The sequence below is a fragment of the Macrotis lagotis genome, chromosome X (assembly GCF_037893015.1).
Source record: "Macrotis lagotis isolate mMagLag1 chromosome X, bilby.v1.9.chrom.fasta, whole genome shotgun sequence".
NCBI lineage: Eukaryota > Metazoa > Chordata > Mammalia > Peramelemorphia > Peramelidae > Macrotis > Macrotis lagotis.
Window position 1 is genome coordinate 455,878,419 of NC_133666.1, and position 240,919 is coordinate 456,119,337.

The window sequence follows — 240,919 nt, forward strand, 5'->3', positions numbered from 1 at the left end:
AAAAATGATTTCCACCATCTTTTGTTAGCCAGCAGAGCAATACAATACTTCAGAGTGGTTTAAATTTGAGTTTCTCATATTATTAGTGATTTTGAATATTTTTTCAGGGGATTATCTTTTGAGAGGCACCATAGCTTTGAAGGCATAGTCCTGGGTTCAAAGCCGCTAGCATTATCTATATGTGTGACCTTGAGTATGTCACTAAACCTCTCTGGGTCTCAATTTCCTCATATGTAAAATGAGATGAATGGATTAAATGTTTTTTTGAGATGCTCCAGTTCTAAACTGGATAACTGTAATTGATAGTTTGTATTTCTCTTCAAAATTGTTCATATCTGTTATTTTTCTGTTGTTGAATTTGGAATAGAATTGGAAAATAGAATTTAGAAATCATACTTTTATCACAAATAGTTAATGGAAAGGTGTTTTCTCACTCCATATCTTTTCTTCTGATTTTAGCTGCATTTAATATTTTATTTATGAAAAAGGTCTTCAATTTTATATGACTGAGATTGTCTATTGTGTCTCTCAGTCATATAACATTGAAGACTGATCCTTAGCCTAATTAGGAATTCTCCTTTTTACAATAATAGTAGTGATCATTTACATAGCACTTTATGGTTTGAAAAGCACCTTATATATGTACAAACTTGTAAAAAATGGTCTGACTGATATGACCCCAGGTTCCTGAATGAAAAACCTGGGCATTGGGGCAGCTAGGTGGTGCAGTGGATAGAGCACCGACCCTGGAGTCAAGAGGACCTGAATTCAAATGTGTCCTCAGATACTTAATACTTACCTAGCTGTATGACCTTGGGCAAGTTACTTAACTCCATTGTCTTGCAAAAATCAAATAAATAAATTAAATAAAAAAATTTAAAAAAAAACCCTGGATATCATCACACTCCTCCCTCCCCTAAACTCTTACTGGATGACTCAGAGTTAAGCTTCCTAAATCTCTTTGTTCCTCATTCCTGGTTAGGCAATTTAGAAAACACTATCATTTCACTGGTTCCAATTATGTTACTATCTTCCCCTATTCATGACAGTACAGACTCCTATTGAGTTCTTTAGTGATGACCTTCAAAAGGAATGAGAGAGCTATTTCATAGTATCACATCTTAAATCTACCTTCAGCAAATGGGGTCCACTCTCAAGACTTGTTCCATATTAATATCTCTTCTCCTCCTCTTGTGAATAATAATAAAATTTTTTTAATTGTTATCTTTACACGGCTCTGGAGTTCTTCATATGATTTCTTCTGCACAACAATATATTATCTCATTTAATCTTCAAAAATACTCAGGGAGGTAAGTGCTATTTTATGAATGAAGAAACTAAGATCAAGATAGATTAAGTAGCTTGCCAGGTCACACAGGTACTAAAAGTCTGAAGTAGATTTTGAACTCATCTTCCAGAAATAACTTTAGAAGATAGAATCTTCTTTTCTGTTCTTTATAAAAATGATATAATTTCTAGTAGGTCTGTATTCCAAAGAGATCATAAAAAAGGGGAAAAACTCGCATGTACAAAAATTTTAAGAGCAGCTCTTTTTATAGTGGCAAAGAATTGGAAACTGAGGGGCAGCTAGGTGGCGAAGTGGATAGAGCACTGGCCCTGGAGTCAGGAGTACCTGAGTTCAAATCCAGCCTCAGACACTTAATAATTACCTAGCTGTGTGGCCTTGGGCAAGCCACTTAACCCCACTGCCTTGCAAAAAAAAAAAACCAAAACCTTAAAAAAAATGACTGAACAAATTGTGGTATGTGAATGTAATGGAGTACTATTGTTTCTTAAGAAATCATGAACAGTCAGGCTTCAGAAAAACCTTGAAAGATTTACCTGAATGATACTGAGTAAAATGAACAGAATCATGAGAACACATTAACAGCAACAATATGTGTTGATCAACTATGATAGACTTAGCTCTCCTCAGCAGTAGAAGAATCAAAGTCAATTCTAATGGACTTATGATGGAAAATACCATCCATATCCAGAGAAAGAACTATGGAGAACAAAGCATACCATGTTCACTTTTTAAAACTTTTTTTATGCTTTTATGTTTTTTCTATTCTCATGGTTTTTCCCTTTTGTTCTGTTTCCTTCTTTTACAATGTAACCAATATGAGAAATAGGTTTGACATGGTTAAACATGTACAACCTATATCAAATTACTCACTGTCAAAGAGAAGGGGGAGGGAAGGGAGAAAGGAAGAAAAATGTGGAACTCAAAAATCTTACAAAAAATGAATGTTGAAAACTGTGAATGTAGTTGAAAAATAAATAAATAAATTTATTTTTAAAAAATGATGTGAGGGGTGGCTAGATGGAGCAATGGATAGAGCATCAGCCCTGGAGTCAGAAGGACCTGAGTTCAAATCCAATCTCAGACACTTAATAATTACCCTAGCTATGTGATCTTGGGCAAGTAACCTAACCCCATTGCCTTGCAAAAAAAAAAGATGTGATTTTAAAATATGTATTAATCATTTATCCATTTGGAATTTATTACAATAATTGGTATGGGATATTGACCCTGAACCTTTTTTTATTATTTTGTTTTACAACTTTTCTAGAAGTTCTTATTGAAAGTAATTTTTTCAGTAGTTTATATTCTCTATCAATGAAAATGGCAATAGTCAGTTTCTAGATAATAGTTGTTACTTTTCCCTTTAGAGTTCTAATAGAACCTGAAGGGGACATATTTTCTAATGCTTCTTGCTCATGAATCTTCACCAGTGTGTTTCCATATTGATGGTAAGTTGATAGCAATTAATTGTTTAGATATAATTAACTTTTATAAAGGAGTTTTTACTATGATGATTAGAAGCACAAGACATTTCCCTAAAAGTCTATGACCCAACATTCTCACCAGTTTATACAGAGCCCAGGAAAAATTGACTCAATTCTTAGAGAGTGAATGTTCTAATTTCTTATAGCAAAAGCAATTGATCTGGAAAGGATCTCCTCTGATGATGGAGAGATGATTTAAGTATCCTTGAATTACCTGTAAGCTATAACCAAAAAAAAAGAACCTAGACATCATATTTTAAGAAATATTAAAGTTGTCCAGATCTCTTAACACCTGAGGGCAAAATAGAAATATAAAGAATCTACTGTCATCTCTTGAAATAAATCCAAAAAGGAAAACTCTGAGTCAAAATCCAGAGTTTCCAGATCAAAGAAAAAAAAAATACTACAAGCAACCAGAAAGAAAGAATTCAAGAATCTAAGTGCCCCATAGTCAGAATCACATACAATTTAGCAGCCTTCACCATAAAGGAATACAGAATTTGGAACAATATATTACAGATGTTAAACAATATGGACTTACAGCCATCAATAACTTACTTAGCAAAACTAAATATAATGCTATAAGAGAAAAAATGTGTATCTTAATGAAATAGAAGACTTCCTGATGTAAAGGTCAAAGTTGCATAGAAATTTTGAAATCCAGACACAGAAGTGAGAAATATAAAAAAGTAAATATGAATCAACAATAACTATTGGGAAGTATATCATTTATAGGAATAATGGCAGAATTGGTAGGATCACGGTTTCCAAAACTGGAAGGGAAGGGAAGGGGGTGGTACAGAAGGAAGACTGCACACTGGTTTACTAACCTGACAAAAAAAAAAAAAGGTTGACAGAAGAATTGGGAATGAAAGAAGCTTGGTTAGACCCTTTCTCAAAAATGAGCCATATGAAACGGTCACCAATCAAGACAAGAGGGCCCCAGAACAAGAAGCTCCAGAGAAAATCCAAGAAAGGGAGTCATTAGTAAAATCTTTGACCTCTAATGAATACTCACATGGACAAAGAATAGGTAATAAACGATATGGACTGGAAATCTTAACAAAGGGAGAGATATATAAAGGGTATAAATGACTTTTGAAGGAATGCTGTAGGTACCTGGATAGAAGTTTTAAAATTATTTATTTCTCTAGTCCATTAGCACAAATAAAACAAAATGTCACTGGTTCAAACTATAGAGTTTAAAAAAATCTTCAGTTTTAATTTAAAACTTCAGATTACTTTTTTCTTTTTTCCTGTTAATGTTTCTTCCTGAACTTTTTTGTTTTATCAAATCTTTTTTTATGATGAGTTATTTTTATTATAGTCCAACTTCCATCCTCTTGTCCATCTAGGCTTAAAAGAATTAGTCTGTTTTGACAAATCTTATAAGCTTTTATCTTAAAGGAAAAAAATACATTTTATAGATTGTAAATTTTTGAAGAGATATTTCCTACTGTGTCTTCTGGCTACATATCACAAAACCTTGGCAGAGAATCATAGCTAGACCATGAATATAGTCTGGAAAAGTAGACCTTATTTAAAAGAAACAGAATAGCTTAAAAATATAGAATTCATATTATGAAGATATAGTCATATGAGGAAATTTTTGAACTAAATGAAGAAGGAATCTCTGTGTGGATGACGAGATCCTCCAGATACTCCTGTTTGTGGACAGCTTTGAGGTTGTATCAAATCTTGGAATATGACTGAGCCTCCTGGAAGAGATCTATAACCATTCAAAAAGAAAAGTGTTTGGCTGGATTGTTCATATAGGAAAAACCAATGAAAATTATGACTATTGAACAGACAACCTATAGAGCTCAATCCATCAACATATATCATATTACAGCTAGCTTATACTGGATTGTAAGAGTCAACTTATTGATAAATTTTTAGTATAAGCATTTATATTTCAAAAATTGACAAACATTACAGATAAGGGCTTGATTTATTGTTTTGTTGATTACCTAGACTTTAGAAAGCAATGGAGAAAATGTTAATAATGTATACATCTATACATATATATACATTTCAGCATAAATAGACAATAAGTTGAACCCAGAATTAAACATAAAAAATGACCTAGATTTCCTTTAGGAAATTTCAAAACTTCTTTAAAGATGTCAAGTTTCTCCTATATACAACATATCTTATCAGTGTGGTTATAAGGCTATAAGACATCAAACAACAGTTTCTAAAGAGCTAAAAATTAATATAACACAAAAAGCAATAAAGAAACCTTTGGTAAGTATGAGAAGTCTGAAGCATATAATCAATGAAGAACTTTTGAAGAATAGCAGTAAAGATATCATCAGAGAAATATATGTTGTGAAGAAAAGATGTATCAGATATAATGTAAAAGTGAGAGACAACAGGTAAATGGCTCAAGTGCTTCCCCTGTCATCTTTACAATGTCTTAAGAAGATAAAGGATGCAGTCCCATTGATTGGACCATCTATCATGAATTAAGGAATGTATATGAACAAAAGTCACACATGGATGAATAGGCATGGATGGTTTGGGATCTGCTCTGCTGGAGGGAATATCCAAATCTATGAGACAACAATTTAATTTATAGAATTTTGAATATTGATCAACTAGAAAGAGAGAAAATGGCTTAGGCTTCATGAAATGAATCACAAAAAAATTAGGCACAAAGACATGGTTTGTAAAATTTTAAATAGATACTTACACAACAAATTCTGGCTGTATAACTGGCTGTATATCAGTGAAACCTTGGGGAAGGGGAACCATGACCAGACTATGGCTAAGGATGAGTAGACCTTTTAATTATTTATTTATTTGCTTGCTTGTTTGTTTAGTTTATTTGTTTATTCTTTCTTTCTTTCTCTCTTTATGGAGTAGACTTTACTTAAAAGAAACAGAATATGAGTTAGCTAAGTGGTTTAGTGGATATAGAGCACCAGCCCTGGAGTCAGGAGGACCTGAGTTCAGATATCCTCTAAAACACCTAACATTTAGGTAGCTGTGTGATCTTGGGCAAGTCACTTAACCCCATTGTCTTGCAAAAAAGGAAATAGATTGAATTTTAAAAGGTAGGATTTATATTATGGAGATATAGTCATAAGAGGAAATTTTTGAACTAAGCTGAAGAAGGAATCTCTGTGGCTTCAATCACCCAGTCATCTACTTGAGTTTTTTCCTTTGCCAAGAGTATAGTAGTTAATAATTTTTTACTTGCCTTGATGATTATTTTAGCTCTAAAAATATGGAGGGATCATGAGAATGAGAAGGAATTTTACTTTGTATCTGATCCTCACCAGGAGGGAGAAACTTGTTGCTAGAGTGGAAATGTTTGGAATCTTGAGGGAGATGATTATTTCATTTTAAAATCTATATAGAGATTCCTTCTTGGTCTTTTGACTAAGATCAAGTGTTGCTTCTGCTCTTATCAGTAAAAATCTATATAGAAGAGAGGAAAACCAGGCATAATTTTAAATTCATCTGGTAGTATAGATTTCAAAAGGTTAAGAGAAAGGATAGGTATGATAGCATGTATAGTCAGTTCTGCTATAACTGGATATCAGAAAATTAAATTTGTTCCAACTTTGAGAATAATGAAAATTTTGAGTTTGCTTCTTCTTGTTGCTTAAGAAACAGTGAGAGAACTCAGAAAAATCGCACCACTTGATAATAACTCACAAATTCCATTCTTTCCACACCCACTTCTACAAAAACAAACCTCAAGTCTTTGTCAAGGTAAACTCAAGGTAATGGTACATTTATTGTATATCTTCTGGTATAGTAGAAGTTGTGAGTGGCGAAAGGCTAATAGCTTTTCCCCCAAGGCCTCTGTCTAGAGGTCCTGAGAGGTCATCTGCCCAATTTATACCTGCAGTTCAGGGAACAGGCAAAAGAAGCATAGAGGTTGTAGACTTACTTGGCCACTAATATTGTAATATTTTATATATTCATTTAACAAGCATAAAGTTGTTACCATATTTATTAGGTTCATATAATTTTTTTTCATGTCACTGATGAAGTGTCTGCCCCAACCCTATTTTCCGCATCAGCACTGTAGTTTTTACTGTGTGATTTTGCATAACCCAGTGCTTTTTGGGAAATGCATATACCCATTATAGCAGAACTGCTGTACTAAAGTTCTCCTGGGAAACCTAACTCAGAAGAGATGGAAAGGTCTCAAGAATAAAATTCTGAAGACACAGAGTAAAATTCCTATGGGAATCAAAAAGAAAGTTTCAGAAAATATTGTACCAATGTGGATACAGAGAGAATTCACCACCCAACTTATATTTTTAAAAGGCAATTAAGACGGTGGAAATAAGGTCAGGGAACAAAGGATGACTATCAAAGTGTGATATGTTAAGAACAGGATTAGGATTCTTAAAGCTCTAGAAGAATTGATATTACTGAAGGCCAACAATGATTAAAAATATTGAGTTTGTTTTCAGGTTGGATTAAAAAAAACAGGATTTGAGAAGAGATCCCACTTTGGGGTTTGGATAAACTGATGAATCCTGGTTGACAGAAAAAATACAGGACTGCTCAATTCATTTGATGCTGTTTTTTCTTTCAAGGAGAAAGATATTTGGAATGGAAGGGAGAAAATAAAAATTACTTAGAGGAAGTCAATAACAACACAAGTAGAGTGTGAGGATGAATCCCTATCTTTTTTATTTATATTTTATTTTTTTCCAATTATATATAAAAATAGTTTTCAACATTCAACCTTTTGAAAGCTTTTGAGTTCCACAATTTTATACAATCTTCCCTTCTCTCCACCCTCCCCATGGCAGCAAATTACCTGATTTAGGTTGTATTCATACAACTGGATGTTTAAAAAATTTCTGTATTAACCATGTTGTGAAAGAAGAATTAGAACTAAGAGGGGAAAAAACCATGAGAAAGAAAGAAAAAAAACATATATATTGGTTTTGGCAATGGGGTTAAGTGACTTGCCCAAGGTCACACAGCTAAGTCATTATTAAGTGTCTGAGGCCAGATTTGAATTCAGGTACTCCTGACTCCTGGGCTTGTGTTCTAGCCACTGCGCTACTTAGTCACCCCAAAACAAGTTTTAAAAAGTGAACATAATATGCTTTGCTCTGCATTCAGACTCCATAGTTTTTTGCTCTGAATGTGGATGGCATTTTCCATAACAAGTCTCTCAGGACTATCCTGGATCACTGAATCCTTTAGAGGAGCTATATCTGTCATAGTTGATCATCTCATAATATTGTTGTTAATATCTACAGTGTTCTCTGGAATCTACATACTTAACTCAGTTCAGGTCTTTCCAGGCTTTTCTAAGGACTGGCCACTCATGATTTTATACCAAACAAAAGTACTCTATAATGTTCAAATACCATTTCCCATTCATATAACCCTTTCTCAATTGATGGATAGTTCCTCAATTTTCAGTTCTTTGCCACTACAAAAAAAGAGCTACTATAAATATTTTTGTACATATAGATCTTCCCCCCCCCCTTTTATTCCATCTTTGGGATACAGACCTAGTAGCAGTATTGCTGGATGCCATTACTTTGCACAGTTTTAATTGTCCTTTGAGCACAGTTCCAAATTGCTCTCTAGAATGGTTGGATCAGTTCACAACTCCATCAGCAGTGCATTAGTGCCCCAGCTTTCTGATATCCTCTCCAATAACTAGCATTTTCCTTTTTTGACATTTTAGCCAATCTTGAGTTAGTATTTCAGAGTTGGGGGGGTTTTTAGGAGTTTTTTTGCAAGGCAAATGGGGTTAAGTGGCTTGCCCAAGTCCACACAGCTAGGTATTTATTAAGTGTATGAGACCGGATTTGAACCCAGGTACTCCTGACTCCAAGGCCGATGCTTTATCCACTACATCACCTAGCCGCCCCTCCTCTCTAGTATTTTTATAGGAATGGGTGCTATATTTTGTCAAAGGTTTTTTTCAGCATCTATTGAGATAATCATGATTTCTGTTAATTTTATTAATGATAGGGTAAATTATGCTGATTGTCTTCCTAACATTGAATTTTCTAATATTCTCTTCATACTTTTTAAAAATCCTAGTTGATCAAAGCGTATTATCCTAGTGATAACTAGTGATAATCTCTTTGCTACAATTTTGTTTAAAATTTTTTGCATCAATATTCATTAGAGAGATTGCTGTATAATTTCTTTTGCTTGGCTCTTCCTGATTTAGGCATCAGAAAATTGTTGATGTCATAAACGGAATTTGACGGAATTCCTTCATCTATTTTTTCAAATATTTTATATAGAATTGGAATTCATTGTTCTTTAAATATTTAATATAATTCACTTGAGTTCCTGGAGATTTTTTCCTAATGGTTTGTTCAATTTCTTTTTTTTTTTAAATGGGCCTTTTAAAGTATTTTATTTCCTTTTCTGTTAGTCTGGGCAGCTTTTATTTTTGTAAATATTCATCCATTTCACTTGTATTGTCATATTTGTTGGCATATAGTTGGGCAGAATAGCTCCAAATTATTGCTTTAATTTCTTCCTCATTGGTGATGAGTTTACCCTATTCATTTTTGATATTGGTATTTTGTTTTTCTGCTTTCTTTTTAAAATCAGATTAACAAAAGATTTATCTAATTTGCTTTTTTCACAATTAGTTTTATTTATTAATACAATAGTTTTCTTAATTCAGATTTTATTAATTTCTCCTTTGATTGTTCAGAATTTCTAATTTGATATTTAATTGGGGATTTTTGATTTGTTCTTTCTCTATTTTATTCATGTAAGAATTTAGAGATATAAAGCTTCCCCTAATAACTGTTTTGGCTGCATCTCACACATTTTTGTGTACTGTCTTATCAGTGTCATTGACTTAGATGAAATTGTTGATTATTGCTCTTTTTATTTTGTTCCACTCATTCTTTCATATTAGGTTATTAGGATATTTTAATTTATCCTTCCAAGACCCTTAATTATATGTAACTTTTATTACATTATGATCTGAAAAGAATGCATTTAAATGTTCTGCTTTTGTATTTGATTATGAAGTTTTATGGTCTAATACATGGTCAGTTTTTGTGTTGGTGCCATGTAATGTAGAGAGAAAGGAATATTCCTTTCTAACCCCATTTAGTTTTCTCCAGAGGTCTATCATATCTAACTTTGCTAAAATTCTATTTAACTTCTTTACTTCCTTCTTGTTTATTTTCTGGTTAGATTTATCTCATTCTGAGAAAGGGAGATTGAGGTCCCCCCACTAATATAGTTTTGCTGTCTATGTCTTCCTATACTCATTTAACTTCTCTAAGAATTTGGATGCTATATAAGTTGGTGTATAAATATTTAATATTGACATCACTTCATTTATAGTATCTTTTAAGAAGATGTAGTTTCTTTCCTCTTATTCCTTTTAATTAAATCTATTTTTGCTTGTGCTTTGTCTGGGATTGAGATTGCTATCCCTGTTTTTATTACTTCAGTTAAGTATACTATATTTTGCTCCAGACTTTTGCTTTTACCCTGTGTATCTCTGCTTCAAATGTTTTTCTTATAAATGAAATATTGTAGATTTCTGTTTTTTTTAATACACTCTGCTATCTGTTTTCATTTTATGGAAGAGTTTATTTCATTCACATTCATAGTTATGATTACTGAGTCTGTATTTCCCTCCAACTTATCTTCCCCTTATTGTATTTTTCTCTTTCTTTTGCCCATTCCCTATTCACCAATGTTTTGCTTCTGATGGCTGCCTCCCTCAGTCTGCCCTCCCTTCTAACTCCCCCTTCCCTTTTCTTTTTTCTTTACCCATTACTTTTACTTTGCCTCTCCCTTTTATCAGCCCCTCCTCCCCTTTTCTTTCCCCTTTCCTCTCCTACTTCTCTAGGATAAATTTCTTTTTATATTTTTGGTAGGATAAATTTCTAAACCCAATTGGGAATATATGTTATTCTCTCTTTCTTTCCTTCTTTCTTTCTTTCCTTTCTTTCCTTTCTTTCTTTCTTTCTTTCTTTCTCCCTTCCTTCCTTCCTTCCTTCCTTCCTTCCTTCCTTCCTTCCTTCCTTCCTTCCTTCCTTCCTTCTTTCTTTCTTTCTTTCTTTCTTTCTTTCTTTCTTTCTACTATAATAGGTTCTATGTTCATCTTCATATGGTATTATTTATCCTCTGTCTTCTCCTTCCTTTCCCAGTATAAACTTTTTTCATATCTTAATTGTTTTATACTGTCTTATATACAAATCTCTATCAAAGTATATATTCATTTAAACTGTCTTGATAGAAGTACATTTCTCAAGGATTATAAGCATCATCACATCATAATCACTTCATACCCACATACTTTATCCAAGTAGACTTCCCTGAACTGTCCCATTAGAAATATAATTCTCAAGAGCTAACTGTATCATCTTCAGTCAATTTATACCCACACCCTCTGTCCGAATACACTCCCTTCAACTGTCCCAAGAAAAGTACAAAATACAGCCCTTGAGTTAAAATATCACCACCTTATAATCAATTTATTCTCATATCCTCTGTCTATGTATGCTCCTTTCAACTGTGCAAAGAGAAATACAATTCTCAAGAGTTAGAAGTATTGTCTTCCTGTGCAGGGATGAAGACAACATAATCTTATTAACTCAAATATTTTTTCTTTACTTTTTTTATACATCTCTTGAGTTTTATATTTGAAGATCTCATTTTCTGCTCACTTCTAGTCTTTTTATCAGATAAGTTTGAAAGTCTTCTATTTTGTTGAAAATCCAACTTTTCATCTGAAAGAATACACAGAATTTTACAGTGTAATTCATTATTGCTTTTAATCAACACTCCTTTGTCTTCTGGAATATTATATTTCAGGCCCTCTAATCTTTTAATGTTGAAGCTGGTAAGTTCTGTATAATCCTGACTGTGGTTCCCCTAGATTTAAATTGCTTCTTTTGTTTTGACTGTTTGTAATATTTGGTTACAATATTCCTTGGAGTTTTTATTTTGGGATTTCTTTCTGGGAAGTGATCAATGGATTCTTTCAAGGACTATTTTATCTTTTTGTTCTAGGATATTAGAGCAATTTTCCATGAAAATTTTCTGAAAGATATTGTGCAGGCCCTTTTTCTGTTCATAATTTTCATGTAAACAAATAATTCATAAAGTATCTCTCAATATCTATTTTCCAGGTCAGTCATTTTTCCTGAGATATTCTACATTTACTTCTGTTTTTTCAGCCTTTTGGTTTTGTTTGGTTGAATTTTGGTGTCTCATAGAGTCATTACTTTTCATTAACCAATTCTAATTTTTAGGGTTTTATTTTCTTAGCTTTTGTATTTCCTTTCTAGTTGGTCAATTTTACTTTTAAAGGAGATACTTTTCTTTTCCATTTGGTATATTTTATTTTTATTGGACTTATTTTCTTTTTTCATGTGGTACTTTAAAGCTATTGTTTCCCTTAGTCAATTTTTCATATTTTTAATGCATGACTCATTTCTCTTCTCAATTTTTCTCTGTCTTCTCTTCTTTGGCTTTTATAATCCATTTTGAACCCTTTTAAGAAGCCTTTTTGGATTTGAGATCAATTCATAAACTCCTTTGGGACTTTACAAGTAAATATTTCAAGTTTTTTGTGCTGGGGCAGGGTGACTGGTCCCTGACTTTCCTCTGGCTTCTCAGATGTTCACGGTTTGTTCCCTATGTTAAGGTAGCCCAACTTAGTCCCTCCTACCACACCAGTACTCCTAGGCTTGAACTTTGCTTCTGAGCTAGAGTTAGAACTCTCACTGCTGGCTTCCCATCTCTCCTACCTATCCTGGGCATTCCCTTTAACCCATGTGAGACATCGTTTCTGAAATTTCTCCAAGAGATCTTGAGTTGAGAACTTGTTTTACTTTGTATTTTTGAGGGTTATATCACTTTAGGGTCTGTTTAGAGGCTTCATTTAAAATTATTTCAAAAAAAAATCTGGGATCCTCTCAAATTCACACCATCATCTTGGCTCTACCTAAGAAGGTCCCTGGCTATCTTTTTAATGAGTTCAACTAGTCCAGAACCAGTAGATTTGACAGTTAACATTCTCTCCTCTTTGCTTGGTTTTCACAACTTCTCCCTTTTCTGTAACACATATTACACTTGACATTTTCCAAGATAAAATTTATAGTTTCTTAGCCATATAAATGTCTTCCTAATAATGGAACTGAAACAAATTAAATGCAGCTGATCAAGACCATGCCTTTCCCTATAAAATAATAGACCCTCATTTTCATGGAAGAGTGTCCCTGTTATAAGTGACAGAACCAGGATTGTTCATACTAAATAAGGAGGAATAGCAAGAGTATGACCTAACTAGGTTACTGAGTCCAAAGGGAGCTTCTCTCTGGCTGTGGTCCAAATATCATCTAATCAGGGTTAGATGTTTGCTGCTTAAGCTGACAATCTATCCTGATCCACTGTAACTCTGATTCTATCCTTGTCCATCTCCCCTTCTTTCTTGCCCTCATACTCATGAGTATCTCAAGTTAGGTGCTTTGCTTATATATGGTAAAATGTACTTACAATAAATTGGTCAGTTCCCTCTTTTGTGGAAATCTCTAATTTCCAAAAGAACAACTACAATAGACTTCAATTTCATTGGACCAACCACTGGATCATGACCTCACTTTTGCTTATCTTAAAATTCTTTCATGCTCTGCTTTTTCACTTCAAAGACTGTCTAACTTTGGTTTTCTCAAAAGAAAGGCTAACAAGTCATGAATTCTGATAGTTTATTTTTCCCTATAAAATTATTTTCAGTTTTGCAGAATAAATTACCGCTGAGTATAAGCCATTTTCTTTTGATAATTGCTAATACAATTTGATATATTTCAGTTTTTTCTTCTCCTTTCTCGTTGATGGTAACTAGTCCTAGATAAATCTACATGGAACAACTTGGAATGTTTTCTGTATCTTTTTTTTCCACTTTCAAAATTCTTTCCTTGACCTGAGAATTGTATTTACCTGATAGAAATATTTGTAGATGAGTTTAATCTAAAGTTTCTCTCTGTGAGCAGATGTAATCAATCTGCACTTTATCCTTCATTTCTAATACTTGGCCAATTTTTTTTATGATTTCCTGAAATGTGACATACAGGTATTTTGTGGTTTTTTTTGTGAAGTTAGTGATTAATAAACTGATACTGTGAACTCTATCTCTTAATTTTTTTTATTACAGAAAACTTTAATCATCTTACAGACCTGTTGTCTTTCAACCTTCCTGTAATAATTCTTGTTGTATAATTACATTTTAATTCTCATTCTTTTTTCATCTTTTTCAGTTCACTGCAGTATGTTCAAAATTCTAAGTTTTTTGAAACTTCTGTTCTAAGCTATCAATTATCCTTTTCAATTTATTCTTGAGAACTTTAATTTTGCACCTCATCTTTTTAAAAATTATTTTTTGTTAGTCTGGAAAATTTTGTAGGCATTTTTTCTCTATTCTCATCAATCAAGCAACAACCAATTTGCCAACTAGCATTTTAGTAGTTATTATATAATTATTTTTATCTTATTTTTGTCATTCTTTTACTCCCTAGTATATTTTCAATGTATTCATTATGAACATTTCCTTTGTTTTCCACTTTATTCCATCTTTATGCAGTAAGAATTTCCTTTAAAGGATTTTTCATACCATTTAGTAATATTTGGAATATTTCTTGATATACTAAGGTAATAGTGGATAGCTAGACTTGGACACAATATTTCATTCAATTATCTAAACCTAGACTTGGGAAGACCAAGTTCAAATTCCACCTTTGAAGTCTACCATCTGTGTCATCTTGGCCAAGCCACTTGATCTTTCTCATGCTCACTTTTCTCATCTTTAAAATGAAAGTGTTAGGCCATCTAGAGGGCTTCCAAGTACATTTCCAGCTCTAAAAATATTATAATATTTCATGTCACTCTACATATGACTATTTAAAATCTAAATTGGTCAATGAACTTCCTGTGCATAAACATTGGTCTCTTTAGAAAATCACATCTTCTCTTCTTCATTAGAATTATTTCTCTTTGTAGTTTCAGGATTTGATTTTTGAGAACTTCCTATCCTTTCTGAGGTGATTTCCCTTGTAGAATTTTTGACCTATGCTTTCTCTGATTCCTTTGAAATATGCTTTTCCCAAATCTAGTTTGTATGCTAGACTATTCTTTTATCACACATTTTAAGAGAGAATTTTAAGATCCTTCACAAATTTCTTATAAATTTTTCATTGGCAACCGGTTTTTAGGGCAACCAGAAAAATTGGCAACCAATTTTTCATTGGCAACCAGTTTGTAGGGACATAAATCCAAAGCTGGAAGAAATATCAAAGCCCATGTAGTTCAATCCCTTCATTTTACAATCTAGAAGACTGATGTCCACGGAAGATAAATGACTTGCCTAAGGTCATACAGGTAGGAAATGACAGAGGCAGGATGTGAAGCCAAGCCATCTTATTCCAGGGTTAGTGTTATTGTTTCTACTACATCATGCCTTAATGTAAAACAGGTTGGCAGTTCCCCTAATTGTTTCTTTCATCTTCTGAAAGATAAAAATTTTTAATGTAAATCAGGAAATTATTAGCTTCTCTCCTTTGACATAGAGAAAAAACTCCAGTAGATTGGCAGATACCTAGAAATTGAAGTTCATATCATTACTATAACTCTTGTGATTCCCTCTTCTCACTTGTGAGGAATTCAGAATAATTACTCCCAGGTTCAAAGTATTTCTTAGGTTCACATCCTAATTGTGGATCAAAATCATAATATATTTACCCCTAAGATTATGTTTACTTTTTTCCCTTCAGTTACTGAAAGACAACTAATTAATAGCAAAAGTATTTAATGAAAAAGTATAATTTTAAAAATCCCAGTAGAATACCCTCTCCCCAATAAATCTGTGTATTTTTTCCCATAAGCACACACACACACATTCTTAGTGGAAAGAGTGAATTCACATAAAAAATTATTTATTAGGGACATTGTGAGCATCAGTGGACAAACCATGCATATGGAGAGACAATTCATATTTCTGATGCTATGGAGTCATTGTTTTTTCTAGTGATATCATTTTTTTCAGCTTTCTGTTGTATGGAATGCCCCTGGATACCATAGTTTGTGTCCCTGCTGATGTTAGAGTGGATGCTAGAGACTGTAGTTATGTAGCCACAACTGAGCACAGCTTTGCTATTCTTTAGTAGCCTCGTAGTAGCTTGTGGGTGCCACAGTTTAAACTAAGCAGTATTCCCTGTTACTAGCTTCAAGTTTGGGGGTTAACAAAAGGCATCTTATCTCAGATCTAATGAAAGTTTACTTAGTTGACTTTTCCCCTGACAAGTGGAGAAGTTTTTAATTATAGCCATTAAATGATCTCTCCTATTGTCTTTCTGTAGAATTTGCCTCCAAAGTGGAATTAAAACCTAACCTTTTCTTTATCTAGGAAACTGGCTCATTTGTAGGTCTCTAGTCAATCTTTGTTCCACAGTTCTACCCTAAACTAATATGAACCAGGCAGATTGGCTCCACACTAAAATTAAACTTTTCTTTCTTAATTCCTTTCCTTAGGTAAAGGTCAAAACTTTATGATCTAGATAACTATCTCATTTAGGTTTGGATATTCCTAAGATGCTCTCTTGTTCTCTTGGTTAGTGAGGAAATGAACTTGAATCAAAAGAAAATGGAAGACAAGATTTTCCACCTACACATTCATATTCTTGCCTTTATTAGGCATGTCTGCTAGCAGTAAAACCTCTTAGCTTTGACATTGTATTTTGGCCATACTAGACTTGTTATCTGTGTCCTGAGCTTCTCATCTATTTTCCTTTTTGATTCAAATAATTTGTAGTATTAAAGAAAAAAAGCTTCTGGGGAAAAGTTTGCTGGAGACTTTCCTGAAGTACAGATGATAAGGAAAAAGCAAATGAGTCTAAACCACCCTCTGAGGAAAATTCCTATAAATCATAAAAGAGTATTTAGAAGTGAACTGCAGGTTGTAGGTAGTGGTAAAGGGTCCTGTAGAAGATATCAGATAACAATGACAATGATTCAAATAACTCACATTCTTGTACCACTTTAAGTGCAAAGTGCTCACTTCAAAATGATTCCATAGAAGTGGCTTGGTTCCATGGAAAGTGTGATAGGTTTGGAATCAGAGGACCTTGTTCAAATAATGATTCTGGAACTGTATGTGTCCTTGGGCAAATCATTTAACATCTTTGACCTTCTCACCTGCAAATTGAAGGAGTTGGATTGAAGCCTAAGGTCTTTTCTGGCTCTAAATTTGTGTACCTAAGGAGGATTAGGTTAATATTGTGCTAAAATGAATACTGGGAAAGTCATACACATTTAGTTAATATTTTGGTTCTTTTTTTTGAAAAAGTATAGTAATTAAATATGTGTGTATACATAATGCCTTTAGTTGAATTCAAATAGCTTATGCATTTTCATTTCAAGTCACAATTGCTTGTGGGCATCAGGTTATCTTTTCTGTCAAATGAGGGGATGATGAGATGATTTCTAAGGCATTCAAGCTCAAACATGCTATGCTACATACATACATATATATATGTATATATATACGTATATATACGTATATATATATACATATATATATATATATATATATATGGATAGCCACAGATCTTCTGAAAAGTTATCTTCTGTTCAGCAGTTGGTGCTAGAAGACTATTTCTAGAAAACTTATTAATGCAATACTAAATGCATATGATTTCTTAGGCAAATTGTATAATTGAGTATTGAGTATTGACAGGAACCATACTTTCTTGAAAAACAGTGAATCTACCAAAATATACTTGTTCTTATCTATTGCCCCTTTCAATGATTAGAGAGAAGAAGAAGAACAAGAACAAGAACAAGAAGAAGAAAAAGAAAAAGAACAAGAACAAGAACAAGAACAGGAAGAAGGAAGAGAAAAAGGAGAAGGAGGAGGAGGAGGAATGGAGGGACCAGGAGGAGGAGGAGGAGGGGGGAGGAGGAGGAGGAGGAGGAGGAGGAGGAGGAGGAGGAACAGGAGGAGAAGGAAAAGGAGAGGGCAGAGATAAAAAACAGGAGGAGAAAAAAGAGGAAGAGAAGGGGGAAGAAAAAGAAGAAAAAGAAGGAGGAGGAGGGGAGGAGAGGAGGAAAAGGAGGAAAAGAAGGAAGAGGAAGAAGAGTTGTAGAAGGAGGAGAAAAAGAGAAGGAGAAGAGAAAGAAAAAAGAAGGTGGAAGAGGAGAAGGAGGAGAAGAAAAGACAGGAAAGGAGAGAAGGGCAAGAAGGGGAGATAGGAAGAAAGAGAAATAAGAGGTGAATTGTTAAATATTTGCTAAGTTCTTTTATTTTCTTGCTTAGTTCTGCTTTTCTGTAGTCTCTACTTCAGCACAGGAAACAATTTTGCAAGCATTTATATGGCTATGAGCCCTGTATGAGTCAATTAGATTGCTTTTTTTTTTCATCATCTCTAACAGTTTATAGAGCAGCCTAACCCTTCTCTCATACTGCATCATGACAAACAGTCTTAAATTCTGTCCTTTTGAGGAAGAGTGCATAAGAGAAAAATACCAGAGCATCTCTGTGCATGAGATCAGGGTAAAAAATTAGTACCAAACACTTTTTTCCCCCCTCTTTTAAAATCGTCCTCTGTATGACTAAGGCGGATATGCAACCAGGCAGATTCAAACAATAGCAGTTCTTGAATATCTGGTTTTTTCCCCCCTGTATTGTTCTTTGTTCTTCAGCCTTTGTGTGTGTGTATGTCTTAGATTGGCACTGCCATTTTTAATTAATTTAAATTGCAAATACCTTTTTTAAAGTAGAAAACATTTTCTGTGAATATTTACTAGAAAGTCATTGGACCATTTGAAATCTAGTCTATATCATATCAATCCAAGCTACCACTTAACTATGCTAAATAGGAAATATGTTATGTAAATGAAACTAATGGAATGTATAAACCAAGACAATGGGAAATCCAAAAGAATTTATAATTGTCTTTGGGGGCAGCACATTTATTTTTCTAATTCTATATTGATTAAACTTCTATTAATGTGCAATGACATTTTCACTCAATCTTAGATGGTTAAAAAGCTAGAAAAAAACCTTAAGGCTCATATAGTCCAACCTCCTTATATTTATAGTTGAAACTGAGATCTATCAAATTGAAGTGATCTGGAAATGTCATAAGGTAGTTAAATCACAAAGTTGTAATACTCTCAATTATTATTAGTAGAAGTAGTAGCAGTCTAATACTAGTAGTAGTAGTAGTAGCAAAAGTAGCAGTGGAAGTAGTAGCAGTTGTAGTATAGTACTAGCAAAAAATAGTGGCATTAGTAACAGTTGCAGAAGCACTAGTATTGGTAGTTGTAGCGGCAGCAAGCAGCATCTGCAGCTAACATTTATGTAGTTAAATGAGTTGACCAAAGAACTGGAAATTAAGAGGATGCCCATCAATTGAGAAATGGCTGAACAAATTGTGGAATATGAATGTGATGGAACACTATTGTTATTTAAGAAATCATGAGGGATTAGCCTGGAAAGACTTGCAAGAACTGATTCTTAGGGGCAGCTAGGTGGTGAAGAAGATAGAGCACCAGCCCCTGGAGTCAGGAGGACCTGAGTTCAAATCCAGCCCACAGACATAATTACTTAGTTGTGTGACCTTGGGAAAGTCACTTAACCTCACTGCTTTGCAAAAACAAAAAAAACATAAAAAAACCCTGATGCTTAGTTAAGTAAGCAGAAGCAGAAGAACATTGTATACACTAACAGCAACATCATAATGATCATCTATTATGGACTTGTTCATTTCAGCAGTATAATAATCAAAGACAGTTCTAAAAGACTTGTGATGGAAAAATACCAACCACATCCAGAGAAGGAGCTGTGGAGTTTAAATGCAAATCAAAGCTTACCATCTTCAATTTATAAAAGTACATGATTCATATGGATCTATGTTTATCATGGCTATATATGTATTACCTCTCTTAGATTACTTCCTGTCAGGTGGAGGGGGAAAGGAAGAGGAGGGAGAAAAATATAAAATTCAAAACCTTGCCAAAAAATGATTGTTGAAAACTACTGTTGCATGTAGTTGGAAAAATAAATAAACTGCAAGGAGACAAGTGTCAATGGATTACAGACTATGTAGTGGTGAGTAAAGTGCAAGAAAAATAACAGAGGGTCAAGTTATGAAGGCCTTTAAGGAATGTCAATAAAGGATGTTACCTTTGATCATGAAGATGATAGGGAGCTGGTGGAATTTATTGAATGGGGGAAGGGGAGCTTACATGGCCAGATTCACACCTTAGGAAGATTACTTTGACAGCTGAGTGAAGGTTGAACTGGTGTGAGAAGAGACTTAAGGTAGGTAGAGAAGGCTATTGAAATGATCCTTGAAATAGATGTGAGGTGATAAAGACCTGCATCAGAGTGGTAGTATTATCAGAAGAGAGATGGAAATGTGAGAACTGTTGCAGAGGTAGAGTTGATAGTACTTAGTAACAGATTGGAAATAGCAGGAAAGAGAAAGGAATGAATCAGGAATGACATCTTGTGTGAAAGGCTGTAGTGCACTTGACAGTAATTAGGAAATTAAGAAGAAAAAGGGTTTATTGGGGAAATAATGAATTTATTCTTGGTTATGTTGGGCATATTAAAATTTTCTAATTGAACTTCCATATCAAGATGATCATTAGACAGTTGTAGATATAATACTAGACAACAGGAAAGAGGAGTAGATCTGGGAATTATCTGCAATCTGAATGCATGGGAACTGATGAGAATACCAAGTGAAATAATATAAAGGGAGAAAAGAGGGCCTGGGACAGAGCCTTGGAGGTCACCCCACTTAATGGGCATGACCTAAATCAAAATCAATCTAAGAAGACTGAGAAGGAAGCAGGATTGTAAGAAGTAGTAGACAGGGAGTGAGAAGAGTCAGGAGAAGGAGAGGGTTATTGACAAGGGGCAAAGGTTGTAGATAGGTCAGAGATTACTGTTAACTTTGGAAAGTATAGTTTCCATTAGATGATGAGGTTAGGAGCCAGATTGCAGAGAGTGAAGAAGAGAATGAGGGAAGAAGCAGAGGCACTGATTATTGGCAGCCTCTTCAAGTTTAGCCACAAAAGGGAGGAGAGATATAACATAACTAGCAGAGAGAGATGGATCAAGTGAAAGTGTTTTGAGGATGTGAGAAACATTTATAGGCATTAGGAAAGCAATCAGTAGACAAGGAGAGACTGAAACTTAGTGAGAGAGTGGAAATGATGGAGGGCAATCTATTGGAGAAGATGAATTTGAATAGGATAGCTTGGGCATGTAGAGGGGTTAGCCTTGGTAATAACAAAGGTCACTTTTCATGTGAGATAGGAGTAAAGGAGATTGTAGTGTAAATTAAGTATTGGGAGACATGGCGGAATGGATAACAAGGAGCTCTTTTGGTGTATGTAATCTGAGGAAAGGATCTCAACACGGGATGAGAGAAGCCATGGGAGGCCTGAAGAGGAATGAAAAAAAAATTAGAAGAGGTGCTATGACAAATAGGATAGTGAATTATTTGGAATGTATAAAAAAATCTGCAGGGCAGCTAGGTGCCATGGTGGATAGAGCGCCAGCCCTGGAGTCAGGAAGATATGAGTTCAAATCTAGCCTCAGACCTTGGGCAAATCACTTAACCCCATTACCTTAAATTTTTAAAAAATTGCCTTTTTGCAGTAAGAGACTAGCTGAAATTATGAAACATGAATTTGCAGTGAATTCAGTCAACATGCTTCATTATTTCAGTTTTACTCAAAAGCACTTGTGTAGGAGAGAAGGTAATAAGTAGATGGTGAAAGATGAGCTTAGCAGGGCAAGATTGTCAGTAAGATAAGGAGGAAAAGGATAGTGTACAGTTGAACTGGTTCACTATTAAGGTCAAGATGAAGAAGAGAGGACAATGTAGTTAGTCCAGGGATAATAGCTTGAGAAGGAACTGAGGGATGGAAGAATTAGAGATCATAGTGAGGATTAGGAACATGGTTTGGACAGATTATAGTTCTTCCATACACCTGCATTTTATGTGGTTTTTAAATGAAATAGTTTAGAATAAGCATTGTTTTCACAATACTCATGACAGAAGTTAAAATCACTACATGGATATGAGAATACAATTATTTTTCTGTTCTTGCCTTCTAAAAAATAGGTATTTTTATTTATGTAATTTCTCCCCCTTTTCTCAGATAATCTCCTGCTAAGGTAAGAGTACTGAGAGATAATTCTTATAGTTCATAGCTGAATTTGGTATCTGATTTGGCCAAAAACCCCAAAATTTACAGCTTTCTCTTTAATTTTCCCATCAGTACCAGCAAAGTCTTAAATAATCAGAATTTCAAAGAAAGAATTTTTAAAATATATATTATTTATTTTTTTAGGCATTTCCCAATTACATACAATTTTTTAAACATTGTTTTTTAAATTTTGACTCTCAAATTCTCTTGGTGTCCCTCCCTTTCCTTACCCTTTGAGAAAGAAAATGATGTTATCAGATAATCAGAATTTCAAAGGATATAGTCCCTATCAAATGCTAAAGCCATACCTATTGCAATCATCTTACATCAAGTTTTTAAAAAATATGGACAAAATATCTTCGTTGATAGAATATAAACTCCTTGAAGGCAATAACTGTTTCTTTTTTAAAAAAAAATTTGTGTATCCTCTGTGCCTAGACTAGTGCCTGATTCACAGTAGATGCTTAATAAATGTTTGTTGTTAAATAAAAAGAATTTAAGTAGAATTGAATTATATTTCAAATTTTTAGGTTTTGATATAACGTATTTTGGCTGTTTAACTTTTTAAACAGGCCATAATTTAAATATATCCAAAAGAACTGAGATTTAAAATGTTATTTTCATTTCTACAAAGAAGATGAAAATCATATCCCTTCTCAATGGCAGCAAAATCCCCTGATTTCAGAAAAAAAAAAATCCTCTCTAATAAGAAGAATGACCTTCAGTTTGGAAAGGAGATAACAAAAATGCTGTAGTGGATAGGGAATTGAAGCCAAAAGTAAGTGAGGGGAGTGGGCAAAGTAAGAGAATACCTATATGTTTTCTGTAAGTTCAAATTCCTTGCTTCAGAATTATATTCCAGGTTACTGAAAGAAATTGCAAATGTGATTACTAAACTGCTATTGCTGCTCTTTCAGAACTAGAGTAGTGACCCAACACTGGATCTGGGCAAATGTCCCAAATTTCAAAAAAAGGGGAGATGCTAGATACAACAAATAAACAGGTCTATGAGTTTAAACTGGATTCCTGATTTAAAAAAAATCTCTAATAGATTTTAATAATCTGTGAGAGTAATTTGTGAATCTGAGAAAGGGAAGAAGAGATGTAATGGATGCTTTGAGAAATTATGAACAGGAGTATATCTTAAAGAGATAAAAGGAAAAGGACACACATCCTTACACACATATATGGAAAGAACTGAAACTAAGAAGATCCTCCCTAACTGGGGAATAGGTGAACAAATTATGTTGTACAAATATAATGGAATACTATTATCTATAAGAAATAATGAAAGGAATGTTTCAACCCATAAACATTTGTTAATCAGCTACTATGTACCAGGGCTGTGCTAAACTCTAGGGGTACAAAAGAGGCAAAAGATAGTCCCTGCCTTAAAAGAGTTGACAATCTAATAGGGGAAACAACATGCAAACAAACATATACAAAGTAATCTATACACAGGATAAAGGGAAAATAATCAATAGAAGGAAACACCAGAATTAAAAGGAGTTGGAGAAGGCTTCCTAGAAGGGTGGAATTTTAATTGGAACTTGAAGTGAGGAAAGACAGTGGTCATAGTGGAGGAGGAAGAGCATTCCAGGCAAGGAGGATAGCTAAGAATCAAATGGAGTGTCTTGTTTGTGGAAGAGCTCAGAGACCAGTGTCATTGGATTAAAGATTATGTTCCAGAGAGTAAGGTATAAGAAGGCTGGAAATGTAGAAGGAGGCTAGATTATGAAGAGCTTTGAACGTCAAACAGAGGATTTTGTATTTGATCATGGAAGCAAAAGAAAAAGGCAAATGGAGTTTTATCGAGTTAGGGGAGTTATATGATCCAACCTGCTCTTTAGAAAAATCTCTTTAGTAACTTAATGAAGGATAGATTGGAATGGAGAGAAACTTGAGGCAGGTAGGCCCATCAGCAGACTATTCCAATAATCCAGGTATGAGGTAACAATGGTTGAGGGGATAGTGTTATCCTCTACTGTAATAGGAGAGGTGGGAGGTGGGGAGGTTTAATGGGGAAAAAATAGCAAATTTTATTTTGTATATATTGAGTTATCCTCATCAAAAGACAGAGAAATTTGGGCTGGATGATAGTAGGCTTAAAGACTGAGTTGGAAAAGACTTTGTTGATCATCTACAGTTAGGTAGATTGACTGGGAAGATGTCAATATGAAAGATCTTTAATGAAGAATTCTGAGGATCTCTCCTTGGTCTCGTGTTGTTCAAAACATTCATGGATAACTTGGAAGAAACTATAGCTACTATTGTTATCAGATTTGTAGATATGAAGCTAGGAGGGATAACTAATACATTAGATTTCAAAACCAGCATCAGAAATTCTTTACAGTTTGGAATTAGTTGTTAAGGGGGAAAAAAGTAAAATTTAATACTATAAATGTAAAGTTTTATACTTAGCTTGAAAAAATCAATTATATAAGTTTAAGATTGGAAAATTGCAATTGGGAAGCAGTTCGTGTTAAACCAGAGAATGTTAGTGAATTTCAAATTCAATATGAATGATTAATGTAACATAATAACCAAGAGTTGATATAGTATTAATAGAATTATGATATTTAACATGAATGTACTATTCCATTTTTTTCTGATTACATCAAGTACTCTGAAATTAAATAAGATAATGCATGTTCTATAAACTCAAGATGGAGTGAACTTCAACTTTGAATTTCCCTTGGCTCAACTCCTTCTGTCATCTTTCGCCAGGTCCAAACATCCTAGCTGATGGATTCTTGGGCTGTGTATCTATGGCAACAAGGACTAAACTAACATCAAATCTGTCTTGAGCCAAGACTCAAGATCTGTTCTACTGAATAAAGCACTAGAAATATTAAGTACACAACCAAGCAGTTGTTTTACTTAAGCAGTGGGTCAAAGAAACACAGTCGAGTTGCTCTTTATGCCTTCCATGGTTTATAAAAATGCACTCGATGACTAACACAGAAGTAAAGGTTTGTTCCACCAGATTTGAGGAAATATGGAGAGGGTCAGGGATAGAGGTTCTATATGCTCCTCAAAAGGCTTTTCTCTTCCAAATTACTGCAAAATACAGAACAACTTGAGACCCTGCTTCTTGTATTTCAAGTATTTGAAGATAGCTAATATGTACTACCTGAAACTTAACTTCATTATTCTAAACACTACCAGTTCTCTCAACTTATCCTTACATAGCATAAACTTGAGGCTCTTCGCCATTTTGATTGCTTAAAGTATAAAAGTATAGCTTAGGCTATACTTTAAGTTCCTGAGGGCAGGGACATTGTTTTGCTTTCTTTTTGTATTCCCAACATACTGCACAATGACTTGAGCATAACAAGTGAATGTAATGGACACTTAATAAATGTTTTTTTGATTGGGTTGAAATGAGAGGGTTACCAGAATAAGAAGATGGTATATAAGAATCAGAAGTAAGAAATTAGAAATAATTAGGTTACATCAAGACAAGACTTGGGGGATATGCCATCAGTCTTTAAATATTTGAAGGGTAGTGATAATGAAGAGGGATAAGATGTATCATGCTTGCTCCTGGAGGTCAGAATAGAACCAGTAAATAGAAGCTAAAGGGAAATCGATTTTGGCTCAACATAAGAAAAAAACTGACTAGCAAGCAGATTTTTTCCCATAAATCAAATGGGCTGTCTGAAGGGATACTAGACTCTCTACACTGAATCTCTTCCAAGAAGCCAGAGAACATTCACTAAAGCTAAGAAAAGCTGGAGAAGTGACTATGACTCAGGATTTATATGGGATTTTGGCTAGATGATCTTGGTGGTTCCTTTCATTGCTATAATTCTATGGTTCCATAAAGAGAATAGTGGGAGAAAACCTCAAGAAGAGGAAAATAGTAGTAAACACAGGTTATTTATATAAGCCTTTCAAGAGAAACTTGATCAAAGCTCATGCCCATTTGTACAATTAAAGAAAATAATTTTTCAATCCCATTCTCTAACCAATCAATTTATTAAATATTCATTATCTTCCAAGCCCTGGAGACCTTACATTCTATTGGGGGAGGCAACAAGTTCATGTGGAACGTTTTTTCCTAATAAAAAATAACCACTACCATTTGAACTATGAAATTTTGAATGTTTCTATAATAAACACAAACACCCAAACTGGGAAGGCAAAGTTCAGTGAGATGAACTTTGAGTACAGAGATTTTAGTGTACAAAGTATCTTTACTTTCAACAAAACATGTAACAATAGAGTCTGATGTGAATGTAATTTCTAAAAAAATCTTTAAAGTATCTTTTAAAGAAAAAAAGAAAACAGAAGCAAAACTAACGTTCTTAGGTAAAAAAATTCAAACTCAGATTAGTGAATTAAATACTTATTCCTAAAACACTGAGATATTTTGTGCAAAAATTACAACAGAAAGTATTGTTTCTATTAAAAAATATTAGAGGAATTTACAGGAAGTAGAAAAAAACCATTTGGAGATGTGTTGTACCTTTACTTTTTATAGAATACATAAAGCACTTGATGTAAAACTATCTAAAGAAAAGGATCACTATCTTGAAACTTGGAACAGGGCTACTTAAGGTGACAATCTGATAACTGTCTATCTTGAGACAGGGCCCCCCAGACCCTCATTTACCTCTTTCTCTTTGTCCTTTTCTCACTCTGGCCAGTTTTCCCCTTCTGTAGCAACGCCAACTGTTTTTTTTAATCCCATGCTATTGATATGATGGTCAAGAATGGGTAGAGGGGGTGGTACATCCTCCACCCACCATGACAATCACCCTGGCCATTGCAGCCATGTTAGAAGAATGCAGAGTGAGACCTTAGACTTTAGCTGGATTCATAAATAGGTGAACTGGACCAAGCCCATTGACCAAGACAAAGAGGTGGGAAGACTTTACTGCCCAACTTTCATGTTGCTCTGCTCTGATGTTGTCTGGGAGAAAATTAGGCTCAGCAAAGCATAAGACAAGCCTCTGATCCTGAATTAAGATTTGAATTGCTTTTCAATTAAGGTAAGCACCTAAATGGTGCAGTAGATAGAATGAAGTAAGGAAACCTCCTTTTCCTTCAAATATGGCCTCAGACACTTCCTTGATGTGTCACTCTGATATGCAAGTGACTTAACCCTGTTTACCTCAGTTTCTTCATCTTTGAAATGAACTGAAGAAGGAAATGGTAAATCACTCCAGTTTTCTTTTAATGACTCATGAAGAGACAGACAGGACAACAATATGAGCCTGGGCTGGTCTCTTTGTTTTGTGTTAATCCTCAGCTGAGTTTGTAGTTGGAGGGTGGTAAATAGACTGTGGTCGATTATCACATCCCCATCACTGGCCAGTTCTCTGCTAGCTCCTAAGACACTTGATTCCATTTCCAGGAGAGAGGGAGAGAGAGAGAGAGAGAGAGAGAGAGAGAGAGAGAGAGAGAGAGAGAGAGAGAGAGAGAGAGAGAGAGAGAGAGAGAATTCTAATGTGACTGAATAAACTGAAGAGATATGTCCTATGGTGATGAGTTGAAACTATTCCCCCACACCCAGTAGAGTTTGGGTTTTTTTTTAGGTTTTTGCAAGGCAAACGGGGTTAAGTGGCTTGCCCAAGGCCACACGGCTAGGTAATTATTGTCTGAGACCGGATTTGAACCCAGGTACTCCTGACTCCAGGGCCGGTGCTTTATCCACTACACCACCTAGCCGCCCCATCAGTAGAGTTTTTATTTAAGGGAATCTGGAGGCAAGTGATTGATTTCTCACTTTTTCCTACCTCCTTTGTTCTTTACCCCCATGTAAGCCATTTATCCTTTGTTTAATCTATATAAATTTGCATAAAAAGGAAAAAACAGTATCCATTTGAAGTATTCAGTTTCTGCAGCATTGGACTATATGTTACTATAAAAAATTTATGCATATAAAGACTACCTTTTTTATTTTACTGAAACTTTTAGACATTTTTTCTCCTTTGCATTTTTATTATTATTTTCCTATTTAATTTGTAAACATAAAAGAGAGGTACAGATTGTGTCTTGTTTCATCTCTTTTTCTCTTAGTATTTACCACAGGTCTTTACACACACAAGTGCTTAATCAATATTTGTTGAATTACATTGTTCAATTCAGGATCTGTTACTACAAAGACTATATGATAAACCTTATATCACTGAGTCATAAAATCTCCACTGGAAGGAACCTGGGAGGTCCTCTTGTTCAAACAATACCTGAAAGGGAAACCATCTCCATATCATTTGAACAACCAGAATTGAAAAGGTTTTCTTCAAATTTTCCCCAAATTTGCCCATTATTTTTATGTATTAATATTATTTCTGTCCACTGTTATACAAAACAAACTTAATTCTATTCATTTTTATAACCCTTCAAATACTGGCAGACAATTTCCATGGTCCCCACTTTCTTCTCTTCACTAGATTATACCTTTACAATTCCTTTCAGTGACCTTCATATTGTATTCTTTCAACTCCCCTTTCCCCCATCCCCCTCAATTTCTCTCTTCCTCAGCACTTTGGTCATCCTCCAGAATTTTAATGTCCCTACTAAAATGGAATGCCCAAACTTAACTTACTTCTCCAGATGTATTCTGATTAGTACATAGAATATGTAAGGAAACAGCAGTACAATTCCATTACTCTGGTTTCAAAAGCAAGGTACGGTGGAAAAAAAAGCAATGGATCTGGAGTCAGGAGACCAGGGTGGAAATCTCAGTTCTGTTACTTATTACTTTTGTGATTTTAGGCAATCCAGAGAAGTACTTCTCTGGGTCTCATTTCCTCATCTATGAGGGAGTTGGACATCTATTTTCTATCCACATCTCTAGGGGCAGCTAGGTGGCGTAGTGGATAAAGCACCGGCCCTAGAGTCAGGAGTACCTGAGTTCAAATTCGGTCTCAGACACTTACTAATTACCTAGCTGTGTGGCCTTGGGCAAACCACTTAACCCTATTTGCCTTGCAAAAACCTAAAACAAAACAAAAACAAAAAAAATACATCTCTAGTTATAATCTATGAATCTATAACTATGCTGTTTAATTAATGCAAACTAAGTTTGTGTGAGCTTTTGAGGCAGACATCATACTATGATTACTATTGACTCTGAAGTTCATTGAAACACCCAGATCTTTTTCAAATGACTGTTGATGCTTGTACATTTGATTATTGATATTCAAATGTGAGACTTTATGTTTACCTCTATTAAACTTCATTTTATTAGATTAAGCTAATCATTTAAGATATTTTTGGATCCTAATTCTGTCAAATAATGTGTCTTTCATTTCTTTCAGCTTGTTTCATCTATAAATATGCATTCCATTTATGCCTTCCTTCAAGTCATTGATGGAAATGTTGAATATAACAGGGCAGATCCTTGGAGCCCTTCACTACAGACCTCACTCCGCTCTATTAATGACTATTTTGGTGCCAGTCAGATAGAGAATTCCCAAGGCCCTTTTAATTCTAACAGTATATGAATCTATTATCCAAACCATTTTTCCCTAGTTTGCAAGAGAATCTGTCAAATGCCTTGCTAAAATCTAGTTATATCATGCCTGTAACATTCCTTTAATATATTACTCTAACAACCCTGCTTTTAAAAAAGAAAATGAGATCATTCAGGCATGAACTTCTAATACTGTTTTTTAGAGATTACCACTTCCCTTTCTAAATGTTCACAAAGTAAATCTAATATTTTTCCAGGAATAGAAATTAAGTACATTGGCCTACATCTTGAGTTCCCTCAGCTTTTAAAAATTCAAATAAATTTCTAAATGCTATCAATATTTTTTAGTAATTTTTAGTACTTCATAAACCATTCAGTTCATTGAATATTTATTGATTCCTTCCTATGATCCAAGCAATGTTTTAGGTTTATAGGTTTTATGTGACTTTCAGGCATAGGCTACAACATAATCTTTAATTTTATAGATTTGTTTTAAATGCTTTATTTAAAATATTTATTCTAAATAAAAATTTATAATAAAATTAAGAAATGAAAATGGATATAATTTTCAAGGATACCTGACTGTCAGTTGTAACTGTTTATCAATGAAATTTAGTTATATAACAGAAATAAATAGACAAAATATTTTAACAAGCATGCCATTCTAGCATATCTAGGCAGAAGGAAGGATAATCTATGACTTTGCTATTTTTCCCTTCTTCAGATACTTTGTATATGGAATGTCATTCTCCTCTATATAGAGAGTTAGTTCAATATGGCTACTTTTCCCATATTTATTCTTTTTAGTGACATTTATACTTTCCTATACATGTATTTGGGAGAAAATGGTTTATAATAAGTTTTCCTTTTTTTCAAATGTTCTTCATTTTTTTCTGTTTGTTGTCTTCCTTCCATTTTTGTCTTTAAAAGTTCTGGTTAAGAACTCCAGCATTGGTTAGATGCTTCCCAAGCTTTCTTTAATTTGGCTTTTCTTTCAATTGCTTCATTTTAAGAAGGAAAAGAAGGAAGGAAACAAGCATTTATTAAGTGCCTACTATGTGGCAAGCATTGTGCTAATTACTGTATAAATATTATCTCATTTGATCCTCACAACAACCCTGGCAGGAAGGTTCTGTTATTATCTTCATTTTATAGTTGAGGAAATGAAGAAAAAGAGAGGTTAAATGATTTGTCTAGGATACATAGCTTCTAAGTATTTGAGCCCAGTCTTCCTGACTCCAGACCAAGCATCTGCCATATCACCTATATATATATATATATATATATATATATATATATATATATATATTATATTTATATTATTATAATATTGAATTTAATTGTTCATCATTCTTCATGAGTTTTTACAAATTTATATTCTAGTCAAGCATTGCTTGTTATCTTTTATCTTTCTGGCACATGAGTCAAAAGTTTTAAGGTGGTTACTGGGCTCTTTTTGTGTCCTTAACAAGGTAGTAAATTTACTTTGTTTACTCTCTTAAAAATAATTATTACAAAATTGTTTTCATTCTATTATCCATTTTCTATTAAAATTTTTGATTACTTGTTTAAACAATTCAGGATTGAGTTATTTCAATTTTACTCTATTTTTATCATTTTTTTTCTTTTTATTTAGCTGGGCAATCAGGGTTAAGTGACTTGCCCAGGGTCGCATAGCTAGTATGTATCAATTGTCTGAGACTGGATTTGAACTCAGGTCCTCCTGACTCCAGGGTCAGTGTTCTATCCATTGTACCACCTAATTGTGTTCTATGTAAATCTTTCTGAGGAGTACATGGAGTTTTCAAAGAGAACTAACATCTCTGGTATGAGGGCCCACAGAGCTCTTTTCAGCTCTTCATCTGCCTTCGATGGTCACCTGGCACTTAACAATCACTTGTTCCAATGAGCTCATGAGAACAATTAATTTCCATGGCCACTATGGCAACTGAAGCAGGCATCATGGAGGACTTAGAACTTAGTCAGATGTCAAGGACACCAAGGTCATCTGTTTCATCCCAGGCCAATAACCAGTCCTGCCACTAGATTCCAGTTGTCTTGACTTCTGTACTGTCACTGGATTTGGGAAAAGAATGAGGCTGACTACTTTGTACAACTCTGCCTCACATAAGTACAATTTGTGCTCAAGTAATCCTGTGATGTCATTGGTTCAGTTTGAAAAAGGACAAACAACAATCTTTTTCCTAATATTTTTCCTTGCTTTTTTACTAATTCTAATCTTAGTTATGCTAACTTAATGGTGTTACTATGCACAAACAGCTGATTTAGGGGTCTCTCTAATATCAATAATAAATATATTCCTGTCTGTTAAAATATATTTTTTTGCAAAATTATATAGCATTCAAAGGACAATAAAATTGTGTATGCCCTTTGATCCAGCAATACCACTTCTATATCTCCCTCTGTTCTATAGAAACGACAAGGTTTTGACTTTTCATTTCTTGCTATTGGACCATACTTTTCCATATAGTCTTTCCTTACCTCAATGTTTACTCACTTTTGTTCTAAAGTTACCAAAGATCAGAATATTTATTGATTTAATGTACTCTGGGTTCAACCCGTTTTGTTTTTTTTTTAGATTTTTCAAGGAAATGGGGTTAAGTGGCTTGCCCAAGGCCACACGGCTAGGTAATTATTAAGTGTCTGAGGTCGGATTTGAACCCAGGTACTCCTGATTCCAAGGCCGGTGCTCTATTCACTGCGCCACCTAGCCGCCCCATCCAATCAGTTTTTAATATAATTTCTTCACCTCTTTATCTGCAGTAACCAATATGGTATGTACAGAAGCTGCACTTATTTTTATAGTTGTCTTTCAGCAATACTTATTATTAGAAAGAAAACATATGATAACCAAATATTCCACAGAATGGCGGCTCCTGTTATTTTTGGTTGTACAATAAAATCTACTCCATTAACTCCTTTCTTAATCTCTCTGTAGGAGTTCTTATGAATCATCCTTCTATTTTGCTGCAAGTTACTTCTTTCTTCTGGTTTTGTTTATAGCAAGAATTCCAAGATTGTGATGATTCAACTTTTCCAGTGATATAATAAAAATAATAGTTAACTTTTATATGGTGTTTATATGCACTATCTCATTTGATTCTCAGAATAACTCTATTACTATGCCCATTTTAGAGATAAGGGAACTAGGGCTAAGATAGGGGAAGTGACTTACCCAGGTTCACACAAGTAATAAATGTTTGAGTCAGGTTTTAATCTCAGATCTTCCTAATTCCAAGTCTATCCCTTTATCCTTAACATCATTCAGTTGAAATGCCTATTTGTTGGTCACTGGACAATGATCTCGCATTTAGAGTATCAAGTCAAATTAAAACTTAAAGCTGACCTAAAGACTATGACTCTTAGCACCTTCTGTTCCCTTCCCACCACTCTGCCACTGTCACTATAGAGTTTACCTTCCACTGACATAACCTTCAAGAGAACACAGAGTCACTTCCTTTATGAATAATAATAACTTACCTGAAGCTATCTCCTTGCCATGTGGCCTGTAGTCTAGTCACCATCTCTGCCCTGGAACTTGGGCTCCTATCCTTGTGACTTTGGGCTCTGAAAGGTAAACATTTACCTTATTTTTCTCAGTCCTAGGCCCACCATGCTACTCTGGTCATTTCCATGTTATGTCACACTGAGTGTACCTATCTACCTTCCACCTCTACCTTTGAGGACAATAATAAAAGCAACATCATCATTTCTGGAAAAAAAATCTTATCAATAATTGTGTTATAACTCCAAATATCATTCCTTTAAACTTCCCTCTCTAAAATTCTCCTTCCTAGCCACCACTCTCTAATATGTTTTACCTTCTCCTTTTAGAATCTCTACTCCTTGAGAGCAGGATGCCAATCCCAGTAATATGCAAAATACCTACAACTTCAGAAAGAGCTGAGGAATGGTCAATAGAGTGTTTGCTGCCAGACAGCTCCAGGAGAACTACTAGAAGGAAAACAGAAGTCTGTGCAGATCTGACCAATGTCTTGATGCTTTCAGTGATGAGGAAAATTATGTCAAAATTTGGTTACCCAAAGAAGTTCATCAGTATTGTACATTAATTTCATAATGAATCCTAGATAATGGACAATGCTTTTGTGTTCTCCCAGTTACCAATAGAGTATACAAGGTTGTGGGTTTGTTCCTATGCTTTTTAACATGATATTTTCAGTCAAATTATCAAATGCCTTCAATGAGGTCAAAACAGGGCAACAAGATCAGCTACTGTACTGATGGTAAATTCTTCTACTTGAAATGGCTACAAGTCAAGACAAAAGTGGAAGGAGGGTTAGTGCATTATTTTGAGTTGTAGATGATTGTGGACTCAATGAAGCCTCTGAATCTGAGATGCAACAAAGTATGAATTGATTTTCTGCTGCCTGTGCTAATTTTGGCCTAACAATTAAAACCAAGAAAATACAGGTACTTCATCAGCTAGCACCACACTATCCATAGGTTGAATCATTGGTTACAGCAAATGGAGAAATTTTAAAAACTGTGGGTAACTTGACTTGGCAGGATACTTTCCAGGGAGCTACAGATTAATAATGAGGCTGACACATGCATTGTCAGAGGTAGATCAATGTTTGGGAAGCTTTGAAGGAAAGTATGGGAGAGAAGAAGTATTAGATGGCTTACCAAACTGAAGGTTTACAGAGCAATTGTGCTGACCTCAGTGTGGTGATGGGGAACTGAATTGCTTCCATAACTATCAAGGATTCAAACTCTATTGCAGAGAGTGTAACTCCTATGGGCTGCTCATATTATTCAAATGCCACATGTACACTTGCCAAAAAAGACCATTTTACAAAGAACTCAAGCAAGGCAAAAACTTACATCGTGGCCAGAAAAAAGCAGAAAAAGCAATACAGCATCTCTCTCAAGACCTTTTGAGTTGCTTGTCTAGTATGGGAGACACTGATACAGGATTGCCCAGCATGATATGCCCTCATCAGATAAGAGGCTGTGCTTTATGAACAAAGCAGGATAGAAGTAGTTCAAAAGAGCAAGATGTGCAAGTTCGGGGAATCTACCTCAAAGATTCACATGGCCTTCATGAGCCTTCCAAGTTCCACTGGTCTGATCAGCCACAGTTGGAAACATTGTAACTTGAACATAGAAATGTTATTTTGGTCCTTTTCAAGAGGACCCATTTCATCTTGAGTGATTTTTTTTTTTTACGTATTTAAGGCAATGGGATTAAGTGGCTTGACCAAGGTCACACAGCTAGGTAATTATTAAGTGTCTGAGGCTGGATTTGAACTAAGGTCCTCCTAACTAACCTAAGCATTGTCCATTATCTAGGATTCATTATGAAATTAATGTACAATACTGATGAACTTCTTTGGGTAACCAAATTTTGACATAATTTTCCTCATCACTGAAAACATCAAGACATTGGTCAGATCTGCACAGACTTCTGTTTTCCTTCTAGTAGTTCTCCTGGAGCTGTCTGGCAGCAAACACTCTATTGACCATTCCTCAGCTCTTTCTGAAGTTGTAGATATTTTGCATATTACTGGGATTGGCATCCTGCTCTCAAGGAGTAGAGATTCTAAAAGGAGAAGGTAAAACATATTAGAGAGTGGTGGCTAGGAAGGAGAATTTTAGAGAGGGAAGTTTAAAGTGAGTGATTTTTTTTTTATTTTATTCTTTTTTTTTTTTTTTTTTGCAAGGCAAATGGAGTTAAGTGGCTTGCCCAAGGCTAGGTAATTATTAAAGCCGGATCTGAACTCAGGTACTCCTGACTCCAGGGACAGTGCTCCATCCACTGAGCCACCTAGCTGCCCCTTGAGTGATTATTCTTGAGTAGACATAGGATAGGTTCACTGTAGTACTTTCTAATTTAGTTATACTAACAAGATCAAGAGCATATTCTATCCCTATACTTGTCAGTTTACAAAATAAATGGAAGCTTTATTTTTTAAAAGACTTTCCTTGAAGCTAATTACATAGTTTCTTTTTAAAATTGTTTCAATTGTCAGAAATGCATTTTGTTTTCTTCTCATCTCAACCTTCCCAAACCTACAATGAAGCAAAAAAGAAAAGAAAATTTTTTGCAACAAATGAGTATAGACAAACTCCCACATTAGGATTAGTCCCAAAATGTGTATTTCATTAGCTTATTAGCTCTCTGTCAAAAATTGGTTTGTATTCATCATTATTTCTCTGAAATTATGGTTGATCATTGCATTGGTGAATTCTTTTGCTAGTCTATCTAATTATTATCTTTCATAATTGTTGTCAAGAATGGTCAAACTAATTTACAATTTTACTAACAGTACATTAATGTGTTTATATTCCTGTAGTCCCACCAATATTTGTAATTACCTTTTTTTTGGCCAATTTTGCCAGTTGAGGTGGATCTTCACTTACTTTAAATTTCTTTACTGGTGATTTCAAGCATTTTTTCATATGGTTATAGATAGCGTATTATGTTTTTTTCTTGTTGATATGATTTATGATAGTGGTTATCTTTCCAATATTTATATTTCTGATATTCATCTTATTTGATTGTAATAAATAATTTAAAAATATATTGCTGTCCATTATTTGTCAATATTTACTATATTTGTATAACCATTACTGATATTTTTCTACATGTTTATTTTTTGGTCTTTTCTATGCTATATTTGAGAAATAAAAGTATATTTGCCTCAGGGACAGTTAGGTGGCTTGAAAGATAGGGTACTGAATCAGGAGGATCTGAGTTCAAATTTGTTCTCAGACACTTATCAACTGTGTGACCTCAGACGAGTCACTTAATTCTAATTGCCTCCAAAAATATATATTAGCCTCATAAAATAAATGATCAAACTTTACACTTTGATACTTCAAAGTAATGCATTGTTGAGGTTACTCTCTGTTTCAGTTCAGATTAAAAACCATTTAATTCTATTTAACTCTTGTCTACTTCCTTTTATAAATCCCATACAATGGTTCCATCCATCTGGTGGCTCTTTTTAGAGATCTCTTAAAATTGAATAGATACCAAAGAAACAAATAGGTTACCTATTGTTTATAGATCACTCTAATTACATTGGTGGACCTCCTCTTTTTTCTGTTCAATGTTTGCCTGATGTATCTTCTCCTATTAAATATTTCATTGACAGTATTTTGTAGCACACACATACATACACACACAAACATACATGTGCATGGGCACACACATCTCCCACAGATCTTCCTATTTTTCTTTTGCTAATCTACAACTTTAATTCTTCAGACATTGTTGTATTCCATAACTTGTGTCTATACAAAATTATGGGAAGAATATTGATGATTTTTTAAAAATGGACCTTTGTTTTAAGGAGAACTGGGGCTATCATAGGTTCACAGACCCAGAGCTACAAGAGATCTTGGAGGTCATATGGTTCAATCCCCTTATTTTATAAATAAAAAAAAATGAATTTCAGAGAAATTAGGTGATTTATTCAAGGTCACATAGTCAATGATTCTTGTCTTTCATTATTGAAGACCAAAATGATATCACTATTGTACAGTCTTGTATTTGTTTGAGACAAGTTATATTGTGTCTGGTTGTGGTTGTTTAGATCAATATGAGCACAGGATGCTCTACCACAGGTTAGGCACAAATAGTCTATGTGAGCACCTGGGGTGCTTACTCTAAATTTACATGTATCACATTTCTCTTGAGCTTTTTCAATTCTGCCTTCCTCATAGAACACAGCACCCTCTCTGATAAGGGCATGCCATGCTGGTGGTTCTGTGCCAGTGTCTCCCATGCTGTACAATCAATTCTAAAGTTCTTAAAAGAGACTTTCAGAGTGTCCTGGTATCATTTCTTCTGACCCCCTTGTGAGTACTTGTCCTATTTGAGTACTCCATAAAATAGTCTTTTTGGCATTCCTAACAATGTGGCCAGTCCAATTGTGCTATGTGAAGTAATGCAGGAATGCTTGGCAGTTTAGGTCCAGAAAGGATCTCAGTGTCTGGTATCTTCTGCCAGGTGATATTCAGAATCTTCCTTAAGATAATTTAAATGCAAGAGATTCAGTTTCCTGACATGGTGCTGGTAGATTGTCCAGGTTTCACAGGTATATAGCAATGAAGTCAGCACAACATCTGTAGATCTGCAGTTTGGTAGTCAGTCTAATACCCCTTTTCTCTCATACTTTTATTATGGAGCCTCTCAAATACTGAGCTAGCTCTGGCAATTCATGAGTCCAACTCACTGTCAATATATACCTCCCTGGAAAGGAGGTGAATAAGGTAAGTGAACTTGTCCACAGTACTCAAAACTTCTCCATTTGCTGTAATCAATGGTTCCACATAAGAATGGTGTGGTGCTGACTGATGGAGCACTTGTGTTTTCTTGCTATTAATTGTCAGATCAAAATTAGCACAAGCAGCAGAGAATCAATCCATACTTTGTTACATCACAACTTCAGAGGCTGCATTGAGAGCACAATCATCTGCAAACAGAAGATCATGCACCAACATTCCCTCCACTTTGGTCTTGGCTTGTAGTCTTTTAAAGTTGAAGAATTTGCCATCAGTGTAGTGGCTGACCTTGAGGCCATGTTCATCCTCAGTAAGGCATTTGATAGCATGATGGAAAACATCATGCTAAAAAGCATGGGAGCAAGGACACATCCTTGTTTTACTCCATTGGTGACTGAGAAATCTTGAGAGCATCGTTCACTATATAGAACCTGGGCAGGCATACCATCATGAAGTTGATGTACAATACTGATAAACTTCTCTGGGCAACCAAATTTTGACATAATTTTCCATAAACTCTCATGACTGATGGTATGAAAGGCCTTGGTCAGATCTACAAATGTTATATATAGATCTGTTCCTGACATTTTTTCCTGGAGTTGTTGGGCAGCAAACACCATATTGACTGTTCCTTCACCTTTTATGAAGCCATACTGGCTCTTAGGGAGGTGACCATCTTCCAGATAAAGGATCAACCTATTGAGAAAGATTCCAATGACTAAATGAGAAATATTCTTGTGATTGTCATGGGGCAATCTATTTTCTTTACCTTTATAGAGAGAAGCAATGGAAACATCCTTGAATTCTTGGAGGATAACCTCTTCATACCATATAACCAGGGAAATTTCAGTCAGTTTTTGGATGAGCAATGGACCCCCTACCTTGTAGATCTCAGCTGGAATAGAATCAGCACCAGGTGCTTTGCCACTTGAAAGGAGCCTAATGGCATTCACAACCTCCCCTTCAGTTGGAACTTCAGCTAGGGACTGAGCGACTTCAACTTGAGTCAGAAGGTCAGTGGCTTCTACATTATTGATGAAGTTCTGTTAAGAACACTGTAGAAGGGGGTGGCTAGGTGGTGCAGTGGATAAAGCACTGGCCTTGGAGTCAGGAGTACCTGGGTTCAAATCCTGTCTCAGACACTTAATAATTACCTAGCTGTGTGGCCTTGGGCAAGCCACTTAACCCTGTTTGCCTTGCAAAAACCTAAAAGAACACTGTAGAAGAGTTCAGCCCATCCCTCTAGGATCATATCCCTATCATTAATCAATGCGGATCTGAGTAGTTGAGATGCACTATAGATCTGTGGCCCATAAATAGCCTTCAGGGAATCATAAAAGCACTTCGGTTTGTTACCAGCTGCAAAGAACTGAATTTCATCTGCCTTCTCACTGAGCCAAGAGTTCTGCATAAGCAATAAACAGGCACATATAAATCCCAATCTTCTGAGAAGGTAAGCCCACAAAGAAAAGATGTTCATTCAAGGCATACATACAGATACAGATACACTCACATATAGACATATATACACATATATTATGTATAGTCTATTTATTGCTTATATGGAAAAGAAATGGAGTTTGGTTTTTCATCGTGAAACAGAAGTGGATCATGTTATGCAAGACTCTGCTTTGGAGCAGTAGAATTAGTTGTATGAACCTCTGAGTTGTATAAACCTCAGAACAATCTAAATAGCATCTTCAGAATTGGTTGAGGAACATACTTCAGGACCTGCTCCTGGAATAGCTGACAGGAGAGGGAAAAAAGATTTTTCATCTGATACCAGGTGGCAAATTGAGTTGAGGGCTCAGAGAATAGCTGGGTTGGGAGAGGAATTGAGTTTAAACCTCAAAGAAGAGCTGATTTCAGAGTAGAGTCAAACTGAGAGCTTAAGAGAAACCCCTGACAAGGAATGGGAATAGACCTCAGAGTTTGTTACATGTTTTCTGAGAGGTAAAAATCCCTTTGAGCCCAACTAAGGCATTAGACCTAAAAAATATGTGTGGGGTTTCTGTTTTGCTGAAAGAGTTTAATTTTTTTTTCAGTTACCCAAAAGGGGAAGAACTGAGTGCAGCAGCCAGAAGAGAATTTGTGCAGTTCATCAGTGAATTGTTGTGCAGACTGTCTCTAAAAGGGACAAAAAATATCAAGGCCCAGAGTTCAGTCATGAGGTTGCCTGTCACATGTGTCCTGCTCATGTAGCTCATTATAATTCTGTAAATTTGTGTCCACTTTCTACCTCTGTATACAAAATGCAACAATAAAGTAGTATGTGTCAGATTTTTTTTGGGGGGGGGGTTTGCAAGATGATGGGGTTAAGTGACTTGCCCAAGATCACACAGCTAGGCATTAGGTGTCCGGGGTGGGATTTGAACTCAGGTCCTCCTGACTCCAGGGCTGGTGCTCTATCCATTGTGCCACCTGGCTGCACCTTGTATGTTCCACATTTAAAGATTATTAAGCTTTATTTTTGCTTTGCTTTCTGTTTATATTCTGATTAGTAGTTAATTTTAGGGGCAGCTAGGTGGCGCAGTGGATAGAGCACCGACCCTGGAGTCGGGAGTATCTGGGTTCAAATCCGGACTCAGACACTTAATGATTACCTAGCTGTGTGGCCTTGGGCAAGTCACTTAACCCTCATGGACTTGGGGGGGAAAAAAGTCATCTTTCCTAATTTGCTAAATGGGAAGCAGCACACTGGTGGGGACTCAGGAACTCTAGTTGTGAGTAGCAGAAGTGTAAACTTTTCACTAGGGGTTAACTTTAGAATTCAGAGAGATTGAGTTGCTTCAATGTGGCCACTCCCTCTGAACCACCAATATGATAGTGTGAGTGTAGGTTGGGTGAATGTAGCCCAGATCAAAAAAAAAAAAAAAGATAAGAAGGTGGCTGCTGAGACAGGCCACATTATTGAAAGAAAACACATAGGCTATGATTTGAATGGATGTAAATCACCTGGAGTATCTTTCCTGAGGAATCCATGAGCTAGTGTGAATATTTCCAGAATCAATTTACTTTAAGGGAAGGACCAAGACCACTATAAACAGCACTAATTTTTTGTAGTTGCACAGAGATGTAAGTTTCTGGGGAGTGTGGGGGGAAAAAAATTAAAAATAGATATCAGAGGTAAGCCTTCCAGGGACAAAGTATGACCAGGGAGAAATCTTTAAGGTGACTCTGGATTCAGGGCCTTCTACCTTCTTTCCTCTGTCCTCTTTACCAATACTGAAATTGCCTATTCCACCATCTCTAAATTGTGATTTCATTAAGCTGGACCTATATCTTTGTCTCAATCTGGCCAAAAGAGTATTTCCTTCCATTCTGAATGTCTTCACAGGAGGGAAGCAAAAGGATTTGAAGGCAGAGAAGTGGATTTGAATTCCAGCTCTGTTGTCTTCTACCTGGGGAAACTTTGGACAAGTCATTTGACTTTCCTGTGACTCAGTTTCCTCAACTTTTAGACTAGAAGGTGATATCTAAGGGAGCTCTAAATCCTTTGATTCTAAACATATAAGATTAGCTTGACTGATTTTAAATAGTTTACCTCTAGGCAAATGAATCTACAATTTAAACAAAGTATTCCCATGCTTGGAAAAATTTATATCCCTCAGATATTTCCCAGGACATGGGAATAAATGTTAGAGAAAAGAACAATATTTTTTAAAAGGGTAAACTATGTTTTAATCACAGTGACTAATTACCTGTTATGTATAGTTAACTGTAATCAAAAGAAGTTTATTCTAGTAAATATATGTGTACGTGTGTGTGTACTTTTTTCTTTAAGTACACTTTTGCAAAGTTACATTAAGCCTATTACTTTCTTGGAACTGTCTACAAAGCTATGGTTCCTATAGTAACTCAGCCACATCACATTCTTTACACATTTGTGGCATGCATTTTTGAAATAACATGCAATTTACTGTACTGCATTACAATTGATATACAATTTATGGTATGCACCTGCATTTTATGGTATGCTCTTAAGATAGAATAAGGCAATAAAATACAAGAAATTGACAAAATACAAACATAGGTACAATATGGTAACTGGGTATATGGTAACTTTATAACTTAGTAATTTTTTGACAAATGAAAGCTTCCTTTAATCTTAGTTTTGAAAAGTTTTGTACCTACCTTTCAAATAGGAAGATTAGGTAGGAATATACATGGTAAAGATAGAATGATTCCTTGTTTTTTCATAAGTCTCCCCTGTGAACAGTTTTCCTAGAAGAGTAAATTATACCAACATGCAATTATTTAAAAGCTTGTGGCAATAAAATGAATTTATACATTTCACACATTTACATAAACATTAAAATGATTGCTTTTCAACTTCTTATAAACACATTGAGAACATCTGAGTAAATAAATGCAGAGGATATTAAAGTCTCTTTTGCTTTGTACTAGTCAGTTGCCAAAACTTTCTCATTCTTCCTTAATGGCATTTTCCAATTATACCTATTTCCTTCCAAGAAATTAATTGCTCCATGCCTTTGGATCAATGTAGTCTCCTTTTAAGTCTCTCTACCTCCAGCATTATCCACCTCATCTTTCCAAAGTTCTTTCCCATCCCCAACCCCATCTCCCATTTTTGTGCTTTAACTATCCTATTTTCTCCTTAGCCCCAGTGGACTTTTGTCATGCTATAATTTTTTTTATGCTACATATTATTGCTTTTTTCTATAACTTATGCTTGTTTATATATTATAAATTATTATATATTATATCTAAAACTGTAGCTAATTTACATATTTGTGTAATAGAAATCCACTTTTTAGAAGGCTTAATCTATCTATACAATTATTTTTGCATCAGCATTCAACCCCTTGATCTAAACTGGGCTTTTAGAATCACAGAATTAGAGTTGGAAGGGACTTTAGAGATCATTTATTCTTTCTACATCCCCCATTTTACATATGGAAACAACTGAGACTTAGAGAGGTTAGATGATTACCTAAGGTCATACTAATGATAGCAGTAAAACTCCAGGCGACTGCTTTTTCTTCTATTTCATGCTATATAAAGTAAATAAAAAGTGAAAATTTTCCTGTATCATGGAATTTTGAAGGTGTAGTGAATAGAGTGCTGGGTCAAGAGTCAAGAAAACCCGAGTCCAAATCTGGCCTTAGATACTTACTAGCCATGTGACCTTGCAAGTCACTTAGCTTATTTGCCTCAATTTCTTCATTTGTAAAACAATGATAATAATAGCACCTACCTTCCAGGATTATTGCGAGGATCAAATGAGATGATAACTGGAAAGTACTTAGTAAATTGTCTGATATTACACACACACACACACACACACACATACACATGCACACATATATGTTAGCTATAACAACAACTACTACAGCTACTATTTTATAAGATGAAAACAGAAAAACACTTGACTGAAAATTATTGATCAGAGGTTTCTAGGAACTGGCACCGAAAGGACTCAGAGGTCATCTTGTTCAGAAAGATCAAATGACTTGCTCCAAGTTCACACAGCTAGTAAATAGCAGAGATAAGATTCAAAACCAGGGTTTCTGACTCCAAATCTCATGGGAGAATATTTTTAAAAGTCTTGTAGCTGTTTAGATTTTTAAGTTCCGCCCTACCCCCAAATAAACAAACCAACAAACCTTAAGATCTATATACCTTTTCATCTAGCTTTATAAAACTTGATTAAGATTTGAGATATAGCATGGAGCTATGGAAAGATTACTGCAACAGAATAGAGTTGGAGTTTGAGTTTTTGCTCTGACATTTAATAGCTATATCAACTCTTGAGTAAATCACTTAATTTTTTTTTAATTCTATTAAGTTATGGGATTAAACTAGATCATCTAAAGTCTCTTCCAGTTCTACATTGCATGAGTCACCTATAATTATTCTTGCCATCCATTCATCCTAAGCTATGTTTTGTACTGTGGGATCCAATAGTTAGCAACAGAAAGTCAAAATGTTCCAAGTTTTCAGAAACAACAAATTCCTAAGAACACCTAAAAATGGTAATCAAAAGTTTGGAAAGTTTATTTTAGGTCTCTTGCTGGATTTATTTTAAATTTTGGGCACGGTACAAATTCACAAAGTTAGTTTAAAAAAATTCAAATAAGTCAAAAAGTCACTGTATTTAATAAAATAAGTTTTGTAAGTTTTAGAAAGGTACAGTGTTATTAACATGTATTTAATAAGTTGTAGGTGCTAGGAAAACAATACAACCAACTTCTCCATTCTAAGAAGGGAAACAAGTATATATGCATGTGTTCAGAAACATAGTGATATACAAAATAAATCGAAATGAGCAAAAATAAATACAAAGTAGTTTGAGAATCTTTTACAATGTACTATGAATTCAAATTCAAATGGCACAATCCATAGAGTCCTGGCCCCAAAGTCAGGGAAGATTCATTTTACTAAGTTCAGATCTGGACTCAAATATTTACTGCTGTGTGAACCTAGGTAAGTCACTTCACTCTGCCTCAGTTCCTCATCTGTAAAATAAGTTGGAGAGAAATAGCAAACCACTGCAGTATTATTGTCAAAAAAAACTCCAACCCCAAACAAACCCAAAATAAGAGTATGAAACAACTGAACAACAATGAAATATTAAATTGGCTTAGTATCTTTTGTAGTATAACATATAGGAATGAAATGAACTTAAATTTTTAAAAAATGGCCTTTCAAGCTACAAAGTTTCTAATCATACTAGTAATTGACTTTAGTTCAGATATATATATATATATACACACACACAGTAAGTAAAATTGTTAGTCCCTTCAGGTTTTATAGTGAAATTCTCATAGCTCCCTTCTGATAAATTTAAAACTTGAAATAAAGAAATAAAAACAGAATAGAATAAAATAAAATCATAAAATAAAAATTTCATATTTACTCCTAATAAACAGTTTAATACCACAAAATAAATATTTAACAAAAATAAAACAAGGCTGCTTTCCTTCTATAGACAATGGTTGATAACGCATGTTATTTTATCAGGACAACTGCAGATTGAGTAACTCCTTCACAGCAGTCAATGAAGCAACCTGTGAACAAGAAGGAAATGACTAGTTTTTTCAGCCTGCCTAATTTTGGGCAAAATCACAACTCTAAATTTCACTCTATGGTGTCAGTCTGACTGTCCTTTGGCTGTACCAATTAAGCAGAAGCCTGAGAATTATTTGTTAGGAGCCAACTTTCAAGTCCCCATCTCTTTTTTGGGGACTTTTGTCAAAATCATCTTAACTTGTTATTGATTTAGGTCCCTTCCTAGCTTTGGGGTAAATGAACAGTAAAGTGGTTACTTTTTTCTTACTTCCCAGGGAAGTCCTAACCAGTGTTTGAAAGGTGGCAGATATATAGATATAGATATAGATATAGATATAGATATAGATAAATTTAGATATAGGTATAGATATATAAATAGAGAGAGATATGGATATATATGATATATAGGTAGATATATGATATATAGATTTATATGATATATAGGTATATATAGATGATATATAGCTATAAAGATATAGATATGGATATATGATATAGAGATATATGATATATAGATATACATAGATATATAGATGAAATATATAGATATATGCCATATAGTTATAAAGATGTAGAGAGATGGATATATGATATATATAATATAGGTATATATAGATATATAGATGATATAGATATGATATATAGCTATAAAGATGTAGAGAGATGGATATATATGATATATATAATATAGGTATATATAGATATGATATATAGCTATAAAGATGTAGAGAGATGGATATATATGATATATATCTAATATAGGTATATATAGATATATAGATGATATAGATGATATATAGCTATAAAGATGTAGAGAGATGGATATATATGATATATATGTAATATAGGTATATATAGATGATATAGATATGATATATAGCTATGAAGATGTAGAGATGGATATATATGATATATATGTAATATAGGTATATATAGATATATAGATGATATATAGCTGTAAAGCTGTAGAGAGATGGATATATATGATATATAGATAGATGTTATGTAGATGAAATATAGATATGATATATATATATATACTATATAGATGTGCAGTTATATAGATATATATCTCTACACGCACATACGTTACTGATGTTCGGCATAAAAGGTTTTGGTAAGAATTTTCCAAGGGCCCCAGGGGCCCGGAGCCAGGGCTGGATGCCGGGCGATGGAAAACGCAGCCCCGAGAGCCCCAGGGCCGCGGCCGCAGCCGGGAGGGGCGCCGCGCCCCGCCCCCGCCCCCGCCCCCGCCCCCGAGGGAGCAGCTGCTCGGGAGCGCGCCACGGAGCCAGCTCCGGGATGGGCGCCTCCTTCCCGCCCCGCCCCGCCCCTTCCCCCCCCCGCCCGACGGAGTCTGCGCGCTAGGCCCTGGCGTGCGCGCGCACGTCCCTCCTCCCATTCGGCCCGCAGCCCCGGGGGGGCGGGGCTCTGTCGGGCTGGTTCCCCTTCCGAGGCTCCCCGCCCGCCCCGCATGCGCAGTGCGCGCGGGCGGTCTCCGTTTGTTTGAACAGGAAGGCGGACATATTAGTCCCCGTAGCCCCCCCCGAGGCACTCGCCGCCGCCACTCACTCTTCCCTTTCCCACCCCCTCCCACCACCCCCTCCCCGCCCCGTCCCGGACTCCGGCGGACCGGCCCCTCCCAGGCGTCCTCCGCAGCCAGTCGCCGCCGGCCCGGACTCCGGGGCCCGAGTGCCCCCGCGCCGCCGCCTTCCTTCCTGGGCGCCTTCCCTGCAGCCTCCTGCCCTGCAGCCTCCTCCCCTGCAGCCTCCTGCCCTGCAGCCTCCTCCCCTGCAGCCTCCTCGGACGGGCGGCGGCCTCGCCCTGCCCCGCCGGAGCGGCGGCGAGCGGACGGGATGGGACAGCGGCGCGCCTGAGCCGGCCGGGCCGGGCACGCGGGCTTCGCTCGGGAGCGCACCCTCTGCCCCTTCCCCGCCCCCTGTCCCCCTGGTCCTCGGCGGAGCGGGGCCGGCCCTCCATGGAGGCGGCCGCGGCGGCGGCCGGGGCCCGGGCCCGCTAGGCGCCGCGGGGGGGATGCGGCTCCGGGTCGCCGCTCGGTGAAGGGGCCGGAGCCCGGCCCGGCCTGCGGAGGAAGTGAGCCTCGAGCGTTTTCCCGTCGCTGGTGCCGCCGCAGTCGGGGGGCGCCGCCGCCGCCGCAGCGCCATGTCGACCGGGGACAGCTTTGAGACGCGGTTTGAGAAAATCGACAACCTGCTGCGGGACCCGAAGTCGGAAGTGAACTCGGACTGCCTGCTGGTAAGTGGGGCCCGGCCGGCCGGCCGCGCCGCCTGCCTCCGGCGCCCGGGCCCCCGCGGGAGGCACCCCGGGCCTCGGGGCCAGGAGGCGGCCGCGCCGGGCCGGGCGCCCCGGGGCCCCGGAGCTGCGGCGGGTCCCGCCCGGCCGCGGCCAGCCCAGAGCACACTTCTGCTTTCCGCGGCGGCGCAGCCCTCGCCGCTCGGGAGGGCGACTTCCAGCCAGAACGTTGCTCAGCTTTCAGAGGCTGCTTTTTTGCTGGTCTAGTCAAAAAACCAAGACTCCTATTTTTCGACCCTGACTTGTCTGTCTTAGGAGCTTCCCCCCTTCCCCATCCCATGGGTTGTTCTTTCAGCGTATTGCTAAGATCTTCTAATCATTTTATGCGTCACAAAAAAACAGTAGTCATACGATTTTTTATTTATTTTTTTAAAGTTTAAGGCAATGCGGTTAAGTGACTTGTCCAAGGTCGTCATACATCTAGGAAATCTTAAAAATAGTTTTAGATGGTGGAAGGCTAAATCCAATTTTAAAAAAAATCAGTGATAGACCTTGCTGGCGTGTTCGGTCTTAACTAAATTAAAATTTTAAAGCTTTGCCACTCTTCTATGGAAGACTGGGAAAAGTCCCTTATCTATTTCCAATGATGCATTACTTAGTTGTAAAGTGTCTTCATTTGATGGACTAAAAGAAATGGCTCTTTAAAATGAAGTCGCAGGGAGCATATGTACTGATAAGATTTCACGGCATCTCCAGGGGAATTAGTGTTAAGAATGCAAGGGTCAGTTTATAACTTACCATTCAAGGCTAAGTGGAAGTTGGACAGTTAAAAAAAATAGTAGTTAGTCATTGAGCCATTCCTAGAAATATGCTATTTTTAAATGTTTTACTTATATAAAAGACAATGTTTAATAATTTTTAAATCAACTTGGATTTTAGTTTCTCCTAACTATTTTGATTTTAAAATGAAGGTAACACAGTGGAGAATTGGATATAGATTACCAGGAAGGTAAAAACCTATAAGAAACTTAAGTCTTCATTGTTTCTTAATTCGGGATCTGCATCACTAAAGTTATTATCTGGAATAGTGTTTCAGGAATAGAAAAATGTCTTGCCTATATTTATAGACGTAACATTTTAAAATATGTAGGTGGTGCTTTGCTTTAAGAAACTTTTAGGAGTTTTACTTAGGATAGATGTTGCCTTTTGATAAAGATTTTTTTATCATTTAGTCAGACATTTAATTGAGAACTTAAATATGCTAGACCTTGCATGTATAAAGTTCAGGAAATCTTACTATTTAATTTCTGGTACTTCCACCTTTTGATTACTTAATTATTTATTCATTTGAAATCATCATTCTGTGGAACAGCATTTGTACACAGGTTATAGTTATCATTTAGCCTAATCTAGAGACTGTTTTCTATTTCTATACTTGTGACTACTATGTTCTTAGTAGCCATTCTAAGTTGTTTTCTTTTCTTCTATACTTTAATTGTGATTATGGTTGTAGTTTCTCCTTAAGTATAGCTCTTAGAGCTGGAGGGCCCTTAAGATCAAAAGTGATCCTTCTACATATATGTAGATTCCCTTTATATGGGTAAATTCAATCAGTCAAGAATTTTTTGTTGAAATTTTGTTCCTCTGAAAACAAAGCATGATAAGACAGCATTCTTTCTTTAAAGAGCTGGTGACCTAATAGGAGATACAATATGAATAAAAAGCTGACTAGCAATGTGATGTGTCAAAAGAGGGGCATATATTTAATTCACTTTTTTGTGAAAGCTGAGGGATATACAGAGTGCATAGGATTATAGATTTAGAGTTGGAAAGGACCTCTGAGCCTGTCCCTTAGGCTTACTTTGTAGCAGGGATAATAAAATATGAATACTGACATAGAAAAGGGCATAAGGTATGGGAAAGGTGCCGTCTCAAAGTTGACATCATTTTTGACTGAGGAAATCTGAGAAAGCTTCATGTTGTTAATAAGTGATCTATTAGTCCTGGGGATAGTGAAATCTCTATGGGTTGGAGTGGTCAAGGGAAACTTAAGTTTTGGATTCAGGTCCTGTGATGCATGGACAGAAAGCAATGGAATGAACAAAGAGATACGGACAGGGTATGTTTGCTATGTTTCAGGGATAGGAGGGCAGTAGGATCAGAGATCCAGAGCTGGGAAATCAAATAGAAACAGGATCACACATTTTAACCTGGATGGAGCCTTAAAGATCATTTAGTCTTTCTTCCTTATTTTGTGGGTGAGGAGCAGTGTTTAGGGTTTTCATGGAGGACCAGCACCTTTCCTTTGGTTGTCTACCTGGCACTTAGCTCTCACCTGTGACTCCAGGAAGTTGTAGCATGAGAAGAGGTCCTATACTGGTAAAGCTTTCTCAGCAGACAGGCTCAATCAGGTTAAAGGTGATTGACAACCCTTAAACTGATTAGTGCTTTAGGATGTCGACCCTAAGTATGTGAAGACTTCCTTTGTCAGAATGGACTTAGGGGCCCCCCCTTCCAACTCTAAATCTATAATCCTGTTCCAGTGACCATGAAGGCAGAAGAAACAGTGCTGTGGAGCAGTTAGAATTTGGTCAGACTTCAAAGAAACCAAGAACATTCACTACATGACAGTTGTCTTGGCTTTGTCCTGCCACTGGATTTCGATGATTGGAAGAAAAAAATGACGTTGTGGACTTTGTGCAGTGCTGCTTCACATAAATCCAATTTGTGTACTAATGAAGATATCACCGTTAGATATGTCATTGGTTCTTTTCCAGGAAAATAAAGGGGAAAACAATTTCAGGTGGGGAAATGAGGAATTTAAAATGACTTATCTAGGGTCATACAGATAGTAAGCTTCAGAGATGATGCAGTGGGTAGAGCACTGGCCCTATAGTCAGGAGAAACCCGAGTTCAAATATGACCTCAGACTCTTGCTAGCAGTGTGAGACCTTGGGCAAGTCACTTAACCCTAATTGCCTCATATCCAGGGCCTGATCCATATCTGGCCACAGGACCCAGATGACTTTGGAGGAGAAAGTGAGGTTGGTGACTTAGTACAGCACTTACTCATTCAAATTCATTTCAGGTACTCATCATGACAGCATCTCCCTAATGTCATGGTCTTCTTTGAAAAAGAAGGCCAAAACATTTAAGTTTCAGAGATGGGATTTGAACCATAGGGCCTCATGAATGCAAAACCAGTGATTTTTCTTATAAATAGGTAAAATGTCTCAAATAGATTAAGGAAGGTTTTCAATGCCAGTCCACTAAAATCAGTAAACAATTTTTATCTTCTTTTTCAGCTGAATTGCGCTACTACTTATTTCCTCAAAGTTGATAGTCCATCTCCCATTTCTTTGCCTTTGTACAGGCCTAAAATAACATTCCTTTTTTACTTTTGTCTCTAGAACTCTTAATTTTTTCCTAGGTTTAGCTCAGATGCCTTTGCTAATTGTTTTATTCCTCCAGTGGTTAGTGCATTCCCTCTTGAAAATGCGTTATACTGTCTGTGTGCATGATGTGTATCCCCTAGTAGAATGCAAGCATCTTGAAGGAAGGGACTGCTTGATTCTTGTCTTTAAATCTTTCTTTTTTAGGATTTCAGCTTCTTACAAAGTAGATACATAATAAATATTTCATTTGAATTCAATTTCTACTACGGTCAGTGGGAGCCAGAGTTTGTGATTAGGGGAATGACATTAGAGTTGATCTTTCATTAGGAAGATTTCTGTGAATTAGAGGGGAAGAGACTTGAGGCTAGGAGTGGATTAGGCCACTGTAATAATCCAGGCAAGAGCTAATGGGGACTGAAATTAGCATGCTGAAGATAGGTAATAAATAGAGAACTAACCCAGACTGGGGGATTTAAATTTGATAGGACCTGTTCATTAGACTTAAGTGGAAGGATCTGCAGATGTCAAAAATGGCTCATAGGTTTCAAGCTTGGATGACTGAGAGGAAATGGTTTTGTCATTAATAGAAATTGGGAAATTCAGAAAAAAGAGGATTTTTTTTTTTCTGGAAAGAATAAGAGTTCAGTTTGGGACATTTGAGTATGAGTTTCTGGACTAGGTCCACTACACAAATGTTATATAATCTCAACTGGGCTTCAAAGCTGCTAGGCAATCCTTCTGTACCTCCCTTATCGACTCACTATTCCACTCTCCACTTCACTCTCCAGCTCTTCTAAAAACCATTTCATCCTTCCTCATATCTCCCATGGTTTCTCTTCCTCTTGTCTTCTCAGCTGAGAACCTTGCCTCATAGTTTACTAAAAAAAATTGAGGCTATTTGTTGAGAGCTCCATCTTCTGTTTTCTTCCTCAGATCATCATTCAAACGCTTTCCACTCCTGTCTTCTCCTTCACCCTCACATGAACAGGTGATCCTACTCCTTGTCAAGCCGTAAACCTCTTCCTGCACAACCATTTGAATTCCATCCCATCCTCCCACTAGATTGCTTCCTCTGTCATCCCTATTCTATTTCCAATCTCTCCCTGTCTACTGACAGCTTCCCTGCTGTCTACAATCAAGCTCATATATCTCCTATCTTCAAAAAATTCTCATTTATTATTTCACCCTCTGGCTAAACCCCTAGAAGAAAATAGTTGCAATAGGTGCTTCAATAGGTGCTTTCATTTATTCTCCTTTTACTTCTTAACTCTCCATAATCTGTTATAAACACATTATGGAACAGTTAAACAGATGGAGCGGCTAAACAAAATTAATATCTCTAAGGTTTGGGTGTTTTCTTACTTGCCTGATTCAATGACCCTTACTCAGTCTTCTGGATCTTTGACATTCTAGAACACCTTCTCCCTGATATTCTCTTCTCTAGGCTTTTGGGACACTACTGTCTTCTAATTCTTTCCCTACATTTTTTACTGCTCCTTGGTCTTCATTGCTGGTTCTTCTTCCAGGTATCTCATGGCCCTCTTCTCTCCTTCTATATTTCTTAATTTGGCAATCTCATCAACTCCTAGAGATTTAATTATCATCTCTTTGCTGATGATTCTCAAATCTACTTCTCCTGTCCTAGAGATTTAATTATCATATCTATGCAGATGATTCTCAAATCTTCTCCTCCTCTTTGCTGATGTTCAGTCTTGTATCTCCAGTTGCCTTTCAGATATATCAAACTGGATCTCTGGTAGATATCTTGAACTCAACATGTCTGAAACTGAATTTACTGTCTTTCCCCTTAAACTTCTCTCCTTTCAGATTTGGGATCCAAGTTTCCCTCTGTCTCAAATCTTTTTTGTTTTCTTTTGTTTTTAGGTTTTTGCAAGGCAAATGGGGTTAAGTGGCTTGCCCAAGGCCACACAGCTAGGTAATTATTAAGTGTCTGAGGCTGGATTTGAACTCAAGTCCTCCTGACTCCAGGGCCAGTGCTCTATCCACTGCTGTCATTTAACCGCACGCTCTGTCTCAGTCTTGCTCCTGACTCCACTTCACCATCTAGCCGCGCTGGTGGTACAAAGGCAATCCTTATGCTGGAAGAGCTCATGATCTAATGGGAGCATCAACATTAAACAAGTTTAAAAAAGGATAAAGAGGAAAAAATCCACAGAAGGAAAGCACTAAAAATTAAGAAGAATTGGGTAGAAGGTAGAATTTCAACCCAGACTTGAAGTAAGTCAAGAGGTAGAGTTGAGTATTCAAGGCATAGGGGACAACCAAGGAAGATTCCTGGAGCTGAAAAATGTTCTGTGAACACCGAGGATGTTACTGTCACTAGATCTTAATGGATGCTGATTGCTTGACAGATTGATCAGATCAGTCTTGTAGACAATTGGAAATTCTAGATTACTGAGTAACAGGACAAGGGCAGAGATGACTGTTTATGTATCATCTGTGTAGGGATGAAAGCTGGAGCATGTGTGGATAAGATCTTGAAGAAAAAGGGTGGAGAAGAAAAGTGTCTGAGAAGAGAATATATTTGCATTTGGCTAGAGGTAGAAGAGCCAGCAGCATTATTTAGAGAAGTAGGAAGGCCAGGATAAAGGAGTATTACCAATAGGTCAAAGAAAATGAGAACCATGACAAAGCTATTTTATTGTCAAGTGGTCATTGGATTGTAAAGAGTTAAGAAGTGATGAGAAAAAGGAGGCAGAGAGTGGAGATAATGAGTTTGAAAGATGTAGTGGTGAGAGGAAGTTGAGATGGAACAGATTCCAGAGCAGTTAGAGGACTTTGGGGAACAAAGTGCGATTTGTGAATGTTTGTAGATGGAGGACAAGGAGATAATGCAAATGAAGGAACTAAAAATATGGGAGTCAAATTAAGTCAATAAACATTTATTAAGTGGCTACTGTGAACCATGCACTGACCAAAAAAGAAAATCCTTGTCCTCAAGGAGCTTACAATTTAATGGAGGAAGACACAACAGAAAAGAAGTTGAAAGGGGAGATTCCTGATTTATGGTGAAGTCAGAGAAGTCTCAAGGTGGTGCATCCAGGAGAGAAATAAGATGTCTGAATTGAAATCCCTATTTAAATGTGTGTGTGAGAGATTATTATAGGAAAAAGAGCTTGAAAGACTTGGTGGGGAAATGATTAGCTTTTGAAAGAGAGAAAGAAAATTCAAATTAGTTAAGCTATGGAATGCACATTACAAACTGAGAAGTACTTGTGTCAGAGGCTATTATTTTTTTCTTAAAGCATGATGAGTGTAGATAAATTTCAAGGTATAGAACAGGAAAAATTGAGATAACTCAGGTTAAATTAACTTAACTTTCTCTGGAAAAGTAACAATTCTCCAAGTGTGGTCCAGGGACCCAAAGATCTTTTTTTTGGGATGTGATGAAATTGTTTTTGTAATAATACTTTAATTTCTAATATGATAAACATCGATCGCTATAATCCACATAGACAAAAGTACCTATGGTTCATTGATAATTTTTAAGAATATTAAAAGGAACCTAAAAACAAAAAGTATGAGAATTGCTGCTGTAAAATGTCTTGTGTATGCAATGGAGTAAAATGAGGGTAATAGTTTTAGGATCCAGGTTGGGAAGAGTCTTATTCATTTATAGATAAGGGAATCTAGAATCCCTCTTGCTTGAGTCCATAGAGGACAGATTAGACTATAGGGCAGGGATACTTAACTTGTGGTCTGAACTTTAAAAAAAAATGTTTTAATAATTTTTTCAATGTAGTTTCCTTTACGCTCATGTATTCTATGCATTTAAAAACACTATTTTGAGGAATCTATAAACTTCAGCAAACTGCCAAAGTCCAAATCAAAAGCTTTCTATTAGGTTGAGATATATGTGAATGACCAAATTAGAGAAAATATGGCTAGCACATTATAGGTGCTTAAATGTTATGGAATTAACTTCTTGAGAGAGGTGTTATCTTTTTTGTTTGTTTGTTTTTGCAAGGCAATGGGGTTAGGTGGCTTGCCAAGGCCACACAGCTAGGTTATAATTAAGTGTCTGAGACCGGATTTGAACCCAGGTACTGCTGACTCCAGGGCCGATGCTTTATCCACTGTGCTACCTAGCCGCCCCAAAATTTCTTTCTTTCTTTCTTTTTTTAGGTTTTTCTTTTTTTTTGCAAGGAAGATGGTAAGGAGAGGTGTTATCTTAAAACCCCAAAATGTCCAGAAGAGTAGTTTTAAGAAAGCTAAGAGGGGGTGGCTAGGTGGCGCAGTGGATAAAGCACTGGCCCTGGAGTCAGGAGTACCTGGGTTCAAATGCGGTCTCAGACAATAATTACCTAGCTGTGTGACCCTAAGCAAGCCACTTAACCCTGTTTGCCTTGCAAAAACCTAAGAAAGAAAGAAAGAAAGAAAGAAAGAACCTCAGAAAGAAAGAAAGAACCTCAACAAGAAAATCCTTAGTAGGTAGGGTAAGCTAGAATTGAACTAATGTCAAGGACTTGTCAGCAGGAAAGGCTAATTGTCTAGTTCATGTAGTTGCTTAGAAGTAGGTTTGAGCCATAAAACCAGTAAAAAGCTTGATTATTTATCCCTTTTATCTGACACTTCTCAGAGCTCCTTCTACCTTTCCACCTATTTTGCTTTGAAGAAAATGTTTAAAATTGTATGATGCTTGGGGCAAAGAAGGGAGGATGAAGAAATTGATGCTTGGAAGATAACCCATCTCAAGGAATTCTGGAAGGGCAATGAAGGACAATGAATAGAAGTTGTAGAAGTTAAAATTTAGCAGATGGTGCTAGTTATGGAGATGAAAGAGAGGAAGTATCTCCCAGAGGCATGGATACCAAAGGGTAGTGGCCCTATTACAGATAGGTTGAGTTTCTATAACAGTACCATTGGACATGAAAATAATGTTATGGACATTTGAATATGATTGCTTTTGAATTATGGAACAGTATGAAAAAAAGCTAATGGTTGAGAAATGAGTTAAGTTATTGCAATAACTCTTAATGGAACAGCAATAGAATATGGGTGAAGGAACAAATGGTGGATTTGCTATGAAGGAAATCTTTGTTCCTGTTCCTTGCAGCAGCACAATGCTTTTTACTTCTGTACCTTTTCCTCTCTATGCATTTAGTTGTGCAAAACGTTTGTTAAAGTATCATATGGTGCTTTGATACCAATCATTTCTCAAAATGATTTTCTGGATGTTTCTGAAATTTTTTCCATCTTCAGGCTGCTTTTGTGGGACAAAAGGTCATATAATCTGCTCAAAAATCTTCATTGGCTCCCTAATGCCTACTGAATCAAGGCATTTTACTCATGCCAGGCATTCAAAACCTTTTTATCTGGTGCCACCCTTCTTGTCAACCTAATTTCATACTGATTTCTCTATTTCAGCAAACTGCTACCCCCTGCCATCTTACCTCCAGGCCTTTTGTTTATGCTCATCTCTGTATCTAGAATTCCTCCTCCTGTTAAATTCTTACTCATTTTTCCAAGTCCAATTCAAATGCCTTCTCCTTCATGAGACTTTCTTTGATTTTCTTTTTTCTTCTTCACTTCTAATTCTTAAGGACCTTTTGACTCTACATTGCACATGGTATTTATCTCATACTCTGCACTATTGGTTTCTGTGAATTCACTAAACAGCCAGACTTGTAGTCAAGAAGAATCTGGGTTTGAGTTTGACCAGCTGTGTGATTCTGGGCAAATTACTCTTCAAACTTCAGCTTTCTTATTTGTTAAGTGGAAACAGCAGTATCTGTGTGGAGTATTAATATACCTTAAAAACCAAATCTAAAGATTTGAAGCAATATGGGAAAGTTATGTGAAGTGATATAGAGCAGTGATAAACAGAACCAAAAGAATAATGCACATCCATTTGAAATAAGTCACCTTGAATTTATTAAGTGCCTACCTGGTGCCAGGCACTGTGCTCAGAGTAGGGAAATAAAGAAAGACAAAAGATCTTAGGATTTTAACATTGTTCAGTTATTTCCACTTGTGTTCAACACTTGTGATCCAAACTGGGGTTTTCTTTAGCAAAGATAGAGGAGTATTTTGTCACTTCCTTCTCCTGCTTATTTGATAGATGAGGAAACTGAGGTAGACAGGTTAAGGGACACAATTAGGTGATAGAGCATCAGCCTTGGAGTCAGGAAGACCTGAGTTCAAATCCAGACTCAGCTGCTTGACACTAACTAGAAGATGGAACTTACTAGCTGTGTGACCTTGGGCAAATCACTTAACCCTGACTGCCTCGCATCCAGGACCATCTCCAGTTGTCCTGATTCATATCTGGTCACTGGACCCAGATGGCTCTGGAGGAGAAAGTGAGACTGGTGACCCTAGCACAGCCCTCCCCGCCTTACTCAAATCCAAATCAGGTGTATGTCACACTATCACCTCCCTGATGGTCTTATTTGAGAAAAAAAGACAAACATCATCAATTGTCTAAGGCCAGATTTGAACTCAGGAAGAGTGTTCCTGACTCCAAGTCTGGAACTCTATCCACTGCACCACTTAGTGTCCTTATGTGAAGGTAGAAACAATACCTTAGCAACTTTGTATAAACCAAAGCTATATTCAGAATAAATTAGGGGCAGTCTCAGAGGGAAGGTACTAAGATTAAGGAGGAATGAAAGAATTCTTTGTAAAAGATGGGACTTTATAGCTGAGATTTTCAAGGAGGCTAAGAGGCAGAGATGAGGAAGGAAAGTCTTTAAGTGGATGGAGGTCAGCCTGTTAAAAAGCATAGAGGTAGGAGATGGGAATATTGTGTATAAGGAACAACAAGGTGGCCAGGGCCAACTGTTTGCAGATTTCATGAAGGGAAGAGAGATTTAAGAAGACTGGATGGTTTGGAAGGGTCCAAGTTATGTGGTTTTGATAACCAAATAGAGCATTTTATATTTGATCCTAGAAGCAATTGGTAGCTATTGGAATTTATTGACTCAGAAAGTGGAGGTGACTAATAGCAATTTGTTCATCTTATATATAGGTTAGAAAGGATCAGGATAACAACTTATTTTTGTATAAACTTTATTAAAGTCAATATATACTTTTTACTTGGCATTAATTGATGCTGAAAGTTACAGAAGCAACCATTTACAGTTTTTAGCTTGCAGAATTTGCTTTATTTTCCTTTATGACCTTACATATTTTGAATTCCTCAGCTTTTCAATGGAAATATAAATATATTACATGAAAATTGAGTGACAGCGTATTGTAGAGGATTAAAATATTGACCATGGAGTCTAGATCTGAGTTCAGATCTCATCTCAGACTCTTAAGCTGTATGACCTTGAAAATGTTGCATAAGCATTTCAGTCCTCAGTTTCTTAAGTTGTAAAAATGATCTCACCATAAGCTCTAAGCTTTTTCCAGTTCTAAATACATAGTGAAGATCAACGATTATTTAATTTATATACCTTATTTTGCCAGAGAAATTATGTGTGTATGTATGTATGTATATACCTCAAATATTAATTGACCTCATAAATGTTTCTTTTTATATGTAGTAAAGCTTCATTCCTCTTGATTAGTCTATATCTAGGTAGTGTGAAGAGGATACTATAAGGACCTCAATCTTCTCACATTGCAATTGTAGATATCTACCATTTAACTGGTGGAAATATTGAAAAATATGTTAAATAAAAATTTGCAAAATATTTTGTGTTAAAGTCTATAAAGACATATAGAATGATTAAATGATTGCAACTGAAAAGCAGATGATTTGCCCATTTTTCCTTCTTCAGTAGGGGTTCCTGTCACTCTTTCATGGGAATAATATTAGGATAAAAGGAAAATTTTGGACTGTTGCTTTTTTTTGCCTTCTTTATAAAAAAAGTTTTAATTATTTAAGGCAATGGGGTTAAGTGACTTGCCCAGGGTCACACAGCTAGATAAGTATTATGTGTATGAGGCTGTATTTGAACTCAGGTCCTCTTGACTCAAGGGCCAGTGCTTGGACTATTGCTTTTGATCTTAATGAATAATAATACTTTCCATTTACATACTTTATGCCTCTGTAAATATGTGATCACAATCAATATGCCTGCTTCCTATGCTGTATGTGACCTCAGGCTATGATTTTCCTATGATTCTTTTATAGGAAGTCCTCCTAGTATATTGGAGACCTTTGCAGGGATTCTTTTAACCTGTGGTCTGTGAGTTTGTTTTTAAAAAATATTTTGTTAACTATATTTCAATGTAATTAGTTTCCTTTGTATTTTTTGTCATTTCCATGTATTTTATCTTAAGCATTTAAAAACATTATTCTGAGAAGGTGTTCCTAGTTTCATCAGATTGCCAAAGGGGCATAAAAAAGTTTAAGAAGTCTTCTAGTTCATTTGATGTGTCATAGGTACCAGTGTAGCTACCTAGCTATTATCCTTTATTCTCACATCACTGGCCTACCCCCGATTCTGATAATGTATTTCCTAATCCACATATTTAGCTGTTTGCAGAGTGTACTTGAATTCTTTGGATATGTACAACATTCTTGGGAGGTTTGTAGGGCAGATAGTACTATACACATTCTATAGCTCACACATGCATGCATGCATGCACACACCATGGTCATGAACACATACACACAAACAACCTCTGTAGCCTCTTTGATTACTTCTTCTCAGAACTTTCAATTTAAAGAAAGTGTCATTCCTCTCTGGGCTTCACTTTCTTTCTAAAGTTTCTTTCCCAGATTTTTTGTATACCTCAGTATTGCCTAGCATGGTGACATATTTAGCAGGTGCCATGTATTTGGTCAGGATCATTCTGTCTGTCTTTGGTGTTCCATCTTCCCCTGCTGTGGGTCAGTTATCAAGTTCTAACTATTCTCTCCCCTGACAATATTTTTCCCATTTTACCTCTTTTTACCCATTAGACCTCTTCTGGTCTAACTCCTCTATCACTCCCACCAGAATTATTACTGGTGTCCCTGCTTCTGGTCTTTCAGTTATGTTTTCTATTAAAGCCATCTTGCTATTGACCTGGTAGATGATGGCACTTTTCCTGCTGAAAATTGATTTGTGATTTTCCATTGTTTCTATTGAATAAAATACAAGTTGTTTAGCTAAGATTTCAAGGATCATATCATCTGTACCTTGGTTCCAGTCTATCTTTTCAGACTTCTTCCACATATTCCTATTTTCTTCCATCAAACTTAGATTAAATATTGTTTATTGAAGTTAAACTTTCCCTCTGCATTTTTGTACCTTTTGCACACTTTGCCCTTCCTAAAATGGTCTTCTTTACTCTCCTTCTTGCTTCCCCTTAGGGCCATCTCAGCTGCCATTTTTGTCATAAAGTGTTCCATTATTCCCCTAAATTTAAAGGTTCTCTTTAACGTTATTTGTGTAAATGTTTGTATTTGTGTATATTTTTTAACTTGTATTACAGTTCTGAACACATATCATTCTCTCCTACATAATGTACTCTTTGAGAACTGTCATGTCATGTTTTATCTCTGCTCTCTGATGCCTACCATTTCTTTCTTGGTTTTTGTTTTTTAGGTTTTTGCAAGGCAAATGGGGTTAAGTGGCTTGCCCAAGGCCACACAGCTAGGTAATTATTAAGAGTCTGAAGCCGGATTTGAACTTAGGTACTCCTGACTCCAAGGCTGGTGCTCTATCCACTCTGGCACCTAGCCACCCCTGTGTACCATTTCTTTCACATATAGTAGTCCTTTATAAATGTTGACTTGAATTGATTCTTGGAGCTACAGCAGCCCCTGTTTGGATGACTCTCAGTATTACTTGTAGTCTTGTTCTCTCTCCCCTTTATCCTGTCCTGTATTTCTGATTGCCTGGTAAATTCTATTTCTACTCTCTTTTCTTTTCTTTTCTTTTCTTTTCTTTTCTTTTCTTTTCTTTTCTTTTCTTTTCTTTTCTTTACTCTTCTCTTCTCTTCTCTTTTCTTTACTCTTCTCTCTTTCTTCTCTTCTCTTCTCTTCTCTTCTCTTCTCTTCTCTTCTCTTCTCTTCTCTTCTCTTCTCTTCTCTTCTCTTCTCTTCTCTTCTCTTCTCTTCTCTTCTCTTTTTTTGCCAGGGAATGGGATTAAGTGGCTTGCCCAAAGCCACACAGCTAGGTAATTATTAAGTATCTGAGCCAGATTTGAACTCCGGTACTCCTGACTCCAGGACTGGTGCTCTATCCACTCACTGTGCCACCTAGCTGCCCCTCTACTTGTATTTCAAATTAATTGTATAATGAAATGGAATTCAGTTGGATTTAATCATCAAATATAAAATTCTTAAATATGAGTGAAGATACAAAGATAAATAAGACTTTACTTTCAAGGAATTGTAGAGCTAAGAAAGCTAGGCAGATAGTTATAAAATAGAAATAAATGCATGAATCCAAATGACTAGTTTAGGAAGAATTTCTAACCTGAAGGAAAGTAAGAACAAGGATAATTCATTGGAGGAGGTGGCATTTGAACTAGGTCTTGAAGAGTGAATGATTTCAAAAAGTGGGGAATTGTGAAGAAGGCAGATGTGACCAAAGACTTCAGAGGAGGTTTCAGAAAATATAGTCTGAATTTGTAGACTAGAGAGTAATCTAGTTTGCCTGGAATTTATCTTCTAGTTCCCCTTTGAATTCCTGTTCTTTACCAAGAGTAATACAATCTTTCCTGTTAACCAACCTTGATATGACTCCATCCTTGTTTGTTGCTTCCCAACCTAAGTGTTGTGTTGATTTTCCTTCCCAATATCTCCTGTATCTGTGCTTTCTTTCCTATTTCCTTTGCCATCTACTCTTATTCACATCTTGTTTCCTATTTCCTTTGCCATTCACTCTTACACGTTTATCACTACATATCTGGAATACTGCTGTAGACTCCCAATAAGTTTCCTCATCTGTAAGTTTCTCTCCACTCAATAATTTGCCTTGCAGGCTGCTAAACTGGTTTCCATTTTTGTGTTGCTTGATTTGTCAGTAAAAAAAAAGTCGTGGGTATCCATTTTTCTATTATTATAAAAACTGGAAAAATATATTCTAGGAATAATTTAGCAAAGCTCCTTTTTTTTAATATGAGGAAATTCAAGTTCAAAGGTTAATTGATCTATATGAGATTACATTGGATTCAAATGCATTTAAATCCTAGTTCTTTTTTTTCTTTCTGTTGTTGACTGCTCCCTGTCCACTGCATCAAGGACGATATTTTTTGGGATTGGGGATTTAAAAAAAATGCTTAATATAAGGAAATAACTATTACTAAGTAACTGACAATAGGAAAGATTTCTTTTCTTTTGGAAAAAATTAATAGGCAAATGATAAACCTTAGATACCAGAAAAGGAAGAATACCTCCCCCTTAAAAAACAGAGAAACCTGAAACTTACATTGTTTTGATAGAGATCTTTCTTTTCTTAAGTGGTGGAGAAATTTTTAGAAAATAGAGGAACCCCAAAGCTAAGAATTTATCACATCCCTATTTATTTATGAACAGAATTCTTCTTTAGTAATTCTCACTTAGATTATTAACAGGTTTTCTCAACTGAGAACTCCCCAAGTTCTTTCACTTAAATTTTTGTTATCATCAGTAAACTTAAATATTTCAATTTATAAAGAGAAAAAAAGATTTGTTCATAAAACTGAATTTCTGTTTTTATTTTTAATGGAAAGATACTTTACATTTTAACAAGGTGAACTTGTATTTTTATATCTTAAAAAACTTTAAATGCCCCTTTTTAAAAGAACTGTCACTACCAATACCCACTAACTGTCCCTGTCCTGCAACAAATAAGTTTAATAGATTAATACATTAGCACATTGGTCACTTTCATATGTATTCTCATCACAACTTAGCTAAGAGCAGTTACTCTTCTGTCTAAGATTTGTGATTTTATTCCCAAATTGCATTTGGAAAGTTATCTATTTTCTTGTCAAGTGGAACATTAATATTTGTAAACTTCTTTTTAATACCAAATCTTTCTCATTTATGCCAGTGTTTCTTTTTTTATTAATTTTTATTAAAGATATTATTTGAGTTTTACAATTTTCCCCCCAATCTTACCCCCCCCCCCACGGAAAGCAATCTGTCAGTCTTTACTTTGTTTCCATGTTGTACCTTGATCCAAATTGGGTGTGATGAGAGAGAAATCATATCCTTAGAGAAGAGACAAGAATTCTAAGAGGTAACAAGATCAGACAATAAGATATGTTTTTTTTTTCTAAATTTTAAAGGGAATAGTCCTTGCACTTTGTTCAAACTCCACAGCTCCTTATCTGGATACAGATGGCACTCTCCTTTGTGGACAGCCCAAAATTGTTCCTGATTGTTGCACTGATGGAATGAGCCAGTCCTTCAAGGTTGAACATCACTCCCATGTTGCTGTTAGGGTGTACAGTGTTTTTCTGGTTCTGCTCATCTCACTCAGCATCAGTTCATGCAAATCCCTCCATGCTTCCCTGAATTCCCCATCCCTCCTGGTTTCTAATAGAACAATAGTGTTCCATGACATACATATACCACAGTTTGCTAAGCCATTCCCCAATTGAAGGACATTTACTTGATTTCCAATTCTTTGCCACCACAAACAGGGCTGCTATAAATATTTTTTATACAAGTAATGTTTTTACCCTTTTTCTTCATGTCTTCAGGGTGTAGACCCAGTAGTGGTATTGCTGGGTCAAAGGGTATGCACATTTTTGTTGCCCTTTGTGTGTAGTTCCAAATAGCTCTCCAGAAGGGTTGGATGAGTTCACAGCTCCACCAACAGTGTAATAGTGCCCCAGCTTTCTCACAATTCTTCCAACAATGATCATTATCCTTTCTAGTCATATTGGCCAATCTGAGAGGTGTGGGGTGGTACCTCAGATAAGCTTTAATTTGCATTTCTTTAATCAGTAATGATTTAGAGCATTTTTTCATATGGCTATGGATTGCTTTGATCTCCTCATCTGTAAATTGCCTTTGCACATCCTTTGACCATTTGTCAATTGGGGAATGGCTTTTTCTTTTAAAAATATGACTTAGTTCTCTGTATATTTTAGAAATGTGTCCTTTGTCAGAATCATTAGTTGTAAAGATTGTTTCCCAATTTACTACATTTCTTTTGATCTTGGTTACAGTGGTTTTATCTGTACAAAAGCTTTTTAATTTAATGTATTTGAAATCATCTAATTGGTTTTTGGTGATGTTCTCCAACTCTTCCTTAGTCATAAACTGCTCCCCTTTCCATAGATCTGACAGGTAAACTAGTCCTTGATCTTCTAATTTGCTTATAGTATTGTTTTTTATGTCTAAGTCCTATAACCTTTTGGCTCTTATCTTGGTAAAGGGTGTGAGGTGTTGGTCTAATCTAAGTTTCTTTCATACTAACTTCCAATTATCCCAGCAGTTCAAAGAGGGAGTTTTTATCCCAATGGCTGGACTCTTTGGGTTTATCGAACAGGAGATTACTATAATCATCTCCTGCTTTTACACCTAGTCTATTCCATGATCCACCACTCTATTTCTTAGCCAATACCAAACAGTTTTGATGACTGATGCTTTATAATATAATTTTATATCAGGTAGGGCTAAGCCACCTTCTTTTGCACTTTTTTTCATTAAGCTCCTGTATGCCAATGTTTCTTAACCACAATCTTGGTAACTGCACATTTTTAGCCTGCCTCATATCACCTCTCTCCCTGATTTGGCTGAAGAGTTAGCTTCTTATGGAGTTGCTTCTTTTAAGGAAAGGATTATTTAAAAATTGTAAGTAGGGCTTATGGGAATCCTCAGGATTGTTGAATTGTGAACAGTTTTCAGAACCACTGAACCAGAGATGTGGGCCTCCTAGGTAGTCATGTGGTTTGATTTGTTTGATGTGTATTTGAAGTTAGGAACAAACTCATTTTTTCCTTTTATATCAATTTGAATATAATGATCTCAACATCTTTTATGCCAGAAAATACCTCAAAATTTGTTGGCACTGGTTTTAGATTTGGCAGTCCTCTGTAATAACGTACATAAAAATTATTTCATATATAGTCATAATTTATTGAGGAAATGAGAACTCCAGATATTTGCCAATTAATTATCATTGCCTTGGTGTCTTATTAAGTATTTGAAATTTCATTGTTGCAAAGTAGTTTCACTTACATCCATAAACTAGGTTGTACAACTTTTTTTTTTTGGTAGAAGCAATTATTCTTTCATCTGATTATAATATAAAAAATTCATCTGAGCAAGAAGTCATGACAAAAACTGCTGGATAGTCAATGTTGTATAGTTGTTGATTTTAATAGATACTTCAAAAAGCTCCATTCAGATTTGTAGGTACTTGGGAAATCTTATATGAGCTGATGAAGACTGAGGTTAGCAGAACTAGGAAGATAGGCAGGAAAGAAAAACAAGTTTGAACTTAAGTACTTTGATCATGGCTGTGATCAACCAAAATATGCTTCCCTACTTCCTTTTTTAAAAAAATTTTAATTATTTGTTTTTCTAACTACAGGCAGTGGTAGTTTTTAACCAGTCATTTTGTTTTTTGGAAAGGATTTGAGTTTTACATTTTTTTCTCCCTCCCTCTCTTTTTCCCCTCTCTATGAAATAGCAATTTATTTCATGCTAAATATAGATCAATATTGAACATATTATAAGAGAAGAATCTGATCTAAACAGAAAACATTAGAGGGAAAAAATGATGTATTACATAAGACAACTTTTGAAGATAATAAGCTTTGTTCTTCATTATTACACATCCTTCTATGGATTTGAATGGTGTTTTCCATCACTAGTCTTTTAAAATTGTCTTTGATTATTGTACTGCTGAAATGAACAGGTCCATCATGGTTGATCATTACCCCATGTTGTTGTTAATGTTACATTAATGTTCTGGTTCTGCTCATTTCACTCAGCATCAGTTCATGTAAGTCTTTTTTTTTTTTTTTTTTTTTTTTTTTTTTAGGTTTTTGCAAGGCAAATGGGGTGAAGTGGCTTGCCCAAGGCCACACAGCTAGGTAATTATTAAGTGTCTGAGACCGGATTTGAACCCAGGTACTTCTGACTCCAATTGGGGCCATTGCTTTATCCGCTATGCCACCTAGCCGCCCCGAGGTCATGCAAGTCTTAACAGGCTTTTCTGAAATCCTGTCCCTTATGATTTTTTATAGCACAATAGTGTTCCATCACATTTATATACTACAATTTTTTCAGTCATACCCCAATTCATGGGACATCCCCTTGATTTCCAATTCTCTGCCACTACAAAAAAGAGTTGCAATGAATATTTTTGTAAATGTGGAAATTTTACCCTTTTTCATGATCTCTTCAGGATGCAGACCCAGTAATGGTATTGCTGGATCAAAAGGTATGCACAATTTTATTGCCCTTTGGGCATAATTCCAAATTGCTCTCCAGAAAGGTTGGATCAGTTCACAGCTCCACCAACAATGCATTAGTGTCCCAGATTTCCCACATCCCCTTCAACATTGATCATTGTCCTTTCTAATCATATCGGCCAGTCTGAGAGGTGTTTTGTGGCACCTCAGAGATGCTTTAATTTGCATTTTTCTAATCAGTAATGATTTAGAGCAAATTTTTAATATGACTGTAGATAGTTTTGTCTGAGAATTGGCTTTCCATATCCTTCGACCATTTAACAATTGGCAAATGACTTTTTAAAAATAAATTTGACTCGGTTCTCTATATATTTTAGAAACGAATCCTTTGGAAGAGATGGAGAACATCACTAAAAGCAACTAGATAATTTCGATTACATTAAATTAAAAAGCTTTTGTACAGATAAACCCACTGTAACCAAGATCATAAGAAATGTAGTAAACTGGGAAACAATCTTTACAACTAATATTTCTGACAAAGGATTCATTTCTAAAATATACAGAGAACTGAGTCATACTTTTTTAAAAAAAGCCACTCCCCAGTTGTCAAATGGTCAAAGGATATGCAAAGGCAATTTACAGATGAGGAGATCAAAGCAATCCATAGCCATATGAAAAATTGCTCTAAATCATTACTGATTAGAGAAATGCAAATTAAAGCTTCTCTGAGGTACCACCTCACACCTCTCAGATTGGCCGATATGACCAGAAATGATAATGATCATTGTTGGAAGGGTTGTGGGAAATCTGGGACACTATTACACTGTTGGTGGAGCTGTGAACTCATCCAACCCTTCTGGAGAGCCATTTGGAACTATGCCCAAAGGGCAACAAAAATGTGCATACCCTTTGACCCAGCAATACCACTACTGGGTCTATACCCTGAAGAGATGAAGAAAAAGGGTAAAAACATCACTTGTACAAAAATATTTATAGCAGCCCTGTTTGTGGTGGCAAAGAATTGGAAATCAAGTAAATGTCCTTCATTTGGGGAATGACTTAACAAACTGTGGTATATGTATGTCATGGAACACTATTGTTCTATTAGAAACCAGGAGGGATGATGGGGATTCAGGGAAGCTTGGAGGGCTTTGCATGAACTGATGCTGAATGAGATGAGCAGAACCAGAAAAACACTGTACACCCCAACAGCAACATGGGGGTGATGATCAACCTCGATGGACTTGCTCATTCCATCAGTGCAACAATCAGGGACAATTTTGGGCTATCTGTGATGGAGAATACTGGCTGTATCCAAAGAAAGAGCCATGGAGTTTGAACAAAGTTCAAGGACTATTTATTCCCTTTAATTTAGAAAAAAAATATCTTATTGTCTGATCTTGTTATCTCGTATACTTTTTATTTCTTCCTTAAGGATATGATTTCTCTCTTATCACACTCAATTTGGAACAATGTACAACATGGAAACAATGTAATGACTGACAGATTGCTGTCTGTGAGGGGATGGGGGGAGGGAAGTAAGATTGGAGAAAAATTGTAAAACTCAAATAAAACGTTTAATTACGGAAAAAGAGAAATGAGTCCTTTTATAAGAGTCAGTAAATGTAAAAATTGTTTCCCAACTTACTACATTCCTTTTAATCTTGGTTGTGCTGGTTTTGTTTGTGCAAACCCTTTCTAATTTAATGTAATCAAAATTGTCCAGTTTGTTTTTTTCAGAATGTTCTCTATCTTTTCTTTGGTCATAAACTACTCTCCTTTCTGTAGATCTGACAGGTAAACTATTCCTTGTTCTCCTAATTGGCTTTTAATAACACCTTTTATGTCCAAATCCTGCACTTATTTCACCTTATCTTTGTATAGGGTGTGAGATGTTGGTCTATGCCAAATTTCTGACATACCATCATCCGGTTTTCCCAGCAGTTTTTATCAAAGAGTAAGTTTTTATTCCAGATTCTGGAATCTTTGGGTTTATCAAACAATAGATTACTGTAGTTATTTATTGCTGTCTCTTTTGCACCTGATCTATTCCTCTGGTCCACCACTCTATTTCATCACCAGTACCAAACAGTTTTGATGACTGATTCTTTATAATATAATTTTAGAACTGGTATGGCTAGGCTACCTTTCTTTGCAGTTTTTTCAATAATTCCCTTCTATTCTTGACCTTTTGTTCCTTCATATGAACTTAGGTACTATTTTTCTAACTCACTAAAGTAAATTTTTTGGAAGTTTTATTGGTATGGCACTAATAAGTAATTTAAATTCAGGTAGAATTGTCATTTTTATTATATTAGCTTGGCTTACCTATGAGCAATTGACATTTGCCCAGTTAATTAGAGCTGATTTTTTTTGTGTGAAAAGTGTTTTATAGTTTTCATCAAGTTTCTGAGTCTGCCCTGGTAGGTATACTCCCCAAGTATTTTATGTAGTCTGAAAGTTATTTTAAATGGGATTTCTCTTTCCGTCTCTTGCTGCTGTATCTTATTGGTAATATACAGAAATGCTGAGAATTTATGTGGGTTTATTTTATATCCTGCAACTTTGCTAAAGTTGCTAATTGTTTTCAGTAGTTTTTTTAGATGATTTTCTAGGGTTCTCTAGATGTACCATCATATCATCTGCAAGAGTGAGAGTTTTATTTCATCATTACTTATTCTGATTCCTTCAATTTTTTTCTTCTCTTATTACTAAAGCTAACATTCCAATACAATATTGAATAATAATGTCATAACAGACCGCCTTGTTTCATTACCTGATCTTATTGGGAATGCTTCTATCTTCTCCCCATTACATATATTGAATGTTGATAGTTTTAGCTAGATACTACTTATCATTTTAAGGAACATTCCATTTATTCCCATGCTCCCTAGTATTTTTTTTAAAGAGTTTTAACAGTTTATTTACGCTCTGATGAAAAAAATCCAAATTATCTTCACAGATAAACATCCACAGTGTCTTTTAGTCCTTCTGTTATGAAATCTCCAGCTCACTTTTTGCCAGCACCGACATTTGCCTTTGCAGTGCCCCTCACTTTCTTCATTCTGTTCTTGCGTTCCTTTCGCTGCTTTCTTGATGTCTTTTTCTTCTCATACAGACCATGCCTTGCAAGTCTGTGCTTTGGTTCATTTTTCTTTGCATAGTCAAGGGAATCATAAATCATGCCAAAGTCTGTTGTTTTGCCACCACCAAAATGGGTACTGAATCCAAAAACAAAAATGACATCTGGAGTTGTCTTATACATCTTGGCCAGTTTTTCTTGGATTTCAGTCTTAGGTGCTGTGGCCTAGCCAGGATGAAGGACATCTATAACCATCTGTTTTTGCTGAAGAAGTCTGTTTGTCATGAACTTCCTGGTTCTGATGGTTACTGTGTCATTCATGGTGGCGGCCGGCTCCTCGAGCAGCAGGAGAGGGAAAGGCTCCCTAGTATTTTTAGTAGGAATAGGTACTATATTTTTGTCAAAAGTTTTTTCAGCATCTCAAGATAATCATGATTTCTGTTAGGTTTGTTATTGTTATGGTCAATTATGACGTTTTCCTAATGTTGAGCCAATCCTGCATTCCTGATAAAAATCTTCCTTGATCATAGCATATTTATTATCTTAGTAAATTTTGGTATGTTGTCTCATTATTGTCTTTGTCTTAGATGAAATCATTAATTCTTTCTATGATTTTTGTTTGATCCACTCATTCTTTAAAATTAGTTTATTTAGTTTCTGATTAGTTTTAGGTCTATGTCTCCATGGCCCTTTATTTCTTCTGATTCTAATTGTATCATGGTCTGAAAAGGATTCATTCACTATTTCTGCCTTTTTGCATTTGATTGTGAAGTTTTATGTCCTAATATATGGTCAGTTTTTGGTCCATGTACCACAGGAAAAGAAAAGGATTTTCCTTTCTATTCCCGTTCAGTTTTCTCCAGAGGTCTAACATATCTTAAGTTTTCTAACATTCTGTTCACCCCAGAGAGAGAGGTTGAGGTACCCCACCAGTAGAGTTCTGCTGATTATGTCTTCTGTCATTCATTTAGCTTCTCCTTTAAGAATCTGGATGCTGCGGGGCCGCTAGGTGGCGCAGTGGATAGACTACTGGCCCTGGAGTCAGGAGCACCTGAGTTCAAATCTGGCCTCAGACACTTAATAGTTACCTAGCTGTGTGGCCTTGGGCAAGCCACTTAACCCCATTGCCTTGCAAAAAAATCTTTAAAAAAAAAAGAATTTGGATGCTGTACCACTTAATGCATACACATTTAGTATTGAAATTACTTCGTGATATAATGATACCTTTTAGGAGTATCTAATGGTACCTTTTAACTCTTTTAATGAGATCTATTTTCACAACTGCTTTGTCTGAGATAAGGATTGCTACCCCTGCTTTTTTTCACTACAGCTAAATCATTATATATTGTGCTCCAGCTTTTTACCTTTACTCTGTGCGTATCTCTCTGCTTCAAATGTATTTCTTGTAAGCAGCCTATTATGGCGTTCTGATTTTTAATCCACTGTTATCCACTTCCATTTTTTTTTAGGTTTTTTTCAAGGCAAATGGGGTTAAGTGGCTTGCCCAAGGCCACACAGCTAGGTAATTATTAAGTGTTTGAGACGGAATTTGAACCCAGGTACTCCTGGCTCCAGGGCCAGTGCTTTATCCACTGTGCCACCTAGCCGCCCCTCCATTTCCATTTTATGGGAGAGTTCATCCCCACTCATATTTATAATTGTACTTACTCATTCTTTGTTGCCCTCCTTGCTATCCTCCCCTCTGTTTGTATTTCCCCCCTTTCACCTTAACCCTCCTCCCAAGTGTTTTGCTTTTCAATATACCCTCTCCTTCAGTGTGTTTCCCCCTTCTATCCACCACCCTCCCATTTCTTTTTCCTTTCCCTTTCCCCCCTTCAACCTTCCCTCCCTTCTATTAGTCCCTCCTTCCCTCCCCCCCCACCCCATACTTGAAAGGTAAGATAAATTTCTAAACTCAACTGGATGTGTTTATTAATCCCTCTTTGAGCCAAATCTAATGAGAGTAAGATTCAGGCAGTTTTTACCTCCTCCGTTTTTTCCCTCTATTGCAGTAGGTCCCTTGCACCTCTTCTTGTGTTGAAATTTACCTTTTTCAACTTCTCCTTTCTTCTAGTCTCTTTACAGTCCCTCCCCTTTTTAATGAAAAAAAATTAAAGTCATTCCATCAAACTCATGGACTTTTCATGAATGTCCATATCTTTAGCCTAAGCATATTCTTTCTAATAGAGTTACAGTTCTCAAGAGTTTTTAAATTTATTTTTATTAAAGATATTATTTGAGTTTTACAATCCCCCCCATCTTACTCCCCCCCCCCCCCACGGAAAGCACTCTGTCAGTCTTTACTTTGTTTCCATGTTGTATCTTGATCCAAATTTGGTGTGATGAGAGAGAAATCATATCCTTAAAGAAGAGAAGAGAAATCTAAGAGGTAACAAGATCAGACAATAAGATATCTGTTTTTTTCTAAATTAAAGGGAATAGTCCTTGAACTTTGTTCAAACTCCACAGCTCCTTAATTGTATACAATTGGCACTCTCCTTTGCAGACAGCCCAAAATTGTTCCCGATTGTTGCACTGATGGAATGAGCGAGTCCTTCAAGGTTGAACATCACTCCCATGTTGCTGTTAGGGTGTACAGTGTTTTTCTGGTTCTGCTCATCTCACTCAGCATCAGTTCATGCAAATCCCTCCATGCTTCCCTGAAATCCCGTCCCTCCTGGTTTCTAATAGAACAATAGTGTTCCATGACATACATATACTACAGTTTGCTAAGCCATTCCCCAATTGAAGGACATTTACTTGATTTCCAATTCTTTGCCACCACAAACAGGGCTGCTATAAATATTTTTGTACAAGTAATGTTTTTACTCTTTTTCATCATGTCTTCAGGGTATAGACCCAGTAGTGGTATTGCTGGGTCAAAGGGTATGCACATTTTTGTTGCCCTTTGGGCATAGTTCCAAATAGCTCTCCAGAAAGGTTGGATGAGTTCACAGCTCCACCAACAGTGTAATAGTGTCCCAGATTTCCCACAACCCTTCCAACAATGATCATTATCCTTCCTGGTCATATAGGCCAATCTGAGAGATGTGTGGTGGTACCTCAGAGAAACTTTAATTTGTATTTCTTTAATAATTAATGATTTCTAATAGAGTTACAGTTCTCACGAGTTTTGAGAATCTTTCTCCCTTGTGGGGATGTAGGCAGTTTAATTTTATTGGATGACAAATTTTTTTCCTTTTCCCATTTACCTTAAGTCTCCTGTTTGAAGATCAAATTTTCTGTTTAGCTCTGGTCCTTTCCTCAGGAAAATTTGAACATCACCTATTTTGTTAAATGTCCATCTTTTCCTCAGAAAGAGCAGCCTCAGTTTTGCTGGATAGTAAATTCTTGGTTGGAATCCAAACTTTTGCATTTTGGCATATCATAATCTAGACCCTTCTACCTCTTAAATTTGGTGCAGCCAGATCCTGTGTAATCCTGACTGTGACTCTTTGGTATTTCAATTGCTTCTTTCTGGTCTCTTGCAGGATTTTCTCCTTGATCTGATAAGTTTGGTAGCAATATTCCTTGTTTTCTTTTGGGGATTCCTTTCAGGAGGTGATGGGTGTATTCTTTCAATGACTATTTTGGCTCTGGTTTCAGGGTATCAAGGCAGCTCTCTTTAACTATATCCTGAAGTATTTGGCCTAGGCTTTTTTTTAATCAAGGTTTTCATGACGCTGATTATTAAATTGTCTCTCCTGGATCTATTTCCCATATCTGTTGTTTTTACCAATGAAGTATTTTGCATTTTCTTCTAATTTATTCATTTTAAAAAATTTATTTAATAGATTTTTGGTGTCTCATGAAGTCATTAGCTTTCAGAGATTCCAATCTTTTTTTTTTTCCAGAGAAGAATTTTTCCAACTTAACTTTTAAATCTCCTTTTCCATTTGGTCAATTCTGTTTTTGAAGGAGTTGTAATTTTCCATTTGCCCAGAGCCTTCCCCAGCCTGGGGCTGTCACACAACCTAGTCACTGGGCTAAGCAGTCAGGGCTAGAAGTGGCAGACGGTCTCTCTGGATTGTCAGTGCTCAGGAAGGTTCTTCCCTGCCATCCACATCCAGGCCTGGGGGAAAGGTACAAACACCTGGGACTATCTCTTTGTGTGTACTCCAAAAAGCCAGGCCCTCCCACTGGAATTGTTAGGGAGGACAGGGCTCTGATGGGAACACCAGGGGTTTGCAGCCCAAACCTTCCAGACCAGCTGAGATGGTGGAATGAGTGTCTTCAGCGAGGCAGTCCTGCAGGAGTTCTCCCAGGTAGCCCACGATGCACACTGCAAAGGCTTCAGCTCTCACTGTGGTTCTCAGGTTAGTCCTCAGTTGGGCTCATGCTCCCTTCTGACAGACTTTGCTGGAAAATGTTCACCTCTATTCTTTTGTTCAGATCTCACCTTCCAAAATCTGGTAAGAATTTTGATTCATGTTATTTCTGGCTTCTTTCTGCCATCTTGGACAGAACTCTTTTTCCTTACTTCTTGACAAAAAAGTGATGAACTGGAGCGGTAGAATGAGAGATTGTTTTTGGATATGGTCTATATCATCACTGCCGGACCTAAAGTCAGGAGGACCTGAGGTCAAATCCAACCTCAGATACTAGGTGTGTGACCCTGTTTACCTCCATTTTCTCATTTGAAAATGAGATGGAGAGGAAAATGGCTAATCACTCCAGTGTCTCTGATTAGAGATCCCCAAACTGGGGTCATGAGGAGTCTGACAGTATAACTAAATAGCAGCAACAATGGGCCTGCTATGTGGCATACACTTTGCAAAGGCAGAAGACAGTTCCTGCTCTCAAGAAGCTGAGCAACCATGTACAAATATCTGCAGAGCAAATTCAAAATAATAAATGGTGAGAAGGCCTTTGTATTAAGATTGAAAAGGTTTCCTGTAGATGGTGAACTTTTAGCTGATATTTGAAGGAAAATAGAAATCCATGAAATAGAGAGGAAGGTAGAAAGAAAGAAGGGAGTAAGCATTTATATGGAACTTTTGTGTGTCAAGTAGTCTAAATGTTTTCTCATGTGATTCTTACAACAAACCCATGATGTAGGTGTTTTTAGCCTCATTTTATAGTTGAGGAAACTGAGAGCTTAAGGGACTTGCCTAGAACCACATAGTGTTAATAAGTGTTTGAGGTGAGATTTAAACTCAAGACTTCCCTGCTCCCAGGGATACCACTCTATACCACCTAGCTGAGGGAAAAAGTGGTCTGGCATGTGAGTATAATCAGTGGAAAATGCCTGGAGTCAGGAGATGGAATGACTTGTTTGAGAATGACAAGGAGGCTAGTATTGTTGAATTACACAATATTTGGGGTGGGGGGTTAAGTTATTTATTTATTTTTATTTTTGCAAGGCAAATGGGGTTAAGTGGCTTGCCCAAGGCCACACAGCTAGGTAATTATTAAGTGTCTGAGACCGGATTTGAACCCAGGTACTCCTGACTCCAAGGCTGGTGCTTTATCCACTGCACCACCTAGCTGCCCCATGGGTTAAGTTATAAAAAAGATCAAGCATGGAGGAAGATTTTAAATGCCAAAGAGGATTTTATATTTGATCCTAGAGATAGGTATCATAATTAAACCTAAACTTTAGGAAAATCACTTTGGTGACTAGAGGTTGGACTATGGTGGGGAGGGACTTGTGGCAGGAAAACCAACCTGTGGGTTATTGCAGTAGTCTGGCGGTGGCAGTGTCAGAGGCAAGAAGGGGACAGTATTAGAGAGATGTTACTACAGATAAAAATTAAAATTGATAGCCCTTGTGGGGGGGGGTTTGGAGAGGGTGAGGAGTTGAAGGTGATACCTAGGTGGTGAATTTGGGTGACAGGGAGAATAGTACCTTGGATAGTAATAGAGAAATTAGGAAGAGTGGAAGGTTTGTGGGAAAAGACAGTTGACGTATCATGGGACATCCAATTTGAAGTGTCCAATAAATAAGACAGTAAGAGATAAGAGATTGGAAGGCAGCAGATAATTTAGAGCTGAATGAGTTTACTTCACATTTTTCTTTACAGGAAAGTCTTAGGTCAGGGAGGTGGGGTGAGTTGTGATAATAGAGATGCTAAAAAAAATGAAGAAAAGAAAAAAAATGTCATTGAAGCTTCTTTTTTTTAACGTATAGAAGAAATCAGAAAGAAATTTAGAGGACAACTTTTACAGTCAATAGTACACCTTTGGAACCAACATGTTTAATTCTATAAGTAATAGAAATTAATTTTTCTTTCTTTTTTTGTATATGAAAAGGTTTATGGTTGTCATGTTCAGATAGTTAGAAACTTTTCTAGGCGAAATGGTGGTGTGTATAGAAGACTTCTTAAGGAGCACATCCTTGGTCAGGTTTATGTAGTTGAAAATCAGTTGCATTTAGACAGGATATATTGGAATGGGAGTGATAGCTGAAAAATTTTGAGTTAGATTTTAATTTGGGAAGGATTTCTTTAATACCTGCTCTGTATCAGGAGTTTAGATTTAATGAGGAATAATGCAATCTGATGCTTGCATACAGTTTTTTGGGGTTTTTTTTAGTTTTTTTGCAAGGCAAACAGGGTTAAGTGGCTTGCCCAAGGCCACACAGCTGGTAATTATTAAATGTCTGAGACCGAATTTGAACCCAGGTATTCCTGACTCCAAGGCCATTGCTTCATCTACTACGCCCACCTAGCCGCCCCCATTACAGTTTTAAGGTATATAAAATGCCTTGTATATCATCTCCTTTGATTATATTTCCCCACTGAAGATGTTAATACTTCTTACTCCTAAATAACATTTACTTAATTGTTTGAGGTTTATAAAGAACTTTTTAAAATTATAATTCTGTAAGGTAGATTGTGCAAGTAGTATTATACTTATTTTACAGATGAGGAAACTGAGATTTGTGGAGGTAAAGTGACTTATCCAAAGTTATACAGCCAGTACTCAACCATAGACCTAATTCCCAGTCCACCATTTACTGTATCACTCTGACTCCCTAAGGATTGTGGAAGTGTTTTTATCCTTCTTTTTGCAGATAAGGAAACTGAGACCAGAGGTGGAAGTTGGGGTTAGAACCTAGGACTTCTTTCTCTTTTATGGTGTTTCTACTACCCATTCTTATTGGGGGCCTCAGTGTTGTTGTGGGGTGAGGTAGGACAAACCTGTTGTAGTTAAAACATCATAGGGATTTAGATAATTTGTGAGTCCCTCCTTTACGCTCTGATATCCATTCAGATTCAACAAATAGGCACTCTTGCACCATAAACAACTCTGTGGGTGTATGGAGGAACATTTGAGAGGAATAGATGAGACATGAATTGGACCATTCATTAATCTCTTGAATTACATTTGCCCAGAAATATTTTTAATCCAAAGGAACCACATATAGAAATTTTTAATAAACAAAAGGAATTGTTCAGTTTTTTCTTTTTGATAATTTCATTCTCTAATTTTGTCATATTCATCCAGTGTGAGAAGAGTTTTACTTGATGGCAAATGAGTAGGTTTTTCCTTACAAATGTTAAGTGTTGTGTTCATTTTACTGAAGGCTGTACAGTAGCCTTTAAAAAAAAAGAAATTGCTGAATATCTCACATTCCACAGTAGTGTGTTTTTAAATAAGTGCTATTATTAATTGTTTGAGAGGAAATAAAAGATTAAGGAAAGTAGACTAGGCAAGAGAAAAAGTATGAAAGCACAAATATTATTTAGATCTGTAAAATGCTATTTTAAAGTTGACAACTTAATATTATTTTTTAGAAGCTTGTATTAACTCCCTTTTAATTCTTCTAATAGTCTGATGCTCAAGTGTATGTGAACTAGGATGTTTATTCTTCTCTTCATTTATGAATGTTTTTTATAACTTCAGGAGTTTGCTTTTTTTTAACTGCCCAAGATCACAGTTAGTATATTTCCTTGCATATTCAATTTCCCCCAAAAAATGTTTATAGGTGGTAACTTATTTGCCATTCTTTGATTTGAGTAAGAAGTTTTAAGTCCAAAAGCCATCTAATAACTGAAGAAGGCAAGGAAAAATCTTATATGCTTTTCTGCTTTATAAAATAGGCATGTGTATAATTCTACCTTACTGATAACATCCAGTTTCCACTCTTCACTTTTGCAAATAGTGGTAACTATATATCTTTACATCTGACTTGGGAGAAACTCATTCTGAAATAGCACATGGGACATAATAGGTGTATTTAATTTTTTCTGTTGATCATAAGCTATCATCACCCCATACTCTCTCCTGATTAAAAGAGGAGAGCTTCAGTGGCTCTGATCAATAAGGTTTGGCACCCATGTGCAAGGGATAGAACTGGCCTGAGTCAGAAGGACCCAAGTTTAAATTATTCTTCTTACACATACTAGCTATGATCCAAAGTAAATGAATGGCAAGTCTTTTTCCCCAACTTTTATATCATTTCTTGATTTAAAGGACTAGACCACTGTACACTTCTATACTTCGTTATGTGATAATAATTATCAAAGCTTTTTGATATTGGTTTAAAAAATTGAAAAGTAGCCCAATAAAAGAGATTAGAAAAGGAATTATAAACAATTGAACTCAAAGCATCATAAATCTGAGAACAGACATTACTTTGGGGTAGGGGACATTTCTGTTGCCAGGAATTAATGTTTGGAAACCTGGAAATAGTATGACAAATTAGGCTTATACCATTTACTACAGTAAGTTTAAAAGGGATGCTTGCCCTGAATAGTAAAGAAAACATAAAAAAAATGGGAAGAGAATCAGATCAAGGCCCTTTAGAAGTTGTGACATGGGGATTGAAGGGAGGGGAGAGTTCTTGAGGGGGAAAAGCCATTGATATCATTTGTTTTTATATCACCTACATTTCCCAGTGAATCTCTCCTTCATACCTTTCGAAACAGCTACTGCTAATAATAAAAAATTAAACAAGAGGAAAAAATGAGTTTGTCAAAACTAATTAAAAAAATCTTGTGTTACCTGTCATATTTGACACCCATAATTGCCCATCTGTACAAAGAAAAACAAGTTAGATTACGTTAACTCTAACCTTAAATTTCTCTAATGCAGAATGAAATGAGGACTAGAACAATTCATACAGTAATTACAGTAATGGAAAGCAGTGGGATGAAATAGAAACAGATCCCTATTGATGTGCATATTGACTTAGAAAAGTTTTCTTCGTTATATTTTTAATTTAACATTTCTCAATTATGTTTAAATATATATCAAGCTGCATTTGGGAATTTGCAGACCAACAGTTTGATACCTTTGATGTAAAGGAAAACAACTTTAAAAAGCTTAAGAACTCTGATGCAACAACCAACTAAAGTATGCCAGTCTGTGACACACATGTGATAGAATAGATAGTAGAGTTTCAGATGAAAGATGACTCCCAATGACACTTATGGAAAATGAAAGACAGTATATTAGAGATGTTGAAAATAAAGTGCTTTATAGCAAGGTTTCTTGGAGAAAAGTGGTGTTTCATAGGAATTCATTAGGTTAAGAGATGGAGTAGAAAGTTTATGCCAGTGTTAACTCTGATTTATGTTTCTGATATCTGACATTTGTAATAGGGAGGCAAGGGGGAGAAATAATATCAGGAAATTACTATGATATAAAAGAAAGTATCACTAAAATTTTTAAAAGTAAATGGCTAACCATCTTTCAAATCCCAAAGACATTTACTTAATGTTCAAAAAAATAATATCAATGCCAGTCAGTCAGTAAACATTTATTAAATACCTACTGTGTGCCAGGACTGTGCTAAACTTGGGATACAGAAAGAAGCAGACAGTCCTTGCTGTCGAGAAGCTCATAGTATAATGGGGGATACAACAAACAAATATATATACAAACAAGCTATGTACAGGATAAATAGAATTGAGAATAAAGACGGGTTGGGAAAAGCTTCTTATAGAAGATGAGATTTTTAATTACAATTTTAAGGAAGCCAGAAAATTTTATAAGAATACATAAAGAATGAGAGCAATCCATCAAGTATAGTCAGAAAAAATGCCTAGAGCTAAGAGATGGAGGCAAGATGCCACAGGCTATTGCACTGTTCAGCAGCAAAGAGGCCAGTGTCACTCAGTTGAAGAATACATGGGTGGTGGGTAAGATTTAAGATGATTGCAAAGATAGAAATAAGCACCAAGCTATTAAATACTTAAGCATGCCAAGCAGAGATTATTGCATTTGACCCTGGATGTAATAGGGAGCCACTGGAATTTATTGAATAAGGAGGTCCTGTGGTCAGACAGTGCTTTAGAAAAATCACTGAAGAATGGGGAGAGTGTTGAGGCAGGTAGATCCATTAGCAATCTATTGTAATAGTCCAGGCATGAGATGATGAAGCTTTGCACCAGAGTTTAGAGGAGAGAAGAAAGTGTGTGCACTTATTTATTCATTTGTTTATTTATTTATTATAACTATTTTGTTTTCCAGTTGTATACAAACTACAATAGTAGTTTCTGCCGATCATTTTTTTGCAAGGTTTTGAATTTTACAATTTTCCCCCTCCCTCCCCTCCCCAACAACAATTGGGATGCAGTCTGATAGTCTACGCTATTGTTTCCATGATATGTATATATCAAAAATGAATGTGTTGAGAGAAAAAACATATCCTTAAGGAAGAAAAAATATTAGAGATAGCAAAATTATGTAATACATAAGATGACTTTTTAATGAAGATAATAATCTTTGGTCTTTGTTTAAACTCTACAGTTCTTTCTCTGGATCCAGATGGTATTCTTCATCACAGATCCCCCAGAATTGTCCCTGATTATTGCATTGATGGAGTAAGCAAATCCATTAAAGTTGATCATCACTCCTATGTCGCTGTTAGGGTATATAGTGTTCTTTTGGTTCTGCTCATCTTGCTCAGCATCACTTCATGTAAGTCTTTCCAGGCTTCTCTGAAACCCCATCCCTCCTGATTTCTAATAGAACAATAGTGTTCCATCACATACATATACCACAATTTGTTCTGTCATTCCTCAATTGATGGACATCCCCTCAATTCCCAGTTCTTTGCTACTACAATCAGAGCTGCTATGAATATTTTTGTACACATGGGGATTTTACCCTTTTTCATGATAAGTAAGTGAATTTAAGAAATGTTACAAAGGTGAAATCAGCAGACCTTGTCAACAAATTGGAAAACTTACAGGTTGTGCGCCTGAGGGAATTGGGATGCTCTCTACAGTAATGAGAAAGAGAGGAAGTAAGGAAGATTTAGGGCACAAGTTTTGGATTTGTTGAGTTTAAGATGTCTTACTTTGCATCCATTTTGAGATGTCTGAAAGGCAGCAGGATAGATATGAGAATCATCAGTACAGATATGGTAATTAAATCAATAGGAGCTGATGAGATAACTCAGTGAACACGTGCACACACACACACACACACACACATTCATTTTATGGAATATATATATATATATATAGAGAAGAAGAGAGAAGATGGCCCAGGATAGAACCCTTCAGGACACCTCCGGTTAGAGGTTATGATCTAGGTGAAGATTGCAAAGGAAATTGAGAAGGAGCAGTCAGTAAGTAGAAGGAAAATCAGGAAAGAGTAATATTCTGAAACCTAGAGAAAAAAAGAAGATAGAGATCAACAGTGTTAGAGAGGTTGAAGAAAATGAAGACAAAAGGCCATTGGATTTGGCAATTAGGAAATCATGGAACCTTTAAGAGAGAGCAGTTTGGGTGAAATGTTAGGGTTGGAAACCACTTTGGAAGGAACAGAGAAAATAAAGGAGAGAAAGGGGAGGATTTAGATGTACTATTCAAGGGCAGAAGAGATAAGGACTATAATTAGCAGGGATAGAAGGATCAAGTAAAAGTTTTTTGAAGATGGAGGAGACATGTTTTTTGTAGGCAGTAGTGAAGCAGTCAGTAGGTAGAAAATTTGAAGATAAGAGAGAGATTGATTGGGTATGGTAAGAAGGTGCAGCTTACTGAGGGGAGGGATGAAATGGGATCACTTGTAGGGGATTAACCTTGGTACAAAAAAAGTTAGCTATTTCATTATCCCAGAAGTGAAGGAGGAAATAATAATAGAAAACATATGAATGATATGAGATGAATAAACAGGGAGAACAGGGAGCTCACTGAAAGTGACCTAAATTTTTTTTCTGTAAAATACGAGGCAAGGTTCTCAACTGAGAGTGGGTGAGTGGGAGTCATGGGAATTTTGAGGAGAAGGAATGGCTGCTATGGAGAGTAGAATAAGCAGTTACAGAAGGATTGCTTAGTAGAAGCAGCGTGGGCCCAGATGAGACTGTAAGTTTGTAGTGAGTGCCGTTAGAATGTGTGATTTTTTTCTCCACCTTTGCATGCATGTAGGATCAGAAGCAGTGAATAGTGGGAATAATCCAAGGCTTAAGCTTGGTACAGTATAATTGGCAAAATGCTAAGAGGGCTGGGAATTCAAGGAGAGGAGAAAAATGTAGAGTTGGATTGATTAACAAAGGGGTCAAGGTGAGGAAAAGAGTGAAGGGGATATGACTAGGGAGAGATTTGAAATGGTCCAGGAATTAGAGGTCACAGAGGGTAGGATTTTTGTAAGGGAGTGTAGAAGGAAGGGTTGAAAGCCAATGGGATTTTGGAATTCTTGAATGTGGAGGTGGTAGATTTGGGGTCTTGGCAAGATCAAAGATATAACCATGTTTGTGTGTGACTGAGGTGGAGTAGAGGAGTTTCTGAGGGTTAGTCAGTATGTATGTTGAAGTCTCCTGATATGAGAGCAGCAGTTAGGGAGAAGAGAAAAATTGTGAATCATATGTCAAACTCGTTGAGGAAAGAAGAGGAGCGACAAATACCGGAATTTTGATTGGATGGTAGATAGAAATAATATGAACCTCAGAGGAGTAGAGATTACTGAGTGATGATGTAGGGAGAGAACCTGAAAGTGACAAACAAGGAGCAAGAAGTATTTTTAACTCTCCTGACTTGAACAGTGAGCTGAAGGGAATGAGTGAAGGTGGTGTAGGACAGTACTTAAAAGGGTAGCCAAGGAGGCTGTTTCCTCAAAGGGGAAACCAGGTTTCAATAAGCTAGTAGGTAGAAGGATGAGAAAGGAAAAAAGATTTGGAATGAAGAGAAGATTGTTTAAGAAATAACCATTCCTCAGGTTACAATGAAAGATTATATTTGGTTGAAACTAGAATTTGGTTGAAACTTCCAGGATGTCAGGATTAAGGAGGATTACAACAAGAAATTGGGAGGTGGGGTTAGGAAATGATATGTAGATCCAGAATCATCAGAATATGAAGTGTCCAATCAGATATTAGAATGTTCACGATTGCTTCTGAGGATGCCACTTCATTTCCTCAAGGTAGACTGGAGACAAGTGCCGTCTAAAATGGGAGGCAAATGGTCAGGTGGTCAGATGGGAAGTCCTGCTAAAACTATCCTTCCTATGAAAGATGAACATTTGGCTAGAAAGGGGCACAGCCGGAAATGAAAATCAAACCTGCATGGTGGAGAAAAAAATTCCACTCCCGACCAGTTTTCCTTTTTCTCTTCCCTCAGTGGTTAGGCTCTACAGGAGATGAAAGGCCTAAGGTCAAAGGGGAGTTGTTTCTCTTTGCACCAAAGATTTTCCACATCATGATGAGGAATTTGTGCAGGAAATAGGAAACATAAGAGGCTGCTGTTTTGGGATATTAGGAAGATTAACTTGACCCTGTGCAACTCCTCTTCTCACTGAGGAGGCTGGAAATTAGTTGACAGAAGGAAAAGGTAGACAACCTTTTCAGGGAGAAAAATCACTTTAGAGCAATTGGAAGATACGTGCTGCTTTCCTTCAAAAGGCATGCTATACCCAGCAGGAAATGGAAAGTTAAGGCTGTGTCCAGATGAAGGTTTGCTCCTGTTCTCATTTGAGGGGATCAAAAGTTAGGCAGCACTAGGAAGTAACTAACTCATTGTGTCACAGATACTACTGATGAGAAACCATTGATCTTACTCCTGACTGAAAAGTGGTAACAGTATTAGAAAGTAGAGAGGTTCCAGATTGAAATAAAAAAGATGATCATGGTTATCAGTATGATAGAGTGGACGGAGGAGAGGGCAGATGTGGAATATTGACCACTGTACGTAGTATGAGGTAAGGCAGTGGGGAAAAAAAGATGATGAATTTAATTCAGGTTATATGGAGATGGCATATGAAGAATTGGTAATTTAATTATCTTTTTCCAATTACATGTAAAAACAGTTTTTAATATTTCATTTTAAAATATTTTGAGTTGCATATTGTTTCCTTTGATCCTCCCCTCCCCACTCTATGAGAAGACAAGCATTTTCATCATGCAAAACATTTCCATGATAGTCGTGTTGTGAAAGAAAACAGAAAAAAAAAACCCCAAGCAAAAATAAAGTAGGGGCGGCTAGGTGGCACAGTATATAGAGCACCGGCCCTGGAGTCAGGAATACCTGAGTTCAAATCCGACCTCAGACACTTAATAATTACCTAGCTGCATGGCCTTGGGCAAGCCACTTAACCCCATTGCCTTGCAAAAACTAAAAAAAGAAAAATAAAGTAAAAAAGAATTTGCAAAGCAGTGGTGTTAAGTAATTTGCCCAAGGTTACACAGCTAGATAATTACTAAATGTCTGAGTCAGATTTGAACTCAGGTACTCCTGACTCCAGGGCCAGTGCTCCATCTACTGCGCCACCCAGCTGCCCTGGGATGGCATTTTTCATCAAAAGTCCTTCTGAATTGTCTTGCTGAGAATAGCTGTCATTCACAATTTATCACTGATATTGCTGTTACTACACAGTGTTCCCCTGGTGCTGCTCACTTCACTTTCATCAGTTCATTTAAGTCTTTCCAGGTTTTTCTGAGAGCACCTTGCTTGTCATTTCTTTTAGGATAATAATATTTCCTCACAATTATATACCACAACTTGTTCAGTCATAGAATTGTATTTTGAAAGTTCTTTTCAAGAGCAGCCCTAAACTGAAGAGCTTTATTTTCTCTCCCCCTATTCCTTTTATTTTTTCCATTCCTTTTCTCTTTCTCAGCTCATACCAATGTCAGATCCAAAATAGTATCTAAAATTTCAGAAATAGCAGTGGTGAGTTAAGAGACACAACCCCCCCCCCCCATAGTTCCATTATCTTCTCCTTCACTGTTATTTTTGAAATATTTTTTGTAGAGAGATTTCTGGGAAAATGGCAGAGTAGATTAGAAAACCTTAAACTCACCAAATTTCCTCCACCAAAAATGTCTGAACATTGTAGTAATAAGCATGGGGGTTAAAGTAGTCCAAAGACTACTTGAAAAGACCCTCCAGGAAAGACTTGCCCCCCCCCAGGGGCAGAGGCTTGGCTTGAGTGAAGTACAAGCACCACCAGACCAGTTCTGTATAGTCAGTTATATAACAAGCTTTGGGTTGAGAGGTAGCCCACAGGTTGTGTGGGATCTAAAAGAACTTTAAAAATCAAGAGAGCTTCAGGTAAAATTAGAAAAAAAATATAATTTTTAAAATGACAGTTTTATCCAATTAATCTGTTTATTTAATGTTATCCCAATTAAGTTGCTAAAATTATTTTACTGAATTAGAAAAAATAACAGTTCATTTGGAAGAACAAAATCAAGAATTTCAAAGAAACCAGGGAAAAAGGATGTAAAGAAAGGAGAATCAGCAATATCATACCTTAAAACTATATTATGAATTGAAAGCATTGTTAGAATGTAAAAAGATTAATTTTAATTCTTTTAAATTTTCTTGAATAAATAAAACCTATTAGGCAAGAATAGAAGGAATGCAGAAAATTGGGGGAGGGGAATTTTGAGACAGTCTTTCAGGTAGGATGTGATTGTATTGAAATGTTGCTGTGGTTTAGGAAATGTTGAGCTGATTTATTTAGAAAAACATAGAAAGAAGATTCTATCTACCTTCAGAGAAACAGATGATAGGAAGAAATAAGGATAGTACAATCTTACATTTATATGTATGAATTATATATGTGTGTGTATGTTTATAGTTATTTATGCATAAATACATATATGTTCATGCTTAATTGTATGTAGCCTCTTTAGAGTGGGGGGTGGAGGGAGAAGAAAAAATTTTTTTAAGTTTTCAGCAGAGGACAAGAAAATAAAGTAGAGAAAAGCTGGGCAACTTTGTAAGTAATGTGTAATATTTTCTTGAAATGAACATTTATTGTTTTATATTGAATTCTCTCTTATGGTCTGCTGTGTTCATTGAAATTACTTTTCTTTTCTCTTTTTGTATTTAACCTAAAATGCAAGTATTTACCAAAAAAACCAAATCATCATTAAACTTTCGTGAACATTACTACACACACACACACACACCCTATATCTATATATGTATATTTGTGTGTGTGTGTGTATTTATATATGTATATATATACACACATACACACACACACACACACACACACACACATATATGCCCTCTCCCAACTTCTTTGATAAATGCTTTAGATACCTTTCCGTTAAAGAGAAGGAAGAATCTTAAAAAATAGCATAGGTTTTTGATAAAATAGTGATGAACCTTATATTAGCTATTATGTAATTAAAGGTCTGCCATTATCTCTTTCTTGTCCTCTTCAGGGAGGGAAGGAGAGAGAGAGAGAGTAAAAGGAAGTACAGCACAGAAAGAAACTTTTATGGAATGGACAAGCATAAGCCGTAAATGAAGATTTGTAAAGGAAAGCAATTTTCTAGAGCCCTTAAGAGCACTGGAAGTTCAAACTTAACTTTTTTTACATTTTAAATGCTACAAGTCATAACTTACTTATCTGACTTTAAGCTTTTTTGAAACTATGTAAATTTCCCATGTTTAATATGTTCTTTTTGTTGATGTTGTTAGGAAAATCCTTAGGAAACCTTTAAAGTATGTGTGTTTAAGGGATGAAAGAGTCTTTGGTAGAGGCTACATGTTAGTGGTTTCCCAAACAGGAGTATTCAGTGCATTTTTTCAGTAGAAACATTTAACACTCCTTAGGGGGTAATTATAGTATTTGTGTTGTCATTAATTTCTTCATTTAATTATCTATTGGTTTCTAGTTTGTTTGAAATAGTCCAGTAATCTAACCCCATATTTAATACTTTTTTTCATCTGGAAAGTATGTTCCAGTGAGAAACTATTGCCATATAGAACACTGCTCATTCATAAATTGGAGGCTACTTCTTATGTTGTTTACTGTATTTTACATCTTTTAACCTTGTTTGTATCAGTGGAATAAAGAATTCATTGAGATGTTTAAATACTTACCTTCTAACAAAAATATTAATTTCTTGAGGATAGGAATTGTATCTTAACAGAATGATCTTTCTTATTTTAGAGGAAACTATTCTACATTGTGACAAACTTAGAGAATGCCATACTAATTAATGAATTTCTGAAATTCTTTGAAGGCAGGAACTTTTTTGTTCCATTTCTTTGTTTCCATTTTTTTATTTAGTACTATGCATTGCACAGTGGGCTTAATAAATGTTTATTGACTTGACTTAACTTAAAGGAATAAAAGAATTCTTTAGAATCAGATTTGAGGGTAGTGGAAGGATTCTAGCTCTTTTCTAGGGCTTGGTAAGAAGCCAAGGAGATATGAGAGTTGGGAGAAAAGCCTGACTTTGGGAAGATGTTTTTCAACAACTAGGAACTTTTTGTGTTGTGATTAGGGAATGGGAATGAGAGCAAACGTAAGCAGAAGAGGACAAAAACAGTGACATTTTCAGTACTGGCACAAAAACAATATAATAATGCAAACAGTAGAATTGAGATGAATGTAATGAACAGGGTAACAAAGTGCCATAAACTTCTGGTATTAGTCAGATACTCAAAACAAAATCTGATAAATGGATTGAATTTTTCTATTCCCTCTAATTCCTAACCCCTGCATCTTAATGTATTCCAAACATATTGAAGTCCATAACTTCTTATTGATTTCTCATTTATTTAAAGTGAAGTGAAAATGAAAGCAGAAGATTTTTTGAGTGGAATGTTGATGATTAACTTTTTAGATCCTTGTCCCTTAGAAAAGGAATTCTCTAGGGATAGGAATGAAGATAACAAACAAGTGAGGGAGAGAGGAGGGAAAGAGTATGTGTTTTTTGTAAGGAAGGAGAAAGGCATACATTTAAGGTTCTATTATCATTCTAAATATTCTTTGAAGCAGAGTAGAAATGAAATTAGTCATTCATGCCACATAGGGTCTAAAAGTCAAAGTAATTGTATTTACTAGTGTATAACCAATTAAAAATTGTGACTAGAAGACTCATAGTACCATTTTAATGCTATTAGCCAATTTGTTTCCTGGCTCCTCTTCCCCAAGTTAGCTATAAAAATTTTAAAAAATCATTACTTATTTTTATTTTTTAAAACATTAGAGACTTTTCATAAAGATTTACCAAATATTTTTCAATGAATCCTTTATTAAAGTGTCGTTTAATTTGTATGACAATACTTCAATTTGAACAGATTTGTAGACCATCTATTCCATGTCTCAGACCATTTACTCTATTTAATCTCATTCAGTACTTGTTGGTATCTTCTTATATTTCATTAACAGTGTCCACACAATTTGCTTGGGTATTTTCTCTAGGGATCTTGACATTTTGTATGTACCAATATAACACTCCAAATGTCCATCCTTGTCCCTTGATTTGTAATTGACTCAATCTCTTCTGATGCTATACTTTTTAAAAAATCAGGTTATTTATTAATCTGTTCAATTTTTCATTGGTCATGTATCATAGTTGCTTTATGCTAATGAGGCATCTCTTCATTGCCCTTTGGTTACCATTACTTATTACTTCAATTTTTGGGAAATTTTGTTTTTCCTGTTTTCTTGTGTGTATATGTATGTTGTATAGCTTCATATAATGTTACTAGAAAAATGTTGGTGTTAAGTCATGAGATTTTGTTTGGAGTGCAGTGAAATTTTCAAGGTGGAATCTATACTCTCTTTTTCACTTACTGACTTCTGGGTCCAGTTTACATTTCACTTACAATGTCCACCTAACTTATTAGGTACTGATGGATCAACACTGTAGGTTAGTCTTGTGATTATATATCAGAAACTGGCCATTGTAATTCCTCCATTCGCTTAATTTTTCCTGTGGAAATAATCATTCTGATTTCTGAGTTAACAAAATATCTCTTCTGGGAGGCTCTTCAGGATTTCAGGCTTGAAATAATCAGCATGATGTCATCTGCAAATGAGTTTTTGAAGATCTCACTACTTATATGGAATACCTTTTAAATTTGAACTCTGTAAGGGAAAGCTGGGTGATATAGTGGATAGAGTACTCCCTGGAGTCCAGAGGACCTGAGTTCCAATTTGACCTCGGATACTTGCTAGCTATGTTACCCTCCCTTGGCAAGTCACTTAACCCCAATGTGTCCCCCTCCCCCCCCAAAAAAAATTGAATTTTCTCTTGGATATCCTCCATGATGGTGGCAAAAATCCTTGGCAGACATGTTATTCTCTATTTTTTGCCTAACTTAATTAATATTCATCAAGATAATAAAAAGTATTTATTTCTGTTTGCTAAGAACCTCATATGTGCTTGATATACACAAGAGACACTTCACTGGAAGAAAACTTTAATAGCATTCTTTTTAAAAACAATAAAAATAGTCATCAAGCAATAAGAACAGTCAAATAATTTATTTTATGAACTTTTCAGATGTGTGACAATCAGTATAAAGGTATCTGTATAATATTTGCAAGAGTGGACTTTCTTTTTCATATTTTCATCAAGGATGCTACCTTATGACTATGGATTCTTCTCATATAGAGTTTCCTCTAAAAAAAATGAGTATCTAGCCTTTGAGCTCTTCTGGGCCTCATTGTCCAACAAAAACTTGTCAAGGCCTACATTTAGAATTCAATATTTATTTGTGACTACAATGTTATCCATATTACCAAATGGGTATTGAGTACCAATGGGTACCAAACTGCATGAATGGGTTTTGAGGTTGGACTCACCTGCAAACTTCTAGAACTATCTCATTGCATTTGAGGAACTCTGTCTTTCCCCAGGAGACAAAACATTTCTAAGTACTCTTTTTTAGTATTGAGTGTTCCTTCTCTGAGTTCACTGGACAGAGATAAAGATTTAGTCCTTGTTTTTTACTACTATTTATAAATTCTTCTCTTTCTTCTATCACTTAGCAAGCTATCTTCCTAATAGGATCCCTCCTTCTAAACTTAATGCCCTATCCAAGTACTGGTAACAATTATCTACTGGCCCCCAGGTCTTTGTCCCTCTTTTCTCTGAGAGTTCCTACCTGACAGTCATTTTTCTCTAATCCCTGCCCTTAATCTTGGAAACTTCAGCACTGTGGAAACACTCTGACCTCCCAGTTCTTCATCTTCTTCAACTTACATAACCTGCACCTTTATTCCACCTTAGTCACTTAAAGGGGTGATTATACCCCCCCCATCTTAGCCTTGTCCATAAGTGATCCACTTCTGTAATTCAAAACTGAAATTCCCTTTATGTGGCTATAATTTTCTGCCATTCATAGATCTGAAAATCATTTGTATAGAAATAATAGTTAAACCTATGGGTATTATTGAATTCACCAAGTTAAGATAGTGTAAAATGAAAGAAAAGAGGCCAACCCAAGACAGAGCTTTTTTGGGGACACTCAAGGACATAGCTCATAGTCATCTTTGTATAAAATGGGAGTTTAACTAATTCATGGTTGAAATGATTTTTTTATTTGTTCCTGGACTAGGCCTATGCTATTAGGCCAGGAAACTTCTTTAGTCTATAAACTTAAGTGTGTTTTGTGGCTCAGTAGGGTGTAGAAATCTATCTTTCCCTGGAGGAAAAAGGAGGAGAAAGGGATGGGAGAAAGGGGACAAGGGAGGGGAGGGGGAATGTAGGTGACAGAAGAGAGGAAAGAACATGGGTGAGTTAGTCAGATTCCTATCAAAGTAAAGAAGTTCCACCTTTTCAATATTAACATTTTGCCAGTGTTGCTTTATAGCAGAGAGACTTGGAACACTATTGCCTCTGTAGAACTAAAATGAGTATTCTCTGGGTTCTGGGGGGAAGGATCAAGCATTAACTATCTCTTCTGTTAGAAGTAAACACTTTTGATATTTGGATTTTTTGTAGTGTGGTGGGATTGGGTGGCTTGCCTGGAGTCACACAGCTAGGTGGTTATTGGGTGTCTGGGGCTGGATTTGGGCTTGGGTCCTCCTGGTTCCAGGGCAAGTGCTTTGTCCATTGTGCCACCTGGTTGCTCCACAACACACTTTTGAAGGAGGGACAAAGTGAAAGGGAGAGAGAGAGAGAGAAGAATAAATGGGAATAGGGAGGGAAATACAGAAGCAACTGTGGGGGGAAAATATTGTAGCAACTTCTATGATGGACTTATGATAAAGAATTTGATCCAGAGAGCTTGATGGTATGTAAACACAGACTGAAGCACATTTTTTTCCTTTTTCCTCTCACTTTATTTTTCTTGAGGTTTCTCTATCTTTGTAAGGCAAGGATTATGTTTACTTTTACAACATGAATTTTGTAATAATGTGAAAATAAATAAAATTAAATTTTAAAACTTAAAAAAAATGTTGTATAGACACTGATAGGGTTGATGATCATTAAAGGGGAAAATGGGTGTAGAAAAAGAGGGCAAGGTAGAGAGAAAAAGTATACACTTTCTAGTTATCACAGCTGTGTGTGCCATCAAACCCATTTATACTCCCCTGAGTATGGACAAAGAGAAGCCATGTAGGAAAATATATTTTGTCCTTTGACTTTGCAAATTGTAGCTATGTTTCAACTGATTTTTATAAAGGGTTGTATTTTTATTTAAAAAGATGCCTCTATAATAAAGACTTAATTCCCAGAGAATTCAATTTTAGAAAGTATTTAACTGCAAGTTTTTTTCCACTGAATTAACTAGAAAATTAAATTTATCAGTATGACCCTATTCATTTAACAATCCAGATTATCAAAGTTTAATTATATAAAAGGATGGCTCATGAGGCATAAAGGTAGAAACTATGGTTTTGCTTTTTATTGACTCAATATGGAAAGAATGTTTTATATTTCTGTAATATTTCCTTTCAAGTTGTATTCCTTGGTCTACTTAACATTTTAATATTGCCAGACTTCGCCTTGATGGATGTGTATGAATCTTTTTTTTTTCCCCTTGCCCTTGAGAGAGGTCCTGCAGCTGCAAAGAAGCAAGCTATTATTTTAATTCTTGGCAGCCTAAATGAAAACTTTCAAATTTAGAAGAAAAAGCAATCAGGGAAAACAAGTTGCAAAGTCTATTAAATTAAAGGGAAAATGTCTGGAATGTAGTTCAGTTGAGATTCAGATGACATTTGGATTAATATAGTTCTCAGTGTATTTTGACTGTTCTACTTTCAATGTGAAATCCTTGTCCAATGGACTGGATAGAAATTTACCAAAAGTATTTGCCACTGTAATGGAGGAGATTCTGGGCAGAGTCCAAGTTGAGTGAATCCCCATGGTTAGTGAGACCCTTTAAATAGATTCTTCTGTGTAAAGATGATTTTTGTGTAGTTTTCAGCAAGCCCTGATGTTGTTGAGCCTCCTGTAAAAGGTTCCACTCAGAGGTTTTTGACCTGTACACAGATAAATGAGTGGGTGAATAGTGTCTCTTGTCTGTGTTTCAACAAGTATTTGAATGGATGACCTATAGAACTTGTTAAATGAAGTGGACTGGACTGAGGAGTTGAAAAGGAGGTAGAAAACAGTCTATATTGTTTTAAGGAAATCATCCTAACTTCCTATCAAAGTAAAAAAGTTCCAACTTTTCAATATATTAACATTTTACCAGTGTTGATTTATAGCAAAACTTGCAACACTATGCCTCTGAAGAACTAAAATTATGCCTCTGAAGAACTAAAATGAATATTACATGGGTTCTGGGGGGAAAGGATCAAGCATGAACTACATATTCTGTTAGGCACTATGCTAAGCGCTTTACAAATATTATCTAATTTGATCCTTACTTGTGAGATAGGTACTTTTATTATCCCCATTTTACAGTTGAGGAAATTGAAATAAGATAAGTGATTTACCCAGGAACATGCTGGTTAGTAAGCATATGAGGTTCTCACTCCAGACCCAGAACTCTACTTACTCTACCATTTAGAGTATAATTAGTGTGAATAAACATAATGATTGAAGAATTTTGAAGAATAATGTATATTATCATAGAATTTGTACGTCAGCAAGCAAAGATGTATTGATCACTTGGCAGGATTGAGGTAGAAAGTCAGATTTCCTCCCCCAGTATCCTCTTGAGATCAAGAGAAATTGAGGAAAGTTGTCAGCACCTTGGGGTGGATTCTTTTTAGCAAACTTTTGGGAAAACATGAACTGGATGGACAGTCAGGAATAGGTAAAGATCTATATCATTGTGTGTGGGGAGGAGAGGGAACTATGAAATCCACAAGTTCATATAGATCTGTTGGAATTTAAATGATTTTCCTAATTCTTTAATAATTAACGTGATCAGATCAGATTTAGTTATTTTGATTTCCATAGCACTGAATGAATTCTTAAAATGGAAATTGGGAATAAGGAAAAATAAAAAATGGCACTATTGTAAAAGATTCATTCTTTTTTTTTTTAATTCATTTTTCCTACTATGTGCAAAGGTAGTTTTCAGCAATCGTTTCTTTGTAACATTTTGAGTTCCACATTTTTCTCCCTCCCCTCTTCTCTATTTAATACAGTTTCTACATGTATATTTATGTTAACAATTATTTCCATATTAGTCTTGTTGTGAAAGAAGAATCGAGAGGGGGGTAGCATAAAGCAAAAATATTTTAAAAATCAAAAATAGTTTGCTTTGGTCTGCATTTAGAATCTGGCTGGCATTTTCTATCACATATCCTTTAAAATTGCCTTTGGTTATTGTACTGCTGAGAAGAAGAAATCTATCAATGTTTAACAGCAACTGTTAAGATGTATAATGTTCTTTTGGTTCTGCTCACTTCATTCAGCTTCAGTTCATGCAAGTCTTTCCAGGCTTTTCTGAAATCTGGCCACTTATGATTTCTGATAAAATAATAGTGCTCCGCATTCTTATACTACATTTTGTTCAGTCCTTCCCCAGTTGATAAGCATCCCTTCAATTTCCAATTCTTTGTCACTACAAAAAGAGCTGCTATAAATATTTTTGTACATAAGGGGTTTTACCTTTTCTTATGATCTCTTTAGGATATAGACCTAGTAGTAATATTGGTGGATCAAAGAGTATGCAGTTTTATTACCTAGTTTCAAATTGCTCTCCACATTGGTTGGATTAGTTCCCAATTCCATGAACAATGCTTTAGTGTTTCAGTTTTCCTATATCCCCTCTAACATTAATCATTTTCCTTTTTTTGTCGTACTGACCAATCTGATAAGATGTGATACAGTTTTTTAGAGTTGTTTTAATTTGCATTTCTCTAATAATTAGTGATTTAGGGCATTTTTCATATGACTATAGATAGCTGTAATTTCTTCCTCTGAAAAGTGCTTGTTTATATCTTTTCACCAGTTATCAATTGGGGGATTAATTTATATCCTTATAAATTTTGACTCAGTTCTCCATATATTTTAGAAATGAGTGCTTTATCAGAAACACTAGCTGTAAAAATTGTTCCCAACTTACTACATTCCTTTTAATCTTGCACTGGTTTTATTTATGTAAAAAGTTTTTAACTTAATATAATCAGAATTATCCATTTTATATTCTTCTTTGGTCATAAATTGCTCCCCTTTCCATAGATCTGAAAATGGCTTATAGTATAACCTTTTATATTTAAATCCTGAACCTTCTCTAAGTATGGGGCACTGGTGGGGAAACTTTTTCCTCCTAATGGGTCATACAAAATTATCAATTAACAATTAGCCTGCAATATTTGATCAAAGATTTAATTAATTTACCTTCAAAAATTTCCACCGTTGTCATGGCAGCACCAGACCAAATGATTTCTAGGACCTTATACGGCCTGCAAGGATGGATGTTCCCCAGCCCTGGTATAAAGTGTGAGATGATGGTCTGTGTCTAGTTTGTGCCATACTATTTTCCAATTTTTCTAGCAGCTTTTATTAAAGAGTGAGTTCTTATTCAAGAAGCTGGGATCTTTGGGCTTATCAAACAGTAGATTACTGTAGTCATATAAATATTTCTTTTGTGCCTAATCTATTTCACTGATCCACCACTCTGTTTCTTAGCCAAAACAGTTTTGATGACTGATGCTTTATAATATAAAGCAAATTTCCTTTGCACTTTTTCATTAATTCCCTTGATATTCTTAATCTTTTGTTGCCCCAGATGAATTTTGTTACTATTTTTTTCTAGCTCTGTAAAATAGTTTTTTGGTTGAATAAGTAATTTAAGTAGAATTATATTGTCTACAGTTACTTTAAATGGAGTTTCTCTTTCTAACTCTTGCTCTTTGGCTTTGTTGGTAATATATAGAAATACAGATGATTTATGAGCTTTTATTTAATATCCTGAAATGCTACTAAAGTTGCTAAATATTTCAAGTGGTTTTTTAGTGGATTTTCTAGGATTTTCTTAAGTATACCATCTTATCATTTGCAAAGATTTGTTTTCTCATTGCCTGCTTTATTCCTTCAATTTCTTGAGAAGGTAATATTTTATTTTTGTACTTTCAGAATATGTTTATTGGGGGGAAAAGATGGAAGAGTTATTTTGAGAAGAAAAACTTGATAACAAAACATTAAATTAGACTAGAATGCCTGTCCCTCATTAATTTCCTAGCTCCTAGCACTTTCCTGCTCTTTATGGATTCTAGGATCCAGAATCTCTAGTTTACTTTGTAAAGCTAACATTTCTAATACAATGTTTAATAGTAGTGGTGATAATGGTCATCCTTGTTTCACCCTTGATCTTATTTGGAATGCTTCTAGCTTATCTCCATTACATGTGATGTTTGCTAGTAGATACTATTTATCATGCTAAAAATAATTCCATTTATTCCTATGCTTTGTTTTTAATAGGAATGTGTGCTATCTTTTGTCAAAAGTTTTTCCAGCATCTATTGAGATCTTGTGATTTCTGTTAGTTTTGTTATTGATATGGCCAATTATGCTAATTGTTTTCCTAATATTAAATTAGCCCTGTATTCCTGGTATAAATCATACCTGGTCATAGTGTATCATCCTAGTGATAACTTGCTCTAATTACTTTGCTAATATTTTATTTAAAATATTTTTGTCAGTATTCATTAGGAAAATTGGTCTAAAATTTTTTTGCTCTTTTACAAAAAATTTAAAATGTCTTAATTTTTAAAAATCATTCCATCAAAATTAAATTATGTCCATACTTTCTGTTTAAGTATTAGGTATCAGCACCATATTGGTGTCACAGAATTCCTTCTTCATCTGATTTTTCAGATACTTTATATAGAATTTGAATTAACTAAATGTTTAAGTAATTCACTTGTAAAATCCATCTGACCCTGGAGATTTTTTTCTTAGGGAGTTCATTGATGGCTTATTCAATTTCTTTTTTCTGGGCAATTTGTGTTTTTGAAAATATTCATTTTACTTAGTCTGATTTATTGATGTAAGTTGGGCAAAATAGCTTCAAATTATTTATTCCTCAATAGTGGTAAATTCATCCTTTTCATTTTTGATACTGTTAATTTGGTTTTCATACTATTTTATTTTTCATAAAAACAACTCAGTTTTATTAGTTTAATAGTTTTCTTTCAGTTTTATTTCTCTGATTTTCAGAACTTCTAATTTGGTATTTAATTGGAGATAGTTAATTTGTCCTTTATCTAGCTTTTTTAGTTGCATGCCCAGTTCATTGATATCTTTTTTATTCATAACTGCTTTGCCCACATGTTTTGGTATGTTTCACAATTATCTTTGTCTTATATGAAATTATTATTTCTATGCTTTGTTATTTGATCCACTCATTCTTGAAAATTTACACTTTTTAGTTTGTCTTTCCATGACCATTTATTACACATGATTTTTATTTCATCAATATCTGAAAAGGATGCATTTAATATTTCTGTCTTTCTGCATTTTACTCTGAGGTTTTTAATGCCCTAATACATGGTCAATTTTTTGTGTAGGTGCCATGTACTGCAGAGAAAAAGATCTATTCCATTTTATTCCCATTCACTTTTCCCCAGAGGTCTGTCATATCCAGCTTTTCTAAAATTCTATTCACCTCCTTAACTTCCTTCTTGTTTATTTTGTGATTAGATTTATCTAATTCTGAGGTAGGGAGGTTGAGGTTCCCCACCAGTATAGTTTTGCTGTCTATGTCTTCTTGTAACACATTTAACATCTGTAAGAATTTGGATGCTATACTGCTTGGTGTATTATGTTTAATATTGATATTACTTCATTGTCTGTGCTAGAAGATTTAGTTTCCTTATCCCTTTTAATGAGATTTATTTTTGCTTTTGCTTTATCTGAGATCAGGATGGCTACCTCTGCTTTTTCACTTTAGTTGAAGCATAATATATTATACTCTAGACTTTTACCCCTACTCCATGTGTATCTCTGCTTCAAATGTGTTTTCTTCAAATACTGATTCTTAACCCACTCTGCTACCTGTTTTCATTTTATGGGAGAATTCATCCCATAACTCTTTTTTACCTTCCATTTCCTTTTTCCTTTCAATCTGATTCACCTCACTAGTGTTTTGCTTTTGATCACCATCTCTCTTCTTTAAGACCTTCTTCCTTTTCTTTCCCCATAGCCCTTCTTTCCTTCTCCCTCCCATATCCTCTTTGAACCAAATCTGATAAGTGATGTTCAATCAGTTCTCACCCTCTCCCTTCTTTCCCTTTACTGTAATAGGTCCTTTGCATCTCTTCATGTGGATGTAATTTACTATATTTTGCCTCCTCTCTTCTCCCATCCCAGGACAATTGCTTTTTTAAAAATGTCTTAATTTTAAAAAATCATTCCATCAAAATTAAATTATGCCCATACCTTCTAAGTATACTCTCTCTGAGATAACAGTTAATAATATCATCCTCCCATATAAGGATGTAACCAATTTAATGTCCTTGAATACTATTCTTTTTCTTTTCCCTTCTCTTCCTTTTTATGCGTCTCTTAAGTCTCACATTTGAAGATTGAATTTTCTGTTTATCTCTGGTGTTTTCATCAGGAGAATTTGAAAGTCATCTATACAGTTAAATGTCTATCTTTCCCCTAAAAGACTATGCTCAATTTTTCTGGGTAGTTGATTCTTGAGGTTGTACTCCAAGCTCCTTTGCCCTCCAGAATATCATATTCTAGGCCCTTTGATCCTTTAATGTTGATGCTTTCAAGTTCTACATAATCCTGACTGTGCCTCCTTGGTATTTGAATTGTTTCTTTCTGACTGCCTGCAGCACTTTCTCCTTGATCTGATAATTTTGAAATTTGGCTACAATATTCCTTGGTGTTTTCTTTTGGGGATCCCTTTCAGGAGGGGATCAGTGGATTCTTTCAGTGACTATTTTTAGCCTCTGGTTCCAGGATATCTGGATAGTTTTTCTCCATGATTTCTTGAAAAATATTCTCTAAGCTCTTTTTTAATCATAACAGCTCATTTTCTCTCCTGGAGATGAATGTTGAAACTTGGTTTTTTCATGTAACCAGGGGGAAAACTAAAGTAAAATTTGCATTAAGAAAAGATCAGTTTTTAAAATTTTATTTATTTAAGGCAATGGGGTTAAATTGACTTGCCAAGGTCAAACAATTATTAAGTGTTTGAGATCACATTTGAACTCAGGTCCTCCCGACACATGGACTGGTGCTCTATCCACTACACCATCTAGCTGCCCCCAGTTGTTTTCCCAATGAATATTTTTAAATATTCTTATGAAAAAATAAATTTTTGATTTTGCTTGACTCATTCTTAATGCCTCATAGACTCATTAGTTTCCACTTACTCAAGTCTGTTTTTCAAGTAATTACGTTAATTGTGCCATTTCTTATTTTAGCTTTTAGGAAAGCTATATGATAACCAGGAGAACTCACAGAAGCTAAAAGAGGGATCATTAAAGTTCATTTTGGGGGCAGGATATAACTGATGATTCATCAGAAGACTGAAAAGGAAGTAGTCAGACAAGAGGATAACCAATAAAAGAGTGTCACAGAAACTAATGGAGCTTTCTCAAGGGGAAATAAGATGGTTAACAGTATCAGATACTTGCAGAGAAGTCTAGAAAGATAAAGATTAAGAAAAGACCAATGGATCTGTCAATTAAGAAATCATGTTAAATTTGGAGAGATAATTTTAGTTGAGTGGGGAATGGATGCCAGATCACAAAGGGGATGTAAAATGTGTGAGAGAGGAGAGGAAGTGGGAGCAAATTAGAGAGCTTCCTCCCCTTCTCTCCCCCCCCTTCCCCCAGTTGGTTGTGAAATAGGAAGAGTGATTTCTTGAGTGATTAGCTAGGGTCAGATGAAAAACTTTTTGTGAACAGGTTAGTCTTAAACATATTTATATGCAGTAGTGAAAGAACCAGCAAATAGGGGAAAAACTGAGAAAGTCATTTAAACCAATTATAATCTGGTTCTAACTTACCTTTCCAGGTTTATATAGTATTCCTTGGTACTCTGCTGCCCTTTTTATTGTTCTTTGTAGTTGCTGCTCCATTTCTTATCTTTGTACCTTTCTATACTCTTTTCTTTTCATCTCTATGCTCAATAATCCCAAGTTTCCTTCAAAGTTGGACACCTCCTTATATGAGTCCTTTTTCACTCTCTCACCTACCCCAAGTTATCTGGTATTATTGTATTTATTTTGTATATACTTACATGTACATACATACATACATACGTTCCATCTCCTCTAGTAGAGAAGCAGATTGTATACTTCTTGGTTGTAGATAAAATAAGAAAAGAGAGAATATATAACTTTGATTATATGAAATTGAAAAACTTCTGCACAAATAAAATAATGCACCTGGAAAGAAAGTATTTGAATAGGAAAAAAGAAATCTTTGTATCACATTTCTTTTTTTTTTCACATTTCTTTAATAAGGATTTAATATCCAAGATATATAAACCATTAACATATGTGTGTGACCAAAAGCCACTCCCAGTAGATAACTGGTCAAAAGATATAAACAGACAATCCAAAAAGAATTGTAAATGAAAGAATGCTACAAATCACGAATGATTAGGATATTTTGGTTTGCATTTTTCTGCCCTACACTCTGTAAATTGGCAAAACTGACTGATGGGAAGATTTCTTGTTGCAAGAGTTGTAGAAAGACGGGTACACCAGTGCCCTCCTCTGAACACTCTAGTTTATCAGTGGGTCTACTGATTTCCATTTTGGAAAGCTTGTTTGAACTTAATGCAAATTAAGTGACTAAAAGATTCATATTCTTTGATCTTGATATGATTACTACACGTGTACCATTGCCCAAGGGTACCATTAATAAGAAGTAAGTTCTCACATGTATCAATCAATCATTTGTTTTCAGTCCTTTCAGTTTTGCCTTGACTCTTGATAAAGAGACTGGAGTATTGAGCCATTTCTTTTTCCAGCTCATTTTGCAGGTGAGGAAGCTGAGGCAGAAGTGGTTAAATGACTTGACCATGGTCACACATCTAGTAAGTGTCTGAAGTTAGATTTGAACTCCATGTTTTCCTGACTCCAGGCTAGGGTGGATCCCTTGGAGGGGAAGGAGATCAAGAGGTACTGGGTTAAATTTCAGTGATGTAAGCCTGAGACCCTCTAGTCCTTGAACTTGGCATTAGCGGGGCAGTGCAAAGTAATGACTGATGAGAACTATGATGGTCACCATGAGCAGAACAAAATCTGATCATTGGAATGATTTTTTGACTATCATTTTTATAATAGACCCAAGAAGTAATTATTCAGCCTTTGCTGCAAGACTCCCAGCGATGGGAATCTTTGGATATATATTAGAGCTACAAAAAAAAAGATTTCAATTTGCCTTTTCAAACCTTCTTTCCACTGTTGTACTTTTGCTTTCAATGGCAGCAGCCAGTTGGCTCAGTTCTTATAGAGTTGAGCCTAGAGTCAAGTCTCGGACATTTAAATCAGCTGTTAAATGAGGCATCCCACTAGCACCTCTTGCACAGGATTGTTTGTGTGGATCTTTCAGCCTTTCAGATGCTGAAAAACAGCTCTCTATCTCATTTCCTTCTTCATTTTTTCTCCACATCAGCTTCTTTCCAGGCTAAGTGGATTCATTTTTAAGAAATCTTTATATAATAGTAATTTGATGTTTATCAATATCCATCTTAAAATGTGGTGCTCCAAACTAAGCACAATATCCAGTTGTGATCTCACTAAAGTATTCCTGTTCACTGTGCCTCTCAATGTAGCTCAAGACTGCATACATTTTTTGGTTACCATTGCAATACTCTGAAATTTCTAGAATATTGTCAGAGAAGTGTCTATCTAGCTATGTCTTCATCTTGTAGTTGAAAAGTTTATTTTTTTGAATTAAGCTATAACAATTTATGGTTTTCCATTTGAAATTTCATTTGAATAGATGCTGCCTAAAGTTGGAGGCAAATTTCTTGGATCTTTCTGGATCATTTGATAGATGTGATATAGAAGATATTGTTGGTTGTGTGATAACTCTATTATACAAAATGTTGACTGTCCCAGCATTGCGTGTCCTCTATACTATCAAGTCATTAGTAAAAATATTAAACATCATAACACAAATCAGAGATCTCTGGGGCACTTCCCTGGAGAACCCCTCTTCCAAATTGACCTTGAATTATTTTATTTTTTTATTTTTTACAAGGCATTGGGTTAAATGACTTGCCCAAGGCCACACAGCTAGGTAATTATTAAGTGTTTGATACTGGATTTGAACTCAGGTACTCTTGACTCCAGGGCCGGTGCTCTATCCACTGTGCAACCTAGCCGCCCCAACATTGAATTATTAAATGACTACCTTTAGTATATGTCTAGTCTGAAATCCATCTTTTTTCACAAGCAGTAGTCTGAGGGACTTTATCAATTTTTAATTAAAATTGAATGTATTTTTTCATATATTAGTTTTAATCCTTAAATGATATGCATTAAAGAAAATTATTTTTATGTCTGTATCTCTTTAGAAGATAAATATAACCATTTAAAAAATAACTTACTTAAAAAAAGGCTAGCACTACTAAGATGGCAAAACTTATCAAAATAGTTGGTTCTGTTATTGACAGCATCAACTTTAGTTCAGGTCCTTGTCAACTGCCACCTGGCCTATTGAAACTGGTCTAATTTGTTTTGCTTTCAGTTTTTCTCCTTTCCAGTTCAGCTTCTATGGCTGACAAAAAGATACTCCTAAAGCACAAGTGACAATGCCACTGTCTTATTCAGTAAATGTCAGTGGTTATCTATTAAATCCTAGTGACTTGCCCAGGTTAAGTTAGGTGGCACAATGATAAAACACTAACCCTGGAGACAGGAGAACCTGAGTTCAAATCCTCTTACTAGTTGTGTGACCTTGGGCAAGTCACTTAACCCCGATTGTCTCACATCTAGGGCTATCCCCAGTCGTCCTGATTCATTTCTGCCAATGGACCCAGATGGCTCTAGAGGAAAAAATGAGGCTGTGACTTAGCACAGCGCTGCCCCACACACACACTGAAATTGAATTCATGTGAATGTCATGGCATTACTTCCCAGATGTCATGGTCGTCTTCTAGAGTGAAGGATAAACATCATTAAATCATGAAATTCACATTATCTCCATTTGGCAATTAAAGCCCTTCACAACCTGGCTACATACCATTCCTTTATAGTCTGCCAAATTCATGCTAGCCTTCTTACTGTTACTCATGTGACATTCTTTCTCCCTTCTCTATGTCTTTGCTGATCAAGACTGGGTCGTGTGTCCCCCCCCCCCCCCCCCCCGGAAGATACTCATTCCATATCTTCCTTCAAAACTTAACTCAAATATTTCCCACATGAGATCTTTTCAGATTTTCTTTCCTTCCTAAGCTGCTAGTATTTTATGTATACTTTATGTGTTCATGTTCCTCTATAGAATGAGAGTTTCTTGAAGGCTATTTTAGTAGTAATACATTTCCAGCACAAGTTCTGTCATACACAGACACACATAAAACACACATGCCACTTAATAAATTCTAATGTTTCATTTCTCTTGGTTAATTAAACTTTCATTTATTTTACTCATGTCATTATGCTAATTTAAAAAAATTATTTCATCTTAGCATTGCTTTGTGTCCTAAACACTTGAATTTTAGAGCTAGAAGGAGCTTTAGAATTGTTTTTTTCTTGCCATTGATTTTAGAGGTGAGAAAACCAAGGCCCATACTTGTAAGTAGCAAGGGTAGATGAGGAATTTGGCAGTAATAGGAAGATAGCCCAAGTGTGTGATTCTTCCAATGTGACAGGGAAAGGAAATATTTCATGGACAGGGTCATGATAGAATAAAAAGATAAAAAGAAGGAATAAATTTAGTTTAAATATATAAAATTTTTCCTTTGAAGGTATAAGCTATTTAGGCATAGTTTATTAATAACAGTAGCTGATATTTTATAATGTTTTCAGATTTGTAAGATGATTGTTTCCATGCTATACATTGATCTAAATTGAATGTGTTGAGAGAGAAATCATATCCTTCACGAAAAAAATAAAATGAGAGATAGCAAAATTATATAAGATAACAGGTTTTTTATTAAACATTTTTTAAACTAATTATATTACCTCTTTCAGTCTGTTTTCTTATTTCAGCAATGAATGATTGAATTAGGTGATTCCCAAAGGTTTCTTTTAGACCTACTAGTCTCCTTGACTTTATTTTTTTTTTTAAATTTTTTTCTCCTTGACTTTAATATAATACCTGTGGTACTTAAGTTACAGGGCTTTTGTGAAGCCCAAGTGATATAATGTATGTAAAGCATCTTATGATTTTAAAACACTATAAAATACAAGCTGCTACTATTAACTATGCTTCATCATCTTATCTTGTACCTTCAAAGAAAAAGACATTTATAGATGTAAATTTTCAAAAAAGCTGTGAAATTCTAGATAAGAGAATTAGTGAAAAGCTAGTTCTAACTCTTTATAGCTGGGACAGATCATCTAATCCATTCATTTACCAACTTTGTCAATTAGCTTATATTGCAATGCATTTGGTACCTCTTCTTTCTTTTTACTCTCATTACCATCACCCTATTAAAGCTCCTACCTTGAACTGTTAAAGCATTCTTGTTCACTCTTTTCAGTACTGCCTAACGTACAGGCCTGAACATGTTACTCCTCAGGAAAAAGGATGTTTACTGAATTCCCATTGCTTGTGTAGTTATTTGAACTTAAAGTGCAAGTCACTTAACTTGTAGTCTGTTTCCCAGAGTTGTAAGGATATAATGAGAAAATAATTGTAAAATGCTTAGCATCGTGTTTGGCACATAGTAAAGGCTATGATGCCTTTTTGCCCTAGATCCTGTGTGATCCTTGCCCTAGTATTCAAGGCTACTCTTATTTCACTCTACTTCTTTTCCCAAGTCAGAATAAAAACCATCCAATGATCTTATTTTGTCCTTTGTTGCTTTGCTTCACTCAGATTATTCTTCCTCTATCATTCCTCAGATACTGAAAGGGCTCACTGACCTAATCACTCTCTTCAGCATTGTAGATTGCAACCTTTGCATACTTGTTCTGTCTACACTGTGTGACTTTTTTCAAGACTTCCCATAAATTGGCCTCAAGATTTCCAACTCATGCTTGCAGATTTAATTTTATTTCTTTTGATATTAAGAATTACATATGATTATATAGATCATCTGTCATTATCTCTTTCTCTTACCACCTGACCCCCAATCTTAATTTTTTGTTCATAGTTTTCTTTGGCAATTGAGTCTGTTAAATTTCTACATGAAATCAATATTTGTGTTGTTATTAAATCAATATTGTGTGTTGTTATTATTTTCTCAATCTGTCTGCATTTCCTCAATCTGCATTTATTAAGTACCTACTATGAGGTGTAGTTTCTGGGGTTTCAGAGAAAGACCAAAGGACAGTACCTGATCTCTCAGGGAGGTCACAGTATAACAGAAGAGCCATAATATATCAACTATGCCCAAATAAGAGATATACAGGATGCACTAGCAGTAGGGGATGGAAGGGAGAAATCAGGAAAGTCTTCTGGGATTTTATCTGCAACTTAAAGGAAGACAGGTCATCCAGGAGGCAGACATGAGGAGGGAGAGCATTTCAGCCATGGAAAATAGTCAGTATATATGCTGGAATTTGATAATGCATTGTCATATGTGAAGAACAGCAGGGATATTTCTATCCATTTCCCATTTTCTGACATGAAAACTTCTCTGGAAGAAAAATTTTCATGATGAAGAGTTGTAAGATTTCTGTGTAGTCCAAAAATCTTTGACTTTCATGCCTTACATCAGAACCATTTCTCACTTGGGCTTACCTTTGAATTGAAGTCCCTAAGAATCCAAAGTATATGTTGATTTAATTTTGAAAATCATGTTGAATTTATAGAAATACTTCACCTCATCTTTTGCAACAGATAATATGTAAGGTGCAATTGTTTTTGTGGTTTCATTACTTATTTTTTTTTACGTTTTTTTGCAAGGCTAATGGGGTTAAGTGGCTTGCCCAAGGCCACACAGCTAGGTAATTATTACGTGTCTGAGACTGGATTTGAACCTAGGTACTCCTGACTCCAGGGCTGGTGCTTTATCCACTACGCCACCTAGCTGCCCCGGTTTCATTACTTATTGATTGCTACCTAACAGATCCTGAAGACAACTGAATTTGGTGTTAAGATCCTTAAATTTCATGAGGAAAATTTAATTTTGCTGCTAATTGTTTTTGAAATATTTTTTCCATTACCATATTTAGGGATCAATAACTTTGTAAACCATTTATTAATGGTGAAATACATGCCAGTAAACCTTGGTGAATCAAATGCCAGTAAGCAGGACAGTTCTTGCCCATTAGTAAGGTTATCTTCTAGTTGGGGAAAGATACTAGGTAAAGGGTATTTGGAAAAGTGAATCATCTAGCATGGTTTGTTGGTGGTGATTGGAAAGTGAAATGGAGGCTTGGTTTTAGGACGAGGAAAGAAATAAAAACTCAGCTATCAAGGCCCAGGGAGAGTGGTTACAATAGGCTTCAAGTGATAAGTCTTTTATATGAGAAATGAGAATCATTGTTTGTGGATTTTGTTTCCTCTATTAAATGATCATAATTTTTTCCACTTGTAGAATTAATTTTGCTTCATACATATGAAATGATTTTATACTTTACCAGTTTTGTCTTTTTAAAAAGTATTTTAAAAACATTTTATCACAATCTTTATGAACGTGTTGTTACCTTGGCAGTGGGGTTCTATTGAATTATTCCATACTTGAATTATGCGTGAGATGTTCTTGTTGTCTTGTCATGGTATTAAAAGCTTAATTCATCATTCAGATGACAAATAACAGTTTCTTCTTCCATTCCCTCAGTGCTCATTTCTCCCTCCATAAGTTAGCTATTTCCTTTTAAAATTTATAAAACTCAGTAACAGTATTTCCCCACCCTCTATGAAATCAGAGATAGAAGGAATTTGAGTGACTGAAGAGAATTTGAGATTGAGAGAAGTTAAGTGAATTGTACAGGATCACATAGATAGGGCCCAAAGCAGTATTTGAACTAATATCTTCCTAATTTCCAAGTCTAGAACTCTATCTACCTAACCTACCAAATAACGTTTTCAGAGCTCTTCATTCACAAATGCAGAGTGGTGTGGAAGAGCAAATTGTAAACTCTTTGGGGATGGAGGCTTTAAAGGATCTCACTCAGCCTAGTTTTAATGATGAAGAGGAGGAGGAGGGAGGGAGAAATGAAGTGGCAGGGCAAAAAGAGAGACCCTGTATTTAAATCCAAACTTTACCATTTATTGGATCACCCTGGCCATTTAACCCTTCTCAAGTAGTTCCTCACCTGTAAAATAGGTATGATAATTCCCGAAATATTTTCTTTACAGGCTCATTGGAAAATCATAAAACATATGTTATTGTGAGCTACTATTTTTACCATTGTTATATCTCAGAGTCATGGGCAAGGCTACTGGACTTATGGTAAGGAGAATTTTGCAATATGAACAGCTTTGACATATGGCTCCTTTGCTAAGTGTGTGAACTGGTAGAAAAGTTCTTCAGGAGGAGAAAAATGACAAATGTTGGAAGGGGATATAGGGAAATTGAGACATTTATTCACACTGTTGGAGGAGTTGTGAAATGCCTGCCCTTTGACTTAGCAATGCCACTACTAGGTCTATACTGCAGAAGAGATGAAATATGGAAAGAAAAGAATCTATGTGTATATATAAATATATATGTATATGTGTATGTACATATATAGGGATATTTATAGCAGCTCTTTTCTGGTGACGGGGACCTGGAGATTGAGGGAAGAATGGCCAGCAATTGTGGAATTGTGGAACAAATTGTATTATATGATTGAGATGAAATGCTATAGGTGGGAAATGATGAATAGAATGCTCTTGGTTGTGACAGAAATATTGTAGGATGATCAGCTGTGAATGTCTACCTTTTCTCTGCAATGGTATGATAATGAATATTATCCATTCCCAAAGACAGTGCTGCTGATGTCTGAGTACAGGTTGAAGCAATATTATTTTTTATTTTATTTTTCTTGAGGCTTCTTTTGGGGGGGTTGTTTACTTTTACAACATGGCTATTGTGGTAATGTTTTTCATGACTATACATTCTTATATTAAATAATTTACCTTCTCATTGAGGGAGATTGGGGTGGAGGAAGGGAGAGAATTTTTGAACTCAAGGTTTTGAAAGTGAATGGTAAAGCTTGTTTTTGAAAAAAATAAAATAAATTTTTTTTAAAAAAGTTCTTCTGGGTCTAAATCTGCCACTATGACATATAATGGTTAGGTGACTATGGATAAGTCACTCAAAACTGAAACTCAGGGAAGTTGTCACCTAACATAAGCTTGTTGTGAATAAAGTATTCTGTATACTTTAAAGCACTGTAGTAGATTGAGTTTTTTATATGGCATTCATATAGTAATTTTAGGTTTATGAAACATTTTACAAATACCTGCTTTTATAAGGTTGATGAGGTACTGCCTATTATTTTGTCTTTCTGCTTTAAGCCTTAACTCACATCTAGCCAAAGTAATTTTCCTAAAGTGAAGGTCCGAACATGTTGTGTCCCACATCTCCCCTATTTTATTAACTGGTAGCCAGCTATTGTCTCTAGATTCAAACATAAACTGCTCTGTCTGGAATTTAAAGCTTTTTTTTTTTATAATCTGATCTTACATTTGTTTTACATAATACATGTTATTCCCCTCTAACACTTTTTAGTCTGCTTACTATTCCTCAGCAAGCATTTATTAAGTGCCTAATGTATATCTTTCATCTTCATGCTTTTATACTAGCAGTCCCTCGTGGCTAAAATACTCTCCCTTCTTGGAAACTTTGGCTTTCTTCAAGGCAGGAGATCTCCCTTCTTCCTCCAGCTATCTCCTCTGTAAAGTTACCTTGTATATACTTTGTATCTTGTATCTTACCTGATCTGAGATTTCTCCCCCCCCCCCCAAACAAAATTTTTTAAGCATATTTTCATCTTTCAGATACTGTTAAATTCAGTCTCTGGTGGAATCAATTTCTTCTTGGAATTTCTCTATGTATACTTTGTCTGATCCAGCTTATCTTTCTTACTTCTGTTTATCTTTAGTATAATTTCTACTAGATATAGCCCCCTGAATACTGTAATGTTAAAGTTCAGTTGTGGTGGCTCTACTCTTCCATATAATGAAAAGCTTATAAATTCTTTCTAGATCTCCATTTTATCTTTTGTTCTACTATTTTTTTCCTTCCACTGCATTTTTGTTGCGAGGTTATACTGTTAAAAAACTTAGTACTATTATACAAGTTTTTTTCTTGATGATTTCTAGACTCTTTTGATCTTAATTAGGTTGCTGAATGAATTTTTAAGGAATCAACTTAGAAATTCCAATGCAATATATAATCAAGTTCCTGGCTGCTCATGGTAGGCTGCTCATGGAAAATCATTCAAAATATTTTTCCTTATTCATGTTCATGCTATAAACCAAAGTTTTATTCAGATAATCAAGAAAACTAATCCCCCCTTTTTTTGCTTGCTTTTTTTAGGATGGATTGGATGCTTTGGTATATGATCTGGATTTTCCTGCACTAAGAAAAAACAAAAATATTGACAACTTTTTAAGCAAATGTAAGTAAGCATCTATAACCAAATAGTACTTATTTAAAACCTTATCCATTGGGGGCAGCTAGGTGGCATAGTGGATAAAGCACCAACCCTGGAGTCAGGAGTACCTGGGTTCAAATCCAGTCTCAGACCCTTAATAATTACCTAGCTGTGTGGTCTTGGGCAAGCCACTTAACCCCATTTGCCTTGCAAAAACCTAAAAAAAAAAAGATTATGAGCATAAAAAGATAGCATATAATGGCTAAAATGGAGTTTCAAAAGTTAGAAACTGTTTATCTTATTCCTCTTTCATATGATTCTATGCTTGTTTTCTATAACAGTTAATTATGTCTGAAAGATACTTGAAAAGATTCCTTTTCTAGAGGGCTGTAGTGTAGTGTTTGATGTCAGGTGGTACTGTTTTTTGATATGAATGAAAAAGTGTCAAAAAATTGCATGAAATTCTTTTTAAGTGGAAAACTGATCATCTCTAAAATTCTAATGAGACATAAACATGGATTTGATATTTACTTAACAGGGTTTTTTTGGTGGGGGGAGTAGAATTATATTTTGTTCTGAGATATAAATGCCATTTTTAGAGTTTTGTACCTTAGTGTCTTAGAACTATTGAGACAGCAAAGGACCATCAGTTAGTAGAGCTCTCTACTTGGAGTCAAGAAGCAGGAGTGAAAATCTCTGATATTTACTAGCTGTGGAAGCCTCAGCAATTTCTTTTGACTTCAGATTTCTCCTCTGTAAAAGGAGATTATTAAAATTGCAAGATTATTATAAGGAAGGATCAATCTATTATCATTATTGGTTTACTTTCAATTTGTATTTAAGATGTTATCTTTGATCTACAAAGCCCTATGTAATTTTATATATCTGTTGTATAAATAAATATTCATTAAATTGGGGCGGCTAGGTGGCGTAGTGGATAAAGCATCGGCTTGGAGTCAGGAGTACCTGGGTTCAAATCCGGTCTCAGACACTTAATAATTACCTAGCTGTGTGGCCTTGGGCAAGCCACTTAACCCCATTTGCCTTGCCAAAAACCTAAAAATGTATATATACATACATACATACATATATGTATGTATGTATGTATGTATGTATTCATTAAATTAAATGAAGTTTGTTGAATGAAATTATGATAATTTCATTTTTAAATTAGAGGAATATCAAAACTACTCAGAAGAACATTGTTCATGTTTTATTAAAGGCTAATTCTGCTCTTTGTTTTAGACTCCATTCCTTCTTACTTACTCCTTGGATCCTCCTCTCAGAATTACTCTCCATAGTGTTTCTCACCATGTTTGTTGCAAATAATCAGAAAGATCTACATTCTTAATATTTGCTAAGCTCTGTACTTTGTCCTGGGAATAAAGAATTAAAAATGAAACAGTCTTTGTCCTCACAAAACTAACATTCTATCAGGAGAGACAGCATATAAGGGGCAATCTTCTGTTCTATCCTCAAACTTCCTTTGCCACCCACTGGTCCCATCTCAGTAGAGGATCACAACTCATATGACATACAATGTATGATGTCTATTTTCTAAGTCAAGTAAGCTCCCTTTCTCTTTGTTCTGTAGTTCAAAAATCCTGTATGGCCAATACATTTTTTGTTCTAGCTCTTCTCCTCTTTGACAGAGAAGTAACTCTTCTCCTTTTTAAGGCTAGCTCTCCTCTATTTGTCCTTTATTCCATCCCTGGAAACTTGTCTTTTTGACTCTAATAGTGCAATAGTCTCCTAGTTTTCTTTCTGTCATTCATTCTTCTTTTCAGTCTGTTCTCTCCAAAGCAACTAGATATCCTTTCTCAGTCAAAATCTGACCATGCCACTCCTCTGTTCACGAATTAATCTCAGCTTAGTGTTTAAAACCCTCCCTTTTGAGCACATTCTCCTTTTTTTTTCACTTTTTTCACATTATTCCCCTTCATTCACTTTTTTTTTTAAAGGATTTTGCAAGGCAAATGGGGTTAAGTGGCTTGCTCAAGGCCACACAGGTAGATAATTATTAAGTGTCTGAGACCGGATTTGAACCCAGGTACTTCTGACTCCAGGGCAGGTGATCCATCCACTGCGCCACCTAGCCTCCCCCTAGCCGCCCCCTTCATTTGCTCTTTAACCCAGCCAGGTTCCTTGCTTTTATGAAGGCTCTTCTGTGTGTTTGGAATTTACTTACTCCTTACCACGACTACTTAACATCTTAACATTCTTTAAGGCTCACTTCAGATACTACCTCCTATATGAAGACTTTTGTGATTCCCTCAAGTTCTATCACTTGTTAGATAATCGTATCTTTGTTTCTTTACATTTTTCATCCCTCTATAGAATGCATGGTCCTTATCATCAGGTCCTTAAGAGTCTTCATTCAAAAATCCAGGATGGCCTTACCCTGGGAAGTGGAGGTCAGACCAGGCAGTAACCTAAAAGCACATTAGGGAGCATCAGGGAAACTCAAGAAGACAACTTAGTATAAAAAAATTATTGTAAATCTAGAAACCCCTCCAAAGAAGAGACTCAAATGAAAAGATAGATTTTCTACAATGACAACATAAATACCTAGAAGAAGAGAAGACATCAAAAATAAAATAAAAACTCTAGAGCAAAGAATTTAGAGGATTAGTTTAGAAGAGATTTACCCCAGTAGTGGATTCCTTGACAACTAGGATAAACCAAACAAAGAACAACAGGAACAAACTTCCTGTATTATGGGGAAATTAAAAGATTTGGGATGGAAGAATTTTAAAAGAAAAGAATTATAATTTAAGATGGTACCCATTAGTTGGGGAATGGCTGAACACATTGTATGAATAGAATATAATATTATGCTGGAAGAAATGGTAAAAAAAGATATTTTAGAGAGTCATAAGTAGTAAGGACAAGTCATTATCTTATGAAGTGAGCAGAATTAGAAAAACAGTTTGCATAAGAATAAATAACATTGTAAAGGAAATAATTTTGAAAGACTTAAGGACTTTAATCCAAAAGATCCTGTAATTAGACATGTTACCCACCTCCTGAATGAGAGATAATGGTCTCAGTGCAGAAAGCTTTTTTTTTTTTTGGACATGGCCACTGAGTCTATTTTTTAGCTCAATTATGCCTCTTTGTTACAGGGATATGGGTAGTAGGCTGTACTTTATTTTGTTATTTGTTTGTTTTTATCCTCCTTGATGGTGAAGGAAAGGGGGTAGGAATGGTAATGTAAAGAAAAAAAAGAGGACTATTCCAAAAAAAAAAATTTTAATGTACAGAAGAGAAGTTATAAAGGACAAGCAGAACAATTTTGAAAGTAATGTGTGCATATATTATTATATATGGCATGAAATGAATATTCATTAATTCTTTTTTGTGTTTTTCTGTTACTTGGAGTTAGGAATTTCTGAGTTCAAATCCACCTCAACTCTGTCAAGTCACTTACTCTCTTCAGTTTTCCTCACCTACAAAATGGAAAAATAGTATCCACCTAACTGGGTGAATTTAAGAATCAAATACTATAACATTTATAAAGCCCTTTGCATACCTTAAAGCACTATTTCATATATAAGTTCAGAATAAAAATAGTTTTTATAAAGTTAAATAAAATCCTCTTAGAGGGTCTAGTAGAAGAACTTTTACACACACACACACACACACACACACACATTTAAAATGAACAGTACAATGAACAGTTTGAAAATGCAATAGGAAATTTAAGAAGTGAATTACTCAGAGGAGTATGAAGTTATTTCAGGCAAGGTCATAGGAGACAGGTACTTAAATTTACTTACTCCTTTCACTCCAGTCTAGTTTCCATCCCTAAAACTCCACTGAACTTAATACAAAGGCTACTAGTGTTTTTTTCTTGTCAACTTCAGTGATGTTTTTTTTAATTTGTCCTTGTCCTCAACTTAATATTTAACATTGACAATTCATTCCTTGAAACTTACTGTTCCTTTGGTTACTATAACATTGTACTTTCCTGGCTTTTCTTTTCTATCTTTGATCTGTCTTTATTGTCTTCTTCTGGTAAAGGATGATCTCTTTAAGTGGGTTTGTCTTTAGCTAGGCTTTCTGCATTCTCTTTCTTTAGAACTGTGTCTAAAATTATGACTTTTCTGAGGTTAGCTCTCAAATCCTGATTCCTAACTCTAGTTCTGTATTTCCAGTTATCTCCTGGACACCCGCCCCATATATTTAATAGCATTAAAATTGGATGTTTTAGGCTTTCTTTATCTGTTTGTACCCTTTCATCCAGCTTTCCTTCCAAAATAAGCCCTACTTTTTCACCTAAATAGTTTTTATATAAACAAAAAAATTGTTCAATTTAATAAAATCAGTACTATCACTATTTTTTCAAAACTCTTAATATTTATTAGTTAAAGATGACAAACATTTCCTAGGTACCATATATTTGCAAATCACTCTTCTAGGTGATTGTGAAACAAGGAATCAAGAAATTGCAGTTTGGGGGCAGCTAGGTGGTGCAGTGGATAGAGAATGGCCCTGGAGTCAGGAGGACCTGAGTCCAAATTCAGCCTCAGACACTTGATAATTACCTAGCTATTTGACCTTGGGCAAGTCACTTAATCCCATTGCCTTAAATTTAAAAAAATAAATTTAAAGAAATTGCAATTTACTGAAATTGGGAGTTGAGGGAAAGGAGAATAATCTATACACCAGTTAAGGATAGAGTATGAAGTTATGGGTGAAAAGAAGAGAACAAACAATATACTCTAGAGATATTTGAGAAGAAAGAAAAGGGTCAGGTCAAGTAAGGGAGGGTCAGGTAAAACATGAGTCTTTTTTTGTTCTCTTACCATCTTTCTTGATTGTTCTTGTCTGGGTTCTAACTTCTCTGTTTGCTACTAGTGAAGCTAAAGAAATGGCAAACCACAAACTATCTTTGCCACGAAAACCCCATAGACAGGTTTCACAGGATCGCAGAGTCAGACACAACTGAACAATAGATCATATAAGGTAGTAAGGATAGCCCAATGCAACTTTTTTTTTTTTGGTTGATTTTCAGTTAATTTTTTTTTTAAGAATTCTCCCTCAGGGGCAGCTAGGTGGCATAGTGGGGTAGCTAGGTGGCATAGTGGATAAAGCACAGGCCTTGGAGTCAGGAGTACCTGGGTTCAAATCCGGTCTCAGACACTTAATAATTACCTAGCTGTGTGGCCTTGGGCAAGCCACTTAACCCCATTTGCCTTGCAAAAACCTAAAAAAAAAAAATTCTCCCTCAGTTACATGCAAAAGCAATTTGTAACTCCAAATTCACTCCCTTCCCACCCACTACCCCCCATTCTGAGAAGGCAAGCAATTCAGTATAGGTTTATATATATGCAGTCATGCAAAATATTTGTATAATAGTCTCGTGAAAGAAAACCTTCAAGAAAAAAAAAAAGTATGAATAGAGATTGAAGCATCAATTCTTTCTCTGGGGATGGATAGCATCCTTCATCTTAAATCCTTCAGCGTTGTCAATGACAACATTTTTAATAAAATTAATAATCCTATTTTATTATATATGGACTTTGCTGTTGAGAGGATATCTGACACAAGTCCATTACCAAATTTTTGATAGTGACTTAGTTAAGATCTTTAAAATTATGAGGTGATTAGGAAGAACATATTTTGATTGCATTTAATTATGCAAATAGGACTTGATGGAGTGGGAAAGACAAGGGAAGAAGAAATAAAAATAGTACTACTTTGTTTTTTTCCTTTCCCCCTTAAAGCCAATATAGGGTCCAATCTCACTATCAGAATGTTCTCGTTCTCTCTCTCTCTCTCTCTCTCTCTCTCTCTCTCTCTCTCCAAAAGGAAAAACAAAGGGGGATGCTCCTGTTCTTTTCAAGGCAACTAAGGTCTTTTGCTTACTCTTCTTTGTTACAAGGAGAAGATGAAATGTAGTTGTAATCACCAGAATAGACTTGTAATTTCACTGGTGTAAAAGACTTACAAGGAAAAAATTCCCTCTACAATGTGAATGAGTAATAGTCTTATTTATAGTCTTAAAGAGTTTCTTGCAGCCTATTGATGGACCTAGAGTCAGAAAGATTCTTCCTGAGTTCAAAACTGGCCTCATACATTTACTTACTAGCTTATGTGAACTTGGGCAGGTAACTTAACCACTTTGCCTCAGTTCTTTACCTGTAAAATAAGTTGGAGAAGGAAATGGCAAACCATTCCAGTATCTTGGCCATGTAAACCCCAAATGGCGTCACAAATAATAGGGCGTAACTGAAAAATGCCTGAATTGAACTTGTTTGTGTATATTCCTATGTTTGTTTGTTTGTTTTTAAAAAAAAGGAAATTTTTCTAAGTAAAACAGGCATAGTACCCCATGCAATTTTTATTAGAATCTGTGACTTAAGTTTAATAGTTGTTCTCTGTATTTTGTACAACTCTGAAATATGAAGGTTTCCATGTAATTTCATGCCAGTGTTGACCCATGTGGATTAAAATAGCCTTATTTTAACCCATGACCAAATTTGGAATTAGAATATCTATCCACTGGGAATTTGTAAATTATTGTAGTTTATAGCATGACAGGTTTATATAAATAATTACAGTGATTCCCACTGCTGTTTTAAATTAAAATTGATTTTCAAATAGGGAAACAAAATGAAACAAATGCTGAGATGCCAGATTAGGTTAGTAGTTCTTTATACCTTTTTGTAGCATCTCATTTATTTGTACCATTTAAAAAGGGGGGGAAATGGTTTAAAATACTGGTCTGGAAGATAAGAATTTTATCCCATTGACTTAGAAGAGAGCATAATACTTCTTTGCATTATTGGCTTAAAGCATTTGGATTTTAATTTCTATTCATATATCATGGTAAATTAACCTTCCAACACCTGTTTATCTTCTGTTTTCATTACTTGTATTTTTGTGACTAAGATTTATTTCATTTATTTATTAGAAATGGATTAATTGCTTATGAACTGTATTATAATTTGTTTTATTGAAGTCATTTTGTATTTTTGTATTTTTTATTTTCTGAAAACTTGAATTTGGATTGGAATATGGAATAAATGAAATTTAAAATAATTTTTTAATACTTTATTTCCAACATTTTCTTTTTACACAGATAAAGACACAATAAATAAAATTAGAGATTTGCGCATGAAAGCTGAAGATTATGAAGTAGTGAAAGTCATTGGTAGAGGTGCATTTGGAGAAGTGCAATTGGTAGGTTACTTCAGTGAACTTAATGATGACATTATTTTGGTAAGAGTGCCTATATTGGTTCAAAAAATTTTAATTTGAGATTATTGGATTTAAGAAAAAACAAAACTGATTTTGAATGCCAAGTTCCTGAAAGAGTATGCAAATCCTAATGTAAACTTCAACCTGTGGTGTTTTGTTTTCTATAGAAACCTTTTAGGATCTAAGTATAGGGAAACAAGGAATTGAAACTTCAGGATTAGAATCTTCCTATTAGTAAAAATTGAGTATCCAATAGGGTTCTAGATAAGTAGCAGGATGCAGAGTGAAAAATAGCATACTCTAATTTTCTTCTTCCTTCCTTCTGTTTACCTAACCTTGTAACGCATCTCATGTGTCCCATCCAATCTTCATTTCCCTAAATTGGATCTAGGTTGCCTGGTATTCTTAGTGGTTTGCTAGCTTATTTACTTTCACAGTTGTCTTCAAAGTAACAGAAAATGGTCAGTTTATTATATGATATTTAGTGTGCCTTCTGGGTCTTTTGTAATTGAATTTATTTTGTAGATTTCTTTGAACACACATTTACAATAGATTTCTTTAATTACTAAAGATCTAATACAAGATAGATCAAGCAGTTTTTTAAAGCTTACTAAAGCCACTGTGCTAAGTTCTGGGGTTAAAATTAAAGATAGGATTCTAAAGATTAAAGAGAATGTATAAAGGAAATCTGAAAAATTGGGGATAATATAAAGTAATGCAAGTGAAATCCTTTATCCTAAAGGGGATAAATATTGTCATTTTTTTTCCAGTTTCTTTTTCTTCCCCTTATAGAAGAAGTAATTTTGAAAAATAGGGAATAAAGGTAGCTTTTACAGATTGGACCTTTTTGGGGACAATGCTAAAGATGGCAGCATACAGTAAGGAAACTTAATGGTCCCTAATGAGTATAATTTTTAGAAGAGTAAAAGTTTGGAAGTTAAGATATTAGTTGTACTTGATCCCCACTCCCCCCATTTCTTCTCCTTTTCTCCTTTATACTTCTTAATTTCTTTCTACTATCTATCTCTTTCTCCCAGAACTTCTTATGAAGCTCTGCCAAACATGTTAAGCACCTTTATTCCTGAGTTCATTACACTTTTTAATAACCTTTTCTTCTATCAAACTGAAATTTGTCTCTTTGTACCTTCTCCCCATGCTTCTGCTTCTTATCTTTTGATTAAAAGAAAGTAAATTTTTTTCCTCTTTTACATGATAGCCTTCCTCTTACTTGAATATTGTTTTCATATTCCTCCTATCTTCTCTTGTATAAGCTATAAAACCTTCAAACAAGTTTCATATGATATAGAAGAACTTTAAAATGCTGGATGGTTGATTCAAGGTCCTTAACATTCCTGCCCCTCCCCCCCCCCGCCCGCCCGCCCTGGACATTCTCCTCCTCAGCAATTTTCTTGTAAAGTGTGGTATCCAAAACTCAATGTTTTTAAATGTTGTCTGACCCAAAGTATAACTCTCTGGATATTAGGCCTTCCCTAAAACAACCTTTAAATCTGTTGTGTTGACTGAATGTGCAGTTCAAGATAACCTTTATCTCTTCTTCTTGCTTTCTAGCCATGCTTTTCATAATTTATACTTAATATAAGATTTTATAGTTATTTTTGCTGAATTTCATCTTATTAGATTCAACCAAATGTTCTAGCCTGTCAAGATCTTTTTGGATCCTGACCTTATCATCAGTTGTTGTTTATCTCTTCTAGTTCTGGGTCATTTGTGAATTGAGTAAAAAGATCTTGTATACCTTATTAAATAACAGGGTTACTAAGCACAGACACATGGAGTCTTCTTCTGGAATCTTCTTTCCAACCTAGCATCAAACAGTTAATGACTGTTCTATGAGTTCAGCTAGGAATTAGAATGGGAGTTCTAGTTAGAAGTATAAAAATAAATAACCTAAATTGGAAACTAGTCTTTCTGGTTCCTTTAATACAGAAATGGTGTTCGTCGCTAAAACAGATGATATTTTTCTTCCATATAATCTCATCGTAGAAACAAAATGATTAAGGGGTAGGCATCAAAATGGAATGAAGGAAAGAGAATATGAATATTGGTTTGTCAGTTTGATTACTTTTGACTTAAACTAATGCATAAAAACAAAAAGTAACATCCAAGCAGTAGTCAAACTAATGTAAACAAAATTATTTTATTAATATGAATAAAAATCTAATATAATTTGAGCTGCTTAAAATATCTTTGTCAAGTTGAAGTGTTCTTCAGTTCTTCTGAATTTATTATACAGTAAATTGGTGCACTTTATTGTGACTTCTTAATTTTAAGAAATATTTTATTGCCTAAGGTAATATTATTTATAACAAAACCTTTTGTTTTAAAGGTAAGGCATAAATCCACCAGGAAAGTGTATGCTATGAAGCTGCTGAGCAAATTTGAGATGATTAAGAGATCAGATTCTGCTTTCTTCTGGGAAGAACGGGATATTATGGCTTTTGCTAACAGCCCTTGGGTGGTTCAGGTATAGTTATACCATTGTTTCATTTTATTAGAGCATAAATGTCTTAATAGGAAGGAGGGAAGACTACAGAAGGAAGGAAGGAAGAACTTAAACACCTTCCATATTATAGCATCTTAATTGATTCTCAAAACAACCCTGGGAGGTAGTTGCAGTTATTATGCCTAATTTACAGTTAAGGAAACTGAAACAGCAGAGGGTAAATGACTTGTTCAGGGTCACACAACTACTGTGTGTCTATTGCTGAATTTGAACTCAGGTCTTCCTGATCCCAGGATTAGCCTCTATCCACTGAACTGCCCCTCATACCTGTACTAACAAATTATAGATGCTTGGTGGTGATTGGTGATGATGGTGATGATGATGATGATGTTTGTCCTTCATTCTTTTTTTTAAAATTTTATTTATTTAAAGCAGTGGGGTTAAGTGACTTGCCCAAGGTCACACAGCTAGGTAATTATTATTAAGTGCCTGAGGCTCAATTTGAAGGGTCCTCCTCACTCTAGGGTCTAGGGTCAGTGCTCTTATCCACTGAGCCACCTAGCTGCCCCTTGTCCTTCATTCTTGAAAAATATCATGACATTAGGGAAGTGATACCATGACAAGAAAGTGAATTGGATTTGAGCAAGAGGGTACTGTTAAATTAAGTCACCAGCCTCACTTTCTCCTCCAGAACTATCTAGATCTAGTGGCCATATATGAATCAGGATGACTGGAGATAGCCCTGGATGTGAATTTGCCCAAGGTCACATAGCTAGTAAGAGTGAAGTGTCTCATTCCAGATTTGAACTCAAGTCCTCCTGATACCAGGGCTATATCCACTATACCATCTAGCTGTAGTGGACGAGTTAGTCTTCCATCTTTGAAAGCAGTGGTCTTCCTTCTCAGTTTCAAATTCAGAAAACAATGTAAAACAAAAAAAAAAACCAAATCAAAACTTAAGCATTGGATTAACCATGGAAGTAAATGATGAACAGAGATCTTGTGACCTTGGACAAATCAGTTAGCATCTCTGAACCTTATTTTTCACATGTTCAGAATTGGACTTGGACTGTTTGGCCTCTGAAGTCTCTTCTAGTTTTAAATCCAGTATGCTTTATTTGATATAGATCTAGGGACAGACAATATTTAGGGTGTGATTATCTTAAGTAATCTTTTTATAATGAAAAAAATTATATTGCTAACCATTCTTCTTTATCCTCTTCTGATAAAATGACTATTCTGTATTTATGTCTTAAATAGCTCTATTATGCATTCCAAGATGATCGGTATCTCTACATGGTAATGGAATATATGCCAGGTGGGGATCTTGTTAATTTAATGAGCAACTATGATGTGCCTGAAAAGTGGGCCCGTTTCTATACTGCAGAAGTAGTTCTTGCTTTGGATGCAATCCATTCGATGGGCTTTATTCATAGGTAAGAATTAAAATCATTAAAAGAAATCTTTTCATTTTAATAAACCAAGAAAAAGCTAAAAATTATTTTAAGTTAACCTGGAATTGAGGTTTCTTTTCAGCTAATATAACCCAAGAAGATAAATCTTTTAAAATTTATAGGCTTATCTTGACTTTTTAAATAGGAATCAATATAAATCATTTTAGTTTCCATCATAATATGTTTAATGTAGAGGTCATTCAGGTGATTACCTGAAAATTACCTGTAATACTTACATAGCATTCCTTCTAACTTTTTAACTTTAAAACACATTATAGAATAGGAAGACATTGCCAGAAATGTTTTGTAGTATTTTAGTAATTAGCCTTTTTTCCCCTCCTAGAGATGTGAAGCCTGACAACATGCTGCTGGATAAATCTGGTCACTTGAAACTAGCTGATTTTGGTACTTGTATGAAGATGAATAAGGTTAGTATATTTTAATATAAACATGGTTTAACCAAATGAAGAAAATTACATTGTTAGAAAAATGTTACAGAAGTTACTAACCTTAATTGAGCTACAAGATTGACATGAAATATCTTTATTTGTTGAACTGGATTCCATGGTAGCAATGCTGTTTAAAGAATTTGCTCATGATTTATTTTTTCCTCTCTATTTAGGGTAAGAGTAGATTGCCAGATTTACTAAATCCTTCATAACAACTCTATAACATGTACTTATTGGTAACTGAAAATGGAATTAGTTTTAATATTACTTAATAGTTGTATCAGTATTGTGAATGGGCTCTAACAAATTCTATCAGTTTTTTTATAATTTTACATTTTATTGTGCCTTTGGATTTTTGAGTTACATTTTATTGTTTGTAGCTCTAAAAAAAGCAAGGATTCTACTCATACCCATTAAAATAGGACTTATATTTAAACTTCATTCAGAAAATTGTTACAGTGAAAAATTAACCTTTTTTTCAGAAAACAATAATATACTAATATTACACATTAGTTTATAAGGAGCAATACCTCCTTGGCAATTTTTACACTGAAGGTTTTATTACAGTTTTTAAAATTGATAAATGAGCAAGTTTTGTGCAAATGATGAAAAATTTATTAATTCAGTAAACCTTTATTAAGCTTTTATTTGAATAGTATATCTGGTTATGTGGTGTTGGTGGTGTTGGTGGTGTTGGTGGTGGTGGTGGTGGTGGTGGTGGTGGTGGTGGTGGTGGTGGTGGTGGTGGTGGTGGAGGTGGAGGTGGAGGTGGTGGTGGTGGTGGTGGTGGTGGAGGTGGAGGTGGAGGTGGAGAGTAAGGAATTAGTAGAGTCATTCTGACCCATGTGTTCTCATACTCTTTCAGTATGATGTTAAAGGGTGGTAAATTTAGTGCCAGAAAAATTGAAGGTAAAAGAAGAAGAAATTGAGGATGCAAAATAGTTTTTAAACAATACAAGAAGATCCAAATAATATATGGAAAAGGTATAAAGAGAAGTATTGGAACTGGGGAAAGAGTATTACTGGGTTGAATGACAGTACTGTTCAAAGTAGCAGAGAAAGCTTTTCATCTAGTTAGATGGTGTTTATTGTATGACAGGGTTTAAGAGAATGTGAGGTTTGGAGTTTAGTTGGAGGAATTCAGTTAGTTGTGGCATAGAGGAAATGCCAGGTTTGTAGAAATATGCAGAATAAGTTGACTTCAAGATTCTTGATATGAGAGAAACTTGACAGGTCGATACCTTTTTTCTGAATAATTTAGAATTCTGGGAAGGCTAGATGGTTATAGTATGTGAAAGAGGAGGACTTTCAACTGACTCGTCTGTAAGGTAATAGATTCTAAGATGGTTTTATGTCTGTTTGGATTCATACTTTGATTTGCCACTTTTTATAGGAAGGTATGGTACGATGTGATACAGCAGTTGGAACACCTGACTATATTTCTCCTGAAGTATTAAAATCCCAAGGTGGTGATGGCTATTATGGACGAGAATGTGATTGGTGGTCTGTTGGGGTATTTTTATATGAAATGCTTGTAGGTGAGTAAAACAGAATTTAATATATTTATAGTATAGTTGATTCTAAAAACTCATCATCACACTTGTTACCTTTAGCTTTTATTTTGCTAGTCTCTTTATTTTGGTTTATGTGGAACAAAAAGCTGCTATAGTCAATCATTTAGCTGTTTTCCTGATGTATTCAATTTTTTTGGTATAAAATATGCATGTCTTTTATCTTTAAATCTTGTCTTGCATATAAATTTGTTTTTTAAACTTGATTTTGATGGTTTAAATGTAAAAAATTTTGTTTTATTTCCCCTTATTATTTTTTCAGGTGATACACCATTTTATGCTGATTCATTGGTTGGGACATACAGCAAAATTATGAATCATAAGAATTCTCTTACCTTCCCTGATGATAATGATATATCAAAGGAAGCAAAAAATCTTATTTGTGCCTTCCTTACAGACAGGTAAAATATCTTATAAGCATACAAAATATTTTTTAAAAGAATGGTAAAGAGATTTTTCACTCTTCATTTTATCCATATTGAGGACCTGTATTTTAGCTATTAGGTACTTATAATATCAAACATTTTAAATTCATGATTCCAATAAGTTTAATCTAAAATAGAGGGTATGTGGTAGGGAGAGAGGGGACTTTATCCTAGTATTTGAATCTTATTTTTGTAGCTACAACTCTTGGTACCCTTTATTAACCATTAAACCTCTCTCCTCTTGTTGATTAAAGCCATAATCATAAATACATAGAATTTTAGCTGTAAAAAAGAACGTTGAAGATCATGGATTCCATTGATCTCAAATTTACATTGCAAATTGTATTCAATTATATCAATTTTTGATTCTCTTTACAAAGTCAAAAGAACTGCATAGAATTCCCCTGATTCACCTGGGTCACATAACTAGCTAGGAACAGAACTTGATGAGTATTACCTAGGCAAAGGTAAATTTAACTCAATCTAAAATCTTCTTCCTTATTGGATTTGGTTTGTAGTAACATAAAGACCTAATTCCTTTCCCTATTCTGCAATAGAAACAGTGGCCATGGGAAACCATTGTGTTTTTTGACCAAAAAAATCCTTATTTACCATGCTAATAAGTCTTCTCTAAATTACCAAACTTTCCTAACACTGCTATAATTCCATAGACTGAGACTATTTATGTAAAGCTACTACTGCATGCATATTTTCAAAAGCTAAGAGCTTAGAAGAAGATGTTTTTAAAGCTGTTGAAAGGCTTAATATTTAGACTTAACCTTTCAAGTTCCAGATTTCAGTCTTGAGTCTTTGTCCTTTTTTTAACAGGGAAATGACTTTATTTAGGTTATAATTGCAGCTTTTTGCTTGCATCTTCCAACAACATGGAAGAAAAATTTAAGAAATGGATAGCTTTGTATACCTAGAGGGGGATGGAGATAATGAAGATGGTAAGATGGCAAGCAGCCAGATAAGAGGAGTAAATGTTTCCCACTTCTTTTCCAGTTCAGTAAAAGGCAAGCTAGCTTAGAGGAACTTCCAATAGTGCAACTGATTATTTTAAAGCAGAGGAAGCATTTTATGGAAATAATTTGAGGGTGGGGGAAATAGCAGACCTTATCTAGTTCAGTCTTTACCTTAAAGGGAATCCCATCTTGACCATTGCACAAGCAGCTGTTCAGCTTTTATTTGATGACACTCCAGATCAGGAGTTCCATTTTGGAAAGACATAAGGGATAGAGAAAAGAGATTTAGGAGTCATCTACATTAGAACTGATTATTGGAATAAAAGTTTGTAAGGTAGTGATATTGAAGAGGAATTGATGAGTTTACAAAGATAAAGAATAGGCTCCAGAGAAGAGCATTTGCTACATTCAGGATTGGGAGTAACACCTGCATAATGACCCTGCAAAAGAAACTAAGTCGTAATGGTCAAGGAGGTAGCAGGAGAGGCAAGGTCTTGAGGGAGGAGTGTTCAACAGGAATTGTCAACAGTATGAAAAGCAGCACAAAATTCAAGGTGGATAAGGATTGAGAACAATTAATTTAGCTATTTGGAGAGAGCCACTTCAGTTGAATAATAAGAGGAAGAAGTTACACTTTGTGGGGTTGACCAGTAAATGGAATGCAAGCCAATGTGAATGGTTTTTCCTTAGAAATTAACTTTTGAAAAGATGAAGAAATATGGGATAATTACTTTTAAAATGATGGAGGGAATAGAAGGGTCAAATGAGATGTGTAATGTGTTTTTTTCTTTTGGTGATTTTTTTAAGAACAGGGGCAATGTGGACATGTTTGTAGGCAGTAGAAAAGGACTAGTGGATAAGGAGAGATGACAGATGAGTGGGGAAAAAATAATCAAGGAGGCATAGATGCAATCAGAGGCCCAAGTAGAGGAGTCGGTCTTAGAAAGAAGATCCAAGCCTTAGAAGAAAGAGGAGAGAATGTGAGATATAGATATTTTGATGTTTAGAATAGTCAAAAAAAAAGAGGGAATTCATAATGAATAGTTTTTTTTTCTCGGAATAAAGTACAAGCAGGGTGGCTAGGTGACACAGTAGATAGAGTACTGGCCCTGGAGTCAGGAGTACCTGAATTCAAATCTGGCCTCAGACATTTAATAATTACCTAGCCGTGTGGCCTTGGGCAAGCCACTTAACCCCATTTGCCTCCCCAAAAAACTAAAAAAAATAAGAAGAATAGAGTACAGAGTAAGCGCTATTGAGCTATGAGAGGAGGAAGGAAGTATATGATAGAGTCAGGTGATAGTAGCCTGTTTGGGCCTGACTTTTTCATGTAATTAACATTGTGTGGTCCCACAGACCACCAGAGGTTTTTTGTTTGTTTTTTTTTCCCCTAAAGGTTTTCATACAGAATTAGGATCTTTATTTTAAAACATTAAAAGACTGGTAATTGCAACAGACAACTTTATTGTATGCAGCACTAATTGCTGTTTTGTCCCAGGAATTTGGGAATATTCAAGATTTTAGAAAGCATCAACTGCATTTCAGTATATTTGCTGCTCTGTTCTCAGTTGATATCAATATAACACCTGAAAACTTGCAAATAAAATGTTTGGCATTACAGTCAGATAAACAACTTAAAGAAAAATTTGTTCAGGTGTCTTATAAAAATTCAATAAAGTTGTACCTGCTAAAGAAAAATGTATGGTATTTCATAAACATGCCCTGTTCATGACGTCTCTTTTGGGGATTATGTATATTTGCAAACAACTTTTTATCCACATGAAGCCTACAAAAAGTAAAAATTGAAAAGAATATGCAGTATCTGTCAAACCAGATATAAATGCATTGGTATTGAAAAAATAGACTCGGGGCAGCTAGGTGGCGTAGTGGATAAAGCACCAGCCTTGGAGTCAGGAGTACCTGGGTTCAAATGCGGTCTCAGACACTTAATAATTACCTAGCTTTGCGGCCTTGAGCAAGCCACTTAACCCGCAAAAAACTAAAAAAAAAATAGACTCAAGGCAGCTAGGTGGTCCTGTGGATAGAGCACCAGCCCTGGAGTCAGGAGTACCTGAGTTCAAATCCAGCCTCAGACACTTAATAATTACCTAGCTGTGTGGCCTTGCGTAAACCACTTAACCCCATTTGCCTTGCAAAAATCTAAAAAAAGAAAAAAAGAAAAAGCAGACTCAGTGTTCACATTTAAAATAGCATGTTCTTATTTTTTTTTGTTTAAAAAGTATTTTATTAGTATACTTATTTTTTGTTATATTTTTATTATATATTACATTTTGTTATTATACTTATTGGTAATATAGGTTACATTATAGTCATAAATAAATATTAAAATCTAAGTGTAACCCCTGATAAGTTTATTTGGATGATGTGACCCAGAAGAGCTAAAAAATTGGACATCCATGATTTAGAAGGAATAAGGCAGAAGGACAGATAATAGCTTGTGGTTTGCCTCTTTTTTCTGTCTTCTTATCTTGTTAATTTCTAGTTCATTGTTCATTAGAGAACAGATAGTATAGTGTGGAAGGGCTTGGGTAAGAGTACTCCCTTAAAAGAAGGAACTTCGAGCTATGATTTTTAGAGCTTATTCTTGAGAAGACTCTATGACTTTAAGACTTTAAGACTCCCTTTCCTATATGCAAAGAAATTAGTCAATATGACAGTCAACATAACATCTGGTAAAAAATAAATATAACAATGCCAAAGATGATTTTAAAAAATGGAGATTTTGGAGTGACTCTTGATGTGATTATGGATTGATTCAATCCAGTTATTCTGAAAATCAGTTTAGAAAATAACCTGAACTGTTAGATCCTTTTGATGATAATCACTGTACCAAAAGGAGCCCAAATTCAGAAACAATAATCCAACACCTACCAAATATTGTTAGAAGTGGGGAGGGTAAACCATGGAACATCTTCCTAATAGCTACTCTGTCTTACACAAGACAGTCTCTCCCAAGTTATTAGAACTTGTCCTGTTTAATAGACATTTCTTGCATAAATCAAAGAGCTCTTGAAATTTAAAATATTGTTCCCATCTCCTGAAAAAATTGGAGTTTTAATAATTTAAAAATTGGAAAAATTTTTATATTTAAGTTCAGATGGACTTATATACTACTTTTTAAAAAGTTTTTACAAGGCAATGAGGTTAAGTGATTTGTCCAAGATCACACTTAGAAAATAAAGTGTCTGAGACCGGATTTGAACTCAGGTTCTCCTGACTTAAGGGTCGGTGCACTCTCCACTCCCTTGCATTATATGATTGCATTATATGCATTATAATGCAGAAATTTTTTCCAGGGAGACTGATAGTGGTCTGATAGTTAGAAAGTTAACATACTTCCCTAAAGAATCTAATTTAGATAATTTTACTGAACAGAGTATTGACCCTTTCCTTTGTATCTAATTGTGATTAATCTGTCTTTTATAGAAAAGCAGATTAAATTTCCTATTATTTGTGGGATTATAATTGAACTTCAGCTTTTCACATTTTTTTGCTTTTGTGTGACAGTAGACTGTTTAGTATCACTGCTTCTCTTTTTTGATGAACATTGTCCTGTTTAATTAGAAAGGTACAGAGGGTCAAGAGGCAGCAATTTACAGTAAAAAGAGTATGGAACTGGAAAGACAAGATGGTGAATTCAAGCCTTGACTTTCCCATTTAACTAACTATTTCTTGGACACCTCACCCTCTGAGCCTCAGTTTCCTCATTTCTGAATTATATCAAAAATTATTTTCCCTAAATAAGCATTTTATTTTCAAAGTGCTATCTATAAATGAGAATTATGACTTTGATGATTTTGTTGTCCCTTTATTGTGAATTTTCTTCAAATATAGATCCCAAACATTCTACTTATGAATAATTATTATTTTATAAAAATAACACTCATACATCAGCTAGTAGAAGAAAACAAGACCATTATTTGAATAAAATCAAAATTTCCTACTGCTTAAAAAACAAGAACTCAAAAGTCAGTCCGTAAGCATGTATTATTTTGTATCTAGGATAATAATGGAATGTAAAAAAAAGTTTTATAACTTTCTTGTAAAAGTGAAATTGTTTTATTTTGGAACAAAAAAAGATACTCAATTTGTGAGTTATAATTGGTAATTTAAAAAACTATTAAATATTAACAATTTTATTAAAATTTCTCCTTACATTCCTTTCTTTTTTTTTTAAAGATTTTATTTATTTTGAGTTTTACAGTTTTTCCCCTAACTTACTTCCCTCCGTCCACCCTCCACAAAAGGCAATTTGCCAGTCTTTACATTGTTTCCATGGTATACACTGATCCAAATTGAATGTGATAAAAAGAGAAATCAGATCCTTAAGGAAGAAACATAAAGTATAAGAGATAAGATCAGACATAAGATATCAGTTTGTTTTTCTAAATTAAAGATAATAGTCCTTGGTCTTTGTTCAAACTCCACAGTTCTTTCTCTGGATACATATGGTATTCTCCATTGCAGGCAGCCCCAAATTGTCCCTGATTGTTACACTGATGGAATGTGTGAGTCCATCAAGGTTGATCATCCACCACCACCCCCCCATTGCTGTTAGGGTATACAGTGTTTTTCTGGTTCTGTTCATCTCACTCAGCATCAGTTCATGCAAATCCCTCCAGGCTTCCCTGAATTCCCATCCCTCCTGGTTTCTAATAGAACAATAGTGTTCCATGACATACATATACCACACTTACATTCCTTTCTAATATCATTTTCCCTTTTTTCTCCACTTATCAACTGTGTTGTAGTATGATCAAAATGAATCATGCAAATAGCTTTTTCAAGTTTATATTAATCAGTATTTAGGATATTCTAACTTTAATACAATGTGCCTACTATGCAGGGGTTTTTTGTGAGAAACTTTTATAAATTATAAATTGTCATATAATTTTGAACTGTTTCAGTAAGAATGTCTCGTGTCATTAATTTTTTGAAACAGGGAAGTGAGATTAGGACGAAATGGTGTGGAAGAAATCAAACGACATCTCTTCTTCAAAAATGATCAGTGGGCTTGGGAAACTCTTCGAGATAGTAAGTTGTTATCATACCCTATACACACACAGATAATTCTTTATTCAAAAAAATTACCTTCAGATAACAGGTCCATTTTTGTGTCTGCTTGAAAATAAATAATCCAAATGTTATGTACATTAACACTGTTTCACATTTTGGTAGGGATTATTAAAAGTAGGAAAATGTGCCCTACTCCAATATCAGGGTGGCAACAATTGAGGCACAAAACTGCATCTGCTGCTGTTATTAAAAGATGTTCATAAGTCATGTGTTTATATATTGCCTATATATCCTAGACAATTAAAAAAACATACTTTTTTTTACATTTATACTTCTTATTTTTTGTGATAAAAATATGATAAAGCTAGACTGCTGCCTTTTCATTGATGTAGGAAATTCCTGGGAGAGGAGAATACCTCTCTAAATGAAAGTTCTGTGATTTCTCTAGGGTCTTACAGCCACTATATGTCAGGTAGGATTTGAACCCAGGTCTTTAAAGTGTAACTGTTGAGAAGACTAGAAGGTCTCTTTTTAGAGTAAATTAATAATACTTTGGCAAGCAGTAGGTATAGGGAGATTTGGTTTTGTGAGAATTTCCTATTTAGGAAATGTTAAGAGCAGATTGATTTTGCTGTTATTCACCCTATTTTCTACCCCTGGGGGGGGGGAGTATTTTTTGGATGTTACAGCAGAAATAAATACAATAAATAAAGCAATGTATTGTAAAGGAAGGGAGCTGGTGAATAGCTAAATTGATTCAGTGCTGATTTGAGCTTTGCAGAATTCTCTGTAAAGCAGCTGGACAGTCGGAAGTATAAACACAGTGGTTAATGGAGAGATAAGTACAATGTGAAATCAGTATGCCCCCCCCCCAAAAGATGTACCCAGTTGTGAAGGAGGTTTCCTGTATGTGATTAATAGTTGATATTAACAGAAGTGGCCAATGCTTTCTGATGAAGTTCAACTGGACTCTGACCCAAACTTTTAGCTACGTAGAGGCTGAGTAGGTTTAATGAGCAATCATAAAAAATTTGGGAAGAAAGGAAAAGTTTGAATTTTGATTAAAGTCTAAGTTGTTTTGTTATATCATTTTGTACAATAGTTGTAGTCTTAAAAATATTAAAGCAAGCTTATTTAATTATTATTTTTGGTGTACTAAATGATCCTAAGTATTTAAAAGACTACTAGGCTGGGTATTTTTTGTGATGTCAATAAACATTTCCTAATTTATCTAAGCTTTTTATAAATACTTTTAATCTGTGAAGTTTGCTCAAAAAGTAGCCCTCTCTGGCAATTATATTTTGCCTTTTAATGAATATTTGTTAATTTTTACTTAGCCCTTTAGTCTTTGCTCTGTGATTGAGGGATAAAAAGAATTGATTCTTATTTTCTTTCTCATTTTTATTCTCTTCTCCTTTCATTTTGCTCAATACCAAGAGTTGTTTCATTCTGCTTTGATGACCTCTTCCATTCATGATGGCTTTGGTTATAATGTGGTCTTCTGAATTTTTCAGAGTTGCATTGTGATAGTTTTTACCATTCCCAACTCTTATCACTTAGTGAAAGCTACAAGTGAAGCATTATGGCCAGGATAGCTCTTATACTTTTTTGTTTCAACTAGAGCCCATCTGCACCAGAGCAGATTAGGAAAAGTGATAATGCATCTGCTATCAAATCTTCAAAACTGTTTTATAGAAATCTTCAGTAAAAACTGTCAACATTAAACAGATTGAATTTTGGACCTTACTCTGAAAAAGAATTTGGGGCTTAGGAGATTTAAAAAAAATTAGAATTTATGATTAAATCATATGTTACTAAAATCTGAATTTATTAAGAGAATCCACTAAAGATGAGGGAGTAATGACAAAATACATTTATCCTGGGTTCTTATATCACTTGTATAGGTCAACCATTGCATTAAAAAGATTACTTCCATATGTTAAGGATCTGTGATTTCTTGATGTGATTGCTACCTGCTTTAGTACAAATAAATTAACCTCTGTTCCTACCAGCATGATTTCTGTAACTAGAAAAGAAATTTGACCCAGTGACCAATTTTCTGATGATTAGGTGGTCTTTCTGATAGGTGGCTTAGAAGCAGTATTTTTAGATCCACATTGGAAAATGTTCCATTTGAAGAGGACAGTCAAAAAAAAAAGTAGCTCCATTTGCATATCAAGACAAGATACTAATGTTACTTTAGTGGTAATTTCATGGGGTTCTGTATTATTTTAGTTTTTCTGCCTCATCATTTTCTACCCCAAAGTGATTTTCCCCTTCATATAATCTCAGAGTGTTTTGTGCTTTTCCTGTATACTATTCGCATCTGAATTTGTACTTATTTCTCTCTATTATCAACTATCCTATATGGGGGATACAAACTCCTAACAGTACATTGAACATAAAAAATATTTAATACATGTTTGAATGATGAATAAATAGATGCTAAAATAAATTTTTAAAATGTATGCATTTTGAATATATGCCATTAAATGATTTTGTTTTGCTTGAGCATGCTTATTTGTTTCAAGGGTTTTTTCCTCATTCTCTTTTTAATTGAAATGGATTTAACATAAAAGGGGCCATTTTAAAAAATTAAGAGAACAGAAGGAAGTTTAGAAGCAAGTGCAGACAAGCAAGACATTATGTGCTTTAAAAAGGTGATATAAAATGAAAATTCATGATTTTACGTATTTTCTTTTTAAAATTCTACTGTGTATATGGGAATTTGTAAGGGATTTTTTGATATTTTAAGTTCAAAATTAAAAACATTTTAAGTGGTAGGTCTATTATGTAGATACACTTATTTTTCACTTTTAGTTCCATATTTGCCTGTGAAGCTTTTTATGAAGAATGACTAAAGTCTAGAAAAATTTTGCAGCTTTGACAAAAACAATTAGAAATGAAGTCAACAAAAATGCCAAAACTTTTAAAATATGTGTATATGTGAAAGAGGAAGAAGCAAATAAGAGTGGAGGGAAATGCAGCTAGTAATATAGCAACTGTGGGAAAAATATTGAAGCAATTTCTCTGTTGGACTTATGATAGAGATAGAGCCATTGCAATCTGAACACAGACTAAAGTATGCTTTTTTTTCATTTTCACTATTCTTGAGGTTTCTCATCTTTTGGGGGAGGGGTCATGTTGACTCTCACAAGATTATTTTAATAATTTAAAATAAATATACTTTTAAAAAGAAAGGAAAAAGCAAAATATTAGTTCAAAAATAATTTTAATAAGTTAAATCAAAGAATTACTTTATTTACAATTTGTTATACTGTTTTTGTTGTTCAGTTTATTTCAGTTTTGTCTGATTCTTTTGTGACAGCATTTGGAGTTTTCTTGGCAAAGACACTGGAGTGATTTGTCATTTCCTTCTCTAACTCATTTTATAGATGAGGAAATAGGCAGACAGGGTTAAGTGATTTTGCCCAGAGCCCTACAACTAGTAAGTGTCCAAGGTTAAATTTGCACTCTGGTCCTTTTGTCTCCAAGCCTATCCCCTGCATTATAAGGAAATGTATCAACACCACATTTAAATATAGCCAACTCTTTTTAAGTATAGGTTAGTAGTAGACCAGGTCTGACCAGGCTGATTTGTTGGTTCAGGTTTGAACCTGGAACAAAATGAAATAATTCAACTTGTTAGAAAAAGCTAGCTTACTTAACAATAATCTAGGAAATTTACTTGGCCATAGTAAGGGAATGACTTTCAGAGCAAGGAAAGAAAGGATATTAGTCATGGATACGATTGATTGAGTTGAGCATAATTTCCAGTTATTAGTTATGCTGCTTATCTGCCTATTTTGAAGCCTTAGAGACAGCTAGATTGCCTGGTAGGTTTGTTTTACTTGAATTTACTTAAAATTACGGGAAGCTGTGTTAAAGGCTTGAACCTTAATCCACTGATTAAATTAGCCAGTTAACTCTTGAATATAGTTTCACTGTCTTTTTTCCCTTTTTTTTAAATTGTTTTTTGAATTTTGCAATTTCCCCCCCCCCCCGGCAGTCTGATAGTCTTTACATTGTTTCCATCCTATACATTGATCAAAATTGAATGTATTGAGATAGAAATCATATCCTTAAGGAAAAAAATAAAAGAAATAGCAAAATTACATAAGGTAACTTTTAAAAATAAAAATAAGATAAAGAAATAATAAAAATTTAAAGAAATAATCTTTGGTCTTTGTTTAAATTCCACAATTCTTTCTTTGGATACAGATGATATACTGTTATCACGGATACCCTAAAATTGTCCCTGATTGTTGCACTGATGAAATGAGCAAGACCATTAAAACTGATCTTTAGCCCCATGTTGCTATTAGGGTGTACAATATTCTTCTGATTCTGTTCTTCTCACTCAGCATCAGTTCATGCAAATCCTTTCAGGCTTCTCTGAATTCCTATCCCTCCTGGTTTCTAATAGAACAGTAGTGTTCCATCACATACATTTAACACAATTTATTCAGCCATTCCCCAATTGATGAACATTCACTCAGTTTCTAATTCTTTACCACCACAAACAGGGCTGCTATGAATATTTTTGTACAAGTGATGTTTTTACCTTTTTTTCATGATCTCTTCAGAGTATAGACCCAGTAGTGGTATTGCTGGATCAAAGGGTATGCATATTTTTTGTTGCCCTTTGGGTAATTCCAAATTGCTCTCCAGAAAGGTTGGATGAGCTCACAGCAACACCAACAATGTATTAGTGTCCCAGATTTCCCACATCTCTCCCAACATTGATCATTGTCTTTTCTGGTCATATTGGCCAGTCTAAAGAATGTGAGGTAGTACCTCAGAGATGCTATAATTTGCATTTTGCTAATCAGTAATAATTTAGGATTTCCTCATCTGTAAATTGCCTCTGCATATCCTTTGACTATTTGTCAATTGGGGAATGGCTTGTTTGTTTGTGTTTTTTTTTTTTATAAATTTGACTCAGTTCTCTATATAGTTTCACTGTCTTTTAAGGAAAAGAACTAACCCATCCCACAGTGTTGGGGAACTCTGATATATTTCATTGCTACCGCACAGGAAATCCATTTATTTTTTAGAAAGCTATTTTTTTTTACTTTAGTTTTAAAGAGTATCAAACATTTTATGTATTATAGAACCACAAGATTTCCCAAATCAAAATAAGGTTTCTGGATGTTTAATTTGAATTAAACTTGAGTAATTCAAAAACACTGATTTTAAAAATCATGACGAAAGCCATTTAATCTGTATGAAGAAGAGTACATACTAAAAAATCATGAGTATTCACACAATTAAGACTAAAGTGCTTTGCACAGTTGATTCTGAATGCTGTTTTCAATCTAAATGATTATTAAAAATAAAATATTTATAATGACAATCACTACAATGAGTATTTTGAACAAAAAACTATTATAACCACAGCCTAGCAGGCGGGTGATATTATTGGTATGTTACTGATTTGGTTATAGTTAATTCTCTAATAAAAACCTTCTCTGTGATAACTTGTATAATTGTTATTCATAACTTGATTATATGCTCAATGTGATACTAGAGGTATTGTAGAGAGGAAAAGCATCATTTTTTTTCAAATCAGCACAGGATGACTATAGGGACTGGATCCAATTTTATTCTATCTCTAATTTCTATATATTGAAAATGTAATTCTGGCTTTTTGATTAATTATTTTAGATTTGTCTCATGAGACTTGGACAACCTCAGGTTACTTAGGAAAAAAAGAGAAACTCTCAATAGTTTGAATTGATTTCATTTTTCATTTGTGATGGACATTTATTTTACTTTTCAGTCAGATAACCAGTTTTCTTTTATCCTTAGCTGTTGCACCTGTTGTACCTGATCTCAGTAGTGACATTGATACTAGTAATTTTGATGATTTAGAAGAAGACAAGGGAGATGAAGAAACATTCCCTATTCCAAAAGCTTTTGTTGGCAATCAACTACCTTTTGTAGGATTTACATATTATAGCAATCGTAGGTAAGTATTCTTAAAAGTGTTTTTATTAGCAACAGTAGGCATAGCAAAATCATTATTTAATCATTTTAATAATACTTTTAGATCATTAAAGTCATTTTAGTAACTTTAAATTCAACTACCTTTTCAAGAAAAATTGAAGGATTTTCTTTTTAATTTCTATCATATTATTCCGTAGTTAGTGAAAATCTCATTGCCTCTCAGAAATTCTTTTATGAGTTACCTAGTATATATATTTTCCCTCAAATTTAGACTTTTTAAATTTAGACATATATATATGTGTGTGTATGTATGTGTGTGTGTATGTATGTGTGTGTGTGTGTGTATATATATATATATATATATATATATATATATATATATATATACACAGACATTATGTATTATAGTAAAATTCAAAGATAAATGGTTAATTTTAACATCTAAAGAATCTGGGTGGGGTGGCTAGATGGCTCAGTTGAATAAAGCACTGACCCTGGAGTCAGGAGTACCTGAGTTCAAATCTGGCCTCAGACACTTAATAATACTTATTTGTGTGGCCTTGGGCAAGTCACTTAACCCCATTGCCTTGCAAAACCCTAAAAATAAAAAAGAATCTGGGTAAAAATTAAATCTTAGAATAGCAGAAACCTGAAGTTTTCTTTAATCATTAAATTTAGTGCCATCAAAGAATCATAGTATTAGCATTTAGGAATACTTTTTTAACTCTAGATAAAGAGCAAGCCATATTGATTCTATTAGAATGTATCATTGACTTACTTGCTTCACTGTTCTAATGCCTGCTATTATTAGCCTATTAATATTAAGCAAACCTAAACTTTGGTTAATTAAATATTTGAAATTTAAAGCAATTAGTTAACACTTAATGGTTGTTTCAAAACACAGGATGACAGCTACTATAACTGCTGAAGTAGCAGCAGAATGTATTAAACAAGAAGAAATGTAAAATGTATTGCTCCTACTATTCCTTTATTTAAGGTGTTTAGTCTTTCTTACTCATACATAACATTATAAAATACCCAAGAATGTGCCTAGAAAGTGAGGTGTTCTAATGGAAGTAGCACTGAACTGGGTAGTCAGAAGGTCTGGGTTATGATCTTTGCTGACTCTGATGTGGAGCTAAATCATTTTTCCTCCCTAGGCCTCAGTTTTCTCATGTAAAATGAAGTTGGTTGGTCTAAATAGACTTTAAAGTCCTTTGCAGCTCTCACATTCTATGAATGAAAAATTGAAAAAGTTTAGGCCTTCTGAGAAATAAATAAGTAAGTAGTATAATAAAAAATTGCACTGAATTAGATGACTTTTACTGAAACTTGCTCATTTTAAATACTATTTTCATTTTTGACTTGCATCTTTTTATAAAAGATGCCAAATTTTCTTCATCTTCCTCTGAAAGATGAGAAAACAATCTGCTACTGCTTTTTATCTAATAATGAAATCCACAAGATTAATTAATATGGATTTTTTGTTACAATATCAAATAAATGACTAAACCTCATTTTGCTAGGCTGTAAGAAAAATATTCTGCTTTTGGTGAATTTACCATTGGTATTAGGAAGTAGCTATGTTCCAAAATCAAGTAGTCCTTTATCTCTTTGCAAGTATCCTACTCAATTCTCACCAATCCCCTGCCTTCAAAGGGGCTTCCTTTAACTTACCTTTCAATTTTACAGGAGCTACTATAACATGAACAACAGTGGACTGAGGGTCTCATTTTCAAAAAAGATGGAAAGCAGGGCAAATTTTGCAGTGATCTATATAGCTTATACAATGTTTTATATTTCCACCTCAGCCAAGTGGCTATTTTCTTTGCTTAAATTAAAAACTAGCCTCATTGAAGAGAAGGTAAAGAACTCAAATGCTTTTCCATTTTCCAGATTATCAGAAGCAATACAGTGTTCTTAAAATTGTAGAAATGTTTCAAACAAGAAGGAAAGAGTGTGGCCATCCAAACAAAAATCCTGACCTGTGTAAGAATAGAAAGAGAACGAAAACCAAAGCTAGTAACAGATAGAAGATTCTTATTGAGGAGAGGAAATGACCCATTTGCTTTGTTGTCAATTTGAGGTCCTTAATGTAGTTCCAGGCATCTATGTTTTGGCCTATATCCGTGATTTATATAAGAGTATAGATAACATACTTGCTGATGACAGAATCACATCACATCACATAGCATTCATACCTCTATACATATACTGAAGTTTTGAATCAGTTTTAATAAGATGAAATCAAATACATTTGACCTTCAGATTTCAATTTCACAATTAAAAGATTAGGAAAATATGTCCACAGAGAAGGTCCCAGATAACACTGGTAGAGAGTTTCCTGCAACAATATAAAATATCCCTGGTATATAAAAATCTTTACAAAAATATACATATAATGACTGAGAGCACTGTCTTTATTTATATTGTATTGAGCAAAATTGAAGATGTTCCCTAAGTAAAGTCTGCCTGTATTGTTCTATCCTATTAGTACCATAAAGTTGTTGTTTTTTTAACCTCCTTTTCTCTGAAGTGAAATAGAAACTTGTAAAAGCCAGAGGACACACTAATAGAGTTGAAAAAACTTATGCTGCCAAATCCTAGCTGGGTCTTCACAGTGAAAACTGAATAGCACTCAGGCAGAAAGATGTTTTTCACTTCTCTTTATTTTATGAAATTTCTAGCTATTCTGGTCTCCTTCAGAAAAATCCACTAAATGCACAAAACACAGGGAGGAAAAAAAGCCTTTTGGAAAAGGGAGAAGAAGGAAATTTAGTGCTTGTAACTTCTTTGCATTTTCCTTACTGTATTTAAAACTTTCCTCCATTTGTTAATTCAGTAATTCACTTACAGAATATTAGATTTAGAGGAGACTGTGCTTAGAAGACATCTAATAAACATCCCATTGTATGTTGGATCCTGTCTGAATGATCCCTGATAGATTCTGCTTCAGTATATCCGTTGTCCATCTCTCAAAGCAACTCCATTCCTTTTATGTATATCTCTTGAAGTGATCTCGCTTTATGCCAGTATTTTAGGGTTTAAAGGGCTTTGACCTCTACTTCATAGTTGCAGATTCTCCCTGAAATTTTGTTGTATTAATTTTTTCTATTCTGACAGGGTTGAGGTTAATGAAAATATTTAAAGTTCATGCCCCCTCTCACCTCCAAAGTTACAAGAATAAATAATATTTGAAAATTTTGGTTTAGTCCTAAGAAGTTCAATAGAGAGTAGTGGAAGTGCTTATATTACTGAATGATAATAGATTAATAAAGCATTTATTCAAGAGTTACTCTGTGCCTACCACTGTGCTAAGTTCTGGCAATTAAAAATCCAAGCATATGAGAGTCCCTGCTCTCAGTGGGCTTATATTTCAAGAGGAAGACAGCACATAAAGGGGAGTTAGAACCTGGAAGCAACACATAGTGGCATGATGAGAATTGGTATGAAAACTTATTTATAGGTAAGATCAAGGTAAAAGTCCACCAGTCAGAGCTGGGAGAATCTGAGATGGTGTTGAAATTGGTCTGGAAGAGAAAGATTAAAAGTGATAGCAAGTGGGCAGCTAGGTGGTGCAGTGGATAGAACACTGGCCCTGGAGTCAGGACCTGAATTCAAATTCAGACTCAGACACTTAATTACCTATCTGTGTGACCTTAGGCAAGTCACTTAACCACATTATCTTACAAAAACCAAAAAAAAATTGGTAACTAGCAACATGGTGAGGAGATGATCGGGAAATGAGGAAAAGTCATCAATATCTTAATCCCTATGATAGTGATTTCAAATAAGACTTTAACTTTGGGAACTACAATATATAGATGTTATGTTGCGTTTTAATTTTTTATTTCTTCCATTTTTTAATGATTCCTTTTGCACAGTACTGAATATGTGGTAAATTCAATTCTTGATCATTGCTATTGAGTTTTAAAATAACCTTTAAAAACCTTTCTTCTGCTGATATTTCCTAGATATTTATCTGTATCTTCAGCAAATCCTAATGATAATAGAACCACCTCAAATGTGGATAAAAGCTTGGTATGTATTTTCCTTATGATGATTATTAATTGACTTTGGTTTGGGATGAAAGTGGGAAGTACTATTTATTTTGTTAAAACTTGATTGATGGAGCGGCTAGGTGGTGCAGTGGATAGAGCACTGGCCTTGGAGTCAGGAGTACCGAGGTTCAAATCTGGCCTCAGACACTTAATAATAATTACCTAGCTGTGTGGCATTGGGCAAGCCACTTAACCCCATTTGCCTTACAAAAACCTAAAAGAAAACAAAAAAAAAACTTGATTGAATGTGAATAAAGTTACTATTTTGTGGTTAGGTAATTATTCAGTAAACATACTATGGAACTTCTTTGAAAGGCATCCTTTTAAATCCAGGAGTTTAGAATCTGACAAGTCTAGTTTATTTACTTTGTCTATTGAAACAAATACTACCTTAGAAAGGTAATGCTGGAGAAAGTAGTTCTTTCTAATGGGTACCTTAGACAGTATGGAATAGCAAAAAAAAAAAAAAACAAAACAAGGAACCAGCATGTTAGTATGTCTGAGTGCAAATAGGTAGTTCAGTTCATCAAAATCCTTGTCAATAAAATTGTGTATTAACTGATAAGAAACAACATGTTTTTTCTCAGTTATGTTTAACTATGTTATTCTTCCTTTTCCCTGATATTTTTTATCCAAATATGAATTAAAGAATTTGGCAGGGGAGATGGAACAAAAGAAAGCCATATAAAAGGTTTAGATCTTGATTTACTGTCAACCCTAAATATAACATTATCATAGCATTTTGGGTGAGCAAACTGAGAGGTCCAGAGAGATTAAGTGACTTATACAAGGGTACTCAGATAATATTGACAGAATTGGAATTAGAACCTGTGTCTTTTTACTTCTAGTCTACAATTCTTTGTAGCTAACCATTTTTACTTCTACATATAATAATTATTATGATTGTTTTTATTCCAAGTTGGCAAAGGTTTTATTGTGGCAGAGTTTAAACAATCCTGAGTACCAGATTGCCAAAGTACCTAGTAGTTTTCAATGTAATCTCATCTAAAGCTAAGGAATAGTATTTTAAATGTTTTTATTCATACTTATTTTTACAATTCTTTCATTTCAAAATATATCCCTTCTCCTTCCCCTACCCAGTAAGCCATCTTTCCTAGCTAAGTATAAAGAAGGGGGGAAAAAAGTTGAGCAATGAGAGAGTTGTAAAAATAAATGCCAATAAAAACATTTAAAAATAAAGAGAATTGAAATTCAAACCAACAAATTTTCCAACTTTTCTGATACTACCAAAAATATCAGAAAAGTTGGAAAATTTGTTGGTTTGAATTTCATTTCTCTTTATCTCAATAACCTTCCAATAGAGCTATAAATAATAAAATCTAAAAAATAACATAAAAGAGACAGAAAAATCTACAATGGGATAATTAGCTTCTAAATAGTAGAGATTTACTTTTATTTTTTTTTACTTTTTACTCTTAGAATGCTGGGGTTTTTTTTGTAAAAAAATGAATGTTATGTCATTCTTTAAAAGCAGGAGAGTTTGCAGAACACAATCTATAAGCTGGAAGAACAACTGCATAATGAAATACAGTTAAAAGATGAAATGGAGCAGAAGTGCAGGTGAGACTAAAATTGAAAAATATAAGGGTCATTCAAAGTGTTTATAATTAATTTAAAGTTATTAAAAGAATATTTGAAAGTTACTAATGTGGAGTTAATGATAGATATTTTCTCTCAGAGATTTAAAATGCAGTTTTCTTTTCCTTAGCACAACTTTTTAAAAATGATCCACATGACATTTATTACAGTACTGCAGTTGAAAGTTCAGAATTGTTTGGCAGAGTAAAGGTGCAAATTCAGAAATATATTTTTGTAAAATGGACAATATCATTATAAGATTGAATTTAAATATATTTCTCATGCAGTTGTGTTATTGAAACATTCTTTGTTGTGATTTTCAGTATAATTAACATTGTTTTTTTCTAATGGCTTAATTCTAGTATAATAAAGGAAAGCATGCATACTTAAGAAAGATTTGAGGATGGGGGTGGGGGGGTAGCTATGTAGTAGGGGAGTCACAGATGACCTAAATTGTTACTTGATTGAAATAACCATAGATGAAAATGATATCCTTGTCATTGCAGAGTAAGATATTATTGGATAAACAAAAATATAAGGGAACTCTTCAAATCTCACTTTTGCCAGATTTATCTGAAGTTTATCATTGATTTTTTTCCCCCTTGCCTAATCATCCTTCAAAGTAGCAATAATCAATGAAATGGCCAAAAATGCAAATAGCAGAGAGATGTTGATGCTTAGTTTCCAAATAATCAAGAAGAAGTTGTATTTTTATTATTCCCAATTTTGTTTTATAGAACTTCAAACATAAAGCTAGACAAGATAATGAAAGAACTGGATGAAGAGGTAGGTTTTGGTTTCTGATATCAAAAATTTTTGAATATATAAAATAGCAATATTTAACTTAAAGCTTATCTACTGAAATACTAAATGGAAGGGTAGCTTATGGTAAATACTTAACCTTTTGATTCAGACACATTGTGAAATAGCTGGGTTTTAAAACCTGTACTGTGTAATTACACTATGGGTCACAGAATATGTTTATAACAAATAATTCAAAGTTTGAAACTATAGCATATTATTTTTAATTTTTAGTTGAGTAATAGGTAAACATGACTACAATTGAGAAAATTTAAAACTATACATGACTGGGAGTGAAAGAAAATTTAGAAATGAAAATAAAATTGAATAATCAAAAATTTTAAAGGAAAAGTTTAAACTCAGAAAGATGAATGTATTAGGAAGGGTTTAAACAATGATGAAGTGCATTCATCCTAACCTAACAGGAGAAAAAGAAACAATTATATACTCATAATCTTAATGTTCTGATGGTTCATAGATGGAATTAAAAATAGGAAAAACAAATATATTGGGGGGTAGTTTCATTCAATATAGCAAAAATTATATAAAATGGGAAGAAATTAGAAAGAAGGAAATAGAATTTACCAGTTCTCATAGTTGAGGTATGCATAAAAAACCAAAAATATGTGTAAGAAGGAGTAGCATCGGGGTGGCTAGGTGGCATAGTGGATAAAGCACTGGCCCTGGAGTCAGGAGTACCTGGGTTCAAAGCCGGTCTCAGACACTTAATAATTACCTAGCCGTGTGGCCTTGGGCAAGCCACTTAGCCCCATTTGCCTTACAAAAAAAAAAAAAAGGAGTAGCATGAGCTGGTATTGCATGGACATAAATTTTTTTCTGTTTCTTCCTGCTGGTGGTTTGTGGGAAATACCATTTTTTTTTTCTCAAATTTATTTTGTATCCTGCCACCTTGTTGAGGCTGTTTGCATTTTTTAATTAACTCAGGTTTCCTAAGTAAATCTATTTCATACTTTTTTGCCTACATTTAATCCCTCATAATTTTTACTGGTTCTTATTGTTGCTGTTCTATTGTTTTTATAGTTTGCATGGTATTAGACCATCCTTGTAGTGAATATAAGTTATTATGTAGTCTTTGATCTATTCCTATAACCTTTTTTTTTAATATATCATTTGAATTTTTGTATCTATGTAATTTGGGGAAATCGGTTTTTAGTTTTTTTTTTCTGTTTTGACTCTGATTGTGTTTGCATCATGCTTGGTTGAGATTTAATAGGCTCTCATCTTTTCTTATTTTTGTGATTTTTTTTTTTATGTGATTGTTTTTGATAGAATTTACTTGTAAATCCTTCTGGTCATCTTTTTTCTCTTTTTTGGAGAGTCCAGACAATGACTTTTTCATTTATTTTTTTATCCTGTTGCAGTTTGTGTTTTTTGTAAATATTCATTTATATTTCATTTAAATTTTATTTTTGTTCAATTGTTTTTCAGTTTTAGCTGACTCTTTATGACTTTATTTGGGATTTTCTTGGTAAACCCCATTTTCTTCTCCAACTCAATTTACAGAAGAAGACATTGAGGCAGACAGAATTCAGTGACACATAGCTAGTAAGTGTCTGAGGACAAGTTTGAACTTTGGCTTTTCCAACTCCAGATGTGGCACTCATTTAACTACTGAGCCACCCAGCTGCCCCTTCATTTAAATTACTGTTTTTTAATTGAAATAGTTGGCAAAAATAACTCCTAATAAATTCATTTACTGTGGCAACTAGATGGCATGGTGAATAGCACTGCCACTAGTCAGTTCAAATCCAGCATGAGACACTTGACACTATCTTTGTAACCTTAGGCAAGTCACTTAACTCTAATTCCCTTCCAACAAAAAACTTCATTTTATTGCTTTGTTAGAAAAAATATAGATGACCTAAAGGACAACGGAGAGATACATGTTTGACATGTATAACATCTTAACAGCAATTTTTAGTCACAGAAAAAAGTAGTAATAAAGGATGCCTCAGTAGATCAGTATGACTAGAAAAAGAGAGAAACTAGTCTTATAGTGAGAGCAAGGGATAACCAATAGGATAATTTGTATACTTCATTTGTATCCCTTACCGTGTTAGGAAATCTAGAAGAAGATTATCCCAACACAAAGGGTGAGACTTCCTATGAGAGTTTAATAATATGTGAAGACTTACAAAGATGATATCGTAGAACATCAAATCAAAATATTAAAAACATGTTTCTGGAATTCTTGAAACTATCCTGTGAGGTATATAATTCACATGTTACATTTTATAGATTGAGGGGACTGAGGCTCTGGATGGTTTGCCATATTTAAGTTAGTGTTTTTACCAATTTGAATCTGAAATTTAAATTGACCATTTCTTGCTGCCTCTCAATAAATAGTATATGGATGGTAATAGTGGTGAAAAGTATATGGTAGGGATGGTAGAGCAGGCTTGCAAAGGAGGAACAGAGTCAGAAGGAAAAAGAACCATGAAATTGATTATTAAAAACTTAATGTAAGCACAAGTTTTCTCAAATGGGAAAGGTTGAGGGTTTATGATTGTTTAGGTTCACTATGGACATATATTTAAAAGAATTGGATTGTAGATAAAAGTAATAATTGCAGGTTATGATAGGAATCGTTATTCATGGGGCAATCAGGCAACACAAAAACTCCAATCTTTTCAGCTAACCTACAATAAAATATCGTGATAGCGTGCCTTTAAGAAACATAACAAAAATAAACTGGATTTGCAGGTTCCGTCATTTCTGTCATGTCTAATTCTTTGTCACCCCATTGGGGGTTTTCTTGGCAGAGGTACAGGAGTACTTCTTCCACTCATTTTAAGATGAAAACCTGAAGCAAACAGGGTTAAGTGACTTGTCAGGAGTTTGAATTTGAACTCAAGTCTTCTTGATGAGACCTGGTACTTCATCCTCTGCACCACCTGGCTGCCTGTAGTGGATTTGCATAGTAGTCTTCCATCTGCTTACTTCCCTTTTAACATTTTTTCTTGTCTATTTTAGCTTCATTCCCACCACTAATTCTTTGTGTGTGTGTGTGTGTGTGTGTGTGTGTGTGTGTGTGTGTGTGTGTGTGTGTGTGTGTAATATATTGTACCTATATACCTTTAAGGTTTTTCTCCACATATCTGTTTACCTAACAAATGTTTTGAATTGAATGTGCCGTAGATATTTTATTTAGACTTAACTTGCCCAAATCTTACACTAACATCTTTCTGGTCACTGAAGTATGAAGTGCCAGGCATTCATCCTCACTCTTTTTTATTCTACATTTTACATCAGTTGCCAAATTTATTCATTCTACCTCTATAACATTCTCTCATTTCTTTCCTCTTCTATTCACATACATTCCAACTTTTCACCACTTCACTCTAGAATGAGTGGTTATGGGGAAGGGGAGGAGCTAACAATAATTACTAGATCTAGACTTTTAAGTATTGGGAGCTGTCTGGAAGGAAATTCCATCTTCCAGTTCAGATCATTGAATCTTAGAGTCTGAGACTTGCCTGTAGACACTGAGTGGTTCCCTTACTTGCCCAGGGTCACTTGTCTGAACAACTGATTTTAATTAGAGGTGAACCAAGTCTTCTTTATTACTTTAGGCTAGGTCTTCCCTCTGTTCACTACACCCTGCTGCCTTTACCCACTCTTAACCCTTTTTTATTTCATGAAAATCAGTGTTCTAATTATAAAAATATTTTTTATAATGCCAAATGAAAAGTTCTAATAGCTATCTTTAGTTTCATATTTGTTGTCCTATAGTATAACTGTCAAGTACAAGAGTGAAATATATTTCTACCTCTAAGGGCAAACAGTCATTTTTCACAGATAAAAAGATTTCAGTGCCATTTTTTATCGTAGGCTGCTTCTTGTTGACTTTTGTTCTACAATTTGTTAGCTGTTTTGCCAGTAACATTCATTTCTTTTCTTGGCAGAGATTAGAATCAAAGAGCTTTTCTGATTATTCAGAACAGAGAGAGAATAAGGAAATTTCTTTTAAAAAATTGGAGTTAGACCTTTAAACTTGATTCCTAGGATATGTTTTGTCTTTCATTCTCAAAGAAAACCATGACACCAGACATGGCAAGCTCATGAATTGGATTTGAGTGAAGGGAATGTTGTGCAAAGTCACCAGCCTCACTTTCTTCTCTGTAATCCTCTGGATCCAGTGGCTAGATATGAATCGGGACAATTGGGAGATAATCCTAGATGTGAGGTAGTCAGAGTTAAGTGACTAGCCCAAGGTCACTTACTAGCTCTGTGACCTTGGGCAAGTCACTTAAGAGTCTGAGGATAGATCTACACTCAGGTTCTCCTCAGAGCCTGCACTCTACTCATTGCTCCACCTAGCTGCCCAGGTCATATGACCTGAAATCAGTGAGAGAACTCATATTAGATTACTGTCCAAGGGTTACTCTAAAAAGACATGAATCATAGCACCTTCCTTTTGCCTCTTAATAGCATAAAATTGGACATTGTAGAAATTTTTAGAACAAAAAAAGATATTTTTGTTGTTTCTAAGAGTGAAAATATACAAAGAATAAAATCATGATGTGGAACTTTTGAAGTAGGGGGTTTTTGAGGAATAGGAGTGATAGTGTTTTTTTAATTCTATTATAAATCAAATAGACTCTATGAGGAAAATAATAATTGAGTATTTTAAGATTTTTGATGGTAGTATGAGATGGGAGCAATAATAAGTAATGATAACAGCTATTTCATCCAACTGAGCCATAGAAAAAGCAGTGCATTTTGCATTTAATGTTAGAAAACTTTTCAGGAGTTGCAAAGTAATGTACAAATTAGGCAGAATGAATTGATTTAATTTTCAGCTCCCATCTATTTTAACTCTGTAATAGCTATTAGTCGGCCATTATAACTGCTATGAAATGGTAACTGTGCCTTTGTATGGCATATCCTCTCACTTTTTTTTTTGATGAGAGAACTGTCTATATTTAACAAATACATGGACAAGAAGGTATTTAATAATTGATAAAACAGATTCATTTAAACCAGACTTTTCTCCATCCCAGCCCAGCTGCCATGTCCTTTACCCTCCCCAGCCCCCAGTCAGAATAAAAGACAAATAAAACCTCCATTGGAAACACTTAGTCAAATAAAACAATTTCTACTTAAGTCATTTTCAAAAATATGTCTCATTCTGCACTCTGAGACTATCTCTTCTGTGTTAATAAGTCAATAGTGTGTTTCAACATGATCAGAGTTTCTAATTCTTCCAGTTGTTTGTCTTTACCTCATTATTGTAGGCAGCTAGGTGGTATCACAGTGGATAGAGCACTATCCTTGAAGTCAGGAGAACCTGAATTCAAATCTGGTATGAGGCACTTAACACTTATTAGTTTCTTGCTGTGTGACCTTGAACAAACCACTTAATCCTGATTGCCTCTCATCCAGGGTCAGCTCCAGTTGTCTTGATCTCTTATCTGGCCACTGGACCCAGGTGGCTCCAGAGGAGAAAGTAAGGTTGGTGACTCTTACACAGCCTTTCACTTAAATCCAATTCACTTGCTTCTCATGGAATCACCTTCCTGATGTCATAGTCCTCATCAGCATCAAAGGACAAACATTGTCATCATCAAATTGTTCTGGTTCTGTTCACTTGCCTCTGTTAGGTCATACAAGTCTTCCAAGGTTTCTCTGAAACCATTGCCTTCATTATTTCCTATAGCATGACACACACACACACACACACACACACACACACTGTTAATTTGTTCATCTGTCCTAATTTTGGGGCATCCTCCCAAGTTCCTATTCATTCCTACATCAAAAAAAAAGCCATCAATGTTTTCATACAGTTTTATTCTTTTGCTTAAGACTAAACTTTCCTTTAACTAAACCTCCCTCTTAAATCCATCTTCCTCCCCTTTCTCTCATGAGAAAAATGTAATTTTATACCTGTGTCTGTGTGGATGTAGAGTAAAGTTTAAATGCCCACTGTTCCCCCTACCCTTCTCATCTTTTATATTTTCTAAACAGTTCTGATCTCTTCTTCAGAAATACTTGCACTTCTGTTTCATTTAGGTTTTGCTTTTCTCCCTGTAGTATTATGCTCAGTTTTGCTGAGTAAGTTGTATTCTTGGCTACAAGTTTATATCATTTGCCTTCTAGAGCCTTCCAAACTCTTCATTCCTTCAAGGGAGGCGATTACAAAATCTTGTGTAGTTCTCTGCCTGTGGCTCTGTGGTAATTGACTTCATTTTTCTGGCTATTTGTGGTAGTTTTTCCTTAGATTTTTTTTGAGGGGGCAAGTAGGTGGTGCAGTGGGTAGAGCATTGGCCCTGGAGTCAGGAGGACCTCAGTTCAAATCCATCTGTGGGCAAGCCACTTAACCCCATTACCTTAAATAAAAGTGAAAAAAAAAGGTTTCTTGAAAGATCATGTTTAGCTTCTTTTTTGATCATAATAATCAGATAGTTCAATGATATTTCAATTTATTCTTTAATATATTTTCCAGGTCAGTTGTTTTTGCCATGTTTTATTCTTTTTTCAGTCATTTGACTTGGTTTTAATATTTGTCACTTTATTAAGTCATTAGCTTTAAGGCTTTCATTCTCTTCTTGTGGATTTATGTCTTAAGCATCTCTATCATTATCATTTTTTATAATGAGATTCCTTTTTTTGTTTGCTCATTCTTTCAGCCTCTTTACTGACTTGGGACTTGGTATTTGGCCCAGGCTCCGCATTTTTGGGTTGGTTCTGCTACTGCTTTCTTGAGATACTAAGTTTTGTATTATTCTAGACTGTGAGGAACAGCTCTTGCCCTGTGAGCTTTCAGTGCCCACTAAGTTTTCCGATCCAGAGCTCTATAAATTCCTTATGTGGGTTTGGGTCTGAGCAATAGCAGACCACCCCTAGACTCAGCCACTGTCAACCACTGGAAAGCTCTGGTGCTTCAGAGTGATAACAGTGCAAGCTTTTTTTTTTTTTGGTCTGGAATTCCTGCCGTGATTATTCTTTTTCAGGTTTATAGACTGGGCTAGGAGCTAGAACTGAGACTCCACTCTTGTGAGGGTCTGAGCTTTACAGTTGCTGCTTGTATTTGTTCCTTCTCAATATATTATTCAGTATTGATTACTGGTTCCTTATCAAAATGCTACCTTCCCAGATTTGTGACCCAGAACTAAGTAGTAGTCAACAAAGTTGCCAGTTGGTTACCTATTCTCATTGCTATCCTGGAATTGATCTGGGGGTGTCTAGATATGAGTTTGAGACTTCCTCATTCCCTAATACACAACATCTTTCTGTTTCCTATTCCAGCTTTGGTTGAAAAAAATTACTCTCTGTGACTTTTTCTTGGATTTCCCCATCAGGATTCAGACATTTTCTAGGTCTATTTGGAGGGGTTGAGGCAGGTACAAAAGGGGAGAGAAGCATATTGTTTTTGCTACTCAGACCTCTTGGCTCCCAGCCCCTCACTTTTTATGTGTCTCAAATCTGCTTTAGGTTCCTTGAGTTTCTGTTGCTTGTGAAAGTAATTGGTCTTGGGGCAGCTAGGTGGTGCAGTGGATAGAGCACCTACCCCCAAATCAGGAGGACCTGAGTTCAATTCAGGCCTCAGACCTTGATATTTACTGTGTCACTTAAGCCTTGCAAACCCCACTCCCTGCCCCACTTTTGGGGGGCATTTGAAATGCTATCTCATCAAGAAATAGTCATGTAAAGAAATGGAATGTCTCAATCTTTTTTTTTTCCTTTAAAAGGTTCTTTTTTATTTTTGAAGATTTTGAGTTTTACAATTTTTCTCCTATTCTTACTCCCCCCCACACACACACACACAGAAGGCAATTTGGCAGTTTACATTGTTTCCATGATATACAAAATGTCTCAATCTGAACACACTTTCAGATGTCAAAAGTCCATTATGAGATTATTCATTAGAACAGGTTACTCATTAGTGTTTACTCAGAACACAAAACTGATGAGATAGAATTTGATGTGGGAAAAAATTCAAAAAATATAGTAACTTTGCTTTACCTTAATTTTGATTTCTCCTCCAATTATCAAGTTTTTGTATGCTTCTTAGTAACTGGTAAAGAAAACTTAAGCTGCTCTCTTGATTAAAATAAAGCATTTTTAGTTCATTTTGTAACAAATTTGAGGAATAATTAAATAAACAGATTTTCTTTTTTATTCATCAATAAATTTAGAATTAATGCTTTTTATTCCTTTTGAATTTAATGTTCCAAATAGTAATTTGTAAGCATTAAAAAAAGAGATCACTAAAAGTAATAACAATGCATTTATTTCCATTTTCTCTTAAATGCAAGAACAAATAAAAACCAGGTAAAAATTTCCTCCTTATAATTACAGAATTTTCAGGGGGTGTTATTTCTGCCTCATGAGGCACAGAGGCTTTCAGTTATTCTAAAGTTCTTTCTCCTCTTTAAAAAAAACAACAAATTTTTCTCTTTGTCTTCTTAATGTTTTATAATCCATAATAGTTTTTTTTTTAAATTTGAAAGTAGCCTTAAAAAATGAGATTGGCAATAAAGTAAAAAATTTAGTAATTTTTTTTATTTCAGGGAAATCAAAGAAAAAATTTAGAATCTACAGTGTCTCAGATTGAGAAAGAGAAAATGTTGCTGCAGCACAGAGTTAATGAGTACCAAAGAAAAATAGAACAGGAGAATGAAAAGAGACGGAATGTTGAAAATGAGGGTAAGTGGCAGTTTTGAAATACAATGTAGTTGAAAATCTGTCCCATGAGACAGTGTTTTAGATGAAGATGTCCATTGTAGTAATAAGTGGCTCCTTAAAGTAATTCAGAAGATGTCCAATATGAATTTTGTGTAGAAATCTGCTCTTATAAGCAGGGAATGCTTTAGCACATTTGTAGGCATTTGACAAATGCTTGTTGATGGATTTAACAGTTATGATATTTTGTTTTTAATTTTTTAATAATTGAGATAACTGCAACAGTTTAGGAAGCTTTGTGGGTATTAATGGTGATAAAATACACATATATATGCATATATATATATATATATATATATATATATATATATATATATATATATATATATAAAATAGCAGCATTATTAGGAATCAGCTTCTAGTTTTATACTGTGAAATTAAGAGCCTTTGGCCTGAAGACTTGATAGAAGAAAAATAATAGGAATGAGTCCATCATCTATCCCTAGATTTCCTACTCTATAAAAGAATTTAGCATTATTATTCTGAGAAAAATTATAAAATATTATGTTCATTTTTTTCTAGTTTCTACATTAAAAGATCAGTTGGATGACCTGAAGAAAATCAGTCAGAATTCTCAGCTTACAAATGAGAAAATGGCACAGTTACAGAAGCAGGTAAGGTTTCCTTTTACAGTCAGTTTTTCTTTTGATGTGTTGTGGTTCTTATTACAGTTTTGTGATTCTCGTTGCACTTTAGCCAAAGACCCATTTTCTCTCTCCTAATAGCTAAAAGAAGCCAATGACTTACTGAGGACAGAATCAGACACAGCAGCAAGATTAAGAAAGAGCCACACAGAATTGAGCAAATCAGTAAGTCAGTTAGAGTCCCTAAACAGAGAATTGCAAGAGAGAAACAGAATTTTAGAGACAACCAAATCACAAGTGGACAAGGACTATTACCAACTTCAGGCTGCATTAGAAGCTGAAAGAAGAGATCGAAGTCAAGGATCTGAGATGATTGGAGATCTCCAAGGTAAAGTGTTCAGTGAAAGTACAGGTTCAAGTACTTTGGGGAAATCAAAATTGGGTACAGTTTTATTTCTTTCAAAGCAACAGCTCCTTACTTAGCTTATACTTCTTAAATACAGCGTGTTTTATTTTTATCAGCTTGGAGTAATTTCTTAGTATTTTAACTCCCTCCAACAATTACAGTGATCAAATATATATATTCAAAACCATAAAACCACCATCATTTTGTAAAAATATTTAAATTTTTTTTAAATTCACTTTACCCTCATTAAAATAAGTAAAACCAGAAGGTAGACAAATAGAAAAATACATGGCTTTACAGATGAGGAAACCATAGTAGAAATTATGTGACTTCCTTAGAATTTAAGGAAGACTTATCCTCAATAAGATTAGACTCTGACGCTATAGTGTATTACCAAAGAGTGATTCCCACCTAGAATGACTATGCTTATATTCTAATACATATTATAATATATGTCTGTTGGAATAAGAACCTGAATGTTGAAGTTGGAAAGTGTTGTGTTAATGGCATTAATGAAATTCTGTGTGAATTTACAAGGATGGAGAGCAAAGGCTAGAATAGCTAGTTTAAGAATAGAAACAAAATGCCTTCTGCCCCAGATTTATCTGACTTGTTAAGAGTCTTTTTTTAAGATAGTTGCAAAAGGGTAGATATGGCAATAGTAGAACAACACATAGGGAAAAAATAGATGTTTGATCCTTGATCATGGAACGGAAGCATAGATAGGACTTCAGAGTTAGGTTTGGTACTAAACTGATTCATGTAGAATCACATAGGTAAATTATAAATTCTGTGAGAGATGAAAATGTCTGTTTTACCATTTTGTCTGTCAAAATGCCTAACTATTTAATAAGTACTAGTTAAATTTAATTTTCGTACTTATGTAAGCAAATGGCATATCACTGGTTCTAAATTTATCACAGCACATTGGATCCTTTTCAGGACTGCAGGTTTAAAATATCCCAAGAGTAGAGCAAGAGAAAATCAATTTTAGTACGCTATCACAATTTTATGCTTGGTACCTTTAAATTATCACAATAATTAGCTACTAAGTACTGTTTGAAAACCCTGGAACTAAGTATGGTGTTAACTTTATGCATCAAAAAGCTAAGAGGATTCTTCACCACCTACATGATTCACCTCTGGTTGGAGGCTGGTGTTTTTAGATAACAGAGAAGGATATTGAATATATATTTACATGATTTTATAATGAATCTCACTTCCCTATTGATTGACATAATTTTGCTATATTGTGTCTGGTATGTACAAAGCTTAGATAGGACCCCTGTGCTGATGGTTTGTGCTAAGTAATCAGTTGGATTTGCTTTAAATTAGATAAAGACACATAATTTGGTGTGTGCTAAGCAGTAGTGTAGTAAAAAGAGAACTACTTTGGAGTCAGAAAACTCTTTGAGTTCAAGTCTCAGTTATAAAATTTACTAGTAATAAAGAGCTTAACCTTTCTGAGCCTCATTTTCCCCCCTATAAAATGGAGTACTATTTACCGATAGAGTTTTGTTTTGTTTTGTTGTTGCAAGGCAGTGGGGTTAAGTGGCTTGCCCAAGGCCACACAGCTAGGTAATTATTAAGTGTCTGAGGCCGGATGTGAACTCAGGTCCTCCTGACTCCAGGGCAGTGCACCGTGCCACCTAGCTGCGCCTGCTGCATAGAGTTTTAAGGAAATTACTTATTATGTCAATGCAAACATATAAAACATTAAAGGAAGCATTTCAAAATTAGGAAATAATCAGTTGGATTTTGCTTTAAATTAAAGACACAAATTAACCTCTTGTCAACTATAGAAAATAAAACAAAAAAGGCATTCATAACATTTTCCTAGAAGACTTTATAATATAGATTAATGTAAACTAGTTAGAGAATATCCATGAGATAGATGCCCTTAACATTCTTTCATCATTTTAGTTCGTTTAAAACTTCTAAAAATGGCAGTCATTTCTAATAGAACTTGATTCTGTGATTATTATTTCCTTTAATAATTGCTTGTTGATTAATTATAAATCCCTCTTGGGTATATCCACCCTTTTTATCTAGTACACCTTCTCTCATAATCTTGACTTTATTCTGCTTTATAAAATCTCATCTTGAGTTTCTGATTATGATTTGTTCTATCACAAAATAGAAACTTCTATTTTTAGAACCAAGAGTTAGCATAGACTGAAAGCAAAAATAATATAGCCATCTTTTGTGTATGTGGAATAGCTCAGAGCATGATTATTGCATAAAAAGGAATTCTTAAAGGAGACATTTGTCATTTATACTACTAAAAGATAAAGTCTAGAAAGAAGTAGAAAAGAGAGACGTTAATACCCTGCCACTTGTTAAAGGATATAAAGAGGAGGAAGAGAAAGTGTGACATTAACATGGCTCTTCATCTTACCTCTCAGTGTCAGCTATCCCCCTATCTGTAATGGACCTTCTTCACACTTCTGCTTTCCCCTCCTCCGAAATTATTTTATATCCCCATTGTGTGTGTGTGTGTGTGTGTGTGTGTGTGTGTGTGTGTGTGTGTTTATTTACAAATATCTTGGCTTCTATTAAACTGTAAACTCCTAGACATCATGAACTGTGTCCCCAGAGTCTAGCACAGTCTTTGGCACATTGTAGATGCTTAATAATTGCTTGATGATTGATTACTGTATATAAAACATTTCATGTCCAAAAAACCCTATATACATGTGACCGACTTTTTATAGGGTTTGTATCTATAACCTGTGGATAACTTCAGAATAAAATGTTCAGAAAAGCTTTGGGAGAAATTTGCAGGAATAGACAAGTTAATATTATGTGATCGAATGTTCTAGTAATTTTGGATGATACTTGGTTTGTTTTATATTCATAGCACTTAAACTGTATTTTTCTGTGCATGAATGTACTTAATAGGTTTTACCTGATTAGAGATATTTTGTGCTTCTAATCCAGGTGCGGAAAAACAAAGCAAAATTTATGTTAGCTATAGTATTTTTTTCTATCTTTTTTTATCTTAGCTCGAATTACATCTTTACAAGAAGAAGTGAAGCATCTTAAACATAATCTTGAAAGAGTGGAAGAGGAAAAAAAAGAGGCTCAAGACATGCTTAATCATTCAGAAAAGGTATGGAAGGAAGTATCCCACTTTGGTTTTTGGAGAAAACATTAATGGATTAAGAATATGTTCTGTTAAGTTTGAGAAAGGGAAGAATTAAGCAATGTGATGTTTATTTTAAATTTAAAATGTTTTTGTATCATTTGGAGATATTTTATTAGTCAAACTTTTTTTTAAGTGTGAATTGGGAGAAAAAGTGATTCAAGTAAGGAATTATGTCATTTGTGAAGAGGTGTATATGGAGAGAAAAACAGAAGCAGAAGTAAAAATACATAGTAATTTAAAATATTTAGGATTTTTTCTTATCTTCAAATTTTCATTTTTTTTGTTTGTTTCCTGGTTTTATATTCAGCAGAAAAAGCTGAATATCCATCTCAGTTCAGTGTATGTTATCCCTGTGATATCCCTCACCCTCACACCCCCATACCCTTCACTTCCTATCAGAATTGTAGGTTCCCTAGAACCTCATGTCCATTTGAGTCTTTTAAGTATTGGAAGAGAGAAGGAATAGAGGTTGTTGTAAAGCTGGCTAAAGCTGGAGGCGCCGGAGGTTAGATTAGCTTGAGATAATATGTCTCAATGAGTGTAAATTGTTTTCCTTTCTCAAGAAGAATTGATACTACTCACTTTTCTTCTGCCAAAACACACTCAACCATGATCCATATGAAAAGAAGCAACAGGGGCAGAGCCAAGATGGTGACAAGAGAGGATATCTCTTAGGTGCTCTCTCTTAAAGCTTATAAACTAAGGACTCTAAATTTTTGAGAGACAGAACCCACAGAGGGACCCAGTGAAGCAGTTCTCCAACTCAAAGTAACCTGGAAAAGAGTGGAAAGACTCTGCTCCCCGGAGTTGGAGGGGCGGCCCTCCAGAGCAAAAGGAACTTCAGCCTCCCGGAGGCAGCCCCAGGGCATTGGGAGCCACCAGCGGGGAGTTTCCTGACCTACACCCTGGGAACACTGGACACAACTTGGGGAATCAGCATGGGGACCTCTGCTAGAGTGAGCATGCAAAGCCCAGCCCTCAGGGCACGCAGCGATCAGTGTGGCCCCAGCAGCCCAGATCCAGGAACAAGAAGCAGAAGCCAGTAAGCGGGAGCCCCCAGGGCATGAGTGCAGAGCCTGGGGAGGGAGCGGAGAGAGACTGCCGAGCTCTGTCCTCTGTCCCTGGAACAGGACTCTGGGGCTCTGACCACATTCAGATCCTGATCACAGTCTAGGCCCCCCCCATAGAACAGCAGGGCCCCCCCACCTTAGCCCCATGGCAGAGGGGGACACCTATGGTCATTCACAGACCAGACAGAGCCTCACACACTGAGATCCTTGTGGGGGTGTCTCAAAAGCTCAGGAAGCACCCCAAAACCAGGCTCAGGCTGGGAAAAATGAGTAAGCAGAGAAAAAAAGAGGAACACCATTGAGAAATACTTTGCCTGTGATCCGAAGAAGGATCAAAACACTCTGAAGATGAGGAAGCACGAGCTCCTGCATCTAAAGACTCCAAGAAAAACAGAACAAGAAAAAACAAGAAAAACATGGCTCAGGCCATGATAGAGCTCAAAATAGATGTTGAAAATCAAATGAGAGAGATAAGAAGAAAAACTGGGAAAAGAAGTAAGAGAGATGCAGGAAAAACATGAAAATGAAGTCAGCAACTTAGTTAAGAAGATCCAATAAAATGCTGAAGAAAATATAATGCTGAAAACCAGCTTGGGTCAAATGGATAAAACAGTTCAAAAAGTTATTGAGGAGAAGAGTGCTTTAAAAAGCAGAATTGGCCAGATGGAAAAAGAGATAAGAAAGCTCTCTGAGGAAAACAAATCCTTCAGACAAAGAATAGAACTTGGGGAGATTGCTGATTTTATGAGAAATCAGGACTCAATACTTCAAAACCAAAAGAATGAAAAATTAAAAGAAAATGTGAAACATCTCATTGAAAAAAACAACTGATATGGAAAACAGATTCAGGAAAGATAATTTAAAAATTATTGGAATACCTGAAAGTCATGATCAGGAAAAGGGCCTTGACATCATTTTCAAAGAATTACTACAGGAAAATTGCCCTGATATTCTAGAAGCAGAGGGCAAAATAGAAATGGAGAGAATCCACCGATTCCCCTGAGAAAGAGATCCCAAAAAACCAACCCCTAGGAATATGATAGCCAAGTTCCAGAACTCCCAAGTCAAAGAGGAAATATTACAAGCAGCCAGAAGGATACAGTTCAAATATCGTGGAGCTGCAATCAGGATCACACAGGATTTAGCAGCAACTACATTAAAAGCTCATAGGGCTTGAAATATAATATACCAAAAGGCAGAAGAGCTTAGAATGCAACCTAGAATCAACTACCCAGCCAAACTGAATGTCCTCTTCCAGGGAAAAAGATGGACTTTCATTGAAACAGGGGAATTTGAAATGTTCCTGTTGGAATGGCCAGAGCTGAACAGAAGGTTTGATCTTCAGATATAGGACTCAGGTGAAGCATGGAGATTGGAGGAGAAGGGGAAAATATGAGAGACATAATGATGATGAACTGCATGTATTCCTGTATAGAAAAATGACACTGATAATACTTATATGAACCTTCTCATTTAATAGAGCAGGTAGAGGGAGCTTTTATAGTTGAAGTACAGGAGAGAGCTGAGTTTGAAGATAAAATGTGGTGTAAAAATGGAGTCAATAGAAAAAAGGGAAATGTAATGGGAGAAAGAAAAAAGAGAGGGGGGAATAGGCCAAGATATTTCATATAATAAGATTTTTCTTCATTACAATGAGCTATTGCAATGATATGGAAGGGGGGAAGGCAAGGGGGAATGGGGGAATCTGCTCTCATCAGAGGTGGCTAGGAGAGGAAACAGCATATATACTCAATGGGGTATAGGCATCCAGAGTAATAAGGAGAGAAGGGGGACAGGGGGAAGGGGGGGATGTGAATGATGGAGGAGAGGATGGACTATGGGGGGAGAATGGTCAGATATAACACATTTTCTTTTTTACTTCTTGCAAGGGGCTGGGATTGGAAGGCCTGTCCAGGACCACAGGGCCAGGTGTATGCTGGGCCTAAGGGGTGGTAGGGGGGCTCAGGGCTTCTTGGCCCCAGGACCAGGGATCTGTCTGCTGCACCACTCAGTGACCCTACAGCAGAATCAGAGTGAAAGGAGAGAGAAAATATAGTACATGGTAGTGAAGAAGTAACGAAAGAAGGGAGTTGCGATCAGCAATGGCAACGGTGAAAAAATATGGAAGTAACTTTTGTGATGGCCTTATCATAAAGAATGTGATCCACCCGCAACAGAGTTGGTGGGGTTGGAACACAGACTGAAGCACATTTTTTATTATTATTTTGGGGGGGGGTGCAGGGCAAATTGGGCTGGGTGGCCTGCCTGGGGCCACATAGCAGGGTGATCGTTGGGTGTCTGAGGCCGGATTTGGACCCGGGTGCTCCTGGCTCAAGTGCCAGTGCTCTGTCCACCACCCAGCCACCCCTACTATTATTACTATTTTATTTTATTTTGGATCTTTTTTTTGTTCTCTTTTTGGTTTTTGCTGGGCAATGGGGTTGGGGTGGCTTGCATGGGGTCACATAGCTGGGTGATTGTTGGGAGTATGGGGCCACATTTGGGCTCGGATGCTCCTGGCTCCAGGGCTGGTGCTCTGTCCACTGCTCCACCTGGCCATACCTACAATTATTACTATTATTTTTTTTAATTTTAATTTTTTCTCTCCCCTTTATCACTTAAGCAAGTCTATATTTTTTTGGGGGGGAGGGGGTATTTTGTTTACTCTTAAATTAAACAAGAATATTTTATTAATGTATAAAAAAACATTTGTACAAAATGAGAATAAATTTAAAAAGAAAAGAAGCAACAAATTAGAAATAAAGAATTATGGTATTCAGTTTGTTTCAATTGTGAGTCTGCTTAATGTTCCTTAAGCCCCTAAAGAACATATGTATACACAAAGATGACTATTTCAAAAGACAAAAAAATTTATTCAAAGGAAAAAATTTTCCTTGACTTGTCACTGATATTAACTGGAATCTCATATTACTAATAATAAGAATAACTGATACTTGAGGTCTGAGGAAATTTTTATTTTATAACTACATATGACTCTTAATCCTATATTGCAGGAAAAAAATAATTTGGAAATAGATTTAAACTACAAGCTAAAGTCATTACAACAAAGATTAGAACAGGAAATAAATGAGCATAAAGTGACTAAAGCCCGTTTAACTGACAAGCATCAATCTATTGAAGAGGCAAAATCAGTTGCAATGTGTGGTAAGTGTTAATTTTTATATTTCCCTATAGAATTAGTGAAAACTGATAACTTTAAATAATGTTTGTATTTTGACCAACTATATAGTTTCAACTAGAAATTAGTATTTTAATTATTAAAAGAATAGGAAATAGCTAAGGAATATAATCAAGAAAAGGGGTGATTAAAAAAACAAAAGACATTTTAAAAGAAACATCTCCTACTCAGCCACGTTTGCTAATAAAGAATAAAAAAAGAAGGAAATCAGTTCAGCAAAATTAACCAATCTCATTTACCTCCTTTCTTTGAAGAGACAGGGAACTAACTTTTTTCTTGTCTTTCCTCTGATGCTTAAATTGCTCATTATAATTATACATTTTTCAGTTTGAGCCATGGGACAGAGAGGTAGGGGTCTTTTGTTGTCATATTTCTTAGTACTTTGTCCTTGATTTTACATTATTTATAAAGCTTTCATGTGCTTTTCTGAATTATTTTTTTTTCTGTCATAGTTCTTTACCACAATTTCTTTGGGCATTACCTAACAAATAGTAAACACAAACACCCACACAATCTATATATGTTTTATATTTTTGTTTATTTCATTAAATATTTTCCAATTGCATGTAAAAAAATTTAATATTAAAAATTTGAATTAACAGATTCTCTTCTTCCTTATCTCCCCTCTTGAAAAAACCAGCAATTTGATATCTAATACACATGTAAAGTCATGCAAAATATTTTCCATATATATTTGTGTATGCATATATATGTTTATGTGTGTGTGTGTGTGTGTGTGTGTGTATATTTTTTTGTGTGTGTGGAGAAAATTTTAACAAAGGATAGAAGAAAACGAAAGGTAAAATAGATGATATATTGATTAGCTGAAATTGCAAAGTTTTTACAAAAACAGAATTACTGTGACTGGGATAAAATTAAAAAGAATTTATTGAAGGAAAAAATTGATATATCATCCATCTCTAATGGTTCCCAAGATCAACTCCCCATTGGGCAAGTTGTTAAGCAATATGAAGAAAAACATTCTCAAGAAAAGAATTACAAACTATTAAAAACCACACAATTGTTTATACCAAAATCAGTAATAATAAGAGAAATGCAATTTAAAACAACTTTGAGGTGTCTTTCCCCCTGGTACAATCCTTCAACATTTCACATCTGTACTAATGCAGCAGCTTTCTTATTGGTCTTCACATCTCACATCTTTTCTCACTGTAGCTCTTTTTCAACTTGACTGCCAAACTGAGCGTTCTGAAGTACAAAATCTGACAAAGTCAAATCTTGTCACCTTCTACTTAGTAAACTTCAGTGTCTTTTGTCTTCAGGATCAAATATAAAACAATCAGTTTGGCATTTTAAACCAATAACAACCTGCTTTCTAGCTTTACAGAAGTCTTACCTAAATCCTCAAAATCACAGGACAGTCCAGTAATACTGACCTACGTGCTCTTCTTTGCATATATCATATATTCATATTCATGTGTGTGTGTGTGTGTGTGTGTGTGTGTGTGTGTAACATCTCACCTTTTGAATTCATACCTTTTCATTGACATGGTCCCCATGCCTGTATTGTTTATCCTCCTAATCTGTGCCTCTTAGTTTCCTAGATCTCTTTCAAGACTATTGTCAAAAAGCATCATTTGCAAGAGACCTTTTCCAGTCTTCTCTATGGCTTGTACTTTCCTTCTTTCTGTGATTACCACCTATTTACTCTGTATAGATTTTATATGTGTGAGTGTGTGTGTGTGTGTGCACATATACATACATATAAACACATGTGAAGTGAAGAAGGATATATTCAGGAATGAATTTGATATAAAAACAAAAGGCATTAATTTCTAAAAAGAAAATATAAGAGAGGTCAGTTCCACATGTGGAGATAACATACCTCTAAATGATTTTGTCACAATAAAAAAGCATCGATAAAGTTTACTTTTAAAATGTTCTTAAGTGTTTACTCTTTGGAAAACAAAATCTGCTATGAGAAAGGGCTTTCATTTTCATTGTATGTTAAGCAATTGTTGTTATGTACAAAGTGATATGGAAAACACAAAAATGATTAGTCCTTAATTTTTATTTTCATTTGCTACATTTTAACACATTCATCTTCTTTTTCCCACTTCTTTTATTGGCTTGGAATGAAGATTATATCCAATATATCTTACCAAATTTGTGGATGGTTGACAGATAACCTTTGGGTTCGTTTGTATAATGGAAAGGTCTATTAGATTATTTAGGTGTTTTTTTTTTAATTCTTCATGTAATGATTTGCTTTATAAAATCATTCACCCCCATACAAAAACTTGTTAATGATACTTCATATTGTCACAGATATTAGAAACACTTGGTCAAGGAATGCCAAGGAATAATAAAATAGTTTCTTGTTATAAGATAATATAATTGTTAAGAATTAATTCTTTAATTTTGTAGAAATGGAAAAGAAACTGAAGGAAGAGAGAGCAGCACGAGAGAAAGCTGAAAATAGAGTTGTTCACATTGAAAAGCAATGTTCCATGCTAGATGTCGACTTGAAACAGTCTCAGCAGAAACTGGAACATTTGACAGAACATAAAGAAAGGATGGAAGATGAAGTAAGGAAAAAGGATACTTTTTTCTTTGTTCTCAGTGTGAAAGAAAAACACCTGAATATTGAAGAAAGTTTGTGAATGAGAACAATAACTGTACTATCAATTAAAGTAACAGATAATTTGTAATCAGGACTGATGAACGAATGAGTGAAAGAATGAAAAAAGATCTATTAAATGCTTACTATGTTTCAACAACTGTGCTAAGTGCTGGAGTAGTGAACATAAAAAAAATAGTCCTTGGAATCTAATTAGGGGAGACAATCTAAATAGCGGTGGTTCAATGCTGGATAGATGGCTAACTAAAGGTTCATCAGCAGGTAAGATAGCAATGTGTGAAAGTCTGGGAGGCTTAGTTCTTTGATAAGGTCCAATGACCCACACTATCTTACTGGAATGATTGTAGTTAGTTCCTGCTCATGAAAGCAGTATAAATGGCCATGTCTGCCCCCTGAGAGTGGGAAAAATAAATAATAAAATAAAAATAATAAAGAAAGAAATAACAAAATAAAAATGAAAATGATTCTTGGAAAAGAGGGAGCAAGGAGAGAGCCCAAGGGTTTGAGCAGAGAGAGAACTCTGGATTCCTTCCTTTAGGGATGTAGGTAGGAAAGGGGAATTGGGTGAAACAGCCAGGAATGGGAATGGAGGAGAAAGAGTATTGATAGTTGTGATGTAAGGCTCCCAATAGTATCCCAGATGCTATTTCATTCTGTTACTTTATTTGTTTGCCAAAATTTGCCATTGTACTTCTATAAAATTTGCCATTATTTGTCCACTTTTTTAAGCATTGTGAATATTAAACAATATGACACAAATTCACCTCTAAATTTAGAGGAACTTACAATCTGATAAAATATTTGACTGTAAGATATGCTATACCCTAAAGTGAAATCTAAAACAAGAAATTTATTGATATACCTAATTTGACTTTAAAAATTGTTTTGTAGACATTAATATATGTTAGGAAAGTTATAGAATACAAACTCAAAATTCTAAAGGATTTCAGAAGAAATTGAGTCCAACTTGTACATGAAAAAGGATCTTCTCTACAATCTCCTTTTAGTTTTTAAGAAAAAAGCCATCAGTTTTAGAACTATTTATGCTGAGGTAAAAGACTGATTCCATATTCAAAGTTTCACTTTCACTAAATCTTTATTAAGCAGTTACTGTATTGCAGGCACTGTCCTAAGTTCTGAGAATAAAAAAAAACACAAACTAATTCTTGCCATCAAGGAAAGACAAATAAATTAAACACACAAGATAAATACATTGGCAGCTGGGGACCTGATGAGGAACCTCTTCTAAGAGGTGATGCCTGAGCTGAAAAAAAGAAGAGGGCAAAGAGAACATCATGAGTAAGGAGTATGGCTAGATCATGGAGTACATGGGGGAAAAAAGCACTTTTTTTTTTCACAAAAAGTTTATATGCAAAACAAAAGTGTATATTTGATCCTCTCAGTGTTAAAGGACCTTTGGATTTTATTGAGTAGGGATCAGCATGATTAGTTCTGAGCTTTAGGGAAAAAATCAATTTGCTGGCTGTGCAGAAAATGAATTAGAGTGAAGAAAATCTATGTCATGCTCATTAACCAGGTGTCTCCTATAGTTCTGTCTTGGGCTCTCTCTCTCTTTCTCTCTCTCTCTCTCTCTCTCTCTCTCTCTCTCTCTCTCTCTGTCAATAGATACATACATACATACAAATATATATATAAAAATTTGGCTGTGTGTGTGTATTTTTTTTCCCTCACATAGTGATTTCATAGATCTTAGATGTGTTTTTCTAGCCCTAGTCTCTATTATGAGCTCAAATCATTATCGACCATCATCCATCAGCATTGGATCCTTTGAGCTGGATATCCTACAGCCATCACAAACTTCACATGTCTAAAGCAGAACTTTTTTCCTTTCCACTCCCAACCCCCCCCAAACTTCCCGTTTGCTGCTACTTTATTTCTGCTCACCCAGTATCATCTTAGATTTCATACCCTACATATCCATTCATTTGTTAGACCCTGTATTTTCTTTTTTCTCTAGCATCTCAAATAATCCTCTTTTCTCCAGTCACAGAACTATTATCTTAATTTAAATTCTCATGTACTCTTCTTACAGCAATAACTTTCTACAGTAATTACATTCCTTGTCTCAACCCTTTCACTACTTAATTTCATCCATTTATTAGAAAATGAGTCTTGCTCAGGCATGTTTTCAGGATGTGACCTTCCACATATTTTATTTTATTTTATTTTTTTAGTTTTTTGCAAGGCAAATGGGGTTAAGTGGCTTCCCCAAGACCACACAGCTAGGTAATTACTAAGTGTCTGAGGCCTGATTTGAACTCAGGTACTCCTGACTCCAGGGGCGGTACTCTATCCACTGTGCCACCTAGCCGCCCCTACATATTTTCAAACCATATCACTACTTTTTAAAAAATTCATATGGACATAAATGATACTCCTAGAAGAAATCTATTAAGCATTACTAAAAATGATCAGGTCTTGAGTAAAGAACTAAAAGCCATAGGGGTTTGGGTTGTGATTTCATTACTGCTGTTTTATCAAATGCAAGGATTTCAAAAGAGAAAGGAACATTTGGAAATGAATAGCTTTGTTTTAAAAATGGTTTTCTAAGAATAGAATCCAGATTTTTTATTTAAAATTTAAAAATGAGGGATTCTTATTTAGGAATAGTATACTCTTAATAAAGATAAATAAAAGTATTTGTCTGGAATCTTGAAAATCTAATCAAAGGGGAATTAAAATAAAAAGAAGGGGAAGGGAGAAAACTGCTCATGTATATCCATATCTAGATATCATAAGTGGTGTCGGTAATAGAGTAGAAAGGATTTTAAGATAGTTTCTAGGGGTGGCTAGATGGCACAGTGGACAGAGCACCGGCCCTGGAGTCAGGAGTACCTGAGTTAATCCAGCCTCAGACGCTTAATAATTACCTAGCTGTGTGGCCTTGGGCAAGTCACTTAACTCCATTGCCTTGCAAAAACAAAAAGATAATTCTGAAATCTGTGAATCAAGCCAACAATAAATCCATGACTTAGTGTCATTATATCTGAAGACTGGATGATAAGTCTAGTGAACTGGTGATCCTAACTAAGGAGAAAGATTTAACTAAAGACTTGATGATGAGACCTGTGATTGAAATACAGTTCTCAAAAAAGATATTTTATTTAGAAAGAACTGCATAGTTAAAAGACTGACTGAATAAATTCGGAAACAGCATGTTATAAAACAATTGGGTCAAAATGAGTGGAAACAAAAATAGAAACTCTGTTTTATCATTAATAGATATTGCAGATACCTGGACAGAATAACGAAATAGTTGAATTCAGAAAACAAATCATAAGATTGGCATAGAGGCAGTGTTGAAGATCATTAATGTCTGGGGCAACTATTGAATCTTTTCTGCTAAAAGCAGGGCAGATGATAATTTCCTCCTTTAATGTTTAGAGAGATGGGGGATGATTAATTTTCATCCCTTAAGAGGTAGAACAAAAAATAGAGGATCTCCTTTCTGTACCTGATTCTCACCAGCAAAGAAAAACTGATCAGAACATGGTGAGGGTTAAGGGGAGAAGGTGCCTAGTCCACCCTAGATTGTGTGATTCAGGAGAGGAAAAATTGATCTAATTTTGACATAGAGAGGAGCTTTGGGGAAGTTAGATTTCAGATATTTCATGGAGAGTGATAAGAGCATCCCATGGATTAAAGTTCTCCCAAGAGAAATAAGTCAGCCTTGTAGTGATGTGAAACACTAAGGTTCTAAAGATATAAAAAGAAATAATTCTCCTGAGAAAGAAAAGGGAAGGAGTTATGTATTATAAAGGGATCAATGTGGATCCATATGAAACTAAATAATATTTATTATTTTAAAATACTGAAGATAGAAGCAAACACAGTCAATAGGATAAATCCAGAAACATTGTATAGTGCTAAAATGATTGTCAACCAAAAAACTCAGAATTGTTTTGTTTTGGTTTTTTAGCAGTCTCAGTCTTTAATCTTGTTCATACATACACAGTACAAATCTCACAAGTTCACAGACTTTCAAAGATGGAAGTGATCTCAGAATCTATTGAGTTCAACCTGTGCCTGACCAAGAATCCATTTTTTAGCATTCCAGTGCCCCATGATGTCACTTCTGCTTGAAGATATCCAAAGGAAGAAAGAGATCTTTCCTCATCTCCTGAGGGAATCTCATTCTACGTTTGGATTGCTCTATCTGCAAAAAAAAAATTTTATCCTTCTACCAAGCCTAAATCTATCTTTTTTTAAATTTATTTTTATTAAAGATATTATTTGAGTTTTACAATTTTCTCCCAAATCTTGCTTCCCTCCCCTCACCCCCCGCCCCGCCCCCCCCACGGAAAGCACTCTGTCAGTCTTTACTTTCTTTCCATGTTGTACCTGGATCCAAATTGGGTGTGATGAGAGAGAAATCATATCCTTAAAGAAGAGAAGAGAAGTCTAAGAGGTAACAAGATCAGACAGTAAGATATCGGAATTGTTTTTGATCAGAAAAGCTAAGGATAATATAATATAAAAGGAGAAGCCCCAACAACTTATAGAGAATTGAAACTCAAGATAAATAGAAAGATAAAGAGTAGCTAGCTTTCTTTGAGTCAGGGGTGTGTGTATGTCTGTGTCTGTGGGTGTGGGTGTGGGTGTGGGTGTGTGTATGTGTATATGTGGGTGTGGGTGTGGGTGTGTGTATGTGTATATGTGTGTGTGTGTGTGGGTGTGTGTTCTCAGAATTTCAGATTGTAGCTCAATATATATCATAAAGAAATTTTGAGTTTTTATTCTCTTTATAGGCAAGAAGGAGAAACTTAAATATTGTAAATTTTTGTCATCTGTCAACTTCTGATTTAAACTGTCCAAATAGCTGTTCTTAGATCAGTTTATTTGATCACTTTTATGTATGGAAACCCATCATTTGACCCCCATGAAATTGACTGTTTTTCTGCATAGCTTATGTAGAATGAACAAGGTTGTTGTATAGCTCCTTTTTTTAATAGACTTTTTTTAATTATTTAAGGCAGTAGATATAAGTGACTTGCCCAAGGTCACACAGCTAGGCAGTTATTATGTCTGAGACTGGATTTGAACTCAGGTCCTCCTGACTCCTGACTGATGAGATAATCTGTATTAAAAAGTACCTATAGTACCTCTGTCACAGGATTGTGAAATTCAAATGAGATCATCTGTATGATGCATTTTGATAGTACTGTTACTATTTTTAATGAATTGAAGTCACCAGGTCGCTACATTCCAAGGTATTAAAAGAATTGGCAGGTTGAACTATTAGTGACATTTTGAAAATATTGTAGCAAAAGGAGACACATCACAGGACTAGAAAAGAACATATGACAGTTTTCGGAAATTTGGAAGAAAATAGGGGCTCAAAACCATAGCCCAATGAACTTGGTTTCATTTCCTAGCAAAATTTTAGAATGCTTTCCCATACACATAGAGGTGGTAAAAGTTGGGTTTTTGAACTTAAGTTTATAACTTATAACTTCTAATTCCATGCTCTTTGTCTAGATGCCCTCAAATAAGTTAGGGAACCATGATGGGCATTAAAATTATTCTCAGATAGCAGGTGTTTAATAAATGATTATTGATGGATTCATCCAATTGTTTGTTTTTGGGGGGCAAAGTGATAGGTTAAGTGATTTGCCCAAGGCCACACAGCTAAGTAACTACTAAGTATTTGAGGTCAAATTTGAACTCAAGTCCTCCTGACTCCAGGGCCATTGCAACACTTAAGCCAGTTGCAAAAGTATGCGTGATTCAAAGTACTTTTTCATTCATAGGTTAAGAATCTAACTCTGCAACTGGAACAAGAATCAAATAAGCGATTATTGCTACAGAATGAATTGAAAACTCAAGCATTTGAGAAGGACAATTTGAAAGGATTAGAAAAGCAAATGAAACAAGAGATCAATACATTAACAGAAGCAAAGAGATTACTGGAATTTGAACTAGCTCAGCTCACAAGGTAAGTCTTGATAAAATGAATATTTTTAAGTGATTTGTTTCCTTTTCTCATATTTATATGCTTGATCTTTTGTTTATATTGTATTCAAGATACTTCAGTGCATATATAGATCACCATCATGTTAAAAGTTCATGTATTATATTGTCAACTGTTTCTATCATTAGTCCAAATTTAGATCAGATACACTAAGAAAAATAAAAATAGCCAGTTCCATCATTGGTTAGATTATTTTCACCTTAGAAGTTTGTTGAGTCATAAGATAGTATGTTGCCTATTTTTCTTGTGTAATTTTTTTAAATTTTATTATCATAAACTTAATGTCAACAAAAATTTATGTATTCAAAATGAGAAATAAAATCTATAGGACCTTTCATATTTAACAGGTAGAATCAAATTTACATGAGAACTTTTAAAATGCTTTTGTTCTGTGATCCTTGCCAGTTCTTCCTGAGCTCTGCTACTTGTGTATTGTGATGTTTTTCCTTCTTTTTGAAATAAACTGTGTTTAGGTTTTTTCCATATTTTCTCATATACTTCTATTTTTTCTTTGGCATAGATATATAATATTATTGGTGCCAAACATAGTTTGCTTAACTGTCCTCCAGTTATTGCTCACTATTTCCTTCACATTGAACAGCTATGAATATTTTTGCATACTTTAACCTTTTACCTCTTTGTGATATTTTTGAGAAGTCCTAGCATTGCAACTTCTGGGTGGCACCAAGGTGACTCAGTGAATAGAGAGTGCCAGGCCTGGAGTCAGGAAGACCTGAATTTAAATCTGGCCTCAGACACTAGCTGTGGGCAAGTTACTTAATCCTGTTCATCTCAGTTTGTTCATCTGTAAAATGAACTGGAGAAGGAAATGGCAGACTACCATAGTATCTTTGCCAAGAAAACTCCAGATAGGGTCACAAAGAGATGGATACAACTGAAATGACTGAGCAACAAACTGCTTTTGCTCTGTTGTAAACATTTGAGCCAATCTACAGCCCTCCCCTCACTTCCCCAAAGAGTGTATTAAACTGCCTTCTTCCCTTCCTATACTTTTGAATTTAAGTTTTACTATATTTTTCCAGTGGATGTAAAGAAGTATCTTGACTAACATGATATACGGAGTATCTAATAGTTAAAATAATTTGTTTTAAGGGAGTGTTTTTACCTCAGGATCATTGATTTCCTCCATGATATTCTCTTTGAAATTATTCTTTTATCAAGCTCTAGGATTGAGCTCTTAACTATGTATGATTCCTTCTGCTCTCCTTTCTGAAAGCCAAGTCCCTTCAACATCTAGCTTATTCTCAGGAGGGGAACCTTGATTGTGCTCCCTCAAAATAGCAAGTAATTAAACAAGCAGTTTAGGAAAACATAAGAGAATTGCAGTGATAAAGCAAGAGGAAAAAATGTTATTTACAAACTGAAAACTGAAAAATATATTGCTGCCATAGTAAAAGGACAAATTAGTTTAATATTGCTTATGAAAGATTCTCATATGTTCCTAATTCTGAATCTGTAAAATTGTCTATAACATTAAATTCTGCCAAATCAACATGACTTGTTAGTTAAGAAATGAAAAGCACATTCAAAGAACTGCTTGAATATATTCTGTATTGTAATTGAACTGTATTGACTCTATAATTTACAAAGTCTTATCAATTCCTTTGGTCCTTCAAATTTATAGGGGATACCCTTCTAGGCTGAACACTCCATTCTCCCTTTCTTACTTCTACAAGATCCCATCTTTTGGAAGCAGCTGGTTTAATTCTATTTTATGTGGATCATACTGCTAGCTGGCAACTGAACAAATTAAAATACTAGAGAGGTTAAGAGGCTAATCCAGAATCACAAAAGTAATAATTAACAAGAAAGATTTGAACTCTATTCTTCTAACTCTTGACTCATAACTTTAATCTACATATAGTAAAATTTTAGATCCTTTGCCAAGCTCAAATTCTTTTTCTAATTCCTAGCCTTTATTTAAAGTGATTTTCACCAGATTCTCCAATTTCCTGTTCATTGATAAAATAGAAAAAGAGAACCCTTAAGACCAGTAAATTAAATAATCAGTATATGCTCTTGGCCCTTCTGTAAAACAATTTCATCCTTCCTTTTCAAACAAATTCTATCCTTTTTTGATTATATGTTTCACAATAAAAAGGGTACAGTAGAAATGCATCTTCCCTCTTTTCTTTCTAATCTTTACCCCTCCATCCAACTGTTTAAGGGCATCAATATTCAACTTGTTATAAAAATAACCAATGTCTTTGCTCAGTTGAGAGTTTTACTATAGCATTGAAGGCATCTGATTTGGTCATGCAGCCTATGGGAAACTACTGAAATGTGATACTGCTAATTTACCTCTTAATTTCAAAAGTAGTTACAATGGGGGGGCGGCTAGGTGGCAGTGGATAAAGCACCAGCCCTTGGAGTCAGGAGTACCTGGCTTCAAATCTGGCCTCAGACACTTAATAATTACCTAGCTGTGTGGCCTTGGGCAAGCCACTTAACCCCATTTGCCTTGCAAAAAAAAAACCTAAAAAAAAAGTAGTTACAATGGTTTTTCTTTTTTTTAGACTATTCTGAGGAGTGACTAAAGAATGTTTCGTGAAATTACTTTTCTCTTTGCATGAAACTGTTTCAGTGTCACTATTTATGTGTCTTAATTATGGACAGTTTTTCTCTAAGTGAATTTATGAACCTCTTTGTGTGCCCCTCTATCTTTTATCAGTTTCTCTTTATTTTGCTATCTTTTTCTTATTCTGTCATTGTCCTCTTTCTCTCTGTTTTTCTCCTCCTCTGTCTCTTTTCCTTAACTGACTATAACATATAACTTCAGTTTTTAAAAATTAGATTTATGTTCTCTTTTGGTTTCTCTTTCAATCCCCCTAAATACTTAGGTTGTTTTTGCAATTAAGATCAATCCCCAGGTTTTTTTTTTCTTAATGGATAATTGGTCCTTATTAAGAAAAAAGTCCCTTGCCCCCAGCATTCTGCAGTGAAATGAAACATGTACTATAACTGACTAATATATTGAGTTATATATTAATAGTAGGAGATTTGAAATAGTTATTTCAGCAATCCAGTTTTTATTTTAAATAGGTTCTATAACTATTTTTCTTACTTTATTCTAAGCAGATACAATGACTGACTCTTTTTTCTCTTTCTTTCCCCTGAAGACAATATTGTGGAAATGAAGGACAAATGCGGGAACTACAGGATCAGCTTGAAGCTGAACAATATTTTTCAGTAAGTTATAGAAGCATTGTTGTTGGTTTTTATGTAGGGATTGTAAAAAAAAATCTTAAACTATTGTGATTGGAGATTTCTAATAAGTAAAAGATTCTGCTTATCAAGTATCAGAGGACAAGTACTTTTCCCTCAATTTCTAATCCATAGTTGTTTTGAATGGAAGAAATCGATGATCTGATTGATAACCAAAGGAAAGATGATATCTTTCTGCTCTTTGCACATGTTCTATCCAGCATAGTTTTTGTACTGTTTAGTGTTATGAGAATTATTATTTTGATACCTTTTTTTACCAATGATTTGATTTGATATGCTTTGTTGAATTACTTTTCTGCTTTGTGTTCTCAGTGTAAAACTGAAAAATACATTGCTGCCATAGTAAAAGGACAAATTAGTTTAATATTGCTTATGAAAGATTCTCATATGTTCCCAATTCTGAATCTGTAAAATTGTCTATAACATTAAATTCTGCCAAATCAACATGACTTATTAGTTAAGAAATGAAAAGCACATTCAAAGAACTGCCATGTTCTTGAATATATTCTGTATTATGATTGTACTACATTGACTCCTATAATATACATTTATTTTACTGCATTGCTAATGAGAAATGCATGACAAAATGTGATTGGTTACTGAAAGCAACCTTGCTGTTGTGTGGTAAATTTAGAATTTTAGAGTTGGTACTTTCCAGTTGTGTGTAAGTTGCCACTGTAGATCTCTCCCCTATCCCCAGTATAGTGAAAAAAACAGAAGTTGATTATTGAAAAGCTCAGTTGATAAAAAATAATATGGCATTTTATAATCCTGGATATAGGTTAAAATAAATATTTGCATGTATTACATTTAATATGAATGATAAAATAATTTCTCAATTTGTACTCCATAGAATGTAGCAGTATATACTAAATTCTTTCACATTTTATCTGTTCAAATTTCTCAATTTTAAGAGATAGAACAATTTTTTTCTAACCATAGTCATGTATGAATGTGTAGAGGGCCAAGTTTTGGTAGTTGAGGGAATAGCAATCCTCAAAATACTTGTTTGAAATTCTTTGGGATAAGAATAAAATATATTATGAGCCCCTGGGAATAGAGATCACCAAGTTTCCTAAAGAGGAGATTGGGTAAACCAACCTAGGTCAGAAAATTGAGCAGGTCAAAGGTCCCATGCTACTGTTGGACCAGGTCCAAGAATAGCCCTCATTATTTCTTGCCTTAGCAAATAGACCTAGTCTTTTAAAAAAAAAGAAAAGAAAGAAATTAAGAAGATAAGTATATGTTAAGGAACTTCAATGAACCCTTGCTTATAGTGTTCAGGTAGATTTCTTTTGTGAAGTTCAGTATTTCAAGATTAAAAGATAAGAAAAATATTATCCTAATGATAGAATGGAGTACTTTAGGGACATGTAAACACTTTAACCAGATCAAGCCATTGTCATTCTTATTTTATTTGCATTGCTATAGGTATCTATGTATTGTGTCTTTGGAGAAATAAATTTTTGATTTGTTGCTGTCACTTTCCAATACCACACTACTCTACTTCTTCCTAGTGTCCATTAGAAGTGTCACAAGTATAAAGAAATCAGAATGTTTTGGCCAGGTTTGAAAATGTATGCCTCATTACCAGTTCTCTAATAAGAGACAGGCAGAATGCTTTAATTACAATCATCTCGCGTCCTTTTGACCAGCAGCCTTAAATCTTTCCATGATGTGTCCATTTACATTATTGTGGTCATCATGTAAACTACTCTCCTGATTCTGTTTAAGAAGTAGTCTTTCTTAAAGGGTTGTTACTTTGACAGCATGAATATTTCTTTCACATGTCACCGTGCTAGACAATACTTTCAACTTCTACCATCCCCATTTTTTTTATTTCAGTAAAGAAATGTAATTATAAAAGTTAAAGGACTAGATATCAAAGTTGGAAAGTATAAATTTTGTAGTACATATATACTGTTGAGAGGTTAAATACATGATCAAATACATTTAAGAAAATGGAAAATGTTTTACAAACTTAAGTTCAAATGATAAACTTGCTAGATTATCTACATAGTTGAATTGAACTCTTTTTTTTTAACTCCTACATAAAAACCACTTATTCCTTGGTACTTGTTTTGCAGACACTTTATAAAACTCAGGTAAAGGAACTTAAAGAAGACATTGAAGAAAAAAATCGAGAAAATCTAAAGAAAATACAGGAACTGCAAAATGAAAAGTATGTCCCATTTTATTTTGGCTCAGAAAGTGATCTTAAGTTTTAGTTTGAAACTGTTCACTAAAACTAATGAAGTTAAGCTCAGTTTATCCAGTCCTTTGCAATATATTTCTGGTTTAGTTAGGAATAATTTCACAGCTTTGAACTGAAGGTTCTTCTGTGAAGAAAGTGACTGACAAATTAACAGTATAAAAAGATTACCAAGAGAAATATTAAACAATCTTAAGAAAATAAACTTTTCAAGCATGCTTGAATACTCTAAAAATAGCTATATTATATAAAGTATCGAAGTCATTATAATAGGTCTCCTGGAAACTTTTATTATCCTATATTTTATTAATTTTGCTTCAGGGATTAATTCAGCAAACATTTATTCAGCTCTTAACTTGTATAGGGCATTGTGCAAGGCTCCTGGGACAGAGCAATACAAATAAAACTGTCACTCACTTCAACATGTCCACAGATATGTATAGTCTAGAGTAGTTTGAGGAAGACAGAACTGACTCCTGGAGAGAGCTGTAGGGGAAGGAGTGAGTTGGAGCAGAACCAGGAAATGCTATAAAAACAAGTGGTGTTTAAGCTGATCTTAAGGTAAGGTCAAGATTCTCAAAAAGAAGAGAGGAAACCTTTTCACATTCTAGGACCAGGGGCCAGTGAGATGAATGCATGTTGAGTCTGGGGGAAATCTTGTCCCATTTGTCTGGAATGTAGCATGTATGAAGGTAGTATTGTGATTTAAAATTAAGAAGCTTGGTTGGAGGCATTATATTTGGCCTTAAATTTCTTGTGAGGAGTTTGTATTTTATCCTTGAGGGAAAAGGGAGCTACTAAATTATGTGTTACTTAAAATCAGAGTTTTTGAACTGAATAACAATATTACTCATTTTAATAGGAAGAAACTTTAGCCTGGAGGAGCTAAAATAATTTGCTTAAAGTTAAGCTGTTTATTTGGATATGTTGTGATAGAAAATATTGGAATAATAGTCCATAATTATAGACCTAATTTTACATTGTTAATAGAGGAAATCAAAGGAAATAATTGTCCTATTGTAAGAGAGATATTGACAGACTAGTTTAGTGTGATGGGAAATGTAGTAGTAGTAGTAGTAGTAGTAGTAGTAGTAGTAGTAGTAGTAGTAGTAGATTCTGTGAACTATATTATAAAATATAAAAACAAATAATAGACATGGGAAAGGAGAGATAATATGATAGCAATCTTCAGCCATCAAATGGCTGTCATGTAAAAAGAGATTTATTTGGTACTCTTCAAAAGGACAGAGAAAGAACCAAATTATGAAAACTATTAGGAAGGAGGCAGAATTTTACTGAACATGAAGAACTTTAAAAATAATTAAAGTTGGGGGCAGCTAGGTGACACAGTGGAATAGAGTACCAGCCCTGGAGTCAGGTACCTGAGTTCAAATACGGCCTCAGACACTTAATAATTACCTAGCTGTGTGGCCTGGGGCAAGCCACTTAACCCCATTGCCTTGCAAAAAAAAAAAAAAAAAAAAAACCTAAAAATAAATAAATAAATAAATATTTGAAGTTGTCTTTAAGACCCCAAATGAATTACTTTGTGAAGTAATGAGTTTCCTATCACTTGAAATATTTGGGCAGAGATTGGATAATTACCTGTTGAGAAAAGGGGTTGTTTGGTTTAACAAGAAATTAAACTTCATGCCTTCTGAGTATCTTCTTATTTCTAACTTTTCATGACTTATTCAAGGGATTTCATAGGTCCTTCAGTTCTGTCACATAATTTTTATAAATAAGGAATCTGAGGCTCCAGAGACTTTTCTAAGGTCATGCTAGTGTTAAGCATCAGATAGACAGGATGTTAACCAGGTCTCAATATCATAAAGACAAATTTTTTTGTTCTGTATCACATATTTCTCCATGACAGCTAAATATTAAAATGTTTGATTGACAGTATAGTAATAGAGAGCTGGCCTTAAAGTCAAAAAGATGTGTTTCAAGTCACACCTGATAAAGTAGATCTAAGCAGGTCTCTAAGCTTAATGTTGCAGAAACGTTGTTTTAACTGCCTTGGTAAAGGGAATTTCCTCGCCAATGAAATCCCAGGTTATGGGCTATAAAAAGTTCTGTTAAGTTCAGTGCCAATTCACTCTTGACTCCCTCAGATTTTAACCTGGCAGTAGTGCTCAACAGATAGGAATTGTAGCCATAATTTATATGAGAAGATTCTTCATATTTTAGATTCTGAGTCTCAGGCAAAAAATTAATATTCTCTGGGGTCTGAACTGTGATTTAGGGAATTTGTATTTAGACCCTCATTCCCATCCCTAAAACTTAATTTCTTAATTTGTTTGTTTTACAAGTAAATGAAATATAACTTTTGGCATAGACATTTATTTTAAGACAAAAGTTGTTTTTTTCCACCAGTACAAAGTGTTTAATGTTACTTTACTGCCTCCACTTAATTGGAAGACTAGTAGGTATTTTGTTAAACATTGGCTTTATTTTCTATTTTTTCAAAGAGCCAGAGAGATACATGGAAGCCAATTTCATTATTTTTTTTGGAATTTTGTATCAGATTAAGTGTTACACCTTTCTTGATTCAGAAATTGTAGTTCCTATGCTCTTTAATGGCATTTTTTTACTTGTGTTTTTTGGGGTTTTTTTTAACAAGGCATCAGGGTTAAGTGACTTGCCCAAGGTCACACAGCTAGGTAATTATTATGTCTGAGACCAGATATGAATTCAGGTCCTCCTGACTCCAGGGCAGGTGCCCTATCCACTGTGCCAGCCAGCTACCCCTCTTTAATGGCATTTTTAATGGCATTTCAAAGACACATTGGAATAATCCAATTGAAAGGATAACCCTGATTTATTTACTTCTCCTGCAAATATCCGTTGTTTAAGAAATAGACACAGTAACTTAAGTAAAGTAGCAGGGTGCAAGACATGAATTCACATATATTAGTTTAAAACTAGATATTAAAACTAGGTAGAGGAAGTGAAATATTTAGAAAGAATTAACAATCTAGGGGGATTAATTTACTAAGACAGAGGAAGTACTTCAGTAAATACAACTACAATTGTATTTTCATAGAAATAAAGCCTAAATAATGAGAAATGTGATTTTGACTCTAATATTTTAAAAATGATGCTACTACTAAATTCATGTACAGGTAGAATTTACTTGAACCAAATCAGCATGAAGTAGAAAATACCATTCTTAAAGAAAGTTTTACTGCTCTCTTGTAGAGAAACACTTACTGCACAGATAGACCTGGTAGAAACAAAAGCTGAATCAGAGCAGTTGGCTCGACGTCTCCTGGAAGAGCAATATTTGGAATTGTCACAGGAGTGTAAGAAAGCAGCTTCACGAACTAAACAAGAAATTACAGATAAAGATCAAACTGTCAGTAAGGTAAGTTGACTTATTAAAATGAATTTAAGTTTCACCAAGTATATTATTCTAAAGTTTTAGTTCCTGAGACTGATCATGTAACCCCAATCAAGGAGCTTAGAAAGTTCAAAACAATTAATACTCTAAAATATATTTTGCTTTGAAATATATCATACCTTTGGGGCATCATGTTTTCCTCATTTTAACTTTTTCATGCCTGCATCTACTATTATAAAATGTGATGCTTATTCATTCATTCATTCAGTAGCGAGAAGTCATGCTTAAGAGTGAACATTTATTCCAGGTAATCCAGAAGTCCACATATAAATAGGTTAAATTTCTTTGTGTGTGTGTATGTGGATGTATGTGGGTATTTGCACAGCCGTCTATTACTCCTTTCATCTTTTATCTTATAGTCACATATGACCTGGTCTTAATATTAAAATAATAAATTTTAAACGTGAAGAATTGATAGGCCTCAATTTTCTCATCTTTCCAATTATGTATTTGGATTAGATTTCTTTCCTGACTTTGAGGTCTGTACACTGTGAATTAGTCCAAGCCCATTATTTGACTAATGAAAGAATTTATACCCCAAAAAGATTGTTGATTTCCTAAAGTAACACAGCTTTTTAGTGTCGCTGTAGGCTTAAAAATATACTAACTCTAAATGTGAGGGCTTTTCTTACAACACTCCCCTCTGCCCAGCCAGCATAAAGTAGGGTAGAACAAAGATGGATTTATTTGGGCCATTTTTAAATTGGGAAATAATTGTACAACAACTTTTGATAATCTAAGACCGATTTTTAAAGCCCTTCACTTGGAAACATTTCCATAAACATACTTATATTAATCTGGTGGTGAAAGGATACTCCATGCTCATCTGTATTTATATGGGAAGTGAAAAATTCAGTTTGGGGATTATTGCTTTGACTGACGGTCATCTTAATGATTTTTTTGCTCATTTAGCTAGAAGAAATAAACAGTACATTAACCAAAGATATTGAATTATTAAGAAAAGAAAATGAAGAGTTTGCTGAAAAAATGAGGAAGGAACAAGAAGGTATGTGGATTTTAATAATATATAAAGAAATTTGCTAAGTATGTAATGAAAATTTTACTCAGGATATAATAGTAGTTCCTAAATTAAAAGAAATTTCTAAAAATTTTACTATGTATTAGTTTAAAATCCTTCTGATTTAATGTTTATTATATGAAAAATACTTATTTTTGCCAAAAAAAATCTTTTTAACTCATTGAACAGATTATAAATTGAAAAAAGAAGAGGAGATCAATAATCTTAAAGCTTCTTTTGAAAAGCATATTAATACTGAAAGAACCCTCAAAACACAGGTATGTCCTTTCACAAGTTATTTTACAATTTCTAATTCTTATTCTGACAGAAATTTATTGAAATAAATTGAAATTTATGGTAAGGCAGTTTTAATGTCCTACCCTCTACTGAAGAATTTTTGTAAGCCTGTCTTACAAATTGTAAGAATGGAATAAAACAACATTACCTTGCCATGCATCTATCTATCTGATAGATTGCAAATTCCTTGAGGATTGCTTCATTTTTGCCTTTGTTTCAACATTGCCTAGTATATAGTATATACTTAATAAATTCTTGATGATTTATTGATACACTGTTTATTGAATAAATTTTTCCCTTGAAATACTGAAATTGCTTTTGGAGAACTATTAAGTCTTTTTTTCCATGCATATTTTATAGGCTGTTAACAAATTGGCAGAAATAATGAATCGCAAAGATTTTAAACTTGATAGAAAGAAGGCTAATACACAAGATTTGAGAAAGAAGGAAAAGGAAAATAGAAAGTTACAGTTGGAACTCAACCAAGAAAGAGAGAAATTCAACCAAATGGTAGTGAAACACCAAAAGGAACTCAATGAAATGCAAGCGGTAAAGTTGTATTTATGTTGGATTTTTTTTAATTTTTAGTTTTACATTACTATCTTTTTGATACTGACCATGTCTTATTAATGTATAAATTAGCCCACTGTATAGATTGTTCTGAATTTTTTCTGTTATTCTCATAAAGATTAATTATACTGTTGATATCAGTATCAGAAACCTCTCCTACCTCTCAATGGTTCTTTTAAACAACATAAGATTCCAACAAGTATTGTTTGACTGATAAAAGGGACTAAAAGGAATATTAGCCTGTGATATCTAAGCAGAAACTGGCAGGACTCTTATAACAACCTTTGCTGGAGGAAAGTTTTTTGGTTTTAAAAGATAGTTTAGTTTGGGGCACCTAAGTGACAACAATGAATAGATGCTGGACCTGTATTCAAAGCTAGTATCAGATATTTGCTGTTTGACTTTGGGAAAGTCACTTTATCTTGTTTGCCTCAGTTTCCTCATCTGTAAAATTATCTGGAAAAGGATATGACAAACCACTCGAATATTTTTGCCAAGAAACCCCTGAAAGGGATCATGAAGAATCAGACATAACTGAAATGACTAATAATGTATGAGAGTTTACTTAATATTACCAGGTTACCTGTTTTTTAAAATAAAAAGACAATCTCAATATATGTGACAAGTATGAATTAATTTCATATAGGGTATAGGGTTTTAAGTTTTTTGCTCAATTGAAGCTGTTTGGTTTAGAGCAGAAAAAACGTGTTTTCTTTAGCTTTGAACTTTACTTTAAAGCTTATTACAAGAACTAAAGGAATAAATAATAATAAATTTTTATTATTTGAAAAATCTATCCCTAGAGAAGGAGTCTCCCTCCTTACCAGGAGAATAAAAAAGATTAGGGATTTGGGACTAGATAATCTCCAAGATCCCACGCCCCTCCTACTTCTAAAAATGTTGTTCTTATCATTGCTTGCTTGGTGCTTTATAGTTTTACAAAATATTTTTACATCCATTATCTAATTTGTTATTCACAATAAACTGTTGTGAGCCCAGTTATTTTTATCCTTGTTTTTCAGATAAGAAAATTGAGGTTCTGAGAGGTTGTAACTTATCAAGGTCGCATTATTTCATGCATATATTTGTACTTTGTATCTGTAATCTTAATTTTTATACTGTAATCCAAAAAAGTAATTCTTTTCTTGCTAATTGCTAATTCTTTGGTTCTAATTCTTTGTATTTTTCTAAATCATGAACACAGCAACTGGTTGAAGAGTGCACACATAGGAATGAACTTCAGATGCAGCTGGCTAGTAAAGAGAGTGACATAGAGCAGTTGCGTGCAAAACTTTTGGACCTTTCAGATTCTACCAGTGTTACTAGTTTTCCTAGTGCTGATGAAACTGATGGAAACCTTCCAGGTAAAGCTGTTTTATTTCTATATTCTTAACTGACCTTGACTTTGTGGAAATTGGTATTTTTCTTTCATTTCTTTTTTTTTATGTCATTGGAATTAAAGAATATGTTCATTTCTGTTGGCAAGAGCCTCTTGATAGTTTTATAGTCATGTTATTTTAAAACTTACATTGACTTTATGGTACAGTAATTGCTAAATGTAGTTCTAGGGTGACAGTTGTAGTAATCTGTCCTAATGTTATGAAAAAATTCAAACCTAGTTCTTTATCTCAGTGCACTTATAAAGAGTTGTAACTGCTTGAAGAAAAGCAACTTTTCAAAAATAGCTTGTTTCTGTGCTAGGACTAAGGTTTATGATTATGAAAATTACTGATTAAGAGGGTAGGGCAGGGCAGTTAGATGGCATGGTAGATAGAGTGATAGAGTACCGGCTCTGGAGTCAGGAGTACCTGAGTTCAAATCTGGCCTCTGACACTTAATAATTAACTAGCTTTGTGGCCTTGAGCAAGCCACTTAAAAAAAAAAAAGATAGGGCAGTATGGGAAGGTACTTTTCAAGTTAATCTTTGTAATAAATTGGAAAAATAGTATAATGTGAGTTGTTTATTAGCATTGAAATATAATTTTATATTTTCAATAGGGCTTAGGCACCACTGGTATAGTCTTCAAATACCCTGAGTCACTGACATTTCTTATATAAGCGCAGCATATACCTGAAGATAGCTATCCTGTTCCCTAGTCTTTTTACTGATCTTTATGGTATAACCCATAGCATAATCTTAAGACCCTTTACCTTATTGGTTATCTTCTTCTGGTTACCCTTTAGTTTTTCAATATAATTCCTGAAATATGGTACCCAGAACAAAAACTAGTACTCTATTAGATCTGGATCCTTTCTCTTTGGTAATTCAGTATAAGATTTTGTTTTCTTGGTTGTTATATCACACAGGAATTTACAGTTCAGAGTTCCTTCAATTCTTTTTCAGACCACGTGCTATCTAGCAATGCCTCCAAAAACTTTTACTTTAAGTGTAAGGTTTTACATTTGTCTTCATTAATTTTAATCTTATTAGATTCACTCCTAATATTCAGGCTTGATGAGATTTTTTTGGACCTTAAATTTCTTAGCCAGCTTTTCCTCCCAGTTTATGTCATCTGATAATTCGTTACTCCTATTTTCTATGCCTGTATCAGTCATTGATAAAAATGTTTATTTAGTACAACCCCAGCACAGGGCATTGGAGCTCCAATCATTCAACCATTTCTGAATCCACCTAACAGTACTATCTTCTCTAGTCCCTATCTCTCTAACTTTCCTCATAAAGGATGACATGTAAGACATTCTTGCTGATATCTAGGTTGACAATATCTCCTAATCTTCTTATCTAGTAAGCAGGGCAAAAAAGAAAATGAAATTAGTCTAACTTGACCAGATTTGATGAAGCCATGCCGACTCTGTGATCATTTCTTCCTTGTCTATTCATTGAACATTCTTTTAATGATACATTCTAGGATCTTGCTTAGAATCAAGGTCAAACCACCAGGTGATAGACTCCTTTCTCTTTGCTTTTTTGAAAATTAGCACAATCTTTGTTCTCCTCCAGTTCCATGATTTTCCCAGTTTCCATAGTCTTTCAGCAATTTTCAACAAATTCATGCCCAGAGTTGTTCAAGGACTACTGGCAATGATTTATAATCATATACAGTGATTCCTTCACTTTCCTAAGATTTTATTCATCTGGGAAGGTAACTTGAGTTGATCAATGGCAGTGAGATGAATGAAAATCCCCAAAGACAATTCCTGAGTAATTAATCATGAATTTATCAATTAGGCTAGCAAATAATCAGTAAATTGATAGTATCTCTCAATAACCAAAGACTAAACAATGGAGATCACTGAATGCTTAAATACTTTTGGAAAAGGAATTGTCCCCAGCATAGATAAATCAATTCTGATTGGTTAATGAGAATGGTATACATATTAATGAGGAGGTAGGTCTAAAAGTCTTCAACTTCTGCTGAGCTTGATCATGAGACTTAGATTCCTTTGTCCAGATTGCTGGAAGCAGCTATCTCTACCCAGACCATTCTAATTGGTTTTTTCCTTCATAAGCTGGGTTACTCCAGTGGGAAGGTACAATGACTTGGGCCAATTTCCTAAGAGCAAGAATTCACCTAGGTTAGATTCTATTTACACCCTAAACAAAAGTAAGATTTTTCTAGTTGGGGTTCCAACCAAGATTATGGAGAATGTTTCTAGAGGATTTGGGCAATCTCATCTTCAGCAGTGTCCTTCAGGAATTGACTGGTTTAAATTAAATTAAAATGCTAATTTAATAATTGGTTAATAATATAGTGGAAGAACTAGTGATTTCTCTCAGCAGCTAAGTGTTGACACATTCCCTTCTTATTTATCTTGGGTATCTTTTATTTTTGTCCGTTGTATTATGGTCTAAAGACTTTCTGGAAGAAGTGGTCTTTAGGTTAGACTTTAAAGAAGGAATAGGAGGGAAAACAGGTATATTAGTGCACTATTGGTGGAATTGTGAACTGTTTCCCATTTTGGGAAACAATTTGAAACTAGACTCTAAAAGCTATTAAACCATTTGACCTAGTTAAGAGATCAAAGAGGTGACACAGTGAATAGAGCACCATCTCTGGAGTCAAGATAACCTGAGTTCAAATGCAGCCTCAGACACTTAATAATAGAGAGATTTTTTTTGTAGTGACAGACAATTGGAAACCAAAGGGATACATATCAGTATGGAACGGTTTAGCAAGTTATTATATGTGAGTGTGGGGGAATACTGTTTTGCCAAAAGAAATTATGGGATGGTTTCAAAGAAACCTGGGAAGACTCATATAAACTGATGTAAAGTAAGATGAACAAAACCAGCAATAAATTATTAAAAGGGGGAGACCCATCAGTAAATGTGAAAGACTTAGGAACTCTGCTTAAAATAATGACTATTCACAATTTCCAGAAGGCTTATGATGAAACCATACTACCTACCTTCAGATAGAGAACTGATGAATTCAGTACAGATTGATAGGTGGGAATTTCTTTCATGATAATGTGTTTTGTTTTCTTTGTGAGATTGGGAGGATGAGGGGTGGACTAGAAAAGGAAGAAGGAAGAAAAGATGGACCTTAAAATTTGGGAAGGGGTTAAATAAATAATAAAAATAAAATAAAATAATAAATATAAACATATAAATATATAAATAAATAAAATAATAAATGAATAATAAAAGGATGATAGAAAGAGAGCATGTCCCAAGCGTAAGGGGAAAACACATAAGCAAAGAAAATAGAAAATAACTTACATGCCCTGTGGATGGTGAATATTCTACTTTGAAATTATTCAGTACATATGACATTAAATGTAATGCCAGATTGTGAAAAGGAATTAGGGAGATTTTGTGAAGATTTTTGAGGAGAGAAATTACATTTAGACATTACCAGATAAGATTACATTACAGGAAAATAGCTGTTAGGGATATAAGGAATGAAGAATAGAGTTAAAAAGATCTATTTGACTTTTGTAATTTTCGGATTTGTGGTAATGAGGACTTCTAATAGTTGTGACAGAGGTAATAAGTGTAAAACTGATTGAAAGAGACATAGGTGGGATTGACAGGATGTGGTAACTTATTTAGAAATGAAAACCTGTCCCATTTTCTGTAATATAAAGAAGGTTAAATTTTGTAGATTTGTCCCTTTTTATGACTGTTGGATGACTGAAAGTAAAAGAGAAGGGAGTGGGCTCTAATCTTCCCAAACTGGTGTACATGAGGAAAGCCATTGGTAAGAGGTTATTAACTAGTTTTTATCAATAGCTCATATTCTTTTGCATTTTGGACATTAAGGGATTTTAATAATCTCTTAGAACATTGCCAGCAAAATTCTTTGAAATTATTTTTTGAACAGCTATCATTAGTCTTTTTAGATAGGCTAAATAGTGAGTACAAATTGAATTATTATGTACTTTATTAATCCAAATGTATGCTAAATCTAAATGAAGATAACTTTTAATTAGTTTGCTCTATTTATGACTCACTTGAATGCAAAAGATAAAGGGTAAATTAACATAATAAAATGTAATATGAGTATAGAATTAACCAAATGCAAAAATATTGTAAGGTCAAAAAAAAAGAATTTGTGACATTTTAAAATTTAAAAAACAGACTTCCTGTTGCTCTGTTCTCCACTTTGAGATTTTTGTAGAGACTCAAGATAAAAAAATAAATTTTCAGATTGCAAAAAAGACACTATATAATAATTGTGACCAATTTTATTTGTTACTCATTTTTACAATGTTATGTAACGGTAATTTAGGAAATTTATATTAGATAAATAGCAATTAAACAAAGATTGACTTATAGTGATTCCCCCCAAAAAAAATCATAGTGTTGAAACTTCCTGTTAAGAGTTTAAGTTTGATCTCTTAGGGACCTGCTGTATGGTGCAGCAAAGTGATGCAGTAGAGTACCAGGCCTGAGTCAGGAAGACATCTTCCTAAGTTCAAGTTTGGCCTCCGACACTTACTAGCTGTGTGACCTGGGCAAGTCACAAATTTTCTCATCTGAAAAATGAGTTGGAAAAGAAATTTTTTTTTTTTTTTTTTTTTTGTTTTTGCAAGGTAGTGGGGTTGTGACTTTCACATAGTCACACAGCTAGGTAATTATTAAATGTCTGAGACCACATTTGAACTCAGGTCCTCCTGACTCCAGGACACATGCTCTTTCCACTGCTCCACCTAGCCGCCCTCCCACTCTAGGATCTTTGACAAGAAAACCACAAATGGGTCGTGAAGAATCTGACATGACTGAAATTACTGAACACCCAAAGAGCAACTAGCAGTAACAGTATGTAAGGCAGGGCTGGGCAGCAAGATTCAAAGGTAGACATTAAAGTAGTCCTGCCCTTCAAGAAGCTTACTTTCTACTGGTGAGCTGTAAGTAAATACAAAGTAATAGAAATGGATTTCAATTTCAGCACCAACAAAAAATGTGACCTTGCACTGCTGCCCCAACTCCTCCACTACTGTACATGATTATACCAACAGAGGTTGGCCTTCTGTTCTTATGCATTTTCTGCTTTAGACTAACCATTGGAGTAAGCCTCTTGCATAAAGCTCAGGACAGTGAGAGAGAGTGCTTGGGTGTGCATCCTTAGATCAGCCTCAAAGACAATAAATGATAGATATATATCTCTTAAGGACTCTCAGAAGCTATCTAGTATATCTTACTCATGTAGCAGTTGAGGAAACAAACCCAGAGAGCTTAGATGACAGAGGCAGTATTTTAACCCAGGCCTTCTGGCTTTAGAGGCAGTGCTTTAAGAATGGGACTGGAAGAATGGAGAATATGTCCAATTGCAATCACTTCTCAGGGTCTCCCCCATCATTGTGTCCCAATTGGTCCCCTCACCCTAGGAGAAATAAAAATTATCCTCTATGCTTGATTATCTGAGAGAAGAGAGAACAAGAAGGGTATGGGAAGGGCACAAAAGCAAGAGGCCCTAAAAAGGGAAAAGACTGGACATAACAAGCATATCTGAAATGAGGACATCCTAGAAAATCAGTGATTGATAGCCAAGAGCAACAAAATTTTGGAAAAAGGACATCGTGGGGGGGGCTTTCCTCTAATATTAGAATTTTATAAATCTATGGACTCTTTTAAATGTTAAGAGAATGAGGAAAGGCCCCAGCAGGCTCCTTGGGTTGCCCAGGGCAAATATATGGGAGAATAGGGTCTGCATAAGGAAGCAGTAGACTGAGTACTGGGCTTGGAATTAGGAAGACCTGAATTCTAATTTGGTCTCAGACTCTAGCTGTTTGACCCTGACCCTCAAACTGTTTCAATTTCTTCAGTTTTAAATGAGGTTAATTGTGCTACCTTACAGAGTTACATCGTTTTATCCTCACAATCTGTCAAAAGTATATAATAGAAAAAAAAGTATACAATAGACTGTATAAATGCGTTTTCCCCTTCTTCATCAGTGGAGGAATGTCCACATCAATTACATCATTCAAGTATTGGAAACGTTAAAAGTATTTCCTATGTCTTTCCTATGCCTTTGATGCAAATCTGTAATAGGAATCCTGATACTTAGTCCTGTGCACATTTGGGGACTCCATGTAAGTCTGATTTATTACAAGGATGGGAGTGAGAAGGGAGAGAGAGTTTGGGTAATGTTTTCTCTCCTCTTCCTTATCCACTGAAAACCTAAAAAAAAAAATTCTCCTGAGACTTTATTGGTTTTTTTCTTTATACCTTACTGGAAATCAAATGATTCTCCTGCTTTCTTGATGATATTACATGTCATTGTAATGTTACTTATTTGGCAGTATCCTTCATAAGGCTATGAATTCAATCCACTTTCATTTGAGCAAAAGGTTCTTGAATTTTAACTGTTATAAAACAGCATAAATGCTGAACATGTCTGATACCAAGTGTCACAGACATAAAATTGCAACAGAGGGATAGAAATAACATAAATCTCGACTGCATATTAAGCTAAATAACATCACAGTGTTTAATGTACCATTGAAAAATATAGAAATAAAACAAAATGCCAGCAAGTTATTCCAAATTCAGTCAGAGAGCTTGAATTTCTTTGGCATTTATTCGTGTGTGTGTGTGTGTGTGTGTGTGTGTGTGTGTGTGTCATTGGGAAAAGATATTTGGGCATAAATTTCTTTGTATGAATATTAAGATTCTTGGTGGGTTTGGCATCTTTTGATATGTCTTACCAATTAAGGAAAACACTGATTAAATGATTTTGTTTTAAGATTTTGTAGAAAAATCAAAGATATCAGTATTGTTTTGGCTATAGTTAAAAATAAAGTGGCAGTTATTTTTGACTTAAAGACTAAATTATATAGAAAATATAAATGAGGCTCCAACTGTTAGTGGTAGAACCAGGCAGTATTTTGTAATCTTCCTTAATGAGTAATTTACTGCCCACTTTGAGTTCTGGTCTAATATATAATTAATACTAACCTATAGACTTTGGTAAATTGAGTAGAATTAGCATAGGACTGTATCAGAGTAGTCAAGGAGTTTACTTAGGAATGCAAAACAAAAAGTGGTTGTATAATGGTGAGGGGGATTAGGAGCTATAGACAAAGGGTGTAGGATTCTATTAGGTGCAGTGGAATAATTACATTGTAGAATTGTAATGGAAGCGATTTCAGGTGGCTTGGACTAGGGTTTCATCATGCCAGTTTTAGTGTTTGTCTCTTATTTTATGAATGACATATATTATTACAGAGACATTATATTGTGGACTAGTAAATAGACTTCCCATCCTCCCAGCCTCAGGATTCCCTTCAGTTAGTGCAGATTGACTTACATGCTCACAGGTCCCTGGGGCACTGAGAAGTTAAGTCTGTTGTTAGACAAGAAACATGTTTTTTTCTTAAGTTCCATGTTGCTTCTCACTTAACTTAGAAGAAACTAATGTTGGAAATTTGGATCAAATTTAAAATTTATAATGCAAGTGTAGGTATGGCAAGTCTTTAGCTATTCATTGAGTCCAGTATTCATCTCCCAGATATCAAAAGGAAGATAACATGTGGCAATGTCTTGTTAGATGAAGAAAAAGTGCCTGGAGTAGAGAACTGTGCTATTGTCATTTTTTGCACTAAAATGGTAGAAACCAAAATAGAAAAATCTGGAAAAAAAAATTTTTTTGAAATAGATAAATGAATATCTCTTGTCAGTGAATTCATTTACTTCAGTGATTCTAACAGTAATAATAATTATAAGTGAAATTCCACTAGCTGCCCAAATTATTTTGTTATTGTAATAAAATACCTAATTTTTTTTTTCAATTTTGGAAGAGAACATGTTCTATTCTTTGAGGTTAAGATACCTTTTTAAAAATTTGTGACAGACTAATATGGTTGGGTTGGGTTTACCACAGTGCACATTAGAATATTGTTCTAAGAAAACTGAATAAAATGCTTGTCTCTTATTCTTTATGTCTAGTTGATTCTTCCTGCATTCCTTATTTATTTATCTTCTATTCTTGTCTTCTGTGAGTAATAGGACACTTGTGTACTTTTGCTTGCTCTCTTTTGTGTAAAATGATGGCTCTGGTTTGTTTTACTTGCCACATTTTTTTCGCTAAATATTTTTTGTAGCTACTTTGAATGTTAAATGATCTTTTAAATCATGTTCTTTTTTAGCTGCAATTCATCTTTAAATACTTTTGCCTTGTTCTTACCCCATTATTTTATAAATAAATAAATGTTAATTTTAATGGGGGAAAGGCTTATTATTTTTGTCCTGCAGTATTTGTATGGCTGTTAAGTTAATTTGTGATTGATGCATGAAAAGGCAAATTATAGCATTTTTTTATTTCAAACGCCTGTACTGCATGCTATCATTGTGCTTTATGTTCTTTTTCTCTGTAACACATTTAAAGATCTCATAATTGTACATTTGTTTTGATCTAGAATCAAGAATTGAAGGTTGGCTATCAGTTCCAAACAGAGGAAATATAAAACGATATGGCTGGAAGAAACAGGTAGCATAAACACCTTATTTCTGTCTTTTTAAAAAGTTAATATGCTTTTCTGCTATTGACTATAATAGTGAAGAGTGTAATGGTTTAAATGCTGCCCCAAAAGGTCTAGTTAATTGTAATTATATATTATATAATTGAAATATGAGCAACGCATACTGAGTTTATTATAGAGTAATTTTTTATGTATGGAATTCAGCATTTGGCATTCTTTTCCATTTGATTTTGGTAAGAATTTAGTATTTTTGCTTTAGAGATTAGAGCCTAAGCTGAGTTTAGTGTGTGTGTGTGTGTGTGTGTGTGTGTGTGTGTGTGTGTGTAACTATAATGATTTTTTTATATTTTTAAATCAATCAAATTTTGTTCTCATTAACTTTTCCATTTTTTTCCCTTGTTTTCAGTATGTTGTAGTGAGCAGCAAAAAAATTCTGTTCTACAATGATGAACAGGATAAGGAACAGTCAAATCCATCTATGGTACTAGACATAGAGTAAGTTGCTTTTGCTGTTGATTTTAGGTAATGTGCAGATAATTTGTTCTTATTTAGTAGGGTATTCAATATAACTATAATTACTTTAAGTGTAATAGTACTAAAATGAGCAACTGGGGTAGCAAGGTAGAACAGTGGATAGAATACCAGCTCTGGAGTCAGGAGGACCTGAGTTCAAATGTGACCTCAGACTCTTGATGCTTACTAGCTCCATGCTTAGGTGAGTCTCTATTAACTCTATTGCCTTGCCAAAAAAAAAAAAGAACAATCATTTTCAGATTACTATGTCATTTTAGCTACCTACACTTTTCTTTACTTTCACTGAGTACTTTCTTTAAATAATGTCACTATCTTACTATGACAAGATATGCAAGGAAAAACTATCATAATTTTGTATTCAGATACTCCTAGAATGAAGTGCTTATGGTTTTCCACTTTGAATTTAAAGTGTTGAGAGAATTTAAATTCAAGATAACTTGATGCTTAACCTGTGGTCTCATTTAGTTAAGTGGTATAGATCGCAATCATTTCTATCTAACCATTCTCTCTGAGGCTTATCCCTATACCTCCCATAAGTCTTCTCACAGGCTGGCTATCCAATTTGTTGAAATCCTTCCTTAGATCTCTTGACATTGTCTGGCTACCAGGTATATTGATTCCCTTGTCCTTTCACTACAAAACCTCCTTTTTGGTTAACTCTGGTTTTGTGGAAGGGGTTTTCCTTCTCCAAGTTGTCTTTGGTAACATTATAGCCTACTCCGTTGTTGTTTTAGAAATCTACCATATATTATCTGTTTATTATCACTTTTATTTCCATCCTATTCAGTAAATAGGCAATCCCTACAATAAGTCTTATAATTATATCCTATAATAAGTAGGACTTTTTTCTCTTTTATAGAATTCATTTACATTAACTAGGACATTTAAAAAGTCGGGAATTTTGAATTCCTTGTTAGGAGTTGGAAGATGGGGATTAGTACAACAAAAATAAAAGACAGTTTTGATATTTTCCCCTGAGGGGAAATAGCGGTGGTTATTGACATTTCAGATAAGCAATGGAAATTGATTTAAGAGTATACTGTGCTGCAGCCTGTTATCAATGGCTTTCTCTTTATAGCATACATTAAATGACTTTTTAAAAATGTCTTTTTTTTTTTTAATTTCAGCAAACTATTCCATGTTCGACCTGTAACCCAAGGTGATGTGTATAGAGCAGAAACTGAAGAAATCCCTAAAATATTCCAGGTGAAAATGCTAATTGACAAATTTTTTAAAATGCTAACTCAATATTAATTGGTCATCTGGTTTATAAGGTAAATATAAAATGTTTCTCTGTATTTCTTTGCTCTCTATATTAAGATATTTATTTCTCCTTTCTCAATTCTCAAAAATAGATCCTTTATGCAAATGAAGGTGAATGTAGAAAAGATTTGGAGATGGAGCCAGTACAGCAAGCTGAGAAGACTAATTTTCAGAATCACAAAGGTCATGAGTTTATACCTACACTCTATCACTTTCCAGCCAACTGTGAGGCTTGTGCCAAACCACTCTGGCATGTTTTTAAGCCACCCCCTGCCCTTGAATGTCGAAGATGCCATGTCAAGTGCCACAGAGATCATTTAGACAAAAAAGAAGACTTAATTTCTCCATGCAAAGGTAAATAATTTTTCTTAGAACTTTTAACAGCTTTAATCCTTACTTTGAGGTCCTTAAAAGCATCACTTCTATCCAAAGCATTTTTTTATAACACAAAACTTAAAAGAGATTATAAAATATTATAGCATTGTTAGGTGGGCAGAAGGATTTTATAGCTATAAATTTGATTGAAAGCATAGAGTTCACCTTATTTAATCTCAGGAATAGTTATATATTTTTGAAAAGTTTGAGTTTAGCTTATTAGTATTAACATGAGCTGTAGTTTTTTTTTAGTTTTATCTTTGAATAAACCAGTAAATTGATTTACATTTGTTATCCATTGATGGATGTAATGACTTACAAGTAAGCATTGGCATAAAAAAATGCCATTAAGGAGTGTATGATTAAAAAAGAAAGCGAAACTGTTCATACCCAAAGCAAGGGATAGGATGGATTCCCTTGTTTCAGTAGTGTCCATTCAGAGGAAGTCTTGCGCATGTTGATCTGAGAATATGGATCAGAATCATACAGAATAAGAGATGTGCTTAAGTTTTAGTCAAATACCGCTGGAGGAAATGTCCACAGTGAAAAGAGCTTTGAAGTATTGAAATAGGAGTTATTAGAAACATTTTGAAATTGATAGGCATTGCTGCTCATATTTTATAAACTGATTTTTTTACTTCTATATTTAATTTTTGTTTTTTCCCTCTGTGCCCATAGTGAGTTATGATGTAACATCAGCAAGAGATATGCTGCTATTAGCATGTTCTCAGGATGAACAGAAGAAATGGGTAACCCATTTAGTAAAGAAGATCCCTAAGAATCCTCCATCCAGTTTTGTTCGTGCATCCCCTAGAACGCTTTCTACCAGATCTAGTGCAAATCAGTCTTTCCGGAAAGTTGTCAAAAATACATCTGGGAAAACCAGGTAAGACTTTTAATGACCCTTATTTCTAACACAGTGATTAGGCATCTTTTATTAATGCTAATAACATCCTTGTTCTTAAAACCTAGTTCTCATAAAAAGAACATTATCATTTGTAAACAGATTACAGACATGAATTGGAAAATTCTTGAGTGGATCTTTAGAAACAAGCAGCATTTACACATGAATGGAGAATCATCCTTTTTGCATTTACCCCTAGTTCTACCTTAAATATATATTGCTATACACATAAATCTTTAGTATTCCCTTAACCTAAGGGAACACAGTAGTATTGGAAGAACAATGGATTGAGAGTCAAGAAGCCTGAGTTTTCCTAGGTCTGACTTTACCTCTGCCCAACTCTGTGACCATGGCTGACCAGTTTCATTTTATCCCTATGAAAAATGTGGTGAGGGTGAACCTAGATGATCTGCAAATTCACTTTCTCCTCTTAAGACTTTTTGATCATTTTCTAAATGGAAGATTTATAGTAATTGTAAAACATTCTTTTCTTTTAATCCATTTTTCACTAATGGCCAAGGTATAGTGATACATCATTTTTTGACATCAGGAAACCATTTTTTGAAAATTATTTTACATATATTACTGAGTTCCTTGACTTCTTACATAGTATGAACATTATTTGGCCTTGTGATACCTTAGAAACATGTCCTAAATGCTGATACTAATGTCTTCAGCATTAGTTAAACAAGTGGGAACTGGACTGCTTTTTAATTAGTATCCACTATCTTTGTTTTCAACTCTTTTAGAATATTTTACAACAACATTCCCCCCCCCTTCCTTTTAATATGCCATCCTACCATATAACAAATCAAAGAGTTACTACTAATTAAGCTTAACTTTGCATAATCCATAAGTGTTATGGACAGTTGCACTGTAAAGCAAAGGAATTTTTTGAGCCATTTTTTTTTCTGAGAAGATATCCCACTTTACATATCTGATTTTGGTCTAGATGCCAGATGTAGAATGTTATATACCATTTTGATAATTACAGGATTTTGTTCAATAGAGTTTGGAAAACTTAAAAATTTTCTGATACATTTATTAAATGTGTTTTTGTATTAATGGTAATAAAGTGGACTATTCTTGCTAAATTATTTCTCTGTAAACGAATGTGGTTTATTATACTTTCTCCCATGGACCCTTAGAGAAAGTTTTGGAACTATTTAATTTCTCCCTCAGTCCTCTCCCTTACACATAACAGAACCCACCCTGTAAATGGTTTTTCATATATTTCCTTCTCAGAATAGGGATTGGATTTACTAGAGAGAAGGCTCTGATGATATTTAAAAATTTTTGTGTAAATTAAATACTTTATTTTAAATTTTTTAATGTCTTACACAAATACTAAATAGTTCTGAATATAAAGAAAATAGCACTTTTCCGGTAGCTCTCCTGAGCTAAATTTGGGACTCGGCTTACTGTTCTCTTGAGAGGAGACTTTCATTTGACCCTCCACTAGATTCCCAGGAGCTGTGTTATTATTAAGGCTTTAAGTATTCCCGGGAATGAAGTCAAAGCCATCTAAGTTTGTAGTAAGAAGCCTAATTAGCAATGGCTGAGGCCTCTGAGAACCTTTTTGGGGGAAAGGGTATCTAAATTGCCTCTGTTGTAGAGCACAAGCCATTCAACTGACCTTTGTTGTTAATCTTGCCCCTAAAAGAAGAGTAAGTATAAATAAAGTTAAGTAAAAGAACAAAAATCAAATCATGTGCAAATTTCATGGGGCCAACCAAGGATATGGAAGACACAATTAATTGTCCTTGGTGAATAATTTCATAAGGGATTGGGTTGCATGCTGAAAATTTACACTGAGCTCCAGGCCAGGAGTCTATCTATACTTTGGAAAGTAAATACATAGGGAAGAAAATAAACTGCAGTCAGGGCAAAATATTTTGCTCCAGTTTACTTTCTTGTAAACTTTGAGCAAGTAATAAACAGGTCCTCTATCCTCCAAACTGGTTTAAAAAGAAAAAAGGATGGGACGGCTAGGTGGCACAGTGAATAGAGCACTGGTCTTGGAGTCAGGAGTACCTGGGTTCAAATCCGACCTCAGACACTTAATAATTACCTAGCCATGTGGCCTTGGGCAAGCTACTTAACCCCATTCCCTTGAAAAATAATCTAAAAAAAAAGAAAAAGGGACTCAATGTTGCAATCAAATTATATTTAAAACTTTTTAGCTGAAAGAGGCTTATTACTAAGAATGCATTTTCCTTAAGAAATGATAGAGAAATAATCATCTTAACCTTTGTATTCTATTCCATTTGTAAATATTTGTTTTGATGATTTTTAAGTAATAAAATTTACAGGGATATAATAGACATTTTAATTTTGGTAAATTTTATCCTTCTGATTTATTATCAGCAGTACCATCATTCCTCCCAAGTTATTTATTTTCAGAATCTTCTGTGTTTTTATTTACTTATCCCTGTCCAGTCAATTCTTCCTCTAAAATGCCCCTTATGTTCTTCTCTTCCTCATTTAGTTCTACTGCCACAATCTCTAGATAACATTTTTCCTTCTCCCGTCTCTAGCCTGACTAGACTGTTATTCCTTAAGCAGCACTTCTTTCATGTTCTTCTTTTAAAAATACTTCCATGGGACCCTATTTCTCCTACGTGAACTTGTCTCAGTGGTGTCCTTCCACTCTGCTGCTCCTCTAGCATGCCCTCAGCAGCCAGCTTCCTCTACCAGCGATTCCTATATGGTCATGGTTCCTCCCTTCACACCATTCCCTTCCTTTCCCCCCAGTGTCTCCCTATGTGTCCTTATGTCACTGCTTGTTTTCACTTTCTTCTTGACAGTTTTCTGGATTACACCAAACATCATGGATCCCTGTCCTGAATTTACATCATTCACAATTTTGTGCCTGATATATTCTAATATTGTACTGATAATTTAATATTTGTTAGTCTTTATTGTTTAGAACTTATTGACTTCTTGAGGACAAGTAATGGGTCTTTTCTACTTGTTTTACATACCACCACAGTTCCTAGATCAGTGCACTCATTGATTAATTTTGTGAAGGTTACCATACATAGATTAGCATTTTTCAAATTATTTAAATAATATTAAAATTTGCTTTACTATAAAATTGTGACTGATAGAATTTAAACTTTTTAATTCCAAAGGTGCTTTAAAATGCTATACTACTTAAGGACTGTCATTAAGAAATATTAATAGTAGTGATCCAAAAATAATTGCAGTTTTAACTTAACCATTATATGTGGCAGTACCAGTTCTACCTTGAGAATGTTGAGCTCTGACTTACTGCCTGTTTTATTTAATATTTATTTTTAATAGAGCAACAAGATCATTCTTGTTATTTATCACTATAGAGTAAATCAGTATGATTTTAGTGGATGTTACTTAAGCAAGTTTATGTCTGCTAATTTATTACTTTAATTGCTTAGCAACAACTTTTCAAATATTGATGAGATTAAAATAATCTTTAGTGATAGACCTTCCAAATATAAACATCTAACTTTTTTTTTAACAGCTAACCACATCCTATTGATTTATGGAATCTTGTGGAATATCATCTGCGAAACGGGGCTTCTTTAACCATGCAGAGCAGACAAACTGTTCCTTCTGACACAAATATCACAGGCTTCAGGGTTAAGATTGCTGTTATTCTCTCCTCCTTGCTTTGGCACAAAAGCACACTGAGGGTTTTTATTGCGGGTTTGCCTACAGGTAGATTAGATTAATTATTACTATGTAATGCAAGTAAAAGCAAATAAAAAGCTTAGCTAGGTATATTTTTAAAAGGTGCTGCCTTTTTACATTTCTAAGAAAATGCCTGTCAATCATGATGGAACAGAATTTTCCTCTTATGAATGAGAGGAAGGGAGAGGTTTTTCACTATTACGATCAGCTCATGGAAGAAGTAAAGAAAATATCTCAAAATGAGACGGACTGAAATTTCTGTAAAGACTCAAGTTTTTGTGCTCTCACAGGACTGCAGAACTATCTTAAAGAAGTAATATCATCACTTGAACTTCAGTGCCCTCATTGTAAAATGTAACAGCCTTAATTTTAATGGCCCGTTATGGACCTAAATGGAGAAGTTAAATATTTTTCATTATGCTTTTACAAAATACTGTATATGTTTCGTGATTGAGGGGTAGGAGAAGACAAAAAAAAATTACATTTAATCTATGCATTTTTGCCAAGCCATACTGAATTATTTTAATACTAGAGGCATTAGGAACTAACTGTACAAAAGAACCAAGTTTGAAAGCATATTTTGGGGTACATCATTTCTATAATTTTATAATGTATTTCCTTATGGTTTAAGTGATAAAAACATTAAGTTAACAAACATATAAGAAATGTATGCACTGTTTGAAATGTAAGTTATTTTAGAACACTTTTAATGGGTGGTGCATTGCCCTTCTAGTGCCTTAATTTGAGATAATTATTTTACTGCCATGTCTAAATGTAGAAATTTCAAAAAACAAAACCTATTTCCTGACAGTTATGTGTCAGTGGACTTTTTATTGATAATTGGTTTAATTTAAAGTATTTTTAGAGGTTGGTTTTGAATTTCATAAATTGAGTACAATCTTTGTATGAAATTACCTGCTACAGTGAATGAGTTCATAAATGTGTGTGCAAAAAGTGTAAAAAGGTGCATTCATAAAAGCAAAAGCAAACTATGTATGGCATACATCTGTGGTGTTTTCCAGTTAATATAGGAATTGTCAGATAAATACTGTTAAACTCTTGTTCTATAACAAGGGTTGATTTCATGGTATGGGCAGTATGATTTTTTTTATTTTTTTTTTAACCAAATACCTCCTCAGTAATTTATAATGGCTTTGCAGTTATGTATATCAAATAAGAAGCACTGGAAAACTGATTCGTCTCTAGGACGATATGCATGTTTCAAGTGGTATTGAAAGCCGCACTGATGGATATGTAATAATAAACATATCTGTTATTAATATGCTAATGACTCTGTGCTCATTTAATGAGAAATAAAAGTAATTTATGAAAGGATACCTTGGAAATTTGACTGCTATTGTATTTTCTAAAAAATTCAATGATTTCTAGAGTACAAAGGCAATGTACCACAAAAGTAATCAACTTTACATAAAGGTTTGAGTATATATATTTACATATAAAATTTCCTCCCCTAAAAGAGCTAAAATAAATTCCGAAATTAGATCCCATTTAAAAAAAAAAACTAAGCCGTTACAGCAACCTGTTTTGTATCGATTCTGACTCTTCAAGAGAAAGCACAATAGTTTATGCTTTAAAGCAGGGATGCAATAATCAGAACAGATACTATCCAGGGAACTAAGGTACAGGTCAATCCAGTACCTACTTAGTTCTTATGTATCTGAAGGTAGAAGCAATACTAAGAAGTACTATCCTCTATGTGTTTGAATCATCGATTGTATTAGTTTATTCGTGGTAATTATTACTCAACAAATTATAGAACTACTGGACAGACTAGGTATGCCTAGTACAGGTAAGAATATAGAGCCTGGAGATAGCCCTGCATTGTTGTTTAGTTTGCGCTTTAATTTTTGTTTTAACAACAACAAAAAAACCATTCTCCTAAATTTTATTAAAATATTTTAATATGAATTTTGAATTATGCCACAAAAGTAATTTAAATTCCCCAAACCTTTGATTATAGAGATCTCATTGAAAGGCATGTATGCCAAAGAGATTTTTTTTTAAAAAAATAGAAGGTTCCCAGATAGATGAAAATATTTCTCCCAGTGCTTTTCATACTAGTGAAGAACTATAAATAAAGTACACATCAATTGGAGAAAATGACTGTAATGGAACTGCACTGTAACATGAAGACTATGAAAACACATGGCCAGGCAAACAAATGGATGCAGTATATATATATAGAAAATAAGGAAACAATGATAAAAACAATGTAATTGGAAAAAGCAAAAAAGAAAGAAACAGAAGTTGAATGTAGTATAATGATAATGAAGCTTGGCTTCAAAGAAAATATATGAGAATTACTCCATTTTCTTTGCATAGGTGGGAAACTGTGATACACTTCATATTGTATCAGGCCCAATGGATGCATTGGCTAGTATTAATAATCTGCTTTTTTCCCCCCTCTTTGTTCTTTTTAATAAGGGTCGGAAATTAGGAAGTAAAGAAAGTGTAAAAACAAAGTATCAATAAAAAAAAGTTATTATATGCTATGAAAGAGGCTTGGAGATTGGTTAAGATGACAAAATGAATATTTTGGAGGAGTCTAATTCTCCGAATAGTATTACATCATTGTTTTCAAAAGGCATCTAAAGAAGCAATGGTAAAACTGAAGAGATTAGCAGTAATCTCCTGCTTAGTAACACTACTGGGCCTAAAGCCAGGAAGGATAGGTTGAAATTGAGCCTTAGCTGTGTGACCCTGGCAAGTCACTGCAAAAAATGAGATAATGACAGCATCTATTTCACAGGGCTGCTCTAAACATGAAATAATATTCGTTAAGCACAATGTCTGACCCATAGTGGGAAGTTGATGCTTCTTCCCCTCCTCTTCCACTTTGATCTAATACCAGAAGCCTTACGGTAAGGAAGGAGAAAGTCAAAGGATCTGGACACTAAACCCTTGCTTGTCAGCAGCAGGCAATAGTCAAGTGTTATATGTGATGTCAAGGTCTTCAAGACCCCATGGACAATAGCACACTAGGTCCTTCTCCACTATCACCTGAAGTCTGTCCAAGCTCATGGTCACTGGTTCAAGACACTATCCATCCAATCCCCTCCTGTCCCTTTTTGCCTTTATTCTTTCCCAATGAGTCCCATCTTCTCATTATATGGGCAAAGTATTTAAGCTTTGACTTAAGTATTTAATCTTCCAATGAATAGTCCAGGTTCACTGAATTTGATCTCCTTGCTATTCAAGTTTTCTCCTGCACCACACTTCAAAAATGTTGATTCTGTTATGCTCAGCTTCCCTTATAGTTCAATGCTCACAGTCATACAATTACTACTGAAAGAATCACAAAGTAATGTCTCTGCTTTTTAATATGCTGCCCAGATTTGCCATAGCTTTCCTTCCAAAGAGTCTTTAATTTCATGGCTGAAGTTAATGTTTGTAGTCACTTTTGAGTTCAAGTAGATAAAATCTAACTTCTATTTCTTCTCCCTTTATTTGCCAGGCAGTAATGGGAACAGTTGCCAAGATCTTAGTTTTTTTAATGTTAAACTTAAGGTCATCTTTTTACGTTCTCTTCTTCCACCCTCATTCAAGAGATTTTTTTAAAAAATTCTTTACTTTCTGCCATCAGAGTAGTGTTGTCTGAATGTCTTGAGATTTTTGATATTTTTCTGGCTTTTGTTTTGTCTAGACCAGCTTTTCATATGATGTACTCCACAAATGGAACAAACTAGGTGGTGCAATGGATACAGTGCTGAGCCTGGAATCAGAAAGACTCAAATTCCTGAGTTCAAATCTGGATTCAGATACTTATTAACTGTGTGATTCTGGGCAAACCATTTAACCCTGTTTGCCTCAGTTCCTCGTCTGTAAAATGAATTAGAGAAGGAAATGGCAAACCACTCCAGTATCTTTTCCCAGAAAATACCAAATGGGGTCAGGAAGAATTGGGCACAAATAACTAAACAACAACACTAGTAAGTTTATATAAAATATACAGCCTTGCTATACTCTTTTCCCAATCATTTGTTACATATTCATTTCTAACTTGTTTCTTGATCCATATACAGGGTCCAAAGGAGGCAAATAAAATGATCTAGTATTCCCATCTCTTTGAGTACTTGTCACATTTTCTTGTCATCCACAGTCAAAGACTTTAAGCGTAGTCAGTGAAGCAGAAATAAATGTTTTTCTGAACTCCCTTGCTTTCTCCATAATCCAGACAATTTGGTCTGTTGTTCCTTCGTCTCTTCAAAAACCCAGCATTTATTCCCAAAAGAAATATGGAATAAAAGTAGGCTTAGAAAGTCAAAGTACCCTCAATTCCTTCTTTCATGGAACTACTTCTACAAATTTGTAAAAATCTGTTTTCTGTACTGTTTTTCTATTTTTTAATTTTAGAAAGGTTTTTTTTTTATTTTGAGTTTTACAATTTTTCCCCCAATCTTGCTTCCCTCCTCCTACCCACCCATGAAAGGCAATTTGTTAGTCTTTCCATTTTTCTCATAAGTATGCATTGATCTAAGTTGAATGTGATGAGAAAGAAATCATATTCTCAAGGAAAAAACATATAGTATGAGATATAGCAGAATTACATAAGATAACATTTTCTTTTAAATTAAAGACTATTGTCTTTGGTCTTTGTTCAAAGTCCACAGTTCTTTCTCAGGATACAGATGGCATTCTCTACAGTCACAGATATCCCAAAATTGTGACTGATGCTGCCCTGTTGGTATGAGCAAGTCCATTAAGGTTGATCATTACTCTGCTGGTAATTCTTGATTCACACATTGATGAAGCCTGGATTGAACAATTTTAAACAACATTGCTGATGTTTAAAATGAGTACAGTTGTTCACTAACATTCCTTGGCATTGGCCTTTGGGAATGGGATGTAAACTGATCTTTTCCAATCCAGTGACCAACCACTGTTGAGTTTCCCAAATTTGTAGGCATTTTGAGTACAGCACTTTAACATCATCATCTTTTAGGATTTCAATTAGCTCAGCTGGAAGTCCATCACTTCCACTAGCCTTAACATTAGCAATATTTCTTAAGGCCTACTTGACTTCATTCTCCAGAATATATGGCTCCAGGTCAGTAACCACACCATCATGTTATTGGTGCTGTTAAAATCTTTCTTACATAGTTATTTTGTTTATTCTTGTCACTTCTTCTTAATCTCTTCTATTAGGGTCCTACCATTCTTGTCTTTTAACATGCCTATTTTTGCATAAAATATTCCCTTGATACTCTAATTTTCATGAAAAAATCTTTTGTCTTTCCCATTCAGTCATTTTCTTCTATTTCTTTCCATTGCTCATTTAAGAAAATCATCTTATCTCTTTGCTATTCTCTGGAATTCTACATTCAGTTGGGTATGTCATTTCCCTCTTTTCTTTCCTCTTCTCCTGCTTCATCAGACAGCCATTTTGCTTTCTTGATCTTTTTTTTCCTTTGGGATATTTTTTGTTGCTGCCTCCTGTTCTCTACCAGATCTAATCCTTTACATCAATTCATTACTCCATTTCATATTCATAAAGGATGTTATTTATGTCATACCTAAATGGTTTGATGATTTTCCCTACTTCAATTTAAATATGAATTCTGTAATAAGAAACTCATGATCTGAGCTACAGTCAGCTCCTGGTCTTGTTTTAACTGACTCCATAGAGCTTTTATACCTTTTTCTTGCCAAGTATGTTGTCAATCTGATTTCGATCTTGCTCATCTGGTGATGTCCGTGTAGAGCTGGAAGCTGAGGAGGAGGCAGGTTAGGGTTAGAGTCAGAGTAGTCAGCCTTGAAAGGTTGCTGCAGAAGGAGGAGACAGGGCTAGGCAGTAAGAACACACTGGAGCCTTCTGCGAGGCCTGAAGCCAATACCTAAGCAATCCCAGGACCACAGGAAGAAATAGGACCAGCACAATCCCTAACCACCCCACTTAATATCCCTTCTATAAGGTCTAGTACTAACATTTAGGGCACCAGTTTAGCAGAAAGAAGACCTGTGACTAGCACAATCTATATCTGGCTAGGGATTGTCAGGACCACATCAGGGGACAGTCGGGTCTCAGGGGATTGTTCAAAGGAAAGGAGGCAGAAGGCCTAGGAGATGACCCAGAAACCAGGCATCCTGGCAGAAGGCAGGGTTTATTCTTAATGACCCAATCCACAACTATAGTAGCTAGATCACCCTATCCAAGAGAGAAGAAGAAGGAAACCGTCTGGTCCTAGCACAATCTCAATATAAGCTCTGACTGGAAGTATGAATAAACAGAAAGGGGAAAAACACTACTACCAGACAATGAAATCCTATAATGCAAGTTAAGGAGCCTAAGATGGAAACCCAGAAGTGTACTCCACAACAAGCACATGCAAAACCTCAAAGAAAATAAAAGTGCCTCCCCCCATGAGCATTACAAGAATGACTCAGATATAAAGCAAGAGATAAAAGAAGAAATTCTAAGCACTTGAGAGTTCTTGCCTCCTGCTGGCAGGCAAGGACTTGAAGGAAGAGTGCTGTACTAATCAAATTACCAAGGATATATTTTGTAGAACTTGTTAAAATAATAAAATTCATTTCAAAAAACAAAAAATCTAGAATAGCAAGAAAAATGAAGAAAAGAAATAGAGATGAAGGCATTTTAATACCTCAAATTATATTACAAAACAGGAATCAAATCTATATTGTATTGAGAAAGAACATTAGAACATTGAATAAAGTTTCCCCAAATGATAAATGATAAAAGATATAAACAGTTTTCAGATGAGGATATCAATGCTATCAAATCATTTTTTTAAAAAAAATCTAATTCAATATTGACAGGAGAAATGCAGATTGGTATGATTCTGAGGTACTGCCTTATACCTATTGTATTGGCTAATAGGACAGGAAGAGAAAAAGGGCAAATGTTGGAAGGGATGTAGATTTGGGACTATGCTCAAAGAGCTATAAAACTGTATCTACTCTGACCTAACAATGCCACTCAGGTCTGTAGTCCAGAAAAGTTGAAAAGCAAGAAGGAAAATCTTTATTTGTGTAAGGATATTTATAGCAGCTCTTTTCTTGTGGCAAGGAACTGGAAATTGAGGGGATGCCCATCTTGAGGAATGACTGAATTAACTGTGGTAAGTGATTAAGATGAAATGCAGTTCTCAGAAGAACATTGTACACCCTGACAGCAACATGGGGTTGATGATCAATCTTAATGGACTTGCTCATTCCATCAGTGCACAATTTGGGGCTGTCTGCAATGGAGAATACCATCTGCATCCAGAGAAAGAATTGTGGAGGGCTGCTAGGTGGCATAGTGGATAAAGCACTGGCCTTGGAGTCAGGAGTACCTGGGTTCAAATCCGGTCTCAGACACTTAATAATGACCTAGCTGTGTGGCCTTGCGCAAGCCACTTAACCCTGTTTGCCTTGCAAAAATCTAAAAAAAAAAAAAAAAAAGAATTGTGGAGTTTGAACAAAGACCAAAGACTATTACCTTTAATTTAAAAAATCCCTTTATCTTATGTAATTTTGCCATCTCTTACTTTTTTCCCCTTAAGGATATGATTTCTCTCTCATCACATTCAACTTAGATCAATGTATACCATGGAAACAAAGTAAAGACTAACAGACTGCCTTCTGTGGGGGGTGGGGGGAGGGAAGTGAGATTAGAGGGGAAATTGTAAAATTCAAAATAAATATTTAAAAAGAAAGACAAAATGCTATTTTGTTATGGGATATGATGAAAATAGGATGCTCTTAGTAAAAAAAAAAAACTTTGCATGAACAGATGCAATGGGATATACTTTATACAAAGTAACAGCAATATTGCAAGTTGATCAGTGGTGACCTAAGACAATTCTGAAGGAGTTTTGATAAAGACTACTATCCATCCCAAAGTCAGAGCTGATAGTGTCTGAATACAGACTGAATTTTATCATTCTTGAAGCTCCTTTTTTTTGAGGGGGGGGAAATGTTTACTTTTACAACATGGCCATAGTGATAATGTTTTTCATGACCACATTTCTAACCTATATCAAAAAAAAACTTGCTTTCTCAATGAGAGTTAGGGTGGGAGGGAGAGAATTTGGAACTCAGGGTTTTAAAAATGAATATTGGGGGAATTTAGGTGTAGTAATGCACTGGCCCTGGAGTCAGGAGGACCTGAGTTCAAATGCGACCTTTGACACTTAATAATTACCTAGCCATGTGGCTTTGGGCAAGCCATTTAACCCCATTTGGATAGCAAAAAAAAAGTGAATGTTGAAACTTGTTTTTGCACATGACCAAGGAAAAATAAAATAAAACAGAAGAGTATAAAATGAAAAATCAGAAATAAACCTAACAACTCAACAAGATGATAAACCAGAAAAAATCCACCACTTACATATCTCTCAATGATAAAATCTAGGAAAACCAAACAACAAAGGTGACAACAAAACATAAAATAGATAACTTTGATTATATGAAATTGAAAAGCTTCTGCACAGACAAGATGGATTAAGATGATAAAAAAATCAAATAGGGAAAAATCTTTTGATCAAATTTTTCTGCTGGGGATTTGATATCCAAGATATATACATAAACAAACAAGTAACATATTTTTACATATGGCCATTCTCTAATAAATGGTCATAGGGTATGAACAAATAGTTCTTAAAAAAAGAACTGGGAGGGGAGACTAGGTGGCGCAGTGGATAGAGCACCAGCCCTGGAGTCAGGAGTACCTCTGGCCTCAGACACTTAATTACCTAGCTGTGTGGCCTTGGGCAAACCACTTAAATCCATTGCCTTGCAAAAACCTTAAAAAAAAAATGAAAAGTACTAACCAAATGAAGGAATGTTCCAAATTTGTTATGAGAAATGCAAATCAAAACAATACTTAAGATTTCACCCTGCAAACTGGCAAAAATGACAAAAAGCAGTAATAGTAAATCTTGGATAGGTTGAGGGGAAAAAAGGCCACTATTACAAGGGATCTGTGAATTGGAACAATCATTTTGGAAATCAATTTGAATTTTTCAAATAAAGTGACTAAAATGTCCATCAGCTTTGACCCAGAGATTCTATGACTGAGCTTATACTTCAAGGAAGCCATTAATAAGAAAATCCCATAAAGCCAAAATATTTATAATAAAACTTTCTTTGATAGTAAAGAATTACAAACAAAATTAATATCAACTACAAATGGCTACACAAATTTTGTCCTTGAATATAATGGACCATTTCTATGCTTAAGAAATGAATTTGATTAATACAAAGAGATGTAGAAAAATCTACATGAATTGGTGCAGAGTATAGTAAGTAGAGCCAAGCAAATAAAATACACAATGAATACATCAATGTAAATGAAAAGAACAGCATCCCCTACACACATACACAAAAAATAATTGATGCTGCAAAATTATAATGAGCAAACATGGTTTGAAAGAAGAGATATGAGAAGGCAACCCAACTCCCTAGAGAAGCAAGCAGACTCCAAGTGTTGTACATTGCACAAAGTTCAGACTTTTTCCAATCTATTAATAGTATACACTGATTTTTCCTATTTTCTACCTTTGAATGTTATATATATTTTACATGGGATGGATCTCTGGAAGGGAGAAGGGAGAAATATTGGGGAAAGTTATGTTGATATGAAAAATGATACCACTAAAAACATGTTTTTTAAAAAAGACTATTATGGTGACAAATATGTTCAAAATTCTTCCTCTGTAGGGAAAAGAAAATTTTTCCATCAAGAATCGGTACCCCTCACAAAGCTAAGTGAGTAAAACTAGGAGATTTTTTAATACTTTAACAGCTATGAATGACTATTTTCAGCAATAAAATGATCCAAGGCAATCCTAAGACTAATGATGAAAGATGCTATCCATCTCAAGAGAAAGAGTAATGTCATCTGAATACAAACTGAACATACTATTTTTTATTTTTTGTTTTTTGTTTGAGTTTTCTTGCATAAAATGACTAATGTGGAAATGCTTTACATGATTGTACATATATAACCTATATTAGATAGTGTTTATTGTCTCAGAGGGTGGGGAAGGGAGGTAAGGATAGAATTTAGAATCAGTTATTTATTATTTTAATTAATTTTTTAGGGTTGGTTTTTTTTGGCTAGACAATGGGGTTAAGTGGCTTGCCCAAGGCCACACAGCTAGGTCATTATTAAGTGTCTGAAACTGGATTTGAACCCAGGTATTCCTGACTCCAGGGCTGGTGCTTTATCCACCGTGCCACCTAGCCGCCCCTAGAATCAGTTATTTAAAAGAATGTTAAGAATTGTTTTTACAGGGGCAGCTAGGTGGGGCAGTGGATAGAGCACCGGCCCTGGAGTCAGGAGTACCTGAGTTTAAATCTGGCCTCAGACACTTAATAATTACCTAACTGTGTGACCTTGGTCAAAACCACTTAATCCCATTTGCCTTGCAAAATCCTAAAAAAATTGTTTTTACATGTAATTGGGGAAAAATTACATATACATATATATATACATACACATACACTTATATATATATGTATATATACATATATATTACATATATATACATATACACATATACACTTAAAGGATACTTGTATATATATATATATATCCTTTATACAAGTATCCTTTAAGTTGAAAGGTAAAAGATACCATGCCTCCTGCCTGGCCTCAAGCCTCCCATGGGAAGGGAAGTATCACAATAGTCTTCTGATTTTTTCATAAGGGAGAGGAGAGCAAAGTATGATCATATAATTATCCAATCATACTAATTGGGTTCACTACAAATATATACTGTATAACCTCACTGCTTCAAGGCAGTCCTTTACACCTCCCTAATCAATTCAATATTGTCGTTCTTCCTAACTTTTTCAACCCTCCTCAAACCTCCTGTCTCCTCATATCCCCTACCCTCTCAATTGAGAACCTTGTCCCATATTTTACAGAAAAAAAATGAAACTATGAGCTTCAGTTCTTGAGCTCCCTATTCTATTTTCCTTATCTCACATCATTCATATTCCTTCTGCCATTGTCTCCTTTGATCCTGATGACATGAAGAGGTCTTCACCAATGCTAATCCCTCTATATGCATAGTTGCCATTCTCTACCATCATCACTAACAGATTGCCTCCTCTATTATTTCCTTTTTTTTTTTTATTACTCCCTATCTACCTACTGCTTCCTTACTGGCTACAAACAAGCCCAGGTCTTCCCCATTCTCAAAAAACTTACACTTAGTTTTCTCTATCTCCACTAGCTATCAACCCATATATTTGCTCACTTTTGACTAAACTCTTTGAGGTTTTCTACAATAAGTGCCTCTACTTCCTTTCTTCTTACTCTTAACTCTTACTTAACTTTTACTTCTGGTTTCACCATTCAAAATTATCAGTAGTCTCAATGAAAATTAGTTTGGCTCTTTCTTAAAATTATCATTGATCTCTTACTTGTAAAATTTAATTTTTTTCCCCTCAATCTTCATCATTCTTGAATCTTCGTAGCCTTTAACACTATCTTCCTCTTCTTTTTAATGCTCTGATCTAAGCATTTCTCTCCTCATTCTCCTCCATCATATATAACAGGTCCTTCTTATTGTCCTTTACTAGAACTTTATCCAGGATATGCCTATCTTTTTTTTTAAGGTTTTTTGCAAGGCAATGGGGTTAAGTGGCTTGTCCAAGGCCACACAGCTAGGTAATCATTAAGTGTCTGAGGTCACATTTGAACTCAGGTACTCCTGACTCCAGGGCTGGTGCTCTATCCACTGCGCCACCTAGCCGCTCCCAGTGCCTGCTATCTTTGGGTCTGTCTTTGGGTCCTCATCTGCTCCCTCTATAGTATCTCATTTAATCATTTCATTAATTTCAACAAATTAGATTCAATTAATATCACCTACTTTAATGATTCTCAAATTTATTAATCTAGCCTTAACCTCTATGCTCACTTCAAGTATCTCATCTCTTACTGGATATCCCAGAGATATAAAATCAACAGGTCTCAAACTAAACTTATTCTTTCCCACAAAACTATTCCACTTCCATACTTTCCTATTACTTTTTTTTTTAGGATTTTTCAAGGCAAATGGGGTTAAGCGGCTTGCCCAAGGCCACACAGCTAGGTAATTATTAAGTGTCTGAGACCGGATTTGAACCCAGGTACTCCTGACTCCAAGGCCAGTGCTTTATCCACTATGCCACCTAGCCGCCCCTTCCCTATTACGTTTAAGCCTCTTATTTGCTCAGACCGCCAACTGGTGTAGACAAATGTAATCCTGGACTCTTCATTCTTTCACTCCCATCCCTTTCTCTTTTCTGACATGGCCATCACCTTGATGCAGGCCCTCAACACTTCACATCTGAAGGCCACCTTGCGTTAATGGTGTGCTGTAGTGCCTCATTGATATGAGAGGAAATGAAACCAATTTTAGGCCAAGAAACTCTTGCAACAGCCAGACCATCTTCTATGGTCCTGTTTCTGTTGGAAACAGGTTGGTCTTTCTGTCATAAAACTCCCCTCACTCGAGTTCATCCTCCACTCAGCTCAGAGTAATCTTCCTAAAGCACAACTCTGATCATGTCACACACCAAGCTTCCTTCCACCCCCCCCCATTCAATAAACTCCAATGTTTCCCTATCACCTCCAGTTGGGCAGCTAGGTTGTGCTGTGAATAGAGCACTGGTTTTGGAGTAAGGAGGATGGGAGTTTGAATCCAGCCTCTTGCCATTTATTGTGTAACCTTGAGCAAATCACCTAATCCTGATTGCCTCGCATCCAGAGTCATCTCCAGTCATCCTGATTCATTACTGGCCACTGGACCCAGATGGTTCTGGAGGAGAAAGGGAGGCTTGTGACTTAGCACAGACCCCTCACTCAAATCCAGTTCACATACTTGTCATGGCATCATCTCCCTGATGTCATGAAGGACAAATATCATAATCATCACCATCAGAATGAAATATAAGATTCTCTGTTTGCTGTTCAAAGCCCTTCATAGTATGACCCTTCCCTAGCTATCCAGGCTTACATCTTACAATCTCCAATGTACTCCAGTGACACTGGCATCTTTGTATGTTCTTCACTCGAGACACAAGAGTCTTATCTCCTGACTTCAGCATCTTCACTGCCTGACCCCGTGCCTGGAATGTTTTCTTCCTCATCTCTGAAAATTCTACAGGGAATCTTTTTCTATACCTTTTACTTCTGGGTCTTCCCTCTATTGGTTACTTCCAATTTGTTCTGTATAATACTTGCTTGTACTTGGGCTGTTTCCAGATTAACAAGACTGAGCTTGTTGAGAGCAGAGAATTGTTTATTGTTTTGCCTGGCACATAGCAAATGTTTATAAATGTCAATTGGCCTGGGCAGCTAGGTGAGGCAGTGGATAGAGCCTTGGTCCTGGAGTCAGGAGGACCTGAGTTCAAATCCGGCCTCAGACACTTAATAATTACCTAGCTGTGTGGCCTTGGGCAAGTTACTCAACCCCACTGCCTTAAGTTAAAAAAATCTTCAAAAAATTTTAAATGTTTCAGATGGAGATAATAATTTCAAACATTTATAGGTAAAACCTCAAAGGAAAATGTCTTGGGCAAAAAATGTAATTAGAATTCCTAGAAGAAACAAAATGAGATGTTTAACATTTTTAATGTTTTTTATTTAAAAATAATATCTCTTGAGAAAAAAAAGCAAGAAAGAAATTAGAACTATGGAAAACAGAATTGGAAATAGAATTAAGATCCTTTATACAAAAAAGTACAAAACCTTATCCAAGCAACAAACTTCCTGAATTTTGGAATAGATCAAGTAAAAGATAATGAATTCATGAGAGAATATGAAATATTAAAGTCAAAAGACTTTAAATGATTAGAAGAAATGTAAACTATCTCCTGATAAAAACTGCTCACCTCAAAAAAATATTGAGGAAAGATAATATAAGAATCATTGAACCTCAGATCTGTGACCAAAAAAAAAAAGAATGTAGACATAATTTTTCAATAAATCATAAAACTACTTAGCTCTCTTAGAACCAGAATGCAAAGTGGAAATAGAAAGAATTCACCATGGGGGCAGCTAGGTAGCACAGTGGATAGAACATCGGCCCTGGAGTCAGGAGAACTTGAGTTCAAATGTGACCTCAGATTCTTAATAATTACCTAGCTCTGTGACCTTAGGCAAGCCACTTAACCCCACTGCCTTGCAAAAACAAACAAACAAGAATTCATCAGTTGCCTCCTAAAAGAAACCACAAATAAAAGCTTCAAGAAATATTACTGTAGCCAAATTCTAGAGCTTTCAGATCAAAGCAAAAAATGCTGCGAACATCTGAAAAGAAAAAAATTCAAGTACCAAAGATCCACAGTTAGCAGCCACCACTATAAAGAATCAGAAAAATGGGAAGTTGATATTCCAAAGATAAAAAATACAGGCAGAACACTAAGAATAATTTACCCAGTAAAACTAAGTATAATCTTAACAGTGGAAAAAAAAAATGAACTTTCAAGGAAATATAGGACTTTCAAACATTCCTGCTGAAAAGACTAAAGCTGAGTATCAGTTTTGAAATATAAACATAGAAGTCAAAAGAAATATAAAAAAAATAAACATGAACTAACAATCATAAGGGACTAAATAAAATTAACCTCAGAACCCTATCAGTCATTAGGGATGATAGAGAGAGTCTAATTAGAAAGTGGGTCTGAGAGTAGATTTCTTTTGTTTTGATGACTTTGATTGAATAAATCAATGAAATATTTTTTAAAGAACCAGGTGAGTACAAAGCACAGTACTAAGTGCTGAAAGTGCAAATAGGAAATCCAGACAATTCCTGCTTAGAGCTCACATTCCAAAAATGGGAGATAATAGCTATCTTAAGAGAGGATTAGAAAGGAAGGGTAAGAGCAATAGCGGGGGAGGAATAGGGATGAGAGAAAGCATAATGACAATGACATCAAATAATCATGGCATACAAAATTAAAGTCCACACAAAGAGAAATGAGTGGACACCTGAATTCCACTTTCATGTGAACTTGCCAAATTAGAGAAGAATAAGACAAACCCAAAGACATTAGCTTCTGGGATAAGAATTCACTGTTTGATAAAAATTGTTGGGAAAACTGGAAAATGGTATGGCAAAAACTAGGCATAGATCCACATCTCATACTCTGTGTCATAATAAGGTCAAAATGGATATAGGATTTAGACATAAAGAGCGACAACATAGATTAAATTAATGTACCAAGAAATTATCTATCAGATCTATGGAAAGGGGATAAATGTGTGATCAAACAAGAAACAGAGCACATTAAAAACTGCAAAATCAATGATTTTGACTATATTAAAAGGTTTTTTACACTTATAAATTCAATGCTACCAAAATTAGAAAGAAAGCAGAAAATTGGGAAATAATCTTTACAACTAGCAGTTCTGATAAAGGTCTCATTTCTAAAATATAGAGAGAATTGCATCAAATTTATAAGATCACAAGTCATACACAATTGATAAGTGGTCAAAGATATGAACAGATAGTTTTCAAATGAAGAAATTAAAGCTATATATAATCTTACGGAAACAATGCTCCAATTAATATATGATGTTTTCAGTCTCTTTCTGGCTTAACCTTTCCCCAAGCAAATGTTGAAGGGGCAGGAGACAAGAGAGACAAGTTCTCCCTGTACACCAAGATCTCCATTTATTTACCTAAATATAAGTACTTAAATATCCTCCCCAGTCCCTGGTCCAGTCCCACTCCTGTGGCACTTAGTAAAACAATGCTCTGGCACTCAAGGACACCAGGTAAAGATTTACAGAACTCACACACACACAACAGTCCCTAACAATGAGGTATCATCTCACACCTATCAGATTGGCCAAGATGAGAAAAAAGGAGGAAATGATCAATGTTGGAGAGGTTGTGGGAGGTTTGGGACATTAATGCTTTGCTGTTGGGAGTTGTAAACGGATCTGACCTTTTTGGAAAGCAATATGGAACCATGCCCAAAGAGCAAAGAAACTTCTTACCCTTTGACCCAGCAATTCCAATTTCAAGTCTATATGCAGAAGAAATTATAAAAAAAAAAAAAAGGAATAGTCCCACAGTACCAAAATATTTATAGCAGCCCTTTTTGCAGTAGCAAAGAATTGGAAATTGAGGGAATGTCCTTCAATTGGGGAATGGCTAAAAAAAGTTATGGTACATTAATACAATGAAATATTATTGTTCTATAAGAAACCACAAATGATTGGACTCTAGAGAAGCATGGAATGACTTACAGGATCTGATGCTGAGCGAGGGAAGTAGAAACAAGAGATCAATGTGAGATGATTAACCTTGATGGAAGTAGATCCTCTCAGCAGTTCAGAGAGCTAGCTGTATTAGACTGATTATAGTATATATATAGCTATCCCCATCCAGAGGAAGAAAAACAAAACACACACTAAAAAACTCCTTCAGAATCTGACAAACACTTTATAAAAATTACCTCATATATCTCTTGCCTTTAATCCTAATCAGGCCAGGATTGGTTAAGCAGTCAATTTTTAGGGTCTTCCTCATACCAGGAAGTAAACAGTGTGATCCTTAAAAGGCTGCTCAGGCACCCAAAGGGCTACCAAATTCTGCTGCTGCTCCCAGTGAGGAAACAACCCTATGACCTGGGCCTTCCTGTGCGCAGGGTTATGACTACACCTCCCAGTATATCCACACCTGCTGCTTCATCACTTGCCTATTGCCACAGGACTTTGAGATAGGAATGGTAAAATAGTATCGGTGATGTCTTTGATTCAAGTATGAATTGGATTTAAGTGAGACCAAATTACACAAAGTCCTTGACCTCACTCTCTCATCCAGAGTCATCATAGTCCAATGAAAAGACAGAGTCAAGACAACTAGTGATGGCTCTAGATGCAGTGGATGATCTTGACTTCTTCGATGTCTGACCAAGCTCTAAGTGTTACACACACCTGCTTCAGTTGCCTTCATGGCTGTTGTAGTGAAGTTATCTCATCAGCTCATTCTACCAGTGGAAGACTTTACATGCTTGGTGTAGACAACCCCCTAATTAACCAACAGGTTTGAGATACCCTCAAGTGGTTAGCCTGTCTGCCACAACTGTTTACTGAGGTATGGCTGTTGGGCATGCTACAGCTTCTTAGAGCCACTGGTGAGAGTTAGGTGCCTCAGGTGGACATCAAAGCCCCCGAAATGAATAGGGCAGCCCTTATACCAAAGGTACCAGTCCTCCTGGAGCACATCTTATACCCCAGCAGCACTAATAGCACCAAATTCATATTGGTATTATAAGAATCAAATAAAAAAAAATATGAAGCATTTTGCAAATTTCACTTGAAAGAAAAATGTTTAATCATTTTTAATAAGGGAAATATAGGTTAAAAACAACTCTGAAGTTCTACCTCATATCACAAGATTGACCAAAAATGTTGTGATATGGAAGGACAACTAGTAAACTAGAATTTATTAATGGCCTGCTATATGTAAGGGACAAACATACTAATGCATTATAGGTAGAGTTATGAATTCATCCAATCATTCCATAAAGCAGTTTAGAACTATACCTAAAATGTCAATAAAATGTATATGCCTTTTGACCCAGTGACGAGGGCAAAAAAGATCAAAGAAAAAGAGAAAGAATTTATACATTCAAAAATATTTATAGAAGTATTTTTGTAGCAAAGAACTGAAAAGAAATAAATCAATTAGGAACAAATCGAAAAATAGCTTATAAATATAATAAAACACTATTTTGTCACAAGAAATGACAAAAATCATAGATTCAGAGAAACCCTGGAGAACCATAAACGGATACAGAGTGAAGTGAGAACCAAGTGTTTTTACAATGACTCTAATAAAGTAAACAAAAACTTTTTAAAAAATTAAGCACTTGGGGGCGGCTAGGTGGCAGTGGATAAAGCAGCGGCCTTGGAGTCAGGAGTACCTGGGTTCAAATCCGGTCTCAGACACTTAATAATTCCGTAGCTGTGTGGCCTTGGGCAAGCCACTTAACCCCATTTGCCTTGCAAAAAAAAAAAAACCTAAAAAATTAAGCACTTGGTTCAGAGTGACAGCTAATAATGACTCCAGAAGATTTATGATTAATCATAATTTCTATTCTTGTCAAACTAAAGATTTAGAATGAAGCATACATTTTTAGACAGTCAATGAGTGAATTTGTTTTTTTTTAATCTCTGTTACAAGAGAAGTTTTTAAATTGAGAATTTGGAGGGAATTTTGAGGGGACAAGTACAGATAACAATAAACCCCAAAAGAGAGGAAAAGAAAGAAAAAATAGGAATAAAACATTTAAAATATTACAAAAGAGAGCAATCAGCATTATATATGCTAATATTATTATTGCTATATGCTAAAATTAATTGTGCTAAAATTAATTTCAACTTTAAAAACCAAGCTTTTTTTTAATAGTTTTAATATGCAATCCTCTTGACTATTCTTTCTATATATAAATGATGGTAGGATGGTGTTAATCAAATCATAATAAAAATTGTCCATTTTTTTTCAAAGAAAGATTTAAAGTATCCTTTGTACCTAAAGGTACAATTTAGTACTAGTCCAGAACTGGAATCTTTTAATAGTTACATAGAAACTTTGCAAAGTATTCAGAGGAAAGAATTGAAAATAGAATCACACTGTATACCAAATGTAAGAGCAAAAGGAAGGGATTGCAAAATGGATGAAAAAAATTCCCCAGTGATCTTTAAAATGGAACCCAGAAGAAGCCCATTTTCTGAAGTGAACCACTTTCCTGGTCAATTGAATTAGCTGTTAACTTTTTAACTTTCCAAGATAAGAGAGAAACTGAATGGATGTGGCTAACCCCAACTCCCTTGCGCTAAAAAAAAATAAAAAAATAAATAAAAATTAAATAACAGAAGAAAGGAGGAAAAAAACACCCTCACAGAAGAAAATTCAATGGAAAATGAACAGAAAATAAGGAGTTTTCAATACAATGAGTAAATACAAGATAGAAGAAAATGACGGGGGGGGGGGGGAACCCAGAAGAAAATAACAATACTGGAACAACAGTTATATCTCTAAAAATGAGAATATCCTTTCAGAACCTTCAGAGTGACTTGTAATCACAGAAGGCAGGACAAGGAAAGATTGAAAATCTTTAAGTTCACATGTCCATCAGTTGATGAAAGGGTTAAAAAAGATGAAAATGAGAACTGACATTACAGAAAAAAATTGTGAAAAATCTCAGAAAAACAGTAGACTCAGAAGTAGAGTGGTTTAAGTAGAATGAAAAAGCAGTGATGGTAAAGAAAAGTCAGAGGAAAATCTAAAAATGGCAAAACCTTAAGTCAAACTAATATCTATAAGTCAAAGCAACAGAACTAGAGGACAAAAGATTGGTAAGACAATTGATAGTTATTTGTTAGCCAGAAAAATGCAAGAAATAACAATCCTGTATCATAATCATAAAATCATGCAAGAAAATTTATTGGAAATATTGGAAACAAAAGGCAGAATATAGATGTCTTTTATTCTTGAGGAAAACCATGATATCAAGGAGGTGATGCCATGACAAGCATGTGAATTGGATTTGAGTGAGGGATGCTGTGCTAAGTCAACAGACTCACTTTTTCCTCCAGAGCCATCTGGGTCCAGTGGCCAGATATGAATCAGGACAACTGGAGATGGCCCCGAATGTAAAGCAATCAGGGTTAAGTGACTTTCCCAAGGTCACACAGCTAGTAGGAGTGAGTCTGAATTTGAACTCCAGTTCTCCTGACTCCAAGGCCAGCACTCTATTCATTGTGCCATCTAGCTACCCTAGAGTGTAGAGCTATATTTACAATATAATACTTATAGAGAGGAACAATTAACTCATTCAGAAATGTAATCACTAAGTTTTAGAATTGTCAAAGTTCTCAAAGAAATTAAAATCATATATATATAATCATATGAAAAAATGCTCCAGATAATTATTGATTGGAGGAATACAAATTAAAACAACTATGAAGTATCACCTCACCACCTAACAGATTGGCTAAGATGACACAAAGGAAGAATGATCAATATTGAAGAGGTTGTGGGAGGATTGGGACACTGATGCATTGCTGGTAGAGTTGTGAACTGATCCAACAATTCTGGAGAGCAATGCGAAACTATGCCCAAAGAGCAATAAAACTGATCATACCCAGCAATTCTAATACTAGACCTATATCCAAAAGAAATCATAGAAGGTGGGAAAAGTTCCACATGTTTCAAAATATCCATAGCAGCTCTTTTTGTAGTGGCAAAGACTTGGCAATTTGAGGGGTTGCCCATCAATTAGGGAATGTTTGAACAAGTTATATGAATGTTATTATAGCTGCTAGATTGAGTTTGATACTGTCTATGAAGAATCATGATTCAGACCCGGGAAGGCAGATATAGAAAAAAAAATAAAGATTTATTAAAAGAAGTTACAACACAAAAGAAAGTAATAGGTAGAGACAGAGATAAAAGAACAGTCAAGCAGAGTTGACTGGCCCAGAGCAGAGGTCCAACCCAGATTTTTATGGTCTTGTCCCTTATCCAGAGGGCAAAAGTGAATTCCCTTCCCCCTTATAGGACTGGAATTAGGTAGAAGGTTGAAACCTGAGGAGATCAGGATGCAAATTTTACATTAAATAATGAAACAATGATAGTTAATTTACATCTCAAGAATGGGGAACCTCAGGGGCGGCTAGGTGGCTCAGTGGATAAAGCACCAGTCCTGGAGTCAGGAGTACCTGGGTTCAACTTGGGTCTCAGACACTTAATAATTAATTACCTAGCTGTGTGGCCTTGGGCAAGCCACTTAACCCTATTTGCCTTGCAAAAATCTAAAAAAAAAAAAAAAAGAATGGGGAACCTCCATCCAATTTAACAAGATTTAACAGCCTTTAAGATTACAGGTTTTGTTTCTGCTACATTCATAATTCTCTACATCTAGTCAGTTTACATCCCAAGAGCAGGAAACCTCCACCCATTTTACAAGATTTAACAGACAGATTTTGTTTCTGCTACATTCGTAATTCTCTACACCTTTTCCCCTACATCATCATGGAATACTATTGTTCTATATGAAATCATAAATGGTTGGACTTAAGAAAAGCAAAGTATGAGTTACAGGAACTGATGCTGAGAAAAGGAAGCAGAACCAAGAGAACATCATACACATTAACAACAACGTTGTAAATTGATCAACCTTGACAGATGTAGCTCCTCTTGGCAATTCAGAGAGCTAGGACAATCCTAGGAGACTGGCTATGGACAATGCTATCCCCTTTCAGAGGAAGAAAAAAAAAATAAAACCAAAAACCCCCCACAGAATCTGGATGGACACAACATTCACTTTTTAAAAATTTCTCTTATGTTTTTTCTTTCCTATCTCATGGTTTTCTTTCTTTTCCCTTAATCCTAATTCCTCATATGGAAAATAATCTGTAAACATGTTTAACAAAAATATATATATATGTACAATGCTAACCTGACTGCCGCTGAGGGAAGGGAGGTGTGAAGGGAGAGTGGAAATATGCATATACATGTGGGTGAATGTTGAAAAACTTTCATAACATATAATTGATAAAATAAAATATAAATAAAAAGAATTACACTGTCAAAATGGAGCTTCTTGAAAGTAATCAGAAGCAATTAGTCTATCCTGAATTCAAATCCTTATCTCAGGAAATTGTTTCTTCAGGAAAATTGGAAGTTTTGACTCTTTCTTGAAGAGAATCTTTCTGAAGAGAAATTAAGAACTGGGAAGGACTTTAGTAATGTATATTGAGTGAGCAGATAATTTAAAAATGTAACCTAGGATTTAATGTGACTAAGGTATGAAGTTGCTTTTGTGTTAACATGGAATAAAGAGGTCATAAGTGTATTTGATATTTTTTTTAGGTATATGGACCACCAAAAAAGATAAAAGTTAGGAATTCCAAGGAAGAATTTCCTCCATATGGCTATTCCAATGAAGAGATGGTAGAATAAAAATAATAATAGTTATTATTATTATTATTATTGGGAGCATTTAAAAGTTTGTAATGTGCTTTGAAAATCTTACTGCCATTTGATCTTTACAACAACTCTGAGAATATTATCTCTCTTTTCAGATAAGGAAACTGAGATAGGTTAAATTGAAGATGAGAGAAAATAGACTTTGGGAAAGGAGGATTTAAAAATTGATCTATATGGTTCAGTTTGTGAAAAACTCAGCAATGTCTGATTTAGGTAGGTTAGGAAAAGTTTAGATTTTAATTCACAGGTTATTGCAGAAGTTCACAGATACCTACAAAGTCCACAAACCACTACACAAATTCACAAGTTAGGTCCTATGGAAAAGTAGCTAGATAGTGAGTTTCTTAAAGTATAGACTGATTAGGAGAATTTTAGGTAAAGAAAGGCTAAAGAGCTTAAAAAGGAAAGGAAAGAAATGAAGCTTAGATCAACAGAGATCCAGCTGCATGGAGCTGGAGCCATATTGTTCCAGCAGCATGGGCCAGAGTATTGGATCTAGTTTAGGGAAGAGGAGAAGGAAATGAAGCAACCTAGCTGAGAGTCAAGGAATACAAGCCTGGATGGATCTTTGCCCAAATACAGTTCTGTGGCCATGCATTAGCTGAGTAAGACTATGTCACATAGTTTCAGGTCTAAAAATGCTATTCCACTTCAATCCCATCTCTTTTAATTATTTCCTTGATATTCCAGATCTTTTCATCCTCCAAATAAATGTTATTACTATATCAAATTGTGTAAAGTTTCCCTTTGATAGTTTGATGTAATTTAAAGAGGGATTGGCTTGATGCATATCCAGATCACCTAAGATGGAGGCCTTCTACTTCTTAGAAGTTACATCTTTAAAACTTCCAAGACTATGACAGTCACATTTTCACTTTCCTGGAGCCCCCAAAGAAGGTAAGGTCATTTTCATTCACAGCACGTGAATCTGCATCTTCATCCTGTGGCCACAAGAATCAATGGTCTGTTCTGTTTCATTTGTCTTTTGCAGTTAGTTCCAGGCACAAGTAGTAGAATCTGCAGCTAGTACTGAAAAGGACAATTAAAACAGAGCAGACCAAAATAAAATCCCAAGCCCAATAAAAGTGTAAAGAGAGGAAGGGTACCCACCTAGTCAGTCCATGACATCCATGCTCTATGAACACTGTAGGAAAAAGAGAGCGAAAATATATCCTAATCATTTTAAATATAAAACCTACCTTCTAAGGCCATTTCTTGAAGTGTGTAAAGCCCTTAGGTTGCCTGGTGGTTAGAATGCTGGACCTGGAATCCACAAGTCCTCCCTCACTTATTAGCTCTGTAATTCTGGGACTTGCCTGTCTCATTTATAAAAGTACCCATCCCCCAGGGTTGTTATGAAGATAAAATGAGATATAGGTAAAATGCTTTATAAACCTATATAAATACGAGCTATTTATACCTTAATAAAGAGTTCTGGAGCAGCTAGATAGTACAGTGGATAGAGCATTCACCCTGGAGTCAGGAATACCTGAGTTCAAATCCCACCTCACACACTTAATGGTTACCTAGCTGTGTGACCTTGGGCAAGTCACTTAACCCAATTGCCTTGCAAAAAAACTAAAATAATAAAAAAATAAAAATAATAAAGAATTCTGGACTTGGGGGGAGAAGAAAAGAAACTGCAAAAATTCACTTCTTATAAGAATCATGAATAGTTGGGATTCATTCAGCTTCAAAACAAATCATTTCAGCAAAATAACATGTTTCAAAGAGCATTCAATATAAATTTATAGTCAACTCAGGTGATTGATCTATCAGTCAGGACTACACCATTCATATGTGGAACCATTGGTTATAGCAAATTGAGTTTTGAAAACTGTGAATAAGTTCACTTACCTTGGCAGTGTACTTTCTGGTGAGGTACATATTGATAATGAAGCTGGCATATGCATTACCAGAACTAGCTCAGTGTTTGGGAGGCTCCCCCCAAAAAAAGTATAGGAGTATCTTGAAGAAAGTAGATCCTAGAGGATATTCAAAAAAAATGGAAAGATGAAATCAACAGGCCTTGGCATCAGAGGACAGAAGTTCAATCCCCAGATCACTATTCTATGTGATCTTTATCAACTGACTTAAGTTCTCTGTTTCTTAGTCTCAGCTATAAAATGAGACAAACCAGTTGGCCTCTGAGATCCCTTATACTTTAAATTAATGATCCTATTCAAGTTTCCATGGGATTTAAAAAATTAATCAAATTCTAGGTCACAAAGAGCTTATAAAAGTAGAAAGGCAGAAATAATAACTCATTTACATAGCAACTAAAAGTCTGCAAAGTTCTTTATATAAATGATTTCTTTGTCACAGCACCTGTGTGGAATGGATAACCAGGGATGACTCACTGAAAACACAGATGTAGGGAAGATATATGGCAAGGGAATATTTATGAAAAGGAATAGAGACTAGGTACATATGTAGCCCTGGCAATGCCTAGAGAACACATGCATAAAGAAAACTTTTTGTCATTCGCAGGAAGGGCAAATAGGTAGCCAAGGAAACTTTTAATTCAGACACTCAAAACAATGTCTTCTGGACATTTCCTCATGCAACTAGGGAGCTGAGTTTCATGTTTCCACTTTTCTTGTGATATTGCATTTGCAAGTGATAAGCATGGTGTTTTAATCATCTTTGTTGATCTTATGGTAACCAAGCTGCTCTTTGCTACCGTCTACTGGTCTTCAGCATTATCTGATGCACTCTGCTGTTATCTACTAGAACAGCAACTATTAAGACTCTCCCTAGGAAAAGAAAAGCTAAAATTCTTTTAGTGAATTATGCCATAAGTGATCATTGCCAGCCAGGCAACTAACCAATGCCAGCAGAAAGCCCCAAATTAAGACTGTCTATTCTTTGAGTTTCCCCCCTGATGACAACTACTTAATAGCCTTTTTAGAATTTAGAAAACATTTATTTAAATTTTCTTTTGATATTTTTTATGTATCATTATTGTTCTCATTATCCCTCCCCGTCTCCCAGACATCCATCCCATGTAAGCAATAATATTTTAAAATAAAAAATAAGAATTAAAGAAAAATAAGAGAAAAAACAACATAACTGATCACTACATTGAAAAAGCTTGAAAATATATGAAGTGTGCAACATTTGTGGACTTTTGTAAATGTGTTCTGATGGTGTCATCTCATACCAGTTGCTCATGGGAAGACTGAGCTAATAGATCTTATTCAGTGCCATACCAAACTACTCAAAAAATTATTTTATTAGAACTAGACTATCTTTTATTGTTCCTTGTTTGAGGCTGCTAGCTGGGTCAGTGGATAGAGCACCAGCCCTGGAGTCAAATCTAGTCTCAGACATTTAATAATTGCCTGGCTGTGTGACCTTGGGCGAGTCACTTAACCCCATTGCCTTAAATAAAAAGTTTTAAATTGCTTGCTGTTCCTTGTTTTCTGATTCCAATTGCTTGAACCAAAGAAAAGCTCATTGTGTCGACAAATGAATTTTCTTGTAGCAATCATTCCTATTGTTTTCTAATATGTAACAGTCAATGTATCAAAATCATTTTAATGTTTTTACCCCCAAGGTGGGAGCAGCACAGTAGCCAATATGACAGAAAGGGTTTCTTCAGTATTATTAGTATTATTTTCATCATGGGTACAGTGGCAGCAATACAGCAGAAAGACTGGGGAAGACCAAGCTAGGTGCAAATTTAAGCCTTACCACTTAATCATTTGTTAGTGAACTTTACCAAACACTTTATGTATAGGCACGAAATAGTATGCATTATAGATATCAGTAATTTTGTTGTTGCTATGGTCTTTTTTAATGGTTTTGCTACATTCACTTAAGCTACACTAAGTTTTTCATAATGTCTTTGGTATCATCATAATTTTCACAATAGCTTTCCTCTTCCCCCTCCCCGAGAACCTTCCCATATAATAAATAGTATTTTTAAAAGAAAAGGAGAAAATCAACAAAACTGAAGAATCCATTAAAAAAAACCAACCTGAAAATATGTGCAACATATGTTTGAGGGCTTCCTATCTCTGCAAAGGGGTAAAAAGATGTCTTCTTTCATCTCTTACTTTAGTTATTCTGTGATTCTTCCATTTGCATTATTGAGTCATTGTGTATATAATTTTCTTGGCAATTTTAATTTCACTGCATCAGTTCGTGTGGATCTCTTCATGTTTCTCTGTATTCATCACATTTCTTGTTGCACATCAATATTCTATTACAGTCATGTGAAGCCATTCTCTAATTGATAAGTCATCTATTTTGTTTCATCACAGAAAGTATAGCTATACATGTTTTGGTACATGCATTGACTTTCTTATCAATAACCTTGGGAGTATAGGTCTAATAATGGAGTTTCTGGGTGAAAGGGTACACACATTTTAGTTACTTTATTTGTATAATTTCAAATTGCTTTCCAAAATAATTATACTGATTTCCAATTCCACTAGCAATGGTTTAGTGTGCTTATCTTCCTTTTGCCAGCTTTGCCAATTTGCAAGTAAACTAAACTCTCAGGGTTGTTTTACATTTATTAGCAATAATTTGGAGCATCCCTCTTTTGATAATTGTTCATATCTTTGGATCACTTATCTAATGGGAAATGGCTCTTGATAATAATAATAACAATAACAAAAACAATAATAATATAAATGTCTTTATAGAGGGAAAGAGAGAGAGAAGGGGAGAGAGGGAGAGAAATGCTATATTCAATTTTTAAAAATGGAATACCAAATCCTTATCTGAAAAATGTAAAAGATTTTCCCCATTCTACTGCTTTCTTTCCTATCTTAAGTGCATTAATTTTGTTTGTGCAAAAGCTTTTTCAGGTTATTGTAACCAAAGTTATCTATTTTTATTTTTTGAAATTGCCTCAATTCCTTATTTGGTTAAAATGTCTCTTAAGACATTGTAAAGCTAAGAAATACACCTTATAATGTCACCAATTGGGGAATGGTTGAACAAGTTATGGTATATGAATATTATGGAAAACTATTGTTCTGTAAGAAATCATAAGCAGCCTGACTTTCAGAATGCTTGCATGAAAAGTGATGCTGAGTGAAATGAGCAGAAGCAAGAGGACATTGTAAATATTAAGAACGACATTGTAAGATGATCAGTTATGATGGGAGCAGTTCAATGATCAAGGAGTGTGCCATCCACATCTAAAGAGGAAACTGTTCAAGAAAGTGAATGCAGAGCAAACTAAACTATATTCACTTTTAAAAGCTTCTTTTATGTTTTCTTTCTTTCACATGTTTTTTCCCCTTAGTTCTAATTCTTCTTTCACAACATGATCAATATAGATTATACAAGTTTAACCTAAAAAAAAAAAGAAAAGAAAAGAATGTCTTTTACCTATAAGTGTGAGAGAGGCTTCTATTTTTATAGCAAATCTTTGATATTAAGATCTCGTACTGTATAAGAATTTATTATATAATAGGTATAAGATATTGGTCTAAGTATAATTTCTACCAGACTTCTTTGCAGTTTTCCAGCAATTTTTTTAACCAAATAGGACATTCTTTCTTAGAATATGAAACTTGTTTTTTAGGAGTAGATTATGTGTTTGGGATTATCAGACACTGAGTTATTAAATTCCATTGTTCCTGATTCTTTCTTGTTTAATCTGTTCCATTGACCTACCTTTATTTTTTAACCAATACCAGATGGTTCTGAGATATACTACTTTGTAATATAATTTGAGGTCTTTTTCTCTAATATTAAATTCTTGATTATCATTCTTTGTTCCCGTTTTTGGAGGTTGAGGTGATAAAGTTCTCCTCCCTCCCATTATGTTTTTTAATTAGCAAGCAAATAAATCTAAGGACAGGAACAAAAATCTTGGTGATATAGAAGAGTGATTATCTTGTAAACTTGTTCTATTTTCCATTATTAGGCATATCTGCAGCAATAAAATTACTGACATCTATATGCATTCTGTTTCATGCTAGACCAGGTGTTTAGTGAAGTTACACTAACAAATGACAAGTGGTAGAGCTTAGACTTGAACCTAGATTAGTCTTCCATAGTCTTTCTGCTATGTTACTGTCACTGTACCCTTGATGAAAATAATAATAATACTAAGGAAGCCCTTTCTCTGTCATATTTGCTACTCTGCTGTTTCCCCCCAAAGGATAAAAAGATTTAATAAAAAATTAGTGACTTGGGGTTAAAACGATTTTGATGAATTGACTGTTACATTAGAAAACAATATATAGGAATGATTCCTACAGGAAAATTCACTAGGGGCAGCTAGGTAACACAGTGGATAGAGCACTGGCCCTGGAGTCAAGAGGACCCCAGTTAATACTTACTTAGCTGTGTGACCTTGGGCAAGTCACTGAATCCCATTGCCTTGCCAAAAAAAAAATCACTAATAATTGTCACAATGATCTTTTCTTTGGTTCAAAGTGACTGGAATCAGAAAACAAGGAACTGATTAAATTATTTAATGGATGAAGTCTAGTTCTATAAAATAACTTTTGAGTAGTTTAGTATGGTAAGTAGATTAATTAAGGTAAAATTGTCATTTTTATAATATTAGCTCAGCCTACCAGAGAAAAACTGATATTTTTCCAGTTGTTGAGATCTGATTTTATTTGTGGGAAAAGTGTTTTGTAATTATATTCATATGATACTTGCCTTTGTCTTGGCAGGTAGATTCCCAAACATTTCATGTTGTCTTTAGTTGTTTTGAATGGAATTTCTCTATCTCTTGCTGCTGGCTTTGTAGATAACATAGAAATGCTGATGATTTATGTGGGTTTATTTTATAACCTCCAACTTCACTAAAGTTGATAATTGTGTCAAGTTTTTTTTAGTGGAATCTCTAGGATTCTCTCTCATATACAAAGAGTGATAGTTTTATGAAACAGATAAAATTAAGTAACCTCCATGTGAAAAACATTTTGTTATTTCCTGGGCAATGAAGTTATATGGCCTTGTTGACATGGAGGCAATAGGTTTCAAAGAAAATCACATCTGAACTGACTGACATAGTATCTGAGTGACTTGCCAGTAGGAATTTAAGCAATTAATTAGCACAATTATAATTTTAGAAATCCTGTCAGGGTAAACTTTTCATTCAATATTATAAAGCATCTCTGTAGTTAAATCAAATTTCCTTATTACTTTGTTTTCACTGGTATTGGGTCATTGTCAACCATTTCTCCAACTTTAATACATTTTTTATAGCTTTCTTCACTAGTACTTTAAAATTTTGTTCAGAGTTTGGAGAGTAATAGCTATAATGTTTTAATAAAAAGTTTTAAGAGAATCAAGTGATTACATAATACTGGTTGCTGCAAACAGTGAAATTCAGGCTGTGTTGACATTTAAACTAGAGAAGTTGGAATAAAGTAAAAATAGCTTACATTTGGATTCCCTAGGGAATTTTGGTATCTTGGAAGTTTACAAGAACATGTCTCAGTCTTTCATTTCAAACTAGCTATGGTAAAGTCATCTGAATTTCTACAGAGGGGTCAAATGGAAATTTTTTTCTCCCAAATTAGTCAAATATTTTACAGATACAAATTGTACTTTTTTTTAGAATTAATTCTTCAGCAGAAACTGGGAAACTTACTTCACCAACAGTTAATGATTTTAAGTTATAACAGCACTATATTAACATAAAAGAATTAATCAAGTAATAGGATAGATATTGGAATGTTCCTGTTTTAAGAAAACTTAAAGAGATGAAAAATACTATATTTCTAACCAAAACTTTGTAATTTTGTAAAAAAAAAAACCCAACCCTTGTAATCTATTGTAAAGATAGAAAACTACTTCTAGAGTATTCATAGTTTTATTATTTGCACAAAGTATATGTGAAATATTTAGTAAAAATGGAAACAATACTGCATTGGTTAATGATGAGGTAATACATACAAAGATTTCTAGTGAAGTGGCATTGAAAGGAGTGAATCAGAATTATGAATCACAGTATGTAACAGTAGAAAAGAACCTTGAAAATCATCAAGTAAATGCCACTACCCCCCCTCATTTTATAGATCAGTAAACTAAGACCCTAAGAAAGCAATCACACCTCACAAGTGACAGAGCTTCCATTTCCTACTACTGATTTCTAAACTGCCTGTTATGCTCCCCTATTTTCAGTATTTTACTTCAATATGAGATATTATTGAAGCTGAACAAGTTATAGTTGTTATGAACAAGTTATGAATGTTATGGAATATTATTGTTTTATAAGAAACTATAAATGTTCCCCAATTGACAAATGGTCAAAGGATATGCAAAGGCATTTTACAGATGAGGAAATCAAAGTGATCCATAGTCATTTGAACAATTGCTCTAAATCACTACTTATTAGAGAAATGCAAAGTAAAGCATCCCTGTGGTCAGACTGGCCAATATGACGAGAAAGGACAATGATCAATGCTGGAAGGGATGTGGGAAATCTGAGACACTAATACATTGTTGGTAGAGCTGTGAACTCATCCAACCTTTCTGGAGAGTAATTTGGAATTATGCTCAAAGGGCAACAAAAATGTGTATACCCTTTGATCCAGCAATACCACTACTGGGTCTATACCCTGAAGAGATCATGAAAAAAGGATAAAAATATCACTTGTACAAAAATATTCATAGCAGCCCTGTTTGTGGTGGCAAAGAATTGGAAATTGAGTGGATGTCCATCAATTGGGGAATGGCTTAATATGCTGTGGTGTATGAATGTGATGGAATTGTCCTATTAGAAACCAGGAGGGACGGGAATTCAAGGAAGCCTGGAGGGATTTGCATGAACTGATGCTGAGAGAGATGAGCAGAACCAGAGAAACACTGTACACCCTAACAGCAACATGGGGGTGATGATCAACCTTGATGGACTCACTCATTTCATCAGCGCAAAAATCAGGCACAATTTTGAGGTATCTGTGACAGAGAATGCCATCTGTATCCTGAGAAAGAATTGTGGAGTTTGATCAAAGACCAGACTATTACCTTTAATTTTTTTTAAAAAGTGTTATTTTATTATGCAATTTTACTATCTCTTACTTTATTTTTTTTTCCTTAAGGATATGATTTCTCTCTCATCGCATTCAACTTAGATCAATGTATACCCTGGAAACAATGGTAAAGACTAACAAACTGTCTTCTGTGGGGGTGGGGTGGGGGGAGGGAAGCGAGATTAGGGGAAAAATTGTAAAATTCAAAATAAATTAATTAAAAAATAAACTATGAATGACTGGACTTAGAGTAGCTTGTAATGAATTACAGGAACTGATGCTGAGGAAAGAGAGCAGAACTGAGAGAACATTGTACACATTAACAGCAACATTGTAAGCTGATCAACCTTGCTTGAGGGATGAAGCTCCTCTCAGCATTTCAGAGAGCTAGGATGACTCTGGGAGACCTGCTATGGACAATGCCATCCATATCCAGAGGAAGAAAAACGAAACAATACCAAAAAACCTACAGAATCGGAATGAATACTACATTCATTTTTTAAAAATTTATTTTATGTTTTTCTTTCCTAAATTATGGTTTTCTTTCTTTTCCCTTAATCCTAATTCCTCATATAGAAAATGACTAACCTGTAAACATGTTAAACACAAATGTGTATGTACAATATTCACCAGACTGTTTGATGATGGGGGGGGTAAGGAAGGGAGGGAGGAAGGAAATTATGGAACTTAAAAATCTGCACATGCATGTAAATGAATGTTGAAAAACTTTTATAACATGTAATTAGAAAAATAAAATATAAATTTAAAACATTTAAATAAATGGAATATTTTACACACACACACACACACACACACACACACACAAAGTTACAGATAAAATGTAATCTCTTTTGAATTATGTCATGTATTCTTTTGGGGTTTAAAAATTTATGACTGTTTCATATATAACTGACTGTTCCTTTTGGCCCATTTTTTCCACACCTGGGAAATATGTCCCAGCTGGGGAAACAATTTAAAGGAAAAAAATGCCTAGATATATAAAAGATATTTATTGGGTTTTTTGAATTTTACAATCCCCCCACCCAACTCGATTCCCTCCTTCTCCCCCCACAGAAGGCAGTCTGATAGTCTTTACATTGTTTCCATGCTATACAATGATCAAAATTGAATGTGTTGAGAGAAATCATATCCTTAAGGAAAAAATAAAATATGAGAGATTTCTTATATAAAATATAAGAAATTACATAATAAGATAACTGCAAAATTCTTTCTGGATACAGATGGTATTCTCCATCACAGATTCCCTAAAATTGTCCCTGATTGTGGCACTGATGCAATGAGCAAGTCCATTAAGACTGTTGCTGTTAGGGTGTACAATGTTCTTCTGGTTCTGCTCATGTTGCTCAGCATCAGTTCATGCAAATCCTTCCAGGCTTCCCTGAACTCTCATCCCTCCTGGTTTCTAATAGTACAATAGAATTCCATCACATACATATACTGCAGTTCATTTAAAAAACAATTTTTTTAGGTTTTTGCAAGGCAAATGGGGTTAAGTGGCTTGCCCAAGGCCACACAGCTAGGTAATTAAGTGTCTAAAGTCAGATTTGAACTCAGGTACTCCTGACTCCAGGGCTGGTGCTCTATCCACTGCGCCACCTAGCCGCCCCCATACCACAGTTTATTAAGCCATTCTCCAACTGATGGACATTCACTCAATTTCCAATTTTTTGCTACCACAAACAGGGCTACTATGAATATTTTTGTACAAGTGATGCTTTTACCCTTTTTCATGATCTCGTCAGGGTATAGACCAAGTAGTGGTATTACTGGATCAAAGGATAGGCACATTTTTATTGCCCTTTGGGAGTAATTTATAGAGATATTTTAGGTTTTTGCAAGGCAATGGGGTTAAGTGGCTTGCCCAAGGCCACACAGCTAGGTAATTATTAAGTGTCTGAGGTCAAATTTGAACTCAGGTAATCCTGACTCCAGGGTCAGTGATCTATCCACTGCACCACCTAGCCACCCCCAAAGATATTTTAAAATGAAATCAATATGATGCAGCCAGATCCAGGGGTTGGCTGGGCCCCAGGAGGGTGGGGCCGGCATGGTATGGAGAGATCCCAGAGACATTTGTGGTTCTTTTAAATGAGGAAATCAGCAGACTCTCTGACTTAGGAGGGTAAGAAAACTCCCCCTTCTTCAGATCTTCCCACTATACAATTCTGTCTCTGGGCACAGGAACCACAATCACTCTAAACCTGTTCCCTAGAGGAGAATGGATTTTGGACTTGACCCCTAGGGTAAAGAGAAGGTCCTCTTCTATCCATATTCCAGAGGAGTGTGATGTTGGACTAGCTCTCAGACTGAGGAAAGGGGCCTCAGCACATTCACATTGTAATCTCAAAAGGAAAAGGGATTGAAGACTCATTTTCATCAAGCTATTACTCATTTTCTCCCCCAGAGACTTCTCCCCCAGTCCCCTAGTTCGTATCTTTCCTACTGTTATCACTTCCCCCTAGCTTTTTAACTTTCTTTCATGTATAGTCTTTCTCCCATAGATTATAAACTCCTTGAGGGCAGGGACTATCTTTCTTTTTCAGGGTGACGACTGACCAATGACTTAACTACTAGAAGAGGAATATAGCCACAGGATGGTTATTCAGATTCTCAAGAATGAATAAACTAAAAAGGTTAACAAATTATTATAATGTCAGGAATATTCCCAGAAATAAACCTAGAAAGTGAAAACAACTCAAAAATTACTTACAAGTAAAACTTCAAGAAAAACAACTTAAGGAAGAAACATAAAGTATAAGAGATAGCAAGATCAGACAATAAGATATCAGTTTTTTTTTTCCTCTAAATTGAAGGTAATATTATTTAGTCTTTGTTCAAACTTCATGGTTCTTTCTCTGGTTACAGATGGTTGGTATTCTCCATTGCAGATAGTTCAAAATTGTCCCTGGTTGTTGCACTGATGGAATGAGCAAGTCCATTAAGGTTGCTCATCACCCCTATCTTGCTGTTAGGGTGTACAATGTTTTTCTGGTTCTGCTCATCTCACTCAGCATCAGTTCATGCAAATCCCTCCAGTCTTCCCTGAATTCCCATCTCTCCTGGTTTCTAATAGAATAATAATGTTCCATGACATACATATATCACAGTGGGGGGTGGGGGTAGGGAAGCAAGAATGGGGGGAAAATTGTAAAACTCAAAATAAATAAAATCTTTCTTAAAAAAACCTTGTTCATAAGATTAGTTAGAATTTCAGGGGGGAATGATGAGTTTTAGAAAAGAATTTAAAGAATTTAAGTTATTTATTTAATTAACTTTATTTATTTAAATTATGATATTATAAATTAGAGTAATAAAGGAAAGAATTAGACAAAAGATTTGGAAAGACAATAATTTGACATGAAAAGTACAAAACTTTATCCAAGTAACAAATTCTCTGAAAATTAGAATGAACTAACCAGAATTTAGTTATTTTACAAGGCAACAAAAAATATTGAAAAAAAGGCAAAAGTTTTTTGGGGTAAAAAGGATGAAAGGGATCCTATATATTTTTTTTTAGGTTTTTGAAAGGCAAATGGGGTTTAAGTGGCTTGCTCAAGGTCACATAGGTAGGTAATTATTAAGTGTCTGAGGCCGGATTTGAACTCAGGTACTGTTGACTCCAGGGCTGGTGCTCTATCCATTGCACCACTTAGCCATCCTAGGAGCCTACATTTTTTAAAAATTGACTTGAGTAACAGATCAACAAAAGTCAATTTAAAAATCATTGGACTACCTAAAAGCCATTTAAAAAGTCTAGATATACTATTTCAAGAAATCTAAAATAAAACTTTTCAGATAGAACATGAGGGAAATTTGAAAATAGAAAGAATCCACTAATCATCTCCAAAGAGAAACCCCAAAACAAAAAATACCAGGAAAGTCATACCCAAAATCTAGCACATCCACATGAAAGAAAAACCAGTACAAAGAGCCATAAATAAAGAATTCAAATCCTGAGAAATCACAGGATCATGCAAGCTTTGATAGCTATCAATGTACAAATACAAAGAGAATATATTTCAAAAGGCAAAGGATAAAGGCATATAACCAAAACTACCCATAAAACTGAGTCTTTTTTCCTACAAAGAAAGGAAACCTTCAATGAAATAGAGGATTTCAAAACATTCCTGATCAGACACACATACACACACACACACACACATACAAAACTAAAGCTGAATAGTAACTTTGACATGCAAACTTCGGAATCAAGAAAACACAAAATGGGATGTCAGGTAACAGAAATTGTTAATTATACTTCTCCAAGTTCCTTTATATTCAGTATAATACCATTGAATATTTGGCCTCTAATTCATTTAGCCAATAAATATTTTCAGTACTTAGGATTATAGAAGATATATGAAACATTGCTTCATTGCTGACATAAGCAGGAGGGAGGGCTTAAAATTGCCTATTCAAAGTTCTACATCTTTGGAAGCCACCTTACAGGGCTCTGCTTGGTTTAAGTTGCCCAGACTTGCACACTCAGAATGTGGAAATGAAATAACTATTCCAGGGGATTGCTGTCTTTTGGATGGGACTCAAATCTCCAGCCATATAATCTCCCTTATGCACCCCAAACAAAATACTAGCTATTTCCAGCCTCTATTTTTTCCAGCACTTTCCAGGGTTCTTATTTCAGGGTATAATTTAACCCCATCATAATTCATAACTAGTTTGGATTTATGTACCCATTAACACAAGATTTCAATGTCCCTTTTTAAAAAAATTTATTTAAGGCAATGGGGTTAAGTGACTTGCCCAAGGCCACACAGCTAGGTAATTATTAAGTGTCTGAGGCTGGATTTGAACTTAGGTACTCCTGACTCCAGGGCCAGTGCTCTATCCACTGAGCTGCCTAGCTGTCCTCAGTTTCAATGTCTCTTGAAAGTTCATGTGGGGACAGCTAGATAGCACAATGAATAGAACCCAGACCCAGGAGAGAGTAGGACCTGAGTTCAATTTTGGCTTCAGACACATACTACTTACATAGCTGTGGGACCCTGGGTAAGTCACTTGCAAAAAACCAAAGGGAGAAAAAAAAGAAAGTTCATGTGATTGGAGTGATTTAACTTATACACATGTAGATTGAATGGATTCTTTCATATAGGGAATTGGCTATCCCACATTCACTTGTCACATGATGCACAGGCTCAACAAAGTGAGTTAGGCTTACAAGTGACCTTGTGAATTAAAAAAATCTAGAGGACATGTACAAAAATATTCATAGCAGTTTTTTTGTAGTGGCAAAGAATTGAAAACTTGGGAAATGGCTGAACAAACTATGGTTTGAGGGATGGGACTTCAGAATAGTCTGGAAAGACTTGCATGATGAATGCTGAGTGAAATGAGCAGAATCAGAACATTATATACTAACAGCAACCCTGGCTGAGGATCAACTATGATGAACTTGTTCATTTCAGCAGTACTATAATCAAAGACAATTCTAAAAAACCAGAGAAAGAGGGTAGAATTTAAATGCAAATAAAGCTTACTAATCTTCAATTTTTAAAAGTTGTCTTAGGAATTATATTTTTTCTAATTTTTTTTCTGTCTCAATTTGATTCTTCTTTCATAACATGATCAAAATGGATATATATTTAACCTTAAAGCAGCTAGGTGCATAAGGTGGCTAGAGCCTCAGATCTAGCCTCTTGACACTTACTAGCTGTGTCACCTTGGGCGAGTCACTTAACCTTGACTGTCTCCCATCCAGGGCCATCTCCAGTCATCCTGATTCCTCTCTGGCCACTGGACCCAGATGGCTCTGGAGGAGATAAGGCTGATGACTTAACACAGCCCTCCTCTCTCAAATCCATTTCATATGCTTGTCATGACAACCTCCCCTGATATCATGGTCCTCTTCAAGAATGAAGGACACTAACAACAACAACAAAAAAGAATGAAGGACAATCATCATCATCAGTTATACACAATAGCCTATATTACATTACTTTCTGTCAGGAGGAGAGGGGAAGGGAAGGGAGGGTGGGAGAAAAATGTGAAAAACTCGAAACCCAAGAAAAAATAATTGCTGAAAACTATCTTTGGATGTAGTTGGAAAGATGAAATTTTTTTTTAAAAAAAGGGTCTGTTTTCAAGTGCAGTGGCAGTGGCAGATGAAAGAAATGGTGACTGTGGAAATAGCCAAGCATGAAGTTCTGAGGTTTGAGTCTACAGTGGAATGAATAATGAAGAGCTGATATGCATTGTAAAATATCTGTATAAGAGTCTTGCAAAGATTATTTAAATATTAGCCTACCAGCAAATTTTAACAGTAATTATAATTTAAGACTGAATCCTGTTAATGAGTATTGTTTAGAATTTATTTTTGTGTGTAGAAATAAAAGACCTATTACATACATGACTCATTATGCACTCAGTATTGCTTATAATTAAAATCAGTCAATGGGTTGAGGGACTTAATGAGTCAGTGAAAATGAGAATAAAAAGTTTTCTGTCACCAAAGGCCAGTTTCTCTCGGATTAAAAAGCAGTACAAATTACATGCCTGGGTAAAGAAAAGGGAGAAGTACCCTAACCCCTGTGAACTCAAAATGAACAAATGTTGCTTTAATGATAAACCAGTCTTCCTCTAGCTAGATCTCCAATTTCTGTTTTGTTCTTCCTTAAGAACAAAATCTCTGGTAATGTTTGCCCCTAATTAGGTCAAAACTTAGAAGTTAACATATATTTATTCCAATCAGCCAAAATTGCTGGCAAGAACCCCCATTTTGGGTTTTATAGACTTAAAGGAAGTCAAGAGTTGAGTAGATGAAAAGGACAGCTAGAGAAATCACCAAAAGCTGAGAAATGGAGTGTCTTGTTTATGGAAAAGCCAGGTGGCCAATATTACTGTATTGAAGTGTATGTGTTGGGGAATAAGGCTTAAGACAGTTGGAAAGGGACTCCAGGTAAGATTAAGAAGAGCTTTGAATGCCAGAGAGCATTTTGTATTTGTTCCTAGAGGCAATGAAGTTTACTGAATAGAGGGATGACTTAATACAACCTTTGTTTTAGGTGTGAGGAATAGGGGGGTGTTTGGGTTCCACAAGAATGGGAAGGGAAAATTGTTAGTTTACATTACAAAGGGGGCAGCTAGGTGACATAGAGCACTGGCCCTGGAATCAGGAGGTCCTGAGTTCAAATCCAGCCTCAGACACTTAATAATTACCTAGCTGTGTGACCTTGGGCAAGTCACTTAACCCCATTGCCTTGTAGAAAACAAAAAAATTTACATTACAAAGACTGTATTGTATACAAAATCTGTCTATATTGTTGTCTATGGGTTAGGGAGCCTCAATCTAATGGAAAACTGAGATTAGGCCAGGTCTGCCCCACTTACTTCTAAATTAACCTAGGGTCTTTGCCCTTTTCCTATGGCCATGTTCAAGGAGGTAGCAGTTCTTGCTCCTTAGTATAATGAGCAGGGTGGGGGAAACATATGGGGACCAATGTATCAATTAGATTGTGACCCCAGCCAATGATTGGCATGAAAGGGAAGGAACAAAGCCTTTCAAAGTGCATAAAAGACCTAATTTCTGGGATTCCTCACCACTTGCCCATCTTGTGAGAGGTGTGCCTTTTTTTTATTATTAAGATGTCTTAATATAAAAAACATTTTAATCACTCTGGACTAAGTATTCACAAGCCATTTATAATATTAGGAAAATCAATTTAGTAACTGAATGGAGGATAGATTAGAGTGGGTAGAATCTTGAAGCAAGCAAACCTGTGTTTATTCAAGTATATTCAAAAGAAATCGCAAGGGTGAAATCAATGGGCCTTGGCAACAGAATATGGGGGGTAGTGGTGGGGTGAGACAAAGTAAGGAATCCAGGATGACTCCTAAGTGGTAAACCTGAAAGACTGGGAAGCTGATTTTTGACTTCTGTAATAATAGCCAAAGTGGAAGTAGAAATATTGGGGAAAGATAATGAATTTGGTATTAGACATATTGCAGAAGAGTCTGAAAGGTAGTCGGAAGAGGGCTCTGATGACTCCCTGCCCTATAGTTGCGAAAGTTCAACCATTAATTTGTGACCCTGGAACAATGACTAAGGGTATGATAAGTAGGGCCTTGTTGTGTTTTTAAATTTCCTTGTTTCAAGACTCACTGAGGCATTCAGTGAATGATTCATTTTGTCCTAATACAGAAGCTAAACTGGGGCACTGAGATTAGATATGCTTATCATTTCTTTTTCTTTCTTTCTTTTTTTAAGTTTTTTGCAAGGCAATGGGGTTAAGTGGCTTGCCCAAGATCACACAGCTAGGTAATTATTAAGTGTCTGAGGCTGGATTGGAACTCAGGTCCTCCTAGCTCCAGGGCCGGTGCTCTAACAACTGTGCCACCAAGCTGCCCCTATGCTTATCATTTCAATGATAGGCCATGAACACCAAAGAATGAAGATGAAGCATGTTACTTGTTTGAAAGACACTTGGTTTTTGGACACAGCTAATGTGGGAAATTATTTTGCTGGTCTATGAAAATATTGATGGGTTTTTAGAAAATTTGTTCAATTTGGAATGGGGTTAGGGCAGACTTATTAAAAACTTGCTCCTTGAAAACTAAAATGAACAATGGGAGGAATGTAAGATGTTGTTGATCTCCACAGGATGGAGGTTTCAAATGAAATCCATTACTGGGAAATGGCCCCAGTCAATCACAAAACTGGGAGAGTTCTCCTAATTCCATTTCAAAAATGACAAACCTAAGCTTGGAAGAAATTAGTTCTTAACTTGTCAAGGGGTGACCTAGAGATCTTGACCTAATGCAACTGAGTTTGTGCCATTAGGTACTTGAATATTATCCCACACACCCCCTGTGATGATTGAGGTTCATCAATTGTATGATGGGGGGGAACATATTAGGGACATGTCATGGGATAGTCAGATCTCTTAGACTGTAACTCAGATTCTGAGAGCCTATGAAAATCCAGGTGGGAGGGGAGATGGATTCTAAAAACTATATGACACCAGATGTAATTACACCACCTTGTGCCTCACACTAGGTAAGGCACCTGCAACCTGCAGGATTTGTGAAGTGTTCAATTTTTTTCTCCAACAAATTTCTTTCATTTATAGATAATTAGAAAACAAACGTTTTCTTGAAAAAAAAACCAGAAACCTTAGAAAATAAACTATAATACTTTCCAAAGATCAAATTAAAAAGCAAAGATAAAATTAAATTCATAACCACTTTACAGTCCTAAGCATAAAAGCTATCTTCCTCCTGTATTTTTTGGAAGGGGATATTTTGGGTATTGCTTTAGTTTGTCTACTTACTGCTCTGCTGCTCTGATGACTGGTAGTATGGCTCTTTCTGTAGGAATCTGCTACTCCTAGGTTCTCTCATTCAGTCAAACAATTGTTTTTTAACTAAGCTGGGGAGAAAAGAAAGTCTTTGTCCACTGATGTATTTGTATAAAAAGAGAGGCCAGCTTTGATTCAGAGAGTGTAGCAGAAAGAACATTATACTTGAAATCAGAATACCTAAGTTTTAGTGTTACATCTGTGATTATTTTTGTCTTTTGTTCTCAAAGAGGACAGATGACATCATGAGTGATATCTTGACTTAATGCATGAATTGGATTTAAGTGACACAGAGCTACAAAAGTCCTCAGCTTCACTCATTTTCAGTCATCCAAGTTCAGTAGCAACACAAAAGTAGAGACAATTGGTGATGGACCGGGATGCAGTGGATGCCCTTGGCTTTTCTAAATTAAAGTCTTTTCCAGGTTTCATTTCTTTTGAAGCAATGTCCATTCAATGACTAAGGGCTAGGTAAGAATAGAGGCAAAAGATGGCCCAATTTACCATCACGAAAGTATCACTCTGGGAAGGGAAAACTTAGAATTTCTGGATAGAACAGAAAACAATTGCTATTTATACTCACTCTAGGCCTAAACAACAATAAGAATAAGGCCTGGCAGGGTTGAGGGCTATTTCTGGCCATTCAATGAAAGCCAGAGTGATTTGGGTTTAATGGCTACTCAGATAGTGCCATTTGAAACAGACACAATGGACCTTTTTTAAAGCTTATTTTTTCAGAGTTATATTTCAAGAAATCATAAACAAAAATTGCACAGGACAAAAAAATAAATTATCCCAGCTGTCTGAAAAAGAAAATACATTAGAAATACATTTTTTTAAAAAGCTAATTCCCATTATTTTACTATATGTAGCTTGGCAAATTACTTAAACTTTATAGGATTCAATTTCCTGTCTCTAAGATCTCTTCTAGCTTTAATTTTTATGATCCTAGATACAGAATATTAAAGCAGGCAATGAAGATTTAAAAACTGTTAAACCTTTATGCTGATCAAAATAAAACATTGATGGGTAAATTTATGTATAATTATGTGAATAGTAATTATTTTATGGCTTCTCATCTTTTCTAACTTACTATTCTCCCAAAAATCTGAAACAGGTTAATCCAGTGTTTTGTAGATCCTTTTTTGAATGTAAATTTTTATTGATATTTCCCATTTCTTCTATCACTCTAATATTCCATGTATCCTTCTCCCTCTCATTCTGAGAGTTATCTCACATTGCTGGGATTCACAACCTTCAAAATAGTGGGGTTTGACATTGTATATATGGTAAAGAACTCATGAGAGAGGTTCTCTCCTAGGCAAAGTTGGCTTTTATTGAGCACTGTGATGGTACAATGGGCTGAGAGTTGGGAGAAACTTTAGCAAAGAAGGAAATGATATGTTCTCCTTTACAGAAGGTGAGAAAAAGAAAGAAAAAAATGATTAATTAAGTCTGTTTGAAGTGGGTGTGGAGGTCAGAAATTAGCACCACCAAAGGACAGTTGAAGGACTGGAACTTGATGAGGGCTTTTGGATATCAAAGAAGAACCCCAGATAAAAAGTCTCTAGACATACCAGACCCTGTTCTTCAAACAGAAGGCTAAAGGGGATGATCCTAAGCAGTAGCACTGATATCAGGTGACCATTAGACAAATTGGTTCTTGTCCTTCATTATGGAAGAAGACCAAGATGACATCATATTTGAGACAAATTATAGTGTGTCTGACTGTGGCTGATGAGCCCAATATGAGCTCAGAATGCTTGACCATGGGTCAGGCACAAATAGTCCATGTGAACACCTGGGATGGGTTCTCTAAATTTACATATGTTTTATTTCCTTTGAGCTTCCTCAATTCTGCCTTTCACATAGAGTGCAGCACCCTCACTGATGAGGGCATGTCATGGTGGGCAGTCCTGTGCCCAGCCGCACATGATTGTGCTCCCATGCTCCACAATCAATCCCAAAGTTCTTGAGAGATGTTCAAGGAATCCCAGTATAGCTTCTTCGGATCCCCCTGTGAGTGATTGCCTTTTCCATAGAATTTACTTTTTTTGGTAAGTATATTTCTGGCATTCTAGCAATATGACCAACCTATCTCTGTAGTGTTGGAATGCTAGACAGTTAGCTCCAAGAAAGGACCTCAGTGTCTGGTGTCTTCTCCTGCCAGGTGATCTTCAGAATTTTCCTAAGACAATTTAAATGGAAGCAATTCAGTTTCCTGACATGGCACTGGTTAGATTTCACAGGCATATAGCATAAGGCCACCTTCATTTTGGTAGCCTTCTCTCCCACACTTTCTTTTGGAACCTCCTGAGCTAGCGCGGGCAATATACTTGTGACAAGCTCATTACCCATGATACCTCCCTAGAAAGAACACTGCCAAGGTAAATTAACTTGTCCACACTACTCAAAACTTCTCCATTTGTGGTAACTGATGATTCCACATATAGATGTGTGGTGTTGGCTGATGGAGTACCTGTGTTTTCATGGTGTTGTGATACCAAAATTAGCACATAATGCAAAGAATCAATCCATACTTTGTTGTAGTTCAGCTTCAGAAGCTACATTGAATGTACAATCACCTGCAAACAGAAGATCACTCAACAACACTCCCTCTATTTTCCTCCTGTCTTGTAGGCTTCAAGTTTAAGAATTTCTCATCAGTGCGGTAGCTGACCTTGAGGTCATGTTCATCCTCAATGAAGGTATTTGATACCATGGCTGAAAAAAAATCATGCTAAAAGCACGGGAGCAAGGACACATCCTTTTTTCACTCCAAATGGGAAATCTCAAGAGCATTGTCCACCAACTAGAACCTGGGGAAGCACACCATGAAATTGATGTACAGTACTGATTAACTTCTCTGGGCAACCAAATTTTGACATAATTTTCCATGGAACTTCATGACTGAGGGCATCTAAGGCCTTGGTCAGATCTACAAATGTTATATACAGATCTCTGTTCTATTCCTGACATTTTTCCTGGAATATTTACTACCATACTAACTGTTCCTTCATCCTTTCTGGTTTTTTTTTTTTTGGGGGGGGGGTTGCAAGGCAATAAGGTTAAGTGACTTGCCCAGCTAGGTAATTAAGTGTCTGAGGCCAGATTTGAACTCAATTCGTCCTGACTCCAGGCCAGTGCCCTATCCACTGTGCCACCTAGATGCCCCTCCTTCATCCTTTCTTAAGTCACACTGGCTCTCAGGGAGGTGACCATCTTCCAGGTGAAGGGTAAGTCTTTTGAGAAGGACTCTAGCAAGAATCTTCCCAGCAATGATTAAAAGAGAAATACCCCTTTGATTGTCACAGGATAATCTATTCCCTTTACCTTTATAGAGGTGGACAAAGGAAGCAACCTTAAATTTTTGGGGGGGATAGATAACCTCTTCATACCATATAACCTGGAAAATTTCAGTCAGTTTTTGGATGAGCAATGAACCCCCCACCTTGTAGATCTCAGTGGAATAGAATCAGCACCAGGTGCTTTGTCACTTGAAAGGAATCTAATGACATTCAAAACCTCTTCTTCAGTTGGAACTTCAGCTAGGGACTGATTGACTTCAACTTGAAGTAAACAGCCAGTGGCTTCTGCATTGATGATCGTCTATTAAGAACACAATGGAAGTGTTCGGCCCATCTCTCTCTCCAGAACCATGTCCCTATCTTTAATCAAGGTGGATCCAACAGCACTGAGTAGTTGAGATGCACTATAGATCTTTGACTCATAAATATCCTTCAGGGCATCATAAAATCATTTTGATTTTTTAAAACTGAATTTCTTTTGCCTTCTTACTGCGGCTGGAGTACTGCATCTCTCTAAGCTTGCTTATACTTTACTTTGGATGGAATTAAATGCTGCCTTCTTAGAAATGGATGAACTTTCCTGCTAGTAAAGCCTGTGGAGCTCATTTTTCATTTAGTAGCTTCTGTATTTCTTCATCATTTTCATCAAACCAGTCTTGATGTTTGCTGGTGTTCTGGTCCAGAGATGAAGAGCAGATTTCTGAAAGCTGCCCACTCTTTTTCTGCTCTACTACTGCCAACTGTGTGTGTGTGTTGGCTTAGTTTTCCCTCCAAGTTAACAACAAACTCTTCCCACTAAGAAAGACATACTTTTTTTTATAATTATATTTATTTTTGTACAAATTATTAATACATTATTAAAATATTCTTAAGAGTAAACAATACCCCCTGCCCAAAAAATACACCCTCATGAGCAATAAAGAGGAAAAAATAAAAATAATAATAATAATAATAATAATAATGATAAGGCAGCTAAGTGGCACATTGGATGGAGCATTGGCCCTGGAGTCAGGAGCACCCAAGCCCAAATCTGGCCCCAGACAACCAACAATCAATCACCCAGGTGTGCAATCCTGGGCAAGCCACCCCAACCCCACTGCCCTGCAAAAACCAAAAACCAAAATAAGATAAAATAATAATAATAATAACAATAATAGTAGGGGCGGCCAGGTGGCGCAGTGGACAGAGCACCGGCCCTGGAGCCAGGAGCACCCGGGTCCAAATCCAGCCTCAGGCGCCCAACAATCACCCAGCTGTGCAACCCTGGGCAAGCCCCCAACCCCCCCAAATGACAATAAAATAATAATAATAGTACTTCAGTCTGTGTTCCAACCCACCAGCTCTGTTGCGGGTGAATCACATTCTTTATGATGAGTCCATCACAAAAGCTACTTCCATAATCTTCCACTGTTTCCATTGCTTATCCCAACTACCTCCATTCATACTTCTCCACTACCATATACTATATTTTCTCTCTCCTTTCACTAAGAGAGCCATTCTAATCTCTTTTTTTTAAAAAAAATTTACACATTACTACAATAGTCTTGTAAAAGTAAACATAATCCCCCCTCCTTTCACAAAGACAGAGAAACCTCATGAAAGATAAAATTCTCTCTCTTTTCACTTTGCCCCTCCTTAAAAGTATGTTGTAGGGCAGCCAAGTGGCTCAGTAGATAGAGCACTGGCCCTGGAGCCAAGAGGACCCAAGGCCAAATCTGGCCCCAGACATCCAACAGCCACCCAGCTATGAGATCCTGGCCAAGCCATGCAATCCTACCAGCCTGAAAAAAAAGTGTTGTCTCAGACTATCTTCCCTCTCCCCTATCACCTACAGTCTCCCCTTTCCCTGACCCTTCTCCTTTTTTCCTCTAGGGTAAAATAGATTCCTATACCCTATTGGAGATATTCTAATCTCTTGGCAATTCTTATAGTCATCATTTTGTCTTGGGGTCACTGCTTTGCTTGAATGTGAATATTTAGCTTGGAGAGGATCAATCTGTGATCAGTCCAGCACTCTGTACTATACATTGCCTCAATCACTCTCATATCCTGTCTGTCTCTTCTCCTTATAATCACAAAGTCTATTAGATATCAGACATCACCAAAACCAATTTTAAAAAATTAATACATTTATAATTTTTCTAACTATATGTAAAGATAGTTTTCAACATTCATTTTTTTCTTTTTAGGTTTTTGCAAGGAAAATGGGGTTAAGTGGCTTGCCCAAGGCCACACAGCTAGGTAATTATTAAGTGTCTGAGGCCGGATTTGAACTCAGGTACTCCTGACTCCAGGGTCGGTGCTCTATCCACTATGTCATCTAGCCGTCCCAACATTCATTGTTTTTAGGGTTTGAGTTCCACATCTTTCTCCTTCCTTCTCTTCCCTCCCCCTTCCCCTTGACAGCAAGTAATCTAATACAGGTTAAACGTGGATAACTAAGTTAAATATATTTTCACATTAATTATGTTTATTACCCATACCATTTTACCATTTTTATCTTCTTCAAAGTTGTATGGTGGCAGGCAAGTGACAAAGTAGCAAATTTTAACATATTGGGAGCTACACAATGGTGGCCCAAAATATAGGGTCATCCCACTGGACTGAAATAGGAGTGGGATAACCCCTGAATATCTGAGCAGCTTTTTTGAAGGACCCAACAGCTCACCTTCTAGGGGAAGGAAGGGGGCTTGAAAAAGTGACCTAAAAATTAACTGCTTCACCCAACCCTTTCCCTGTATACTATGGCAGATGGAGATCCTATTCTGTGGTTGAAACACAAAAAAAAATGTACAAAAACTTTTGCTAAGATGATTCCACTCACTACTGGTACATGAAATGTATGCATGCTTATGTACAACATGAAAGACCTGAAAGACAAATAACTCTTATGGAAAGAGAACTCAGCATGTATCACATCCAAATATCAACCGAGTGAAACAAGGTTGGTAAATGAAGACCTACTTACCAATACGTGTTTTTCTGGAATGACTGCAGTGAAAGGGAGTAAAGTGAAGCTGGTTTTGCCATCAAAATTAACCTAGTCAACAAAGTTTTATGCCTACCAAAAGAAGGGAATGACAGGCTCATGACAGTATGATTACCACTTACAGGAAAGTGTCATGCCACCATCAAAAGTGCCTAGGCAGCTAGATGCTGAGAGAGCCACATTGCTTAGTGATAAGGATATGATCCTGGAGAAATGGGCTGAACATTTCCACAGTGCAATGTTCTCAACAAACTCATCAAAGAGGTTGTCTCAGGTATTTGCTGCTCTACAACTCAGAACAGAGATCTGTATACAATATCTATAAAACTGACTAAGGTCTTTGATGCCATCAGTAGTGAAAATTATGTCAGAATTTGGTTGCCTGGAAAAGCTCATCAGTATTGTATGTCATGACATACTTGCCTTGCTGGGTTCTGGATAGTGGATGATTTTGTGATTTCCTGGTCACTAATGGAGTGAAACAAGGCTGTGTCCTGGCTTTTTAGCATGAAGTCTTCAGTCATTTTATCAAAGGCCTTCATTGAGGATGAGCATGGCATCAAGGTCAGCTACCATACTGACAGTAAATAACTTGAAAAGGTTACAAGCTAAGACCAAACTGATGGGGTTGCTGATTTTCTGTTTGCAGATGATTGTGCTCTCAAAGCAGCCTCTGAAGCTGACATGCAACAAAGTATGGATTGATTCTCTGCAGCTTGTGCTAACTTTGGTCTAACAATTAACATCAAGAAAACATTAGCTAGCACCACACCATTCATATGTGGAACCATTGATTACAGCAAATGGAGTTTTCAATATTGTGGATTTCACTTATCTTGGTAGTGTACTTCCTAGAGATGTACACATTGGTAATGAGCTTGACACACATGCATTGTTAGATCTAGTTTACTATTTGGGAGGCTCCAAAAGAACATGGGGAAGAGAAGGAGTATTAGGCTAACTACCAAATTGAAGGTCTACAGAGCCTTTGTGCTGACCTCATTACTGTAAGCTTGTGAAATCTTAACAGTCTGTCAGCCCATGCCAAGAAACTGAATCACTTTCATTTAAATTGTATTGGGAAGATTTTGAAGATCACTTGGCAGGAGATACCAGATACTGAGGTCCTTTCTCCAGCTAAACTGCAAAACATTCAAACATTCCTATAGAGAGTGCAATTATGATGGGTTGGCCATGTTGTTTGAATCAGATGTAGGCTTGCTAAAGACTATTTTATGGAAAACTCACACAGGGCAAGTGTTCACAGAGGGGTGAGAAGAAATGATACAGGGGACCCTGAAGGTATCTCTTAAGAAGTTTTAAATTGATAGTACAGCATGGGTGACACTGGCACAGGGTTGTCCAGTATGGTGGGTCCTCACTCTATGAGA

The 240,919-nt window shown here is 35.1% G+C and overlaps 1 protein-coding gene, 1 long non-coding RNA gene and 1 pseudogene across 5 annotated transcripts; 1 reads left to right on the forward strand and 2 right to left on the reverse strand.

Annotated features, from left to right (window-relative positions):
- Positions 1–26,547: 26,547 nt before the first annotated feature.
- Positions 26,548–45,932, reverse strand: LOC141500487 (uncharacterized). 3 transcript variants are annotated; one of them, XR_012471942.1, is made up of 5 exons: positions 45,816–45,932; positions 42,654–44,730; positions 41,834–41,923; positions 32,927–33,013; positions 26,548–27,344 (listed from the first exon to the last, which is right to left on the reverse strand). It is a non-coding gene; the product is annotated as an uncharacterized LOC141500487 (long non-coding RNA). The 3 variants fall into 3 exon arrangements; XR_012471943.1 differs by lacking the exons at positions 26,548–27,344; positions 32,927–33,013 and adding an exon at positions 36,819–38,395 and having other exon boundaries at positions 45,820–45,932; XR_012471941.1 differs by lacking the exons at positions 26,548–27,344; positions 32,927–33,013 and adding an exon at positions 36,819–38,395.
- An 882-nt stretch (positions 45,933–46,814) lies between these two features.
- ROCK1 (Rho associated coiled-coil containing protein kinase 1) lies at positions 46,815–194,251 on the forward strand. Of its 2 annotated transcripts, none has more exons than XM_074208704.1 (33): positions 46,815–46,987; positions 107,841–107,922; positions 114,986–115,086; positions 117,452–117,589; positions 118,829–119,004; positions 119,366–119,450; positions 120,865–121,009; positions 121,305–121,443; positions 127,396–127,487; positions 133,281–133,440; positions 137,393–137,459; positions 138,975–139,060; positions 139,816–139,864; positions 148,417–148,552; positions 149,111–149,202; positions 149,314–149,560; positions 152,584–152,690; positions 156,811–156,961; positions 159,384–159,544; positions 165,369–165,553; positions 168,730–168,799; positions 170,923–171,017; positions 174,249–174,414; positions 175,363–175,456; positions 175,658–175,746; positions 176,126–176,314; positions 177,540–177,699; positions 186,161–186,231; positions 186,630–186,718; positions 187,885–187,963; positions 188,113–188,374; positions 189,074–189,281; positions 192,802–194,251. In XM_074208704.1, the coding sequence occupies exons 1-33, from the start codon at positions 46,895–46,897 to the stop codon at positions 192,803–192,805; spliced, it is 4,068 nt and encodes a 1,355-aa protein (XP_074064805.1). In that variant the 5' UTR covers positions 46,815–46,894; the 3' UTR covers positions 192,806–194,251. The 2 variants fall into 2 exon arrangements, with proteins under 2 accessions (XP_074064805.1, XP_074064804.1); XM_074208703.1 differs by having other exon boundaries at positions 46,816–46,987; positions 138,972–139,060.
- Positions 68,546–69,079, reverse strand: LOC141503467 (small ribosomal subunit protein eS24 pseudogene; annotated as a pseudogene).
- Positions 194,252–240,919: the final 46,668 nt, after the last annotated feature.

What these genes read in the sequence shown, in the direction of transcription:
- ROCK1 (XM_074208703.1), top strand. Translation starts at nt 46,895, where the DNA reads ATGTCGACCGGGGACAGCTTTGAGACGCGGTTTGAGAAAATCGACAAC. An exon ending in ACAGCCCTTGGGTGGTTCAG is followed by an intron (nt 117,590 to 118,828) that starts GTATAGTTATAC and finishes TGTCTTAAATAG; the next exon opens with CTCTATTATGCATTCCAAGA. An exon ending in AATGAGGAAGGAACAAGAAG is followed by an intron (nt 175,457 to 175,657) that starts GTATGTGGATTT and finishes CTCATTGAACAG; the next exon opens with ATTATAAATTGAAAAAAGAA.